Below are 288358 nucleotides of genomic sequence, written 5' to 3' on the forward strand. Positions count from 1 at the left end.
GGCAGACGACGGCGGTCTGCCTTTAATCGCCCCGCGTGCTCGTCTTCTAGCGGTTTCCCTGCTGCCGCCCATCTTCAACATGGTGCGGCGGTTGCTGAAGGCATGAGCCGACCACCGGCAGTCCTTCCTGCGCCGCTATCGAGCAGGAGTGCAGTAATGGCCTCCCGTCGCTCGCCTCGCTGGACGGAAGCTATTTTGCGCACCCTTTTAAAGCGAAAGCTTTACTGGCCTAGCGGCGCCGATTTCGCAATGGGCTGCGGTTTGACCTTGAACGCCCTAGCTGCGCCGCTGCCATAGCAACGCACCGCGTGACTTCGGCATGCCGCCGAGCCGAGTCTTCGCCGTGGCTCCACAACCGCGGAGCGGCTGCTGCCTGAACACCTGATCTAGCCGAGCAGATGCGGCTTGGCGTTTGTAACAGTGCGTTCCGCACACTGGATAGGCAGCGCGTCCACCCTGACACCCCGGCAGATTAGAGTTAATGGTTGGAAGCGAGAGGTTGGCCACCCAATAAACGCTGCCACAACGTTCACAGCGGTAATGCATGCAGCCTGCACATCTCTCTCACCACCACCACGTACAACCTAAAACCGCGATTGAGGCGTCCACTGACCCAGGAAGCCAGTTATGTGCCATTCCTGTCCTGAAAATCATCGGCGTCATTGTCAACGCCAACGCCAATGAACGCCGACAGCTTTCGCTTTCCATATCCTGGATTAGCTGAACTAATCCACATTCATTTTTTCGCGCAGCCTCCAATAGTTCGCGCGCAAGCTCCAGCGCGCGGCAGCTCCAGCTTTCACCACTGGGCTGTCGTGGACTTCGTAGCTACGGATTCACGGCAGCTTTCCTGCGCACCTCGGCGTGCCCACGCCATTACTTTTGGAACTGATGCAGCGGCGGCACATCGCAATTCCTTTGAGCAGCTTCACTGGATGGAGCTTCAGAGATTCACCACCTTCTTGCTGCGAGTGCGCCATCGCCCAGCCATCCTTTCGCAGCGGTATAGTGTATGTTGTGTTCGCGTTGCTAGTGGCACCTCCCCCCACCGGATTACTTGTGCCTTGGTCTCGCCTCCAAGCTGGACCGCGCCGCACGCGCGGTCTGCTGCACCATCGATGCGGGGCGCCACGGCACCTACCTCAAGACGCCCCCCCCCCCCACCCCCAGGCCCATCTGACTCTAAGCACTCTTATCTAAACACTTGGTCACATGAAAATATCTCACAGGATCGTTACGAGGGTGTAACGCGTATGTTGTTGTTGCGACTGCAAGAAGAATGAAAAGGAAACTGCACGGGCCCGGCCACTGGCTCGAGCTGAGCCACAATCACTGCCGCGCGCAGACAGGAGTGTTAAAAGAGATGTGAGTGTAAAAAGATTGGAAGACAAAACGCGCATCGCAGCAACCACGTCACCTCAAGCGACGAGGCGGTATGGTAACGAATGACTCCGGTGACAAGGAGCCTTCGCCACATTCGCGAGAGCCCCTAGATCCCAGTCCCGTAGGAACAGGAGGCCACCTCCCTGTAACGCGATATTTGAGCATTCGCTGTGCTGTGGGAAGGCGCAGGATAGAAGGCTGCGTTGAATTCATGGTCGCAGCTGTTGCAGCCTCCTCTTTCATCCCTGGGTTTCCATTGACAACTTAGTAAAGGTATCTCGGTTTAGGCGCACTTTTTATGTTTTCGCTTACTAAAAAGAAAATGATCATAAAGCGAAAAGCTGTATTCCTCCCATGCTCTCCCTGAAGGTCAACGTCCCTTAGATTTGGCCTCTAACGTGAGGCGCGCCGCATGTGCAAAATCGCGCGTGGCGGGGGCCTCGATCTTATTCTTCATCGGCACCATAGCTGCGCGTTTGGCACTGACGTCCAGTGCTGCGCCGGTTGCTGCTCGGCCGCTCCTCACCAGTTGTAGCATGTGATGTGTTACGTGATTCGCTCTTGCGCTTGGCAGTCATGTCCTCCACTGCGTCAACCGCCAATCTGTATGCTCGTTCTTGCACTTGCGGCAAGTAATGTGTCACGTGATTAGCTCTCGCTGAAACATTTTGCTCTTGCTGAAGTCTTAAAGATAACGGCCGTGGCTTAGCTTGGTTAAGCCTGGTGATTGCGAAGCAGGGCCAGTCTTGGTGAGAGATTTCTCCTGTCTTTTCTTCCAACGCTCTTGTCTCTGCTGGGGTGTTTCTTCTGCACGCTGTTTTCTTCGCTTTTCGTTTTCCTTCTCTCGAAACGCACGTTCCTTCTCGAGCCGCTGTTCCGGGGTTTCTTGGACACGCCTCTGCCGTTTAGTCGCGTTCCAGCGTTCTGAACTAGTAGAAGGAGACTCACTGTCCGGCAAACTTATTTCTTCCTTTGCTTCTGCTGTTTCCACAGAGGAGGTTGCACGTTGTCGCCAAGCTGCATACTGGGCACGCCGCTTAGAAAGTCGTTCTTCTTCCGTCTCCGTAGCTCGCTGATGCTTCCTCTTTGCATTCTGCCGAGCTGCCTTGTTCGTAGGCACCATCGCAACATCTGGCTGTATGACTGCCTTGGCTTCTTCTTCTTCAGTGATTGTTGGGAAGGATGAAAAGGAGGGAGACACGGGCTTGTCTACTGGAGGACTAGCCTCCACGCCCACTGCCGGCGTGTCGTAGAAAGAGGAGGGGAGGGGAAAAAGATTGAAAGGAAAGGGTAGGCGCGCAGCCGCAATGATAATGTCGAATGACATACGCAGTCCCCTGTGGCCTATAGGCGGCCAGAGAGGCCGGAGGCCTCCAGGAAGTTGAGGAGGTGCCGGAGGGCTTTGGCAGGATTATGACAGCCGGGGAAGAGAAGGTGGTCCGCTGATGTGCAGGGGAGGCCCAGGGAGCGGTAGCCAGCCGCCATGATAGTCCTTGCGGAGACAAGGGCAGGGCATACACACAGGAGGTGTTGGGCAGTCTCTTCCGGGTAAGTGCAGAAGGAGCAACCCGGGGAGTCAGAGAGGCCGATGCGGAAAAGGCGGGAGCCGGTGTTGGCGCAGCCTACCCTGAGTCTCAGTAGGAGGCTGCGCTCTTTGCAGTCCATGCCTCGAGTTGGGAGTGGATGGGGGGATGGCCGTTTGCCACCCTGGGATCAGGGTGATCTAGGAGGAGGAGGCGGTCCACTGTGTTCCTTGCCAGATCCAAGGGGCACAGGCTCCTGGAGAGCGGAGTACCCGGAGAGTGGGCAGATTTGGCAAGGGAGTCCGCTTCTTCATTGCCCTGGACACCGATATGGGCCGGGACCCAGGTGAGACGGATGCGGGTTCCCCTGGAGCACAGTGCGTCGAGCCGCCAAGCAAGCCTGCGGGCGATGGGAGGACCCTTGAATGGCCTCAGGAGGAGCTGGAGGGCTGCCCTGGAGTCGGTGTAGATGGCTGCCTCCTTGATCCCAGGGCGTTGGTTTAGGATGTCAGCGGCCAAGTGTATGGCGGCAAGTTCTGCGGTTGTGGACGATGCCACAAAAGGAAGCCTGGCCTGTCTGCGCAAGTGGAGCGATGGGGCTGTGCAGGCTGCAGCCGCAGATGAGCATGGTCCTGGGAGGACGGAGCCATCCGTGAAAATAGTGACGGTGCCAGGGGGTTCAGCATGAAGAACCGCAGCGACCTCCTGACGTAAGCCCACAGCGGGAGTGTCCCGCCTCGTCCGGGAGCCAGGTAGAGAGAGGTTGACCTCGTAGAGGTGTCCAAGGTCCGGGCGAGGAGGGAGGGGGAAGGACTCAGGCTGTCCCCCCACGAGGTCTTCGAAGAACTGGGCCATCTGACCCATTTTGGAGTTGGGCCTCGTGAGAAGGCGGTCCACAAGGGGGCGGCCATCGGGCGCGTTGTGGAGGCGCTCGATGTGGCGGAGAGAGGTGCGCCTGGATAGCAGCTCCAGAGGCCATGTACCTGCTTCTGCCAGGGTGGCGGCCACGGGACAGGAGCGGGGAAGTCCAAGGCATAGTCGTATTGCCGCCCGCTGTTTCCGCTCGATGGCCAGGTATTGGCTCACATTGAGCCGGATGAGCGGTAGTGCGTAGGTGAACTGCTGGACGGCCATGCCTTGGTATAGCTGGAGTCCCAGCCTGGGGGTGATGCCATTGCCCTTGGCTAGGAGGCTACGTATAGCCCCCTGGATCCTGGAGGACTGGGCCAGGAAGTGGCTTACTGCCGGGTTCCAGGTGAGCCGAACGTCGATGAGCAGGCCCAGGTACTTCACTTGGCGGCTCCAGGCTAGGTCACGGCCACCAACGTGGAGGAAGGTCCGGCCAGGACGGGCGCCAACCCTTGTGTTGAGAAGCATCGCCTGTGTTTTGGAGGGGGAGATGCTGAGGCCTGCACGTTCCAAGAAGACGGCGACAGCATCGATGGCCCGCTGCACGTTTCTGATGGTTTGGACCCTGGATCTGCGGGGCCCACGGCACCAGATGGCGATATCATCCGCGTAGATGGCCACGTGGATGGGTAGACGGAGATCCTTGGGCAGGAAGTTGGGCAGGAGGGCCAAGACTGCGTTGAAGAGTAGGGGGCTGAGGACGCTTCCCTGAGGTACGCCACGGCAGATATGCCGGGGGGAGCTGGTGGCATTGCCCAGACGGACGCACCCTCGGCGGTCAGCAAGGAAGCCCGGGACATACTGGAGGAGGTTGTTGGAGATTCTCATGATGTTGAGAGCCTCCAGTATGGCCTCGTGGCGGATGTTGTCGAAGGCGCCTCGTATGTCCAGTAGAGCCAGGCATACTATGTGGCGACTGTGCTTCGCGTCCTCCAGGGTTGACACCAGGTCCGCGATGGAGTCAGCGGTACAGCGATGGTGACGGAAACCCGATTGCTGTTCCGGGAAGTGGCAGGTGACGTTGTCCACCCAAGACAAGCGCTCCAGGGCCATGGCCTCCATGACCTTTCCGGGAACAGAGGTGAGGGAGACAGGCCGGTAGGAGCTGATGGCAGATGGGGGCTTGCCTGTCTTCAGGACGGGAACGACCAGGGCAGTTCTCCACGCGTCGGGGAGGATACCTGTCCGCCACACTTCGTTGAAGGAGGACAGCAGACTGGTCCGGTGGTCCTCGCCGAGGTTACGTAGCATCTGGTAGGTGATGCCGTCTATGCCGGGTGCAGTGCGACGCCTGGAGCGGTTCAGCACTGCCGAGAGCTCCCGGAGGGTGAAGGGCGCAGTGCAGGTGGAGATTATGCCAGCTTCCTGAGGTGAAGGACCTTGGGGTGGGGCAGGTAGGGCAGGAGCCTGGGTTGGTGGCCGGGAGTACCCGGAGGGGAAAAAGGCATCAGCCAGCCGTTCCGCCAGCTCCTGGCAGGTGATTCCCAAGGAGACAGCAATGGCCAAGTGGGGGTGGAGTTGGGTCCGAGGGGCGAGGAGGGAGCGGAAGAGACGCCAAGCCCTGGCTGGGGAGCGGGCAGAAACGAGGGAGGCACAAATGCCTTCCCAGGATTCGTTTCGGCGCCTGTTGTGCTCGCGTCTGCAGGTGGCGTCAAGACGGTTGTACGCCGTCCAGTCTTCGGCTCTGTCAGTACAGAGGGCCCTTCTCTCTATCTGCCGTCGTTGGGCCCTTAGGTGGAGCAACATGAGATCAGGGACGGGCTGAAGAGGGGGGACTTCGCAGGTGATGGTTGCTGCTGCCGCGCACCTTGCCACATGTGCCAAGAGATCGCCCTGGAGCGGTAGGCTGCCAAGAAGGTCCTGGAAACGGTCCCAATGGGTCACTTTGTAGATGCGTCCGTCCGCCCTTCTTCCAGGCTTGGGGCTGAGGACGATGGGGTAGTGGTCAGATCCCCATGTATCCGGGGAGGGGCACCACTCATAGACGCACCGTTGGGACACGATGCTCAGATCGATGCACGAGCGAACACCTCCCCTCCGGACGAAAGTGGGAACACCAGAGTTGAGGATGTGGAGGGAGGTACCACGCAGGGCAGCGGTAAGGTCACGGCCGCGGCGATCAGCTCTGCGGGAGCCCCACCTCGGATGAGCAGCGTTGAAGTCTCCGCAGAGGAGGCAGTCCCCGCCTATAAGGCTGACAAGATGTGGCAAGGAGTAGGCGTCCCATGGGGTTACAGGGCGGACATAGATACTTGCTACAGCAGTGTCGACACCCCTGAGACGGACTCTGACGCACACACACTCCATAGGCGCCACTGTGGCATCGTCAACGTTAATTTCTGCCTGAAGGAGGTCAGAGCGGACGAAGAGTACTGCTCTGGATCTTCCTGGTGGGTGTAGACGGTCCAGACAGGGGTCGGCCGAGCACGTGGTAAGGAGGCAGGAGGATCTGCTGTTGTATGCCACGTAGCCAGGAATGCGAATTTTCCCTGGACGGAGGTAAGCCTCTTGAAGAGCAAGGACATCCGGGGGTGAGGGGTCAGCCTCAAGGCGGCTGATAAGTTCCGCTTTGCGTGGTCGCAGGGAACGGCAGTTCCACTGGAGAACCCTTGGCCGGGGGGTTACTGGTAGAGATCTAGCCATGATGGACTGGCTGTGGATGCTGTCCATGAGGCACACTCGGTGGCGACTGGGACGCCGCGGGGAGGAGCAGCGTAATGGCTTGGAGGGTAGCTGCCAAAGTCCGCGTCAGATGCTCGAGATGCCCTCCCAGGAGGGCTGGGGGTGTGTTGCCCGTAGGATGGCCAGGCGCGGGGTCGCTTTGTGTGCCTGCGGGCTGTTCTGGGGGTGGAGGTGGCCGGGGAGGAGCAGCAGGTGTTGGCCGGGTTTTGAGAGCCTGGGCATAGGACATCTCCCCTGTCCGGAGGATGGCTCTGATGGCTCTCCGGGAGACAGGCTCTGTTGCTGCGTTGACGGCCGCTGCCACCCGTCGCTCTTCCTGCCATCGTGGGCATGCTGGGTAGTCTGCGGGATGGGCCCCTCCGCAGTTAATGCAGCGGGGTGCAGGGGCGTCACAGGGAGAGGAGCCATGTTGGCGTCCACAGCGGCGGCAGCGTTCATTCAGGGTGCAACTGGCCGTGACGTGGTCGAGGCGGCCGCATCGGCCACACTGGATGGGACGAGGAAGGGCCGGACGGACAGGCAGGCGGAGCTTGAATATTGAAACGTGGGGTGGCGGGAGTGGTGCCCCGAAGCGGATCTGGAGTGTGTTGGGCGGGCCTCTACGAACACCCAGAATAGGCACGGATGCCTCGATGGCTGAAGGGAGGTCTGAATCCCCAACGTCCGCAGGAATGCCATGGACGTATCCCATGGAGGTGCCCTTGTCCGCGGCAGGTCGCGGGCGAACGGGTACACCGACGAGGCTGCGTGTGTCCAGGAGGGCCTCCATTGCCTGGGTGGTGAGGACGTCCACAGCGACGATATTGCGTGCGGGGTTTACCCTCACGGAAGAGACTCCAGGGATGGAGGAGAGTTCGGCAGCTATGCGGAACTTGCAGAGCTGCCGGAAAGAGGTGCCCTTCTTTTGGGGGCGGAAGAGGATAGTCCCCACAAGTCCGTCCACTGTCTCGGGAAGAAGGGGAGGGCGGCGAGGACGACGGCGGCGCCCACGAGTTACTTGAGTGGTCCACTCTCCTTCTGTCGTGGGATGGACATCCGGGGTGAATGCATCTGCTGCTGGGTGGGTGCTGGGATGCTCAATTACGTTGGTGTCCCCTTGCCATTCCTGTATAGGAGATTCCGAGGGCTCGGGGTTGCCGTCCGAAGTAGGAGGGGGGGACAGGAAGGTGCAGTGTCCTCTCGTGGGAGGGGGGGAAAGTGGACGATGTCCACCCCTGGGAGGCCTGGATGGTCAAGCTGGGGGGAGGCTGAGTTGGAGAGCACCACAGCCGGGGCCTCAGGTTGGGGTGGGACTGAGATGACAGTGGGTTCCTCAGTCGGAAGGTGGGGCTCTTGTTGAGGCTCAGGAAGAGGCGAGGAGGTAGTCTCCTGTGACGATGTGTCCGGGGGAGCAGGAGGGGAGGTAATCTTCTTCCCTTGAGCTTTCCTCTTAGTGCGAGGAGGGAGATTTGCAGCGGCAGCGGTTTCCTTGGCCTTGAGGAATTCCTTGGCTTTAGCACGAAGGCGAGTGAGGGCCGGGGAGTAGTCTGTCACCTTGGGAGCAGGGGAGGGGCTGCGGCGCATGGCCAGGATTCTGGTTCATCCGCTCCTAGTTCACAACGCCGCCACCACGGGCCGCATGAAGTTGAGCTCCTCCTCCTTCTCTTACATTCTTCCTCCCGGTTTGAGAGAGAGACGCTAGTAAGCTTCACCCATTGTCCGCTTTGTGTGTCCTCCCCTCAAGCCAAGCTCCTCGGGAGGGGGGCACCCTTCGCGTTTCTGTTTTTTTTTTCCACCCAGCGTGTTCGAAACGGGCTGACTGTGCGGCTCCCCTAGTCTGTTCCTTTACTGCGGTGCAAGAAAAGAAAGAAGTCGGGTTGGGGTTGAAGCGGTGTACACGCCCCGTCTTTGTCCGACTTTGAGGGGCCATTTGTCAAAAACTACTGGCGGTATATATGCACATCACACAAGATATGGCTAAACGTTCCAGAATTGTGCCAAGGCCCAGCTATCACTCAGTGAGTCCAGAGCATAATGCGTGGAATAGAATTTTTTTAGCGCTGCACCCAACTTCTCCCCGTGGGACGGTCTGTGTCTTCATGGTAAATGGTGTTTTACTGTACAGAAAATCTGATGACTGGTGACAGAACAGAACTAGCGGCCGTATAAGCATCAGTAAGAACCTTGTGTTGCGCATTTGTTTACACGTCAGTGTTTTTATTTTTTCGAAAGAGGTTGCAGTTATAACCTGACTCACCATAATTGTCAAGTTTTTTTCGCAACGGGAAAAAAATTACGGACAACAATTAAGTCTACTGACGAGCTGTGAAGGAGAAAGCTTGCAGCGTGGTGTTCGGCTGCGGCGATGGCGTGCTGCTCTAGTGCAATGGCCAGCCAAGCTGATCAGTTCACGCCGCCCGAATGGAAGTTGATGAAGGCGACGATACCCAAACCCAGCTCGAGCCCCTGTGCTTCCTTTTTTCGAGTTGAGTTGTCGACAGAAGGACGAAAGGAAAAGCACGGGCTTGCTTACTGGCTCAATGCGGAGCCACGCCCAGCTGCCTGCGTGCTGATAGTAGGAGGTGAAAGATGGGAGTAAAGAGACAGAAGAAAAGCGCGCGCAATAGCCCGTAGGCCACGGGCCAATCCCGGAGGCAGTGCACTACCGGGCTGACCTGTGCCAGAGTGCGTTACGCCAAGCACTCCGCCATACTTTCAAAAATATGCGTAACACCCAAGCCTGAAGGGCCCATATGAGATATTAAGCCAGGTATGTGAATGGCATCCCCCTTCGAAAGCGGACCGGGGATTGAGCCACACCCGAATACTCGATCCTGTGCTTCCTTGCTATCGCTCCCCTTTATATTTCTCCTCGATATCATTTCCCTTTCTCCTCCGCCGGCTGCAGCTCGGGTGGTTAAGATATTAGATAGCAATTGCCACGGCCGGCAACATTATTTTCCTTCACTTTTGATGCGAAAGCTTCACTATGCTACCTCGTAACGATTTCGCGGTGCTTACGGTTTTGACCTTCAAGTGGGCCAGAGGTCAGTCCTCTCACGGCGTGGTTCGAGCGTCCACCGATATATGTGAGACAGTTACTGCGCCATTTCCTTTCCTCAAAACCAATTTTAGAAACTAACCTTGAAAGTAAAAATTGAAAATTGGTTTTTTGAGAAAGGAAATGGCGCAGTATCTGTCTTTCATATCGGCTGACACCTGAACCGCGCCGTAAAGGGAAAATGGAGGGAGTGAAAAAAAAAGAAAAAGGTGCCGTAGTGGAGGGTTCTGGAATAATTTAGACCACCTGGGGATGTTTAGCGTGCACTGACATCGCGCCCTATCCACTGAGCCAATGCGGCGGGTTCCCTTCGTGGGTGCGGAACCCACTTCGGAAAGTATTTTATTTACGAAACTTAATTTTTCTTTTTCTGATTAGGTCACGTGGTTTTTCCAAACCTCTGGGGAGGACAACGCCTGATTTTCCTCCATATGAGCTGCTATGCTTTCGCAAAAATGAAAATATGCTGCCTTCTACTTACGAACGGCACTGATCATTTTACCTAGGCTGCTTGCACACAACATGTGTTTCCTGCATTTATACACAAGTATGGTGACAGGTTGCTCAGCGTACAAATTATTGAATAATACCATTTAAACGTGTAACCATTTTCGGGATGCGCTTGTATAGGAATTGTACCTGCATGCACGTGACTTTCTGGCGCCCTAGTTCACTGCCTTTTTCTGCATATGTGTGTGTGTGTGTGTGTGTGTGTGTGTGTGTGTGTGTGTGTGTGTGTGTGTGTGTGTGTGTGTGTGTGTGTGTGTGTGTGTGTGTGTGTGTGTGTGTGTGTGTGTGTGTGTGTGTGTGTGTGTGTGTGTGTGTGTGTGTGTGTGTGTGTGTGTGTGTGTGTGTGTGTGTGTGTGTGTGTGTGTGTGTGTGTGTGTGTGTGTGTGTGTGTGTGTGTGTGTGTGTGTGTGTGTGTGTGTGTGTGTGTGTGTGTGTGTGTGTGTGTGTGTGTGTGTGTGTGTGTGTGTGTGTGTTGGGTTGAGTGTGTGGGTGTGCGCGCGCGCCACGGTAGAGTCCATTGCATGCAGTGGCGCAAAAACGCGGAGCTCCCACTTGGCTTGTCGCAAGTTTGGCTTGGTTAGGAGGGCGAGGGCCGGCTCAGGATGTGAAGCTTTTAAGTTTCATGGCTGATCACCGGCCTGTCTTATGACGTAGGGATAATGTAAACAGGAAATTCGAGAATGTAACATGCAACCAGATCCCTCGGATTTTTTTTTCATCACATTACTCCGCATGAACATGTCCAGATATCGAGAACCACACGCTCGAGACAACACAGGCTTTTTGCGCGCGTGGTTTTCTTCCACCGGCCTTGAGGAAACGCGCGCGCCCATTTTCATACGACAGTAATTCATGTCCCCATAAAAAAAAGACATGCTATGCTTGATGAATCGTTTATCTTCAAGACAGTCACGTTTCCATGCCCGCCCCCCAAGTCGCCACGTGCTCGTCGGCCATGGCGGCCTCGTCGACGGCGACGTGCGCAAGCAGTCATATCGGAAAAGAGCGGGCTTTCTGCGCACCTATTCGCTCGCGTCAGCCGCCGCCTCATCAACCGTCGTCGGACGACGTGCGAAAATTATCTGGTAGGTCCACATTGGTGGCGGCACTCACCATCGGGTGAAAATCGCCGGCCTCACGCCGTAAAAACGCCTCATGCATCCCGGCATTAAACGCTGTGGTGGTTGAGCGGGGTTAAGATACTAGATTACGATACCTGGTGACATGACCAAGCGCCGTCACATGTCCGAGATGGGAGGTGCACTAGCGGGTGGCTGTTGGCTGGTTATACGGTCGAGTGCTCATTGCTCGCCGGGCTAAATGTTACGTCATGAGACCATGCGAAATAGCCTGAAATTTCGAATACAAAATATGCAGAGGACACCAAGCCGCAGAAAAGACCTGTTAATGCTATAGCATCATACCAACAAGGCGGAGCTAAGTGTTCCCCAAATTTCTTAATTTCAGCGGGATTTCTTTTCTTTGTTCAAAAGTACTGCTCATAGTGCTGCCGTAATGAGGAGTTGTGTAGTCAAGTCATCAATGTTGTACTTTGCGATCGTTATGGAGCGCTTGGATTTTGATGTAGGCGAAATGCTAGTGGTCCGTGTACTGTTCGATTTCAGTGCATGTTAAAGAACCTCAGCTGGTCGAAATTTCCGGAGTCTTTCACTACGGCGTTCCTCATAGCCTTAGTCGCTTTGGGACGATAAACCATAAACCAAAACGCATGGAAATATTATACGGCTTATGGAAAAGCGTGATGAAGGAGATTCCACAATTATTTTTGGGTGTGACATAACTATGAGGGATCGGAAAGCAAGCATTGCTTTTTCACGTTGTAAGAACTCGCTCAGCGGCAGCTGGAGCTGTGATGCGCCAAACATACCTTTTCACGTATTTGAAAGCACTGCCTGACAAATGTTTCAAAGACGATTAGAGATCATATAACGGCAGCAATGCGTCCCACCCGGTCCTCTTCGTTCCTTCTGTTGTTTTTCGTAACTGATCTAAATTGGGATCCAAGTGGAGACACATCACTTATGTTAAAGCTGAAATTTACTAACGTACCCTGACGCCCGGATCTACATGACGTTACTCACCAGCATGGTGACGTGACTCGATTACGACCGACGCTGAATACCCCCGGGAATTTCCTAACCTGTTGAGTGTTTTGCTCAATTCTTTGTTCCCAGGACAAAGAATTGAGCAAAAAACACTCAACAGGTTACGGAAATTCCCGGAGGCGATACTACAGCGTCCGAGTGTAATCGTGTCACGTCACCAAGCTCGGTGAGTAACGTCATGTAGATCCGGCCGTCAGGGTACGTTAGCTAAATTTCAGCTTTTAAAAAGTGATGTGTCCTCCACTTGGATCCCAATTTAGATCAGTACGAAAAACAACAGAAGAACGAAGAGGACCCGGGCCTCGTTGACGCCATTGCTGCTGTAATAATCACTACAAAAACTCGTACAAAAAATCAAAGCGGCAGTTTACTTGACATGACAGAATACATTTATTATCGCATCACATCATGGCGCAGAAAAAGTCTAAACGATACATTTCGACAGTTTGCTAGAAATACACAATGCACTTATGCACAGAACCAGCTTGAGAAAGTGTCGGTAGTAAATATTAAGTATGGCAAAACTTTACACTTTCTACATAGACGTGTACCACTTGCAACCGCCACACATCACTAGGCTGGTTGTGAGGAAAGGAGAGGTGCAACATTCGCGCTACAATGAGGTCAGCCACATGAACCGCGCCGTTTCGCAGGGAACATAGGCAGCCAGAGGTGCACTGCGAAGGCATTTCAAGCGTGCACTGCAGTAATTATAAAACACAATTGGCCTAATCTTGATGAAACCCAAAAAACACAAAACAACACAGCGTGGCGCGATACAAAAAATATAAACATATCATACATGAATACAGATACAGCGTGTAAATATTGCACATCAAGGAAGATTATCACAAATATGGCGAAGAACGAAGAACATTTACTGCACATATAAGTCGCCACAAGCACAAACAAAGCATTTCACTCTCGTTTAGTCGTACCAGCGAGAATGCGAGTTTTAGCATTGAGTGAAGAGACATAGTAAACCGTTCAAGCTGCAAGTGTGCACATACTGCACTACAAAAATTTTTGATGAATATTTCATTAAAAAAGTAAGAAATGATAAAAACTGAGGCATACAGACTTGTGGAACATCGCGAGCAGGTAATTGCTAATTTCAGGCAATTTTTGCTAATAGAAGTCAAGTCGACTGCTGAAAACATCGTTTTTCTCTTTCTTTGCGAAGCATTTCACGCAGTTTGGGAACTGATTTTACTTTCGTTGAAATGCCAGCAGCTTTCAATTCGGTCCGCAGTTCAACCGCGTCCATATCCTCGATGCAAGCGGGAGGTGTATCCTCGCGCTCCATTTCAGGAGCGCTTCGAGCCCTATTTGTGCGACTCTCTTCAATCATACCCTCAACCCAGTATGAACGATCGTGTTTTTTGTACGCTCGACTTGTTGTTACGTGCGCGCTATTCTCAAGGCGTTTTGCCAGCTTCAGCGCATCGGCGGCCGCATTCCATTTATTGGATCTTGCATGAAGCAGATGCTTCAGAATATCATTCTTTTTCTCAATGCCTTCGCTCGAAAACCACCCCAAACACTTGAATTCCTTATGCTTATTTGAGGCATGACAGACAAGAATATGCATATATGGCGTCATTCTTACAGCCCCGTAACCCTTATACCCTCGTTCTCCAAGTTCTAAGTACGTTTTATGGAATTTGGCTATTTCTTGCTCGATGCTTTCGCCGGTCGTGTTATGTTCAAAATGATCAAAAATGCGACTAAGCATTTTCCAAAGTGAGATGATTTTTTTTTCTGTTTCCGGGCTGAGTTTTCCAGTGAGCCTCTCTGGCAGCATTTCGAGCAGGCGCTCGCAGGAGTCTCCTTGAATACAGGTGAATTTTTTTCCTTTTCTTTCGTCCTGCCACAGTTCAAATTTTACACCACAGCTATTAATTGCCTGCACAATTGCTTCCACGTGAGTGCTCTTGGTGTTTAAGTTCGTAACTTTATCGCGGTTGTCTTTGTCCATTGCTTCGACAATCAATCCATCAACCAGGCGATTAACGACTCTAATGCGCATGTGTAAAATGTCTGGAACCACAAATGCAGGTTCAATGTTGAATAGGGGAACGACTTTCATTCCGAATTCTTCAACAATGCCGTCCTCCCTCATGTTTTTTAGAGTGCGCAGAAGAGGCGGCTTATTACACTCCTCTGTGTTTGCCCCAGCTCTGCTTCGTTCCTTTAAATTAATACGACAGAAAGGACATGGGTGCCTAGAAGACGCTGACTGCAATCCTTGAACCATGAGCAAGAATTTTAGATCTGAGCCCAGACAGACTATGACGGGAACTTCCTGTCCTTCCAAGCTGACACTGCCCCTTTTCACAACACTGTTAACTTCGTCTATCAAATCCTTCAAACTTTCTCTAATCTGAAAATAGTTTTCAGAGACTTCGACGACTGCGAGCAGGCGATGTAAGGTATGGCTCTGCAGCCTCCGGCTGCTGTCAATCAGGAGAAAAGATAGAGTTGTCCAGCTTGTTCGTGTGCTGACTACACAGCCATCTCCTTCTATTTGGACCAAAATTGGCTGCGACCTGAGCTGTTCTCCTGTCATACCTTTATTCACTGCGTACTCCGCAACGGCAGTTTCAAGTTCGTGCACAAAAGACACCTGAGCGCCAGCTGCTTCTCCTAGGGTTTTAAACACAGCAGTGCTTTCGTCTAGTTTTTGCCTGTATGAATTGATGACACGGAGCGAGGGTAAATTAGGGAGAGCTGAGGACATTTTTTCCCAAAAAACATTGCTTACAAAGTGGTTGTCTAAGAGCGCGGTGATTGCACGGACGCTTTTCTTCTCGGGGGAAGAAAGATCCTGATAGTCAGTTTTACCATTACTGCGGTATTATTTTTTGATTCCTCGCTCCACGGAGATTCCGTCAATGTCAGAAAAAGTAATTTTGTGCAGTAGCCCTCGAAGGTCTTCTACAACCAACTGGCATAAGTCCAAGCCATAGCTTTCCAAAATTTCTTCTAGCCCTTGAACTATCACGCTGCCTACAGAATGCAGCTTTCTTCTATCGGTGCTTTTCGAACCTTCCCCGACCCTTTTTCCGCTGCTGTTGAGCAAGCGGCAGTTTTTTGCCTGTGATGACAGGCTTTTGTTTTCTTTTTGCAGCTGAAGGCATTTTGTCTCAAAATCCTGAATGGACTTACGCAGTTCAGAAAGAGACCGTTCTGATACACCCTCCATTCGCTTCACTTCTTCTTGTAAAGCTTGAATAATGATGTCCTTGATACTGTTATTTGAATTTTGAACAGAACTTTCCTTATCGAAGGGAATTTTTACATGGCGCTCTTTTTTATGGAACCCCTCTTTTGCTCGGCCATTAATTTTTCTGTACTGAGTATATACCGAGGAGCAGAGGCTTCTAAATCTTGTCTCTACTGCAACCTTTAAACTCTCTGGGATGGACATGCCAAGTGGAATAAAAGATGTTATTGTCTCAAAATAAGATTTCTCCAAAACCGTTTTGTTGCTAAAGATTTCCTGAACTGTCTTATTTGTCAATGTAAATGAAATTGCACATTCAGAAATCTCTAAGCGCTAAGCTCCCGAACTCATTTTTAAGAAATTCTAAACAACACAAATTGAAATGCAAGAATCAATACTATATCGAAAAAAAAAACAAAGTTCCAAAACGTTTGCTGGCAACATATATGTGAAAGGCGGAAGGCTCACTATTTCTGTGGGTTAGGTTCTGCATGCAACAACCTTCGACACAAGGAACATTTGCAGACTTTCCACAGGATAGCCGTTTGGAAAGAGCTTGCAAGCTTTCTGTCGTGTCACAGCAGCCTTCACACGCACTGGGAACTCAATTGCCACTACACTGCCAAGTTTCGTTTCTCGAGTATGCCACCCAAAGGGAAGATTCAGCTTTGAAAAGTCTGACTCACTGCAAACAATCCAACCCCTTTCGAGCGGCCTTCCTTTCCTACTGAAAACCCATCTAAAGATGTCCAGGTCTATGTTCACCTTGACAAGCCCGCTGGATCGACGGCTGTTGGAAAGTTTCTTTTGCACAGCGTAAATTAATTCCTCAACAGCAGCTTCCAGTCGTTGTGGCGATGGCTTGCTTTGGTGCTTAAATTCCCGGAGACAGGCGCCGTTCAGATTTTTTCTTGGTTCAACGGAGCAATGCCACTTGGAATATCCTTTCCATTTTATAAAGTATCCCTTGCTCTGTAAAAAAAAGATGGCATGGTGAAACATTCAGCGCAAGAAAACTCACACACGCCGAGGAACGACAAAACGAAGCACAAGTGAACCAAAGAAAAGACAAAGGAAAGATATGTCACTACGAAATGAAGAGCCAATGAACTTGAATGGTAGTTTATGCAAATGTTAACATATCCATTTGTGACGAAATGAGTGCCTTAGAGGACTTAAGTTACTGGGGATTGAAGGGTTTGCTCAAAATCTTGACCGCGTTATCTACCTTACTGGACTCAGGCTGCCCGCTTAGCGCGAAAAAATATATTTATGAAAAATGATTTGTCTCTGGCATCATCACTAAGTTTGGAAGTCGAGTGTTCAAAACTGGCGGTAGTCGTAGTAGTAGTTTTAGAAAACATTTATTCATAGAAAGGTAGGACAAAGAGGCGGGAAAAAACAGATTTTGGGTGGAGTCCTTATTTCAGGACCCCAATGTCCACCGCAGTTGCTCTTGCTTGGGATATCAGGCTACGCTGGGTCACCAAATCGGAGCTGAGCAGGGCAGACTCCCACTGTTCCTCGGATTGATGTTTGTCTAGTTCGGGGGGCTTGCTACCGGAGCAGCCCCATGTTACATGGTATGTTGTTGGAATTCCACCACACCAGGGGCAGATTCTGTCGTATCTATCGGGAAACATGATATGGTATTTGTGTAGGTTTGGGAAGGTGTTCGTCTGTAGTTGTCGCCAGCCCCTCGCCTCTGCCGCCGTTAGCTTCGAGTGTGGTGGGGGATAGACTTGCCTTTGCGTTCGGAGAAGGAGGAGGCGTTCGCCGTACATAGAGGGAAGAGGGGTGACGTCGGGGAGGTTAGTCGCTCGGTTGGTGTATCTCGAGCTAGACTGTCCGCGGCCTCGTTTCCCTCGAGCCCCTCGTGCTCAGGAGCCCAAGTGATTTGGTGCTTGCATGTGGAATTTTTAACATGTGGGGTAGTCAGAATGGGAGCGATGGAGTGTGGAAGTCTGCCAGTGAGGAAGAGCCGACACGCCGACTGGGAGTCTGTAACAATTTTTAGTCCGTTTCGCGTGGTATCGCCGTGCTGGATGGCGAGACCGATTGCGGCCGTTTCTGCTACTGTGGGAGAGCAGTTGCGTAGAGAGGCGCTGGCGATTTCCTTGAAGTTGGTGTCCAAAACTACCGCCACCGCGTTCGTGGAATTGGGGTACATGGCTGCGTCGACGTATACAGCATTTCGAACCTGTCGGTGTGTGCGGCGCAGGTAGTCCACTCGCGCCTTTCGTCGTCCCTTTTGTGAGTCCGAGTGAAAACTGGCGGTATACCAATTGCGGAGACATTTTGTTATAGAAAGTCTCCCTGACTGCCGCGCTTTGGGGCCTCCTACTGTGCAATTTTACCAATTTCTCTAACACATTTTAGTCAATGAAAACCTAAAAACCTAAAGAAAACGTGATTAAGACACCTCTTAAGTTTATATTCCTCGCAGCTTATTTATATGCAAGCTAACAACATTTTTTTCAAACATCAATAAACAAATGCAAAAGAAAAAGGTTTGAATTTTTCTGGGCTCTCTTATACAGATAACAGCAGTAACACATACCAGGTGTTAAAGAGAAGACTAAGTCATCATCAAAATTAAGCTTTCTCGGATTAGCTCAGCTAACAAAGCGAAAGTCGTCGGCGTTCATTGTGTTCATTGGTGTTGGCGTTGACAACCTTCTTGGTGATCTTGTGGAAAGGAAGGGCGCATATAACTGGCCACCTGTGTAAGTGGGCGCCTCAATAGCGCTTTGAGGTACGTGATGGTGGTGAGAGAAAGATGTGGGCTGCATGCATTAGCGCTGACAACGTTGTGGCAGACACGCGGCACTGCAGCAATAGGCCGCAGCCTGACCAACCTCTCGCGATCAGCCATTAATTCAAATGCCACCTGCCAGGGTGGCAGGTTGGGCGCACTGCTCATCCAGTGTGCGGAACGCACTCAACGGTACAGACGCTAAGCCGCGTCTGCTTGCACGATACATCACAGCTCTCGCTCTCTAACAAGGTTCAGCAGTAGTTGAGCAACAGCTAATATTTTTTTATCCAGCTGATACTCGGCTAGATAACGTGGTCAGGCAGCAGCCGCTGCACGGCTGTGGAGCCCCTGCGCAGAGACGGCGAAGACTAGGCTTGGCGGCGCGGCGAAGTCACTTGCTGGGTTGCTATGGCAGCGGCGCAGCAAGGACGTTCAAGATCAAACGTGAGGTGACGGCGAAATCGCTCCGACGAAAGCAGGAAAAGCTTTCGCTTTTAAAATATGGATTTTGCGGCATAGTATACCAGTGCCCGCAAACTGTAGCTAACCGGTAGTTACCCAGTAGTTAACAGGCAGTAAACCGGGAGGAAGCTGGTTTACTAATTCTGATATTAACTTAACTATTAGTTAGGCGCCTAGTTGCAGTTAGAGGTAGGTTACTAATATCCGTATCAGTTTTTAGAATTTCGAAAACGCGATTACCCTCATCGCAGTGGCTCGACAAAATTTGGCTACATCATGCGATGGCTCAGTGGTTAAGGTGCTCATCTGCTGAGCCGGAGTACCCGGGTTGGCACTCAACCGCAGCGGCTGCGCTTCTATGGAGGCGAAACGCAAAAGGCACCCATGCGCTGTGCAATATCACTGCACTTTGAAGATCCCTAGTTGGTCGAAATTATTCTGGAGCCCTCCACAACGGCACCTATTTGTTCCTTTCTTCTTTAACTCCCTCCTTCATCTCTTCCGTTACGGTGCAAATCGGGTGCCCGCCGAGATAGGCGGGACAGTTACTGTGTCATTTCCTCTCCTCAAAAGCCAATTTTCAAGAACCAGTTAGCGCCAAAATACATGCGCTTTCGAAAGCATGCAAGCAAAGAAACCTTTCCAGTGCACGTAACTAGTCGAAACAGCCAAATTTTGTCGATCCATATGGCCAAAGGTAACCATGTTTTGGAAATTCTAAAAACTTATATGGCTATTACTAACTACCGGCTACAAATCTAAAATTACGACTAAGCGCCTAACTGCAATTGTTAAAAGTTAATTATTAAAATCTAGTTAACCAGCTGAATAGTTAAAACGATTCACCGGAAACAATTCACACTGGTAATACTGTGCCGTAAAAGCCATATTTTAAAGCCAAAACGCATATTTTTGAAACGTCTTCCAGGTAACACCTGGTATTCAGAGTCGCTCAGCTAATGCTAAGGAAAGCTTGAAGAAACAAATGCGCGCTGCAAATATTCTGCACTTGCAAGGTTTAGGTTGTCATCTGTTCTATCCAAACATATTGTTGTGCGCTTAATTTTATTCCTCGAGATGGAAAAGCGAACCAGCTGCAGGTTTTTTTTTTTATGTGTCAAATCTTTCCGCTTCACTCCTCTGTCAGTAGGTATGCTATACCATTTTACATCGCCCACGAGCGATTCCTCATTAATTCGCTCGCCTTGCATGCTTTGCATCATGTCTACTTGTGAATGACAACGTATCCGGTAACACTGGCATGCGTACATTAGTAAATAAAGTCCTCACTTGGTCTACATTTATGTTGAAAATGTTGAGCTAAAGTTATGAATAACAAGAGAGATAGCGCTACTTGTTAATTACGTACTTCAGAAATATTATGTCCAGCAGAAGGCGCCTGCTGTATTTCTGCATTATTCGGACCTTTGCATGTTATCTCTTTAAGCTTCGCTAAATTATCTGCAGTGCCTTGCATATCCTTTGGAATAATAATACATTTGCTCCGACGTCTCCCTGTACTGCTTTTTTCTGGCCAAATGTTGTAATTTTACCTAATAAAATATGAGAGCACTACGTAAACCGCAATTAGCACCATGTAAGCAAGGGCCTTAAGCTGTTTGCATGCTATAAACATGAACGACCGGTCGTTGTGTACATTTTTTATGGTCGTTGTTTTATGAGGGTTTAACGCCCCAAACCGACTCAGGCTATGAGAGACGCCGTAGTGAAGGGCTTGGGAAATTTCGACCACCTGGGGTTCTTTAACATGCATCGACAACGCATAGTACACGGGGCTCTCGAATTTCACCTGCATCGAAATTCGACCGCCGAGGCCGGGATCGAACCCGCATCTTTCGGGCCAGCAGCCGAGCGCCATAACCACTCAGCCACCGCGGCGGCGTGTCACGTGTCGCATGTGAAATGTTGAATGCTAACTGTGATGGGTGGCAATTCTATGTAGTAGTAGTAGCGGTGATTTTATCCAAATAATAAAAAGAAAAGAAGGGAAAGATTTTTCCTGCTGCGAGCACCTGAGCTGGGGCAGCGCAAATAAAGGGATATCAGGCAGCTTAGAGAAATGAAATAACTATAGCCATAAACTATAGGAGGGAGAGTGGTCAGGAACTATGTACAAGTATTATCTTTACAAATTCGCAGTTATATGTCAGAAAAAAAAACGAAGAAATTTTGAGAACACTGAAGACTGCTTGTGAAATCATGGAATGCGAAAGAATTAATGTTTAATCGTGGCCCTCGTGGATAGCTCCAAACGAAGACGCGTCCTTTGTTTGTTCTTGTTCCCAGATCATTACCCGCCGCGGTGGCTCAGTGGTTAGGGCGCTCGACTACTGAGCCGGAGTTCCCGGGTTCGAACCCGACCGCGGCGGCTGCGTTTTTATGGAGGAAAAACGCTAAGGCGCCCGTGTGCTGTGCGATGTCAGCGCATGTTAAAGATCCCCAGGTGGTCGAAATTATTCCGGAGCCCTCCACTACGGCACCTCTTTCTTCCTTTCTTGTTTCACTCCCCCCTTTATCCCTTCCCGTACGGCGCGGTTCAGGTGTCCGCCGATATGCGAGACAGATACTGCGCCATTTCCTTTCCCCAAAACACCAAAGCGTGCTTGTGGCCTCGAGCGCGTTTGGTTCGCAACCTAGAGGTTGTGTCGAATTCTGCCTAAGCCTCTTATCTTCTTTATTCGAAACGATGACCCCACACTGAATTTCCGTGACAATCCTTCCACACAAACCAAATCCACAGTGATTGCACACGCATGTAAGCTCTACGCTTGTCATGCTGTAGGAATTAAAAAAAAGTTACCAACAAGCTCTACAGACCGCCCTGAATTGTGTAATCAGGACATGCAAACAAACACAAAACGTAACATGGACCGAGGTGCTTAAAGAAATGGCTTGGGAAGGTTGTTACTTACCGTTTTGGCAATGACTCTCTCGACCAGGTGGTACATCAAAACTTCAGCAGAAGAAAGTCAATGGACGCAGGGAACTGGCTAACCAGATGCAGCTGATGACAGACAGTAGCGAGACAGCCAGGTCCTGAGGAGCTTAAAGGATGCGGGAGACGAGGGCAAGGTGTATGGGGGGCGATGGCGGTTACATGGAACTGGCTAAGGGAAAATCTTCCTTCATTGGCACCGCCGAAGATGCAAGGGATCTAAATCTAGCTCAGGACGATCTCCCATGGCTCCGGGCCCTGGTTTTAAAGACCTAGAAACCCGGCCCACCTCTTGCATCGCCCAATCAACAGCAAACTAACCCATCATTGGTTTACAAACTTCATGGCACGCCCTCCAATTTCGGCAAGGTTCAAACCCTCTCCCTGAAATACACAGCACATCTAAATTGCTATAAGAAAATGTAATTCCGGGAATGAACCCTCGAAATGCTTGGGCCAACAGGTTTACGTGCCACGCCCCATTCTTCCACAGTATTACTCATACTCTCTCCCTTAAAAAGTAAAAAGAGAAACATATGAAAATACATCAAAACATTCCCATGCGGCTCCCAGCTTTACGCCAATTACCGATATTCAACCGATCGCTACCGCTGCGAGTAGTAGACTACTCGTCTTCGGGACGACTGTTGACAGGCGTCCCCGCAAAATCTGGAAAGAGGCGCCAGCCTGTCGTTGCTGCCTCTGAACACGCTTCAGCGCTTCGTTAAGCAGGCCCGCTTCTCGGGACTCGTTGGTATGCCCCATCCTCTGACTTCGACGCCGTCGCGGCTTAGACGCGGCGTCTGCTTGCCGCGTCCGCGCTGACCATGCGCTATGCTACGCTATCACTGCGGTGGTTTCCTTAGACGGGCGAAGGGGGGCGGGCGGTTTCGGGAAAACGTCTTGGCTCCTTTCCTCTGGCTCGGTCTTTGCCTTTTCCGGTCTACGCCCGCTTGCCTCGCCATGCACGTTTCCTGCTGACGGGGATTAACAGGGAAATCGCCGCATCTCGGCGCCGGGCTGTCGACAAACCCTCGGATGGTTCGAACCTCGGCTTTTTAAGCCCTCGTGTTGAAGACATCCGGATCAGTGGCTGCAAACCATGGATGTAAGAAGCGGGAAGTGTCCCCAGGGAGCGATTAACATTCTTCCCTGTCTGTTGGATGTGCCACGACTCAAGTAGAAGCCTCCTGTGCGGGTTAGCTTCGGTTTCCAGTACATTAGTGCCGTCAACGTCCATTCGGTGGTCGCATGCCTCGCAGTGTTCGGCCGCAGCGCTGCGGTCACGGTTCATTTGTCGGACGTCCGCTTTGTGTTGCCTCATTATTTCGGCGAAGTTCTTCGTTTCCCCTGTGTACGATTCCGGGAAGACCGAGCAGGACATTTGGTATACAACCTCTTGGGCCCTTTCTTTTGGGTGACGGCCGTTTAGGGGGGGGGGGGGGGGGGGAAGGCGTCCGATGGTGGTAGTCGTAAAGCCACTCAATAGACTGTGCGTTGTTAGCACCCTTCTTTACCGAGAATGCGTGCTAGCGTCTCGCTCACGCCTTTCACGTATGGAATGCAAAACGTTTCCACTTCTGGCGTGTGTTTCTTCCATGCACATGCACATGTGTTCGCCCCGGCTAAACCATTCTTATTTTCTGAGAATTGAAAATTGTCCACCCACCCCCTCCACCAATGCAGACACCTTTGCTGCGCCTTCGAAGCTGATTTCCCGGACTTGGCCGAATCACCTTTGACTAGGGAACAGTAGCACCGTTAGTGCGTGCCTTTCAGTGTCACTTTGTACAGCGCCCAGAAAAAAACCTAACTAAGCCTGTCCTAGCACAGAAATCCTTCAGTGGTTTTGAAAGCCGCAGTCGTGATAACGTTTGCCGTAAATGAGAGGTTTTTTTTTTAGTTTTAAATGTCTTTCATTGTGCCGCAGCCAAATTTGCGTTGGTTTTTGTCTTTTGCTAACCGATAGTATGCATACGTTTTGCTGGTTACTGCGTTAAGCGTGGCCCGCATGGAGAGTTTTTCCGGGCGATTCGCCGGCGTCGGCGGCAGCGGAGCGCTTTTTTGCCGCCGTCGACTGCCACACCGCCGCAGCCGAACATTCTGCGTCATAAAATACCAGTCTCTTGCGCTGTATTTTGGATATCGTCGTCTTCATCAGCTGCATCTATGCGCAACGGAACCGAACACTGAAACAGCACCGAAAACCGAAGTGCTAGCACTCCTAGTTGCAACTGGCGTAACCACGCTAACTCGTCCGAAATTGATTTTGGTGGCACTGCCTACCTGTGCCATGCGCTGTGCTTTTAACAAGGCTGGTGGAATTCCTTAGTTTGGCGAAAGGCAGTAAAGAATCTTCTGCAGAAATTCTGATGTCTTTTTTGGGAGATTTTTGTCTGCGTGTGGAGAAACCCTTTGCCAGGACTGACACATTAGCGGTTGTAAGTTTTTTTTTTTTGTGACAGCCTGGAGGCAAGAGTGCGTCCATGACCTTTCCGGGCCGTTTTCGCAGAGGCGCCGACTATGCCGTGCAGCTCGTGCTTCGCACCATAGGGAACAGAAACATAGCGCATCCAAAAAGCAACCATGGACTGCGCTCCACGATTCGAGGAAAAGTAAAAGGAGAAAAAACAAGAAAGGCAGGCAAAGGCACAGCAGGAGACCCCTCCCCACTGTCCTTTTCTTCCTCCCTCTTACCACCCTGCTACCGGCTGCCCGTGTAGCTCTTGAAAAAGAATTTCTCCGTACCTATGCACCTGCTCAAATCATCCTTGGCCCTTTCCGTTACCGCCTCTCCACGTTCTTCATCCGTTTGATGCTGCGTGTTGTGCGTCTTGTTCCCGTAGCCTTTTTGGGAGGAACAGTGCTGGAAATTGTGCCCTAAGGGTAGGGTGGAATTCAAGCAAGTTTTGGTTAAGACGATTCCCAATTCTTGCATATTTGTTTTAAAATCAGCGACAACAGCAATGACACATCGCTTTGAGCATGCGGCTCGAGGACGGTGTGTGATTCGTTCCGCAGTGTCGCCGTGTACCCACTGATTTCCAATGGGTAGAAGTTTTCTCGAAGCCTGGCGCTTGGTTTCTTTGAGTTGAAGTGCTCGGAAAATGGTCTTCCACCTAACATTGTGTTGAAGAAAACACTTCAACCCATTGCGCTTGGTGCGAGGTTGCCAGTGCACCATTAAAACTCAACATCAGCAAAAGAAAACATTTCTAGGCAATGGATACCCAAGATTCTTCACTCGATGTATCATCTAAAACTGAAAAGGATGCAACGAAAACAACTCGATATGCTTATGCTAAGGACACGCTGGTGGCAAAAACGCGTATGCAGTTAGTACGTAAAGGGTGTCTGCGAAACCTTGGCCAGTGTTCTCAGAAAGGAAGAGATGCAAACTACACACAAGCCGGACATCATTATCGGAGGCCTCCTGTGCCACTTCAAAGACAGTCATCCCACCCCAAAAAAGGCCTAGAGGCGCCAACTCGAATGGCCCTTCCTGGGCGTACGCGCTCAGCGTCCGCGCTCTTAGCGTAAGCCGAAACCGGTCTGCGCATGCGCACTGCAGGAGACGCCAGCAAGCCTAGGTGAGGCGTCCGTGCTAGATGTCGGCATCAGCGCGCGGGCGCTCGTGTACGCGTTGGAAGGGGGGTCCGGTTTATAACAATGGAAGGATCACCGGGCTCTCGGTGGCTCTTTTCTTCATGGCTTGAAGCTATTTCAGGTTCCCCGAACTTTTCTTCGCGGTTTAAGTTGTTCTTTCATCGCCCCCCAACCCCTTCTCTCCACGGCTTGAAATTCTCTCCGTCCGCTCGACAGGGGAACGGAGCCAACACCAGGAACATGGAGATGCATGGCGCATTTAAAAGTCGCTGGATCGTTCCGTGGAAACGGCTCCCTCTTCTGACTCCCGCGGTTTGTGCGCTTAAAAAGCCGCGCTAACTCCCCGGGAGTCACACATCCAAGAAGTAGTAGTTTGCCAACAGCTTCAGAGGCAACAACTGACGAGAATACAAAAAGGAAGCTAAAAATGTTGCCGGCCCAGCGATTGCTATCTAATCCCTCAAGCACTGGAACTGCAACCGGTGGAATTAAAAGCAAAGAGAGAGGATAGCGAAAAGTAGATAGGAGAGCGGCAGAAAAAAAAAACGAGGGTAGGTTGGAACTTATGCAAAAAAAAAAAAATATGTTCGCGCCACTCGTGTGAAAGTGCTTATGGGTATTGTTGCACATATTCGCAACACGGTAAATTCACTGCATATTAAGGGCCGCGAGCATGTAGCGTCCTGTCGCTAATGAATCGCGCTAGCGGCGCATTGCACAAACGGGTCGGGTGGAGCGCCGAGTCACCGTACTGGAGAAAACCAGTAATCTTTTAAACATCGTGTTATCCGACAATAACTTCTGTTCATTTCTTAGCAGATTTAAATTATAATCAAGAACATTTAACTAGTGTTTGACTCTTGATTGCTGCTCTGGGTAACGGCGTAGTTACTGGCTTGCCGAACTGATGGCACACTCTTCAGAATAGTTCCCAGCATGCCACTCTATGAAGTCTTCGTTAGCGGTTCATCCTTCACGTACATCTTTGACAGAATTGCCGAAACTAGCATCGATTACAGCAATGGTAAACCCCTTCTCGACGGCGAACGATCGAATCGTGAGAAGCACTTTACCAACCTCGACAAAAATGTGAACTACCACACTACTAATTGTTACATTGGACAAATAACCTACTGGCATAAAACGCAGCATCAGGTTTGCCGCCTCTTATGTGCAACACATGCAACATTCACTTCAACGCATCCTTGCTGCACTTGCACCACATCGACAAAAGATTGGAAGAGCTTTCTGCTATTGAGGCTAATAACATGAGTGCTGAAATGTAGACATTAATACACGATTTTACAATTTTGAATGCACAGTGCAAGAACCATACACAAGTATCGGTGAGTGAGCTCTAAGTATGAGCGTCCGGGAATTACAAATTTCACTGCTTGAACGAAAGTACCTAGAAGCTTCATTGCTTTGCACTGTTATTGCGTACGCAATTCCACTATCATCTATGCCGGTGTGGTCACTGTACGCGCTTAATGAAAAATGTACCTGTCAAGCAAAAGAGTCTTCTTATAATTTCCTCTATATACCTCATAGAAGGCACACGCTTTCTTGTAGCATTTTATGTAGCAGCCCATGGCCATAGCCTCCCTCCGATGGGGCACTTTCGATAAAACTGCGCATTCGTACGGCAGGCTCAACCTCCCAAAGCAACCTACCAAAGCAGGGCACGGCCGGAATCGAGCCGCCTCCGCTACTCGAGCCCGGCCGCGAGCAGGGAAGTGTGCCTTTCCAACGCACCGAGAAAGGGCGCCACACGTTTCATGAAAAAGCTGATGATGCATGATCAATAGTGAAATAGCGCAGGAAGACTTTTACGCCATTGAAATGTAAAATACCTTATACTTCCTTAAAGGTAGGACATTACCCTACGTGAACCTGCTAGAGCTTGTCGATATATTTTAAAATAGGGCTGTAGTGAGCGATAAATTGAAGTCAAGTGGGGTATTTTCCAGGACCTCGCCATAGGCTCCATGCTGTCATAGATCATTGCTCATGGCAAACGCAATATGTAAGCTACATCGATGAAACTCGACTAAATGAAACTTTAAGATGCATTTAACATCTAGGCGAGAGATCTAATTTCTAACTGTTATGCGGGACGAAATATCAATTTTTATTTTTCGTCGCCATTGAGTTACGCGCCGCCGGCTGTCGCGAGATGGCGCGACCGGTTTTTCGAGGCGCATGGTCCAGAATCCTGGGGATGGCCTGGGGGCCTTCATGTTGGTAGGGGCATCGAGAAGGCGGCGGCCCTGCTGGGTCTGAGCAAGCAGGAGCTGTACGCTATCCTCTAGGTGGCGACGGAACATAGCTGGGTCAACACCCAGGCTGGCACTGCGGCGGTGGATGGTAGTGTCCTCCAGGAGCGTCCGAAGGGAGCGGCGTGAGGCCGCCATGGTCCCAGCAGTAGCGAGGCAGCCCGGAGGAGGCGGCCAGCCGGCGCAGAGCAAGGGAGTGCCCGCCCAAAAGGAGGACGGGCACCGCGGGAGGCGGAGCTTCCCGCGCGATCGGCGAGAGGGCCCGTTCGAAGGGGAGGAGTACGTAACAGCGGCGGCGCAAGCCAAGGAGAAGCGGCGACGGCCACTGCCTTGGCGTAGTAGTAGTAAGTGGATGAAAGGGGAAGAGGAAAGGAAAATGCACGGGCCTGTGACTGGTGTTAAAGCACCACCACCACTGCCGGCGTGCAGATAGAGAGAAGGATAGGTAGTGTTTCAGAGGAAGAAGGAAAAAGGGGGGAGTATACAGATGCGGGAGACGCCGTCAAAGAGGAGCGGAGCTGTTTTATACAGCTGGTGTGACGTCACTCTAGGTCACGTGGTGTGACGTCACGCAGCGAGGTCACGCTAAAGGTCAATGGTGCCTACCACCGCCTCGCCACGGAACGGGCTGAAGTGCGACCTAAAGTACTATTGCTTCGCAATGGAAAATAAAGGCGAACCAAAGGTACCGTGTCCAACCATGCTTGACAGAGCTTTCACTCTGTATTTCCTGGCTCAGCTGAGTTGAGCCGTAGCCATTTTTTTACATGTATTTCTGTGGGCCGCTGACCACGTCGGGACGCAACACTCCCCACTGGTGGCGCTGAACGCAGCGCCGACGGTGAAGGCGCCTGGCTGGCGCAGGGTTGCCTTGCGTGCGCTACTCAGACCCGCGATTTTTAGGCGGTGCTTGTGGAGCGCCAGATTTCATTGCTTTGCAGCGCCTACGACAATCACCTTCTCAAAAATCTAGACAACGATATGGCTACGACTAATGAGCTATAGAAACCTCTAAATGCACTGATGAGCCAAACTTTAATATTCAGGAGCTAACAATTTAATGCCAGGTAGCCAGCTTAAACGATAACATTCCTTGCTGTTTGTTGATATCCCACACAGGCAACAATGCAACGTGCATATTATGTAGTTCAAAAATTTGGAGGATGCTTAAGCTTCGCCTGTAAGAGCAGGACGCGACAGCGTGTTGTAGCATTGCCAACGAATACAGGGAACGCCATCGTCCTTCGGTGCGACTCCTTGCCCGGACAATTTAAGGAAAAGAAACATAGCTTGGTGAACCGCGCCGTAAGGCAAGGAAAATGAAAAAAAAATTTTTCAGGAAAGGAAAAAACGCCTGTCTAACATATCTCGGTGGACACCCGAACCGGGCTGTAAAGTAAGGAAATTGAAATAAAAAATGGTTTTAAGGAAAGGAAATGACGCCTATCTCAGAATTATTGCTGGACACACCCGTACCGAGCCGTAAGGAAAATCAATTCCCTTACTTCGCGGTTCAGGTGTCGACCGAGATGCGCCATTTTTCGCTCACAGCCAAAGACGCCGACGACACCGGCTTTTCTGCGACACGAGCTCGTTAACGCTGCCGCGTTGAAAGACCTATTTTTCAATATTACTGCTATTGCAGCTCCCATGACATCCAAGCATGGCATCCGGGATCAGGAGTGACAACAGATGGCGCCATTTGCTAAGAAGAAGACGAAGCCGTAGCACATTGGCGCTGGAGGCTCTCGTGCGCTGTCGTGTTCGAAGCCGTGCTAGGCTTCGTTCCCTCGGCTGATTCCCAACTGCTGTGGCCTCGGAGCACGACCCCAGTATCGATCACGGAGCGTGCTACCAGTGGACTCGCTACGGCCGCATCTGTAGATCCGGAGATCCTGGCAAAAGCGAGAACTCGTGTTCCGAAAATGACATCGCACGCTTTGTGCACGGGACCGTGAGTACCAACGCCTCGTCCAAGCACAGCTTAGACCGCTTTGGAAGTACGCCTGCTTCATTTGGTGTTGCGGCACCGACGGAATTTTATCGGGCGAGTTGAAACGGCAATACCAGCATGAACGGTGCGGGTAACTACTACCCTTGGCGTTGGAGGCTCGAACACTTGCTACGTGGCCTACGCAGCGAACGCTCATGCTCCGCGGGCGAGCTCAAAGAATGCTGGCTCATTGAAGATATAGCCGCATGGAACAAAGCGTTGCGAGCGACGAGGCTCGTGTTGACACAGTTTGAACCGGGCAAGCTCTGTCTGCGCTCTTACGACAAAGATGACCACTGGGCGAGGAACTGGGATTCCGGCAATGTAAACGATGGCGCCTTCCTCATGGCCTGGCTTCCAAGACAGCACCCATGCATCCGCGAGCTTCATGTGTACGACCGAACACACATTGACCGGCTCTCCTTCATCTCGTCTGTCATCGTTGGACCGGCGAACAACCTGCAGCGCGTCGTGGTTCACACCAGTCGTAGCTTTCTCCCTGAGATCAGATTTCTCCAAGCCTTAGGCCCTCCGAAGTGCCTGCGTGAGCTTGACCTTACCAACGTTGACATCAGCGATGCCCTGGCGCCCAAGGTCGCCGATGTGCTGAGGGGAAACAGTCGCACTCTGCACAGCGTCAAGCTGATCGGCAACCATCTGTCTCGGGAAACTGCAAGCACCCTGCTTCTAGCCCTAGTCCTATGTGAACGGCTTGAAGAGTTGGCTCTCCAGGACAGCGAAGAGTCTTCCGCCTGCGACGCCATGGCAGAGGCCTTCAAGAGCAGCAGGTTTCTGCAGAAGCTCTCCTTGGTTGGTCTATGCGAAACAGGTATGAGCTGCAAGCACTTAAGCGGACGGCAAGGTTGTCTTGACTGTTTGACAAGTCTGTTTGGCACATTAGAAGGCATTTTATTATTTCAGCGCCTGGCTCTGGAAAAGACATCAATTAGTAACATATTGGGAGAGGCATTGGCAAAGTTCTTGATTGGCCATAACTCACTTCAAACACTGTCACTGATAAATTGCACCTTTGATAGCGGAGCAGCTACATGTATTGCCGAGGCTTTATCTGCGAACTGCACTTTGCAGAACCTCAGTTTCCACAACTGTTCCGTTGATGCAGCAACTGTCAGCAAGTTGTGCGCGGCACTTCCTTCCAACACTGCACTGAAAAGCCTCGTTCTGCCGCAGATCAGCAGCACATCGCGAATCCTACAGGAGGAAAATCCCACTCATGAGCAGCTCAGACTGGAGTGTCCTGGCCGCGTCCAATTTTGCCTTTTTCTAGACCAGTCTTCGTTCGAGTCCGAAGCCCTAAAACAGGCCCTCGGATTCGCTACAAAGGTGAAGATCAACCACAGTGGGCTCGTCGGCAAGGACCTGTGCTCTGTGTACGCCTCGTTGGCCTTGAAAAACTCACTGCGCTCACTGCACATTCACTACGCAGCCATTGTCACTGGCAATGATGATACAACCCAAGCAGCGATTTCCAGTGCGCTCTGTGCGGCACTCAAGGGATGTGGGTGCCTCCAGAGCTTTCACTTATACACGCACATGGCTTACAATGAGAGCGAAGAGACGGACCAACTGGTGGCTGAGATCTTTGATGCCCTGATATGCAGCCGGCGCCTAAGGAAACTTACGTTGGTAATCTCTCGACTGACCTTGAATACTGCACAGTTGCTTTCGATCCTGGTTGCCCAACTCAAAAGAAGCTTAGTTGAGCTGCGCATCGGGAGCACGAGGAACATATCAAAGGCGGTCCTTGGTGTGCTTGAAGATATGATCAGGAGGAATGTATTCCTATCTAGAGTTACTGTAAGGTGTTTTCCCTGGGAAGACGTGGCGTGGGCTTGTGCAGCGATGGACGATGCTAAAGAGCAGAACCAGGGCCTGCTGAACAAGGCAGCGAAATTCGTGATGAGCATTGACGAGCCCCCAACACTTTGTGCCAAGCATCCCTGCGCATCTGCATTCGACGAACTGTGCGGTACCGCATCGCTACTGGAACACCTGGTGTCACTGTCAGGAAAATCCGAGCTGCAGGTGTCCATGAGCGTTAAGAAGGCAAGGCGCTATCTGGATGACAACTACATGATCTATGCTGGCGTTGTGCTTGCGAGGGTTCTCTGCGAGGCTGGTGATGGCAGCATGCAGTTTGACGAACTTAATGTTCACTGCTGGCGCTCCATAGTGCAGTACCTGAAACTGAGTGATGTGGTCTCATAACTGACTTTAAGGACATTGGAGGACCATTATGGTCTTGTTTGTTGTGTGTGTGTTTTATGTGCATGTGCGTTCTTGACATAACAAGATTTATGCACTTGTTTTGTTGGCTTGTTTTTTGTGCCGTAATAACTGACTTTAAGGACATTGGAGGACCATTATGGTCTTGTTTGTTGTGTGTGTGTTTTATGTGCATGTGCGTTCTTGACACTAACAAGATTTATGCACTTGTTTTGTTGGCTTGTTTTTTGTGCCGTAGCCCAGGACGGCGATCGGTGGTCAACATTCACTTCAAAGGAAACCTCGATATCTGGCTAAGCTTCCTCCGCAGCTGAGTGCCCAAGGCCGTCATAATGGCTTGACTGGACTACATGCCGGTGACAGCACTGGATGCTGGTCGCTTCTCTGCGCTCGCCAAATGCTTGCGAAGATTTTGCTGTCGCTTCGAAGGTGATCCGTCGTTCGTGGAGCCACGCGAAATTGCCCCACTGACCTATTTTCGACTCTTCTCACCAATTCCTCCATTCAGGTGTAACTTAACGTGATGGTTCGGGCTAGTGGGTCTGAGCTGGACCTGAAAGCTGCGTCAGCAGTCCGTCATTGTCGCTGACAAAGAAAGATATGTCATTTTTAGCCTCGGAGCAGTATGCCAACCGGTGAAATGTATTGCAGGTGATTTTTAAGCTTTGTTCACAAAGTATCGTGACTAATCTGACTGGTATCATTCTTTACTTCATGTACAAATTCTGTGTGCACCAAATAAAGCTGTAGTGGAAGTTTAGCGCTTGTGTTTGTCCAGTTTTGTTGCTGCGCTATGGATCATTCAGGTGTCCAACTTCTTTATATCGTGGCTCGTGTCGTGTGCACCCGTTTTTTTCTTTCCTTTTTCTGTGAGCGCTCCTTTTCTGGCATGGGGAAAAAATCTGATTTGGCATGTGCACGTCCACGTACCGCCAGCTGGTTGGGCCAAGGGTGGTTTTGGCTGCCCCGCTTTGTAGAATTGCAACGCGGGTGGTTGAGGATGGCTATAGCTGGGACCCCCCTTACAAAAATGTGTGTTGACTTTGTATTTGTTGAGCATGTGTTGAATTAACACAACACAAACTTCTGCTCGTTTTCTGAAGTGACGTTGAAAAGCTAAAAGTTGATTTTCTGTTGAACTTTCACCAATAAACAACAAAAAACGTGTACGATCATAAGTTAGCCAGCAGCTAACTTGGCATGTGCCGGTTAGCAGAAGAATGAGGTGCGGTGAGCAATGGCAGAGGTGATTTAATAGCAGTTGGGCGCGCGCGATACGCCCCACGCCACTGCCAGCTTCGTAGCACTACCCGGGGCCATGAGCGATCGTCCCCGGTCATTGAAGAGACGTACAAAATGGTGATGAGCTCCAGGGGAGAAAGTAGTGCCGCAATGAATGAGCTGGGAGATTGATTTCTGGTCCGCAAAACTTCCAGGCTGCAGACCGCTGTACAGTGCATACTGTACAGCGGTCACTACTACCTCGCGCCTTTCTAGCTGCTATCGGCAGCCAGAGCCGGTGGCAGCCAGGTGCACATCCCCAATGCAATGCTTCATCTCCTACTATGCACCATAGAAATCAACTTGTCCTTCTTTCGTTCTAAATTCACTACCACCTGGCAGATAACACAAGCTTGTCTGGCTCATTATCCCCATTTCCATGAGTTTTGTACAGCTTGAAGCTATAGTATGTGTGTCATGTTAATTTAGCTGCGTCATATCACAATTCACCTCCACACTGTCTAGTGCACTTTCTAAGTGCTGAAGCCAGTGTGTACCTTGGATAAAGTGGGCGTGCATTAGTAATCTTTTCATGCGCATCTGGTTTGAACTATTTTGGATGAAGCAACCATTCTACTGCAGCACACTCATTCAACTCGCTGCCTGCTTGCTCAACTATAGTTGCCCGCTTGCTCACACTATACTACTACAAATAAAGGCAAGCAACTAATTAATAATGAGAGCCCTCACTTGACGTGCATTGTAGCCCATAATGTCGCTTTGGCACGTATAGAAATTCATCAGTAAAGCAGCGTACGTGGACGGATATTTTAGTAAAGCATTGTGCGCAATTTTGTCATAGGCGTCGTTCTTAAATTCCGCTTGTAGTAATGATATTTTATAGATATAATTCATAATAATTGGTAATAAAGGTATTCGTGAGTACTTCAAGGTCAGTGCGATATATAGTACTTGGAGAGTTTCAGAACATCGTGCTGTACCTTACGATTTCTGAGAAGAAGGTCATGGTTTATTGATGCGTTACTATGACAAACATTATCCCAGCTTGTTTTTTGCAAGTCGTACGTAAGAGGTACACAACAATGGGATTTTGAAATATTTACCAAAATTTATCGTGTCACAGCAGTCATTTCAAGTATTTTCTCAGGTTGTCCTTAAGGCAAAGAAGCCGAAAAAATTGTTTCAATGATCAGGAAATGTAAGCCGTGTCAGCTCTTAGGCTTCCTTTCGGACGAGCTGTTTTTCCTTAAGGAGGAAGAGTTCCTTCGATAGTGGTCCTGCCCTTTCGTGTCCATTTCGGAAGGGCGTGTAAGGGTCGCTTTTCGGCTGCCTGGTTCGTGTAGCCAAGTCGTAATTACCATGTATTATCGCGTATTGAGAGCACACAGTATGAGCCAGCAAGACGGCCTTTCACATTGATTCACTGGATATATATACAGTGAATAAATGTGAAAGGCTGCCTTGCTGGTATGTGTGTGTGAGTGTGTATGATTTTACTGAGTGTGATTGATGGATGGCCAACACACGTTCTTTCTTCAGCAGTTGCAATCAAAAATGCCTCAACAATTTTTCTTCGAATTCTCTTTCATGCTCTATCTCTGCTCTTTCAAACAGTGGTTCGCATCTTCCTTTGCGGCGCTTACAATGCGACGCTTGATTTCCGGGATGGGTAATCTGTTCATTTGTGTTTTGTATCCTTGGTAGCGCATACATATCAATATGATGAATCAACTTGCCGCCGTGTTAGGCAGCTTGCAAACAAGCACTCTTACAGAGCAAAGAGCATGCAGACAGTTTTATCAGGAGAGGTATACAGGAGCAGCAATGAGAGCAGAGGTGATGCATTTTTACAACGCGTCCACTCTACTTAATACAATAGACATGCGAGTGATATGCGCGCGTTACGAAAGAGGAGGATTCGCAATCTCATGAGGACTAAATGGTAACGCCGTTTTATGCGCACTGCTTGCACATACACGCGTGCACTAACTTCACGGCATCCGATTTTCAGCTCACGTTGTCAACGCACGATCAGCTTTTTGCTTGATATTTTTCGTTAGTTTGTTTTTCACTTATATCTTGATCACTCATGCAATGAATGAAAGTATAAATAATTAAGAAAAATTAAATAAATATATAAGTACATAATGGAGTTCAGGAAAGTGTGTTATCCTGTGTCTATCATTGGGAAAGGGGGGCGTATCTGTGCTTTTTGGTGCAAAACTATTCGCTGTAAAAGTGCAGTGAAGGGCCAAATTTTTACGTTTTTGCCGAATCAGATGGACAAAAAAATGTCGCGCAAATAATTTTAAACAATGATCACATTGTTTATTTAGCTATACCTATACTTTATTGTAGTGTTCATGACACTATGGCAGAAGTAAGGTAACATGCAAGATTTAACATTCAAAAACATCCAGGAATAGGGTTGCAAGAATTTTTCTAGCGGGAGGAAATAACGTCTTCTGGTAAGGCATTGCAAACATAAACATTAATGTTACAAGAAACTGTGCTTGCACAAGACAGTACGGGCATGAAAATGACACACATTATTGTTCTTTGTAGATGAAGGCGTCGTTGTGCATGTAGACGTTACTGATGTGCTCGCATATAGGTAGGATATTTTCTTTTTCTTTCCCTACCGCGCTTTCCAAAATTGGGGTTCGACCGACGCGCATGTCACACCCAAGGCGAGGTGCAAAGTTTGAAGGTCAGAAAAAAAAAGTGACGCGTTCTGGCTACATTCGCCTGTCATGTTTCGCCGTCGTCGGTTGGGAAAACTGGCTCGGCTGCAGCGGACGCACTGCCGATGAGTCAGCAAAGGTCGACGCCCAAGGCTCTTCCCAAGCGCTTCTGTATATATAGCCACTGGAATGGACTACTTTTCCAGTAAAGTCCTGTGCATGCGCAAAAGCCTCCTCGTCCGCCAAATATGACGAATAATTTTTTTAATAGGACAGAAGTTCACTGAACGTGCTTTTACAAGACGTCCCCTCGTTGCGACAAACTACTGCACAATAATAGACCATTTGGAAAAATCTCTAAGTCAGCTTTCCGCAAGAATTGTTTTCTAACCAAAAGTTCTCGTTCCGAGATGACACTCTCACATTCTTTGTGCAGTCGGGTTCCCCCTTCTGAGCAGCTTCTGGAATTGCGCCATTTGACTTCAAGATGGCCCCGAGAGGGGGGGGGGCACCGATCTCAACCTCCTGTAGCACCGCAGTAGAGGTTAGCCAGGAAATGCAAGGAAACCGGCTTTGCTCGTACAAGGACTCTGCTCATACTAAACTTTCTTAGAATTTTCTGCTGAACAAATTAGACTGACCCCGCACGTCGCGCCAACTTTTTCCCTTCATCCCTCCTTACCCCGAACAATGAACAGCCGAACAGCCCACCAGCCATTTTGCGACGACAAAGACCGGTCTACCCCTTTTCTTGCGCGCGCCACGCTGAGTGATGACACATCCGACTCACAAACACGACGGTGATTGGGACTCCCAGAAAACTTCTCCTGGCATACATTAATGGACTTCGCCAATTTTTAACAAAGGAAAAGCGAAGCCAGCTCCCTGCTTCTACTGCTAATGCGAATTGGTCCCTGCGCCAGTGTTTTTATGGTTAAAATTGCCGTTCTATGAAAATCAATGAGGGCTAGCACTCTAATTCATGCTTGTTCCAGAGACATGGGGATGTCTTCAACATGTAGTTTCCTACTGGAATGTCATGGGAACGCGGAGGTCGTAAGTTAGGTTGCAGCAAAAAAATGTAAACAAGGCAGGAATTCAGGGTGAGGGAGGGTCTACATATCAACTGAAACACAAAGTCAAGATTATTTGTGTTCACTGCCCCTGATCACCTCACGATACTGGTATGGTATATGGGGTTTACCATCCAAAAATAACACATGGCTATAAGGGGCGCCGCAGTGGAATGCTCCAGATTTGGACCACATGGGGTTCTGTGCACTGAAATATGGCTGCCGAGTGCTTAACCACTGAGCCACTGCACTGAGACATTCATGAAATTACATGTGCCGTCAAGAATGAGTCAATATGCCTGTCACTGCTTGCATAATATCAACTGAAAATATTGCCACAACTAGCTGCCTCAACTCGGTGAACATTACCATACTATGCTTACTTTCTCCTTGTACATGAAACAGAAGAGAGTGCACTAAAGCATCGGGTAATACACTTGAATACTGTCTGTCTTGAACAATTTCAGCAAAATTAATTGTTCAGAAAAAGTAATGCAGAATTCGACATCTACAATCATTGATAAACAGTAACTGGAAAAAAAAAACTACAATGTTCGGCAGGCTAGGTTATACTAAGATAAAAGCTGAGTACACAAAATCAGCAAAAGCAATTAAACTGCACAAACAGCTAAAACTACCTTCCTAAAGAACCACTGCCATGCTACTTGTGCATTAATTACAGCTTGTGCATAGAACATTCAATTTTATAGCTCTGATTTCCATGGCACTCCATAAAGAAAGCATGTCAGCAAAGATATTTTGCTCTGCTTCAAAAAAAAGTCTGCTCAAGAGTCCTATTTTCCATACGGTAGCCTGTTTTGGCTTATGGTAACCTTCATAGTGGTAAGGCAGATCTCGCATACCTAACACAACTGAATGTGCCCGTACTTGCTTCGGCTATTTGCACCCTAAATGAGTCATATGGACCGAGCTTACACAACGCTAAATTTCACGAACGCACAGTTTATCTTGTGCCTCCTTAGCAAGTAATAAAGTGCAGTAGTCGACGAGCAATTCGGACTTCGATGAGGCACCGTCAGTTACACCATAGAAGTGCATATTTGCGACGGATATTTCGGACTTTCCGAAAGTTCCATTTTTCGGACCTATTTCAGTCGCCTGTGGGCCAAAATCGGCCATCTTATCGGCATTTGCCGGCGCAAAAGGTGCCATCTTGCATTGAAGTGGATTTACTCTGCAGTTGGATTGGCTTGACATACTTTTGGTACCTCATTTTTGCCAGCAGAGGTCCCTGAGATCTCCGACACTTCGAGGTGGCAGTCGGATTGTCATCGCCGTCAACTTACTTTTGTCGCCAACATTGTCACAGGCAGTTATCGCTTATCTCATATGTTGAAAATTTAAAACTGGTTGTTGGGGGAAGTGGTGCAATATCTGTCTCACATCTCGGTGGACAGCTGAACTGTGCATTAAGAGAAGGGATAAAGGAGGGACTGAGAGAAGAAAGATGTGCCATACTGGAGGGCTCCGGAATAATTTCGACCACCTGGGGATCTTTAACGAGCACTGACATCGCACAGCACAGGGGCGCCTGTGCATTTCGCCTTCATCAAAATGCGGCCGCTGTGGTCGGATTTGAGCCCGGGGACTCCGGATCAATAGCCGAGCTCCCTAACCACTCAGCCACCGCGGCGGGTCTCATACGTTAGTCATTCGCTGTTTCGTCACTTGGATTTCTCCGACCGCATCGACCGAGTGGCGCTCCGTCTTCACAATGTTACATCCGTTCGCCGTTTTGTGATTGCATCCGGCAGTGAGTGTGTAGTAAGCGTTTCAAAAATTCCTTAAAGTTTATCAAGGACGAAAGGCGTGAATTTGGTGGACGATAAATAACTCCAACAGTGAATGACCGGGGCAGTTTTATGAAGTGTTTCTATGTATGTATTACATAGGGTGACTGATGCCAAAAACGAGAAAGGCAGACTATTTTTGAGAAAAAAGGCAACACCACCACCACGGTTTTTCGATTCTCTCGGATGAGATAACATAACATAGCCGGGAAGCATAACGTTCTCAACTTTTTGCAGCCAGGTTTCTATAAGCACTACTATATCAAAAGATTGGGAACATCTCGTCAAAGAAGCCACAGAAGGTTCAGGTTCTTCCTTACACTGCGGATATTAGAGTAAAATATTGAAGTATTTTTGTCTCTCCTTAACAGGTCATCTTCTATGGCCAGACATTGTAAGAGCAAGCAGGTACAAAAAACACAAGAGCATTGGTAATTAGACAATTTTTTTCAGGTCATCTTCACAAGTTATGTGCATTACTTTCGAGCTTTCCGTTTTTCTGGTGCGGCTGTTCCTGAAGGCATGAGCCGACTACCGGCAGTCCTTTCTGTGCCGCTGTCTAGCAGGAGTGCAGTAATGGCCTCCCATTGCTCGCCTCGCTGGACGGAAGCTATTTTGCGCACCCTTTTAAAGCGAAAGCTTTACTGGCCTAGAGGCGCCGATTTCACCCTGGGCTGCAGTTTGGCCTTAGGCGTCCTTGCTGCGCCGCTGCCATAGCTGCACACCGCGTGACTTCGGCATGCCGTCGAGCCGAGTCTTCGCCGTCGCTCCGTCACTGCGCCGGGGCTCCACAGACACGGAGCGGCTGCTGCCTGACCACGTGATCTAGCCGAGCAGGTGCGGCTTGGCGTCTGTAACAGTGCGTTCCACACACTGGATAGGCAGCGCCCCACCCTGCCACTCTGGCAGATGAGAGTTAATGGTTGAAGCCGAGAGGTTGGCCACCCAATGAACGCTGCCACAACGTTCTCGGCGTTAATACATGCAGCCCGCATATCTCTCTCACCCCTGCCACGTACAACCTAAACCCGCGATTGAGGCATCCACTGTCCCTGGAAGACAGTTATGTGCCCTTCCTGTCCTCAAAATCATCGGCATCATTGTCAACACCAACCCATTCTTCCATTCAGGTGCCCAACTACTTTATATCGTTGCTCATGTCGCGTGCACCCGATTTTTTCTTTTTTTTCTGTGCGCTCCTTTTCTGGCATGTGCACGTCTGCGCCCCGCCAGCTGGTTGGGCCAAGTGCAGTTTCGGCTGCACGGCTAGTGGGTTCCCCGTAGCCGGTGTCTGAAAATGATCTCCTAAAGAAGTGGCCAGTAGTACGCGTCGTTTACAAATAAATGTTTGCTCCAGGCATTGCAACTTTTTTAACTGCTCCCCTTGACATTCTAAGCGACTACTATCTTAAAGCACTCCTGGAATTACTGGCGCCACTATGTAAACAAGACTAAAATGAAATGGTCTCCAGATATTGGGAACTGCCATCCTTGCTGCTTTTCTCTCATCACACAAAAAAGAAATAATCCCCGCCCGTCCACTCTCGCCGCCATGGGGTCGACTCCTTTACTGAGCCATCGGCAGCCCTTAATGGGAGAGTCCTATGCAGCCGCACCGGTTATCCCACACGACGATGATGAAACATAACACCTAACACCCCGTAGGCAGTTGCTCATAGATGCCCTGAAAGGCTAACGGCAGAATAACGCTGGTGGTCATTCGTCAGTCACTGTCATCCGAGCCTTAAATAACTCATAGTTGCGGCCATGACCTTGTCCGGTCTGAAGTCATGTCACACTGACGATTAAAATTGACTCCACAAGAAAAAAAATACTTATGCACAGTGGGATTCGAACCACCATCCTTCCGTTCCCCAGCCGAGCGTGCTAACGACAATGCTACTTCCTGCGAACGCATATGTAGTTCTGCTCGTGCAGGCGGGGGCTTATTATTTTTCAATCTTTTTAGGTTGCCTAGCGCACAGGCAGGGAAACTTTATTTTTAATTTTTTTATAGTCCCGCACACACACAAAAAAATGTCTAGCGTAAGCAAGCCTGTTATACTTAGTGGCACGGGCAGGGACACTATATTTTTCGTTCTTTTTACAGTCCCACCATTATTTTTGTCTAGCGTAAGGACGCTCGAGAGTGCGCAAAGGTGTCGATCAGACGGATGCCTCCCAAATGCCCTCCAGTGTTTCCAGCATTTAGGATTCACAAACAATTGTGTACTTGAACAACATCTTAACTACACATCACGACACAAGCAGCAACACCGCGCTAAAGGCTTTCGCCTCACCAAACTATAGGTCAACAAAATGCCCCCTGAATTTTTCAAAGCAGCTATTGTTTCAGAAAAAAAAGTTGCCACAATTGTTTTCCAACGCCCTTCACTGGCTGCGTTTTTCCAGGGAAGGCTAAAAAAACTGGCAACCCTTTTGTTTCTGGATCATACTCGTATATCCAGGTTTCTTCCCTGATCGCTATGTCTGCTACATGCTGAGAATCACCATTTTAAATTGGCGGCACGTCTTCCGGCTCCATTCCACAAATCTTAGCTCGAAATTCCCATTTAATCTAACTGGAATTCCCAATGGTATTAACTGGTACAACCTGGAACCAGTAGGAAAATTCCGAAAGCCTAACCGGTTCCAATTGGTTCAATTACATTCCAATCGTAGAAATTCTTAGGTGCAATACGTGTGGCACCCATGGCAATACAAAACGATCTTGGATCCGAGAATATTAGGTAGAGAGAGAGAGAGATTAAACATTTATTGTATGTTTGTGTGGGTTCAAGCCTGGGCCAGGCACGGCCCCACTGCACGAGATGTCTTGTCAGCCCGTGTCGCTGCAGCATAGCCGCGGCCCTCGTGGTGGCGGTCTTCTGTGGAGGTCAGAGTGAAAGCAGGCGCCAGTGCACATGCGCAGGACAATAAACTGAGGGGTGTTATTGTTCTGCACATGTGCACTGGAGCCTCGCTATGCCGAACCACAAGGAAGAGCTTCTTCAGCGTCAGCGTCTCGGCTGCTTCAGTCAAGTAACGCAATTCGTTGTGGCACGTTATCTGAATAATATGACACGTTACCCAGTAACGGTACTGGTAAGTTGCTAGTTTCCTCTTTTTTGAAAGTGAGGTAAGTTTTTAGCAACATTCCACAACGCAAAGTAACAAGATCGTAACATTTCTGCAATAAGAAGGTAACATTTACACAATTTAAATTTAGTGTGATAATTGCGTTGCAGGTAATATACAGCTTTAACATTCTTTTACAGCGTTAGCACCATGTTACGGGTGGCGATGACGGTCATAATGGTTAGCTTAACTGCATCTTAAGCTCTCGCCCATTGTTACTGGTTCCTGACGATGCACATCAGAAAGCCAGCAACCATGTGCAAAAGCTGCTGAGCAGTTTCTTGTATAAGTGATTTGAGGAGTGTCAGATGCTAGCAGAAGGGAGTGCTTGTTGTGTAAAATGTAGGCAAGCTAAGCAACAGCAGCTACCATCAGCTCCATTGATGATGTGCCACCAAAAGAAAGGGTTGCACAGCACAGCAGGCCTGTGAGCTGAAGGCAATCATGGTAGCATACTGCTGCAGCTCGGCACGGAATTTACACAAGGCCCACCTGATTAAAGTGGTAAAGATGACATGAAAGCCATGCAGCATTTATTGTCTGTTGGCCCAGATATACCCGCCCCTTGATCTATGCAGTGAGCAGTAGCATTAAGCCCATGAAGTCTTCAGAGGAACAGTTGTCCTGCGCAAATAGCAAAACAAAAAAAAATTATCACAGATGCACTGAGAAGAAAAATGCATATATGGCAGCACTTCCCTGAAAAATGCCTAATAAGCTGCTGCAACATTTCGGCCACACTGGAACTATGCTAGCATAGCTGTTTGAAATACATTTTAGTACACTGAAAGAAAGTAGCAGTTCCAATTAAGCAGCTGGTCACGTGATTAGGAATTTTTTCGTCCTGAAGAAAGTCCCACTTATGACTTGACTTGAGGTTAAATTTCCCAAAGTGACTCAGACTATGAGGGACGCCATAGTGGAGGGCTCCGGATTATTTTGACCACCTCAACCCCATGTACCGTGAAACGTCAGTGCACAATACTTCACTGACATTGCACAGTATATGGACCTCTAGTATTCTGCCTGCATCGAAATGGGACCACCGCAGGCGGGGTTGAACCCACATCTTTCAGGTCAGCAGCCAAACACCATAATCACTGAGTTACAAATACCCCAAAATGAGGCAGATAAACACTGGTGTGTCAAGGAGGCACTTCACCACTGTAAATGTATACAATTGGATAGGAGGTATTCAAATGTCATGGGTGCCATTTTGTTGTCCAGCACGTAGCTTCAGCAGTGCAGACCAGACCTGGTGAGGATAAGCAGGGTAGTCACGCGTAGCGGCCTTTATGCATGCTCCACGAGCAACTAATGATGGCCATTGTCATGTCGGTGAATACTCCTGAGTACAGATTGAACAGTAAACCACAAATAATTAACTGCCTCAGGAACCTTTAATCTCGGCTTTCTTCAGATAACATTGTTTACAGCATGCCAAAGCTACAAATGTTTGTTGTTCTTTAAATAATGCTTCAAGTTCCAAAATTCTGCTTCGCTAAACAGTGATTCTGGTCATAAATAAAGCTTGAATTTGTTTGATTCTTTATCTCCAGCAGCTATTAAATAAATCATGGCCAGAACTGCGACACAGTGGAGGGCGCTAAGAATCTCTGGACCTTGCTGTTCGAGCCGTAGCTGGACTAGCTGTACTGTTTACGGAGCTATGAGGCATTACATATCACAGCAGTCAGGAGGACTGGTGAAGCATATGCATGCATTCTCATACAGAGGTCTGCCAGACGGCGGAGAATGTGGTGTGGTTTTGAATGGTGAGCTTACCACAATAATCAAGAAGTGAACAAGTGAAAAGCAAGAGGTAGGGTACCTAGAGAACATAGAACCATCAAACCTAGCCAATAATTCGAAGCTAAGTAGTAGAAGAAAATGTATCAAGGCCAGAATTGAGCAAACAGAAAGTTATGGAGGAAACCTAAAAGCAGCAACAAGCAAAGAGTATGCAGGAGCAAAATATAAGCAGTAAGAGACAGACAGCAAGTAAGCTCCGATTTGTTGATGCTGCTGTTAAGTATCTACGAATATGAATTGCAGTGTATGCTTGAGGACATAAGCAGAGAAAGAACTGCAAAGGCATAAGAGTAAGCAGAAACCACAAGTGAAGTCCAATAGTCTCGAAAGGAACCAACAGCCTATGATGAGTAGAGGAACATTAGAAGTGGTAAGGGAGCTCTATGTAAGCCAAGCAGAGTTTGGAGAGCTAGACCATGAGAAAGAAATTATCAGGAGATACAGAATTGCCTGTAGTGAACTCGGTGGGCATCCCTGTGTTCTGAAGCAGCCTAATGATGTTGTTCAAATGAAAAGCCACATCTTGAAAATTGGATGCTAACAATGAGGCTTGAGATTAAATGCAGGAAGAATAGTAGGCCACAGAAATGAAAATGTTAGCAGCAAGACTGGACTATGGCAACACAACCTGAATTGTCAATACTCTGGCAGAAATTAAAAGAAGAAAATGGATTTGGGCAGGGCATACAATGAATCACCAATGGTCTCTTCATGATGGATTTTAATGGTACAAGGGCATCTGCACCTCTGTCAAACCACGCGTGTTTTAAAATTTGAAAACATTCTGCTCTACTGCACTACTCCGCCTAAAGTTTAGACACAAACATCAAGGTCCATGATCACTTTGCTAGTAATTCATGCCACCGGTGCTTGCCCACCAATTGTCAATGACCTGGACCACATTAATAGGAAGACCTGGGCAGCAAGCATTGCAGACTTGTCAAATTTGAGTGCTACGAGAACAATTTGGCACTAAATTTTCAGCACAAAAACAGCCTCGGAAAGAGGACACCAGGGTCCGCTTAACATAGAGCTGATGTTTGCAAGTGCCCGCTGTACACTAAAAAAATGTACAAATCAACTAGCCACACATGCATCAAGAAAGCTTAGAAAACGCAGAGAAATAGAAAATAGGCTTACTGTGGCAAGTTTAAGTTCACCATTCCAACCGACACCACATTCTCCACAGCCGGGTAGACCTCTGTACTAGAATGTGTGCATATGCTTACTGCAGTGAACATTATTTAACTGTCCCAACAGGACACAAGAGCTTGTCAATTAAAGGTGTAGGTTGAATTAGTGGAAATCAATTGGTCTATAAAATCTCTGCACATATAGCAGTTACTGTGTCATGAGCTAAATGGTCAGTTTAAAATTTAAAATAAACATGCTGCAACATATACAAAAACATGCTTTTTAAACAATCTATACAAAAAATGCTTTATGTGCTCTCTCTTACATGACATCAGTTAATCGCATCATAGTGTTAGTAGTACACAAAATGCACGTGCAGAACACATACATGCACCGCTTTTGTTCATATCTTACCACGGCCTGTTATGTGCTGGGCAAGAAGCAGGTAGTGACTAATGTTGTATTGCAGCCTTTTTTCTGGTAAAATTTGAATCATGTGAAGTGCAGCTGAAAGAAGTTTTTTTAATACAGAAGTATACTTCATGCAATACAACAAAAAGTGCACAGCCCCATGCTGAGTAGTGGTTTAAACCAATAGTGAGCATTTTAATACTCAAAAATGCGATGCAAGTCAGTGATGCTGGAGGCATAAAACTATATATTGTGAGGTACCAAGAGTTAATGTGAGCAATCCTGCCTTTAAGAGATATTGTCAATATATATGCTCCTGAATGAACTAAAGTTATTCTTAGGAGCATTCAGAGCAACACAAATTTGCAAAATGCCATTAGACAGAATAGGCCTTTTATGAACCAGTTGAAAATGTAAAGTATTTGGCTTTAAGACCACACTGTGCATGCTGTAACGCCAAAACGGTTGCATACAAGCAATTTGTGTACTAAACCCCTAGTTTTATGGTGGGTCGGTACTGCCCAATTTTTACTCAAGGTAGTGAAAAATATGTGCTATAATACAGACCTCTGCTTGCTGAAAGCAACAAATACCGGGCTTTTAAGGAAGGAAAGAAGTTACGAAGTTTTCCTGCAGGTTTTGCACTTCAGGCTAGTTATTTGAAAATATCAATCCCTGACCCGCAATGATTGAAGTTTCAACAAACAACATTTAAATTGTAATATAGAAACACTCTTATTTGACATATGACTTTTCAAAAACCTGCATTTCATGGCAGCTGTCAAGTAGCCCTGATAAAGAGAAACGAGTAATGACACACAACCAAGCCCTTCTAGGCAGAAAATGGCACATTTTCAACTATATCCTCGTGATTAGCTTTAAAGTAAGTGTTAAACAATACAAATCCTTGATTTCCTTCATGACTTACCACTGGTGTATACATACAAAGATAACCGTACAAGATATGGTTATCTGCACCTTGTAAGGCAATCGTAAGGCTTACTCGAAAGGTAACTCGCCATAAAAGGAGTGCACGGTAGAGAGAGTAGGCAGACGATATCTTGACACTCACAAAGTGACCAAGGGGAGGGGAAAGCATCAGGGTGCTTACCAATGTTTCGACAAGAGGACGTCTTCGTCTGGGATCAACATACTCAGAGGAAACTTAAAACTCTCTGAAGTAGAGGGTTGTCCACTCTTAATGCGAACACGCGAGCACATGGCCATGCTCTTTAAAGGGACACTGCATCTGACATTGCCGCACATCAAAGCGAAGTGACAGATGACATCATCATCATCAGCCTGACTACGCCCATTACAGGGCAAAGGTCTCTCCCATGTCTCTCCAATTAACCCTGTCCTTTGCCGGCTGCGTCCACTCTATGCCTGCAAACTTGTTAATCTCATCCGTCCGCCTAACTTTCTGCCGCCCCCTGCTACACTTGCCTTCTCTTGGAATCTACTCAGTTACCCTTAAGGACCAGTGGTTATCTTGCCTTCACATTACATGCCCTGCCGAAGCCCATTTCTTCCTCTTGATTTCGACTACGATATCATTAACCCGCATTTGTTCCCTCACCTACTCTGCCCGCTTCCGCTCTCTTAATATTACACCTATCATTCTTCTTTCCATAGCTACCCATGTTGTCCTTAAAGGGGCCATGACATGGTCGTTCTTCATATTGCAGTTTTGTGCTTCATTAACTAATACAAGAGCTTATGATTGAATTTCCGAAATTTGGCTGCCCTGGACGCGCTGTGTATTCCAAAAAATGCGATCGAAATTGAGACCGGGAGACTCCTCCCACTGGCGGCGACCGCCATATTTAACGCTCTCGTGACGTCGTTAGGACATGCACGGAGCTACATAGTCTGCTCTCGTTGCTGCAATATACACAGCGAGGTCTTATTTCCCCATGTACTTTCGCGGGCGATCGAAGTAGCAGTCATCCCCCATATATGAGTGACTAGTGCCGCAAAAGCGATAACAGTAACGGAGTTTTTCTTCGGTATAGGTAGGGTCTGGTCACACTATAGGCCGATGCGACGCCGATTGAGGTCGGTGGGCTGGTTGGTATGCAAATGCAGTCGCTGACGCACTGGTCTGTTACGCTAGACCGACGACTACGCCAGCACGATCAATGACCGCGTATCGTAGTAATGTTAAGTGTCAGCTTAGTGGAAACCAGAAGAGTGTAGTAGGAGACTAGTTGGTATGACATTCTATGAACTTAAGAATTTTCAAACTTATTGGACCTCATGCTAGCCACAGCGCCATATGCGGCGTGCGTGCACCAGCGAAGATGTGCTTTCGATCAGTGCCTGTGAATAGAACCGATCGGCGAGGCAAGCGCCACGACACGGGCAGCAAACGCTGCATGACGGTGCCGCTCGACGCTCGCCGCCGTCGTCTGCTTGTGCAGCCGAGCGAAAGCTTCACGCCCGGTGAGGTGATGGCCGGAAAAGCTGCGCTTGTGTGCCATATCCGTGTCGAAAAAAGCGAAACGACCGGCTACATATCATATCTTCACACTTTCTTACTAATCAGCGAGGAACATTTGCCATATTCTTGAATTTTGGTCAACGGTGGACCGCCAGCCCCTTTCGTGACAAGGCCTAGCGAGTACGCAGGATTCGCGTGTGCGATTTCTGCGATTGTGGAGCGCAAATTCGCATGTTTTAGCGCCTGCAAATAGCTGTCGAGCGTAGTTTTGGCTACAGTGCCCTCAAAGCAACGACTGCCTACATCGCAGGACGAGAGTACATAAGGGGAAGTGCCGATATGTGACCCGGTCTGTGTAGCATGCGCAGAAGGCAGCCGGCAGCAGCCGTCGGCACCGACTGTGGACAACAAGTCTGGTTGTTTTCATTAATTCAAGTAATGTCCAAATGTATTTTTAGCCAAAACGATCTAAAATTGAATTTTGGTGTCATAAGAGAAAGCAGATATAATTAGCGGAAAGCACCTGTATCGTACGCGAAGCATTTCCCAAGTAGGCGATATAGCATCATCGGCACTTATTACAGTGCTATCATGGTGTGTAAATGAGTAAAGGTGCAATTAGTGAGCAAGAGTACGCAATATTTAGGATAAGGAGAACCCACCTTGCGCTTTATGCCACGCAAACGAGCAGTACTGTTTGCACACAGCCATGTAAACAACCTCGGTGCGGGGCTGCAGTTGTAATCGTCGCACTTTTGGGCCACAATGAGCACGCACAGCAAAACGCTAAATGCTGTACTGTTATTTTGAAGTACTCATTTAGACGGTGGCGGCTATCCATCCGTGCAGGTAGTTAAAGCATTCGAGTCGCGTAGGGTTTTGCAAGCAGCTTGGTTCCTGCAAAAGGGTTCTCGAAGGTAATGTATGTTCGAATTACAAACGAGTATATGCAGCGGGGAAGTCGTCGCACTCGGCACTTTTCTATGCTCTTTTCGTGCCTCAAGGTTACTGTAGTGCCACCTTTTGATAATTTGAGTAATTATCGAGCCGATGAATAGCAGACAAGCTACAAAAAGCCGCGGCTTTCACTGCGCACATCGGCGAAGGCATGCACGGCACGTGCCGCTTTTCACATACAGGAGCACTTGACTGCTCAAAAGAGACCACACTCATAACATACGAACAGCATGCTTCTAAGCGTAAATAATAAAGCAGGGGTACATCGATTTCTGTTTCCTCAACAATCGGAAAACGGGCGTCACGAGCAAGTCTGCCTTCCCAAGGATCACTCAGCTTGCGTACTAAGTTGAAGGCTTCCTAAAAGAGAACACGGAAAACGCATTTCGCTAAGCTAAAAGAAAAAAAACTTTTCGAGCAACCGCTGTCTACGGTATGCATACAAACACGTCAACAACTCGCAGCAGATGAAGCGGACATGCCCTCGTGACGTCAGTGATCAAAGGTTGCCAGACAAGCAAGCAGTTCGCAGAAGAAACGAAAAAAAATTCGTTTTAAAAGTGTTTACCACAGAATCAACTGAAAATTCGGGGAATTGTAATTTAACCTGTTGGGAATTAAAGACGATAAGCAGGGTATGTAGGCTGTCATGGCCCCTTTAACCTGAGCTGAACCCGAAAGTTAGCCTCTACGTTTCTGCCTCGTAGGGAAGTACTAGCACTACATTCAGGTCCACCTTCTCCTGCGCCATTTTGCAGCGATGAGTGGCTCTGTCGTACGCAATGGGCCCCTAAAGAGTGCGGCCACGCGCTTGCATGTTTGCACTAAAAGTGCAAACATGCATATTCCGGCACTGGCGTAATTACTTAAAAAGGTCTCACACGTGGTCAGATATATCGTTTCTTTCATCCTACCCCCCCAGACTAAACCAGTCTTTCATTCATTGTTATACTTTTACCTTATTTGCCCTGCACCTACTACTATCACTTCTCAGGAACCCTTGGCTTCCACACTCCTTCCCCCCCTTCTGCCCTTTCTCTGAACCCGCCCTCATTTTCTCTTTTCCTTTCAATTTTTTTTGACAGCTGGAGACACAGCCTTTCAAGCTATCTCTCCATGCTCCACACCCCAAGATTCCTTTCTACTGAGCTCGCCTTTTTCTTTTCACAGTTTTGCAGGTCCACCGGCTAATCCTCTTTAGCAGTCATCATGCCTAGACAAGATGCACTCTCCAAATCATTCCCGCATCGCACCCTCCTCCCCCTCACCGGGCCTTCCTCCTAGGAGTGAAAGCCCTATATAAACCCTGCCAATGACGAATGCTTTGCCCAGACGAAGAAAAGTCCTCTCGACGAAATGTCGGCAAGCACCCCGAGGGTTTGCCCTCCCTTAATCAGTTTGTGAGATACCAAGGATAAGTGTTCAAGCAAACATACCACACAAAAACACATTTTTTAGTAACACCGCGCCGTAAGGGAAGGGATAAAGGAGAGAGTGAAAGAAGAAAGGAAGGAAGAGGTGCCATAGTGGAGGGCTCCGGAATAATTTCGACCACCTGGGGATCTTTAACGTGCACTGACATCACACGGCACATGGGCGCCTTAGCGTTTTTTTTTTTTTATGGAGGAAAAACGATAAGGCGCTCGTGTGCTGTGCGATGTCAGTGCACGTTAAAGATCCCCAGGTGGTCGAAATTATTCCGGAGCCCTCCACTACGGCACCTCTTCCTTCCTTTCTTCTTTCACTCCCTCCTTTATCCCTTCCCTTATGGTGCCGTTCAGGTGTCCAACGATATATGAGACAGATACTGCGCCATTTCCTTTCCCTCAAAAAACCAATTATTATTATTATTATTATTAGTAACACGATAGGCTTAGAGCCTCTACTCTTGACCATATTCTGAATCATGCTCTGGTGGCTTACTATACCAAAATACTGGACATGACAAAAACAGCTAATTTGTGAGGGCTATTGTTTGCAGTATGTTAAATTAAAACATCTACTACAATAATGAAACGAAACCACCAGTATCGACATCAATGTACAATTTGCTGTAACATACGGCCCCAACAAGGTCAATCTAGCTGGATGTAAATTCTCTTTTTACATTTCTAAACTGCGTGCATTATTTCTAGAAAGCGCGAGAACAGAAGCTCATACATAGTGCCAAAGAACAGAGTGTATAATAATACCACTTATTAGGTGCTATCAGCAAATGCAAAGAGCAAAGCTTTGTAAATGGTAATCTGGAGTTGCAGAAAATCAGAAATAAGTGCAATTCAATTGAGATCTAGCCTGGGATCTGGGTGGAATGGCTGCCATTACTTTAGCAACAAAATGATACTGTACCAAACATACCTGAAGCAGAACAGCTATACCCCTTGCAAGTTCTGCACTATACCCAGTACCAAGGTAGTGCTAAACGTAGCCTGGATCTTTCAACCAACAGTAAGCATGTGAAAACTTAGAATGTGAAATTAAACAGAACAAATTTCATGTTTACATTGTTGCACTTTTTTAAGCACCCTGTGATAAGGCATCAGGTCATATTTGCCATGCTGCAATATCGGGTCAGTTGAGTGCTTTTCACAATTCCCGAAACTTCATGCTTCTTGCTCACTCCATTCACCCGATATTTTGTGCAGTGACTTCTTCAGGTCGTTGCCCGTGCACAGACATCAAGTATCAGCCACCAACAAGGATGGGTGTTAAAAACTGATTCAGAACAGAATGAAAAATTTAAAAAAAGCACAAGTCTTTTGTTTTCAGAAGGCTACATACAGAGATGCTGCAGAATTCTTTTTGCACTGAGATGAATGCTCAAAATATCATCACTCATTAACTCTTTTGTTACCACACCTATTCAAATCGATCACTGGTGATCGATGCATTTATTAAATCGCCGATTTCGACATGTTGGAATCGTTTCTCGTGCACCTAACGCCACCCATTGGGTAGTCTTGGCACTACATTTGTAGAATCACGGCCGGTCTCGAGGGGGGCACGCGCTCTTTCATACGGCCTGCGCATTCGCCGCAGAAGCAATGTTAGTTTTTCTCCGGCAGTTACGCCGTCCGCCGCCGCTAGAGGCGCGACGACCCCACCACTCGCTCCCCGCCTGCATCTGCGGCGGCGGGTGGCTTTTTCCTGCTTTCGCGCTGTGGTCCGCTGCTTCATGGTGAGCACAGCACCGAAGTCAAAGAAAACAAAATGCAGAACTATGTCGAGCATTGCTGGTTTTCAATCCAGAAGGAAATACTGTGATCACTTCCTCTCTTAAATATCATGGTCCGTGATTAAATGACAAGTTAATGTTAAGAGGAAGATAATGAAAACTCAGAGAACGAACATTTTGTGCTCGTCCCATAAAAATGTACTATATCGGGGAAAAACTTCAAAATGCCTTTCCAAGAAGAAATCTCGGACGTCGCGTGCTTGCAACCTGCTCTGCTCCAGCAGCCAGGGTTGGGTTCCGTCTATAACCGTTCCTTTAGCGAATGACATGACGTGTTTTCCTAGGGAGCACCATGAATTCTTGCTAATGCCGCTGTTGTGCAAACTTAAAGCAGCTGCGCTTGAAATTTCAGTAGCTATATTTGCTCTGCAGAACCCTTTACTCTTTGAAACTCGCCATCCAAGTATTACATGCCGCATATCATTCTACGCACTCAAAGAACCTGATGGAAGATGAACTATAGAAGCTGAAAGCCTTGCTTTTTAGCCAAATATAAGGGTAGAATGTGTTGACGTCTGTGCTCGAAGCATATGTTCAACCATACACAGTCGGGCTCAAGAAGTGAGCGCGCAAACGTTAATCCGTTGTTTCAGATTTCGCCCATGGGAAAGGGGCTGACTACGCGGTCTTTGCGTAAAGCGTAAGGGGCAAAATGTAAAAGCTTCACGGTTACCACTCACGCGGGCGAATTGGGAGCGCGCGCGCGTTCCCCTTCGGAGTTAACGGCGGTCGCAGCGGCGGAGCGGTGGGGCAGTGGCAACCCCACCGAGGTGCTGTGGGAGGCGAAAACAGACCCCATTGCGAAGGCCATAAGAAGAAAAGTGCGCGCTCCCCTCGAGACCGGCTGTGGTAGAATCTGTTTGAATTTTCTCGTTCCGGCGATGTTCTGATTTTTGATGGGGTTTTTTGAGAACTAATGTGCTTGTGTTGTTGCAAAAGAGGGCGTGGCAGCCGTGACTGAAAAAAAAAAAACCTGCCACTCGTGGTAATGCAGCATTAACATAAAATTTTTTTGATCAAAAGACTTCCAGCAAGTCAAATATTGAATCATATTGTCGGCTTTGTTACCTGAAGGTGCTGAGTGGTGATAATTACCCGAAAATGATGCCAGCTATTCACTAGTGAGCTTTGAATCGGGTGGTTTTATTCGGGTGGTTTTATTCCACGAAAACGCATTTCTGAACGTCCGCCACATGTCCAACATGTATGCCCAGCCTTTATAGCCAGTTCGCAGCAGTTTTGGTTTCGCTTCTCTTGTTAAATTCGCTAGAGGGCCGCATACGGTGTTACGATACCACTATAGCGCGAGTCGCTCCGGTCGCTGCCATGGCGCCATCATCCCACGCGACTGAGCCGCGTGGAAAGAGCGAAAGTATCTTACACCCGCACCCGATTTTAGTGACGAGGATTCGAGCTACGAGTCCAAAGATGACAGTACTTCCGCTTCATGTTCTGACGGCGACGATGTTTCAAGTCAGCCTGGGACATCCGCAGCCGTTCACCGGTGAGTTACTTTTATGGCCTTGAGCAGTCCCCGACGTCGTTGCGCTTATCTGCCGACCATTGTGCACAAGCTTAGAGCTGTTCTTATCTGCAGGGTCCGTACTTCGCTAGGCCAGGATGTGCTGCCGCCAGCTGTGAAGAAACTTCAGTTCACGGCAACAAGGCCACCCGGAGCACATCTTGGCCCAGCAGTACGGAGCAGCGCAAGACATTTTACGATGGCGCACAATTTTTTTCTGCTATTATTCATTGCAGAGGCAATGAATACCATCTGCAACAACACAAACAAATATGCTTAGATGCATGTTTTGGAGTTTCCAAGCTATGCTGAAAGAGATGGGTCATAGAAAGAAGTGACTCCTGACGAACTACTGATGTTCATTGGACAGCTAATTTATATGGGCATCGTGAACGTGCCACCCATCACCTTTACTGGAACACCAGTGGGCTTTTTTCAGGGCTTCTTCTGTAGAACATTATGGCAAGGAGACAGTTTTCTGCACTTCTGTGCTTCCTAAGTGTCACTGATCCGGAGGCGACTACTGTAGCTTCGGACGGCAAGCTACACCCCATATTGTGGCTTCTGCAACACATGAATACCACTTGAGGAGAACTTTTTCAACCTGCGCCGAAACTCTCTGTCGATAAAAGAATGGTGAAGTTAAGAGAAAGATCGGGTATTTGGCAATACAAGCGGGACAAAATTGTAAAGTCGGGATATAAATTGTGAGTGCTTGCCGATACGTAGACTGGCTAACCCGTTACATTTTATTTGTACGTAGGCAAGCGGGAAACAGCCAGTGCAAGTGGACTAGCATTTGATGTGGTGACGCAACTGTGCAATAAGTACCTCAATCATTGAAATCGTTACCTACATGGCTAACTTTTACACATCTGTGTCTCTCTTTGCTCACTTGCTGGATCACAAAACCCTCGCTTGTGGCACATGTAAAAATTGTCAGTGCTTCCCACCTGAACTGAAGGACGTGTCGTGGGAGAAGGCAAAGAGAGGTGATGTTTGGTGGCTCCGGTGGAACACCATCCTCTATTTGCAATCGAAGGACAGGAAGTGGTCCATATGATGTCTACAGCACACACTGCCAGCAGGCCTGTTACAGCCACAAGAAGAGAGAAGAGGGGGCGTGTGAACTATCATCCCAATCACGAAGCTGCTACTGATTGAGGAATAGAATTCTGGGATGCTTGGTGTTGATAAGTCGGACCAGTTGATTTCATCTCATAATGTTTTGATGAAGTGCATGAGATGCTGGAAAACCCTCTCCTTTCATTGTATTGACATTGCTGTTGTCAATAGCTTCTTTTTTTTTTCAAGACTACCACCAGAAACACCTCTCAACACCGAAATTTCAAAGAAATACCCACTTCGACCAACTTTCTTTTCGGACAGAGCTCACCCAACAGCTGCTCAAGCTTGACGATGAAGAGGTTGCCGAAATAGATCCTGTCCCAAAAGAAGTGCCGCACCATTCGCAGAAGATGCCGAAAAGGCGAAACTGCAGGATGTGCTAATCAGGAGCAAAAAGTCTAACAGAAGACGAACATTTTCTGCGAAAAGTGTTGAGTGCACCTGTGCCTCATGAAAACCAGGAACTGCTTCACCGCATGACATGAGAAATGAGGCTGTTTCCACCTGTAGTTTTTTTTGTGTAGCTGAAGAATGGCACTGTACAGATAGTTTATTTTTTTTTAGTCAGTGTTCCTGGGTCATTTATCTTCAAAATGTATATTCTAAATTTTCTTTGATTATATTGCGTCTGTAGATATGTTTTTTTCTCTTATTTTTTTTTTCAATTCACCACAAAAATGCATATTTTCAAAATTTTTTGTCCCCTAATAAATTTTTTGCTCTGTAAATTAATTTTTTGGAAAGAGCATTCTATTATGTTGAATTTTGTATGCTCCAACGTGGGCTGCAGTATTACTTTTACTGGCAAAAATATATCTTCCAAGACCAATAAAAAACGGCCGTTTTCTCGCGGTAACGAAAGAGTTAAGAGTATCATGTGTGGCCACAGAGAAAATCACTGCATTTTTCATTTTTTTAAAGAACAAGCAATTACCGCGAATTCTGCTTAAATGAGCTACGGCTTAACGTCTATACTTTGAGGAACTGAAAGGGACGAAGTTAATCTAGCTCCCTTTTCCCTGGTATTGGACTGACTGGTGGCTCCACTCTAAACTTTGATGCGCCCTCGATGCACTTCCATGTCAAAGTGCTCAGAAGTAACTCGCAGCTTCCAGCATGATGTGGCACTTGTTTGCCATCCATCCATCCCTTGGCACTTCGAGGTTCCTGAACACATTGAATACCAATCAATATTTGCACTGTCCATCAAGTTCCTCATGGTGTGGTGCATCTTGACAGAAAGCATGATAAGAGAAGTTTGCGAGGATAAGGTGGCCACAGCTGGCAGAGGACAGGGTTAACAGGAGAGGTATGGGAGAGGCCTTTGTCCTGCAGTGGACATAGGCTGCTGATGATGATGACAAACACTGTAGTGTTGGCCCGGGGCGTGCCAAGTGAAAGGAGCCATGACTCAGTGGCTTGAAAATGACGTACAAGGGTTTGTTCACTGGACAAAGAAGAGTAATTTATAGACTGAATGACCCTTATGTGTCTTAGGAGTGCATGCTCATGAGAGGTGATTGCAGCTGTCAACGCAGCTGTCCACCGAAGTTTTTAGTCCATGTCGAGATAACACATGGGGTAACATACTCCTGTTTTGCTGCTGAAGGCAAAATCGTCAGCGAGTGGAGTTGCCTTGCTGTTCATTGTGGATACCTACTGCTCAAAGGAAAGAAAACTAGGGTAGAGGAGATACAGCATTTCACATTATGCTTTGATTAAGTGCAGTGAGAATGAAACAGACTAGTGACTTGTCTTATGATGTTTGCACTCCTTACTTTGCACCAGAGGCAAATAAATTTGTGTGCAGTTGACCTACTGCTTGCCACTCTGCTAGAAGAAATGAATCCAGGTCATAGAAAGTCTACAAAGAGAAGAGTGATGCTGCATGTGCACGTAAAAGAACCCCAGGTGGTCGAAATTTCCGGAGCTCTTCACTACGGCGTCCCTCATAGCCTAAGTCACTTTGGGACGTTAAACCCCCATAAACCATACACCAAACTATTTCTCTGAACGGTCCTGAAATATACTAATTTTTTTTTACGGCCTGACTACATATTGTAATCTTTGCATGGAATATAAGGTTGATGGACTGGGAAAAAAAAGCCAGGAATGTTAACTTTGGTACCTTGGTACCTGGACAAACAGCTGACCCACTGGGCGTCCCCAGGGGCTTTGTTGCCAGGCACGCCTAGCAACAGCAGCCACTCGTCCAGATCCAAAGGAACCACGCGAATGATTACCGAAAGGTTAAGTGTAAGGAGATCAGATGCATGAACACTAAACAGCTTTTCAGCGTTGTTGCAGTGGCATGTATGGTTCCATATGCCTCTAGACTATATCTGGTAATAAACAAGTTACCCGAAGACCACCTCGTGCGCAGAATCATCTCAAAGCACATCCTACAGGCAGTACCAACATGGACAGTTTGTGCTATTGAATCCAAAAGTTTACGCTGATTGACTAATGTTGCTTCAAATAGAGACGGAAAGCGCATGCACGTCGTACTGATGTTATCGTGAACATAACATGCGACGAGACGCAGGGTTACAATACAAGCAAAAACACTGCGCGGTTAAATAAGGGGGAAAAACGTTTTCCAAATTTGTGAACAGAATGCTCACCTTGACACAAGTTCGCCAAACCGGAGATGTTTCCGTTTGGCTGCCACCAAAGTCACTAGCGATGCACAGAAACGAGAAATACAGTGCCACTGACTTTCCTTGAGCAATTTCGGTCGATTAAACTTCAAACTGTTCGCACCGAAAAACGTTCACTTCACTTCGACAAGTACCGTACGCCGCGCTCTAAGCTAGGGCACTGTAGCGCTATTTACTTGCTATTTACAGAGTTACAGAGAAGCACAACAAATTCATAGCGCCATTCGCGTATTTGCGTCCATGCTCGCGTTGTTGACGTCGCAAAGGCGCGCAACGTTATGTTTTTAACCAGAGTTATGTATTTAATTTGACGGTAGCTTTTTTAACTTACAACCTTAATTGTTTGGTACATTAAAATTTTTATTTTCGTTGCATGAACGTTGTTACCGTCACGGCTGCGGCTTAGCAAAGTCGAAGCGCTGGCCAAGCCCACAGTCGGAACGCAGTGAACAGGGGACAGCATCGGGAACAAGTGCTTTGGTGCAGTTTTTGTTCTTCTGTGTTCGCTGCGTGTGTCCCGTGCGTTGTATTGTCGTTAGTGTGTGTGTATATGCGGCCCGTACGCCGCATTGGATTGTACAACCGTACTTGGTGTCCCATGCGGCGTCGATGCATAGTAGAAAGACGGTGCTTCTGAGAATGCGCGCTACAATGCCAGTGGCCCTGCACGAAAGAGTCGACTTGAAGCCGACGGAAAAGCTGCTCTCCCTCGTGGGACTGCAAGAATCTGGCGAGGAACAGTTGACGCGCGTTTCGTAGGATGATTCCGTTTATCACGCCAAAAAAATCAGCGCTGGCCAACAGCACTGATGAACTGCTGCTGCATTATGATATAAACACCTGCCTAGTGTTTGATACAAGCTTGTTGGACGTGAACGTGGCCACGAGTGGTATTCATTGAGTAGGAGGTGGCACCAGTCGATACCTGAGGACGATTACTGTTTGCCCGCGTCCTGGCGCCTCGCATCCTACTGCATGCATGGGCGTTAATTATTTATATCTGAATTTCACACGTAGTTGATCTGTCGCAAATATTACAACCGCATCGTTCTAACGTGCCGTCTGAAGAGCACCCTTTTTCATTTTTTTTTAGGGACGGGGTGGGGGGCAATGAGCGGTTGCTCAAATGTCATTGTTTATTATTTTGATCTTGAGGGTTGGACCATACTCGCCTGTTGATTGCGCTGTAAGCTATGCATTCATTGGGCAGAAATTTATTTGCTGTTGTGTTAGCACAGGTTTAATGATTGTCATTGTACTGTGGTGCCATGTCCAAATAGAATGCCTCATTGTGCACTCTCCTTGCAGGATGTCTAATGGGGTAATAAATTACTGAGCAGCGAGTATGCACTGTGATAAATGCGAGGAACGTTATTGAATTACTTCACACTTGGGATGTTCTGTTGTCGTTAGTGGTTTCCAGTGTAGGGGTGATAAGCATGTCAAGCTCAACTTAGCAGCCTGTTTCCCTCCACTCTCTACTGGACAAATGGTAAAATAAACTGAACATAATGTGTGCTTGCTCAGGCTTAGCTTAGACTACATTTCATTTTTTTTACTCTCATGGCGAATCGGCATTACAGAGAGGAGTGGGTGACTAAAAAGAATACATTTGTTATAGGCAGATTAATTACGATCATTATACACAGCAGGCTTGAAGGCGCCGGGTGCAGAAGTGAACATGACGGAGGCGGAGACAGTTGGAAATGTAGAAAAATAGAGATCTGCACGAGTTGGTGCACAACTTAAGCGGAACAGTAGCAAAAAACTAAGAAGGTGCAGTGGACTGGGGCCAGCGTTAAAACTGTAGTTTAACACAGGAAAGCACCTCCAAGCAAGCAATAACGAGCACACGCAAGCAGTTATGTGAACATGAAAAATGAAACTCCTTTAAGGACAGAAGAAAAGCCAAGGCACATTGCTCACCGTGATGTTGCTTAAAAACTAGATGTCTAGTTGTTCCCCTTCATATCTGGTCCTTCCATACCCAGCAACGGAAGTGTCATGAAAAAAGAGCATCTTCAATCACTCTAATTACATGGGAGGTACACATCTCCATATGTCAGAGGCTTGGTGTCCCATCTTACAGACTAGCTAGTTTGGCAGATATAAACTGCACTCCACAATGCATACTCGTGTGCACATAACTGTGCGAGCAGGTGCGCATTCATGCTTTGAAGCCGAACATTTGGCTCCTTTGTCTTCGCGTAATAATGATCTTTGCAATGCGAAATGCAACAACGCTTGTTTGCAGCCTCGAACTCGGAGTACGAGTCGACCTCGCGCGAAACGCACTCGCGACGCTCCACACGCAAAGCCGAGGCTGTTCAGCCAGGAGGCCGCAACCTCGACGTTCCCGCTGGCCGGCAGACACAGTCTGAATGGTTTTGGTACGTCTCAGCTTTTCTCGGTATCGGAGCCGCCGCGCACCCACACGTGCCTGGTTATCTCGCCGCTAATAGGCTCGAAGATCTCCCTGGCCACACATAAAATACATGTCTGTGACCCACTTCTGTGTTTACACCGCGATGCGGCCGCAGTATCCCGTTCGCTGCCTGGCGAATGCACCTCATCACCGCATGTCGCACGTGCTCCAGGCACAAAACCGCGCATGCAGCTGGTGCTACGCGAGTTGCGACGGAGAGATAACCATTACCAATGCCGTCACCTGCCGCCGGCAGCCCCACACTTGACAATGTTACAAGACGACCGTTACGAAAGCGTGCACATGAATGAAAAAAAAAGAACTCCGGCGCGAGCAGGCTTCGCGAACAAAATTCAAAAGAACTTCACGGCCGCCATCTGCAGCGCTTTTTGTAACTGCCTCCTCTCGAGGAGATGTAACGGATGTTACGCACTCCTGATAATTGCACTTAAGGGGGCACTGTGCTATGCCAGTCGTTCGTGCATGGTCTGCAGACGTCGCTGAACGTGTTGTCTGTTTTAAGGTGAAAGCCTTTCTTGGCTCATGAGTGCCGTCCCACGAAACACATAACTTCTATAAAACGTCTTCAGACAACTCCAAACATCTAGTAATGTCTAATTCTAGATTGAAACGTTTAAACATCTCAGCAATGGAGGTTTATTCACAAACGTTTTAAAACATACTGACAAAAGAGGTTTGTTCAACATTTTAAAAACATACTGAAAAAGGAGGTTTATTCACAAACATTCAGAAAATTTCTGTGACGAGAAGTTTACTCGGGAACGTTTTAGCCAGGTTTGTTAACAGCAATTTGTTCCGAACGTATCTTTGCATATGTATGTCCAAGTACTTGACACAAACAGTCGGTAGATGTGAACTAACACCACAGTGAACCTAAGTCCAATCATATGACTTTTTATGCATCTTTTCTTTCGGTGATTAGTGACGACTGAGCTAGTCATGTACACGACTCAGTGCCAATTAACATAGGATAATTGTGAACGGCCGTTAGGGCAGCAGGAATGTCCACGCAACAAACGTTGCAAATGGCATCCTTCTTCGAAGTCAATATAGAATAAGAACAATATAGAGTGCGCGTCGGATGTACCGTACGTAGTGGAGCGAGAGACAGTTTCTACGACTATGCTGGTTTCAAGCTTCAAGCACACCGCTGGCAGAAACTGATGAAGCGGGTTTTCTTGCCTCATTTGCATGTGTATTTATGCTGCAAAGGGTAGGCAGCTGCCCTTTGCAGTTTGAGCTATACTGCACATATCTGAGCAAACAAAATCTGCAGCACTAAACAAAGCAATGAACACTAAACGTAATGAAATCCCATTGGTTGATTCTAGAGGGTTCTAAATATATAGCAAACTGATCTTGAACCTGCAGGCTTCATATAAGCAGCCATTTCCAAAAATAAAAATGTCTAAATACGTTCTTAACAAGTTCTTATGAAGAAGTTTTCTATAGTTGTTTACTGGCAGAGCATTAGCAGGCATATAACACCTCTTTTTGCCTCATTGTCTACAGAACATCTGAATATAGATTTCTTCTAGACATTACCGTATACTTTTGTAGATTTTTGTTACACATTGCATAGCCTTTCTTGTGTTTCGTGGGGTGGACCTAAGTTGTAGACAGAAGCTGTACGCAAGTGTCTGTATGAACTGTCAACCATAAACTGTACGGTAAATAAAATGTAAAAGTTGATTAAGCAACACGTATGTAATGACAGTAGTGATAGTAAAAAATCGCAACAGACAGTGATGATAGCTACTGATAGTGACAGTGTTAGAGGTAGATGATAGTGATGATGATAGCGATAGTTGGAGATAACAATGATAGTGATTATAGTTAGCGATAGTGACAGTTGGTGATAGTGATGACAGGGATAGTGGGTATAGCAATGATGATGACTGGTGATAGCGATAGCAAAAAAAGGTGGGTTCGAGTTCCGCAAAGGTCGTGGTTTCGCCCCGCAAAGGTCGTTCGGACGTCACGATAGCAATGAACGTCAACATAGTTTGCCCGTCTCAGAAACGGACGTCACAATAGCCATGGACGTCAACATAATTAGGCCTACTCCCCATAACATAAAAATGAAAGAGGGAGGGAGGAAAGGGAAAGGCTTTCGCATTTCCGCTCTTAAGCAGACAAAAGTGCAATCCTGTAAATTTTCTTTTTGCACAGATGGGGAACCAAGACTGTGATAAGGGGTCATTTATTTAGCAAGCAAGTCGCACAAAATTTACCCTACCATAGCACATTTCGTGCAGCCACAGTTACAGCTAGGTTACCAAAATAAGACTCCTCTGGTAAACAAGAAAGCAACAAAAATTCCCCCAAATTCACGAGAGCTTGGATTTTGCTATGTTATGTTGGCATAAACTGACAATTCACGCAAACCAAATACAAAGCATGCACTCCTCATAGCTATGCTAACTGGTGCATTACTGATGCAATCATTACATACCTAAAAACAATACTGATAGTACGCATGCAGGTGCACACCTTAGATTATGAAAATAATGAACATTTACTATAGTTGCTTGCTACAGCGGGTGACTTCTTTAAAATCCAATGCTACTCGGGCCACTTGTGTGCCTTTTCCACAGTACTTATACTAGGCTCATAACTGTGACTTGTCTGTTTTTGCAAGTTTGTATGTTTTGACATTGCAGCTTCACGTTCTGCAGCCCCTTTGCCAGTATTAGTAAAAAAAATCAGTGGTCATTTTAGAATAAATATTTGAGAAAAAAAACAAGGTATGAGGTGCAAAATAACACATTTTTATGCCGATGCCCCAGTGACTCACAGTAAAAAAAAAATAAACAGGTGCACAGAACAATTGACAGACATGGTACATTTATTTTCTAAACATGACATATGTTCCCATTATCTGCAATACAAGATACCACTTTGTATTATGGACATTTTTAAATCAATCCAGAGGGCAAGCAGGACCCACAAAATATTTTGGAAATGTACAAACACTCTAAAGACCTTCAAGGCTAAGGCATTTAGGTGAATAATTTGAAATAGCAATCTTAATGGCAGTTTTCTAATTACACAGGCAATATTACAGTGAAATGGTTCGACACCAAATGTGGCAGTGCATAACAAAGTGTCTGTGTGACCAACAGTTTTGTGCACGTCGTATCAACAATTCAGAATGCACTAATTTCTGTACAAAACTGCCTCATTCACCGTTGATTCATTCCACACCAAACGGCTCGAAAGTATTTCAACCATCATGCACTTAGCAGGAAAAGTTTGCACTCAGTGTTGGCAGTTTAAAAGGGAATTTCCTCATTCACTTATTCTAATTAAATAAGCTTTTTTCGATTTCTAAGGCACAACCTTGCCAAGTGAGGTATCATGCTATACAGGGCGATTCAGAAGTCACAAAAGAATTTGAAATTCAATAACTGAAAAGGTACAGTCAGTTGTGCAATGTGATTTTCACAGAAATGCACAAAAATGGGATCTTTTTTTCAATACTGGAGAATTTTACAGCCAAATTTGTGACCAAACGTGTATAAACTACAGAAACAATTGAAGGCTATGCCGCCAGCTTTTGCTGGCTGGAAAATACATTTTTTTGCACATATCTGTGAAAACTGCATCAGGCTACAATCTCAACTTTTTATATTATTGAATTTTGACTTTTTCTGTGACTTTTGGATCATGCCGTTGCATGTATTTTTTTTCTTACATATGTATTTCATTTCTTGATCAATTATTTTAAAGGTGTCCAAGGTAGGTCAACAAAATTATTGTAATTGTCAAACTACATTTTGCACTGAGAATTCAGGATTCACACAACACAAACTTTGCTTGCACACAAGAAAAGTACATACAACCATGCATTTTGATTCTTTTCATTTACGATTTATACACCCATGAGGCATGAAGAGAACAATAAAAACATTATAAAGTATCTTTCAAATGAATATTGCCCACACTCCACTTTCAAGGGCCAAACTCTATTTGTGGTCAAACTAACAGACCACAATAAACTGCTGTGAAGGGTTTTGCACTTGACCTAATTGTGAAAGAAACTGAAGAACATGTACACATTTTTTAAGACCATCTCTACACTCTGTTAGGTGCGCCAAGCAGACAGACATTAATTGATCAGCCCAGACAGAATCAATTATATCAGTTATAAGCATATGCAAGTGGCTTACACCAGTTTGCACTGCTGTTGAAATAGTGCAACTGAATTTCGTTGAGTGAAATCCTAAAATTTGGTTTTCTGGATTTGTGCCACCATAATAAAGCTATACAGACAAATCTCCATGCTTTTCATGCTTTGCTTACGTTGCATTAATCTGAGGAAAGTTGTGTTGTACCAAGTAACTCAGATGACGGCAGCCAATCTGCCCGATGTTTTAAATATTCCCCACGACAGAGTTTTTGCACTGGGATTATGCTCCACCTGGGAAAGCAGTGGGCACTTACCTGCTGCGTTCACCTCATTTGCTTTTTCTAAGGTAGGCAACCATGCCATTCATGACTGCAACACAATCTACGGTGATGAAAACTTGGCGGTGGGACAAGAATTCAGGACTTAAAACTTTATCCCTTGAAAAAAAAATTTTTTAGTGCCTTACTCCAACGCCTCATGTGATAGGTGCTAAACTAAAAAGAGCCTTCAATATGGACATATACTGACCACCAGAGTAACTTATGGGCCCCTCAAGGTAAGTTATCTCTAAAAAAGAAGCAAACAGTACATCTGATTTATTATTTTTCACAATGCTACCTGTTATATTCACCAAATATTTTTAAATTATGACTTGGCAGCGCAGTACTAACCTGTAAATCTTAGCAGTGTTTCAAAAAAAAGAATGTTAATATCAGTGATGTACCTTGATAATGAACCAGAAAAGCTTGTCAATCTGAATACTTTAATAACGTTTAATTCAAAGGTCAGAGCAGTTTGCTGGCCTGCCATAAACAGCTTTATAATGAGTATATGCTGCCGAACATAGTCTACAAAGGATGCAACACAGTACTACCTCCAGTGGGTGGAGATTCCAGCATACTTGGAAAAAAAAAAAGCAGGAAAATGCTCCTTCACACTGAAGAAAATATGTGCAAATCTTTCCAGCTAAGTTTGTGAAGATTAAAATAAAGCAGCGCATCTTTTGGTGTGGAATGACCATGAATTAAGTAATGCACCTACTGTGTCAGTGAAATCCAGCTAAACAAACATCTTGTACTTAAATGCATATTGGCATTGGCATCAGTTTCACAAAGTGATAGAAGATGCTTTCACTAAGGAGTCTCCTGAAAGTTAAGCGAAGCCATCCACTATTATGTGCCCATTAGCATTTCACAAATGCGTACACAGTATGGTAATTAGTAAAAACACAGAGCATATATGATCATCTCTGAATGTGTGCAGTAACTGAGCTGGGCTTGAATATTGCATAATTAAATAAATGTCAGACATCATTGCACCATAACACTTGTACATGGAAGAAATAACTGTTTTTGCAAGGCTTCTTTCACTCCGAGTGCACAGTCAATAACATTACCGCAAAACTGTGCAATACATTAGTTAGAAAAAAGTTCTGTGCAGAATCTATTGTGCATACAGGCTTTCATTGATAAGAATGAGGAAAGGCTAGCGTTATGGATAAAAACATATTTACATAGTTTGTACAATCAATACAACCATGCAAGAGTCAACACGGTTAGTATGAAAGCTGAATACCTGCAAATCCAGTTCCATGCAAAAATGTTATCGCCACGACTAGACATCCAGCAGCATAGAACACACAACAAGAGAAAGAATTTTACAATAAAGGCGTTAAAAGTGGATGGCCCCACATTTCATGTGAAGCTGTGCAAAGTGCTCAACCTGGCACCCATAAGTCAGCAGAAACAAAACATGCTGGCAACACTGAAAACGTGATGAAATGTGCGTACAGTTTGCATTCTTCGACTAGCTTTTAGTTATGACACGGGCCAAGTTTTACTCTCCATATATGACCTGCAATCACTTTCAACATCAGTCGCCACATACAGCAAGAAACAAAAGGGCACGAGGTTGCACAACCTGCCTCAGTTTTTATGCAAGTTAATGGTATGCACATGGTCAAATGTCACTTCAAGTTCAAACATGTCACTTATTCAAGCTAGAAACAATTATTCTAATTCACAGTTTATCATCTACTGACAAATTAACATTTCACTCGTGAAACGATTCTTTTAATCCTGCACCAAACTAAGGGAAAGCAGATGTACACAGACACTCGGCACACTGAGTAGATAACCACAAGTTAGAAAACAAAATCGGTTTGTGCACGTTTGCCCACACAACTAAACGAATTCATAGCAGTCTAGACTGTAAAGACTGCTATGAATTAGTTCAGTTCATTAATGGCCCATATAGTGGAAATGAGTACGTTCACGCATTTCTGGGAGCCTGACACAACTCTGATAAGTGTACTTTGGCAAAGTAAAAGGAAATTGCTGCAACGTGCCTAGCTCCAGCTCATTTTTAGTGGATTACTCTGTCTTTGTTAAAGATGCACAGAGCTTGGTACCCATGCCACATTTTCTTCCTGGGTGGCCATCTTCTCCGAGCACACTGTACGTGGGCAATTGCTTCACACAATCAGATAGACAATAGTGCGTCATATGTTAAAACAAGTTTTGCAAGCAGATTGTGGTTAACCTTGATACGTAAAATTTTCAATTAAATGACATGGCACTAAAAACCTTCAAGTGAACAGAAGCCCATGTATATAAATCGTAGCACACAAGATAAAATACACAGAAATGCATACCTACACTATGGTACAAAGAAAACTGCATAACCAACATAACTTACTCTGAACTACGCCACAGCAAATACAACATTAGAGAAATTTGCACAACCAACGTAAAGCTCTCTGAACAATGTCACCGCACACACTTCTGTACAAAGTTAACAAGCTTAAAAGACTTGAAAGCTTAAAAGAACAAACAGACGCTAAGCCAGAAATTCCTCGCCAGAGTAGATGTGGCTCACTTTCACAACTGTGAAAATTTACACTTCAGAAGGCACTTTGTCTCGCTCATGCAGATTGTGCAAGCTGAGTAACAACCACAAAGAACCATTCAAATAAAATCTCTCAGAAGTGCTATTTAAGAACTCAATACAGCTAACGCACTGCCTCCATTCCCTTCTTGCACTGAAAAAACAAATCATCGCACAGCTTTCCTGCCATAAGCATTGACACAGAACTGCTACCATCGCCGATTACAGAATTCTCGGAGATGCTGAGTGCTGAACATTTTTCTAAGAAAGCCAGAAAACAAGTATGACACCGCTTTCACACAACTCAAACTATGCATTTCGGTCCTCCAAGACTGGTCCAAACATCACTATACTTAGGTGCATTAATTTCTCTTAACAAATATAAGTTCTGATGACTTTTCTTGAAACTAACACAATGCAGAAAATGTTTACCATGACAGGAAACATTGGATAGATGCCAGAGATGTTCATCACTCAGGCATTTCAACAAAAAGCTGCATGATGACCATTATGAAGTTCCTGTGCCCATGAAATTTGCTGAAACAAGCTGCGCACCAATTTCTCAAGTAGAAGCAGCAATGAGAGGAACAGCATGAAGGCCACAGACAACTAGAAACTCACAACAAACACCTCATGCAAGTCACAAGACCTCTACAAGTTCTCTGTATGAACACTCAATTTTTTTTCCCCTTTTCAGTTTTATGAAAGCAATTATGAATAACATGAATTGCAGCTGACAATGGCTGATGGAAACAATGAGGAATGCTTAATCACTGCATTCTTTAGCAAAGAGTAAAAACATAGCATGTGGTATGAAACAATCCATAATGAAGGTGCTGGCGGCCTTACTGAAAAAGTGTTAGGAAGGGCAAGCAAATGTATGTCTATGCAATGACTACATGCATGCAAAGTGCAACTCACTCAGCTTTCACTTTTGAGCCTACCCCAACTCCTGAAGCTGGAAGCGCTGCCTACTGCCTCATGCAGATGTGCACCCGAGGGTGCCAGTAAGTGGAAGCCCGTGCCTTTGTCACAGTTGTAATGCGACTTCATGCAATCGATACATCGGGGGTATCGCCCGCTTCCATATTTTATGCTGCTTGGCTTCACTCGGCAGACAGAACAGCGAGGCCGTTTCCCGTGTGCCTCCGTAGCCGGAGCAGCAACCCATCACACAGCAAGTATTCAGCATTCCAGGCTTGCGCGTCACGTGCACTGCACTTATTTGCAAACCAAGGCAAAGCCATAAGAGGAAATAGCTGCTGCCGCATCCCCACGTCTAATTCCGCCTGTAGTCTCGCGGCCACACAGACGCTCGCTTGCTCGCGTTGTTCCCCCACAGGACTCTTAGCGCGACCTCGTGGAAGGCGCAGACAACGTATGAAGCTCTCCCATAGCGTTACAGAGAAGTTTCATGACCATAAAAGCATTGAAGGACAAATGAGACTACACAGCGCTTCACCAGGGTGTTATAAATTTGTGGCTGGTTGATAAACTGTTACACCAACAAATGCACGCAACTAAATTTCTCAAACTAAATCACGCATAAAATCAATATTGCTCATTCACCTAAGGTTCATGCCCATCTGCAATATATCTAAAGTGCCATATTACAACCCTCGCATCCAGGTTGCCTGTGCTTGATTAAATGAAAACATACTAGTTCAGCTTTAAATGAGACTTGTTACTGGCTAGTTGGCTATGATCCAACAAGGACACACTGGTGAAAGGTTTTCACACACTAAAACAGAATACGAAAGGATAGGACAGGTACTATATCCTCCATTGATTCATTGTAGGCTGCTGCCTGCAAACATACACACATGCACATGCACACAGCTGCCTCAAGAGACGTTTACAGCAAGGAATAAAAAAAATAATATCCACCTCTAAAAAGTGATTTAGCAGCCATCAATGCAGGCCACACCTTGCTTCTTAATGAAATACACTTCTGAGTAGCACCACAGCACAAATTTTCGATAAAATGCAAGAGGAATGCACTTTTTCTCATGCACTGCATCGTTTGCACATGCACTGGTTCCAAGACATGATAACAAGCAGGATACACACAGAATGAACAAGTGCCAAGAATTTTGTATTTTTCAAATGCAAGACCTCAACTTTCAACAGAAATTCTGCATAGCAGACATCAATTGCATAGCAGAATTCTCAAGATGGCAATTTCTTGAACACTACCTACAGCACATTGCCATTTATATCGGAAGCAGTCTTCAGGAAGAGACATTTTACATGTGTGCAGCTACATTTACAAAGCTTCCCTACATGTCATCACTAGTGCAGCTGCAAACCCCAATCTCTCAAGCTTCTTTTGACATCTAACCCAAGTCTTAATATTTGTAGCCATAACCAAAATGATGCTTCCTTATAATACCTGCACTTTCAGAGGCTGCTTAGGAAACAAGCTTGTAAGCACCTTTCCTTGGCAAAGCAAGGTTTTGTGTTATGCTAGTCTTTCAAGTGAAAGCATAGGCTTTCCTTTATCACCGCAAACTGCTGACTACAAAGTGGAATTCTGCTTGCAGCAGTTACTGGGTTTTCACTTTCTCTTTCAGACCAAGGAAGGGTCACTAAAGTAATAAGTGGTTGCATAATGGCAGCACTCTGCGTTCTTAATATACGTGAATTAACACTAATTTTCTGCAGACAACCAGAAGCTGAAGATGAAACCATATGACAGTGCACATTTGCCCAGAAATTGCACATAGAAATATGCACCTTTTTACCTTTTTGAACTGTATACATCACTCACTGGAGGACAAAGTAGGAAATAAAGTCGACTGGTAGGCTTTCTCATTGTGACAAACACTGTGGTTCTCAAGACATTAATAAAGTGCAACCTCGAGAGTATAGGAGATGGCTTAACTGGCACCATGAGAACAGTATGCAGAACAGACCTGTATATGCCCTCAACGTGAAACAACCTGCCACCTCAAAAAAAAAAAAAAAAATTCACTCCTGAAAATTGGTTTTTGGGGAAAGGAAATGGCGCACTATCTGTCTCATATATTGGTGGACACCTGAATGGCACTGTAAGGGAAGGGATAAAGGAGGGACTGAGAGAAGAAAGGAAGAAAGAAGTTGGACCACCTCAGACCACCTGGGGATCTTTAATGTGCACTAACATGGCACAGCAAAGGGGCACCTTAGCGTTTCTTTCGCCTGGCAGGGAAATGCTAAGGCCCGTGTGCTGTGCCATCAGTGCAGGTTAAAGATCCCCAAGTGGTCTAAATTATTCCAGAGCCCTTCACTACGGCACCTCTTTCTTCCTTTCTTCTCTCAGTCCTTCCTTTACCCCTTCCCTTTCAGCCCTGTGGTTCAGGGGCAGTTCAGGTGTCCGCGGATATGCGAGTCAGATACCGCGCCACTTCCTTTCCCTAAAAACCAATTTTCAGGAGTGAAATTTTTTTTTGAGGGGGTAGATTGTTTCATGTTGAGGGCATATACAGCTCTGTACTGCGTACTGTTCTCATGGTGCCAATTAAGCTTCTGCTTTCTAGATATCATGCCCGCAGGTACATATACCCTCATGCTCTGCACAGTCAGTGATCCTTCGGTATACAAAGCGCTCACGCTGCTTATCACAACTTTTTCATATGTTCATATGGCCTTCCCCTACACTCGTGTCCACAGGCAATAAACAATGAGCCGCGAGTTAGCTCTGAGGAGACTCTGGAGTCTCTGGCGGGTCAAGTGGGGTGGTCACAAGAAAGTTGGCGCTGATGATGATTGGCAGCTTGACCTCACTCTCGATGGTGAGCACTTTGGTTTCCTGCACAGAAAATGCCACAGAGAAATGTCCAGGTAAAAAACGTGAGGTACTTTGGAGAGCAACACAAGCCATTTTATAAACTGCACTTACTCACGTAATTTGCACCTGCGCATAATTTCCGCACCCCCAACTCTTCACCCTGATTTTAAAAAAAACTTTTACTCGCATATTTTGTGCTCCCTGCTGCGAGAGCACACCAACATGCATGCGGGTGCGCGCAGGGCAGACTTGGGAAGATCAGCGCGGCCGCGTCACTGCGTGCAGTTGCAAAAGGCGAGTAACTGGTGTAAAAAAAAAATCGGTAATTTGTTTGTATGTTGCTTCCAATAAGAAAAATCAATTGTGCGCCGTTTACCCGCCTCGCTTGCACCAGCGGTCGCTTTCCTGTACGAACGGCTGCAAGAGAAAACTTCTGGTAACCTCTGAAGCGCGAATTTTTTGAAACTACTGAACCATTTGCTATTCTGTTTGTCGCTACTCATCCGTGCCGCATGCTAGGGCACCATTTAATCACCTTGTAGTATCTCCAATCGCCTCTGACTGCTGGCTTTGCGATAGTATCATTCCACGTTTATTGCTTTGAGCTGCTCACGCACCGCCATGCCATCACGCAGGGAACTACATGGGGGTGGGGGGCATGCGTCAACTTATATTTGAAGTAAACTTTTTTTTGGCCAGCGAGGGGCACAAGTTGCAGGGTCGACTTATACGCAGCAATGTACCATATACATTCCGCATTACAGCCTTTTTGTAGTATTTTAGGACATGTTAACGAAATGTCTGCATAATTTGTGCTCCCCCTTTTTTTTGACACCTTAATTTTAGGAAAAAAATTTTTGCAAATTACCTATACTGAATTTGAAGCCAGCTAAGCTGATACAACATGGGTACTGATTGCACGCTGATGTCTTCTGAACAGGCAAGATAGTTGAATTATTCCCAAAATTTATCCAGGAAGCTGTTCTGCTGCATTGTTTACTGCAACACAGACTCTCCTCTGTTTTACAGTTGAGTCCACAGTTTTGTGAACTGTCTGCAAAGACTAAGATGAGTCCACATATGTCTGACGAAAATGAATTGGTGCAGAATTCCTAGTAAAGTACAATGCAAAAGAATATGTACAAAGAGTAATTAGGCATCTTTTCCATGCATACCATAAAAAAAATCCAGAATGTGTTTAATCTGATTTGTGCAGCACTGCACTCCGCAATTCTAGCCTCCAAGTTGACAAACAAATAAAGCTTGAAAAGATCTGCAGTTACAGGGCCAAAAAGGCATTCAATAACAGCCAGCACGTCGACAAAATGAAAAGGTGAACTAGTGCAAAAGATATGTTAAAGTAACATTTAGTTAATTTTAACTTCACTCAATTGCAACACACTAATGAAAGAGCATGTACTTTGTTTAAAAGTAAAATAAAACAATGCACATGTACCAACTATTTCCTGTAGCTGCCAGCACTTATTAGAGGCACTAGTTTCAATCATATTACGCAAGATGATGTGCTTAGAGTTCCTGAACAGCGAGTGTGCTCTAAAGTGCACTAGAGCACTTTCAAAAGATAGTGCGGCCTGAAAGAACTTTCTGCTGTCCATTTGCTACTGCACTGGCAAAGCCTCATATTCCAGAGAGCCATTCAAGGCTCAGAAGGGTAAGGCAAATGCTCTACTTCAGTTTGGAGGATGGCGGCATGCTGACAGCTGTACTAACAACTGCTAAAGAAAAAGAAATTATCGTATTTACTCGTGTAACTTGTATTTTCGTTCTTTAATTTGAGGCTTCAAAAACGGGGTGAGCAAATTACATAGAAATTTCGCGAACATGTCCTAAAGGCACTCTACAAAGGTCGTAATGTAGAATATATACCAGATGGTGCCTCCTGTAAGTCGACCCCCCAACTCGCATCCCTCACTGGCCAGAAAAAAGTTGACTGAAAACATAAGACAGACACATACCCCCCCCCCCCTTGGGCACCACATTAAGTAGTTCCCTGCAGGATGGCATGAATCGAGATGGAGAATTCCCCCGCATAGCACCCCAGATCTTCAAATTATCTGAGCTGCGACAAGTTTGAATTATCCAGTAAAATTAACATTAAAAATTACAGGACTGCAGAAATTCTTCAATTTATTGAGATTTTACTGCAGCTTCAAGTCTAACAAAACTTTGTGGAGACTCATCCCCTTCAGTTTTCTTCCCCATGGTCAGTCCTCCCTAGTTTCTATATACTTTAACTAACAAGGAAGGGCGCCGGCGTCACAGTGCCACGAGCATCAAGGACAACCTGATTTCTGCGCAAGTGCGGGGGTAGCTCTCTCTTTTTGGCTCGAGAACTCATCGCGTCCGCATGTTTCGGCCTCGTGGGGAGATTTCCATGAACTCGTCCCGTTCGGCCTCAGCGCTTCTCCCTTGTCCTAGCGTGGGTGAACGTTTGCTCGTAACCTTGCTGGTGAGTCGGACGACCTGGATTCCATAGTGTATTTTGTTGCTAGTTGGTATTATTGTCGTTGTAGCAATAAACGCCTTGTTTGTGCCAGCCAGAGTGCTGTTCTTTTGTTCCCGCTCAAAGCAAGGCCTGCCGTGGCAGGTGCGCGCTTGGTAGCGCTCGCGATCCAAGGGTGGGGTCGGTGGTTTTGAACTGCGTCAGTCGTGTTTAAGTAGGGGGAATGTATTTATCTCCTTATTACAACACCACAACTTCCACCAGGTCATCTATGAGTACGCCCCCTACAAGACAATGTCGTGCATTTGTCAAGAAGCCATGTGAGGTACCCGCATCACAAATTTGTGACATACTGTTTGCACACCATGTACCCTTTAATACACCAAGCCTGCAAACAAAATTTTATGTCAACATGCCCCTACCAGCCAGTGCTTTCTGGTCAAAATGTTTGGCGCCACTGTGAGCAAGCTGTGCGAGAAAGATGCGGGCACGAATGTGTGACTTCTAGCCAGAGTCCAAGAATTCCTCGTCTCTTACAAGTGTTGACGGGGAAACCGGAAGACATATTTGGGGTAAAAAAATAGTTCACACTCTCTGGGCCTTCGATTGTGTTGTGCACACAACACAGAATATCAGCACAAAATGAACTCATTGCTAATGCTGCAAATTCGCATCACACCATATTTCTCAAACTTCAGCGAAACTAACAAAATTATGACTGGCTTTTGAATTGGGGCAAATTAGCTAGCATAATGTGGAGGCAATGATATTTTTTTCTTTGATTCCTTCATAGTTAGGGCATCAAGGGGTTAACAAGCCTGCAAAAATCAGACAAATGTCCGATAAGGAAGGCTCAGGTAAGATCACTTGAAAGCAGTGGGAAGAATGAGAAACTTTGTTTAAGCCACACAGATAAAAATGCATTTATTGTTTTGCTATATTTCTTTCAGCATCCCATCATCCCCCTCAGCCCAACTTAATTTATTGGAAAGCTAATAACCGTACTTGTGCCCTTGTGAGTCTAAGTGAGACAAAAGAAGGCTTACAGCGTTTCGGGCAAGAGTGGCTGACCGAAGACCACTGGAAGCCAGTAGCAGGGCATCACCGAAGGGACCCGCCGTGTAGACCGATACACGGTAGAGCAGGTGCCTCCGACCCCAGGCCGCAATGGATCGCAGAACATCAGGCTCAGACCGGTCGTTGCGCCGGAACTTGATGGTTCTGCACAGGGAGGAGAGGCAATGACAAGGAACTCAGCTGCCTTCTTTTCCTTTTGTTTTGATGAGGTAGTTGTTTGCCCATGGATACCTCCATTAGGTATTTTCATCTCCATTTCTTTTCGAGTGACAGCTTTTGCAAACAAGTAAACAAGTTTTCTTACTGATGTAAGGTGTTCATTAAAGGGCAACTGCTGAGGTTTTACAATTCGACGAGCTTAAAGGGGTTTAATGTGTGAACTTGCAGGTAAAGTACACAAAGTTCTTTTGGGCTAGCATTTCAAATGGTGACATAATCGCCGATTAAAATCCTGACGGCCTTCAAGCTTCACCACACACAGCACCAAGTGGAGGGTGTATGATGGCATCATCTACGGTACTGGTATATTCTGAACCCATAACACTTGCTTTGAAGAAAGAAAAGCAACGGCCACTGAAGCCCGCCAGGCATTGTTTGGCAGCATCCAATAATGCAATACAGGGTGTGGCTGACGGCAGTGGAAATTTGAAAACTTATTGTCCCCGATGTCACATCAAGCTTATTTGCCCCCCTCTGGTGCCCCGAGGAGAAGCCTAAAATTTAATCGACTATGTCAGCATTTTAAACGCTAGCACAAAAAAAACTTGGCATGCTTCACATACAGCCTCTATAGATCTGAATCATGGAACATCGTGGAATTCTCAAAACGTGGTGCAGTTTCCCTTTAATGAACACACTGTCATCCCAGATCCAAGAAAAGCAAAGTGAGATAGTCATTAGATGGGCTTTCCTGGCCTACCAAATAAAGTCAGCCTTTTTTGTTCATGAACAAAATCTGGCCTATCATTCTTTCCTTTCTTAAAGGAGAACAAAATGTGCAAAGTCAGGCTCACTCATGAACACAGGAAAGCAAATTTCATCTCCTATTTTCTGCAACGGTTACCTAGTCCTCCCCCTTTGTGCAAGGAAGGCCTTTTATTTCAATGTTATTTGACTGAGAATACTTTCGATTTCTTAAATTTTTTTTTACAGATAATGATTTATTTTTTGTTGCCTCTGGCTTAAAAAAAATCTGTACCTCCGAGACCCACTAGTTAAAATCTTGATAAGGTAGTGGATGACATGTATTAGTCTTAGGTCTAACTTAGGTAAAATAATATCATATTTCAGGATTTGATTACATGTTCTCAGGCCACTATTCATAATATACAAACCACTCCAGCACCATAAAGCAGCAGATCGGACGCACTCATTTGTGGTTGCCGCCATTGCAGGTCATCAGAACTGTGTTCACATATCTCACTCAATGTTGCTAAAAGATTGGCAAAGTTTATTGCTGCTCACTAGCAAAGCTCACCACAGTCTGTTAAAACACGCTGACTATCCAGTTTGCTAATTAGATACACCTTTAGGTCTGCACTTAGGCAGAGTTACACTGTCATACAGCATTTTCGATAGCGCAACCACACACAGTACTCAAAGCTCTCAATGCAAAAAAGTGCAAGCACAAATGCTAGCATTGCAGCTTGCTGTGGAGATAGACGTAAGGAAAACTAAATGAAACTTGAAGCACCTAAAACTGGTGTACCTACAAGGTACACGAGTGTCAGGGAGGAGAGGCAATGATATAAACTCGGCTACTTTCTTTTTCTTTTGACAAGGCACTTCTTTAGGTATTTTCATCTCCATTCCTTTTCGAGTGACAGAGTTTTTGCAAACAAGCTTTTGTTTTCTGGTGTAAGGTGTTCATTAAATGGCAAAGGCAGAGGTTTTAGAATTCAACAAGCTTAAAGGGGCTGAATGCATCAAACTCATCGGTAAAGCATGCGAAGGTCTTTTAAATAAAATTTTAAATAAAAACATCCATTTGGATGCCGAATTGCGGACTGAGCATCACTCCGAGATGAAGGAAAACACAGAACTGTTGCACTGTTCACCCACGTTGGGGGTCGATGTCATACAATGAATTATCCAGTCAGTGGCGCACCAATTTCTCAAATTACCGTATTTACATGAATATAACGAGTTTTTTTTCCCTCACTTCGTCAGTCTCCAAAAGCATCTCATGCTGTATTCGGCACCGAGATACGACCATAATGTGAATTTTTTTCGCACTGCTCCTCAAAAAAGCAACCTTCACCATTACACTCGCGAGCTGCTAGAAGAAACCAACTTTCTGATGACCTTGGGGGCCTGCGGCGGGCCAGCGGGCGTGCACGGGCAAAGGGAAGGGTGGCTATGAACGTGGAATGATGATGGCGCAGAAAGAGACGGTGAAAGACTTGAGTGCAGTAGGGAAAGTAAAGAAGGGAGAACAGTGCAAGACTGGGCAGCACAAAACACGAAGCAGCGTTGGCACAACAATGTCGTCTGCCGCTGCTGCAAGGGGGACTGGTTCGGTTTGGTATTGTGGTGTTTTAACATCCCAAAGCGACTCATACTATGAGCAGTACCGAAGTGGAGGGCTCTGGACAATTTCGACCACCTCGGATTCTGTACTGTGCACTGAAATCGCACAGTACACTGGCCTCTAGCAATTCATTTCCATCAAAATGCGAATGCTGCAGCCGGGATTGAACCCGCGTCTTTAGGGTCACCAGCCAAGTATCATAGCCAATGAGCCATCGCAGTGGCTTGCGAGAGAGACTGCGTGTGTTAACGCGTCTTTGCTGTGGATGATAATAAGCACAATTCTCAAGTGTTACCTCGTAAATAATATCAACTGCTTCCTTATTTTTGTGTACCATCTCAAGTCTTTTTTCTGAGCCTTCAACGTCTCTGTTGTAGTTGGCTTGAACAAACTGTGGTTGTGTTATGATTGCAGTTTTTTTTTTTGTAAGGTTTGAGATCCCCCCTCGTGTTATATTCATGGTCGCGTTATATGCATGTAAATACGGTACGCAGTGGTGGAAATATTTTTGGACCATAAGAAATCTTCGAAGTTACCAGGATTTCAAATAAACAGATTTCGACTTACGGAGGTTTCACTCTACTCAGTAAGCAACTCTTGAATCACACAAATTTTGACCTTCATGAATATTTTCTGCTCCTTTCAAAGGTTCATAAAAGCTTGTACCAGTACACGTTAACTAAATGCTAGAAAAAAAAAATTCTGGTTCATTCACGACTACAAATGTCCCATTCAAGGAGCATTTTAAGTGATAAAGTAATTGAGAAAAGATACGAAATAAAGGGAATGTATCTGTGCTACAGAACTGACCTGCCATGGTAAGTAACGATGAGGTCCACTCCAAAGTTGTAGCCTGTCCATCTCCAAATGTGCTGCACAATAAAAATTGCATACACTTAGACATGGCCCAAACTGAGGCTTGCTGTTCTTGCATATTCAGGAACATACATATGTATACAGTTAGCACTTAGGTCCTGGATTTAAGAGGTACAGAAATAGACTACGTATGCCAGTGTTCTTGCCTTGAAAGGTTCCTCCAAGCACAGTAATCGAGAAAATAACCTCAGAAAGTCAGACTGGAGAAGGACTTATTAATCCCAAACTATATTTTACCGCCAGTGTCGGTTTCGACCAGTGCCAGTGCACGGCTCCTGCCTGACACCACACTAAACATCAGCAGTGCCAATGATCATGAGCATTCCGTGTATCACAGATTTCAAGCCCTCATCTGCTAGTGCTTCCACATGTAACAGCAAGCAGCCTGCCGGGCTTCGTGTCACAAACAGAGATATTACGGTTTAAATCTTGCCCAGATTATGCGTCCCTCGATGACAATTTCCATGTGGAAATCTATGTGGAAGCTGCTCACCAGCCAACAGTGAAAAATCATTAAATGATGTCTCACTCAATTCCTTGGACTGCCGGGTGCCATCCCCTATACACTGAGGAAACCAATTACAACAGAATCACAGTAATATGATCACACATGATACGAATTTCGAGATGATGTGAATTTGTAAAATTCTCTGGCTGAAGTAGTACAATGTGCACTATTTTGGGAGTTCCCAACACTCTCTGCACCTTTTCAGATGATACAAAACATGGGAGTTGCGACTGCACCCATGATAAGTGCTGCTCTCACATCGTTAACGCTGTGATCGAGAGAACCGCAGAATACAGTACTAACCACAAACACCGAGCAGTGGCGCACAGCCTGCACAACATAGACACTACAGCTTCCAGGTGCACAGTAAATACCCATGAGCACAGAGTAGTATAGCGCATGGCTAGCACATCACCACTGCTGTGACTCCTAGTCACACAGTACACACTGCAAGCATTGAGAGGTGGCGCGAGGCCTGCACAATGCTGACGCAGCGATTGTCAGTCGTGCAGTAAGCACTGCGAGCACTGAGCGGTGATGTGTGATCGCTAATAAAGCCAGTCAGCCGTGAAGGGATTTGTGTCAATGGATTTCCTGTACTTCAGCATACAGATTCTGTTGGTTTTTTGAAGATACAAATCTTTATGAAGATACAAGATATTTTTTGCAATCCTGTGAGATTAGTATTAGCAAGATACTACTGCATATTTTCCATTAACCACAGAAATTTCGAGTCTGCACCCCTTTAATTTAGAAGGTAACAGACACTGAAACTTGTCTGAGCCATGTATGTTCCATTTCTACATGCACCAGCATAGTGATGACACAAATACTCCTCCCCACCCCCCTCCCATTGATTGTGGCTGTGTACAATGAAAAAAAAAAAAACAAATGCTGATAAAAAAATTACGATGTCATTCTAGCCTCTATTCAACTTTGATTTTCAGTTAGAAAAAAAAATACAGAGGTACCCTATTTGGCACCCAAAGCTTTTATACGGGGCATCTTACCAAGGCACAAATGGCAAAAAATAGTGATGAATTGCCTAAATTTTAAATACATATTTCATTATTGGTGCTGATGAATTTCAGTGATGCAAAGGCAGCTTTGGCCTGAAAGCCCCATTAAGGTGTTTTGGTAAACACAAGGTGGGGTCGAAGCATTTCCCCACAGAAGCCGAGCACCAAGCTACGAGAAAGCTTGCACCCATTGGAGGATATTGGGCAGAACTGGGAACAAAACCATGCACCACCCACATTATGTACAGTGACCTCCCATAAAGATGAACTCGGTTAAAACTGACTGATTAAAAAGACTAGCATGTTACACTGGGACAAAGGAATAGAAACAGACAGGACAACCGCTTATATCAGCTGAAAATTTTACTTCGACAGAAGGTACATAAATGCATTTCTGTGGCACTTGCGTATGCAGGATTAAAACAGAGCAAGCAACAAAAATCACAATCCCACACGTGGCAAACTGTTTTCCAGATACATCCTTTCTTTTTGTGATAGGGTAAGAGAAGGCGTGCTGACGCAATTATCGCCTTCCCTGCTAATGCGGTAGGCCTCACATATTTCCCGATGTAACCTCATGCCTCCCTTACCAAGCACACACGTCATCAAACGCTGGAACGCACCCACAACGCTTACAATGTTTGGCCAAAAAACCGCCCCCCACTAATGAATCAATCACTGCACGATGCTCTTGAAGCCAGTTGCTTAGGCAGCGTCCTGACTGCCCGGCATATTAGTTCCTGCTGGAAAGTGGAAAAGAAAAGAAAAAAAGTATTGTGCCTAGAGGAAGGCACAATTCCCGATTTTTGCTTTCCATCCTGCTCCGAGCGCTTTGAAGGTGCCGAGCAAGGTATCTGTGAGACTCTCTTATCTTGCTCCTTCTGCAGCTGTTGCAAACTTCACGAGCAGACACACCACGTGCCTTTCCATGCTCTGCAGGCAATATCTGGCCATCTCTGCGTCACAATAATGTGTGTTGCTGCGTCACACATCAGTTGCTAACGTGGCCTCAGAGTTTTTGAAACCCCGAGTCCACAAGCGGGTGGACTTCGCGCATATGTGCCTTTTAGTCTCTGGGAGGCAAACATGTGGCACATGACATGCGCGTGCCAACTCAGACGTAATGGTGCCCTGCCTTTTCCAAAAAAAGCTTCCCCCTCCAAGAATGTGTGCTCTTGCAAGAAAAGCTTGCAAGACAGCTTATGAAGGTGCACATAAGCCATTGTGTGGGGGTGTGCTTTTCTGGGCAGAAGCATTCTAATTTTTTTTTTCTTTGACAATGCCACACGAACGCCCCATAAATGCCACAGTGCAGGGCCGCCGCGGTTCACAGTCGCTGCGAAAATTAGTCTTAACCAAAGGACACGTAACATCTTAAGTGGATTTTTTTACACAGAGTCCTATGGTAAACCAATTTAATCGTCTCACATTGTTCATCTTAACCTAATTGTTCGTCTTAAGGGGAGTTTAATGTACTCTCAAGAGTTGCAAGCATGAGCTAATTTGCAAAAGGTGAGACTTTCTTCCATAAAACATTCACACTTTCCAAGGGGGAAACTCAGGCCCCGAGCCATGTCTACATACCTGGGCATCTGTCGCGAGGACTCGCCCACAACGTAGGCAGCGTTTGTTAAACTCTTCCTCCGCCAAGTTCTTTGGACTGAAAACAGAACAGTCAAATTATCACTACAAGTGATACTGACTGAAAAGAACCAACTAAAGGTGGCCAATATCGACTGGTTATCGTGTTCTAATGACAAAGAGGCTACCTTCACTGCGAACGTCGCTTTTATAAGCTAGGAAATGCAAAAAAAAAACACTCGTATTGCCACCAGTGGCCATTTTCAAAAGCTAACTGCGATGACAGCACTTTTTTTTTTACATAGAGCTCTGGGGCCACACCACACTGCCATCCACTTCCAGCCAGCCCAGCAAACACAAAGTCCGTAATCCCTTGAACATCGTCATCAACATACTGAATGACGAGAAAAATATTCCAGTTTCAACTCAAAATTTCTCAGCAACGCATACGTCTTTTGCTGCCGAATGATTGTCAACAGAGCCACAAAATGCCAAGCAATCAAATTTTACTAAGAACAAAAATGAGCTGGAGTTGTCTGCAGTAACCCTCTAAGGTGAGCAAGTGTGCAGTCTTTGTCAAAAATACACAGCCCAAAGGGTTTGCTTCCCAGCCGCGTAGTGGGGCTCTTAAGCACATTTGACAGTCTTAAGCTAGGGAGGGTAAAGGACTTAAGAGTTCCTCCCGCTTTCGTGAGATTAGGATCCTTCAGTATGCAAGAGGAGGCGTGCTGCAGGGCTCAGAAGCAGACCCCAAGGCTGTATACTTTTTACAAAGATTGTACACCCAGCGTAGCATGCTCTCCCTACCACCACAAGAGCGAAAAAAAAAATTAAGCGCCAAGTTTTGCCCTAGAAAGCATAAATGAAAAAATTTACCACCTGGTCCAGACTATGTATAAAAAGTTGAAAGTCAATATTTATAAAAAAAAAAGGCATCTTTTCCCTAGTGTGTTTTTTTAAGAAACTGATCTGATATGATTTCACTGTCATGTGCTGTCAATGCCAAATGAAATGTGAACAAAACAGTTCTAATGGGAACTGAAAAATGAGAAGGTATGAATAGGGAGTAACTAAATACTAGAGCACTTGAATTACACTTTGATAGCGCAGGGACCAGTGTGGAAGTGTTAATAGAATAGACACCACCTGTATTTTTTCCTCAGCAGCTAATATTTCTGCGTTGTATTCGCATTTCACTTAGCCTGTTCATGTTTCACTTGATGATGTTCATGCAGGTATGGACATAAGTAAATGGATCACGCTATTTCGTTGTAAGCATAATCCCGCCTTCCCGATCGGAAATGAAGGAACATTGTTTGTCCAAGAGAAAGCGCCCCAGCGTCTATTTACCATAGCTGGCAATGTCAATTAGGCAACACATGAAAAATGTTAGAAGACAATAGTGTGTTCAATTTACTTTTGTCCGCACCTTTACATTTTGATACCCTGCACTACACACCAACACCTGTTGCCTATAAAATATTGTAATTTGATCTTAATGACCAAGCAACGAAAAAAAGGCCGTAAAAAAACCCACATGGGTTTATACAATGCATGCATAGCAAAGTATGACAAAGGGTACCAAACAGAAAGATATACAGTGTACCAAGTGTGAAAGTGTGAAGTCATAGCTATTTGCGGTCATACGATTGCTGGCTATGCTAGGCCACCTGTGACATCATGAGGGGCTGCTTTCTCGACTACTTCAAGCAACTGTACAAGTAGTTGGACGTATTAAATGCCTCAGCACTGCTTATCACTCAACACCATAAATATAGTGTCAGCAGATGCTTGTCAAAGCAAAGGAAGGAAACCTGAAATTCAGACATCAAGACCCACTTGACCTGCAAAACAACCCAATTGTGAGCATAAAGTTCATTGTTGTTGCAACACATTTTAGCAAAACCTAGGCTATTTGTTACTACTCTGCCTGTCATTGTGTCTGCTTAAGTACAGCTAAAAATATGCACACCTGCACACTGGAATAAACAAGGGCATTCCCTCTGTACTGGTATGTCGGCACATATTAAAGCTCACCCCTTGTCAAGACCTTGGTCAATTCTCAGCATGCTGAACCACTGGTTGCGGAACACTGGATACAGAGACTCTGCAGAGGCAAAACAAGCAATGTATGGATATCAGTGATGCTACTGGTAAAATGCAATTTGGAGCAATTTTTGGGGCTCTAAAATTTCTAATTTGTAGTACTTTGGAGCAGAGGAACATTGATTTAGGAGTAGTCTGGAATTCGTATCTGAAGCAGTATGGAGCAACAGAACATTGGTTTAGAAGCACTCCGGAGATGTAGCTTTCAGTTTCTTAATTTCTAAGGCTGGCAAAAAACACTTGAAAAGATTTACTGCGGTGTAAAGATGTGCTACACAATTAAGATTGTTATTATTGGCACAAAGTTGCACCTGAAAGGTCTTCAATTCTCAGTTTTACGCTGTATCATTGAAAAGGAGACACCTTTGCGAAATATGTCAAACTGTTTAGTTGAACAGCCTGTACACTGTAAATACTCTCAAGCGAAGTTGCTTAAATGTGGTGCTGATGTGTGGCCCTTCACTTTTCCCTACAAAGCTTAAAAAGTTTTATTAAATTTTCCTCCACATTGAAACCTCACCAGTTTTTCACTTATTATGTCAGCCACTTCAGCCACGCTGTCTTGCACTTGTAAGTGCCTCAATCAGAAGCAATTAATCAGACTCAGTCACCTCCTTATCTTTGTGAGCCAGGCCAGCTTTGATCAGCCGATGTGTTGGCTGAAGCGTCGTCGATGTTTCTGCCTGCACTAACCCTGAAAAATGTATAGGGCTCCAGTTTTTAAGCAAATGACAGAGCGCTGGGTTTACCATGGTGCACAACTGATATGAATGACGAAGTGCAAACGCAGCAGCTCCATGCACCTGTGCTCATTTATAAAGAACACTAGCCTAGCATGAATAAGACTGACGCAGCAATTAAATTCGGATAGATCGAAAGCCCCGGACGCAGTGCTCAGTTGCAACGAAGTCACAGGCACCAGAAGACTATGTGCTGGGACGCGCAGCATGGCCGCAATCTTCATCGCCAGCGTACATGAGCATCAAAAATATTGCGCACACAAAGCGAGAACGATGGGCGTTCCACTTATGTGACAGAAGATAGGCAAAAATACTCCACACGAGCCCAGCATTGTCCTGTATCACAGGAACTTCGAGCTCACTGCGAGGCTACCCAAGCAGGCGTAAATCTCGAAGGATGGACGCAGAATGGATCCACACTAATGTGTTGTTAACACTTCTTGTCCTCCCCCCCCCCCCCCTCGAGCTGAAAAAGCTTGCCACCAAACCTGCGCAACTGCATAGCTCTTAGCCTAAAACGGACGGACGAATTGTGCCTCACCTAGCAGCCATTTTTGCCCTCGGCCACGCTGTTTGTGAGATTTTCACAGACAAACTTTACGAGAATAACTGGCATTTACTCAGAGCAAAAAGTTGACTGCACAGCATGGAATGCTACCTACACATTGCCACTGTACCGCTCGTACCATCAGCGCAAGCTCCCTGCACAAGCTGTTACTCGTCAGCAGTCAGTAATAGTGTTCCTGTATATCAGGAACATATACAGGAACATTAGTCAGCAAAGATGATATATTCTTGTAGATGTGATGTGCCATATGCACAGAACTTGCTATATCTGCGCATGTGAATTTTTGCGCATGTGAATTATACTACCAAATTATATCTACGTCAAAATTAAATGCTACCATCGATCGTTTGACTCACGGTAGGCGTAATCGGCTTGCCAGTTGGAATCATGCCGATGAAAGGCAGATTCTAAAGACAAGCAAGCCTGAGGACGTCGATCGGTCTCCATCTCAACACGTCTGGTGCTCACGTTTTATAAGCAAGAGAGAAACAGGCAGCGGCTCGAAAACACGTGGCAAAGCTTTGTTGAACCGAGGACTGCTCATGCATGCATATGGCATAACAAGTACGCCATGGAAGTCCGTGTTGCAAATTCCGTTTTCGTCAATTTACTGCCAACTTTGGAACATAAAGAAAGAACGCTGCATGACAGTCATGTTCATTATAAGTGGGCTTCAACAGACCTTAACCTTTCGAAACGGCGTTAACAGCTAAGGTAATGTCTGCCTCGATAGCAGGTGCACTACGCTGGCCAATTCTAAAGTAGAGAGTTTGGAGCAGTTTGGCGCAATTTACCCAATTTTTGTTAGGATGGCATCGCTTATAAGAGTTGTTTCGATGAGCTGGAACTAAGATGCCTTTTAGAACTCCACCAAAAGCCAACATCATAAAAACATGCCATCCTTGAAAATTCGACACTCTAACAAGAGTTATGTGCTCAGCGAAATTTTTCCATGACTTAGCACTGCACAATAAAATAGGTGTACATCGGGTGCTAAGCTAATGACTTTAATCAGATAATGTAACACTGTTTCATATCGCAAAAAACAATTCAAGATAGACATTTGCCTGAGGCTCCAATTATTTTTACAAGAGATTAATCCAATTAACATGCCTCACTACCACAAGGCCACATAAAACGCTTACTATATTAGGATACAACTTAAAAAAACAGCAGTTGTTAACACTGAGCCACGGTCCGCAGCGTACTGTATTACTCCGCTAGCCAATCGTAAAAGTACACAAAATCAACTTGCTAATGTTTGACTTTATTAAACAAGCCAGGTATCAAAATTCTAGAGCTTATAACTTTCTTTTCTCCTGATTAGCTTCTTGTTTAGGTGAAGAGAGTTTTAACAACAAACTATGTTTTTGTCGTAGAGGAATTCTGTGCGCCGGTCCTAAATGTAGGCGAAGCTTCACTGCAGAGTTAAGTTGTATCCGACTATAGCGCGAAATACAATTTTATCTACAACATTATTAAGGGGCTGGTGACACACCAAATTTTCTCTAGTGGTTTTTTTCTTTGGAATAATGCGTAAGGCATTTACAGAATTTGTACAATCCGAAATTCGTACCATCCAAAACAAACAAAATTCGTACGCTGAATTTATGTAGACCTGTTTTCGGCTGACGGGGCTTACTTATGGCCGCGCGCCACCACTGACTCGCGACGTCAGAGTTGTGCTGGATGCGCTGCCACTCACTGTTTGCGGCGCATACCACGCGACTGGCGATCCTGGCGTCTGTGATGTGCCGAGCAGCAAGTAATTGGTGCTTGAGGGTGCGCTAACAGCCCACGCGTTTGTATCATCCGCAGCGCGGTGGGGGGGGTCACAACATCTGAATTTATGCGCATTACACACAATGCACTCTGGTCAGGGCATTTTACGAATTTGTATAATCCCGAAATTCGTATCAATCGTGATCGTACCATTGAGATTCAAGCAAATTCAATTTATGATCATCAAGCAAATTCAATTTTTTGGAGAAACAGGCAATGTGCCTCCTTTTCACAGAAAACTGCACGGCAATGATGATTTTTCGCAATTAAGTCATGCTGTACTGCATGCCAACTGTTGGGAATATCAAAGCAAAACTACTACACAATATAAAGCCTTCCACAGCCTCCTTCGCAGGCACGACACAGTAGCAGTGGAATCTCCTACATGGTGAAGCTTCTGTGTAAGGAGGCTTCACCTCACAAACTACGAGTATTTCATAATGAGCCTGCATTTTCGGTGCACTGAAAGAACCCCGCAGATGAAAGCGAGGGGAATGCACATTTACACCTGAATGGCGAGACGCCTTCTAAAAAAGGAAACGTCCAGCAGCGATGCACCAGTCAGTCTGAAACGGCGCGAAGCTGGGCTTGGCTCGCTGATATGCGGCCGATAGCTACTAACGTAGTGGTCTGGTAGCGAAGCTCAGAAAACAAAACTACGCAGCGATGGGTTGCGTCACCAATCGGACCTCGACACGGCCCCACTTCAGAGGGTTCGAGGGGCTAATTTTCAGCTCATGCAGCACCGCAAACATGACGTATCCAATCTCAGCCATAACTCGTTTGCACACCGGGAGTGCTGGTGCAGGACAAGAAGTTTGAATTAAGCAAATTTATGAGAAACCGCGACACAAATTAGGAGGGTTTATAATAATGCATTTCAAATACAGCCAACCAACCAAAATTTTGGAATCAACCAAAAGCACAAATTATCCGAGTTTGTTTTACAAAAATTATCGCGAGGCATACAAAAACTACAATATATAACAGCTGTCTGTCCAATTGTTGTCATTCCAGCTTCTGAAGCAGGCTAGTATATGCAAGAGTTGTAGCAAACTAAAACAACACAGCAGCGATTATATTTTAGTTTTTGTATGCCTCAGGTGATCTCATACCTACTGTTGAAGTTGCAACTGCCACTAGGCTACTGAAGCTGAAATTACACAAAAGAAGAAATTCAAATATAAATCACTAATTGAGCACAAGCAAATTCCATATGGTGATCCACGTTTGCTGAAGTCTAACGCACCATTCCAAAGCAAAAGTACAGTATGGGAAACTTGGTGCCTCCACCTCTTTCAATGGTTTTCCCAAATTGCAATTTTGTGAAAAAAATCTCATTAGAAACACTTGTTGCATAAGATTTGTTCAAACTGAGGTATGTATATTCTTGCAATAACACTATGCACACAATGGTAGCACAGTCTTTGCATAATAGAGGCTAAACAAGTGAGCAGAGGCAGGTTAGCAAAAAAATAAAAGAAGTGGTTCACAAACATACCAGTTGTATACTTGCTGTCTTACAACAAATGCAGATAAGACTTTCAAAAATAACTGAGCACACAACAGTTGCAAGATCCGCTCTTGACCACCTATAGACCATATGCGATACCGTCACACACTTTGTGACATATGGCTGACCAATAAAATCACAATACAGTAGACTAGCGATAATTCAAACTCTGATGATTTGTACTTTTGGTTAATTCAAACGAATTTCAAAATTTTCTATGTCTGGCTATACAGTAGAACCCCACTATAGTAATTCGGAAAAACGCAGATATAGTAAAGTGAAACTGTAGTCCCATTTTGCCTCCCACAGATGACTACACATTTTTTTTTTTTTCGGTTATAGCAAATATTTAAAAAAATGGCTATAGTAAAGAGCGTCTGGCCTTGGCGTAGGAGAAACAAACTCCTAAAGGTCCTTGAGGCTGTGAGGCAAAGCGCGCACGAAAAAAAAGAAAAAAAGTAAAGCTGGCTATGAAGGCAGAAAGAAGAAGGCGTGGGTCGCTGAGAAAGGAAAGACAGTAAAAATGCAGTGAAGAGTAGAGAAGGGAAGAAAAGGGGCGAAGCACACCGACGCGGTGCCAAGAAATGGAGGCGCGGCGGCACTGCAGCAGTACTGCCGCGCCCTTACTGTGTCACGCGTTAAATAATTGCCGCTTAAACGATGCTGAGGCTGTGAAAAATGACGCTGTGTTCATGCAAAACCTTTGTTTTCACATGAAATCAAACGCGTTATATTCGTAGCCGCATTGTATTTCCCCCAAATGCAGCACTTCCTCAAGACGTAAACAGAACTGAAAACGTGATAACATAAAATGTAATAATGGAAAATAGATAATTATCACACAAAGGGACAGTAATGGCAGGATGGAGGAATTTGTGAGTGTTTCTTTTATAAACCAACACTGTGTCTAATAAGTAGCCAATTAATTACCAGAGAGCATCCTCACAGTCATGCCATCACGAACAACTGATATAGTAAAGATTTTTGCTGGTTCGAGTCACTTTACTATAGAGTGGTTATACTGTATTTTCAATGCATTAAATTTTAAAACCGCTTAATTCGTACCACGATTTCTCTCAAATTCGGTTACTTCGAACTTTTTAAATCTTGCTCCAACGCTCTCTAAGCCCAAAACTAAGCCCAAAAGCGCGCTGGTTCGGACGCTAATCAGCGCGTCGCTGGTATTTTTTTTCCCCCCTTTTAGGAAGCGTCTCGCCAGTCCGGCGCAAATGTGCGTTCCCCTTCCGTCCATCCCAAGGTCCTATGCGTTGATAACGCACGCTCATAATGAGCTGCTCGTTGTGTGGTTAAGAGGAGGCCGCGAAAAAGACCGCGTTTCAAGGGAGGCTGTCCATGTGCTGTGCGATGGCGGTGCACGTTAAAGATCCCCAGGTGGTCGAAATTATTCCGGAGCCCTCCACTACGGCACCTCTTTCTTCCTTTCTAATTTCACTTCCTCCTTTATCCCTTGCCTTATAGGGTTCAGGTATCAGCCAATATGTGAGACAGATACTGCGCAATTTCCTTTCCTCAAAAAACAATTTTCAATTTTTTCTGTCATTGTCACGCAGTTTTTCACTTAAAAGCAGATAACCACTGCCTATTTTTTCATCAATTAAATTTGCTGTGGTGCAGAACAGTTTCAGGAAGTTTCCTTTGCAACCATTAGACTTTTCGACCTTCGGATTATGCGAACCATTTTTTTGTCCCTTCAGGTTTTTACTCTACTGAGAAACCAGCGCATTGGTGATAGTTTTTTTGACCACGCTTGAGTAAACAAACTTCTCACTGCCTTTCACCCACACTTTATGTTTTGCTAAAGCATTTAGCTACATTTGCATAGAAAAATAGATCCAAAATACTATTGGTATGCATTGGTATCAATACAGAAAATTGCATTCAGTCTTGGATCACATTAAGGTGCACTTCTGATAATGTAAACTTGCTGATAATTAAAACTAAAATCTCTGGTCCCTTGAAGTTTGAATTAATGAGTCTACTGTAGATGCCTTATTGTAACGCAACCACGACTGTAACGAGGCAGCAGACTTTGCAGGTGCACAACACGAAAAACACACACACGAATGGAACGCGACAGTCACTTTTACAGGCACGAAACGGGGGGGGGGGGGGCAGAGTCTACAAATGGAATGCGGGCAACAAGGCCGCAGTGTACTGAAAGAGGGGGAAGGTAGGAGCCTATGAACAAAAGCAGAACAAAAGTACCTGGCAGTTGGCATCACTGTTACCATGCGGTCCTTCTTTTTCAAGAGCCACGCAAAATATTTTCTGATAAGGCCACTGAGTGGATAAGATTGATATGAAGAAAAGTACAGAATCCCGCCGTGCCATCACTGCGTTAACCATGTGCTTTAGAGGCCTTGTTGTAAAAACGAAACTTCTCCCGTCGCTAAACCACGTGGAGAGACATGCCTCCCGAGCGTCGGTGACCAATGTCGGCAGCATTTAAATGAGCCGTCGTCTTACGCGTGGCAGCATGCCAGTTGGATGTCGCTGATAAGTGCTTCAGATACAGATACCAAGAAAAGTAGCGCGAACATCTCTTCACGTGCAATAGAAACGTCTTAAGCTTTCCTTCCGTACACCCAAGGTGGATTACTGCCCTTAATGTGTGGCCTCGACGGCACTACAGACATTGAGGTTGTCTACCGAACTTTATCAGAACAAACAAGGGGCTTTTTTACGCCTCGCGTGTTCAACTGTGCTTTCCTCAGGACGAAGCGTTGAATTAGCGCTCAGTGCGTAAGTGCGCAGCCTTCGGCAGCAAATTTGTTCAACACTCAACTGCTACTCCAATTATGTGACATGCTGTGCCAGTCGCCTTGCTTGAATGTTTGCTGCCCCGACACTGCGCTAGGTCAACCTATACGACATCCCAATTAGTTTTTTTTTTTTTTCATTTTCCATCATTTCTCTCCACATAATATTCGGTCATAATGCGAGAGGTGACTTACTCTATTTGTAATTTGGGTTAAAAAATTTCTCGTTGCATTCAAGTAAATATGGCAGTTAAAAGCTTGCAAAAAAACACCTAGCCGTGCATAATAGAATTTGTAAAAGCTCGCTTGTGCCACTGTACCTTAAACAGCCGCATGGAACTGTGTTTTTGATGAGTGACACATTTCAGCCCAGCACAACATAAGGGCAGGGCTACAGTCAAAATATTTTATTCTTTTGCAATACACTGTATTAAGCTGCGTTTCAATCTATTCTTCCCTGACCACCAGAAGTTCAGTGTGTCTACCGCAAAAATATTTTAAGTAGTTCAACAAATAATATGCCCCCCCTCAAGCCCGACAGCACATTTATTTATTTATTTAAGATACCTCACAGGTTCCACACATGGAACATTGAGTGAGGGGAGGGGTTGCAATATTTTGCAGACAAAAGATGGTACGAAGTGGAAAAGCACAGAAGTAAACAATTAAATATACATGGGACTGCAAGCAATATTAAAACGTACTATAGTGACACAGAAGAAAGAAAACAGTAAACAAAACGGCACTGCATGGATTCAACTTGCACATCACGAACACAATTTATGTACTACATCATGGATGCATAAAGGTGGTCAATTTGGTTTTGAACATTAATGGGTCACGCATGGTAGCAATGCAATCCGGAAGACCATTCCAACACTTGATAGCATGTGGCAAAGCAGAAGAATTAAAAGCGAGTGTTCGGCCGAATAGACGCTGGAAGCTGATTATTACGTAGGCGACATGAAGTGCGCATTGGGCATGCAAGTGGCAGTGTTGATGCATGATGACTGTATATGTTTCTATGTAGTAAGCAAAGAAGTGCGATATCCCTACGTGTCTGTAAACTTAGCGATAAAGATAACTTGATGTTTGCTACGCTGAGATGACGGTTGTAGTCATGAGAAATAAAACGTGCTGCACAGTTCTGAATTGCTTCGAGGGAATGAATTAAATAAGCCTGATGTGGTGACCAGATAGCTGATGCATATTCTAGTTGGGGACGGACAAATGTTCAGTATGCTAGCTTGCAAGTAGAAACATCCTTGTTAATTGTTTGTTAATCGTCCCATGTGTCTCCTCTGTTGTCCTTTGTCTCTTCCTTTTTTGCTCTATTTTTTTACGTAATACCACTAGTTTCTCTTTGCACACTTACCTTTTGAGAAGATATTGTCTTCTTCCACCATTGCTACATCCAAGGGGTGGTTGATGAGGTGCTCAATGCGCAGAGCTTGAAACACATCCGCATACTCCCGACCTGTTTCACTCTGTGTGAAGCTGCCCTCTGCTTTGGGAAGAATAAGAAAACAAAGCGAAAAAGGAAAACGGAACAGTGAGAATTAAGACGTTCACCTTCAGTCCAGCTTCAGAGAATTCAGATGTTCAGCATATGCACCATTACACCAAGAAAAAAACTGGCGAATATTCAGTTGCCTGACAGCCTGCTACTTTTGTGATAGAGGATAAAGCAACCACCAACAGCAACCACCATCGCCACCATCAGCCCGTGGCGACCGCGGTTTTATGCCGCACATCAGTAAGCCAGTTGAGCATGGCTGCACGCAGTTTCCATAGCTAGTTAGCGCGTCGCTGTTATTTTCCTTTCGAAAGGGTGTCTCGCAGTTCCAAGTTTAGCGTGCTTCCCTCGCTGCCACTGCCTCATTCTCCCCTTGTTCCAGTGCGCCACAATAGCGTGCTCATCACAGTTTGTGCGGTGTAACCTCCTCGCAGTGACGATACTACTTATGAGCACGAGGAGGCCCCATTGCTACCACGTTGCACTGTGAAGGAGGCCATTTTGGAGCAGTTTTGCTTCAACATGCCCAACAGTGTGCATACCGTAAGGCATTCGACGGAACTGTGACAAATCATTGCCAAGTAGTTTTCATCTCATAAGCAGGCGACCATCGCCCCAATTTTCACTAAATAAATTTACAATAATGCAAACAGTTTTTGGCAGCTTTTTGGGGGCCATTAGGTAATCCAACCTTCTGACAATTCAAAACTTATTTCCAGGCCCCTTGAAGTCTGAATTAACGAGGTTTTACTGTACCTGATTTTAGAGATCTTTACCTTAGAGATAATTTCTTGTAAGAGTAGCTGGCAAGCCATAAAGCAAAATTTAAAAAAAAAAAACTTTTTTTTTTTTTACAGCAATAGCTGTACGAGAGACCCATGCCCAAGTTCACTGTATTGTGAGGTAAGTATAACACAGATCATGGACTCTCCACTGGCTACCCTAGACAAATAAATGTGATCCTGGTCTGCTGCGCGTCAGTCAAGTGAAAATGTGGCTAGCAGGCCCCTCAGGGCAAAAGCTAAAGAAGGGGAGAAGGTTGCGATACAATTACAGTAATCCCTCATTATAACGAAGTCAGTGGGACGGTGAAAAAATTCGCTATAAGCGGTAATTCGATATAAGTGACCACCCGGGAAAAGCTAAAACAGTCGAGCTTTAATTGCGCCACAACTGCGAGGAAGTCAAAATACAATGTATTCAGTGAAGCAAAACTTTATTCAGGTGCAAAAAAGGCAGTGAGCTTTGGCTGTTTCAAGTTCTTACCGGGCGCAAGCAACCCCTGCTCTAATCTGACCAAGCATTGCACGAGGCCGTGATCGCCGCCCGTGCATTCAACCTTCCACATATTCGAATCGCGAAGGTGGTGGCCGCTTTTATGGGGGGGGGGTGTCACGGAAGGCTACAAAAGTACCACACTGGAAAGTACCGCAAATGCCGCAGCTCGAGTCTGAGGTTATGTTTGTAGTGCTCAAAAAACGATTAGCCTCTCATTGTGGGTTCTGAACGGTTTTGCAGTAGGGGCTTCGCATGATTACTGGGCAATTTTTTTCTGAGGTGTGCAGCCATGAGGTTTGCAAAGCGAAAGTTTTTCGGCGCACCGTTGTCAACGACACTGTGTTAATTCTATGGTTCGAGTGTCCGTGTTCGTGCAGCGTCATGTCTGCGCCGTTGACAAATGTCTAGGAAGAAAATTCAATGACCCTACTGTTACAATGTTGTTTTCATAGAGCCAACCGCTGGGCCTCCTGTGACACAAAACACTTGCAGCCATCCAGCAACTGTGTGTGACACCGTCCTAGCTGTTTCTGCAGACTATGAGCCAGTCTTGAGCGAGACTAGTGGCACAGAAGAGACAACTGTGAATACTAGTGGCACAGAAAAGACCGCTATGAACTTTCCTAAGTCAGTGTGCAGCACGCCTCACCATAATGCTCTCCATGAACAAACTAATGGGGGAGGACTGTCACATTGTTGTTTTCGTTTTCATTCAGTCGTTCACGTGCCGCCACCAAGAGGCAGTGCCACGATCGTGTAAGAATAAAAAGGACACGGGACGAGCAGTGCGTGTGTTGTTTGCACAATGGAACGTGGTGTGTGTTCTTCGGAGTGCAGCCGTTGACGGCGACTGCCGAGCCAGTACGCATCTCGGCAAGGGCCAGCATGTTCGTAACACCTCACACACATTTAGACCGTTTGTCTAGTCGGATGGCATGAATCGAGCATGACCAGCTTGAGAAAATCGCCGGGGAAACACGATGGTTGCGTTGACCCACCATGTTGACAGCCTGACTCGCCGCTGGCGACGCTCGGATTTTTCGTGTTTTCAGCAAATTATCGGTTGATTTGCACCATCAAAAGTGCTACGAAGCTAGGGGCGGTATTTTATTGTAATGCAGGTTGATTATGGTGAGCGGCGAACAAATTTCTAGATCGGCTTCCCCAAAGTCATCTTACCGGATTGTTAACGTAGCTCCTCGCGTTGAATATGGCACAGGGGCATGCGACCAGCAGTCGGCTCCAGGCAGCAGCTCAACAAACACCATTGTTCATAGTTGCAAGCGCGACCTGTGGGTCACTTTCTCGTTTGAAGCGAAAACACTTGGGAATGGCATTGTTTGCGCACTTTCATGAGTTTCATCTGCTTTGGCCGATGTGAAACGGTGTGGGATACACTGGTATCCCCTCCTCGTCCCTCGCGCCAGCGGCGACCGTGACGTACACGGGCGCACTGGCCACCAGGAATGTGGAGAGAAGGCACCCCTGCGACTCTGCTCATTTCCGACCCAGCACTGACATGACGTCACGGCAGCGCGCTGCCTTCTGCGGAGAGGGTAGCATGCCTAAGCTTGGCGGCAACGAGTTGCTGCTAGGGAGGCAATGACCGAGGGGATAAAAGGGGGAACTCGCGGCTGGAAACGGACTCTCGCCACCGGACCTGTCCTGACTGCCCCGAGGAACCTTTTCGCTGCCCCCCGGCCCCCGAACCCAACGCCGGTCCACATCAACGACTTGGTGAGCTACTGAACACCTATTTTACGGATAGAACATTCTTCCGCGGTGTGCTTTGCCTCGCGTTAGGATAATAAACTATTTCCTACCGTGCCCTGCCGTTGTCTATTTCGTCCGGACCTGCCATGGCTGCGACTCTGCGCCACTGGTTGGGGCAACGTGTTGCGTACTTGAATAACGCATGCGTGTAGCTGGCACGGAAGCTCGCCTTCCCGGCCGGCGGGACGCAGAGTGACCCCATAACGGTTAGGCGTAGCGATGACCACGGCTGCCAGGGAGCAGCTCAATTAGTTGCCCGGCACGTCCGCGGTCGGCGTCGTTGCCGAAAGCAGCGGCTCACTCGCTGACTGGTTCAGCGGTTTGCGGCTTGCAGTCGCAATGCTGGAAAATTGAGCACCAAGCGACTGGCCTGTGACTCGCTTTTCGACCAATGTGACCATTTGTCACTGTCGCTTTTTGACCAAAACGGTTGCACAACCTCTGCAACTCGCAAGTGTGAATGGGTCCGTAATCACAGGGACACTTCCTTTTGTGCTTTTTGGCACGTTTCAGTGCTTTAGAGCGGTAAAACTTTGCTCATCGAGCGCACTCCATGGAATGCTACGGCGCAAGTCTGCCCATGGTCTTTTGGCACTTTTATTAATTAATTTATTTATTTATTTATTGAGGTACCTACAGTGCCTGTTGAGGGCATTTTTGTAGGGAGGATACAGTTGCAAAACATTGCCATGCAGATGACACTGTGTAAATAACAAACAAACAAACAATAAAAGTACAACGCATTCCAATACCGAGCAAACTGATGACAAAAGAATCATGAAAGCAAGAAAGACGTAAACGACATATTGTAATATGAACGAGCATATACAAAAATTCGAAAACGCACAGCAACACAGCACACACGCACACACACAAAAAATCCATTCAACAAAAGTTAATTCAACAAAAGGCGTGACAAAGCATTTCAAAAGAAGATTGCGAGGCTAAGACAACTTCTTCTGGCAATTTATTCCAGTCATGCACTGTTTTGGGAAAAAATGAGTTTTTAAAGACATTTATATGGCACTGGTATTCTTGAACCTTTAAAGAATGATCTATACGGGTGGATATATAGCTGGGAGCTTTCATGTATGAATCTTTAAACAAACCTGTTGCGCCTATAAAAATATTGTAAAACAACTTAAGTCTAAGGTATTTGCATCTGTCTTGCAATAGAGGCCAGCCCAAATTTTTCCACAGCTGAGAGGAGCTTTTGGTGAAATCATAGTTTGCGGACACAAACCACGCTGCTCGTTTCTGAATTCGTTCAAGTTCGCTGATAAGTGTTTTTGTTTCAGGGTCCCAAGTCGCACAACCATATTCTAAGATGGGATGCACGTTTGTCAAGTAGTGTGTCTCCTTCAAATCAGCAGGTTCCTGCTTGAAATTGCGTTTTAAAAAGTTTAACACACGGCTAGCTTTGGCAGCAATATTGTTTGCGTGGTCGTTCCAAGAAAGGTTGTTTACGAAGATAACGCCCAAGTACTTGTAATTCTTAACAAATGATAAGTTTCTGTCGCCTAAAGAGTACTGGATATGGAATGGTTGCTTTTTATTTGTAAATTGCAGAACTTTACATTTTGAAAAATTTAATGTCATGTTCCACATTTTGACTGAGTCGAGATCACTTTGCAATTCATAGGAGTCGCTTACACATGTGACGTCATGGTAAATGCAACAATCGTCAGCATACAATCTGACCCGACTAGAAACCTGGTCAACTATATCATTGATAAATATTAAAAAAAGAAGAGGGCCCAAAGCTGATCCCAGGCCTGGGGAACACCCGATAAGACTGCAATATCTGATGAGCTTGCTTTCTACCGACAAGGTACGCTTCGAGCCATTTCAGCAAGGTGGGTGGAACACTGAGGGTAAACAGTTTCAGTAATAATAAATATGTGCGACAGAATCAAAAGCTTTTTGAAAATCCAAAAATATGCAGTTAACCTGGTAGCCATTGTTAATTGAAAAAGCGATATCGTGAGCAAACTCTCGATATCGTGAGCAAACTCTATCAGTTGCGTATCGCAAGAAAATCCCTTTCTGAAGCCATGTTGCACTGGACAAAAAAAGCTGTTATCCTGGAGGTGCTTAAACAAATCAGTGTAAACGATGTGCTATAGCAATTTGCATATGACACTTGTAAGGGAGATAGGCCTATAGTTTGCAGTTTTTATTTTGTCACCACTTTTATATACAGGAACTACGTTGGTGCATTTCCAATCATCGGGCAAGGCGGCAACATCCATAGATTTTTGAAACAGTGTTAATAAAAAGGGAATGACAGAAACTGCACAGTTCTTCAAGATGCAGTTCGGAATACGGTCAGGACTGGGTGCAGTGTTTACCTTGAGCTTCTCCAAAAGTAACACGATTCGATGTACTAAGAAATCTATGCCACTCCTCTCCGTAAACTCATTCACAATATGTAAACCGTCGGTAGGACATGCCTATAGAGAAAAAACTGTCTGAAAATAACGATTAAATTGTTCAGCCTTGCCTTCCAGATCCGAGCTATAGTTTAAAAGTCATCTATAATATCGGGAATGTTGTCTCTCACGCACTGCTTACTTTTTACATACTTCCATACTTGCTTTGGATTATTCATTCTTCAGCCTAGAACACCCAGATACGCACGTTCGGCCCTGCGCATCTCCCGCATTATAATCTTGTTCAGTTCTTTCAATTTACAATGCAAGGAAGGATCCGGTGATTGACAGTACCTACAATATAAGCGGTGCCTTTTGTTTATCAAGGTTCGAATGACGGCATTCATCCAAAGCTTATCTGTTCGACACTTTGACGAAATGGTTCGTGATGGAATATACGTCTGCACTAAGGCCAGGAGTTTCGTCTTCAGTAGGTGCCACGTGGAATGTATATCAAGTCTGGAACTGTGATGTCTAAATTCTGGGAGAAAGGCATCGAGTTCACGCGATATCGAGACAGTCTCCTCTGTCGTAATGAAATACCGTACGTGGTGGTGGCTTTTTGCGGTGCTCAGCAAAACAGGATAATCTTGCGATTACCACTTCATGGTCGCTTAAACCAGGAATTGTGGTGGTTGAAGAAACGAGGGTGCGATCGTTGCAGAAAATCAAATTTCACGAAAAGCAGTATGAAGAAGCGATGTAGTCTTTATATTCGGCTTAAGGGAGACCCATTCTACGTTACGTAAATTAAAATCACCACCTAAAATAATGTAAGATGCATCCAGGGTTAGTAGGATGTTGCTCGATTCAAATAGGGGTTGCGGTGTTTTAGGGGCTGCAGATCTGTAAAATGAACCAATAGCCATTGAGGAACCGTTAGCCAGTATGACCTTACACCAAACTGTTTCGCATGTCTTGCTTTCTGTGTTAAGAGGTGTGCTGTTCAGTCCATTATCGACAATGACAAAGACACCACTGCCATGCTTGTTGTGGTCTTTCCGGTATACATTGTAATTAGGCGGAAATATCTCGCAGGTGCCTATTGTTTTGTCCAACCATGACTCGGTGTCAATGACCACATGTGGTTTGACCAATTTCAAGAGTGCAGCATTATTCTTGAGGCTTTGGCAGTTGACCACAATAATTATCAAGTCGGATTTAGGATCTGCTCTTTTCTGCGATGCAGGATTCCTTGATGGCTATTGGTTTATGCTTTTCATGGTATCAGTAGCGCTGTTATACATGCAAACTTGTTTTGCCAACTTTAGCTTGTTGACATTAAGTTTGAAGTCACCGCCACGTTCCTTGGCAAACTGTATCAGCTTTTTCCACTCATGCCTTACTTTATTCGAGTAGTCTTCGCTGAGAGCAAAACTGGTATCTTTTAGCTGTGAAGCAGCTGCAAGTAAGCGTTGCTTGTCTTTGAAAGATAAGAATTTCACTATAATCGGCTGTATTTTTTCTGGTGAGTAATGCCCAAGTCTGTGCGCTCTTTCCATAGCCATTGAGCTAAGTTCTACACTTAGTTTCTCAGCGCAAAAAGTCAGGATCCGTTCTTCACACAGTGCCCACATTTCCTTCTCGGAATCTGGGTGGCCAAAAAAGATCAAGTTGTTCCTTCTTGCTCTGTTATCTAGATCGTCTTGGCCTTTGTGGACTGTCGCAAACGAGGAAGCAACCGATTAGACACGAGACGAGATCCTTTCTATCAATTCTTTCAACTGTGGGACACATGATGCGCAGTCTTCAGCGCTCGCAACCTTGGCTGCGAGCTCCTCTACTTTTTGTTCAATGGCCTGCTGATTACTTCGAAGCGAACAAATTTCGTCAAGAATGTCGGACTGTTTCTCCAAGATTGATGGTATCTGCATAATAGCCTTAAACATTTTCTGTTCTTGTTCTTCGGTAAGAGGACCAGGATTCAGCTCGACATTCCCGGCAAGCAGTAAGAGCAACTTTGAAAGCAGCAGCATCCAAGAGACCACGTTTTCTGGCATCGTAAAGTGTCAGGAAAACTTTATTTTCGTGTGGATTCTATCACAGGGGACACCAGCGATGCAATTGCAACTGAGATTAACGGTTCGGGCGCGCTGCACCATGGAATTTGACAGCTTTCGTTCGCTCTGCTGTAAACAGCTGGAGGCACTCAGCACTCGTTTGGTACCTGTTACTAGGCAGGTAATTGGTCGTAGGTTTGGCACTTTTGTGGCCTGTTCTGTACCTGCATGAGACTACTTCGTTGGCGGTATTAATTTTACACTACATGCGCAAAAGGGTTGCTGCAGCCGAGCAGCGGCGATGCCTCCGCTCGGCACTTCGCTCTAAGCGGGTCAAGCTCTTCTTGCGCTTCGAGTAATGTGGCTTAAAATGCATGTGTTTGGGTCGGGACTGGAAGAAATTTCAAATAAAGCGATATTTCGAGTAAAGTGATTTCGCTATAATGAGGGATTACTACTACAGTCACTTTGTTGCCCAGGGAGAGGACGACCAGTAAGTTTTTTGTAGTTTACCACAACATTGCAAACCTTTGACAAGAGAAAATGAATACATATATGTATGTGTCTAGAATAAGTTGTGTATAGCCACCTTTAGACTTGACTAAACATGCAAGCAATTGGCTTGTGCAAACACCGCTACCACTAAGCACAGGCTGCGGGCCACAAGTAACAGCATGAGTCGGCATGTGGCAACTCTTGACTGCGGTGTCATCCAGATGAACTACACGCGCATCTGTTTACCTGCGAATGCTGTCGCATTCAATTTTTCAAAAATAGTCAACAATTTTTTGCATTCCCCTGAAATTCTTTACATAACGGTTTTGCTGCACCAAAAATTAAGAAAAAGTAGGCGAGAGCACACCTGTGAGCTCACCTCGTCTCTGCTGGAAGTACTCGTGTGACAGCTGTGAGCACTCCCTGATGTCACCTTCCCAAGAAGCATGAATCCTCAGGAAGGCCCACTGCAGTTTGCAAGTAAAAGTCATAGATAACACTATGCCACATACTGAAGCATTTCCCTGCTTGTCTCAGCATCAAGCCTATAGCTGCTCCATGCATCCAGGCTAGACATTACCAAATAGAACTACTACAAGGAAAGAGAGAGGCATGCATCTCAGAGGCAAAGTAAATAAACTCTAAAAATAATTTTCTTTTAGTTTGGCACATTCTGAATTTTTAGGCACCGTATGTTTTCCACTATAAGTTGATTACGAATATAAATTCGCCCCCTCCAACTTGTAGTCCTCTCTGGCCAATGAAATGTTTACTGAATATAAGTCGCCATTGCCTCACCCCCCAGGGTACCCAAAGCAGGAAGATGCCTGCATAAAGCTTCCCGAGGGATGACATTGTGCCGTGTGAGCACCTCAAAGCAACAGACGAATAACAGCGCTACCATGAGACCAAAAGTTGAAGGCAAATGGTGAGCAAAGACGCCAAAAGGCCCTGCCTTCCACACTCATGTGCAGCCCAAATGAACAGCCTGGTTAGCCGCAGATCAAACTGCCAACATTCCTGCAGTTTCGTATTCCGGCGTGACTGACGCTCCAGAGCCCCTCCAGAGGTTACCAGCAGTCTGCTCTTGGGCTATCTGTCGCTCACCGGGGAAAGCAACCACTAACGCGAACAAGCTGGATAAATAATGTGTAGTTCGAATTTTTGTTAGCGGAAGCAATTTGCACATGAACAGGAACAGGTGCAGGATGCGTACTACTCGCAGTTCGGTATATACTACCTTAGGTACTGCCAATAGGTCAACCCATTTTAAAGGATGGTTGTTTATGTGAAAACCTTCGACTTACCCCTCTCAGACGAACGTTATGTTCTAAAATTAAGAAAAGTCTGAAAATTTTTTCATGCATATTTTGGAGCCCGTATTTCACAAAAATGACATAGCGGTTCAAAAACTTCAGGAACTTGCATGTGCACGCATGCTGGCCTGCATGTGGAATCCCAAGGCTCATTCATCAATGAAACACATTAATGCACACATTGAATAATTCAGTTATCATCTGAAGCTCACCACAAAAATTCAGCTAACAATGCGTTTTAGTAAAGCACTGCACTGCGTAAGAAAAATAAAAGTAACAGTACTAGACTGCACTCCCTTGGTGCGGTGCAGAACTTAGCAACGCTCATCTTCTTGCTGTGAAAAACAAATCTTTTTTTTTCTAGACACAAAGTGGCCCTATCATTCTGTCGTCCTGCAGGAATTTCAAATGTAGCCAGCATGACTCACTTGATAACAGCGCTGGACACTTTGAAAAAATGCACAGAAGTCGCATGCACAATCGTAGATACCATGCCGCAAAGGGCTATATGCGGCACTATACAGTAAATAGTTTAGTTTAGTTTATGGGGGGTTTAACGTCCCAAAGCGACTCAGGCTATGAGAGACGCCGTAGTGAAGGGCTCCGGAAATTTTGACCACCTGGGGTTCTTTAATGTGCACTGACATCGCACAGTACACGGGCCTCTATACAGTAAATACTTCAACAATAATGTTAATTGGTAACATTCATGGCCTATGAATATACAGCACTTATCATAAATGTCAGAATCCAGCAAGCGTGTAAAAGCAATACTCTAGCCTTTGATGCTTGCAGAAATGTAATTTTGGAGCAAGTTTAGCTGAACATGCTAAGCATACAATTCTTGAAAGTCTATTTAAAATTCACGTGCTTCAAGAAAAATGTCAAACCAACAGAGAGCACATCTGAATGCAAAATTCTGAGTGCGATAAAATGAGAACTAATCAAAGCATAAAACAAAGCACTGGTGACATTTTTTACCTGACATGCTGCGCGTGAAATTCCTTTTTCTAGACATGAACTGACCCTGCATTCTGTACAGCAGAATATACCAATGATTATTTTTTTATGAAATCATATTTCTATTTCTTTCACAGGTAACAGATTTCAAACCAATAGTGAGAATTGAACCAATGAAGCAAGCTTAATTTGCAGAAAAAAACAAAACAAATTGTTCTGACAAGTGTCCTGCCCATGCTTTCATTTACACTCGTGCAAACTGATAAGGCCATAGTGAACAGACGTCTGCTGAAAGAGTAAAGAGGTCAAACTGTTGCTTTTACAGCACTGCGTACAAACTAATCTGCCATACACATTCACCCCCAACAAGGCAGGCAAAATCTAGTGAATGAAAAATGGAAATTGTGTTTTTAGTTGTAAAATGAACAACTCACACTTCACAAATTTCGACACAGCAGAAAAATTGAAAAATAGCCTCTCGGCAGTTTGAGGCATTACCTACAAAATTTCCATTCACACTTAAGCACGATGGTTTATGGTTTATGGGGGTTTAACGTCTTAAAGCGACTCAGGCTATGAGGGACGCCGTAGTGAAGGGCTCCGAAAATTTCGACCACCTGGGGTTCTTTTACGTGCACTGACATCGCACAGCACACGGGCCTCTAGAATTTCGCCTCCATCGAAATTCGACCGCCGCGGCCGGGATCGAACCCGCGTCTTTCGGGCCGGCCGCCGAGCGCCATAACCACTGGGCCACCGCGGCGGCTACACTTAAGCATGAATCCACACCAAAATTTCCAATCAATTCAGGTTAACTTCCCCCATCTTGATGCAAATTCCCTATGTCTCACCTAAAAAGAGAGCTCCGAAATATGTCTGCGGTTGAAACTGGTGGCCTCAACTTTCGATCGTATAAAAAACATAACCTTGCTATAAAAGAGACTGGCAAGTTGGGGAAATTAGTAAATTATGCATATATTGGTAACAATACAAGTGGCATGGAACAAAACATATCCACACGCAGGCTGCACAGTGAAAAGAAACTAAGAAAACTCACCATGGAAATCAGAAGGTACAGTGAAAACTCTGTCTGAATGACGACTAGCGATGGTGACTCAACCAACTGCAGCATAAGGCTGGGGCTGCAAGGAAAACAAGTCGGTTTAAAGTTATTCTATGATAATACTACATCATCCTACACTCAGCACCAGTTAATGCAGAGGTAAGAAGCTGGAATGCACATTGTTAGATTTTCCACTCATAAGTCACTCTTCAGTACAGACAACTCTGTACATGGGTTGGCATGAAAAAAAAAAATGCAGTTATGAGTTAGTTGTCACCAGGATACCAAGCCATTCGCCTTATTTATACTTGCCTCAGACTCTTAACACACACTTCATACTAGTGGTCAATAAGAAAAATTTCAATGCACCCATGAAGATATCAGAAAAATACTGGTGTTCAAAAACGGAACAAAAGCACAGCCTGCACTGTGTATGAGCAATCTTCACTTTCCGTTTGTAAAAACCCATCAAGTTTAACCTTTTAAAGCGCTGCTGAAAAAAACAAAAAAGTCACTGCTTGGCACCGGAACCTTAGCAACAGCAGCAATCTGTGTTTCTACAATTAAGTGGGTCTAGTGATCAGCATATCCATTTTATTTTGCACCGCAGTATAGCTCTGAGGAAAGACACCTTTGTCTTAAAACTTGCATTAATGCTTGCAGGACCTGTTTATGAGTTTGTGACTGCATACAACCATCATGTTGGGTGAAATACCCAGCAATATAATGTTCAAAAATGCAGCAATCTCCAAGAGAAATGAGCTGAGCCTTTGAGGAATTGCTGATGCTCTGAACGAAATACATTGGTGTTAAAGCAACCATCAATGCTTCAGAAGGTCATAGTCATGTGCATGCAACAATCTTGTCTCACTTCCTGCTGTTAAAAAAGCAATGTGCGCCTGGCTTGTCCTCGGTGCAAAAAATTCAGCCTCAACCACAAGAGACAACCAAGCAACATGCTTCAAATATCACACGAGAAAACTGAGATCAAACTTAGAGTAGTGCGACAGTTAAGGTGATATGACAACCTGAATCTTGCAAGAGGTTTTTTGCTTCTACTATGAACACATTTTCACGCGGATAAGCAAAGTAAAAATGAACAATGGGGCAGCCCTCATAGTGCAGCATTAAGTGAAATTTGCGATGCGGCTATATTAAATGTGTCACACCTCTCACCTGACAGAGCACAGAGCCGCAAATGGTACAAGCATGGTCAAAAATGCTAGCTTGTGCTGGTTATCTCCTTTTAGCAACAGTCATGAAGAACTTGACTGGAGGTATGCCCCTAGTGGATTGCAGTGGATTGGGATACCTTCCAGGCCCAGAGGGTGCCCGAAAGGTGCTCTTTCCAGAGCACACTCTGGTGGGTGCAGCTCCGAGCATAATATCTTTCACCTACAAGCCTCTACCCACCACCTACCAGAAGCCCACACAGCAGCAGTATGAAAAAGTGACAGCGAAATCAAATTCAAAGGTGTCATGGGAAGGCAATCAATGTCAAAGCGAAATGTACAACCAATATTGCTGATGCAGATTTGTTGCATCACGTCGTATTATTGTCTGTGCATTTTTTCAACATTCCTTTTACTGCTTCAAAAAGATAATGCTCAGCACTCTACCATGCGAGATTTGGTTACTAAGAATATACTGTCGTTAATAGCAGCACTTCACTTGAATGTTGTCTCAATAGTGCATCATAAGGGCTACCACTGCTGTTCATTTTACACAGTGCATCTCAGGCATGTACCCCCACCCCACCTCCCCACCCCCCGTTTTCTTGCGAGCTGGTATTTCCCAGCTAGTATTTCACCGATGTAGAAAGTATCCCACTCTGTACTGAAGTAAAACTGCTTTTCTGTGTGGCACCTCGAAGAAGAACCACTGTAAATGCCTCAAGCACTTTTAAATTTTTGGATATGCAAACATTTTAAATGTTGCATAACGCTTCTGAAACATTTTTTACTAAAGAGGACACAAAGTTTGTGACTACGTGTTTGATGCCATACAGACTTTTTAAGCACCAGTAAGGCCAACCAACCAACCAGCCAAGCATCAAAGTGGCACCCTCCTCTGTCACAAAAGCTGCCGTGGCTTGCATATTGCACAAGCAATGCCAGAGCTTACAACAAACTTAAGAAACTGACTAAATTAATTTGCACTGCTGCATAAAACACAATGACAAAAGATCTGGAGAGAAAGCTTCAGCTTATATGCTGAAAAATATAGTATATAGTGGAAACAAGCATATGCAGAAAGCACATTATGACCAGATCTGCAGGTGATGCAGCACGCCAGTTGCAACAGGCAAAATAAATTCTCCACATGACATTGCAGGAGCAGCACATATAAAATGTGGCCACTACTAATGATTGCCTTATACATAAGCACCAGCAATGTCCTGTTTGATGCTAAACCTGCAAAAGCAACCATTACATCAATCTTAGCCTTTTTCATAAAAACAAGGAAAGCAATGTACGAGAGCAAACTCTGATGAACAAAATCTATAGGCGATGCTCATCTATTACTATTCTCTTTTTAATGTTTGGGATATGTATTCCAGCTTGACATCTGCATGACTCACCAAATCTGGCGCAGAATTTTTGGGTTCTCGTTCACGAGGAACATAAGGTTGCGCTCCAGCCATTCAAAGCACTTCTTCTTAAGCTGTGTCAACCCATACTGTGCAGCAACTTCATAATATGGAAGAACAGTATCCAGCCTACAGTAGGAAAAAGGACCAAAGTGTATACACAACCAACACAAACCCCAAACTGAAGGAAGAAGAATTTTATGCCCGGGCAGTGTTAAAGTCTGGCTCCATTGAAGGGCGGTCTGTAATGATTCATGCATAGGTGGAGAGGGAAATAAAGAGGGGGAGAGAGAGAGAGAAAGCAGCTGGTGGAGTGTTTTACACATCGTTTCATGCAAAGGGGAGAAATCATTATTAAAGGTACTTGTCTGCTCAATTTATGACACACACCTGAAACAAGCGATCCTCATGCTCTACCAGTGTGCTCATTGTCGTCGTGTTTTTGTGTAGTCTGAGAGCTCAGTGGCCAGCTCTGGACTGACTAGTGGTGTGAGGGCATGGGTTTCCTTCTTCCAGCATTTGTGAGGTGCTGCCGCTCCGTCTCGGGCGAACCCCCAAGCGCAATTTCTAGGCTTGGCAAGAATAAAACGAGCGGCTGACACTTCCGGAGATCACACGCTGCTTCGTCTGCAGCAAGCGGGCTGCAAATTATCATCCCGTGATGGCATCGGCGGTAGGCGGCGCTCTGGTAAAACAAACATGGCGGCGTCCAGGTATCGAAACTGAAATTGTGTGCATTGACTGGTGCAGTTGGATATAACTTAAGTCTGCAGTGAAGCTCCGCCAACACTCAGGACCGGCGCACTGAATTCCTCCATGACCAAAAAATAGCCCATTGTTTAACTTCTCTTGTCACCTAAACAAAAAGCTAATCATGAGAAAAAAGTTATAAGCTCTAGAATTTTGATACCTGGCTTGTTTAATAAAGTCAAACATTAAAAAACGATTTCGTTTACTTTTGTGACTGGCTAGTGGAGTGATACAGCATGCCACGGACTGTGGCCCAGTGTTAACTGCTGTTTTTTTTAAGTTGTATTCCAGTATAGATACATCTGCATAGAATGTAACACTAAATATCTGGGGTTGTAGTTTATGATTATTTTTTTTTTTAAATAAAGACCTTCGAAGTTAGCATTAAAACTTCCTGTGTGAAATTTCACAAAAGTTAGATTTTTGAAAATGGCAAAAGTAACTGGGCACAACTAAGACAATCGCAAATTTTCTCTAAAGATTTTCAGGCATCTCTTCACAATATATTTTAAGTAGTTCGCAGCTAAAGTTGGCAGAAACCACTGCACACTAATGCATGGGACTCCATCTGAAATTTTTTGTTTCTGGACAAAAATAATTGTCGATGCATTATTCCCAGCCATCAGGTAATGACATAAAAAATATAAGGATCAAAAATGTTAACCAGCCACACATAGCACATAGCAAGATGTCTTACAACTTTAAAAAGTCAGCACAAAAAATTTGCAGGAAGTACTAGGAAAGAAAAGGTACAATTAATACCACAGTTACTTGTTTAGCTACTAAAAGGAAGTTGTTAGGAAAAGTAGAGAACATTAAAAGACAGCAATAAACAAATGAATGAAAGGTGGCTTCCAGTACATGTCTGAAACTTCTCATCCCTAAGACATAACCCATAATTCTCAAAAAGCAGAACTTACTCGATTGTTTCTCCCATTATCTCAGAGCAGAGCTCAATAAGCTCGTCCTATAAGGGGAAAAAAAAAACACGCTTTTTAACATTGAAGCCTTGTTGGCATTAAAGAGGACAGGCCAAGAAAATTAGCACATACCAGTTGAAATAATGTTGCACTTGCCAGCACAGGGATCACATCCTCTGGGCTAATGGCAATCTCATCCAAGTATAGAGAACCAAAGACAATCTTGAGAGCTGCAATGGCAGAGGAATATCAATGCAAGAAGAGTGATGTGCACGTTCAGTAAACATGATTATAATGCTTCAGCTAACTGTTACAGCCTCTCATAGTTCCTTCGCTAAGCTAAGTTAGCTATACAGTATGCCAATTTTAACACACAGCAACATAAAGAAGAAATGACTGCAGTGCTGAATTGCTTGGTGCATGCTCTTTACGTCGGTGCTTCCTCAATAGAGATAAAAGAATGCTATAAGCTACTGAATAGAGAACCAAAAGAAAAACACCATTAAGGAAGCTGCACCAATGTTTTTAGTACTGCCATGTTTTACAGTCGGCTCCTGAGACCAGGTCTGTCAAACTGTTTGGAGCAGGCGCTGTGAAAGTCCATGAAGACTACTGTCAGAGTCATAAATTTTGCCTTCTCATCTGTCAGAAATTTGCCAACTACCTAATTCAAATGAGGCACTCTAAAGCAGCCAGCTCAGTAGAACGAGAAAAAGTCTACATGGCACGCTCTCAATCATCAAGGGGTGGATTTATGGGTCACTTTTTGGAGGGGGTGGCCTCATATGAACCATGTATGGTTGAGTCCACTTATAATGAACCTGACGGTTACATGGATGGCGTTCATTGTATCCAAAGTTCATAGTAAATGGACTTCCCATATTACTGTAAAAAATACCAAGTCTGACAATAGCTGCGTTTATGTTCTTAAAAAAGTGAGCTATGTGTGTCTATTGAAAGCAAACCCTATCGTGATGCTTTCCAAGCTCATGAGCACAATCACATTCTCGCGCCGAGACCTTGTTGCCAACAATATGACTTAGGAATGCTATATCAGTTATAACTAATCACACTTTTTTTTTTAAATTGCAACAGTATGCCCGCTGGCATAAAAACTAATCATACTCGAAGTGTTTACGGTAGCTGGTGGCAAGTCGGCCTTCCTAATCAGATTCTTAGTTGTCCGAGACTGCTCGTATTTCGCGTACACTGGCTTCCTTAGAGCATCTCTCTCCGACATCGATGTCTGTACCAATGAAGTCACCCCAAGAGACATCCGACGAATCGTTGCCGCAAATCCACATGCGTCTGATCACGTGGGTTTTCGACAGCGCCACCTGTCGTCCATGGGCAAATGTAGCGACGAAGGCAGCCCAGCGTATACGCGCACAGAACTTATCGGCAGCACTGTCTGCTGTCTGTGTGTTGCCTGCACGCATCAGCACAAGATTTTGGCATGCCGACTAAGAAGGCGACGCATACCACTAGCCCACTGGGGCCAGTAAGGCATTCAAACTTATCAAATCTCTCCCGTTGGTAGCTCCCCAACCGTGCACAGCAGTTTCACTTTCGACGCTGCCCCTTTATTGTCGCATTGCTGACGCTTTGCCTAGTTGGCACTCATGTACGGAATAAGCGACCATGTCGGCCATCGCTATGCACTTGGCCAGCGGTTAACGAAGATTTTAATCTGCCTTTTTCATTTTCATTGCTTTTTCAGTTCGCTATGTCCTTTCTGGAGTGGTGCCATGGGAGCTGTGAGACACTCTGCAGTCTCTGCGTTTGCTGGAAGTGCAGGTTTTTCAATTTTGGGGGAAAGATTTGGGTGCCTTTTCGTTCATTATAACCGAATGATGGGGCCGAAGTTGTTCACTGTATCTGACATGCATGGCTATTGCCCTAATGCAAATTTTGACGATAGCGTCGCCCTTGTTCATAATAAATGTGCATTCGTTAATTGTCATATCTTCAGCCATTATAAGTGAATGAAAAAGTTTTCGTAAGTAAAATTTCTTGCTTGAGGAAGGGCAACCGCCTCAATCACACATAATATGTGCTGTTTGTTACACAGTACAGAACATATGTGCTATGTAACAGCCCAGCAAGGCAATGAACTCACCATCAACGGTAATATGCGGGTCTTCAATTCCCACCTCAACAGTACCTTCTTCTTTCTCTTTCCAATCCCCGCAGAACATGCTTGCGAAATATGGAGACTGCAATGAAGAAAAAAAAATAAGACAATGCACAACGCTGGACAGAATGAAATTTTTAAACTCTTCTTCCTTTGGCCCTTTCAGCGCTATTCGTGTTTCTCATTTAACATTCAGTTTGGTGTGAAGCAGTTCTAAGTTCTAAAGTTGGTGACACTCCCCATTACTGGAAAAATTTTTACATGACTGAAAGCTTTTTAAAATTGCTAGCCAGTTGAAAACTGGCTGTTAATTATCTCAGGAAAATTTTGAAACTTCACTGAGAAATACTGCGACTAGTTTGCAAGAAAACTATATTTGAATGCCTATGGAAAAGATTAAGAAGTTTGCTGGGATACGGTGGGCGCAGCTGCAAAGGACACGGTTGGAGAGACATGGGAGAGGCACCTTTGCCCTGCAGTGGGCGTAGTCAGGCTGCTGCTGATGATCACACAACTCTCTCCAATGGCAATAGCATTTTTAGTGTTTAAAAAATTTCAGCATTTAACATGTTTGCAAGAAATCATTTTGAAAAACGGAATCATCTGAGGGTAATGCACCCCATCAGCTTTTGCATCCTGAATGTACTTTAAGGACTATAAGCGCCAAAATCTTGTTTGTTTGTTTCTACTTTGTAATGATGCATTAGACCTTAGTGTACATGGATCACCCTGCAGTATTCCCCTATGACCGCTAAATAGTTTATAACTGAATGCCTTCTTGATGCGGTTTCAGTATCAACATCCCAGCAATGGCTGTGACATTAAAGGTAGGTTCAGGTTACGTGAGGCATGAGAAAGACTGCAATATAATTGCTGATACATAGTCTTTATTCACTGCAACGATTAAGCCAGCCTGTTTCAAGAGTAGGAATGACAACAAATGGCATATCAGCAATTATATTGCAGTTTTTTCCATGCCTCGCATGACTTAAAACCACCTTCAGTGTCACAGCCATCGTTCGGTTGATTGAACCGAAACTGCAACAGCATGAGAGAAGAAATTCAATAATAAGTTATTTAGCGGTCATAGGCAAATACCACATGGTGATTCATGTATTCAACTTGTGTATTATTGCACAGAAGAAAACATGCAACTAAAATCAGGTCTCTATACTTCTTTAAAACTTGAAATAGGTCACACTGGGCTATTGAAGTCAACATTCCTAATTGACTGCAGTAGCTTTTGTGCTCAAGACTGGACTGTGTTTCATGACCGTTTCTCGAAAAAAAATAGTAATAAAAAGAAAGACAGCAAAGCCAACATGTTACACAACATTAATAACATAGCTGGACTTTTCAACAAAGCAAAGCATGAGGAAATGGAGGATAGAACAACTATTTTTCGTGTCCTGTAAAATGTATGTGATTGTAAATTTGCTGGAATAAAGAAATAATCGAAACCATAAATATTAGCACTCTCTCCCTATTCTACTACAACTTTGTATGCTCTACAAGAGTATATCTAAAAATGGGTACAAAGATTACATCACTGATACTAAAGCAGCGTCCCAAGAATGGCAACTCTCATGGCCTGGATAAGAGGCCAACAGATTACAGGTGAGATGTGAAGGAAAACACCCGAATGTGGATAACACAAAAACTTTCACTAGCACAGTACTCATCACTGAATTCAGCTTTACAAATGTTGTACACGTTGGCGGGCTAATGTAAAACACATCAACGCTAACTACCTCACTTTCCCTGCAGTATGGCAGGCTTCATGCTGCTGTATCAGTCAAGGCGCGCATACGGTGAACTGTAAACAAATACACGCACATGACAAGCAGCGCGGACTGTCAATCTTACTTCCGTTGCACGGTTTTCGCAGCGCCCAAAGCGCCTCCAATTAGAGACTAAACACCTGGCGAATTCCGCACCTGACAAAGGTATACTTTGTGGAGGCACCAGTCGACTCCCAAGGCCACGATCGTCACGTCGCTGTTCTGGCCCTCCAGGAACAGAGTGCGGTAGATGTACTGGGACGTCGTCATGAGTCTTCTCCTGCGAGGTCGCGTCACATGCCTGATGAGCGTGAGGAAGCCGCTGACGGGGCCTGCGGGGCGCTGAACCGAGCCCATCATCACGATAGGCTTCAGGCAGCAGCGTCGCTCACACGCGCACCACCGACGCTGGCAACGACTCGGCATATCGCGACTTCGGCACCCTTCGAAGGGGCGACACGAGCAAACAAAAGGGAGCAACACAAAGCGAAGAAGGGCTAACCGTGTCAGTCACGCGTTGCGAGAGAAACTTAAAAACGCGGCGCACGCACGGGAAGAAAAACTCGTCCCCTCTCGATATTGGGGACAGTGAACCACTTCCTAGCTGCTACGCCCAAGCGATGCAGATCGCTGCCCGGACCAGCCAACCAGGTCATGCCTCTAAGCCACGGCATGAGGATAAGCCGAATATCATAGGCGAGCGCTACTCGTTTATCTGCGACAACGGTGTCATCCGGAAGACACAGGCGAAACACCGCACTGTCCATCCGACGGACGCGACGTTTACAACGAACGAATGCCATCTGTGCGGAAGCACGCGGTCTGCTATGTTTCAGTAGTTCCTGTTCACTGAGAATACTCATCAAAACATTATGTAGCCAGCGAGCGACGCAAGATATGAAAAATACGCGACTTAAACACTGCTTCTAAAGAGGTGAAGAAGACAACACCTTTTCGGCGCCGAGCCCCACTCCGAGTTTTCCTCGGAGGAATCGTCTTCGGCCGATTTCCGCTTGCGCTTTGCGAGAGACGTTGCAGCTGTGCCGAGAGAAGAAGTTAGCAGGACGTTCCCCATGCTAGTCGTGCTGTGTAACGGTCGTTTTGCGAGGCAAGGCAGGCACAACGCCGTACACACTTTACAACGGCCGCCTTGCTGTTGTGTGCCTAGCTGAAGACCACACGATCAGCTGCCGCGCCAGCCGCGCTTGACTTGACTGGCTCCAGCGCTCCAGCTAGTGCCTCCTCCAGCTTGACTCTCTTGCGTGGGCGGAGCGTACTAGGCCGCCAACCGACGTACCGAACGAAATCCCGCGAGCTCGTGTCGTTTTCGCCGTTTTCGCTTTCTTTTCCAGCGGTTGATGTCTAGACCAGTCGAGACTGTCAAGCCTATTCCGAAACCATGCTGCAAGGTCCGTCAAAATTCGGTTGTGACTTGATGCAAGGTTTCGCAGCAAAAAGCAGCAACTCATAAACTTCAATGTTTCTAATAAAAATGGAGTAAAAATAAAATTGAGTCAAGAACTGCTTCTTTTAAGTACTTGCATAAACCTTGAAACGTCAATGGGGCGTATTCAAGCCAACACTAGCATTCGCCAAAGTCGAAACCTTTCACATATGTGTGCGTGTGTGTGTGCCATGGTCGCGTGGGTGTCCTCTTCTTTTTCTCCCATTCTCCAGTCTGAAATTAAGTGTGTCGAGTCCCGTTCATTTTAATTTTGAAGTTTAGTTTATGTAATTGCTAGGAAAATTTTATATTGTTGTGACATTGATTTCTAGCCACATTTACAGGCACGTGCTTTACTTCGTCTGCGTCAGACGCGTTTCGAACGTCTCGAACGTGTCAGCGCCGTTTCAGTATCAACGGTCATTGGCTTTGGTAGCCGTTTGTTCTATCCAGTCGAACGTGCTCAAGACTTACCGTTCGCCTGCTGGTGACGGTTAATTTAAAAGCGTGTTCCTTCAAAGGAAGCGAAGCTGGTTTTGGTTATGCGCAGCGCTGGTTGCTGTCGCCAGGATGTGGGACATTTGCGACAGAAGCTCGGATCAGGAAGCGAACAGCGATGGGTATGGTAGCGAGCTCGAGACGTTTCTATACTCCAGTATCTACCACGATGCACAGGAAGAAGCATCACTGCCCGAGGCGTCGCCGACTGCCATCAGCAACAGTGACGCGGATGCGCCGGTACTAACGGTCGTTCAGTCGAGAAAGCGTCGTGCCGACGCAGAAGAGTTGAAATGTGTCGTGAAGAAGGTGAAGAGAAGCAAAATGCGTGCATTAGCAGCCCTCGCCGCAGAGCCGAAACCCAGCGCATCGCCTACGGCCGACTGCATTTTGCTGAGCAGTGATGACGACGAAGTGATGGTCTTCAGCGAAGACAGCCAGGAGCGCATTGCTCTGAACGTGGTGGAAACGTCGCAAGACAAGGAAAACAAATGTGAGAAAGAAATTGGGTTATTTTTAAGCAGTGTGTATCTGCTGCAGGTAGTCGCCGATCTGTAATTCAGTGGGAATTGGAAGTTGGCTTCAGAGCCAGCTTCATGCTGAGGTTTAATGCACAGCGCAGGGGGGACAAAAACAAGGCAGGTAACAGCATGGGTTGTTACCTTTTTTGACCTTTTCCCCATTGCGCTGTTTATTACAGTCATGTCGTAACTAGCCCTGCACTTTGTCTTATGCTATTGTTTTAATGTTACTGGGAACTTGATGCTTGGGGCACAATATCAAGCTTTTGCATGAATACCATTTTTGTCAAAGATGTTAGCTAAAGCCTGCAACAAAAGCTTTTCACTGTGCGTAACAGTGAAGTTGCATGGTGTCCACGGGTTTGTGGTATTGATTCCTCAGTGACGTCCTTTCAAGACCAAAGTAGCAATGCATAATGAGGCTTGGCTTGGTTACACGTGCATAATGTTGAAAGGATTATAACATTTAGTTTTAATCCTCTGTTCTTCACTATCCTCGGTATTTCTTTCAAAAAGTGATGCTTAGAGGAACCAGAGTGTTATACATGCTTGTTTAATCTGCCAAGGTTTTATTTTTTTTTTTCCCCAAGACTGCATCAGTGCCAGCAGGTGGGTAAGTCAACAAGCAAGATAAAGAGGGGACGAGTATAGCTGCGTCATATGTCGAAGCAGCCCTTCAATGCCACTGCACATACGTGCTGCAGTGCCTTAGTGGCTGTGCCCGACTGGTACTGGGCACATGGTCCAGGTTCGATTCGCAGCTACAGCAGCTGCATTTTGATGTAAGCATGATGCGGCTGCACCCGTGGATTGAGATTTTGGGGCATGTTATGGAACGTTAGCTGGTCAAGATTAGTTTTGAGTGCTCCGCTAGGGCATCTCACAGTTGCTCTCTTGGCTATTGGCACATATTTGGTAATGAACCAGTAGCACTGCACGTGCGCACTTGTGCTACAACTGGCATAAGTGGGCATGGCAGCAGCGAGAGCCAACACATGCACTCAAACGCACTTGCCCACTCTCTTTCCTGCTAGCTGTGTGGCCTAGGTTGTGCTTCTTGAATACCCTCTACATTAAAATGAAGTGAAAAATCGCATGCACTAAGGTCAACTCAAAGCGATTTTCCTGCGAAAAACTGGTGAACACTCTCAAGGTTAGGTTGCACGCAGCATAAATACTCCCAGAAAGCAGAAGATTGAACAGTCGTTGCTGTAGCTCTGTTGGTAGAACACCGGTTGCAAAATTTGGATGTCGTAGGTTCAGACTGATCCTGCCGGGCCGCCGCGGTGGCTCAGTGGTTATGGTGCTCAACTGCTGACCTGAAAGTTGCGGGTTCCATCCCGGCCGTGGCAGTCAAATTTCGATGGAGGCAAAATTCTAGAAGCCCGTGTAATGTGTGATGAGAGTGTGCATTAAAGAACCCCAGACAGTCGAAATTTCCGGAGCCCTTCACTACGGCGTCCCTCATACATAGCCTGAGTCATTTTGAGATGTTAAACCCCCATAAACCAAACCAAGATCCTGCCGGCAGTATGTGGTTGTTTTATGTTTTTCTTTCTAATCAGTTATCTTCAAGCAATAAAATAATTACACTGTTAATTTCCCATTGATCACCACAAATTTTTAAAAAATAGAAAAATTTCTCTATGCTTTTTGGTTTCGGCGGCTATTGGCTTCCTTCATATGCATGTGATAACGAGCCCCTCATTTCCCTTCCCTTGTATTTGAGAACGAGCGACACTTAAGAATTAAGTGGTTGCCATTTTTTGCATTTCTGTCATATCTGCTTCATGTTTTGGGTCCCAGTTCAGTACTTTTGCTGATAATGCATGCTGATAATGCAACCTGCTTGCCTGGGCCGCAGGTTCTTTGATGAAGCATTCAGCAGCTCCAAATTTTTTTTTATTACATTTCATGGCCAGAGTTATCTAAGATCTGCGTGTGTGTGCATCGGTGGGTGCCTTTCATCTTGTTACATTGTGCTGTTGTGTAAAGGCCATTTTAGTACTGGCTACTGGTCTGATGGGGATATAGGACAGGATTAGTTGTCCTGTATCCTGTCCAGTGGTGGACGTAGTTAGGCTGATGGTGATGACGTGCGTGATAGGTGCTCTTTAATGAAATGAATGGTGGGGCTGGTTGGTGCGTAGTCTTATTGTTGGAAATGGTGCTTACACAGGATGGAGCAGTGTCATTTTGTGTCTCTTCCGCTCTGTTCTGTGGGGGGATGAGCTTTTTTGATAAAAAAGACCTTGGTCAAAGCCTGCCAGGGCATATATTCACAGTGAAGAACTTTGGCATTGTGTTTGATGGTGCTTATCAAGAACCACTGCACTTTTGTTAGTTGTGCCAAGAAATTCTATTACATTGCATTCTATTGTGTTGTTTCTCTTCAGGAAAAAATAAAAGGAAAATAAGAGCTTATGCTTATAACGTTTTTGCAGTGCAAACAGCGCACAATTATTTAAATTTTTTTTTACTGATTCTTGCAAGTAGTTCTAAAGCAGAGTCTCTATAGTGACCTGACAGGCTTTATGCAAATGGAAAGAAACACAAGTTTCATAACAGCATTGCTTTGTGCAAATCAGCCAACAGCACTCCAGTCACGATGCTATACAACTGAAGTTATCGGCAGAAGGCACTGCTAACCCATTCAGAATGCACCATGTTTGAAAAAGTGTTCAAGCAGTACGCTGTGGAGCAAGGCAAATGATACTTTCTGCTCAAGTGCAATCAATAGACATACCGGCTGTACAGATGTGAGCATCAGAGTTCAAGAATGGCAGCTGGTGTCGAATTTTACTTTTTTTATGCTAGTTGACAAACATTGGCTGCTTGGTACATGGACATTCAGTGCAGAATGAAATACTGTAGTGACACTTTGTGACAGTTTTTATTTACTCTGAGCACTAGCTCACTAGCTTGTGTGTTGGTTGTCACTGCATGACATCCACACAAAAAGCGCTGCTGTCGTGCTGCAAACATAAATGAGCTCTAGTGCTCTGAAAGATCTTTCTTGATGAGAAAGCTGTCTGTGGCTTATTCTAGTGTGATTTTGTTTTAGTTGCCAAAAAAAAGGTCACCTTGTTTTTTATGTTGTGGTACAAGTGTACTTTAGGTTGACGTCAACTTTTTAGTGTAGTTTATTTGTACTTGGAAGGTGAGAATGAAGAAGGTCATTGATATGTTGCAAGGGCAAATTAAACCTTTTAAGGTGCTTTGTACATGACTGTGCACATTGCAAACTCGCAAAAATTCCGAACTGTCAGCTTTTTCGCAGAGTGTGCTCTACCTAGCACTAATTTTTTTTTTTGTTTCAGGCAAATTTACATCCTTCATATTGCAAATAGGGGGGCTTTTTTTATGCTTAGTAGTAAATGCAGCAAATAATTTCTCAAAACAGTGAGAGTGTTAACACATCCTCCATCATTGTCTTGCAGACAGGTGTTGGCAGCAGTACTAATGTCATTTTTTTTATTTGTAGCGTCATGTAAAAACTCTGGTCAAGAAAATGATTTTGCGATCTACAGGGGGCTAATTCCACAAATCCTGGTATTTCAATGTAACAGTTTCCAGCTCTTTGACACTTCGTAAGAAATTTCGTGCATCCATGTAAAACATTAATTACCATTGGCGTTTTCCATTGCAAAACTAATGAATTTGCAGTCTTGGTGCCAGGATATACTATTTATGTAGAAAAATATTTGTTTTGTATCGAAATGGTAAATGGCATCTGAAAGGGTTAATTTTTGGTGGGGGTGATGCAGTGGTGTAATAACATGCTATCTTGGGTCAGTGTATGGCAATGCATGCAGTACAAAAGATGAGGATATGCAGCAGTCAAGGTCCCTCGGCTGTTTTGTGTAAAATTTTATTTGTGTACTGAACATAATGTGTGATTACATAAGAACCACCACAGTGGTTTAGCGGCTATGGCATGCAGCTGCTGAGCCCAAGGATGTCAGATTGTATCCTGGCAGCGGTGACTGTATTTTAATAGGGGCGAAGTGCAAAAATGCTCAAATTCTATGTTGAGTCAGTGCATGTTAAAGAATGTGAGTAGGTTGAAATTAACCCGGAGCCCTCCGCTACAGCACCTTTCATAGCCTGTGTGCAGCTTTAGCACATTAAATCCAACATGACATGACTTGATTTCACTAGTGAAAATTTGGTGTTATTCATCAGTCTCTCCAAATGTCTCACCTGACTGGTATAAAGTACTGAGTGAAATATTCTGGCAATTTCATATGTGTGGATGCCACTGTATGTCCATGACAAAACACATAGTATGGATGAGGTGAAATACTGGAGAAGCGAATTGCACTCTCAACTAAAGTATACTAGAAAAACGTATATAATACACATGTAAAAGAAACCGCAATGAAACAAAAATTGCTAAAGAACAGATCAGTGTACAAAGTAGGCCATTACACAACAGTTTTGTCAGAGACTGGGTAGCATTTTCTTTTTTTTTTTTTCATACTAAAGCTGTGCACCTGGATGGGGAATGCTTTAAGCAGTGGAAAAAACTAGTCTCCCTGTGGCACCAAGATTTGAAGCCAGTACTTCTCATGTACAAATGAGATACTTTGTCAGTAGACAGTTCGTACGACGCCAAAAAAAAAAAAAAACAGCACTCCAGCTAGAACTGAGCTCTCGGCTACCAATCAGCCATGCGTTTCCCACCGTCACTAGGACACTCTGTTCAATACACAGTGGTGGTGATCCAAAAGCAGAGTCCATGTGGGTCCCAAAAGCCCTAGAATATAAAAAAGGTGTTTTCAGGGGCCTTGAGAGTCTTGAAATTTCTGTCAGTCCTTAAAAATCCTTGAATTTTTGGTGTACTAAAGGGTGTGTCATTTTATTTAAAGAATCGGTACAGCATTAAGTGGCAGGAAGAGAGCAGAGTGGGCCAGGGACTAAACATGATTTCATGACATTCTAGCTGAAATCAAGAAGAAGAAATGGGCAGGGCATGTAATGCACAAGAGAGATAACCGATGATCTCTTAAGGTAACTTGAATGGATTCCAAGAGTGGGCAAACGTAGCAGGGAGTGTCAGAGAGTCAGGTGGGTTGACGAGATTAGGAAGTTTGCAAGGATAAGGTGGCTGTAGCTTGTGGAGGACAGAATGAAGTGGAAGCTAAAGAGAGAGGCCTTTGTCGTGAGGTGGATGTACATACGCTGCTGCTGGTGATGTTGATGAAAGAGGGCAACCACGAAGGAATGCTTGCACCCGGTAAATTTTTTTCCCATAAATATTAGTTATGGAGATTTCTAGTAGTAGTTCCGGAGCAGGGCATCAAATCCGCACCACAGCTGTTGAATCTGCCACTGAGCAGCTCAGCACTGGGAGTCAGTACATGCAGGCATATATATATTCATGCCTTTAATATGGCTTCTGTTTGGCAGCATTAATGTGTTTTTTTTTTTTTAGCTGAAAGGAGCAGCAGGCCGAAAGTTCAAAGCAGCAGATGCATAAAAAAACATCTTGGGGAAAAAAAAAAAATGTTGGACGCAGCTTTTGCCGAGTTCTGTGAAGAAAGCAGGAACCACTAATCTCCAGACTTGGGTGCTAAAGCCCAGCAGGCTGAGGAAGACGGCAAACAGAAAGTCACAAGACGTTGTCAGGGTCAGTGCTGAGCTTGCAAAAAAGAAAAAGAATGGTGAGCTTTCGTCAAAGCTAGAGCTAAAAAAAACAACTTAATTTGTGTGGTTTCATTTGTAGAAGTTTCTGGTTTAATGAAAGTTACATTTTTGATGTGTAGAAAATGTTGCTTTGGTAAGTCACTGTGTTAATTTAATTAGTCCTTGATAAAATATTGATGAGGCCTTAAAGTTCTTGAAAACCCCTGAATTTTAGAGCTCAAAACCAGCATGTGTCCTGCACAAGGTTATAGAAGCCTGTTTTCATTTGTCAGCAGTCTAAAGCATTGTTTGAATATTATATTGGACTTTTGGGGGAAATTTGAAGTAATTTTGAGTTGCAATTGGCAGTCTGCTTAGTACAAGACATTTTATCTTTATTGCATTTATTCTGCATCCGTATTTTAAACAGTTTGTATTTCTATTAAATTTCAACCTTGAGAGCAAAAATTGGAGGATGCTTAAGCTTTGTCTTTAAGAGCAGGAGGCCACAGCGTGTTGCACTGTTGCCAAGGGACCGCGCCCGATGCCTTGTGGACAATTTAAGGAAAGGAAACATATCTTGGTGGATACCTGAATAGCGCAGTAAGACAAGGAAAATGAAAATAAGATTGGTTTTAAGGAAAGGAAATGACCCCTGTCTCACATATGTCGCTGGACACGGAAACCATGCTGTAAGTGAAGAAAAAGCTGTATGTGAAGAAAAAGCGCCCTTCTAAAGACAACACCGTATTCACTAGAGGGGCCTTTGTTCATTCCCAACCATCGAGCAGGAGTTGCACACTCTGGAGGCCCTGGTTTGATTCCCCAACTCAACCAATTTTCTACTCGGTTTTATTTATTAATGCTTCTGGGATTTTTCGCTCACGGCCAACGCCGACGACACCGGCTTTTCTGCGACACAGGGCCCTTAATGCTGTCACGTTAATACTCATTGTGTACCTTGTGTACCACTATTGCTATGGGCATTTTCCTGCATATCTGTGCAAACATTTTTCAGTTCTTCTGCTACAATATGTGCTTCAGTTCTGGCTGCTTATTGTGTGCTAGGGAAAAAGAAATTGTGTTGGTGCGTCTCTTTCTTGTGCAAGTGTGTTTTCAAAACAAACCTTGTTAAGGCCGTGCTAGATGTGACACATGCATTGCAAACTTGCTGCAGCTGGCCTCTGGCATGTGGATGCCGAAGATCTGTACCGTGACAGCCGGGGTTTCCGATACCATCACACCTTGGCCAACATACACTGCCGCAACTGTGACCAAATGGGGCACTTATCTAAGCACTGCACTCAACCGAAGGTGGGCCTTCTCAACTGTTCATGCAGAATTCTGCAGTCCTAGCAACACTTATCAAAACACTTACTAATTGTAGATATTAGGAGTTTAGTGGTTAATAAGCATGGAAGACTGTACCGTAGTTGGATTCAACAGAAGTTTCCTGTGAAGCTCTGCCCACATCCATGACTGCCACACACAATTCCTCCATGACCAAAAAGTATTTCATTGTGTAAGTTATTCTTGCTACCCTAGCAAGAAACTTGTCCCAAGGCTAAATTATAAGCTCAAGAATTTTGATGCGTGGCTTGTTTGATATAGCCAGACATTAAAAAGCTGATTTTGTTTACTGTTGCAGTTAGTTAGTGGAGTAATACAGGACCCTGAAGGATGTGGCCCATTGCTGCCAACTGTTCTTTCTTAAGTTGTGTCCTAGTATAGCAAAGTGGAATGAAAAAGATTAACTCTCAGAAAGATCTAGCTAGTTTGCTATTTCTTTAATGTGTAAGTGGGCTCTGTAGAACTTTGTGCTGTAGGTATACAGTTTCCCCTGTAACTTGAGCTAAGGGCTTGAAAAGAAATGCTGCATGTTACAGAAACGAAACTTGTGCAGCATTATTGGTGGCCATTCCAAAAAGACCTGAGTGTTTCTTAGTTTATGCTAATCTCAGTGATAAGTTTAAATTAATCAGCTTTTTAACTGCAGAAGATATGCAAAAGGTTTGTTGAATAGCTGTAGAACATCAAATTATGAATTATGAATGGTACAATAATTTAGTGGTAGCTTTGTTTTGAAGACCCTTTCTTCATTGGGAGCAAAATACGCGAAACCTGATATCTGTAGCAAGGGGCATATGCTTTAAAAGACCCTTACTGTCAGCGTGGTGCACCTAAGTTCGTGGAGCCGCAGTTGCTGCAAAGGTGCACAAGCAATTGCCTTGTTGTTCCTTTAGAGTTTTCCACTCCTTAATCATCGCACGGACTGAAAATTCTCAAAACATCCATGTTTATAAAAGTTGTATCATCAGTGGGTACTTTTGATGCTTTGCAGCACTGTTATTGACTCTTCTGCATGTTTAAAAGTTGATTAATGTGCTTGAGTTCCACTCTGGCAGTGCTTACCAGTTCTTTTAAGCATATTGTTTATAGTTTCTTGCTGTTCAAGGTCAAATTTAAGTACAAAATATTAAAGAAGTGTAGTAGGGAGCATGGAGAAATCTAAAGATCAATCTAGGTTAGCACTACATGTAGTATTACATGTAAAACTTATCCTCTTCTCTGCATTCGATTTCTACAATTAATAATCATTAGTGAGTACAGTCCCTGGCAAGCTTATTCTTGACTTTGATTACACATGCTATGGCTTTGCATCTTGTGTTCTGGTTCTGGTAATAAACATTGCCAAGTAGGGTATTGTGCTACCAACACACACACACTGCAGTCATGATCAGCTGGTGCTCTGTAACTATCACTGGAGTTCAGCAATTACTGTAGCATAGGTTTTTCAGTGAGTAGTTTCAGTATGCTTATCTTGCATGGCATTTCTGCTCTCTAATGCTGTGCATAGAAGGAGTGTACATGTTGGTTATAACGCCTAGTCGTTTCACCTTTCATTTTTTTATTTATTCATACTGTCAGCCTGAGCCAAGACAGGAGTTGCGGGACATGTACAATAAAAATTATTACACATTTAAAATAAAGGAAAAAGAATGCAAATCAATGAAACTATACAATTCGCTGGTGCTTGCTGTGTTAACATACAGGATGTACAATACTCACTGCTTCACAAGGTAATAACTATATGCAGAAACAATTCATAATTAAACAAGTGCGTATCTGACTAGTGTTGGTTACAGCATACCAGGAATTTATCATACCGCTAGCAAGTACTTTGTCAAAGCATGTTCAAATGGTACTGGTTCTGTAAGGACGACAATTTCATTTGGCAGCTTGTTCCACTCGTCTATAGACATAACTAAAGAATACTTGAAGCAATCGGTTCTGTACTTCAGTGCTTTGATGTGCTTTGAATGTTTTGTTCTTGGCTGAGAAATAATATCTGGTGAGATGTGTTTCATGATATCTACCTTATAGTTACCATTCAGGATATGAAAAAAGAAAACCAGTCTACAATATTTCATTCTTTGATGCAATGTATCGATCCCGGCTTTGTTTCGGAGTTCTGTGATAGACTGTGTTCTAGTGTAGGCACTATAGACAAATCTAAGCACACTGTTCTGAACCTGCTCTCATTTCTGTATATCTTTTTTGCTATAAGGTAGCCAGACATGACTTACATCAGGAGCGGCATCACCATCATTTTGTACGCATTTTATGTGCATTACGCCTGTTCCTTGTAAAGACTTCCACAGTGACTGCACGATGGCATGAACAGTGATTATCCTTGCAGATCAACGTGTGTCCCTTCTGCTCAGAGCTTGGTCATGATGCCAAGCGCTGCCCTCAACGCATGTGCTCACGTTGTTATATGCAAGGTCATGTGTTGGCTGAGTGCAAGCAGACATTTGTGCCTACGTGCAGCCTATGCAACACCAAGGGCCACCCTGACGAGGTATGATCTCTACATTATCCTTTTTTTGGCGTGTTTGTTGAGGTGGCTGACACAGCCAGGACCCCTTAAGGTGTGTCTTCACTGTAACTACAACAGTGTGCAATGTAATAATCATCCCTTAAGGTGTGTCTTCACTGTCACTGCTACAGTGTGCAATATAATAATCCTTTCAGTGCTTCTTTGTTTTGCTTTTCTTCTCGACCCACTAGAAACCTCATATAAACTTCAGTCTAACACCAAATAATATTTATATTGAAGGACTGGTGCAATTTGCAGGAACCAAAATTTGGAATGGTTCACCTCGAGAAATAAAGCAGTGTCATGAAAGTTGTAAAGCTTTTAGGGCATACTTCATGAACATTATTTGACCAAGGTGACAGTAGTTTTCGGTTCGTCTCAGTTGTGCTGCATAGTCTGAGTCGCTTTGGGACATTAAACCCTATAACCCCCCCTCAAAAGATTGCCGAGAAGCGTAAAGGCCTGTTATTTGCACCTAAAAATAAAAATGTACATGCAAAGAATGACTTAACAACAAATATGTCACATATTGCGATAGTTAATGAGCACGAAGTTCTAGGAGTTATGTTATTAAATAAGAGCATGTGACATCGGATACTCTCATAGATCAGATGGCACAGAAATTATCTTGTGCTGTTGGTGCACTATATCGATGCCGCAACATTTTTCTTCATCCACGTTAAAGCACTGTAGACACCTAATTTTATTGCGCATTTTCGTCTGTCAAACAATGCATTAGACATTATAATACATGGATTACCGGGTGGTATTTGCCTACAACCGCTAAATAATTTATGATTGAATTTCTTCTCTCATGCTGTTTCAGTTTCATCGACCGAGCGACGACTGTGACGTCAAGTTAATGTTTGATAACGTGATCCACTAGAAAAACTGCAGTATAATCGTTGGTATATAGTTTTAATTCACTGCGACATTTAATCCAGCTTTTTCCAAGACCTGGAATGACAAAAAATGACCTATCAATGATTCTATTAGTTTTTCTAGTGGATCACTTGACCAAAACAACTTGACGTCACAGTTGTCATTCGGTCGATGAAACCGAAACAGCGTCAAGAAGAAATTCAATCATAAATTATTTAGTGGTCGTACACGAATACCGCAGGCTGCCCCATGTATATGAGCGTCTAACGCATGATTTGAAAGAAGAAAACACGGAAGCAAAAATTTGTTGTCTATAGGCTTCGTGCGCTGCAGTTTGGACGGATGGACAAGCGGGCAGGCGGGCGGACTGGCGGGTGGGCAAGCGGGCGGGCGGGCGGGCGGTGAGGTGTTTCTCCGAAGGCAAAAACAAACTTGGATAATTATGGGTGCTCGACCTACTGCTGTGTTTACCAATGTCGTAACAGCTATAAAAACACTGCAGTCAAGGTACTGAATATATTTTAATGCTTTCCTTGGACATCGTGCATGCTCGCTCATGCACAGAGGGTCTGCTGGAAATGAGTGCACTGTGGAATTCATGAGTGTGAACTGGGAAAGGGTTTACACTGACTGGGGTGTTTTGAACGTGCCATCATTGGTAGGAGTTGCTTTATGTCTTTATGTAGAGGTAAGGAATACGTTCAGTCAGTCACAGAAAATGGTCTATGGTGAAGTTCTTGGAGCTAGCATTGAAAGCTTAAGTCTTCGTTTGTTTGCTGATCTGTGGTTCAGCATGTCAATTTTGTTTCTAGTTTTTTTTTTCGTGCATGTGTGTATGCTGTGGGAGCGATGTCATACTTCTGAGAGTGCTTATATCGGTTTTCACATTGTTTCATCTAAGCTTTTGTGTATTTATTCGCATCATTTTATTTCCTACAGTGGTTTGAAATTTTGTATCTTATTTGTTACATTTCTGAAATCTCAAATCCTGTTCTGGACGAATACAAAAAAGAGAGTGGTTCAAATTTACCTATATATATTTCTTGGATTTCACAACATCGCTAAACCCTTAATTTCTGGAATTAATCTTTTGATTTTAATGGGGTTTATTGTCCCAATGCAACTCAGGCTATAAGGGGCGCCATAGTAGAAGGCTCCAGATAATTTCAACCACTTGGGGTTCTTTAACATGCACTGACATCGCGCATTACGCGGGCCTCTAGCATTTCGCCTCCATCGAAATGCGACCGCCGCAACCAGGATCGAACCCGAATCATTTGGGTCAGCAGCTGAGCACCGTAACCACTGAGCCACTGCGGCGGCCTTTCTAGAGTTAAGTATTTACCAAAAAAAATACGACCAAAATAATTCATGTAATTGGTGCCTTCATGAAATTCCTGAAATGAAAGTCCTCTAAGTGTGGAAGATACTTAGCAAGAAATCCATCGTCTTTTTGTATGCTTAGAGCTATGCTTCTCTGAGGAGAATACACAAAGTAAAGCAGGATGTAGAGCACTATCATCTGATATGTGTAGTAAGTTTGCATTTTTTGCAATTCTAGCCGACCATTCACGTAGTGGATGTCACAGTGGACAGTGGATGCAAATTACATAGCTGATTTCATTATCTGAGTCAATCAGAGACTTGTTTCTCAAACTGTAAAGGTACTTAATTAATCTCAATAAGCTCAACTGCGCTGCCAGATATTGCAGTGCCGTCGGGACGGCAAAACAATCATGGTTGCTCAGAATCGGTGATCAGCCTAACCTGAAAGCAATTGAAACGAAATGTAGGAGTGGTGGCGTCAGGGCTTTCAATGCATTGTAATCCACAGAGAAGTAGGCTTTGACTTAAAATGGCATCATGGTCAGTGCGAGTCTGCTATGCGGCCGGGCTGACGCGAACGCATTGGGCATGGAGGAAGGCGCTGGGCCACCGCGGCCAGTCTCGAGGGGGGCGCATGCTCTCCCCTCGAGAGACCGGCCGTGACTGAGCGTCCGATTAACGCAGCGAGTGCCACGAGGCGGCGCTGGCGATGTGGTCACTGCTGACACTACCATACCAGCGCACAGAGCCGATAGTCCTTTAAGCTTCACATATACTAGGTACTCTTGTTTTCCACTTGCATGTAATTTATTATGCATTAGTTTCGGGTACAACTACAGAGAGGTTATTAACACTGTGTTAATTTTATAAAAAAAGGCTACTTGTTATGTTACCAACATAACTTATCTGCAGCTGATGAAACCTTTATTTACAAAACATAATTAGCATTCAGAAACTTTACAACTACCGTCTTCTGTACGAGTAAAACTTTTCAAGTGACTGCTATCAAGACCTTCTCAAAAGCTTTTCAAGGTAACAGTGTGGCCTAATTCTTGTGGAACAAGAGGTTCTACAAAAAGGGTTGGTGCCACGTGGTCGACAAGCTATGGATTTCAGTCAATAATGTATAAAGCCCCTGTGATTTTAAACAAGCTGTAGCCCTCCAACCTGAATTTACTGCCCTCACATGTGCTAAACTGTGTGATATATTTCTAGTTGATATTTTCAGCTAAAGTCCTGTAGTTGTATGTGTTTTCTTGTAACACTTTTGCCTAGGTATGTTTATTGTTTGCATAATTTGTCGTGCAATTGGGGCTATGTGCCTGTATGCAATATTCCCTGCTTTGAAAGTGGTTCCTTGGCACCCATCAAGCTTTTGCCAGGGAGACCGTCAGCATCGTAGCAGATGTTGAGAATAAAAAGTTTGATTTGATTTTACAGCTTGTGAACTTTTGGGTGCTGTTAATAATTTTGAATGCATATTTGTTTGACCTGCAATCATTGACATAAATTCCAACTGACACTGTTTTGCCATGCAGCATCATGTTTTGAGGTTGCACTTTGAGTTCAAGCATACTTGCTGAAAATGACACTAAATTTGGCGGTTTGACAGGGTTGTAAATAAGAAAAATAATAAATTAAGGGTAGTTCGCAAGGCTGCTTCAGAGAAAATAGACATGTAAGACTTGAGTGGCCATCTGCTACGATGTCTCCTTTGTGGCATGTTCATGCATAGCAGATTTGTCTGCGGACACTTGGTGCTAATTTGCTTGGCTGACCATCGTACTATAACTTTCTGCAGCGCTGTCCAGACTTGTGGCGGCGGTACCATATGACGGTAAGTGTGTTCCACTGACATTTCAAGATTGGTGCATTGATTTTGTGTTCTTGGCATTAAATATCTGATGCTGTTTGCTTTGATTCTATGAAGCCTTGAAGCTAGACTTTTTCTGCTGTGTTGTATATCCTGAAGGTCTGTTTGCTTTTGAACTGTTTACATTGAAAGTGAATTATTCTAAAAGGTCATCTATTCTAAAACATTTACTGACTTAAAGATGCACTAAAGAGGAATCTGAACTCGTCTTTTTACCGCGTAAACTCTATCAACATGTTCCGTGCTTTCTTAGAAACTTCGAATTATTATCCTGTACGGCCGACTGCCCTAATTAAATCGGATTAAACGTCCCGGCTCCCGCCCTTTTTTTTGAAGTGAACGCGGTAGGTAGGCGGGAGTCAACCAACACGTGGAGTGCCTTTCAGCCAGTCCAGTGGCGGCTTCGCTTTCACTTTTATTTTGTTTTTAGGTTTCTGTGAATAAACAGTTTCAGTCAGACAAAATATCCGCAAATCAGGCCCACGGAAACAAAAATGCACGTGGACTCTTTCATTTACGTATCACTCCACCGATGGCAGATCAGCAAGCCGCCACGGGACTGCCTGACGCGTTGGTTGACTCCGCCTACCTACTGCGTTGAGTTAAAAAAAAAGGCGGGAGCCGGGACGTTTAACCCAATTTAATTGGGGCAATCGGCCGCACAGGACAATAATTCGAAGTTTCTAAGAATGCCTGGAACATGTAGAAAGAGTTCCCGCGGTGAAAAGACGAGTTCACATTCCTCTTTGGTGCACCCTTAATGTGTTCAATGGCAACACCATTTCCATATGCTGTAGAAACTAAAAGGAAGCATGCTCTCAGTGGGGTATACATGCAGGAGAAGCTTTTGCAGATATGCGAGCAGTGTTACTTAGCTACCCAGCATTGACAGGTTTCCGTTATGTGGTGCGCGCTTCCCAGAGTGGCCACAAGGATGTCTTCCTCATTTGAATACCTATGTACGCATAGAGAATCCTCGTTATTACTTGTACAAGGACCCGCCACAGCGGGTTTGGCGGGAGTGATTATCAGCCGTGGCGGCCGCATTTCCATACAAGTGAAATACAAAAACACCCTTGTGCTGCTCAAAGTTAACGCATATTAAAGAACCCCTGGTGGTCTAAATTAATCCGGAGCCCACTACTACGACATTGCTCATAGCCCACGTGTCACTTCAAGACATTAAGCCCCACTTACCAGTGCCACTTGTAGAATGCCCTGAAGCATGCCCTTTTTGATCATAAGAAACCTCTTGGAATCTGCCGGGCTCTGAATGAGCCTCCCCCCCACAAAAAAAATTTTTTCTTAAATTGCACAGCAGGAGCAGAGAAATTCAGTTGACAATACATTAAGTTAGTCCTCAACTTGAATTTTGCCCTGTTTTCCATTGACTGGTGCCTCTGGGAGGGGAGCATTGCCCTCCTTATCAAGGCTGTAAACAGGGCTGTTGCCGTGACAAACTGCTCCCACTGCTGTCCTGAGTGGCGCCATGTGTTAGTGCAGGTGCTGATCCCCTCACCAATGCCAGCTTTAGTATTATGTCATGATGACATGATAGAGAAGCCGTAGTGATGGAAGAATGCCATGTAAGAAATAAGAACAAATGACATGGTTCATGGCAGCACGGTTAAATCTACCAATTGCATGTGGTTACTCATCAAGCTTGGGTCGGGTGATCCAGGGCCCCCTGTGGTTTCCAGAGTTTCACAGTTTCATCTGAACGGAGCTGCATCATAATTGCACGCGTGGGACAAAGTACTGTGTGACCTCTTTCATGGGCTGATCACTTTTGTCTTCTCTGTTTTAGACTAAGGATGGTCCCATTGTTCGAGCTCGCGTCAAGATGCGCCCACGAGAAGAACGCTATTGCTTCAACTGCGGTCGCCAGGGGCACTATGGCCATGTAAGTCAAACTGAAATTTACTGATAGCCAATATTGTCATTTATTGTTTGTGGCTGTTGTCTGGGTGAGTGCACTTCCCATTTCTTTCTGTAAGAAATAGTTACACTGCGAATTTCCAATTGATCAGCACCACAAATTAATTAGAAATCTTCTGCGTATTTTTTTCTTCAGTTTCAGTGACTATTGGCTTTCTTCATATGCGTATTGTCACGAGAACGTCAATTCCTTCTCCTTGTCTGCTAAAATAATTAAATTAGTGGGCCAATTAGCCCACTGTCCTTGATATACACCCCTGACATAGTGTTCACACAGTGTAGTATGCTTATCAAGTACAACAGTCCATGCGATGTCAGTGCATGTTAAAGAAGCCCAGGTGGTCAAAATTTCCGGAGCCCTTCACTACAGCCTCCCTCAGAGCCTGAGTCGCTTTGGGATGTTTAACCCCCATAAACTAACTGAAGTAAACTAGGTACAACAACCCATGGAAAATGGGGGAAAGAGAGAACTCCTATACACGCAGGAGCTGCTCAGTGGCTATGGCATCCATAGATGAGCCCGAGGTCGTGGGATTTAATTCTTGTCTACATACTATATGACCACCTAAATGCAAAAGCACCCATATGTCGTGTGATGTCAGTGCAGGTTAAAGGACCGTAGGTGGTCATAATTAATCCGGAGCCCTCCACTGCAGCATCTGTCATAGCCTATGTACAGCTTTGGGAGACTAAACCCCACATACTATACTACTAACATGCTGTGCAAGAATTCCAGCACCCCTTGTACTTCCAAATAGGTGGGCATGCAACAGTCTGGCATATTCTTTAATTTTGTGTGCCGTGTTCTGGGACAGACGTTGATGAAGGGTGTTGTACAGTCAAACCTGGATATAACGAAATTGAAAAAAGTTCGCAATTTTTCGTTATATCCAGGTTTTCGTTACATGCAGTTTTGGGTTAAGACTGGTAAGGATTATGCCAAAACGAAATAAAAATTCGACAGATATCAATTCAAGTGAACTCGCCATTCAAAGAATTTATTTAATAGAGAAAAACTGCGTAATTTTCGCTTGCTGTTTTTGCCCGATCGAAGCCACTACTCGGCGCTCCAAGGAAACTAAGGCATCCAAGGCTGCTTCATCGTCCTGCGAGCCGACGAAATGGCGCAGAACGTCCACCGCGTCCATCAGTTCCCTCGCGGTGGGAACAGCACAAAACGTATCAGGCTCTGACGAACCGTCACCTTCAAGGCTATCTTTAACGGTTTCGACAAGTGCCGCATCAGTCATCTCTTCCGTAGCCACGGCGCCGTTGTCCACGAACAAAAAGTTGCACAGCTCGACACCGTCGGGCACCCCACCGTTCATGCGTAGTTCATCCCACGCTTCTGCGACCTCGGGTGGGCTTGAAGGTTCGTCTTCAGTGACTGTAGCTTGAATGGCCTTATTTACCTGAGCCTTGGCGAAGCAATTGGTGATCACTTGTGATCCGACCTCTTGCCACGACGCAGCAAGCATTTCGATTGCTTGGTAGATATCCACTTTTGTTGGCCATTCAAGGCGGATGTCCAGGAGCATCTTCTGTATCAATCGACGCCGGTAACAGCATTTAAAGCTGTTAATAACCCATTTGTCTAAGGGCTGTACCAGAGAAGTGCAGTTAGGTGGCAAATGCTGCAGCTCGACCTTAGAAAGCTGTAGGCCTTCCACATGGTGCGCGGAGCAGTTGTCAAGCAGCAAACAAATGCTGCGAACTTGTCGCTTGACATCTTGGTTGAGCTCCTTCAGCCAGTCGTAAAAAATTGCCCGCGACATCCAAGCTTTGGAGTTTGCCACATATTTTACTGGCATCCGCCCTGTTCCTTTAAAACATCCGGATCGGGCATTGCGGAAAATAACAAACAGGATTCGCTTGTCGCTGGCATCAGTGTTGGCGCAAAGCAAAACCGTCACGCGGAGTTTAATTTGCTTTCCACCGCGGCAGTCTTCTCCTTTCAGTGAGAACGTGCGGCTCGGTAACATTTAAAAAAACAGGGCCGTCTCATCAGCATTATAAATGTCGGCAGCTTCATAGTGGCTGAAAATGCCGGGAAGCTTCTTGGCCACCCACGAGGCAGCAGCATCGCTGTCTGCGGAGGCAGACTCGCCAGATACCACTTTTCCGACGACACCGTGCCGGCTTTTAAATCCTTGTAGCCAGCTGTTACTCGCTTTGAAGTCGTCGTGGCCCAGGATACAAGCAAAATCTATGGCTTTCTGCTGCAAAATCGCGCCACTTATGGGCACGTTTTGTGCTCGTCTGTCCAAAAACCATGCAAACACGGCGTTGTCCACATCAGCATACGTCGACGTCTTCAGTCTTTTCTTCTGGGCGCTTGTGCCCGACTCCATCGCACTGCGGATGCTTTGTTCTGCAGCAAGAATGGTTGACAGGGAGCTGGCTGGTATATTGAAGCGGGCAGCGACATCCTTCTTTTTTTCGCCGGCGGTAACCGCATTCAAAATCGAGAGCTTATCTTCAAGCAACAAAACTTTGCGTTTCCTCACAGCAGAACTCATCGTAACGAACCGACACCGTAAACACACACCAACACACACACGTCAACACGCTGACGAAGAAGGCTTACCATAACTGCGCCGCAACACCACGAAAAATTTGTCATAGTAGTGCCACCTAGTGTCAAGCTACAAAATGAAAGCTTCAAAGTTGCTACGCTTGCCACGGAGCGGCGATAGCGGCGCTCAACATCATCATCATCACTGAGGTCTGCTTGTTTGCTGCGATTGCAAGCGTTCTGCTCGCGGTCTACTTTACCTTTTAATATAAAAACTTACTTAAACAATATTCATTAAAGTTGCGCACTGCCCGGTCAAATTTCGGGCAAAACATTACAAGATACAGCTCGATGATCAGAGCCACGGATTCGTTACATCAAGGTCAACTGCCGCAACGAGTTCGTTACATGGAGGTCGCCTATGCATGGGCTTCAATGGGGGATGTGCTGGGGAATTGAAAAATTTCGTAAAATCCAGGAATTCGTTACATAGAGGTTCGTTACATAGAGGTTCAACTGTACTAATAAGTATGCAAGCCTGCTCTGCTATTAGGCAGCAAGCTAAGTTAAGCTAGCATTCCTGTACATACTCGATGTCAAGCTGACAATCTTCTCCATGGAGAGGTTACTCTTGCCACTCGTCCTTCTCACACACCACCTGTGACCAACCACAGGCCACTTGGCCTGTGTGCAGGAGAGTCCTAGAGTTGGGGCACTGCTCTCAGTGCTACACACTTGTGCATGCTGATGTAGACAGATAAAAGCGTCTGAGGCGCGTCTAGGGCAACATACTAATGCTGTGCCCATAAAAAGAAGCTCTGGCTTATCCTGGAATAGTGCCCATTGTGACATCATTTATGGTGTTGGTGGGATTGGATTGTCTGGTTGTCTAATAGCCAGCTGAAGCCGAAAGCCAATCTGGTCCACTTGTAAAGCATAAAAGCATAACTGTTTGCTTGCTCATGACAGAGTACTTAGTCTGTGTTAGCGGCTTTTAGTCCTAAGCACAAGCCTTTTGCCAGAAGTTACACGTGATTCAGCTTGTATCGTCTGAGATCTATAGTTACAGGCATTTTATTGCACTCTGTCATCTTAGCCTGTTATAGTTCAGCAGGTATGCAAGCAATGTTGCCATCCGGGGTATGCCTTTTCATCATTGACATGTATAACTTCCTGACACCAATGATGTTGCATGGAATTAAGCCACCTGTGTTCATTTCCACCTCTAAGCCAGTTCTGCTTTGGCATCTCGATGCTGTTGCACCTCCTAATTGGCACATTTCAGCTTTGGAATTAATCATGTTGTCAGAATTCTTCAAGGCACATGCATGCGTCCACGCATGCTCACACATGCTTGCTCTTTCTCTGTTGTGGTTATCTGCATTATAACTGCAGTAAGATGACGCATGTACGCAATTTTCATGGCGAGGAGAAAAACAGCTTTTGGCACGAAATTATAGCAAAGGAGGAGGGCCATCCTGGAGCTTTCCTCTTCTCAAATAGGAGTGTCAGTCCCCCTTTTGCGCTTCCCACTTACAGCATGTGAAGTGCACAGGCGAGGGTACCAAAGTCACACGGCTGGACTGGGATCTCGGTAGATTATTACAAAGTGTGAAAAATTAACTCCAAATTCAGCAGGTTGGTTACAACCTGCACGTTAATGGAACCCTTAGCTGGTTATGTATGCTAAGCCTATGGTTAGAAGTTATGTTTTGTTTGTGTTGTCAGCAAAGTGCTTGCTAGCAGCAGGTTTTGCAACCTTGTTTTCCTTACAGCAATGCCACCAGCGGAAACATGGGAACCCATCAACACCCTACATCATCTCATACAAAGACCCATTTCGCCCTGAGCAGCCACCACTTGTGCTTAGAGGTGAGCCATTGGGGAACATGTTTCTCATGTCACACTGGCAACAAATATATATATATATATATATATATATATATATATATATATATATATATATATATATATATATATATATATATATATATATATATATATATATATATAGTTTATTCTTGTTGAGATGAAATTATCTGGAAGTGTGAATAATGTCATTGTTGTAAATTTTGTGTGAGGGAAATCAAAGTGCAACATTAAACAGAATATACAGTAGAACCCCTCCATAGTGAAGCAACTCGGACCAGCAAAAATCTTTACTATATATAGTTATTGGAGATGGTATAGCCCTGAAGATGCTGTCTGGTAATTAATTGGCTACTGACTAAAAAGATAGTTTTGGTTTAGGAAGCAGACACTTAGAAATACCTTCCATCCTGCTCTTGTCATCCCTTTACGTGATATTTACTTAATTTTCAGTTATCACATTTTATGTTATCACGTTTTCAATTTTGTTTATGTCTTATGGGAATACCGCATTTGCAGTAGTACAATGCGAGTTTGATTCCTTGTGAAAACCAGAGCTTTGCATGAAAACGGCCGTGGCCTCGATGTCATTTAAGAGGCAGTATTTAAGATACGCGCGCGACACAGTCAAGCTCGGCAAAACCGTCCATGCAATGCCGCTATGCCTCTGCTTCTTGCCGCTGCTCTCTCGTGCTTCGCGCTGCCCAGTGCTGCGAATGTTTGCACTTTTCTTCCCTTCCCTACTCCTTACTTCACTTTTTCTGTCTTTGCTTTCTCGGCGATGCGCACCGTCTTCTTCCTACCCTGCGTTCATAGCCAGCTTTACTTTTTTCTTTTCCGTGTACACCGTGCACTTTGCCTCAAAGCCCCCTTTTTAAAAAGTTACGTTCTCGTCACAGCTCTTGAGCATGGTGGTTAAGCAATCTCAAAGAGCACCTTTTTATCATCTTCGGTATTCATTTGCCTCCAATTGTTAGCCTCGCGATCCTAGACTTCGTGCATGCTGCAATGTTATCAATCCAAGGGAGGTTTGTCGCCACGGCTGGATGCTCTTTACTATGCCCGTTTCTTTAAAATGTCGTTACTATGAACGAAAAAAAATGTACAGTCGTCAATGGAAGGCGAAATAGGACGGCAGTTTCACTTTACTATAACTGAGTTTACTATAGTGGGGTTCTACTGTAAACAGAATATGTAAAATTTATCGTCATAGCAAAAGATTCAATAAGCTCATTGAAGTGGGGCTCAGCTGTAGTGCATTTTTTATTGCAGTTGATGTACACAGCCATTGACTCGTCTTATTGTATGTCTCTCATATCACCAATCAGCAGTGCTTCCAGTCTGCCAGCTGCAAGCATGCATTCAAATATAGAGTGTATAGTAGTGCATTTTGCCACGAATTGCAGGTTTCTTAAAAAGCTTAAAAATCTACACGGTGGTGTCATAGAGCCAGCATGTGGTGATAAAAATGTGTTCAGCCTTGTATAATTCATGGTATTTATGGCTGTGTGCTGTGTGCTTTTTGTAATCAGATAAATCATGTGAATGCAAAAATTAAATTAGCTTCGTTTGAGCTGGAATTTGGATTAAATATGTTGGCGCTAGGGACCAGCAGTTGTCACTAGGATTAAATTACAGTAGACTCCTGTTAAGATGAACTCGGTTAAGACAAATTCCCAGATAAAATGAACAGTGCGGGACCATAAGGTTGGTTTCCCATAGGGTTCAGTGTAAAAAAAAAATCCGGTTAAGAATAACTGTTTTGTGTGTGCTTCGGTTAAGGCTAACTTTCGCAGTGACTGCGAACCATGGCGATACCGCGCAACCGCACTCGCAGTGCGATTTCACAGCACTGCCAAGGAAAGAAAAAATGTATACAATATGCTCTGCGCAAGAAAGCGAACGCCCACAAGATGGCTTCTGTACACCTTGGCGCAAAACTGCGGAGAAGCCGTCTTGCTGGAGCACAATTTTGGGGAGGAAGCTTTCTTGCCGGTGCGGAAAAGGCAGGGCACCATCGTGCCTGCGCTGGCACAGTGGTCATATGTCAGCATTGCACGTGCATCATGTACCGTTGCTTCCCACAGACTAGAAGGCGCATACGCGCAATGTACACCCGCTTGTTGATTTGGGTCTTAAAAACTCTGCGGCCGCATTTTAAACTGATGCAGGATTGCAACACGTATTATCGCGGCGTAGAGATGGCCAGATGGCAATGCGCTGGCGCCGTGCGGCGAGCGCATTGCCAGTGGCAGACGGAAAGGCGCTTGGAGCACCCGCTCATAGAGTTGGTAACAGCTGCGCTGAGGAAGGAGCGTGACAAGAGGTGCACGGCTACCCTGCTGGACACCTCGGAAGCACTTGGAGCAGGATGAAAAGCAAAAATAAAAATAAAAAGTGGCTGTTGTGAGATAGTGAGGAAAAAAAAAAGAGACAGTGAAAGGAGAAAACTGGAAGAAAACTGGGCCAAATGCTATTTTCATGTCAGATAATTTGAGCTCGTTTCATGCTCTCAGCCTTCAGCTCATTTCATGCATAGTGCAATCAATGCTCTATTTGCAATTATCCTCTCTTAAAATCTACTTTATTCATTATTTTATGCAACATATGTATGGACCCACCTGGCACGCTCACAAACCTTTTATAGGGGGCACTTCCATTTAGATGAACTTCTGAGAAGACAAGTTTTCTGGTCCTTCAAGTTCATCTTAAAGGGAGCCTACTGTAAATGGCACCAAGGTGATTTAGGTGGTGTTTTTATTTAACTGACCAGAAAAACTTGGAAGTTTTAGTTTGTAGTGCTGGCCTTAGGCCACGTGACATGTTTTGAGTTCCAAGAGGGGCTATCATATTTTATTTCATATGTTCCAGCTGCTTTGTAGTTGTTAAATTTTGCACCACTTGCATCATGTTTACTGCTAATAGGGAATCTTTGATCCTTATTGAGTGGCCCCAGCTGATTATCTCAGACTGGGTTGATGCAGTTTTGCAAGGTTTGTTTCAACTTTAGGCTTTGAGGTACCACATAATGTGGCCTGCTGGTGCCGTACTGCTAATTTTTTTTCACCGATTTCGTAGACAGAACCTTTCCATTAGGTATCTTGTGAGTTACTGCTGGTGCCATGACTTAGAGTTTGACTTTGATTGGGAATTGATTTAGTATTTTGCTTTAATCTGCTCATGTGCTACACTGCTCTTTCTACCTTCTTCATGTCATGTTTTCTTATAATTCATTATTATATTTTTCTTTTTACCCTTGCTGTACTTTCTTTATTATGCCTGTCCATTGTTCATTCCTGCCATGAAGGGCCATTTTAGGGCTGTACCTCAGGAGTGACTATGAAGAGTACATGTATCATTATTTTTCAGATGAAAAACGGAAGCAGCGTGTAGATAAGAAGCGCAGGTTGAAGAATGAACAGCTTCAGAAGTGGCTGGAGACGGTGCAGTGCAATGGGCAAGCCACACCACGTCACAAGAAAACACGTCACGGTAAGAAGAGGCAAGCGCCGCTGGACCATGGGCAAACGAGTGGCATGGTTCAAAATGGAGAGACAGCACAGTCTGAAAGACCGCCTTCGGAGCCACGTGGGCGCGCAGCAGGGAATTGTGAAGGCCAGCAAGCTACACCGGGAGCACCGGCTGCAAAGCGGCAGAAGAAGTCGCCTGCGAAAGCAGCCATGAGCAAGAGTGCATGGAGGAGGCGGAAGTTGAGGGAGAAAAAAAAGAAGGCGAGAGAACAACAGAAGCAGCAACAGATGAAAAATCCTTACCAGGGGGAAGAAAGCAACTATGGCCAGTGTTCCACCTTCGACAACCCTAGTTTTTACATGCCCAACAACTGGTGCAACAAAACGTTCTGGGGTTACTATTAGGGACTGTGAGTGGAAGTATTGCGATTCCTCTTGCTTTTTAATTCTAGAAAGGTTAATGAGTGCATAAGTTTATGTAAGTGCAAAATTAATGCCTTTCGCAAAGCGGAAGGTAGTGTGTGATTTGGATATTGGTGGCAGTGCAGGCAGAAATTAACAAGACGCTAATGCTTTGACCTCCTTCAGTGTCGGCCACACGAAATTGTAAACAAGGTTGACTGCTTATCTCCCATTCAAGGAATCGAATTCTTTCAGACCACAACTTGTGGTCTGCAGTCTCTCATTAAAATGTCCGTAAATTGTGTCTGCAGTCTCTCATTAAATTGGACGTACCATAAATGCAGGAAAACTACTGTATGTGTGAGGCAAAGCAGGAACAAACCAACATGACTATTGGTAGAGATTAAAATCTGTTGACTTTATTATTGCCCAAAGGTTGGTCCTTCTTAATCACCAGTAAGAGCTACAACACTAATTTCTAGCAAATATTTTTAAGCTTGCCTTGTTCTGAATAATCCTGCAACATCATGGTATTTGTGACCAATTATTTCTGGCACACATTTGCTGCAGGTGCACATTTTTCATGCGATTAAAATTGTTGCCATGCTGTCATATGGTACAGCTGGATGTTTATACTATGCAGATTCTTTCATCAGCATTTCACATATTTGTTCTTTTTTTTGTCTCCCAGCTCCATGCAGCACTGCTAGTGTAGCCATTTTTAATGCTGCATTAGCATTCTGCCTAAGCATTACTGAAGTGCACCGGCTGTTTAAATAATTTGGGGGGGTGCATTAAGCCAGTTAAACTGAAAAGAGGACTGCTTCTGTGATAAACCAGGGTGGAACTGCGCTTGTGTGGAAACGTCGTGATTAACTTGCTTTATGTCGATAGTGACAGCATTCTAGTGCCCAAAGTCTGTTCTTGAAGGTGTCGACAAAGGAGCCAAAAGCAAGGAAGAAAATTTGTTTGTGCTTACAAATGCCCGCTGTGCAAGCGGAGTCATAGAAAGTGGAAAGCGTGCTGTGGAGGAAGTTTTCTCCAGAATCAACACCCTTGTCGATTAAGGCTCTTCTATAGAGCTGATGTACAAAGTGCAAGCACATAGTAGGTATTTTTTTATTTGGTTTTAATGGTACTACTAAGCAGGGCCTTGCAGCTCATTCTGTTACACTGGGAGCATGCCATAAGAGTTTGATGGTCAGAGTCACTTGAATTTGAGTATAAAGCTGTGGCCTTATCCCTTTCAGGCACAGTGCCCACATATGTGGATGCAACCTGAACACGATGAAATCTCTCCTATACAAGGGGCAACTTCCACTAATGTGGGCACAAAAAATGCGCTGAAGTCTGAAAAGCCTTGTGTAGAAAGATATCGGGTCAGGCCTGTGAAATGAACACAGGAATCCTGTTTTCTAAATGGGCGGCTGTGCGTTTTATGGTAGCGCTGGTATGGCTACGATGAGTGTCAATTTTCGTTTGTTTGTTTTGCAAACTTGAACATATTAAATTGCATAAAATGTGTTGATTTGTTTATGTAACGACCCATTGACAGAAATGAGTTCAAGTATAATTGAGGCCTTGAATATAACGTAGAGTCTCAATGCGCAGACATGTAGCAGAGAGAAATTTATAATTACTTATCGGGGAAGGCTAGAATTTTTTCTGTGCAATCCTGGCATGTTCCTTACAAAAAAAAAAAAACGTGAAATTATGTTCCCCCCTTCCCCCCCATTTGATCCTATTTTGCACCTGAACGGGTAATACGATTTGCTATTCTCGTCCATTTCAGTAACCAACCATGTCTTTTCTAAAGTTAGATCTAAAATCACGCAAACAGGTTAAAACAAAAGAGGACAGAACTCTACTTTTCCACATGCTTTTTTCATAGAGTAATTGTCTTGCAGGCATTTAAAGTTTGCCTGCTTTAATTTTCTAATTTGTAAGCAGTGGAATGAATGCATGGAATGGAATGCAAGGCTGGTATACTAGAACAATCTTTTCCTATCGATTTTATACCGTTGTCATCCACCACTCTTAGTGGCTGATCCACGTGGCAGTTTTTCTGGATTTTTCTGGGGCTCGAGTGATAGGAGAATGGAAAAATGTAGTGTTATGGTTTGTGACTTTATTTATTACAGGGCATGTCTTGGCCCAAGCAGAAGGGTCTTCAACAACATGAAAGATGTAAGCTAAACACACACTTCAGGAGTACAATAAAGACACCACTAGTGAAAGAAGACTACATTATGAAAGAAGATAGTCCAGTTTGTTGGCAAAATCCTGCCACAAAAGTACAGTAAGGGTAAACAGTTCCTACTCTGCTACTCTTTTAGTGAAACACTACCTGTACACATTTACGCTTGCAAAAACTGGCTCTTGTGAAAAATATGCACGGCATGTTTTTGCGGAAACAGGTTGAAGATAGGAGGGAAAAGTTTTGCTCTCCTCGAAAGACAGCTGTGAAGAAATAAGGCAGTTGAATTTCCTGCTTGCTTTCAATGTTTGGATGTGGTCTTGCTATATTATTAGAGAAAGAGAATCTTGCCATCTGTGTTTTCCATAAATTAATCTAATTGGCTCATGTTGAGCATGCTAAAATTGGTGGGCGTACCAATACAATTGTAGCATAGTTAATTTTGGACAGGTGCAGTTTTCATGAACCATAACTTACATAAGGCTCGCATGCAAATATCAGAAATATCAAACCGCTTGAGCTACCAGTAAGAGTGATGCCAAGATGCATATATTTTTAAAGTTCTAAGATATGAGAAACTGTACTAGGACTTCTTTGTAGTACACATTAGCACAGATTTTTTTCCTTATTCAACATCATAACCTAACATACGCGCCAACTGCCACAATGCCTTGCTGAAACAAATTTAATTAGTTTGAGAACATGGTGTTTTAGAAACAAGTTATCAGCAAGTGATCTAAAGCACCCACCATCTACAACCACACCAACCAAGCGATTGGTGCATAAATTAAAATTAACCGGTCACAAAGTACAGTTAAACCTGGATATAACGAAGTTGAAAAAAGCTCCCGATTTTTCGTTACATGCAGGTTTCGCGTGAAGGCTCGTCAATTGTTTTTATGACGTGACACGACTGTTCTTACGTCGCCGCGCACGTGGAAGTGCGTGGCGCGAAACGACTGCACCATGTGTCTGCGCATAGGCGACTTGGTGTAGAGAGAGGAACTCGAGCGAGAGACAGCGGGAATCATCGTGCCTGCGTGCTCTGCCGAAGCGCGATTGGTGGCCCCGAGAGGGACCGTTGAAAAAAAAAAGCTTCCAAAGGAGCTTTGAGAGAAGAGGAGAGGCGGCGTTATTTTACACTGAAAAATTGCGTAATTGCTGCCTGCTTCTTCGGCACAAGTGCAGGCAGGACACGCCGCTCCAAAGAAGCTAAATCATGTAGAGCTCCTTCATCGTCGCGCGAGCCGACGAAACGGCGCATAACGTCCATTGCGTTCATCACCTCCTTTGCAGTAGGCACGTCACACGGATCTGCATCGCAAGCACCATCATCACGATCTTGCACGCTTTCAGCCAGTGCTGCATCAGTCATTTCCTCTGTAGCCACGGCGGCGTTGTCGGCAAACAAAAAGTCATCCAGTTCAACGTCGTCGGGTACACCACCGTTAGTGCGTAGCTCGTTCCACGCTTCGGCCACATCGGACGGAGTAGAAACGTCTTCCTCGTCATCGGCACCAGCCTGTGCGTTTCTTGCTACTATTCCGGCCTTTAAAAAGCAATTCCTAATAACTTCTGCCCTGACCTCTTGCCAGGAGGCAGCAAGCATCTCGACTGCTTGATAAATATCAATCTTCATCTCCCGTTCCAGCCGGATGTCGAGAAGAATCTTCTGGATTAGTCGGCGTCGGTAACAGCATTTAAAACTGTTAATGACCCCTTTGTCAAGGGGTTGTATTAGGGACGTGCAGTTGGCCGGGAAGTAGTGCAGTTCGATGTTCGAGAGCTGCAGGCCTTCGACGTGGTGCGCCGAGCAATTATCCAGCAGTAGGCAAACTTGACGGCCTTGCCGCTTGACGTCCTGGTTAAATTCCGTTAACCATTCTGAAAATATTGGCCGAGTCATCCACGCCTTGGAGTTCGCCACATACTTGACGGGCATACGCTTCGTTCCCTTAAAACACCTGGGACGGGCACTTTTGCCGACAACCAGCGGGACTCGCTTGTCTGTGCCGTCGAGGTTGGCGCACAGCAGAATCGTTAAGCCTGGACTCCATGTACGCGAAAACTCACGCGAACGCGAAGGCGACGGCGGCAAGCGACGAGCGACGCCGTCGCGCGAAGCAAAATTCATGTGTCGCTTGCCGTGTCGCTCGGATCTGCACCCACAGAAAATTTCGCTCGTCGCCCGGAAGTCCCCCACGCGACTGGCCAATCAGAGCCCCCAAAAGACGTTTCCGGTTTGTCCACGGTTTCTCACGGGTACATCTCACGAAACCCGCCCGTCGTCTTGGTAATCGCCACCGTCGAGAAAATATTTGGTTTTGTAGCTGAGAGGCAGACCCGCACGATTTAAATAATTAAAACAATCTACTTGTTGGGTGCGGAGGGCTAACAGCATTTGGAGCGGGCTACGCGAGCGGGCGTACTGCAGGGAGAGATGCGTGTCGAGCCGCGGGTACCGGCGCTCGATCCACCGTGCCGCTGCGCTCCAACTTTGCAGAAACACTCGCGGCGCGCATTCTCAGTGGTATATTATAGTTTGCTCACTTACAATCAGGTTGCGGTGACAGTTTATGGGAGTGTTTTTACTAAGCCGGAGTGCACAGGCACCGAACGAAAGCACACCTCCCCCGTGAACCCGTGATGTGACTTCGTCTCCGCAAGCACGCCTTTGGCTATCTCCACTGCCGCTACACCGCTGCCGTAGAGGAAATATTCCTTTGGCCCTGACTATGAGGCACACTCACAAAATTTTAAGAGAGATAACAGGTTACGGGCGTGTTTCTAAGCTTGAGTGCGCAAAGCACGGAGTCCGCTGCGCACGTCGCGGGTTCGCGTCGCCTGCCGCCTTCGCTTGCATGGAGGTTGCCCACAAGCGACAGAGCGAACGCCAGCCGTCGCCGCCGCCGTCGCCTTCGCGTTCGCGTGAGTTTTCGCGTGCATGGAGTCCAGGCTTTATGCGGAGCTTGCTCTGCTTTCCGCCGCGGCAGTCATCGCCTTTTAGTGCTAGCGTGCGGCCCGGAAGCATTTGATAAAATAGAGCTGTCTCGTCGGCATTGTACACATCGGCCGCCTCGAAGCGACTCAGTATTCCAGGCAGCTTGTCAGCCACCCATGAAGCAGCAGCATCGCTGTCTGCGGAGGCAGATTCGCCGCTGATTACTCTCCCGACGACACCGTGTCGGCTCTTGAATCCCTGCAGCCACCCGTTGCTTGCCTTGAAATCGTCATGGCCCAAGATACACGCAAAGTCCTTTGCCTTCTGTTGCAAAATCGCGCCACTAATGGGCACATTTCTGGCTCGCGTGTCCAAAAACCACGTGACCACTCCACATCAGCATATGTCGACGTCTTCAGGCTTTTTTTCTTCGAGCTTGTTCCCGACTCCACTGCGTTTCTGATGTTGTGTTCCGCACTCAAAATCGTTGATAGGGTGCTCGCTGGAATGCTGAAACGGGCGGCAATGTCCTTCTTCTTCTCGCCCGCGGCGACTGCATTTAAAATTGCAAGTTTGTCTTCGAAAGACAAAACTTTTCGTTTTCTGGCAGTAGAACTAGCAGAACTCATCATGACCAACCGACGACGCAGTTACAAGCGGAGACGCACGACTACACGCCGACGGCAGGCCTAGCACCTCCAAAACAAGTCAAACGAACCAGCACGAGAGCACAGCTGACACGCACAGACGCAGGACAAACGCAAAATGGCGAATGCAACGCGTCTGGCGTCGTCCCGTCGGTCTCGTCCTCCTTTCCCCCCTCTCCTTCCTTCGCCCTGGTAATGAAAGAACCGGCCATCAGCGTTGCTTTTAAAGTGAATTCTTGCACATAACTGTGTCTAAGCCATTGAAACATATGGAAATCACAAAATAAAAATGCTTTTTTTCAAATCCATACATAAAAAATGCAACAAAAGAAATCAACCGCCGCTACAAACGCCACCTGGTGCCACGCTACACAAGCAAAGCCTGAACAGGCTGCTACGTTGGGCACGGGGCGGCGCTAGGGCAGCAGAAAGGCAGCAGCGCCGTGATTTGGAGTGGCAGGCGCAAGAGTGCAGTGATCGTGTGGGTCATGACGAGGCATGCTGCGACCACTTATGGGTGGTAGGCGATCTTCTTGGGGTCCCCACAGCGCTATGCGTGGTATATCTTTCCGTACGCAGCAGTCGTCCGGACACTAACCGTGGTTTAGTGGAGTGCGTGTGCAGAGACGCTCACCTGGTTGCAAAGGACAGGGAGGTGATCATTCTTGGGGACTTCAACGGCCACCTCTCTGAGCTTGACGGATACACTGACGCTAACGGTGACCTTCTCCTCTGGCTGGCGGAACAGCTCCAGCTCAACATCGCCAATCTAGACTCGAGATGCAACGGTCAATATACGTGGTGCGCCAGAAACAGTGCAACATGTATTGACTATGCGCTGGTATCGCCTCGTCTTCTGAGCCTTATGCAGCACCTCCACATTGATGAAGAGGGGTTGGTTAGCATGGGCAGCGACCATAATCGCCTGCGTCTGGACTTCACCCACACACATCGTCGGAAAAACAGACCCCAACGGTCGAAAGCTCTCTACCTTCCGGTAAGGCAGATGGAGGTCGTCGCCAAGGAATTCGAAGAGAGCCAGAGGCGGCTAGGAGCTGCTACATACGGCGAGTACATGGAAGCCTTGCGTGCGATAATGCGCTCACATATGGTCCACAAGGGACATAGGCAAGCCTACAAGAAGCCATGGTGGGACAGGCAGGTGGCAGAGGCATGGCAAGCGCGCCGGGACGCGAACCGCACCCATCGCAGGGCGGTGAAAGATAAGGACCAGGGCGCAGCAGCAGTGGCGTGGGACATGTACCTGAAACGCAAACATGAAATGCAATCACTGGTGCAGGCAAAGTTGGCTGCCGCAAATCTCAAGGAAATGCAAACCCTGCGGGCAGAGGGCAAGTCGGCGGCTCAGAAATTCTGGCGGTATGTCAGCTCCCTGGACAGGGAAAGGGTGGGGCCAACAGAAATGGTCGATAGTGCCACGGGACAGCCCATCACCGACCTGCAACAACACGTCACGGACTACTTGTCAGGCCTCTATGGGCCACCAGCCTGCATGCCTGAGGACAAGCTTGAAGGGTCATCGCCCTCAGCTCCATCCCAGGACCAACCAGATATCGCATGGGAGGTCACACTGCCAGGCATGAACCGGGCACTGGGCCGCATCAGCGCTTGCACAGCCACGGGACCCGATGGAATACCAGCTCGCCTACTAAAACTACTCGGTCCAAACTCGAGAGAACAGCTGGCCGAGTTGTTTACCACCATTATTAACGGCGGAGACATACCCGAGGACTGGCGCAATGGCAGGGTGGTGCTCCTGCTGAAGCCCGGCGGTAATGCGGCCCACATCGGCGACTACCGGGCACTCACGGTCACTAGCGTGGTGTACCGAGTTTTCATGCAAGTCTTGAAAGCGTGGATCAGCGGATGGGCAGAATCAGCGCACGTCCTAACGGAGCTGCAGAATGGGTTTCGTCCGGGCAGACGGCTAGAAGACAACCTCTTCGTACTCACCAGCTGTACAGAAATTGCCAGGAAGGAAGGCAGGAGACTCATCTGCTGCTTTCTGGACGTCGAAAAGGCCTATGATAACGTCCCGCACGAAACTCTCTTCCATCGCCTTGGTACTCTCGGAATGGAACCACCACTTCTCGAGACGATAAAGAGGTTGTACAGGGAAAACGTAGTCACAGCCGTTTTTGGCAATGTGCATTCGGAACGGGTCTACGTACACAGGGGGCTTCGGCAGGGATGTCCATTGTCTCCCCTCCTCTACCTCCTGTATGTGGCCGGACTGGAAAAGGCACTCCTGCAGGCAAACCTGGGATTCGGCCTTAAGTACAGCACCACAGGAATTGACAACTCCAGCCGACTGCCGGGTCTTGCCTTTGCTGATGATTTGGTAATCATGGGAGAAAACACAGAGGATGTGCAAAAAATGCTAGACATTTGTGCCGCGGAGCTGCGAAGACTTGGCCTCAAGTTCAACCAGCGAAAATGCAGGGTTGTTCAGCTGGCAGGCGAGGCGAATGATCAGCTATCGCTGACGTTGAATGAAGAGACCCTGACAGTCGACAGATCGTATAAATACCTAGGCATAAATTTCTGTGCTGAGACTGACATGTTCAGACTGCACGAGGCTAAGGTCCGTCAATCTGCACTTCGAGCGCAATGCATCCTCCGACGTCGGTGCCTGTGGGGGTGCCACCAGTACACCATGGTCCGCGACCTCTGGAAGCTCGCGCACGTGCCAGGACTCACATTCGCCAACGCGGTGGTCTGCCTCCCATCAGCCACCAGAAATTGGTTAGAGCGCAGACAAACAGAGGTCGGCCGCACTGCAGTCGGATGTCATGGACGGGTGGCCAATGCAGCCATTCAAGGCGACCTGGGATGGTCTAGTTTTGAGGCAAGGGAGGCATGCAGCAAGCTGGTGTACCGCGGTCGACTGCAGTTCATGAGCCACAACCGATGGGCAAGGCGGGTCTTTGAATACCTAGCTGCGACATGCCTACGCACTACATGGGTGAAGCGCCTCCACAAGATAGAAGGCAAGTATGGACTTTTCCAGACACCCATAAGTGCCGAATCGGCAACGGCATGGAAACAGGAGGCAAGGAGACGGGTCCAGGAAAAAGAGAATCGCCAATGGCTGCAGGCGCTCGCGGAAAAACCGACACTGGCAGTGTACCGCGAGTGCAAAAACAGCATCGGACCTGAAAAGATTTTTGACAACGGCCTGGGTAGCGCATTGCTGTTTGAGGCCCGTGCCGGAGCGCTGCGAACACTGGTGTACCGCCGTCACTTCGACGCAACACCAGAAGCACAGGCAGCAATATGCCGAGCGTGTGGCGACGCGGAGGAAACCATCGAGCACCTGGTGATGTCGTGCCAGAGACTCCATCCAATGCCGACAGAGGGCACCACATTCCCACAGGCGCTCGGGTTTCACAGTCCTGCAGTGGACGACGGAGACAGCTCCAAGGTCAAGAGCGAGGGGGTGCTGCGAACCAAGCGTCGACTAACTCTTTGGTGGAGCACTGTGTTTAAAAGCGCGAAGCCGCAGAGTCGGAAGTGAACGAGGTCGATGAGCGAACCCCCCCCCCCCCTCATCCACCTCCTGACTTTAGCCTTTGCGTGTTTTTTTTCTTTTTTTTCCTTTTCTTTTTTTCTTCTTTTCCCATTTTTTGTGCGTTTTATCTTTCTTTCTCCCCTTGAGTGCTTCGATCTTCTTGTTTTTTTTTGTTTTTTTTCTTGGCCGGGTGCCCAACCTAGTGGTGCCCACCCGTTACAAAGGGCAAGGCCTCAAGTATCTATCTATCTATCTGGGAGGTGGAATTGGGGCATTCATTCATAAAAGTATGAATTTTCAAAGGGTATTTAAGACTGGGATGCAGGGAACATTTATGGCTAAAAGGAACAGTGGCAGGCAAGCTAACACTCCTTGGCTTTGTATACCTGTGGACAGGGGTCAATGCCAGAGAGGAAAACAGGAAAATGTTAGAATGTATTGCAAGCGACATTGATGAGCTAGGAGGACAGGGCGAGATAATTATATTAGGTGACATGAATGCACACATAGAAGACCTGGATGGGTACACGGATTCGACAGGAAGCATGCTGCAGGACATGTGTGACAGGCATGATTTAGTTGTATGCAACAGCACCGAAAAGTGTGAAGGGCTCATAACATGGGAGGCGGGGAGTCTGCACTCGACGATAGATTATGCACTAATGTCACAGAGGATGTATAACAGATTAGGGGTAATGAGCATAGATGAAGATGGTTCCAGAAGTCTAGGTAGTGACCACAAGCGTATCAAGTTGAGCTTCAGAGGAAAAAGCAATGTAGGACTGAAGCAAGATGAACAATCAGGGGGAAATTTTTACTCAGAAAAGCAATTGGAAGTAGCAGCCAAAAGAATCGAGAAAGTAATTTTTGAGGATAGTGAAACAGAATGGACTTATACCAAATTAACTCGATTACTGGAGCTAGAGCTAGCTAAGGTGCGAGTAAAGTTAAAAGGGAAAAGACGCAAACCCAAGAGTTGGTGGGATGAGGAGGTCAAGAGGGCAATAGAAAAGCGCAAGGAAGCACCCAGAGAACACAGATATTCCAAGAAGAGGGGGGAACCAAAACCCGAAGTAGACAGAAAATGGGATACCTTCATAAAGTGTAGAAGGGACGCATCCTATTTGATTAATGAGAAAATTAGAAGAAAGGGTGCCCAATGGATGTCAAAAGTAAATAAAAAGGATAGAAAAGCAGCCCAAAAATTCTGGAAACATCTAAATGCAATGAGTAATAAAACTAGGCTAGAACAAATTTAGGTTTATTGTTACAGATGAGGGTATTCGACTAGAAGGGGATGAAGCAATGAAACACATAGGAACAAGGATGACGGAAAAATTTTCAGCAAAGCACGTGGTACATAGTTTATCGAAGGAGGATAGACCGGTTACAGCAATAGCTTCACTTGAGCAAGGAGAGTGGGAAAGGGCAGAGAAGAAGGTTCCTAGTGGCACATCAACAGGACCAGATGGGATCCCGATTATGTTGATAAAGAAGTTAGGACCAAAATCCAAGCAAACATTAATACAGGTAGTGAACAAAATGATAGTGGATGAGAAAGTCCCCGATGAATGGCGATTAAGTAGAATGAACATGATATATAAGGGAAAGGGGGACAAAGCAGACGTAAGTAACTATCGCCCCATAACAGTGACATCTGTGGTTTACAGGGTGGTGATGCAAATTATAAAGGATAGACTGCAGGCTTGGGTGGAGAACGAGGGGGTGTTAGGGGAACTACAGAATGGGTTCCGGAAACAAAGCAGGTTGGAGGACAATCTATTTTCATTGACACAGTGTATAGAAATTGCGGAAAAGGAACATAGGCCCTTATTGCTAGCATTTCTGGATATTAGGGGAGCCTATGACAACGTTACTCAGGAGCATTTGTGGGACATATTGGGCACATTGGATGTGGAAAATGGAGTAATTAATCTTTTAAAAGATATATATAGAGGTAACAGAGTGCTCATAAAATGGGAAAAAAATGTATCAGGGCCTGTAGAGATACAGCGGGGGCTTAGACAAGGATGTCCTCTGTCCCCTTTGTTGTTCATGTTGTACCTGCAAGGTTTGGAAGCCAAGCTAGAGGGGAGTGGACTAGGCTTCAACCTATCTTTTTTCAAGCAAGGGGAATTGATTAAACAGACATTACCGGGACTAATATACGCGGACGATATAGTGATAATGGCTGACAACAAGGAAGACCTGCAGAAGTTGTTAGACATATGCAGTACAGAGGGAGATAGATTAGGCTTCAAGTATAGTAAGGAAAAATCTGCAGTCATGATATTTAATGAAGAGGGCGGCGAGCATAGAATACAGGAGTTCGTGCTAAAAGTAGTGAATGAGTACAAGTATCTTGGGGTGTGGATAAATAACAGTGCTGAGTATCTGACAGAGCATGAAAAATATGTAATGAATAAAGCTAGTAGGAATGCAGCTGTCATGAAAAATAGGGCACTGTGGAATTACAATAGGTATGAGGTGGTAAGAGGGATCTGGAAAGGGGTGATGGTCCCTAGCCTGACCTTCGGGAATGCGGTCCTGTGTATGAGGCCAGATGTTCAAGCAAGGCTGGAAATTAGGCAACGGGGAGTAGGGAGGTTAGCTTTGGGAGCACATGGCAATACACCAAATCAGGGGGTACAGGGGGATATGGGATGGGCGTCTTTCGAGAGCAGAGAGGCTAGCAGTAAGATAGCATTTGAGGTTCGATTGAGAAGGATGGAGGAAAAGCGGTGGGCTAGGAAAGTTTTCAGATACCTGTATATAAAGAATGTTGACACGAAATGGAGAAAGCGAACTAGAAAATTGACAAGCAAATATCTGGACAGCAGTAAGGGGGCAAATCAGCAATTATCGGTTAAGAAAAAGGTTAAAGGAACAGAGAGAGCGTTGTGGAAAACAGGGATGCTGACGAAATCGGCACTGGAAACATACCGGACCTTTAAACAGGAAATTGTCAAGGAAAATATCTATGATAATTGTAGGGGAAGTTCTTTGCTGTTTGAGGCCAGGACTGGAGTTTTGCGGACTAAGACGTATAGAGTCAGGTACCAGGAGATAGACACTTTGTGTATTGCGTGCGGAGAGGAGGAGGAAACGGCTGAACACTTGATACTTTTCTGTAAAGGGCTTCACCCTACAGTGGAAGGCAGCGGGGCTGACTTACCCAAGGCATTGGGGTTTAGGGATAGTGAGGGGAAAGTGGATTTTAAGAGGTTAGAAGTAACCAAGCGAAGGTTATCTGATTGGTGGCTAAAAGCAAGACAGGAGTAAAATTTCACAAGACATGGCTAGGTGGCTTGAGCCACCGCCCGATGTAAAGGGTTCAGCCGTATCCATCCATCCATCCATCCATCCATCCGTCGCTATCATCATCATCGCTAAGTTCGCTTGGTCGCGGTGATCCCAAGCGTTCGTGTAGCTGTTGGCTCCGTACAATACTAATATTCACTAATATAGTGCATTTATTTGGTCGAATTTTCCTTAAAAGTGCAAAAAGTAATGACTGATCAGCTTTGCGAGTTCGTTACATCAAGGTTAACTGCCGCAACGTTTTCGTTACATCGAGGTCGAAAATACATGGGCTTCAATGGGGGCGGCGTTAGGGAATTCAAAAATTTCGTTAAATCCAGGAATTCGTTACATAGAGGTTCGTTACATCCAGGCTTAACTGTACTTCCTTGAGGAGTGCCTAAAGCAACAATTGGGACACTAAAGGAAGTTGCCTACTTAAGCTGCCGCCAATCCATGAGGGAGGAATATGTATTGAATCAAAACATTGGAAGAGTTAATTAAACTTTAAACAATGATAAGCCACATGTTATCTCAATACAGAATTTGGAGCTAAGTGTAGCTAAGGCATACATGTACTTTTTTATATAGATGAATTATAAGGCATCAAAGGGACAAAGTAATGAGAAAGCAAAAAGAAATGTAGCTGTCATGGAATTTAGAGCTCCTTGAAGACATGAATATAAAATTATTTATGGAACGTGGAAAGATGCAGGACTGCCACGCTTGCCGTTTGCAAATGCTGTTGTGTACAACCTGTGACCTTGCATAAATTTTGTACTTTAAATACAAAGGGAATTTAGTGGGCTTGCTTCAGGAGTGCATGGTAGTGTAATTAATGAAACAGTTCCTGGAAATATGGTGTCAATGTTCGCAGCACAGGAGGTGAAAGAGTATGGTTGATGAGGGTTTAACGTCCCAAAGTGACTCAGGCTATGAGGGACGCTGTAGTGAAGGGCTCCGGATATTTCGACCACCTGGGGTTCTTTAACGTGCACTGACATCGCGCAGTACATGGGCCTCTAGAATTTCGCCTCCATCGAAATTCGACCACCACGACCGGGATTGAACCCGCATGCATCTTTTGGGTCAGCAGCCGAGCACCACAACCACTGAGCCACCACGGCGGCTGGGGGGGGAGAGAGTTTGGCAAATGGAAATGAAATGGGCAGCAATAGTTTTCAGTTACTTATAACACTGCAGTACTATGCTGTGTGAAGCAGAACTCTGTGGCTTGCTAGTAAATACAGATGCCAGCAGGCAGCAGGAACAAATGCTAGAACAGAGACCTTGAAACAGTGTTCAGAAAAGCTGGTTTGCCACTAAAAAGAATGACGAATCGACAGTGAAGGAAAACTTTTCCAACAGTTTCGAGAGACTCACTTTACTTTTCAAGTTTTGAGGATGAACTATGACTAGCAAAAATTTAACACCACCGATATCTGCTGTTGCTGTGTGCAAGACTGGGTAATTGCAGCAGATATTCTTATTCAGTGCGAGGCTTTCGAGGCACACAAGGGCACCACAAGGACCTGAGATACTTTGGGATTTGGACACATTCGGCGCAGTGTAGTTGGTTTGCAGAAAGTAGAAACAGGTAAGGTTAGAGAATTAGTGGAGGAAAGCATGAGAGCAGTTTAGTCAGGGATGAAAGAAAATTAATGCAATGGTTTTGAATACATGTTGGAAGTTACTAGTCAGGTGACAACCGTCATCTCTCCAACTGAAAGGAGAAGCTACTAATTATCTGTCACAAATCACACGAATTTGTTTTTTTCTAGGCTGCTGACATCTTGGGAAAGTAGAGCCTTCTGTCATGCGGCCTTGTCCCAACTTCCACTGGAATGTAATTCTGGCTGCTGCACCATTGGCTGTGTAAAAGTGGTTGTTTCTCGCGCTTTATCACATTCTTTCGCACCTTTTTTGCTTCTCTGATGATTATGTTCACAAGGGCACCAATTTAGGTATGGCAGTTTTGACAGCAACTAAAAGCCTGATTGGCAAAGCTGACACTAGCAGTCCAAGCAAGACTATTAAAGGGACACTGAGAACTACTCCATCCAATTTTTGTTCTAGTAAAATTAGATCCCATTGGTCTTTCTGACTTTGTTGGTGTTTGCCTGGTAGCGAAAGATTTGTTTATTGTTGAGAAAATTTCATTTTCCAACAGTTGATTTAAGCTTGACATCTAGTACACTGAAAAGGACTTTAATTACAGCTTTGAATTGAGTGGTGGTGTAGCCAAGCCTCTAGTTAACTTACGAAATCAACCAGTTATGGCAACATCTGTATTTCACATTTTGAACTCTTCTAGTTTATAAAATATCAGTTTTCAGTGAAAGTAGAGTCTTTGCTGTTGGAACATGTTAATCTATTGATAGACCGACCTCAATTTGTGCTGAGTGCCCTTTTAAGGAGTGTGCACTGCTCTACGAATTTGCTTAGAAGGCCCTATATTGATCAATGGGTCAACGAGGCCTGGTGTGGATGACCAACTGACATGGTCTGTGCAGCGCTTTCCGCGTGCTGGCATTTTGGCACCGCTTCCGAAGATACATATCGTCGGCAATATACGGCAAGTAAGCCAAGCTAGCATTCAACCATGTTTAAGGCAAAAAGTTTAGAACCTAAAATCCATGCAAATTTGAGCTTCCAAAAAAAACTCTTTCCTTCCAAAAACCTTGCAAAAAAAAAGCTTTCTAGTACAGGGCCGGCACTGTTGTGATTAGTAGCAGAAAACATTTGCCACAGCTTTATGGGGGGATGTTTGAAACCCCCCAAAAATGGCCAAAAATTATAATTCATGAAAAGTGCTGTATCCGCTTTTATGCCTCCCTTTTTATGCTGTCCCGAAGTCTTATTAATTGCTGAAACCAACTTGGAAGTGCTCAAAAAAAAAAATTGTTTCGTGATCCATGGTGGCCTAGCATAGTAGGGAAACACTCAACAATGACAGTTATTCTCAGTTTTCTGCCTAGGTACTTGCCTTAATTGCGGAGCAGATTTCTTCACAACTGTTTTATCTATTTTGACTCTGTTAGTTTTGTTGCACTCCTAGAACCGTAATGTAGGTCGATATTTTTAAAATTTGTCAGTATTACATTTCTTGTGTGAAATTATCTTCTCAATCTAGATATGCCAATGGACAGTGCATCACAAAAATCCAAAACCAAAATTTGTGCTTAGTGAAAAAAAAAAAGATTATAAGAATGTCTTAGCCTGTAGCATGTCAGTAGGGATGCAGTGAGTGATGAATAAGCTTTCTGCCACATTTTTTCAACTATGCAGCCTTTTCACAACATTCAGAGAAAATATATATATACTAGAAAACAATTTTTCTAGAGATATATTGATAAAGTGGCGACATGGGTCAAGGATGCGTGGAAGGATCTTCCAACAGAGATCATCAGAACAGGGTTAAGAAAATGCTGCATTTCTAATGCACTCGACGGCAGCGAGGACAACGTCATTTGGGATGCCGAGGTCGCCTGCGAAGCATCCTAAGGAAAAATCTCCCGACAGTTTTGATGAGGATCTGGCTTGTGACAGTGACTAGCGGTATCTAGTGGGCAAGTTTATTGTGGATAAAGGTTTGTCGTGTGCATGTTTTTTTCGTTTTTCAAGAGATATGGGTTTACTTATATTCGGATTTTTTTTTTTCCTCGGCGAGTCCAATGTATAGCGGTTGATCTATATGCAAGTAAATACGGTAACCTAGACCGGCTGAAGAGCAAACACTCCCACTTCTGTTTTAGCACAAGGCGAGGCTAGAGCAATAACAAATGCTTAAGGGGAGATGCGAGTGAAAACGCAATTTTTTTCGAAAAAGTCGATTTTGTGTTTTCTTGCGTTTTGTATTCCCCCAAGCCTCTTCTTTTATGTATAAAAAATCAACGCCGATAATCAATGGAAGGTTAGTAAAAAATGCAATGAAAGCACTAGCGGTGGCTCGTGAAAGTGCGAATTTGATCGAATTGCGGGAACGCGGCATTTCGCTCCACGGCGTCGCCCCCTCTTGAATTTTCGCGGGGAAGTAGGCCCAACCCACTTCTACCAGAAGCCACTTCGGCAGTGGCGCGTGCTTGATAAAAATACGAAAAAAAATTGTTTCCTGCCTGAGTCTAGCGTCACGACTGGCCCTTTAAATCACGTGGCATGATCGGAGCCCTTCCTTTGGCTACGAGCATTCCAACGCACGTTCGGACGCAGACGCTCTTTCTTTCTTCGTTCTGCCGCCATCGAGACGTGAAGCAACGCTTCACCGGGCATCAATCTCACAGAAAGTTATGCATGCTCCCGGACTGCGATTTGTTGGCGGTTGAAATCTCCCTTCCACAGTGCGCCAAAGTAACTATTGCTAACGTTACTTTCCTGTAGGTGTTCACAGGACAGACTGTTTGGGTACCTTACTGAGCGGAGCAAACAACACAATTCGCACCACAGTGTCTGGGGTCGCTCTGACTCCTGCGGCCAGCTTCTCTGGTCATGGATGTCTATGAATGCAGTGCGCTGCTGCAATTCCGGAGCAGTAACCTTTATGTGCGGAGTTTCTCGTTCAGTCATAGATTTAACATTAGCATCTCGTGGGGTCGGAGTATCTGTATGGTTAACAGTAGACTCAGGTACATCTAGTGATCACTTTCCAATAACCTTTACCATTATATCCTCTCCTATCAGAAAAGGTGGTGCAACCATGATATTTGTAAACCACATCATGTATAAAAAATTGATATCTGCCTCGCTTCCCTCCATAGTTAGCTCAGGTCGAGCAGAAAGAGCTCAGCACGCAATTTCCTTTCTGCAAGATGCTGCTGAGAGCTCTGTATTATCTGCGTGCACTACTGCCCCTGCCAGACAGCCCCCCTGCCAGACAGCCGTCTCCTTGGTGGACGGAGGAGTGTGAGAAAGCTTATCGCCTTAGAAAAGCAGCATGGAAAAGCCTTTCCTATAATCAGAGCCCAGCTAATTGGATAAATTATAAGTTCTACTCTGCATCTTTCAAAAGAACTGTTAAAAAGCACAGGAGGATTATAATCAAAATTTAAACGCGTATCTCTCTAAACATCAGAATAAGAAGGCTTTATATAGATTCATGGCGCAGAATAACAACTCTCCGGCCTCCAACCGCATAAAGTCAATGGTATTGTCTCCGCAGGAAGCTAAGCAACACCTTGAACGTATAGCTCAGGGGCTGGCTTTACGTTTCCAAGTGCAGAAAACGGAACCTTTGCACTCTCTCACCCCCAGCTCGCACTATCCCTAGGTGGAGGTGTCGGAACTCCTCCCAATTGTTTCCTCGATGCAGTCTGCTGCCCCGGGTTCTGATGGAGTTACTGTGGGCATGTTAAACATTTTAGCGCAAGACTTTCCAACTCGCCTTCTGGATATTGTAAATGCATCATTGAAACTCTTGAATTCCTTACAGTTGGAAAATTGCGAGAATAATTTTACTTTTGAAAAATGCAGAGAATGGATTTCATTTAGACAATATTCGGCCGATTGCGTTAACCTCAAATTTAGTAAAGCTAATAGAAAGAGTAGTACACAGTGGCCTCACAGAGCATGTTCATCACGTTAACGGCCTCAGCTCCGCACAGATTGGCTTCCGTTGCGGTTGTTCCATATGGTCCGCTCATGTGGATCCCGAGAGCCGAATGCGACTCTCAATGCGCAAGAGAGAAGTTGCGGCCTTGGTGACACTTGATGTTGCTAAAGCCTATGACAGCGTTGAACACATGGTCCTTATTAACAATATTGCTCAGGTACATCCACCGCACTACATCTATGCTTGGATTTGTGAATTTTTAAAAGATAGATTTTTGTTCTGTACGGACGGATCTTTCTGTTCTAATACCTATGTTCAATCAAGAGGTGTGCCGCAAGGATCTATTTTGTCTCCACTGCTTTTCAACGTATTGGTTCTGGACATACCCATTCATCCAAACATTACAGTTTATGTATACGCAGATGATATAGTTTTTTTGCATCAGCAAATGATGTTCATGCACTCTACGAGTGTTTGCAGGCATACCTGAATGCTATTGAAGTCTGGTTGAACCAAATTAATTTATCACTTAATGTCAGCAAATGTGGCGCGCTGGTATTTCCGCCCGACACTCCTTTGTACATCTCGCTAGTATACCGCTCCACTCCAATTCCGCAGGTGGAGTCTGTTAAATACCTACGCGTTACTTATGATCAAAGTTTGTGGACTGGCGACACCATATTAAGAATAATGTTATTAAAGGGGATTGTGCTCTGGGCTGGTTGACACGAGTTGGCAATAAAAAGTTTGGCATGCATCGTGACATGTTACTGTTGCTCTACAAGGCTTATATGAGACCGATTCAGGAATTTGCGTCTTGTTCTCTGGTAGCGCAAACTACAAGCTGCAGCCATTAGCTTTACTGGAAAGGCGTGCCCTACGGCTATGCCTCGGGCTCCCAAATTCAGCTTCAACCGCTGTCCTTTATCTGGAAGCCCGTATCCCCGATCTCTTTTCCCGCTTCCAACTTCTAACAGTGCGTACTTTCCTCAGGTCCTTTGACACGGCCCCTGGCGTTCGTAGTCCCATTTTTCTATCCCAACCACACATGTTTGTCACTAATCATTGGCCACGCTATCAGTTTCCGCAAGTTAGGTTCACGCAGAATGTGTTAGCCCCGCTTCAGGTTGATCTGATCTTGCAATTAGTTGCAGATACGCAGGCTGACCCCGTCTTCTATTATGACCATATTTTCCCGTCCCATGCGAAACATGCCCGTAAATATCCTAAATGGTCTCCTTTCTGACCACCTACACAATTTTCCTCTTCATACTGTTATCTCCACTGATGCCTCCGGCAGCTGTGACAAGGCTGTGGTTGGAATATATTCGCAGGAGCAGGCTTGGAGCTATTCCGTTCGTATCCCAGATTGTACTCCTATATTCTTCGCAGAGTTTCTGGCCATTGGTTTGGCTCTTCTCAAACTTCCTAGGCATGTAGCACGGGTTCTTATTCCTGCAGACTGCCTTTCAGTTCTAGTCTCTCTCCAAAATTCGGGAAATTCTTTATTGAATCGTTCGCTTAGGTTTTTGTTCCGCGCATAGTGCGCGAGATCTGCTTTGTCTGGGTACCTGGGCATTCGGGCGTCTATTTAAACGAGGTGGCTGATTCATTGGCAAGGTCAGCTCTCAGCGCTCCTGTAATCTATTCCGTCCCTCACCTCATTCTGTTGGAAACTTCACGTTTCCAGCGCTTCCAACATATTTCAGCCAACTTGAGTGATCCATTGCTCAATACCGTGGATTTTAACCACTTAAAGCTTCCATGGAATATCCGGTGGTGTAAATCAAGGCTTTGTGAGGTGTCAATGATGCTTCTGCAATGTAGAATCCCTCTTAAATTTGTACTTATGCAGATGTGGGTTCGCTGTGACAAACCTTTGTGTATCATGTGGGCAAGTTGAAAAAATAGATCATTTTCTCCTCTCTTGCCGGCGGTTCGCAATTCAGAAAAAATAGTATTTGGAGGTCCCTCTTTTGAGGTTAGGACTCCCTCTGTGTCTTCCAGTTATTCTTTCGTTCGATGCGAGCGCAACGGGATTCCCGTTAAGCAGTGTCTGCGGCTACCTTCATGATTACATAAGTGCAACTGATCGATTATCTTGCTAACTGTATACAAAATTTTGTCGCATGTCCAAAATTGCTCGATTCTACTCCTGGTAATTCACATTTCTTTAGTTCATTTGACTTTTCCAATGTTTATATTGATTTAGTCTTCTCATGCCTATTTTTCCCCGTGCAAATACCTCATTGGGATTATCTACTGAACCTTGGCCAATCCCCCTGCGTGGGTATGTGCCATGTGTACTAAGGTGAAGAAGAAAACAAGCGTGAGAACGAGCGCGGAAGCGCAGTTATCAGTGAGATCGGCATGATGCACGACCTCCTCAGCGGCGCGGCGTGCCCCGCCTGCGGACGATGTGATCTCTCTGTCAGAGAATCGGCTGCAAAACGGAAAGGACTCGAATCGTTTTTGCAACTCTACTGCCGAAATGACGCATGTCCGACAACCGTTGTTTCATTAACATATTCTTCGAGCCGCGTATCTTGATCGTGCAACAGCAGTGATGAGGCGTCCGCCCGCGGCAGTGCACGGGATACCTTCACCGTGAAGGTGAAGTCCGTGGTCGCTGTGCATGCAATCGGCGTCGGACATGAGCAGCTTTTGCGGTTTTGTGCGATTATGGGTTTTGCGAAACCGGTGCACCACAATGCTTTCATTGCTATTGGCAAAAAAGTGCATGCTGCCGCCGCGTCACTGCAACGAAACGCAGGCCCGTGTGGAGGAGTCAGCTCGCAGGGACTGTGAGGGGCCGATGTATGGAGCTGGTGCCTTCTAGTTTTGTGCCCTCTTCCGAGACATCCTTGCTGGCATTTTGCGCAAATTTCATTAGTATTGACTGACTAGTGCAGTAGTAAATCAGTAAAGTACAGTAGTAATCAGTAAGATAATTTCAAAAGTTTCTTGGCTGGGAATGGTAAAACTGAAACTTCACATTCAAAATTTTTTCTAGAAGAGAACAGTAACGGAACACTATATTTTTGTACTTTATTGAATTCTACTGTTCATTGGGGGCAATATGAGCCAATTTTTAGTGTTCTGTTGTGCTTCCTGTAATCACCGAAAAGTGCACAAATGTGCATTGTTTCTAGCATTGTATGGCGTGCAAGAAATGAACCAAATGAGCTATCAAACAACTAAGAGCAGATTTGAAAAGAGCTCAAACTCTTTAAATGGTGCAAGTTTCTTTGAGCTGTGACAAAAATTAAAGAAAATTTTTTTCCTGAGTAGCATCTCCCCGTAAACAAAGTCCTCTATTGCAGTGTTCAGTCGACGCAAGCTGGTTTATGAACAGTGGGGCAATTTTGACAAAGCTGCGCATAACTGCATTCGCAGTTGCTGCATGAGCAGCTAAGATGATGATGTGACAAACTCTGAAAGCTTACACCAGAAATATGTCAACAAAATTAAGCATTTGTCATCTCTTAGTGCACACATGTAAAAATCAATTTGTGCTAGAAATCATCAATGCTGTTGCTCCTATGGGCAGGAAATGACGAAAGAGTCAGGAATGAGTTTCTACGAAGTCAATTTATTTTTACTGTACGCTGGTGTCTCCAAGGTATTCATCGCCGGACAAACGACGTTCACTTGAGGGAGACGAAGTGCCACTTGTCCACTGTGGGGGAAGCAATACACAACAGAGTATTCAGAGAGAAAATGTAATACTTAAAACAGTCAACACTTATAACCGCACCTCCGGTGCTCACAGACGGCACCAGTACATGAAGTCTAGCACAAAACTCAATGTGAAAAACTGTCATGTGCTACTCCGCTGCACTTTATCTGCGCTTACTAACGAACAAAATATATCCGTTAAGACATAACCTGCAAGTCGTTCCCTACATCACGATTGACAAAGTCGCACATTCTGGTGCACCGAGAAGCAAGCACGAGCATAGTAGACTCGCGATAATTCAAACTCTGACAATTCATGGTTTTGGTTAATTCAAACAAATTTCAAAATTTTGGTTGGCTGGCCATATTTTCAATGCATTTTAAAGCCGCTTAATTCGCATCGCGATTTCTCTTAAATTTGGTTAATTCGAACTTTTTGTATTGCTTCGATGCTCCCGGCGTGCACAAAAGCGGTGGCCAGGGTCAAATGAGTCGGGTTTGTGGAACTGTGTGAACTGAAACCCCGGCCCCTCCAACTGGTTAGCTCTGACACGGCCCGAAGGGCAGCCATGTCGATAGTTGTCCCGTCATGGCATAGTTTCGTTTCCTAAGCTTCGTCACCAGCCCGTGAAGATTGCAGCTGCTGGACACGTGTCTGCGAACTAAGCCCAACTGCGCGCCGGTTCGGACGCTAATTTGTGCATCGCTGGTCTTTTTAACGTGAGAGCGTTGGAGAGCTCGTGAGGTGGAAAAGCCAGCATCATGATCATCATCGCCACAAAGGCTGCCGCAGCTCCGTCGCATCGCTCTTCGTGCTGACTTTGAGCAGCTGCTCATCGCTGCTCCATCAACACGCAGAACTGGCACTCCTCCCCGTGCGCGGCTGCTGATTAGCGGCAGCGGCTCGATAGCGCCATCGCGTTCTGCTCTTAAAAGCTTAATTGTCCTCCAAGTTTGTTTTTCTTTTACAATGCATCTCGACGTTCTGGCACAAATGTGCATTCCCTCGCATCCGCCCGCGTGGTCCTGTGCATTGATAATGTGCGCTCATTAAGAGCTGTTCTTCGTGTGGTGAAGCCTCCTTACATGGACACCGTCATGTGTGAGGAGCCAACCACTAAGGCGTCGCACTTGAAGAGGAGGCCGCGGAAAGCCTTACTGTTTTAAGGCAGTCCTGTTTCAATATATCCCGCAGTGTGCATGCACAACAAAATGACAGAATGGTGAAAAACAGCAACTGCTGCGCAGTTTTTCACTTAACAGCAGACAGCCACTGCCTATTTTTTTCATCAATTAAATTTGCTAGGAAATCTTTTTGTAGATATCTGACTTTTCGACCTTCAGATGATTCGGACCATTATTTTTCGTCCCTTGAGGATTTAAAAAACTATTGCAAAAACAAGCGCATTACTGATAACTTTTTTCAAACACACTTGAGTAAACAAACTTATCGCTGCCTTTCACCCATATTTTATGTTGTGCTAAACCATTTAGCTACACCTGGATAGAGAATAGGTCCAAAATACGATTTGTATGCCTAGATATCAACACGGCAAATTGCATTCAGTCTTGGATCATATTGTTATGAAGACGAAGGAGAGTGCAGTGGCGCGGGACGGAGTGCTCGCACTAAGCCCTTGAGCCATTAAATCATATCTTCATTCTGTCATCATGTCGTGCTTTCCTTGGCTTGCCACCACGTAACATTTGGTGCGAGGTGCTGGGTTCTCATCGTCATCCTAGTCCCCGGAGCATCGCCGCCTTCTGCTCGCCTTCGTCGTCGGCCGAGGGGACCTGGGCTCCGCCGCCCGGCCCAACCCCAGCTCGAACTGTCCAGAACCGACCAGCCGCTTTCCCCCGCCCCGTCCCCAGCCCTGAACACAAGACACGACAACCAGGACCTGACGTACGATGACCCGACTACGACCCAAACCAAGACGGCACCCCCGCCCAGGCTGTGCGGCGATCCCTCAACCCTTGACCTTCGGCAGTGGGTGACCAACCGCTGGACCTGAAGCTCTGGGGGCAACCGTCCACCAGATCATCTCCTTCATCTTTGTGGCAAGCCTTTCATCTTCTTCTATCCTTCCTGATCATCCTCATCGTCACCTCACCATTCGTAATTCAAGCAATCGATCGGGACGATCGCTCTGAGGACCGGGGTCATGTTATGAAGACGAAGAAGAGTGCAGTGGCGCGGGACGGAGTGCTCGCGCTAGGCCCTTGAGCCATTAAATCATATCTTCATTCTGTCATCATGTCGTGCTTTCCTTGGCTTGCCACCACGTAACAATATTAAGGTGCACTTCTAATAATGCAAACAAAAATCTCTGGTCCCTTGGAGTTTGAGAGTCCACTATAATTCACAAATCAGTAGTATCATTTACTATATCAGAAATACGGCTAGTTCAGAAGCACCCAAATGACAGGCCATCATGAGAATGAAATTGCACAGACGCTTCACCACACAGGGCATGCCCAATTCACTTGCATAATGAACACTGCCCACTACTCCGACTGTCAAAATATATAAAATTTTCACTAATTGTGTAAGAGCATTTGTATGAAAGCCAGACTACCAAAAGGCATTTCAGCATTGATAAGATGTCTGTGCGTTCATGTAGCATATGCATCAAAATCATCCAGTGCGTTCAACACTGCATCAAAATATGGCCGCTGCGACTTGGAGGAGTTCTGAGACACACAGCAAGATTATATTACAAAGATGCACATTCCACTCAGGCTCTGCGTAAGACCACAATCACGTGGAAGCTTCACCTTTGCGGTGTCTCAGCACTAAAGGACAGTACAAATGTTATAATACTGCTTGTCTACTGTGCAAAGAATGAGGTGTGGCCAACTAGCAGCAAACTGGGCCATGGCGCACTGGTAGTGTGCCACTTGCTGGGTGTTGCAAGGCCTAGACTTCTCTGCATTAAAGGGACACTGAGGAGAAATTGAAGTTGACTTGTAACATTAGAATACCAGCTCCTTATCACAAAAACGCCACTCTTACTGAAAACAAAAGTCTTGTAAGTTAGAAAGTAGCAAGAACCAAAATACAGATATTGCCACCACAGGCCAATCTCACAAGTACAAGCGTGATGACGTCATAGCACAAGAGATGCCACCTTGGAGGAATTTTCCTTACTCCACGGAATCTACGAATCTCTGAGGCTGACATAGGAAGGTTGCGCGGTTCAATATTGAAGTAAGTTTTGTTTTGAAACCGATGGTTTCAAAACACAAGGAAGTCAGACAAAAGACAACCTGAATGTTGGAAGCAAAGAAAACCGATGCTTGGTGGCGCCACAGGCGGCCAGGAGAGTTTCGGTTTGTTATAGCGCTTCGCGTCTATCAGCTTTGCGTGCCCCGTGGTTTTGTTTTTGATGCGCCGAATGGCAGAGGAACTCCAAGTGCCGCTTAAAGTGCTAGTTAACCTTTGAAGGAGCCTATTAAGGCTGGTCAGATGATCGCCACGGTCGATGAAAAACTATGATGGCACGATGGTCGGTGATCGTACAAGGCAGTTAACAGTATAAAGAGCACTTGTGTCTTCGTACGCTTGCCCGGTGAAACGTTCCCGGCTGTCCAGTCAACTTCAAACTACTTAACGGAAATCGTTTATTTGGGATGGGAGACAAGATACAAGGCAGGTAAGAAAAAATTGCTGATGGCCTAGCTTTGTTAGGCCAGGATATACGTAGCGAAAGCGCGGAGACTTCTGCATCGGAAGAGTGTATTCACTATATGAGCCTTTATTCATGGGTAAACCTTGAGCTGTCGTGGCGGGGTGGTAGCGTCTCCGTCTCAAACGCCGAAGGCCCTGGTTCGACTCCGAGCCTCGGCACAGGTTTTTTTTTTTTTCTTCAGTCTGTGCGGGGGGGTTTCACTGTCTCCCATAGATGTAGCCACCGAATACGTTGGTTAGCGGTTAAGCACAGGCTCTTCTAAGGCACGTTTATACTCCGGCGTAACATGCATGCGCGCGCTGCACGGTGACGTCACGTTGGCCAAAGCTGCGCTTGACCGCCGACGCGTTTGGCGGCTTCAGCGCACTCTGACCGCACTGGCGGAGACTTGGAACAAATCTATACTTCGCGCCGAGTGCATCAGCCGCTGCCGGCCCGGCCAGACCGGTTCGGCTCCGCGGCGAGGCACGTGTTGTGATCTTCATGTGCCTGCCTCCTTGGAGCACCGCCACGGCGAAATCTCAAGTTCGCGGCCAGTAAAGCTTTCGCTTTAAAAGAGATTTCGAACCTGCAGAGACCGTGACTCCGTTCTCCTCCAACTCGTTTGTTTGCGGCTCCATTCAATAGCTTCGGCAGTTGGGCGGAGCTGTTCTCTTCGAGTTCTCGGCTAATTTAATCCATTCACAGTACACATCTGAAGGTACATGCAAGTGGGTGAGAGAACTCGATCCAGTGGACCTCATACCTCCGGAAACGCGCAGAACCCGTTGAAGCGTCGTGCATCGGTTTTACTTGCAAGCCGCCAACTTTAAACGCGAGTGCCCTTGAGCACTCATCCATTTTTTGTGGCAAAAAAAAAAAAACCTGGCCCTTGTAACCGTGAGAAACCTCCTCGACGGCGCCTGCTGCACCATGCAACAGCTCCTTTCAAGGAATCACAATCCATTGGCCCAAAGCCTTGGCCAGCCTTCGGTGGCCTCGGCGTACCGACCTTGTCCTTGCACCTCGCAACTCCCCGCATTGGGGTTAAGATATTTAATTAGCAACGGCTGCTCACTGAGGAAAGGGGAAGCGACACGCCAGCGCCTAACTTAACCGTGCTCCCTCAAAAGCATCGCATGTTCTGTGGGGCTGAGGTCGCTGAAATGCAGGCCGAAGTTTTTGCGAGAACTTTGTTGGCGGGCTCGGGAATGGGATCCATCGTAACGCTGGTAAGACGCGGTGCAAACGTAAATGAAGCGACAGTAGTGACCCCTGATAGATGCCTTCAAAGTGCGGCACCGGTAGCTTTCATTTCGGCTGCTGCTAGACCGCACCGCTACCCGCCAGAAATCACGGAGTTTGCGTTTACGTCACGTTTCACGTCACTCCGTCCTCTGACGTCATAAGAGGATGCCGTGACGTCAAAAGAGTGCGCCGAGTTTGAATCGGAGGGCGGGAAAAACTTTTTCACCTTCGAATCCAAATTTCTTTGAAATAAATGCATCTTTTGTTCCCAGACAAGCGGCAACAAAGCCATCAAATGCCAAACTATCAGATTTTGCTAACAAAAAAAAAAATTGATAGAGTTCTCACTGTCCCTTTAAAGGCACAGTGGATAGTGCTTAATTAGGAACTAGCCACCATCTTGCATTAAAATTAGGATATGATTTGTTTCTACAACATTTTTGGCAGCAAAGCAAATGGGCATGCAGAGCTGCCCTGCACGACAGTCGTGGGTCGCATGTGCAGGTGTCGTCCAGTCTTCACAGACTTCATGGTCAATCGTGTGCCAATTACCCTGTTAACATGCACATGCCTCCACCTGAATTGCAATTCAGACCTTTTATTTCAATTGCCAGTCATATCAGATGCAATTTCTGTTCTACCCCTGCTTTATTATCTCGTCTTCACCACTACAAATTTTTTACAACATACTGCCTCATACAAACATACCCCGAAATTTCTGCAGGTTTCTCGGGAAGAAAACAGTGTTCTTTATGTGAGCAAATATGGTACACTGCTTTTTTGCACGTCACCCACTTAAGCACATGCCCCTGCAACAGCACAGCCTTGTGCCGTGCTGCTACAGGGGCAGTAAAATGAAACTATTCTGGAAAAATAAGAACTTTATGAAGCACTTTGACTAGAATTTTGTTATCCCTAGAAAACATATAAAGGTATACAACAGCTTGTGCTCATTACTGTGGCACTGTAAATGCATGCACTCTACCCATGGCAGCATCGAAACTGCTCGCCTATAATTGCATGACATGATATTAAAGGTCTGCACATCATCTGTGTGATCTTTAAAGCTGCTGCCAGTGCTTACAATGTGCCTTGATATTAAACTTTTCACGTAAACCACAAATGATGCAACATCACTACTTCTGCAGCTGTTCTGGCAACCACATGGGGTGCAAGAAAATCGCTGCACAACTAGCTCTAATGTGAACTTTCTATAATAATTGCAGCATGTTGTTGTGCTAGAATAGAACAAAAACTGCTACCTTGCCAAATTTCATTTAATTAGAAGTGTCTTGGATTGGAAATAATATTTTATATTTTCCGTCCGTTTCTAATACAAATCTCTTGAGCTATCTTGACAATGTTCATTCAGCACTGCAAGCGTAATCCTCAAAGGGGTGACTGACAGTTGGGTGTGGGAGCTTACCGTACAGTAGGCTCGCTACAATTCAAACTAGGATAATTTGTACTTTCAGTTAATTCAAACAAATTTCCAAATTTTGGTTGGCCGGATGTACTTTCAATGCATTTTAAAGCCACTTATTTCGTACATCGGTTTCCCTTAAATTCAGTAAACTCAAACTTTTGTCTTGCTCCAATGCTTGAGGCGTGCGACAGAGCAACAGCCGAGGTCGGATATGTCAGGTTTTTGGCGCCGCGTGACCTGAGAAGACTACCTGTCCCACTGGTTAACTCTCAATGCGCACCAGAGGAGGATTGCGTCGAGGTCCGCTTGGCACTCCAAGTGATCGGAGGTGCCCCGCCGCCACGTAGTTTCGTTTTCTGAGCTTTGCTACCAGCCCGCGGCTAGGCTGGCTATCGCGGCGAGAGCAGCTGTGCATAAGTGAACCAAGCCCAGCAGCGCGCCGTTCTGCACTGATTGATGCTCTTTCTTTTTAGAAGGCACTCCGTCGTTCCAATGCAAATGTGCATCCCCCAAACCCACCCATCCCCCGCTTCCGTCTGAGTGGTTCTTCCTGCGTGCCGAAAATGCGCGCCGATCACAAGCTGCTCGTAGTTCGTGTGGCAAAGCTTCCTTACATTGACGCCGCAGCATGTGAGGATGCTCCACCGCTACCGCGTCACATGTACCTGTGGAGGAGGCCGTGGAAGACCTTACTACGGTAAAACCTTGTTAATTCGCCGCCCTTAATTCGTAAATTTGCACTGTCGCCGAACTGCTGCTAAACATCCATGCAAGTCTATGGCATCGGAAGCTCATTTATTTGGACACCGCAGTGCTCACACCAGTTAATTCGGACAGGCCCCCAAAGGTGTGCCGTGTCAAGATATAACATGCTCGACAGGCACTCATCCAGATATTCGTCCACAGGCCTAAATTTCATATGCGTTGCTTTCCACGCCTCTCTGCTGAATGCGCAAAGGCAGGCATGTTGACGGTTGGCAGGTTCTTGTTGACAGGCCAAGAGTCTGGCCGCGTAGTTTCGTTTTCGGAGTTTCACCGCTAGCCCGCAGCGACAGAGGCTTTCTGCTGCGCATATCGGCGAACCGACTAAGCCGCACACCATCTGTTATGAAGACTGCCTCATAGCTTATCTTTTTTGGAAGTGTCTTGCCACCCCGGCGCCAATGTGCGCTTCCCTCACTTCTGTACACGTGGTATTTCTGTTCCTCCAGCGCGCCGAAACTCTGTGCTTGTCGCGGGCTGCTCACTTTTTGTGCAATGAAGCCTCCTCACATGCGACGCCACATGTGAAGAAGTTCAGGTGCTACCGTTTCAGACACTGAAAGAAGCCGCGGAGAACCTTACTATTGTGGAACAGTTCTGCTTCTGCCACTCCCAATAGCGTGCACGAATTAAAATGTTTAAGACAGAACTGCGAGAAATCGCTGTTTTCGTCTTAAAAATATTACAACTGCTCAGGTTCCCATCAAATGAATTTCGCTTTCACCCGAACCGTTTTGGGCAGTTCTTGGACGCAATTCGATATTCAGATAATTCTGACATTTTTTCCATTCCATTTGTCCGAATTAACGAAGTTTTACTGTATTTGGAGTTTTCCTTTCATATTCCCAATAGTTCGCATGCAGTACAGCATGACAAAATTGTGAAATATCATTATCAGCGTGCAGTTTACACTCAAAAGCAGGCGACTATTACGTTTTTTATCAATTAAATTTGCTGTGTTGTGAAGGTCTTTTTTTTTTACATTTTTTCAAAACATTCAGGCCCCAGTCAATGCGGTTTTACTATATTGCAAAACCAGTGTGTTACTGGTAACTTTTTTCAACCGCACAACCAGTTGGAGAATTCTGGCTGAGCAAACATATCAGTGCCTTTTACCCAAATTTTGTTATTCCTGAGGCTTTTAGCTTCGTTTGCATAGAGAAATAGTTTAAAAATACTTTTTGTGTGCACAGATATCTATAGAGCAAATTACATTCAGTCTTGGATAACATTACGATGCACTTCTGATAATTCAAACAAAAACCTCTCGTCCCTTGAAGTCTGAATTAATGAGAGTCTACTTCACGCCATTTGAAAGGGTGACGTACCTATGGGATCCATGCCGGCATCAGGACCAAGCTCTGGTGTGGAATTCACTATTGAAGATGCTTCTTCGTCACTAATATAATGTTCAGATCCTGACTGGACGGTTGAGCTGTTGAGACAACATAGTAATCAAATAAGACAAGTCAGTTTCAGCAAGTGTAACCAGTGAACCAGTTTCAACTGCAACAAGACAACAGCTGTGCAAGAGGCTAGATTCTTTTGCGCTGCCCAGCTGGTGATTGTTTAGTAACTTGGGAGTAGTGTCTTGAGAGTAATGCTGTCATTTTCCATCAAGCCACATTTAAGGGGACACCAGAGAAAAATATTAGGTGAAGCTATATCGCTAAATCAGCACTGCAAGGTAAGAAATATGCCGCTTTTACCAAGAAACCAGTGTTAATAAGCTCATCTTGAAACCGCGCAAAAAAAGAGAAGGGACGAGGAAGAAACCAACAGGACAGAGCGCGGTTTCTTCCTCGTCCCTTATCTTTTTTTGTGCGGTTTCAAGATGCACTCTACTAATAGTCACCAACTAGCCCATCTCTCTCTATTATAGTTAATAAGCTAATGACACAAAATTGAAGCATGGGTAGGCTGCCCCAAAGGTTCCTCAAGATTCCAGTGACCGTTCATGAACCTGCACTGAGTCGATCCCCATTAACGTCGATGACAACTGACTCAATGCACTTTGAAGCTACATCTGTGACAGGGGTAAAAGTTCTTATAATGTACAATGCTGAACTTCGGTCGGTCACTTTGGGTGCATGTACAATTTTCTCATGATGCGAAATTCCAATTAAATTCTTTTTGGCACAACTGAGCAGCTGCCAGACTACATTTGACAGCCAGTCCGGTAGCAGGTTGGGCCATGCCAAATAAAACCCTACTTTGAAATAAAATAAATCCACTGTTCCTTGCAAACAATAGTCAACTCCTATGATTTCAAGGTTCATACATCAGTGCAAGCGACAGAGCTGGTAGCTCCAATGAAATACACACACAGTGAAACAAGAATGCAGAGTCACACTAGCTGACTTGGTCTGAAGGGTGTCATCTTTATGTAGAAACCTCACACTCTTGAGCTCTGAAGAATAATGTGTTCTTGGACTCAGCTGAAGAGTGATTCAGCCTCCGCATCTCGAGTCATCATTGGGGGCAGCAGCAGCGTTCATTACGACAAGAATGTTGTCCGTTTCCAAGCACCTTCCTTCTTTTCACAGTGGCATCTCTGATTCAGCAAGAAAAGGGGGGCTAAAAATTTCCTGAAGTGACACAGTTAACTCCTTCGCTACTGCGCCATAATCCATGGGTCATATATGGCCCACGTTTTGAACCTGCCGCCAAAAATTCCTAACTGTGCTCCTGGACGAGCTGCGCCATTTAGTTTGCTTATATAACACAATCTCTTTCAATTCAGTGCTGTTTTTTCCTTTTCCAAAGCAAAGGCCGCGACGTAAATAATGACACTTTGACCAGACTTAGTTCGTTGGTCGGCGATCATAGCATCTGTTGCGCTGCGTGCTCCTGGAAGGCGCAAAGCTATAATAAGCGCCTTTCTTTTCGTTTTTACAAAAGCAGTGGTGAGTTAGACAACCATGTGGAATGGTCGGATTTCAGTTCGAATTGCGAAACTTCGTCTCAGAAGCCCGTGACATCAGCACAAGCTCACATGTTTCATTTTGCCGTTCACGTTGCATTTCATGCAGTGCACTTGATTTGTAAATGATGAGAGTGGTTTTATTGGTGCTTTAGGGCCTTTGCAACATACTGCCAAGATATTTTACCAAATGCGCCAGCAGATTTTTAATTATGATGATGTCAAAGAAGGCCACACCCCCTTTTCAACCGTAGAACCCATTCATTACCAAACGAAAAAAAAAAAGTAAAACTGCAAGCTCTGCTTTAAAAAAAAAAAAGAACAGAACTTGGAACAAGTGTAATGTGCAGGACATCCCACATCTACCTCCACTTCATATCCGCATGTGACTGCTTTCTCTAGTGGCACAGCAGTCATAATGCATAAATTGAAAGGCCACGAAAAGTGCAGTGCATTATGTATATAGCTGAAAATCGCAGGAACGGTAACTAAGAACATGTGCAACGCTTTGTATATCAGAAAATTTTATTAAAACCAATTTCTGGCTCAGTGCAGTGGCTTATTTTTTTGTTTTGTTTGTATTCTTTTGTGTTACCAGCATACTTAACCAATAACTTGCTGAGGACGTTTTTTGTAGGCTAGCTGGTGCATAACTAGAATTTGTTTTTTAAGCGCTGTGTCCTGTCAAGTTCGTTTGTTCCTGTGCTGACTTTGTGCACTTAAAAAAAAACAATTCCAATATACAACAAATTTTCAAAAGGTTTTGCACACACAACTCTGGCATTTTTTTTTTTCATTTGGAAGTATAATCAATAAGCTGCAGTTTGATGTACTATTACAATGCAAAGTGTTTTGTTTCAAAGCACTCAAAATCTCTCATTTTTGCACGGCAAGAAAAGAGGTAATGCCACTTGAAGGGAACCTGTCAGGTGAGGGTTAATCAAGGGACTTCACACGTGATCTACCCACAATAAAGGCACCCCTCTGTGCAAGAGAAATGTGGGGAGAATTTCTGTCCAGCAACCTTAATGTAACCAGATCAGATGCTTACTTTTAGCATCTCTTTAAAGGCTCATTTAATGCAACCATGAGCTTCAGAACTGGTGACAAAAACTCTGTGCAAATGGTATTCCTTACCAGTTCAATGGTGAAGTGTCCTTGCGCTGCATTAGTGCCAACCAGAATCCATGCGTCTCGGCTATAACCTTCTCAGCAAACTCCTGCACAAAACAATGCAGTGCTCAGTAAAGTATACGATCTGCACAGCTATCGGGGCATTGTAATTATTCCACTATGTTGTGCCACACACAGCACTTAATTATGCATCTACTACTTATGGCATGAACCGATTATATGTTATATGAAAGAACCTTTGTTCCACTGCACAAGTTTTATAACATTGAGGTTAAGTTGGATTTACACCTGAAAAGCCACCTCCCTGGAGATGCCGTTTGTGAGTGTAAACAGCTGGAGATACAGTCCAGAAGCTGGCAGACACCTTAAACCCATTTCAGGAAGGCTTCCTTAGTTAAATGTTGGCAACTGCAAACCTCTTTTCACCTCAGATATCCAAGGTGTAGCTTCAGTTCAGGCTGAAGCTCAAAAAGCGCATATCAGAGGCGAGCCCCCAGAATGTACGTACTGATGCAAAACCTCACTGGCGTTGTTGTATGAAGCACTTCCTGTGCTAGTAGAGACATGCAGAAATGGTGATAAGCATGTGAAATGGCAGCTGTTGCAATGAAAGGATATTTTCGCAAAGTACACTGAAGGGCACGCAAATCTCTGAAGGACAAAACTACTGTGAATGCTAATGTAAGCAAGTAAAAAACTGAGAAAAATGGAAGAATAAATTATCTTGCACATGTACCCACATGCAAATAGTCTATTTATAGTTTGTTTGTGAATACATGGTACCCTTTATCCCACAATGAAAGAGTCCTCTTGGTTAATTCTTTGCACTGCTTTCAGCAACCCAAAAAGGAATCCATACCGAGTAAAAGTTTATAAAAGCACTTGATCTGTGCCTCATTTTCAGCTAAACAATACATAGCCAAACTGCTTACTTTCCTATTGAAAAAAAAAAAAAACAAGCAAGTTTAAACCAGGAACAATGAGCCCTAAACAGTACATTTTGACAAGATTCACACAGCTATTTGAAAGTCTAGAGCACTTTGTAGAATACTGTCCGCAGGAACTTCAACCTCCTTAAAATACGAATTAGAGCTGGACGAGCTAACAAATTCTTTGACACTGCTAGCAATTACATTCATTTCATTGGAATTTCTACTTTCTTTAATAAATCTACGAAATCAGTACAAGTATATACAACCAGGTGCCAAGTTTTGCTGTATTTGAAATACCTGACAACAAATAAACTGCCACCTTCAATTTGCAAAAAAAAAAGGGGGGGGGGGGGGGGGGGGCCCTCAAAGCATTACAAATTCTCATTCCTTTCATTTCCTACAACATAACCTCTCATACCTGTGTCACACAAGCATTCTGAAGAGCTACACTATTTTCCGACTTGGTGCTGCTACTTGGAAATGTGAAAACATCACAAGGACAAGACAAACACCCGGGAACAAAAAGAGAGGGAGAGAGTGGAAAGCTATTACGGTTCTTAAGGACCTTTTCGTGGCACTAGTATACACATTAGCTCCACCTTCTCTAACTTCCACTGCTCCAACTTCACATCCAAATGATGCACCAACCAGCCCACACAGCAGCACTCTTGTGCTGCTGTGCTTGCAGAGTCAGTTGTGCTGACAGATCAATACAGATCAATGGAACACCACTGACGTACTCGAGTACCTTTTGGCAGCAGTAAAATCAAGAGTTGAGCTAGTTGGTACATTGTTTGGCTACAAAACGCTGTGACAGGGGAACAAGAAGGAAGGACTAGCGCTCCAACACACACTAAAGTACAGACACATTGCGGAGACACATACTGCAAACTATGCGCAGCACGTTATTTACCATGAAGGATGATTAGACGACTGCATGGCCTACCCAAAAGCCTGTGCCTCAACTGGCCAAATGCAGTCATTTGCTGGGCATGGACTTGGCCCCAGCTTTCAGTTTTCGGGCCTGGGCTGGGATCAGACACATACATAGATGGACCTGTATTGGGTTTCTGATGCCTTAGTGTTGCGTCAAGTCAAGTACATTTGGGGCATTCTAACACCAAATCTGGCAACAAAGGTGAAAGAGGGCCAATGATGTGGACAAATGAAAAACTAGCTAGCGTTTACATTTTTGTTACGTGTCCACTGGGTGCCTTGTCCCTGCCTGGAGAAAGTACAAACCCCATCCATGAGTTTCCTGACGCGTCACCTAAAAAATTTAGGGGGAAATGAAACAACTCTACAGTGAAAACAAGTCACAGCAGTTCATGAAATCAAAGCGAGAGCCTTAAATTCGACATTTGTAAACTTAATTTAGGCAGTGTTCCTAACATAGCACAGTTCAGATTTTCTAGGAAGGCCCATGCTCAGCCACATGGCACAAAGAAAGATAATTCAAATGTTGCTTGCCAGCAGCTGAAGAGCAGTAGAAAAATGCTGATAGGCCCTAGAGTTGGCAAATGGCATACAAGACTGTCAACAAGTGGCACTAATGGTAGGGTATTACATTCTCAGAACAAGCTTTGCCATAAGACTGCTTCTGAACATTTCATCAAACACTGTTCAATCAAGACGCGAACGCCTGTTATGTAAATTGCCATTACACCCAGGTCCTTGTGTTCATGTCATCAAAAATGGTATTCCTGTCCATCTTATTTGCCCCTTGCGACTTTTGCTCATTTCTTTGACTGCCAGGTTCGTCTACATTTTTCTCCCAAAATTTTTGAGTAAGCAAACTTAGGCTAACTCCAGCTGGCCTGCACTAATCTAGCTAACCTAAGGTGGCATAGCTTAGGAACCTACTCGCACACCTCTACCGTGTTACACGACTAGGTAACCAAACAGTACAAGCAGGAAAAGCAAGTCACATCGTTAAAACCTGCTCGAATGCATGAAACCTTCATGCACACTTTTACCACGTTTAAATTACTGTTGTTTCTGAGATTCAACTTGCTGGGGTCCAAAATGATCTTAATCCGCAGCGCAGAGAAATTTATGGCAAGTCACCGGGGGTGCTTCACAGTTACACTGTTTTCTCCTTGAACAGGGCTCAAATTTTGCTAAAGCGTACAAATTTTCTATCCTGGAAAAATGATCTGTACACCTAGAATGAGTTGTTCTTAGGATTAACAGCCACTCTAAATACCCGAAATGTTTTGTTGTTGCGAATTCAATTTGTAGCCTCAGCTGTAATGCCTGTGCATGTGATGCAGGTGCTAAACAGTTGCGAAAATCAACATTCAAGCCAAATTATCAAAACATAAGAGACTGAGCAATCTGGCTATGTAACACAGGCTCAACCCTTCCAAATCTGATAGCCCGAGACTGTCAAAGGCAGAAAATACAGCTTTTTCAAAATGCATGCGTGGTAAATGTAAGGCAGCACAGTGTGGTTTAAAAACACACACACACACACACAACAGCAGTCACGCTAGCGCACAGCATGCCCTGAAGGTTGACCACCAACTAATGATGAAATGTGGGAATGCAATCAGGGCATTACAGAGCAACAACAACAAAAATATTGACTGTACCCTGTTCTTGGCCTCGCCATTAAATGCAAACTGGTTCTCTGGCTTGCCATCAGGAATCTTATAGATGCGGAACCATTCATTTGTTGCCTGCGATTAAATAGACAATATATAAAAAAAAGCACATGATACACAGGCAGCAGCCATTTATGTACACGACACTCAAAAGCAAAGGAAGGCCTGTATGACCTTATTGAGGAATACAAAAAGCACTGCTAGTCTGCAAAATTAGTTTTAGAACAGCATCAGCATGTCATCATATTGATATCAGAAGCACTACATTATTACAGGCAAATATGCAGACATGAAACACAGCACGAACCATTAAAAAAAATGGAAAAAAAGGGGGCAAACGGTTGCAGCACTGGGCAGCGTGAAGCATGAAGCAGAGGCGTGGCAGCACTGCGTGGGAGGTTTTGCTGTGCTCAATTGTGTCGCACCTTTCTTAACTGGTGCCTCTTAAATAATGCTGCGGCCACAAAATACAACGCCACATTCACACACTGCATTTGTTTTTGTATGGTCACAAACTCCCCTCCTTGTGTTACATTTGTGGCCACATCATGTTCGTGCAAATATGGTCATTAGCACGTAATGGATCAATTATAGCAAGACGGAAGGTATTTTTATCTGTCTTCTCTAAACCAACATTACATATTCAGTAAGTATTAAATTGGTTTAGGTTTATGGGGTTTAAAGGGGTGGCGGCAACAAATTTTTGGTTGGAGTGTTCTTTGTTTCAAACGTTGTGCATTTACCCGGGACGCGTGATGCACGCTGTACTATTCATATATGAATAGTAAATAATTTATTATCGCATTATTTATACTCAGCGATTTTGGTTTTGGTTTCCGAGCGCCGATGTGTGCTACGACGTCACTATCAAAAAAGAGCAGCAATTCTGGTCACATGGGCCCCAAAAGTTGTGATGCACGTATTGCTGTGTCGTCTGCTCTCGTACACATGCTGTGCATAGCAGCGCATTTCGAAATCATGCGCCGGCAAACTTGGTCGATATTGCCATATGCTGAGAAAACCACCAAGTAAGCAAGGGACGACACCGAGTCCTGAAACCAAGCGGCTCGCTTTGGCCAATCTCAATTGGCATACCGCGTATGCCAACACGGTTTCTGCACTGTACAGTTGCCGACCGATTTTTCGGACTCGAAGGGACCCGAAAAATGGTTCGAATAATCAAAACAGTTCGAAAAATCCGTGAAGTATAAAAAAAAATCACTTCATTGAGATGAAAGAGGCTTAAAAATGTCACCGACTTTACCTCGCGGAAAATTTATCTTGCTGGCGACGATTTGCGCCTGTATTTGCGCCAAAGTTGAGCTTTCACTGTACAGGCTAGACAGCAAGGTCACGGCATTCAGTTGAATACTTCCCACGCTTCTATAACGGACCCGGTGACACCGGCGGGGCCATGTTGTCCACAACCCGAGTGTGCACCACACCACTCGTTAAACACACGCAAGAGCAAGGCACTATTCGTTCAAGGCGGTGGAGCAGCCGGACGCAATCCCAAAACGGCGAATAGGTGTAACTTCGTGAAGCCGGAGCGCCACTCGGTTGACGCAGTCGGCAAAACCCAAGTGACGAATGTACCTGGGTTCGAACCTGACCACGGCTGCCGCATTTCGATGGAGGCGAAACACAAAGGCCCCTTTGTGCTGTGCCATGTCAGCAGACGTTTATTCCGGGGCCCTCCACTACGGCACCTCTTTCTTCTTTCAGTCCCTCCTTTATCCCTTCCCTTAAGGCCTGGTTCAGGTATCAGCCGCTGTGCGAGACCCATACTGTGCCATTTCCTTTCCCCAGAACCTATTTTCATTTCCAAACGGTGAATGGCGAACATATAAGACAAGAGACAACTGCCCGCGACAACGTTGGTGACAAAAGCAAGTTGACGCTGATGACAATCCGACTGCCACCTCAAAATGGCAGAGTCCGCAGAGACATCTACTGGCAAAAATGAGGTACCAAAAGTATGTCAAGCCAATCCAACTGCAGAGTAAATCCACCTCAATCCAAGATGGCACCTTTTGCGCCGGCGAAAAGCCGATAAGATGGCCGATTTTGGCCCGCAGGCCACTGAAATTGGTCCGAAAAGTCGAACTTTTGGACTTTTAAAGTCAGATATATCCATTGCGAATATGTATGCACTTCTATGGGGTGATTGACGGTGCCTCATCAAAGTCCAAAATATCCTAGAAGTCCGAATTATTGGAGTCCGAATTATCCGTCGGCTACTGTATTTCGCTTTGCCACATTACGCCGACATCGATGCTCGGCCGATGTCTGTGTTCATGGTCCGCAGCTGACAGCGCTTCTATCGGCAGATCCCCTAGTCACATAACAGCAACAAGATACCTCACTGTTTGTACCAACCAATACCCATCTCTGTCTCCACTTTGCTCCGCTTGCGCAGCTGCACTGCGAGACTGCTCAGGATTCCATGGTTGCTGATTACGATATCTGCTGCTTGTTTAGCAAACAGTTCATGTATTCGCTGATTGAATGCTTCCAGACAGTTGCACAGGATTCAGCATTTACCGCACGAGTACGTAACTCCCCCAAGAATGCGTCCATGACAACTGCATCTTGGCACTACTTTTGTTTATATACCTAGCTGCATCATATACAGGCAGCAATGCGCATTAGTTCAGCATGGGCTGCAAGCTGCATTCAACTTAGGTTAAACAATCTCTTCCCTTTTGCACCGGTTGTGTGTTTGCTTGGTTACGCAGTGTGATAACTGAAAGAATCACCGATGAATGCGAGCGCCAGCCTGGGGAATGCTTCATAAAAATGTTGTTAACACGGCGTAGAACCAGCGTTCCCGACTCATTGTAACTGCTTTTTCCGATGTGTCTAGTACTTGAATTTAAATTGGCTTATCTAGAAGTATGTTCGGCGTCCATTTGTGATAAATATAATGGCTTATAATTTGTTGCCCTCAAGCGATGCCGACGACTGCTAGCTGCTGCCGCGGGCACCTGCGGCATCGGTCGACAGAGCCAGAGCAACAGGTCGACGCAGCCTAGCAGCAATGCTTCCCGCTCCATGCATTTGTGTCCTAAGATGCAAGCAATCCTTGATTTCGGGTCACTGTTGCTAAAGCTATGCTCGATGACCATTTGTATTCGCTAACACTTTTGAACTCTCTCTCCACAATCGCCGACATCGCACATAGGAACCCGGCGGACTCGCTAGGCCGATTCATACTGCTGGTGAGTCGAAGGGTGAACTTATGAAATGTAGAAGCTCATTTCGCTTATTCGTACTTCAGAGAAGGTGTAGACAACTATAGTCATCGTCTCATCAACGTGAAGGTTTCGCTCGGCCGCCGATACTGCATGGTGCCGGCTGGTGCGCCAGCAAAAGAATACATATTTGCCAATCAGCACACCGGCCACCGAGTTGCCAACGCAGCACCTGGTCGCATCCAACACTTGGCCTTGGACCACCTCACGTACAGAGGAAGCCCATAATAAGCTTTTTATAGCCTCAAAACTTGGCGTCTCAACCCCTTTAATGTCCCAAAGCGACTCAGGCTATGAGGATGCCGTAGTAGAGGGCTCCGGATAATTTTCGACCACCTGGGGTTCTTTAACGTGCACTGACATTGCACAGCACATGGTCCTCTACCATTTCGCCTCCTTTGAAATGCGACCACTGCGGCCGGGATCAAACCAGTGTCTTTCGGGTCAGCAGCTGGGTGCCATAACCACTGAGCCACCGCGGTGGCAGTACCAAAATTCAAGCATCATTAAATCCAAGCAATCACTAGCAACTAGTATAGTAAGGATTCTTGAAGGCCCGAGCCAATTTATTAGAAAGGGATCCTACTTTATAGAGCAGGACACAATAATCCTCATAATGAGTGGAGAAAAAAGAAAAGCAACATGTTAATGATGATTTTCAACCAAATAAATAACCTTTCACAGTTCAACAATTGCTCAGCCAGTTGCAAGGTTGCTTTAAACTGAATCATACTGCTCTGTCGTATAATGTTATGCCACACGTGACACAGATTAATGACAACTATGTGAAAACAATGCCACATATATATTACAAGCCATTGCACCCACAGCTCCTGATGGTCTAGCTTTTAGGTGCAGAAATGTCAATAAGAAACTGGTATATACTTACTCTGAGGAGACCAGGCATGTGCTTTTCAATGTCTGCAACATCTGCAATTCAGAGAAGTACCGTATAATCTTGTGTAAGGGCTGCACCTGTGTATGGGCCGCACCTTCAAAATTCATACTCGAATTTAAAAAAAAAAAGTTGCGGCCCTTACACTCCTTAATGTGGTATATATATATACCAGGTGTCCCAGCTAAAGCTAAAAGTAACCAAGCTTTTAAAAAAGACGAAGTGTCTGAGCCTGTTGAAACCAACTGAGGGTTGTTCAGAGTCATGTGGCCTAGTCTGCAATAATTTTTTCATTCTTCAAAGTTAATTACTTAGTTAAGTCTAATTAGCTAACTTTTTAATTGACTTGAGGATCAAAGTGTCAATGAAAAAGTTGTAAATCGCTTTGAAAAACAGCTGACACGTTTGCACCAAGGTACGGTTAACGTAAAATAGTTTTTTTTACCGGTTTTAAAAGACATTTTTGGATGCACTCCTCAGGTATAGAAGTAGTGAATATTTGCTCCCCTCAGCTGTCAACATCAACCAAAAAAAAAGCTAAGTGGATACCATCACTGCGAAACACAGGTGGCAAACCTCACTCCTCCCACTTCACTCTCGGATCCACCCACAACTCATGTCTACTCACATCCACTCACCAGTAACATTCATCTCACTCACACCTACTCACACACGTGTGTGCGAGTGTAAGCGAGGTGAAATGAGTGCACTAATGAGTATGTGACGACCTATGACGGGCACACTACTTTCTCTAGCAACCACAAGCCACAAGTACTTGAATGGCAGGTACAGTCTTAGAGGCAGCATAGTTGCATATACCGTATCTTACAGACACAGGCTCACAGAGTACCCTTAGTGCGCTTCAGCAAAGCAACAGTGCTTACTGTTTTATTGCATTGGCGTTAGGCTACTAGGTTGCCCCCGCTCGAAGAACCAAGAACAGCCTTCACCTTTTCGATGAGTGTAAGGATGGCATTACTTATGCGGTGCCATGTAATGCAGTGGCACAAGAACACAACTAATTTACTGCACTGCAGAGGAAGAGCTGAAGAAAATAAACCCCGGCTCACCATTCAGCTCATTGGCCAGGGGGTCTTTGACATCAATAGCAAGGAGCTTCCAGTCAGTTTCCCCTTCATCTACGAGTGCCATGACTCCGAGAATCTTCACTTGAAGGACCTCGCCTCGCTTAGCCACCTAGCATACAATAAAAGTGGACATCAGAAGCCAAATGAACAAAATTTGCATGCGATCCACAAAAAGTTTTGGTAGCCTTTTCAAACAAGTCGCCTCAGAAGTTGCGCACACTAGACTAGTGGCAAGTTAAATATTGTATGCATCAAAATGTATTTGATTTGCAATATGAACCACTGCTTCTGCAAAGGCAAAATAATTTTCATGGTATTCTTGTGGTATCAGTAATCAGTGGTGGTCGAGCCATTTCAAGTTCTGGAGCAATTTTCGGAGCAAAAAAATATTCATTTTGGAGCACCTTTGTATCAGAACAATAATTATGGAGCAACCCGGGAGCAGCACGGATGGAATAAAGGAGTTACCCAAAAGAGTTTGTTACTAACGAGGTCAGGTTCAGCCATGTGTAGCTAGGAAGAAAAAAAAACAGAAGACAGGTGCTCGCAAAAAACAGTGACAAAACATTTTATTAATGTTGGCACTGTCTCGCATGCAAGTTCAGCCAAGCATGCTTGGGTACGTTCAGTTGAAGCATTCTTTTTTTCACAAGGCTGAAATTCCCTTTTTCCAACAAAGCTTCACCTCGTTAGACCTGCTCCAAGCTTTTGTTCTTCAACCCAGAAGATACGACTTCAGCCCTCTTCAGGGTTGACTGACATGATGCAACCTTTTGATGCAACTGACATGATGCATGAACATGGAAGAAAGAAAACTTAGGAGAGGCTCTCGCTATCCGAGCTGCACACCAAAAAGAGTGCCGGAAGTCGCGCTCTTTCACAAGGACTACTGGGAGTATTTGGCCAAAGGCGCAACCAATACTAACGCTAGGCACACCGTCGTCGTTTGCTGCAATGTCTGCTACGCATGCTCAAGCGTGCCGAGACGGCAGCCAAGTGGTGAGGAGCAGGGGGGAGCCGGCTTCAAAAAATGCGACTTAACCGCCTCTCCAGAGTTCTTTCCTTCCTCCAGGTGCACCAATGAACTGGCTGCTAAACTACCACCAGCTAGCCCACCAGCACCCTGGATTGCCAACTATGGAACTGTTTTAGTAGGTTGCCAACTGGAAGCCTGAACGGTTCGAAAAATAGCTGTTTTCCCGTGACCGCACCTTCTTTTTGGATCAGCTAAGGCGTAATATTGATCAATTTTCCAACTTTGGAGCAGACTGGCGTAGCAAAATGTAAATGTATCAGAATGGCGCAAATGGCGCAGCTGGAGCACCACTGTAATGTAATGAGCATTACTGTAATGAGCTGTCATATCCTGCACAGGAATCGCGGGCTGCAACCATTTCCACGAGTCACTTTGAACACACTTCCCAGTCCCAAGGCTTAGTCTTGCACAGAAGCAACGAAGCTTATCACAGTGCCAGCTTTGACAACACTATGCAAGAACATACTCAAAGGTGAAACCTTGGTTCTGTAGCATGCAACAATGAAATGGAAAGAAGGCTATCTCTCTGAACATGTGACCTGTGTACTCTGCATGGCCTACAATGTGCGAGCATATATATGCCAGTGTGTGCGGCCATTGGCTGGGCAATGGCACCAAACAGCCTCACATTTTGCAGAGACAGGGAAACAGTCTTGCAGTTTTCATCTCTCAGTTCCCCTTCATTATAGTCTTCTCCTTAACACCTTGACGTTCTCTTTTGTGTTTGCCTTTAAACATACCACTGTGTGCATGAAAGTAGCTTTATCAGACTGCAGGTTTGGTGTTTTTGCAAGTTCAGATTGTAAGGAAAATTAAGTAAGCAAAGGTCAAAGCATGTACAAGTGCCCAAGAAAGTCATGGAACATGGAAGCCATGAAAAAGCTGAATTTTCTTGCTGCCTGAAGGTGCAGCCAAACATTGAGGGGCACACGGGTAAGTGCACGCACACCCTTCAGTTCATGGCTACGTTCTTAAAATGGCAAAAAATTTAGTTTTTTTTTCATGGCTTCAATGATCAGAAAAGTTCTGCAGAAATCTTACATACGAGGTGTTGGCCAATGCAAAAATGGCTAAACTGACCCCACCTTTGGATGTTATTACTAGCACGCTCATATCAATGCCAGTGTCTGAAATATAATAGCACATTCTTGCAAGTGCCTGTGCTGTAATACACGTTTGCTGATGGCATTAAAACATTATCATGTTGACAAATCCTTGCAGCCAGGAAGTAATGGTTTGGTTTGGTTTATAGGGGGCAGCGAAACGACAATGCCAAACGAACGAAAAAAGAAACTAAACGACATTTTTGCTTGCGGCGAAGTTTATGGTATTATGGTTTATGGGGGTTTAACGTCCCAAAGCGACTCAGGCTATGAGAGACACCGTAGTGAAGGGCTCCGGAAATTTCGACCACCTGGGGCTCTTTAACGTGCACTGACATCGCACAGCACATGGACCTCTAGAGTTTCGCCTCCATCGAAATTCAACCGCCGCGGCCGGGATCGAACCCGCGTCTTTTGGGCCAGCAGCCGAGGGCCATAACCACTCAGCCACCGCGGCGGCTCCAGGAAGTAATGAATCACTGCATCAAACGATACCATATTGGTCCACAATACCAGTAATCATGCACAGAAAACATGCCCGATTAACACACTTGGATTCCAGGTCAAGCATGCTGAAAATCGGCACACGTCATGGCTGTTGCCATGTGACCTAGATCACAGAGATAATCATCGGTGTACACAAGACAAATATTCAGGAGCTCACCCGATAACCAATCTCGCAGACATCAATTGGATCATTGTCTCCTTTGCAGTTGGTCTTGCTGTCAGTGTGGTTCGGGTCTTCCCATGTCTACAACGAAAATACAAAGCCCACAATGTACACAAGCAGAGAGAACAAAAAACAAGGTCAAACGTTTTACTGTGCCACATTTTTCACCTACAGAATTGTACACGTGCGCACAGTTCGAAGCCAGGTCAATGCACACTAGTCCATTCTAGGATTCCAGAACAGAATCAGGCAAAGAATAGTTTTTATGCCGTGATAACTACTCTACTGAATGCCTGGTGAGTGCAGTTCCAATCAACCATGCTAGTGATCTGCCATATTCAGACAGATTTTAAGTGAAATTATTCAGACACACTCACATTTACAATCAGATGAGCATTATTCTTCTCCTTACTGTGCTCTTTAAATACATTCACAGGGTCTAACCAAAATACACTATTCGAAAGCCCAGAGAAGCAGCTGATCCAGAAAAGCTGACTAAGATATTGACGCTTTCTGCTTCACGCTAGTGGTACTGAGACAAAAAAGCGACCAATAAGTCAAGTGATGGATAAGTGTTCTGAGATAGCAAATATGTAGTTTTTACTAGGAACAGTGGTCTGATAAGCAAGAAATTTGCACAAAAGTAGACTAAAAATAGGAAATTTTTCCCAGGTAACTGCAACATATGTGTGTGTACATCACTGTGTACAAGCTAACTACACTAAATGACAAGTCAAAATAATTTCTCATGTCAAAAACATATTTTGGTTTTACAGGGTAAAATGTTACAAAGCGACTCAGGATATGAGGGATGCTGTAATGGAGGGCTGCGGATAATTTCGACCACTTGGGGTTCCTTAACTCGCACTGACATCGCAGAGTACGTGGGCCTTTAGTAATCTGCCTCCATCGAAATGCAACCACCGTGGCCAGGACTGAGCCCGTGTCTTTCAGGTCAGTAGCTTAGCGCCACAACCACTCAGCCACCACGGCAGCTTATGTAAAAAATATAGTGGCCAAGAACTTATACCTCAGAAGAAAATCAGAATACGTCAGACCAATTCTATCAGCAGAAACATGTGAAGATATGAAAACTAGACTTTCAATAAACCTTGGATGCTCAAAATGTTGGTTAAAGCAAGTTAAATATTACATCCAACACATACACCTGACTTGCTTTGCAGTTATAGTACTTTTACTGTCCCATATGAAAGCTACTCAAAAACTGACAAACCAAAACAAGGCTCGCAATTATGAAGAGCTACCAACCTTATCTTCGCCTGTCACAATTACAAATTAGCTGTCACTGCAATAGCTGCAGCATGAGAACCATGTAACAGCTGCAGTGAACTCTCAATGCAAGTTCCCCAGGAGCATGCGAATTAAGCGTATCATCCCAAATCCCCAAGATTCAAAACAAGCCAACTCCAATACGGAAATTAAGAAAACTGTTGTATTTGTTTTGTGCAACTACTTTTGGCCAAAACAATTTCATACTGTACGTTTGGGCCATTCTCCCCTCAATTTCGCCAAGTAAAATGCGACAAACAACATAGATTTCTGCACTCCTCATGACTAAGTCCCGCTGCCCAACAATGGTGCACAGAATCGACAGTGCTAGGCCTAGCTTTTGTAGAATAGAACGTTACGATCAGAGTTTATACGAATTTCGGGGTGATACGAATCTAAAGTTTACTGGCCTACGTGCATTTTGCACAAGGTGCAGAATGTCACGTGCTCCAAACACTGTCTCGCGCCACTACGGATGATACGAACACACGAGCTGCAACTGCACCCTCCAGCACATTGCTGTGGCACGGGTTGACTCTAGAGCTTTTGTTTCTTTCATTCACTTTATTCCCTACCCCTGTGACTTAGGAGAGATTCCAGATTCGACAGCCAGCAACTGTGACACTGTGACTGAAGCAGCCACCGCGACAACGGCGCGGGAACCCGCACGTGTGGAGTGTGTGGAGCGAGCTTTGCTTCCTCCTTGCCATTTCCTTTCTATGAACAGCTGCTTGCAGTCACTGGAAAACTACAGCTGTTTCGCACCGACAGCGATCAAACGACAAATTTTTATGTAGGTGTGTTGCTGCTGGCAGCAAATAAAAAATCAAGCAGGTCAGGTCGATGTACGATTTTTTCCACGCGACCAGATAGAAATGAACCTGGGCCCATTACAATGCTACAAATCCACGTTTCAATGTATTCAGCGACTAAGTTCTTCAGATCGTACGCATCTTTCTCTCCCCACAGTCCTGTGATGTACTAAACCTATTACCTTTGCGTTTAATAAGAAATTCCAAACTTCTTGCGCTTTTGTCCCATTATTAAGGAGTCTAAATTTCGGGACCAAATTCCCCCTCCACCCTCTTCCAGTTGACAAATGTCCACCTCTCAAGAATTTCTGGGGAGAACCCTGTGGTGCATGTTAATGTTACATAAGTAACCGGTGATTGAGAACTTTACAGCGGTTGATGGCTAATCGGATGCTGACAAAAAAAAGTCAGCATCATTCTCCCACTGCTGATAAAGAAAATGCAGGATGATTAGACATTAATGCAATAATTCTGTGAAAGCAGTTGGATTTAGCCCTGATGATTGCTTTGATGCTTTACCCTCTCATCTGAGGCCAGACAAAGGGAAATTTTTCTGCAGGGTGAAGGTGGGCGGAGGCCGGTGGCACTTCTGGAGGGTGGTAGTGGCTGGCTGGCAGGCCCCTACCGATGGAGGTGGGGAAAAGGCTAGTGGGTGGCGCTTCTGCTGGCTTTCCCACCAAGTCTTTAAATTCAATTTTGCCATCGCTTTTCTGTTCTACTGCTGTGTTGGCTTCTAGTGCATAGAGGCCTTGTGGAAGGTGAAGGTAGGTGGGTTGGTGGTGGGGGGTGCTCCTGGAGGCCAGAGTTAGGTGGGGTGGGTGGTGATGGCACTTCTGGAGGGTGAAGGTGGGTGGGGATCGGGCACGGCAATGGCCTGCGGGTGGCGGTGGGTGGGTGGACAACCCCCTAGCTAGGTGGTGCAGTGGGGAGATGGCTGGTGTTTCTGGAGGGTGCAGGATTAACTCTCGGAGGCTACAGATAAATGCCAGCATTTTCACACTGTGTGAATGGCCATATTTTTGCAGTAAAAAAAAGTATCAAAAGACTTGGCCCAAACACATTTCAGAATTCTTCCAAAAGGGTTGACAGAAATGAATGCAGCAAAACAAAAAATCCAGCATCAAATTCACAGTCCTCCAACATTCATAAAGCAATGATAAATCCTGGCCCAACCACATTTCACAATTCTTCCAAGAAGCTTCATGGAATTTTAACGCGAGCGTGTTAAGGGTCCCGCTTGATGGAAAACTCGGCGGCTGTGGCCCACCTAGGTCACGTGACCTTGTGACGTCACCGTAACCTAACCACTGGATTGTGAGTAAACTGCCCACCGTGGCAGTTTAATTGATGAGTGGTCACGAGATTGCTCGGAAAGAGCAACCTGGGTCTCACAAGCCCCACCAGTGGCAGTGTTTGAAACAGCCACCTGCCAGGACAGTGGTGCATCTCCATCTTTTAACTGCTACGTCAATCAGCCAGCAGTTTTATGAGGATTCTCAAGGATCTATGAATGTAAAGCACAGAAACGACTAATTCTGCATACATGGGAATTAGCAAATTAATGCTATTGCATCATGCCCTCAAAGCACAGCTTAAGTGCCCCTCCAGCTTTTTATTGAATGGTATATGGGGTTTAGCATCTCAAAAAGACATCGGCTTTGAGGGGATGGCATAGCGGAGGGCTCTGGAGTGAATTCAACCACCTGGGAATCGCTTAACGCACACTGACCTTGCATAGTATATAGATGCCTTGCGCTTTGCCCAGGGCTTAAAGTCGGGAGGGGGTCTCAGACCCCACCAGTTGTGACAAGGGATCAGACAACCCCCCAGCTAGACCGAAGGGACTGCATGAATCCGAAGCAGGCAATCATTGTTTTATTAATGCGTAAGCATTGTATGGCTATGTAGGCGGTTTTGGCACGGACTAGATAATCTCGGTCCTATAACAGAGGAACTAGTTAGTATATCGGAAAAAGAATGGTATCATCGGATAGAGCATCGAAAGAGGATGTGCAAGTGACAAAATGGTAAAGGTGGGTTAATTAGGTAATTAATTAGAGCCAAAAATGTCCAAAAAGTGGGCGGGGCTGGAACAAAAGTGGCGTCAAATTTAAAAACTAAGCGTGGCGCCAAGTTTGATAACTCTAAATGGGCAATGATGGAGCTTAATTACTTTAGGCAAAGAGGGGCGAGGAGGCGTCACTGTTTACGCATTCCTCCAATGCGGGTGCCACAGTGATCTTGTAATTTTTTTTTTTGTCAGTAGTGTTCGGAACATTTCTTCCCCATCATTTCAAAAATTTCACTGATTTTTAGTAATAACCATTATCATGCTTTCTAAAACCTGAGATGAAGAAAAATAAAGAGTCAACAGCACTACACAAAGACCGGAAGAAAAAGAGAAACCCATGCCCTCACACCTCAAATCAGTCCAGAGCTGGCCATAGAGCTTCAAGGCTACACTACGACGAGCAAACCGGCAAAGCGTGCAGACTGTGTTTCAGGTCTGTGTTATAAACTGAGCAAACAACTACCTCTAAACATGATTTCTTCCCTTTGTATGAAACGATAAAAGAGGCTGCCAGCCGCTTTCTCTATTTTTGTTTCCCTCTCCACCTGTGCTCGGATTACTAGAGACCCCCCTTCGATGGAGCCAGACTAAGCACTGGTCTCGTTTCCATCGCAATGCGGCTGTGGTGGCCAGGATCAAGCCCATGTCCTCGGACTCAGCAGCCAAGCGCGCTAACCACTAAGCCACCACGGCAGGGAAAGATTTTTATCAAGCGCTCAATGTAAAGAGAGGCCACTTAATAACTGACAGCACCTGTGGGATGGCGCCATAGTTCCAGATGTAGCCATGGTGGGGGAAACAGTTATGAACATATCGCAGCTTCCCTTTTTTGACGTCCTGCTTGATTGGATTCAGCGGCTCCTTGGTGGCGATCTGAGGAAACAAAGCATGTCACAAAAGATGCAGCTAAGTTGTAGGTGGCACAAGATGTTATAGATCTCTCCACTGTAGTTAACTGTGGGAAACAGCACCTGGCTCAAAATGAACAGCAGTGCATCAGAAACTACAATTCAAGAAAAAAACAAGTACTACTACAAATATGACAGGATGCAGCTAGATAGTAATGACTGAATGCAATGACTAACAGCAATAGTGCAATCATTCTTGGTAGCTCACCTATGCTAACAGGTGAACAAAACCCCCAACTTTGCCCAACAAAAATGACACAGGCCATCAAGCCCATGCACTAATAGGCACTCAGAAAACACATCCAGCTCTTATATATGGTGGCACGATTCACACCTGAAAATTCCCTAGGCAACCATAGATAAGTAAATCTAATACAAATGCACACACATCCACACAAAAAGTGCATCTGTCCTCCACCTACACCTGGAGCTTAAGGGGCAAATTTTAAAGCAGCACACAGGTTGACTTTAGACATACTGGTTTCCACATTCCAAATGGTATTGAATGCTTGATCCAAGTCAGAAAAGATCTACTACTACTACTGCTACTACTACTACTACCACTACCACTGCTACTACTACTACTGAAAACAATTGGAGACCAAATGGAACCTATCAGATTCCACTTGGTTCTATGTGTGTTTTTGGAGTTCCCAAATGGTGTTGTTTTGATTGGAATGCTGCAGCCACAGGGCACATGTAAATAAAGAACACTCAAGGTAAAAAGTAAAATAAATCTTGCTCAGTATCCCCCAATTCATTGCACTTAGCAGATGGTTTGTGGGCACTACATGTTTTATTTGCGCTCTGAGGGGCTTTGCATTTCCATCATCAAAGAGGTAGTAGGTTTTGGCTGTCTCAGTACATCCAAGTTGATACCAGCACTTTCTCCGAGTGAAGTGCAGTCGCCAATATTTTTCAGTACTTGATTCCAATGTCTCCCATTAAGGTCTGCACCACTGCACGTGGTGTACCCACTTGCAAATTTGTTTTCTGACTTCCTTGCTCGCAAAGGAAGTGAAATATTTAGAGGACACTGCAATTCACCTTAGGAATATGATGCGACAATGGTACCTACGGTGACTTAGGGGTCCCTGGCACACCCTTAGGTCAACATTGACACATTTGTTGCCATCACATACTGCTTTATTACATATCATTGTCCATATTAATTGGTGACGATAATTATTGACCCTAATTAACTAAGTGTTCCTGTAAAGCGGCCCACTGTGTGGTGTGAGGTGCTCATACAAGGCCTCCATTTATCGCACTGAACAAACATTCCCAAGTGTTGTAGAGGTTTGGTGCCTGGCAACCGACCCAAAGGACAGCAGTTTGATTTTACTTCACTTTTTTCTTTTAAGTCAAACTGCTTTTCTACGTTGCTACCCTCTCAACCAATCGGTATCTTCCAGTCACAACACTGACAGCAGGTATGCCGCCGAATGAGACCTTTAACACTGTCACGTTAATACTGTTCACGAGAAAGGTAGTTCCACATACTTGTGCGACTGTGAGTCCATTCAATGTACTTACGAGTTTCATGGTATAACCTGTCCAAGGCAAATGTATGAGCCTAGTTAACATTGCTATGGCATACATACACAAAGTGCACACATAAGGTTAGTTCCAAAAGTGCCAAAATGAAGTTTCACATGTGGCTCTGACCTGGTTTGTGCAAAGTTCCATGGAAGCAGTCTCTGTAGCCCAGTACTAAGTGAAAAGCTGTCACTCTGATATAGCCTCCCACCCACTGCAAGGTTGGTGTCACAATTATGTCGTTGCATGCTAAAAAGCTGACAGCAGCAGTGATGAACTAGCACTTGCCTGAAATTCTAACTGCGTCATCAATACTGATCAGTATTGTTGCGCTGTGCAGAAAGTGCGCAAAGCAACATGGAACAATTTACATGGAAGGCTAAACTTGCATGGCTTGTGCATGGCCTTACAGACTGAGGAGCATGTGGGTTCTTGCGGACCAGTTCAGATGAAATGTCTTCAGCCATCCCCCACACAGCCCTGACCTTACGCATGCTGATTTTCACTTTTTTCTACACTTGAAACAGTTTCTGGCAGGACAGTATTTCGACAGGAGACATAACTTGGCCATGCAAGACTTAGTGCATGCTGCCACAAATATAAAAACAAGGGCAGTGAATCGTGTCAAAAATCAGCTTACACGTTACTTTACCCAGTAGTGAACACAGCTTTCTTTTCATGTTCTTATCATACTCAACTGGAATTCACTTTAAGGACATGTCTTGCATAATCGCAGAAAGCACATCATACTGGAACACTGCAGTGCAAAATGCACAAAGTTTTCCACCCAGAAAAAGATGACACAGTTTGTAGCTAGCAACAGTGGTCCTGAACTTTCCTTTCATAACGTCTAGAAAACCACTTATTTTAGCAATTTGAAAAATGTTCGAAAAAAAGAACATGGCACAACAGTTACTACACATGATGAGATAATATCCAAGCTTCATAGTGCAGACCACTCCACCACAGCTGGGGTACAGTAAAGCTTTTCAGACTAGCTGGTTTATTCCTGCACGACTCTCAAGCTGCACACTACACAAGCTGCACCTGTCAGTGCTGCATGCATTCCTTTCTTCACCTGCATCGGCCACTGCACATTTTGAACTTTGTACAGTGAGGTACCACTGTAGAATTGACTGAAGCAGCTGACCAAACATTTGCAGTACACCTTCCTGATTTTGCAGCCAAAATGCGTGTGGTTAAAAATCCTAGATGTGACAAAGCCCTGGGGCACTGGCCTGCAAAGACTATACTTTCCAAAGGTGTGTCAATGATTGAACTTAATGCCGGCAGTGTTTTGTGCATCCACTTTGGTAACATTATTAGGCGTTTTCATACCAAGACAGTTTGCAGCATATCATGAGAACACCACTGCTATGCGCAAAATGCTAAGGTAGGAGAAAGGGGCACCTGAGTGCCAAAGCAAGAGGAGTTTTTGAAAGCCACTTTTCATATCCTCTATTTCTAGACCTAATTTTTTATTATTCTCATCCGTATAAAGTAGACGCAAAAGAGCAAAATCACATGAGCAATTAACAATAGAACTGTACAGACTGCATGAGAAGACACCAACCTCCATTTTGGCATTGGTCCAGCGGGGGACTTCCACTACCATGTTGTAAATGCGGTTACTTTCATCCGCAAACATGGGAATGTCATGGAAGGGAGAGATGTACTGATCTCCTTTACCTGTAAGGCAACAGTGACAGCAGTTATTAACAAACGCTTACCACAAACATCAGCAATTCTCCCATTGCACTGTGGCACCACTGGAAATGAAACCTAGAACAACAATACAAGCTCTCTTTCAAGTTAGAAGTGCGTCCCTGTGAAGAGTAAGAATGGGTGCGCTCCAAGAAAAATTTCTGCTTATTGTATACTGAATCCACCGTGGTGAAATAATGGATTTATCACGATTCAGCAGATAATCAATCTGAAACTTATTTGCCAAGTCTCCCAAAAACTTATGATAACAAGAATGAAGAGATTTCCAAGGAAGAAAAAAACAAGCACTATTCCCCACTGCTGCAGAACTGATATGGTACTTCAAATTGTGCTTTGTGGCAAAAAGCTTGCTTCTCCCTCATGTATAATATTAACGCCCACATTTGCTACACTAACTTGCACACAAAGAAAAGAAACATTAAATACTCAAAAGCACTGCTCATTATGACCACGAATACCCCATCAAGGGTGACCAGAAAGTAATTAGAATTAGTTTTAAAAAGTGTTGTGTTGAAAAGACTCCATAAATTTTTGTCCCTCTAAGTCTGACCCTTGAGAATGCAGATGCTTCCAGTGCACTTACATCATTCTTGGCAGCCCTGCTAGAAATTTTCAGCTGTAAGCATGTTCAGAACCACTGCTTTTGGACATTGGCCACTCATCTCTTGAAGGAAAAGTATGGGCAGATTTGAAACCTGTGGAATTAGTCTTCCACTCAAAAACTTTCACAGCTAATGAAGTAAGAAGCAGCATATTACCATGCAAAAAAGAACCATCTCACTAAGCATCAAGAAGCTTTTCAGCAAAACTCCTGACCTTCCATCAGGCACTGTGCTACCAATTTCTTGTGAAAGATTTCCCAAGGATCAAAAACAACAATAAGTACTGACGGCAATTCTCAATTTGCTCGTGTAAGCCTTCTTGGGGTAGGGTGATGAGGCTCCTTTGTATTAAGCAGCTTGCTCTCAGCCACTTACGCAAAACCCCAGAATTCACCTTAAGTGACATCTCGTAAAATCTGGTTTGTTTGCTGAACAACAATGCACTGTTACTAATTTTCACACAGAATTGTTTCATGCAGCAATGTTCCAAACTGGCCTGTTTTTGTACCACGATGATGTACTCTATAAGGGAACCATGATAACAAACCCCTCAGAACTTCTGGGCACCAAACAACTGACAAGGTTGCTGCCAAGTACCTGGAACCCTAGCTTAAGTGTCCTCGACATGTTCCTTGTAGGGTAGAAGTCCCAGGGAAGCAACAATTTCATTCTTGTTACTTTCCAGACACATATTGTATGGTTCAACATGACCTGTACCATGGATTTCGGAAATTCAGCTGTTTTAATTGCACTCACAGTAAAATTTGTTTACAACATCATCTGAGGTTCCTGTTCCTACAGAATGCAGCATACAAGCTTACACTTTCATGATGAGGTTGATTCAAGAACATGTATCATAAAAGCATGAGCTCATATTAAGCAATCTGAGCCAGCAAGAAATGAATAAGTGTGCAGCAAGTAAGGAATGATTAGGCAGTAAGGAATATTGATAATTGTGTTAAAATGCAGGCACCCAAATACCTTGTACTCAAGCCTAAACATTTTCTGATATATCGAAACCTTTGGCCAAAGGCAGCTCTATTAGAGACTCAACGTTTGATCTGAAACGGATGCCACCTGCCCACATTTCAAACAGAAGGGATGCACACACACAAAACAGAAAAAGCACAAAAAGCAAAAGCAGAAAAGCAAGAAAGCCTGTGATCTCTGACTGCAATCGCTGTGAAACGAAATTGCCCTGCAAGCTGCACAAGCCGCCAGCTGTGCCACTTGTGCACAGTACATGTTACACTAGACCTCTAGGGGATTTGTCATATGATGCAGCAGATAATCTATTCGAAGCTGAAAATTACTTGCCACGCCTGCTGTAAACACAGAATAACCAGAACAAAGCGATTCACATGCAAGAACAAAATAAACACTATTCCCCACTGCTGCACAAACGTCCTAACATGACTAAAAAGTGTTTAGGCTACCAGAAAATTTGAGTAAACAGTGCATGAAATGGTGCACAAGGGGCATGCAACCTAGAAAGCCACAGTGTTTTCAGGTGTGCCCGCATGGACTCGAAAGCTGCGCAGGTAAGGGTGTTGCTAAGTTACAGATCCTGAAATAGACATTTCGACCTGCCCAATTGATTCTTTGTGGAGCGGCATTAGAAGTCGTACAAAACGACGTTTTTCGCACGACATACCGCGGAGAAGCAGAAGACAATAATTACATCGCCTTGAGCCACTTTGAGTCGTTATACCTTTACAAGAAAGGCTGATTGCTCAGGCATCTCTGAAACAACGTGAGTGACGCGGGACTTGTCAGATAACGCGTTACGAACGGACACTGATAAAAAGAGCACTGTGGGAGCTTGTATGGCCCTATTCAACACCTGGATTACAGCCAGAGCATCCGGTGGCAGTCTACTTAAGGAAAAAAAGAAATGCACTTAGAAGCACAGGAAACAGACACGAAAAAAGGAAAAATCTAAATGCGTACAATAGCTCATGAAGAGACATGAGCGATGCAAAGACATGAAGGCAAAATACGATTAAGATCATGTGCACCACATCAGCCAGAAGCTGGAGCACGCGTTATCGGTACAAGAAAAAAAAATGCTTCAAATCCATTCGTGTTCCAGCAGTGAATAAGCAAAAAGATTACTTAAGCGGATACCTGCTACACAATGCAACGAAACTTGGTGTACAACGAGCAACCACTACGATTGCAGACTGCATACGCGCATCAACGCTAGATATCAGAGTTACTTAAAAGTACACTGGTTCTTGCTGTATATCAATGCAATGTCAGGTATATGCGAACTAGCAAATAATAAATCAGGACAGAGGAACGTCCTAGTTTTCACCCTGTAATAGTAATGCATGCTGGTCAAGCCCAAGCAGGATCATTAGGCGCTGTAAGCTCCATAAATGCTTTGAACAGGCACAACCTCAGGCACCAAACAGACCCCACGAAAGCAGACGAACAATACATGCATTCGTCAGAACTTACGGAAATACATGCTGTAGTTCGCGGAGTTCGGACTTCCCCGTTCAACAGTGGAGTAACTGTCCAAGGCCATGCCAGACGCCGCCAAAACCAGAAAATCGCCCATCATAGAAAAAAGGACAGGACCACATGCGGTAAGCAACTTACGAAAATACAGCTTGTAGGTCAGGGTGTTGGGTGAACCCCTCTCGACAGTTGAGTAGGCCATGGTTCGTGACACGTTCGCCAAGCTGAATGAGACACCTCGCAGCCGCAGAAAGCCGGTCGTAAAGGCCTTCCCCACGTGTAAAAGCATCTCCGACGCTGGCTGCCACAGCGGCGGCACCTGTCGGTGAAATAAGAAAGCTGAAAATAAGTCAGCGGATCAATGTAGCCAACGTCAGCGGATTATAAATATGAACGCGCATATGCACTTGCACCCGCACCATCGACTCCGCGATAAAGCTCGTGGCAACTTATATTGTGTGAATGTCAGATTGCATGACAACATTGAAAATAACTGAATAAATGAGTTCATTTCGCCACACAACAACCCGTACAAACGCCGCTTTCTCAATTTGAAAAGAAATGCGCCCATTCATTAACAGACAGATAGAGCTAACATGCCTCCCCAAAGCGGCCTTGCGGAACTATTCGACAAGTCATCGAAGGCTAAAATAAAATATTCAGACACACCTGTGATAGCAGTAAGATGACAGTCAGTCCAATGGCCCCTTGAAATAGCATGCTGGTACGCTCAACACATTGGATGAGAAAAAGGTACCCTACACCGTAGCAGCCCAATCGGCTCTGAACGCCGACGAAGGCCTTTCAGTGTCATAAGTTCACACCTAATGTGCACACCTGGCTTGAACATGGGCACTAAACTTTCTACAAGACATCATGATAGCGTGTCGGTGCTACATGCAGTTCCGAAAATGTTCGCTAACGAAAGAAAGGGTCGCCATTGAAACAGGAAAAGATTGCAGCGACAGATGTCGCCACCTGTACGGCGTTACGACTGTTTAGGAAGGTTGCTCTGGCAAATTTTCGAATTGCTGCAACCATGGCCTGCGCTTGAACCGTGCACATCAGCTAGTTTGTTGCAGTTATACCTCTTTCTGATGTCGCAGGCGCTGGTAGAACGTTTCCGATCGCCACACAATTTAAATTACCGACAGTGCGAACGTAGCTAGTGCATTTATTTTTCTTTTCAACGTAGAGCTAATTGGCGTTTATGGGGATTTTTGTTTATACCGATAGCGACACTGCACTGTGTGCAGGTAGTTTGCTAATGTAGGCTATAGACTACATTTATAGACTACCAAGCTATATTGTCAACAACACAACTGCAGTGTGCTGTCATATCAGCGCAAAGAGAACAATATGCTTTCAGCCCTCTCGAGAGACAATACGTAATGGCTGCGTATTATTGATCATGCATGTTTAGGCAGTTATTACTAATTAAGCCGAAAAATTAAAACCATGTGGACTACTCACCGAAGAAACTCACTGTCCAAAAGTAGGCCTTGGGCTTGTTTTGCACAGACAATCACACCCGCAGTCTTCATAGCGTTTCCGCGGATGAACGCCTTTCCGTAGTGTAAGGGAGTGAAGCGTGCTTGTGGTCCCCGCGGCTGTGTTTCTTTGATAGCCGTTACAGATAGCTGTGGGGGCGCACTTGAATAGCCTACACACTTATCTTCTGGAGCAATCGAGTGCGTCCAACGCTTTGAGTGAGCGGGCATGGTTTCGGCGTGCAGTAGAAACCAGTGCCGTTGACATTGATGGTATATAGTATTGGCCGCGCACTGTAGCATCGAGTGCAAATCGAAGCTTCTGACTATCTTATTCTCTCTTTTTTCCTTGTTTTCTGTTTTGTTGTCTGGATAAAAACTCAGCTTCAGCTTCAATTTTATTTTACTTGCCCTAGGTTACAGGTGCCATCCTGCTCTCACTGACGTGAGTGCCTATCTTCTTCCGACCACAATGAATAATGGGAATAATCAAAGCATTTATCCGTGGTGGGATGACAAGAACCAGATTAAGAAGCGTGCAGGACAAGCACTGAATTCCAACTTAATTTCACAACCGAGATATAAAGCTTATGCTCAAAAGAAGAGAGCAAAAACGCCGTTGTCCGCAATAGCTACATGCTTTAGTGCACTGAATTCTTCCCCCCATATGAAATTGGCTTCCGGGCAGGCTTATTCAGAAAACTAAGGACGCACTCCTATCGAATGACCGCGAATTAAAAGACACCAACTTCAGCATTGGACAAGACTTTTCGTGGGCAAACACCTATACCTATATTTACCAGGGGAAATGGAGGCGAAACGCAAATTATTATTATCTTTAACGTGCACTGACATCGCACAGCACACGGGCGCCTTTTGCGTTTCGCCTCCATCGAAACGCTGTCGCCGCGGTCCGGTTCGAACCCGGGTGCTCCTGCTCAGTAGCCAGGTGGTCGAAATTATTCCGGAGCTCTCGCCCACGGCACCTCTGTCTTCCTTTCTTCTTTCAGTTCCTCCTTTAGCCCATCCCTTACGGCGCGGTTCGGGTGTCCAGCGAGATATGTGCGACAGTTACTGCGCCATTTCTTTTCCTCAAAACCGATTTTTTTCCCATCGTCCAACCCCGCTAAGGAAACAGCGTAGCAGTCACCCCGTCACTGCGCATTAACAAAGCGTACGTCAACGCACAAAATACCCTCCAATGTACTCACGTTTTCCGTGACATTAGGGACGTTTAGAATAGGGGGACCCTACCGATTAGGGGGATAGGGTAATAGCGGGGTGCCAGTGTACATGCGCAGGACAATAAACCGAGGGACGTTACTGCTTTGCGCATGCGCACTGGCGGCACACTATTTCCATATCCCCCTTCGATAGGGTCTACCTATTCTCAAAGTCCCTGTTCACTCGGATGCTATGGGTTATGGCGCTCGGCTGCTGACCCGAAAGACGCGGGTTCGATCCCGGCCGCGGCGGTCGAATTTTGATGGAGCCAAAATTGGATGGAGCCGTGTACTGTGCGATGTCAGTGCACGTTAAAGAGCCCCAGGTGGTCGAAATTTCCGGATCCCTTCACTACGGCGTCTCTCATAGCCTGAGGCGCTTTGGGACGTTAAACCCCAATAAAACAAACCATAAACTAAGATTCGCAGCTTTCTTCTTCCGAAGCGCCAACTCATATCGAACGAAATTTCTTCATCTAGGAGCAACATACAGATATACTCAGTGAAACTTGGCTAAACAGCAATGTATCTGAAGCTGAAATCTTGATATTGACTTTCCCAAATGTTTCGTATACCGAAACGATCCGAAAGGCTCGCGGGGCCGCGGGGTCCTTGTTGCAGTTCACCGAAGTATGTCATGCTCTGCTGTTAACGTCGCATTCGATATAGAACCGTTATGGCTTATTTGTCATCATCATCACCATTAAAAACTTTATTATATAGAGGGGTTTGTAGCAAGCAGGCCCCCGGGCCCCCGTACGGCCCCAATGCATTCAAGCGTTTATGTTCATGCGATCCATAACGGTGGCAGACCTGTAGGTAGCGATGGTCTACGCGACCAGGTTCTCGAAGCGCAGCAAGGTCTCCCAGTCCTCCCAGGTCTTAAGGTGCTCTAGGCCCCGCGGGGGAGGATCCGCCGGGCAATGAGAAAGGAGATGGAGGCAGAAGCGACAGGTTCGGGACAGAGAGTATAGTATGAATTGAGAAAAAGGGGTGATAGTGAGAAAGGGTGAGAGAAAGGAGAGTGCATGTTTGTAATTTGCGCCAAAGGGTTGCCTGTCGATTGCTGAGGGACTTGTGCCATGGCCATGCTTGTGCGGTGGTGGCCTGCGCCAACCTGGTGAAAGTGCGTGCGAGCTCCTCCATAAATCTCGGCAGGAAGGCTGCCAGCTAAATAGTTGTCGGCCTCGATTACAGGATTTTCGGAGCGTGCGGGCACCCAGATCAACTCCACGTGACAGGGAAGGGGTGCACCAGGCGAGTTCAGTATGCGAAAAGCAGAAACGTGGATTCGGCCTCGTGCGAAATTTGTTTGCAATTTTTGAATCTGATAACACTTACCTGGCTTGTGTGCTGACAATGGCGGCTTCCTGAACTGCAGCTTCAGTGGAGTTGTCTCTGGTGTGGTGTGTGTGTACCAATGGGAGAGAGAGAGTGGTCCAACACGGCAGCGACCGCTTCATCGCCTGTGCAGGCTGCGTCTACCCATACGGCGTCCAGTTCGGAGCCGTATAATATCGGTGGAGTGACTTAGCTCGAGCTCTATGGCGTTGACCGTAGTGTTCGGGGTGAAAAGCTGTTACTGGGGAGTGGCTTAATAAGCAGTTCTTGGTGCAGGGGTCTTGATATGGAGAGTTATGTTAGATCATTGGCCGATATTTGGGTTTAAAGGCAATGTAAGGATATGCCGGCCAGAGCCGGTTTGTGTGAATCCTAGATATTGTGCTCGATGGTGGGCGTCTACAAGTTCCCCGATTGTGTTGTGAAGGCCTAGTTGCAAGAGTCGGTCGGTAGGTGTATTTATGGGAAGGTGGAGGGCGGCCTTGTCTGCCCGACGAATGAAGGCATCCAAGACGTCAATGTCACGGCGAGAGAGCTGGAAATATGGGGTGGAGTATATAATACACGGTTGAGTACCAAGGCGCGATGAAGGCGACATAGATCGCGCTCCTTCATGCCTCTGAGGTGGCCCGAGACCAAGCGTATGAGGTGCGAGATCGTCCCTACTACGTGCTTCAGTCTCCAGAGGGTAGTGGTGTTCTTCCCATCGCACTGGGTATGCATACTTAGTATCCGGAGGGTATCGACCTCTGGTACCAGTCTGCCATCCATTTCGATGACGATGGGAGGCAGAGGGAGGTGCGGTTCTTGGGACGGATGCAGAGCAGTTCGGATTTCTCTGGGACACAAGAAAGTCCGACGCTAACTGCACAATTTTGGGTGATACTGGCGGCTGCTTGGAGGGTGTCCACTACGGCGCCTTCACTGCCATGGGTAGTCCATAGCGTGATGTCGGCACAGAAGGTATGTTTCAGGTGAGGAATGGTTGCCAGTTGTTGGGCTAAGGGGATGAGAGTAATATTAAATAAATATTAAATAAGGTGAGAGGACGGACCCTTGCGGGGCGTTGAAGCTCTTTAGAGAGTATGTGGGGTAGGAGACCAGGCCGAAGTGAAGCTCAGTCGTGCGTGCTGTGAGAAATGCCTGAATGTAGGTATACGTACCTGCATCCACATTCAGTGGGGAGACTGCAGTCATGATCGCATGATGTTCAACGCAATCAAAGGCTCTGGATAAATCCAGAGCTAAGAATGCTTTGGTGTGACCTGGAATTAACGGGCCGAAGATATCATGGGCGATTTGCAGCGCGGCGTCTTGCGTGTACAAACGGCGCGGGATCCCACCATGCTGTGAGGGTACTACTCATGATCCGCCATGTGTCACGCACCCCCATAAGTGTTTCTTGGCGTTTACTAAAGGCCCTGCAGACAAACCCAGAATTGTGTCATCTGAGCAGTAGCCTACAAGAGCTTGTTGCCATGCAGCCGCCGCAGTAGCTCTGTGTTACGGCGCTCGGCTGCTGACCCGAAAGATGCGGGTTTGATCTCAGCCGCGGCGGTCAAATTTCGATAGAGACGAAATTCTAGAGTCCCGTGTATTGTGCGATGTCAGTGCACGTTAAAGAACCCCAGGCGGTCCAAATTTCCGGAGCCCTTCACTACGACGTCCCTCATAGCCTGAGTCGCTTTGGGACGTTAAACACCAATAAACTAAACTTGTTGTCATGTGCTGAATGCCGATATTTTGCCTTTTTTATTTCGACTGACCTGACATTGAATGGCAGGACGTGGCTACTTGCTCACTGACTGTCATGCAGAAGCCAGGAACATAATGAATTTGTTTAAATTTTAACCTCGCTCAATTATACATGAAACCAACCCCCGTTGCGCGAGAATCCATACAAGCCCTCGAACTGATGCTAATAGTCCTTAGAATCTATACATCCACTAGTTACTTTCTAGAAATCACCGGCTACAAAGCCCAACATGCTCTATTCTCAGTTACCTCTCCTTTAGAACACACATCTGCGATTTCAACAATTCTTCACGAAAAGGGAAACTAAGATTGAATAATTGAAGATCTAACCCCTTTTTAACTCGAGTACGAACCCCGTTTCACGCTCACTGAATTCTTGAAAACCGGTCGAGCTTCAGAATGAATAAGCTTATTTCACTAATACAATGGTACGGAGGCTCATCTTTCTAGCTAATAAAAATAAGCCGTGGATGACTGCATACCTAAAACGGCTGGAAAACGAAACGAAAAGGTTGTTCCGTGCCGCCAAACGCAGCAGTTCGTAACGCCAAGCACTCATTTTAACACAGTGCCTCGTCAAACCTACTAAATTCTGACAGGTAAACGACTCTCACGAGGCAGACACTGATCATGATTGCGCAGAAATATTTAACCACGCTTTCGCATCGGTCCTCACTACTGAACTTGACGCCCTTTCATGCTATCTATCACATTCTTTGAAGAAGGTTGCATCCGTAATTCATGTCTTTATAGCCCTCCTCCCGCCCCCATAACAATTATTGGGGAGGTCTGGCCTCCCATACACCCCCGGTTGCGGTGCCCCTGCCATAACGTGCACTGACATCGCACAGCACGCAGGCGCCTTTTGCGTTTCGCCGCCATCGAAACGCGGCCACCGCGGTCGGGTTCGAACCCGGGTTCTCCTGATCAGCAGGCCGAACGTAGAAGGCGCCCGTGTGCTGTGCGATGTCAGTGCATGTTAAAGATCCGCAGGTGGTCGAAATTATTCTGGAGCCCTCTATTACGGCATCTCTTTATTATTTCCCTCTCACCTTCATCCCTTCGCGCAGGCAGTCCTCATGCTCCCCTCACGGCACGGCTGAGGTGTCCAACGGGAGTGAGAAAGGTATACGGTGGCTTCCCTTTCCTCTTAACAAGTAGTTCTATGCGACCGAAATATTTTGTACATGACTGGGTCCAATGCGCTTGTGCTCGAGACCGAGGAGCCGCAACTTCAGCTATGCAGTGCAGATGCTCCTGTTGGCGACGCTTTTACGCCAGTTATCTTTAGCGCCGTCTAAGCTGCCGCAAACCGCAGTCTCGCAAATCCTGCAAGAGCTGTTTGAGATTCGTATCACCGTTGGCGGGTTCCTTCACATGCACGCGCAACGAAAAAAAAAACTCTCGGTGCTTTCAAACGTGCTCATTGTGCGCAAATTGAAAGAACGCCAGTGGCATCGTGCATTCCGTATATACTCTAATCCCCATCCCTTAAGAAGACAACATATCGGGGGCAAAATCGGCTCCACGAAGTCTCAGTACCGGGGATCATTGCGCTGAAACACCAAAGATGCTCAGGTTACTTCGGCTAAGCAGTTCAAATGACCTAGTTTTTCCCTCTGCATAACCGTTTTGTCCTCCCCTTTCGGTACTTAATTCCTTCTTACATAATATTGAAATTTCAAAAACAATGCCGCCAACACGGACGAGGATAAGTTCATGCAGTTGGTTGGTCAAGAAGTCTTGATTGTAATTGTAGCTCGTTACCCCTACGCTGAGTCTTGATACTTGTGCTAATATGGCTGAGTGTTTGACTTTGTCGAATGCGCTTTGTAAATCGAGCACCAGAATTACTGTGCTGTCTTGCGTCTTGTTGTCGATGATTTATTGTTTGAGTTGTAGCATGGCGTCTTGTGTGCTGAGTCTGTGTCGGAAGCCGATCATCGTGCCCGCATAGAGGCCTTCCTTCTCCAGGTATTCCTGCTACCGGTTGACCACCACGTGCTCCAGCACCTTGCCCACGCAGGACGTGAGCGAGATGGGACGCAGGTTGCCGATGTATGGTGGTTTGCCCGGAGTCAGGCAGGTTCCTTCCTCCCTCCTCTATTTTGTTTTCCTCTCCTCCCGATTCAACCAGACCACACCGAACATTCCGATTACATAGTGTCGAATTTATTCACATCTATTCACAACTGCGGTGACACGACTCTGCCGTCGGGATGCGGCCTCTCGTCTCGGCATCCACGACCCGTCTGTCCCGTTCTTATTGGTCGTCTCTTTTCAGCTCGCCCTCTCTCGTCCCTGCTTCACCGCTGCTCCCTTCGGTCGGCTCCCTGGGAAGACATCTTGAGCTGGTTCCCGTCGTTACGGAGGCGGCGCGCAGACCTTGGTCTTATCGGATGATGCCCCCGTAACTGCTGTTCGGGGGGGTCTCTCGTCCGTCGCCGCTGAGCGGCGAGCACACACATAGGAACATAAAGCGCCGGATGTTTCTTGGGCGCGCCGAATCGCCCGCGCGTACGCGCACATAACCGCGGCGGCCGTTTCTTCCGGCTACGTTAGGATGCGGTAAGGCCGCGCGCCCGACACCTCCACCGCCACTGTGATGCGTGCCTCCACGGAACGCATCACTTCACACCACAACCGCTCGCGGCTGGTGTCCCGCGATCCTCCCCTGGGCACTACGACACCATTAAAACAAAGGGCTAGGGAACAGCGTTACCCCTTTCACCCCGCTCCCCTTACCAATGGAGCTGGTGGTATAGGCGTCGGCAGCTCATCAGCGTTGGCGTCTCTATCTCCTGCGCACAATTGCCATCTCGAACGCCAGGTGTGCTCTAAACCCCCTGCGGCGGAGGGCGGTCAGTCGGTTCAGTGCAATCGCCCTTACTGGTCATCTGCCACGGCGCGTACCTCCTGACGATTAGTGCAATTGGCCGTCCCCTGTCGTACGGCCTGTGACAGGGCGCCATCTGACCCTCGTTACAATTTTGACCGTGCGTACTCTCCATAGACCTTTCTGCGCAGCACAGCTTAGCCTTTCCGCCGCCCTGGTGACTTGCCCACTCAGGCTCATTCGCCAGTCGCGTCATTTTCATTTGTTGCGACTCCCGCGACGCTATTTTCCCACACGGTCGGCCCGCGATCTCGCCTCCACTGTCAAGCAAAACTTCACCTGCTGCCGCAACATGAGCGCGGACTCTCGCGCGTTTGCCACTCTCCCTCGACGTAGCGCCGCCAGTTTGCTCGCGCCTGGGCTTTTCGCGCTCTGGGGCACTTGTATGCCTGCGGTACCCTCTTTCAGCATCAGCGCTATCGGTCTGGTCTACTGCGGTGACCGTTACAGCCGCAGCTGCGTCTGCGCGCTCCTCTTTGTTGTCACTATCCTCCTTCAGTGCAGTCACCACTTCTGACACGGCGGTTGCCCCTTCCCACCGCTCCGGAGGTCTGACATCCTCGATGACCGCATCATCCCCGGATACTAGCCTGCTCGCTTCAGCACAGAGTTCCACGGCCAAACTTTTCATCAGTTTCCTTCAAATCATCAGAGCGTTCCTCTGACACGTTGACACCTGCCTCCTGTTTCTAGATGGCGGCCGCCTTGTCACCACTTGAGCTTTCCAGTATCGCTCTCTGGCCTACCTCCTCTCTCACAATTGCGACCTCAGTGCCGCCACTCGAGCCTTCCGGTCTGCGGACTGCCTCTACCGCTCTCTGGCCTACCTCGAAATGCTCCGCGATGCTCGCCCCATTCTCCGGACGCACCCCCTCTTGTATTACACCGTCCACCGCCTCCCCGACCTCTCTCTCGTACCGCAATATTTCAGTTGCCAATTCTGCTTCTGAAATTTTCAATTTTAATTCCAACAACGCCATCTCATCGGCGAAAGACAGCCCTGACCCTCCGCTGACGCGTGCTACCTCGGCGTTCGCAACCAGCTCCATCTGCCTCCCTCCTACTCGTCGGTTCCCGTCCTCCCCGCTCACACGACTGTCACAGTGCCCAGCAGAAGGACCTACAAGACACCAGCCTGCTTAACTGTAGGAGATGGCCTGGCCTGCTGGTCCACGCCCGAGATGGTCGCTCAGCCCTGGGTCCTTTCTTGTCGTCTTGATGAGTCCCATGGCCGGTCCACTTCCTGTCGGGAGATCATGTCGACTGCGCCAGTCAGGCAGGTTCCTTCCTCCCTCCTCTATTTTGTTTTCCTCTCCTCCTGATTCAGCCAGACCAGGCCAAACATTCCGTTTACACAGTGCCTAATTTATTTACATCTATTCCCAATTGCGGTGACACCACTCTGCCGTCGGGATGCGGCCTCTCGTCTCGGCATCCACGACCCGTCTGTCCCGTCCTTCTTGGTCGTCTCTTTTCAGCTCGCCCTCTCTCGTCCCTGCTTCCCCGCTGCTTCCTTCGGTCGGCTCCCTGGGAAGGCATCTTGAGCTGGTTCCCGTCGTTACGGAGGCGGCGCGCCGACCTTGGACTTATCGGATGATGCCCCCGTAACTGCTGTTCGGGGGGGGGGGGGGAAAGCACACACATAGGAACGCAAAGCGACGGCTGTTTCTTGGGCGCGCCGAATCGCCCGCGCGTACACGCACATAACCGCGGCGGCCGTTTCTTCCGGCTACGTTAGGATGCGATAAGGCCGCGCGCCCGTCACCCAGTTTCGGGATCACGATCGTTCTTGCCGTTTTCCACTGTCGGGGGAGCTTGCCCGAACGCCAGCATTCGTTGAAGTAACAGGTTAGGGCCTCAATTGATGCATCGTCGAGGTTGTGTAGCATCTTGTTGCCAGGTAACAAGATCGGGGCCGGCTGCTGAGCTGGTGTTGAGCTCGTGCAGCGCTACCCGTACCTCTGACATGGTAATGTCTCGGTCGAACCACGCGTTGGGCAGCCCCCTGTACTGCCGGTGGCTTTCCGTTCGCGTGTCCGGCAGATACTTGGCTTCCAGGCTCTTGATAACGACGTATTTTCCTTATTGTGCGGTGGTGTGTATGAGGGGGACCAGGCGGTCGCGCTGGTGTGACTTGGTCTTGGTTTCGTTTTTGGAGGTGCCGAAATAGATTCCAGGTGCAACCGCAATGCAGTTGCGTGTCAGCTCGGTTGCAGATTTCGTTCCCCTGCTGACGGCACAGGACCTTGCAGTGGTGTTCAATGGCCCTGTTTAAGTAGGCCACATTCTTTCTCAATTTGCAATTCAGCCGTTGCCGCTTCCAGCGCACCTGTATCGAACGTTTGGCCTCGATCAGATGGGCCAGGCGGCTGTCCATGGCGACGACGTCCTCGTCCGTTTCGATGGTCTTGGTGGCTGAGTGCACTGCATCGCGGAGCTCTGCCGTCCAGGTTTCGATGTCTGTGATGTCTTGTGCTGTGGTGGGACGTCCCTTAAGGAAACCGTCCCAGTTCGTCCACTTGTGTGTTAAGGCGCGCTCACATTAGCGGGAAAACGCGCAACGCAGGACGTTTTCCGCGCGCCGCTTCCCGCACAAGCCGGTTTTTCTCCCGCAGACAGCCTGCTGTGCCGTCCCGCAGAGCGATGGGTTCGGTACCTATTTTTCCCGTGCCGCTGACGAGAACAGCCAATGGGCGCCGACCGTGAACCGTGACGTCGGTCCCAGTTCAGTGACCCCGTCGGGGGAGGCGGAGGCTGCGCGCGTCCGGCCGGCCGGCCGGGCACTCGGCGGCTGCTTTGCCAGCACGGACATGCGATTTGAGACGGTGCAGAAGCGACGGTGCAGAAGCAGCGAACAAGCAAGTATAAGTACGATTACCGTAGCCAACAGCTTATCGTTCGAACCAGCCATCCTCGTGACAAAAAGGGCGACGGGAGGAGAGCTAGCAGACGATCAAGACGACGACGCGAGAAAAGGGCGCGCTTTGTCACGTGACCATCCCCTTCTCTTTCTGCTCGTTCGGGTCCTCCCTCAGCGCCTCCTCTCTCCACATTCCGAGGAGCTGCGAGGCAGCGTCGACGTTGACGCTGTGCCGCTGCGGGAAGCTTCCCGCTAGTGTGAGCTCGCCTTAACGGTGTTGCCCCGGAATTGGTTGGGTGTTGTAATTTCGAGGATGTAGTGATCGCTGCCCAGGTCGACGCCGGTGTTGTGCCATGTTACTTTGCCCGTGTGGTCGTTCTTGATGAATTTAAGGCCTGGTGTGGTGTCTCGTGCTACGGAGTTGCCGATGCGGGTGAGATGAGCCTGGTTCGTGACCAGGGCACAGTTGTGGTCCAGGGTATCCTGTAATAGGTGCCGTCCCTTGGCCGTGTCTTTCACGTAACCTCACACTCGATGGGCCGTTTCTTGCAGCAGGATGGTGTCGGGTTTCTTGGTTACTGTGGTAATGTATTGTTGCAGCACTGCTCTCTTGTTGTAACTGTGGCAGTTGCATTGCCAGACCGTAAGGCCCGCTAGCGATCCTATTATGGCTCGGGGCTGGGAAATGGTTGTGACGGAGTTGGGCTTGCCTAGAGAATGCTCGTTGTCGAATTGCGCCGCAAAGAGGAGGCTGCGTACTACGGGCTTGAGGGTCAGTTAAAAAAGCCGAAACGTTCTTATGGTGCGGAAGGACGTGGTGATCAGCTCCTGCATCCGCGCCAGTCGTTAGTCGGCGACGGCAGCCGTGCTGGCGCAGGTGTTGGCGAGCACTTCAATTTTGGCTTCAAGCTGAGTTTCCAGTTGAGTCCGGTCCTTGTTGTGTCGTGATGAGGTGCGTGCTCGTTTCTTGGGGGTTGGGTCAGTGGTTTTCTCCTCCTGGGGCTCGTCTTGGGCGAAATGAGCGCGTAAAATGTTTAACTGACAGACAGGCATTCATTCTGGAGGCGTTTCACTCCATGCTGTACAGATTTAACTCTCATGTAGATTAAAGTGACCAGACGTCCCGATTTAGGTGGGACAGTCCCGCTTTTGCAGCCATGGTCCTGGTGCCCCACCGAGGTACTTGTGGCACGGCGTTTTGTCCCACTTTGGCTTTAAGGAAGCTTCGGTTGATAAATAGCTCTCAGGATCACCTCCTTTTAAACATGGCCGCTGCTAGCAACGCGAGCAAGTTTATTTTTACCTTTTTCTGCTTTACAAATCGTATGTTTTCGTAACGGCCTAGAAAGATACCTTGTCTCCATCACTAGCGGCTTTATCTGCTCTATCCATCAGAGTACGGCAGCACCACCTGACCGTGGCCTCCCCAAACTCGCGTCTACTTGCATGGCTGGCTGGATACTCAATAGGCCGGACAAGGCTTGCTTCCGTGCTGGCTCGGAGGCTCGCGTTGTCCGCGAGCTGTGCCGCGTTCGCCGATGCTCGTCGCGATATGCTTGCGGCCTATAGGGCGCTGGGCATGCTACCAGATTCCCCCAAGACGCTACTGTGGCCGCAGGGCAGTGCGCGCACCCGTGAGCGAACCTTGATGAGCCTCTGTGCATTCTTCGAACAGACGGGCTTGACGCCCCGTTTATTCTCCGCCAGGTAGTTACACGCAGTGACCGAACGCTCCGCGAGTGCTATCTTGGACGATTAACAACTGGACACCCCACTCCAGTTGTACTCAACATAGTGCCGTGCGCGTGGGTTTTTATAGCACCATCATGAACTAACCACGCGCACAACCCGTACACTTTTCTTTTGGTGTAAATAGTTTGTGTATATTACCTCTCCCCTATCCTCTCTCCCTGTCCCCTCACCTCTTTCATTTCAGTTCTCCATTCTGCCTGCTACCCTTTCCTTCCACTGCCCCAGCTCACTTGCTTCAGTATCGATGGCAGATGCCGGGGCTAGCAAAAACATTTTCCTTCCTTTTTATTGATATTTTAATAAAAACCACTACTACTACTTTGGCGTTTGAGGCGGAGACGCTACCACTCCGCCACGAGGGCTCAAGGTTTAACCGTGAATAAAGGCGCATGTAGTGAATGCGCGCCTTTCATATATTAACTCTTCCGAACTAGATGTCGTCGCGCATACGCTACGTATATACTGACCTAACAGAACTAGGCCATCATTAATTTTTTTTTGTCGATAGACAAGTGTCCATCTCTCATAAAGTCTTTTTTCGAAGACCCATGTGGAGAGCTCTGGCTCTATTTTCTGCATTGTGAAGCTGCTATGTTTGAAGCTACTGTACTCCAAATATTAGGAGACACAACGACAGCTGTGGAAGTCTACAGCGCCTTAAGCCAGCTGCAGACCAAAGTGCAAGAAAGATTTGAGCAATCATTTCTGCCACCAAGTGTGTGCTCAAGAGCAACAGAGCTCGAAGAATAGACACAAGTTCGAAAAGAAGAGGTTATGAATACTGTGGTGAAGTTTTATGCGACTTGCGCGTCATACCTCGACCAATGGTTCCAGCAGTTTGATGAAGTCAGAAGCCTTCTGTGGGTCTCGCTTGGGTCATCCACATGCTGGGATGATGCGCAGAAAACCGTAGAACTCATAACTTCTGAGTTCAATCATGTTGATGAGAATGCCATGTTTGATGAAATCAATAATGTTTCACATTACATGACCGCTGAAAAAATTAAGGAATGGAAGGCGCAGAAAAGATCTGTTGGGGAACGCTGGGTGGAGATTCTCGGGCACTTCGAGAAGAATGATGTGCCTTGTGAGAACTTGATAACAGTGCTGAAATATTGCATGTGCCTGATGCAGGTATAAATGCACCGGTAGAGAGGGTGTTTTCTCTCATCAACAAGATATGGACCGAAGAGAAGGCAGAGCCTAAAGTGGCGACACTAAAAGCCATGCTTGTGCTGAATGTAAATGTACGCATGATGTGCGAGCAATACTTTGCACATCTTTGCAAAGAGGAACATTTACTAAAGAAAATACATTCTAGCCAGAAGTACTAAAGAAGGAGAAACATTTCGCAGGGGTTGATTCAGAAAAACTAAAATGGCTTTTGAGTGTTTGAAATAAAAATGTATGATTGAATGGTCACTTCGTGCCTACCCCCCCCCCCCCACCCCCCCACCCCCGTCCCACTTTGGGTTCCATAGAATATGGTCACATTAATGTAGAGTCTGGCCCCAATTTACGATTTGTGTACATTAGGGCAAATTTAGGTCGTATTTACGAACAAGCACACTATAGTAAGCTGCAGGACGCTGAGTGACGATTTAATAGTTTATGAACTACCTGTGTGAAAAACTGAGTCTACCAGGAATGCCCAACAAGATAGTTTCTGAAGGAACTGTGACATGACTTGAGCCGTGCGCATTTCATAAGTCCAGTCTTTCAATACCTGGAATGCAGTGGCCTCAAATGATACAGCAAAAATAATCGTAACTGCAAAAGGAGAAGTGGCCTCTTTTATATGGTGTTAAGGCGAGCTACGTTACCTGCCTGGGGTTCAAGTCGTGCTTCATAATTTTTTAAAGAAATTTTGCGGCTTCATTGCGCACGCAGTCTCCGAACCATCGCTCGCCCCCCATAGAGCTTATATGAGAAACAGAAATGCCACCAGAAGAGCACCCTATGGAAGGGAACTGGTGTGAAGTGATACGTGTCTTGCATGTCTCGAGACCTTGGCCCTTAATTCTTACCATTTTTCTACGAAGCAGAAACATTGTTATCTTTAATGGTTCAAGCAAACATGACCAGGATGCAGATACGTTTGCTTCTAAGGATTTTAGTAAGGAATGGATAAATACTTGATGTGAATTTTTCACGAAGAGAATTTTCATGCAGTACATGCAGCGAAGGAGCCCTTTTGATACCTGAGCCACTTGAGATAATGTTGCCTGTCACAGACTCGATTTGTCCCTTACCACGCTGTGTGTGTTATATAATTCAACACGCATGCCTGAGGATGTCTGCCAGCCTGCTGCACGAGCTCTTCAGCTTGGTTCCAGGGCACCTCCAGCGAAGTAGTTGGGCATGGATGACAGGCCTTTTCAGCTACACTATTGAAAAAAAAAAATCACGATCAGGACAGGAAAAATTGTTAGCTCTATATATGAACGGGCACTAGGGTTTGTAGAAATTGCACAAAAAATAAAATTATAGGTGAAGAAACTATTGGCAGACAATTAAGGTGCGTAAACTGTTTGCTTTCATGGTGAACAAAAAAATTAAGTACATACAAATCCAATTGCTGCACAACGGGATTGGCAAGAGAAGTCGATGAAAAAGTTATTTCTTTAATTTCATTACCAAAAACTTGGGAAGTTTCAAGAAACTAAAAAAATAACAGATTATGCCCGCATGCCCACGATGAAGACAATCGACTTCTGCTTCTCTAAGCCTCTGTCGGCATGTACACGCACGTGCTTCTAGGGGTATGTCGTCGGAGTCGCATATGATGACCTGTTTCCGGGCTTCTGAGCAGAACGCCTGCGTAAGCTAGAGATCACGAGGACTTCGCACGGGAACGAGTTTATGGTGTCCGAAAGCTGTGATGGACACACAAACAATAAAGCCTACACAGCATGCGGGCATTTGGCGAGTTCTACCTATGACGTTCGCATTATTACGGTACGCGCAGCTGTACACTACATATACACTGACCTCCGTCACCTCTGCTTTCTGAACCTTCTCTGAAGGGTTGCCATTTAGGCATTAGCGTTAGCACAGGCAAACCTACGACAGCGAGAGAGGCAACCTACAGTATCAATCATACAAAAATTTGTCCGACTACTTCGGCCACAAGGGCAAATTTTTCGAAAGCTTTGCGCGATCGCGTTGCACGGATTCACGTCTCCGTTTATTTTGCTGTGACTTCTCGTCACAGATAGCTGCATATTCTCAACTGAGAACACAACATGCCGTCGGCTAGACGTGTTCATTGCTGATTGCTACCAATGAGTTACCTGCCACAAACGCGGCACATAAAAGGCGAGACGACTGGTGTCACCCCCGGCGAGTGCAGGCCCTACTTTCCCTCTACATTATGGCAGAGTCACCAAGGTCCTTACCTGTAGTAATGGATAAGCACTGTACCAGTACGTTTCGGTTTTTGTAGCGATAGCTATATTACGCTAGCATTCCGAGCCTTCAGCATGGCCACCCCGTGGCCACCATGCCGGCACCGTGCTGGTCACGTGGTTGGCCACGTGGCGCGGCGCGCCGGCGATATCGAGTGCGGGGGGGGGGGGGGGGGGGAGTGTAGAGGGGGGGAGAGCGGGAGAGAGTGAATCATGTCCAGGGACGAAACGAATATGAAGAAGGAATGCCCAGCGAAACGGAGCGGCGAAAGACTGATGTGGCTTTGCAATTCGACTCAGCAAGTTCCACACGGCCAGCTGTAGCTATTGTGTCACTCCAGGTTTAACCAGAGCTATACCACAGCCATTTTGCACACAAGTCGGTGACACAGAAACACTTCTCCTTCTCCACAGTACATTCCCTAAAGACGTTCGTCAGTCAGCGCGATTTTTCGAGGATCGACAGCCATGCCGTCGTCACAAATTCCATGTGATATTCTCGACGTCATTAGCCCCCACAACTGCGCTAATTTCGTCACACGCAAGGAACACCCATTCATGCATAAGCGACGAGCTACGCGTGGACGATGGTGATGTGGCTGTAGCGGGCCGCCGCTGCGTATAGATCGTGCGGCGGAGCAAAGAAAAACAAACAAACACGCGTCAAAACTTTCGAGCAGTGAATAGACAATCCATCAGCATCCACTGCGTATTGCTGCGTGCTGCCATCAATACTCAAGCCGCTTTTTCGTCACCTCAACCGCTGCGACTGCGTCACTCTGCGTGCTAAACCCGAACGCGGTTGGCAGCGATGATACGCAGGCCAACGCAGCCAACGCCCCAACTATAGCGCATAGAGGATATTCTAGGCACATATACCCCAACGCTATGTTCGCACTCGATTTCGATTCCTTGGCGTAAATCGGTGCGGTACCTTGGCCTGGACATCGACTGGCGCCTTTCCTTCCGCCCCGCGGCGACTAAGGCCTGTCTGCAGATGAAGAGGATCACCGCCGCCGTGCACAAGCTCACCGCTCGAGGCCAGGGCATCTCCCAGCAAGCCGCGCTGCGTCTATACAATGCCGCAGCTTTGGGGGCGGTGCTCTATGCGCTGCCGCTCGTCACGGTGCGCAAGCCGTGCTGGAAGAAGCTCGAGCTTCAGCACCGCAAGTCCCTGCGCGTGTGCCTAGGCCTGCCCAAAAACTCGCAGTGCGCCGCAACGTTGGCCGAGGCAGGAGCGTGGCCCCTTGAGCTCCAAGCAGCGCGCAGGGCACTGAATCATATCGACCGGCTTCACCGCGCACCGGACGGCGGCTCGCTGCTGCAGCGTATGCGCTCGCACCCGCGCTCACGAATGGGCGCGGCGCTGCTCGAGTATGAGCAATTGACCCAAGGCCCACCCCCCTACGGCTCCTGAGCGCCCTGGCCTGCTGCCTCGGAGGTACAGCGAGAGATCGTCGGCATCGCGGGAAAGCGGAGCACACCCCTCTGTGCTGTGCAGCAGCTGGCCAGAGCCGTCATACACGAGGAGCTCCAGGACCATCTCCTCGTGTACACCGACGGCTCAGTAACCCGCGACAGCTGCTCCCTTGCTGCGGCGGCCACCATTCCCGCCCTGCGACTGCACAGCCAGCAACACGCAACCTTCCTGGGCTCCTCCACCACGGCGGAGTTGATGGGGATCCGCCTCGGGCTGGACCTGCTGCTCACCCTCGGCCCTCCGCCGCCCAGGAGTGCTCTGCTGTGCGACTCCCGCGCCGCCCTAAGCCGCCTGCAATCTAACGGCCGCGGCACCCCACTAGTGCGGGAAATTCGCTCGCGCATCGAGCGCCTCGCGCAGAGAGGTTGTGCCGTGCGTGCACAGTGGGTGCCCGGTCACTGCGGCATCGCCGGTAACGAAGAAGCTGACGACCTCGCGACCGCTGCACACCAACTACCTGCCAGCGATCTGCCCCTTGCGCTGGAGGACATGCGTGCGGCCATCCACGACCATCTCCGAAAGCAGCACCCCGACCCACGCATCGCGGGAGGTGAGCGCATCGACAGTGTCACCGGCTGTCGCGCACTTACACGGTCACAACGTGCAATGATCCTCCGCGCGCGCATTGGCTGCGTGTGGCCCGGGGAACGACGGGTACGTCACGGAATCGCGACGAGTGATGTGTGTGACGGATGCGGTGCAGTAGAAACTCTAGAACACCAGCTCCTTCGCTGCTCCGCGTTCGCCGATGCTCGTCGCGATATGCTCGCGGCCTATAGGGCGCAGGGCGTACTACCAGACTCCATCAAGACGCTATTGTGGCCGCAGGGCAGTGCGCGCACTCGTGAGCGAACTTTGGTGAGCCTCTGTGCATTCCTCGAACACACGGGCTTGACGTCCCGTCTGTTCTCCGTCAGGTAGTTACACGCAGTGACCGAACGCTCCGCGAGTTCTACCTTGAACGATTAATAACTGGACGCCCCACTCCAGTTGTAACCAACACAGTGCTGTGCGCGTGTGTGATTTAATACCTGTAAAATGAACTAATCACGCGCACAACCTGGACACATTTCTTATTGTGTAAATAGTTTGTACATATTACTTCTCCCCCTATCCTCTCTTCCTGTCCCCTCACCTCTTTAATTTCATTTCTCCATTCTGCCTGCTGTCCTTTATTTCCGCTGCCCCAGCTCAGGTGCTTCAGTATCGATGGCAGATGCCGGGGCTAGCAAAAATCTTTTCCTTCCTTTTTACTATTATTTTTAATAAAACCACTACCACCACCATGTTCGTACTCCTCTTACCATGTTGGTTGCCAGACTTCGCAACGCCCGCTGGTGGTAGTGGTTTATTAAAAATAATAGTAAAAAGGAAGGAAAAGATTTTTGCTAGCCCCGGCATCTGCCATCGATACTGAAGCACCTGAGCTGGGGCAGCGGAAATAAAGGACAGCAGGCAGAACGCCCGCTGAAGTTGAGTTTGCTTGATAATAAGAGAGAGTAACCTCGCCTTTCGGTTATTTCCGAAATTCTTCTGCTATGACTGGCTGGCTGGCAGCGTGCTGATTTCCGCTCAGTCGGTTCTCCTATCCAGCCTTGTCGGCATTGAATGCCTTTTTTTGAATATCAGTATTATGTGCGATGGCAAGAAATAAGTAACTGCTTGCAGAGAAAGGCTGATGAAGAAAATCCAGTTGGTAATTTGACTTCCTTAGCCGAAATACTTTGAGCATCTTTGGAGGCTCAGCGCAATGACCCCTGCAGCTGAAAAGCCGTGCTGTCATCTCCACAGCGGTACTTCTTGATCATTCCTCGTCAGTGTTGTTCACTCAGTCTGAGTGCTTATGGAGCGTGCTATTTTTGATAAATCTATAACGAAAAATGTTTTTGAAGCGGAGCCTGGCCGCGGCGTTCGATATAACGTTGCATTTTCTCCTTCGTCTGTTCTCATTCGGAGTTGATGGTGTAAATATGGTGACTACATAATCGTGGGCGACATCACAATTTCGTTTTTTTCTCACGATCTTTGGCGACGCGGTTGTTAGGACAGCAGGCTGGACTGCTCATTGTGCGTAGTGTAGCGGACGGACGTGTTGCATTGCCGTCGACGCCGGTGTACTAAATTTTCGGTCATCGACCAGTACGGCTTGTGTTTCTGCCTGGAGCTGGAACCAGTAGGCAGTGGCGTCTAGATGTGCGCCTGCTCGAAGACTCGTGTTAAAATGCGAGTCTGTCACATGCTTTGAGTGCTTCGCTGTTTGACAGTGGCCGCAACACGTTAGACGCACCGAAGATGCAGTGGTGCTGGAATTGCTCCGTGGAAGATCCCGCGCAGTGCCGTCGCGTGCCCATGACCTGGTAGACACGGCAGCGAAACTTAAAATCGCCCAGAGGGCTGGCCACCAGACGCCTCTGATGCGCGCACGGTATGATGAGGTGCCGGAGCGATACCAACGCCTTGCTGCTTCTTCGTCCCTCTCTGCTGCAGTTCGGTGATGCGGTCCGCAAGATCCAGCTCTGTGCACAGCTCAATACCAGGTGGTCAGTCACCCAATGTGTGGTCGCAAGCCCATTTGTGGTGCATTGCGAGACTATGCCGCAAACAGCCATAGCTGTACATGAGGCGTCTCCTGTAGCACATTCCTTGATGGCCACGTTGCCGCAAATCGCTCCTGAGGTACACGACGCCCTTTGTGCGCCTGAGCAGGTGTAGGCTGCCCTAAATGAAATGAAACGGGGATCAGCGCCTGGCACGGATGGTCTGCCAATAGAATCTCACCTGGAGTTCTCGGAAATCTAGGTCCATATCTAACATCTGTTCTGGGCCGGTTTTTCGAGAGCTGTGATTGTCTCGACAGTTTCCTGAACGGAACAATTATTCTTCTGACCAAACGCGATCCAGGGGCACTTCGTCTGGAAGACTGGAGGCAAGTAACGCTCCTCAACATGGACCACAAAGCTTTTGCAGCTATTGTAGTCCGGCGCTAGAGGGATGTGATGGCGACCTTCATCGGTAACCATCAAGCTTTCTCAGTAACGGGCAGAGAGAATAACAGACTTTCATTTGTCACTCGCTATATTGCCCGCCGCGGTGGCTCCGTGGTTAGGGCGCTCGGCTACTGATCCGGAGTTCCCGGGTTCGAACCCGACCGCGGCGGCAGCGTTTCGATGGAGGTGAAACGCTAAGGCGCCAGTGTGCTGTGCGATGTCAGTGCACGTTAAAGATCCACATGTGGTCGAAATTATTCCGGAGGCCTCCACTTCGGCACCTCCTTCTTCCTTTCTTCTTTCACTCCCTCCTTTATTCCTTCCCTTACGGCGCGGTTCAGGTGCCCAACGATATATGAGACAAATACTGCGCTATTTCCTTTCCCTAAAAGCCAATTTTATATTTTACTATCCCTTATATTATATTCGACATCTGATCTAACGCAAGCCAGCGCGATCGCAAATTTCTGTGCTCTTTTTATATTTGTCCCCCTTATGATGTCACTGCAAGGGAAGGGATAAAGGAGGGACTGAAAGAAGGAAAGGAAAGAAGAGGTGTCATAATGGAGATCTCCGGTGTAAAAAAATGGCAGTGGCTTAGCTCGGCGATGCCAGGATATACGTAGCGAAAGCTAAGACAGCATGGTTAGCCTAGGTTAATTTTGATTGCAAGTACAGGTTAGTCTGGTTGTCTAGGTATGTGGTCGCATTAAAGATGACACAACTGTGGTTGAAGCGCACACGAGCTATCCTTTTCAATCCTCCGAAATGTTATCAGGCATGCGACGCAGCTGGCGAAGCGAGCGGAGGTGAGCGCAACAACGAGGAACGCGGTGTGACGTCATACCAAACGGCAGCGGCGGCGAGCCGCGCGATGTGACGCCACGCCATGGCGCGGCGAGCGCGCAAAGCACAGTAACCGTCTCACATATCTCGGTGGACACCCGAAGCGCGCCGTAAAGGAAGGGATAAAGGAGGGAGGGAAAGAAGAAAGAGAAAGCTGAAAATTGAAAGTGGCATTTTGAGGAAAGGCGCGGCAGCGGCGGAACACCTGTGGCTCGGTGCTACTAGTGGCGCATCCGCAGTTGTGATTAGGGAGCGAGAGAGAGAGAGAAATGTCCGCGGTGAGGCGCGCGTTGTGACGCCATGCGCCTCCTCGAAGCGAAGCCACGGTGAAATCGCAAGTTCGCGGTCAGTAAAGCTGGCTTGTCTCAGGAAATGCAAAGTTGTGAAAAACCTATCGCAGCTAATAATAATAATAATAATTCGTTTTGGGGGGAAAGGGAATGGCGCAGTATCTGTCTCATATATCGTTGGACACCTGAACCGCGCCGTAAGGGAAGGGATAAAGGCGGGAGTAAAAGAAGAAAGGAAGAGGGAGGTGCCGTAGTGGAGGGCTCCGGAATAATTTCGACCACCTGGGGATCTTTAACGTGCACTGACATCGCACAGCACACGGGCGCCTTAACGTTTTTCCTCCATAAAAACGCAGCCGCCGCGGTCGGGTTCGAACGCGGGAACTCCGGATCAGTAGTCGAGCGCCCTAACCACTGAGCCACCGCGGCGGGGCCTATCGCAGCTAGAGAAAAATCTTTTGAGATACTATGAGATATGATGCTAATGAGCATGGTTAAGCATTTAGAAATATGTGTATAGGTTAGTTTTTTATTAGCTACGCATATTTGAAAAACGTAGAAAACGGAACAATCTAATGTGCAATAACTTTTGGGATATGTATTGTCCTGGGGCGACTTTTTAATAATAGTAATTAATAACAATAATTGGTTTTGGGGGAAAGGAAATGGCGGGGTATCTTTCTCATATATCGTTGCACAACTGAACCACGCCGTAAGGGAAGGGATAAAGGAGGGAGTGAAAGAAAAAAAGAAGAGAGCGGTGCCGTAGTTGAGGGCTCCGGAACAATTTCGACCATCTGGGTATCTTGAACGTGCACTGACATCGCACAGCACACGGGCGCCTTAGCGTTTTGCCCCCATAAAAACGCAGCAGCCGCGGTCGGGTTCCAACCAGGGAACTCCGGATCAGTAGCCGAGCGCTCTAACCACTGAGCCACCGCGGCGGGCAGTTTGAAATCGTGTAATCGTCCTTCTTTTCTGAACATATCATTCATCCGCCTCTTTTAGTTTAAAAGTTATTCCTGATCAGTTAGCGTTTTTTTTTTCAAAATAGTTGCAAGCAAGATGCTATACTGTTCAGGTAACCAGCCCTTGGCAATTCTAATTTTTTTGCATGAAGAAACTTAATACTTCCCTCTACATAGCTAAGCATCGCCTTTACTCTACGGCTTTTGGGGCATGTGCAATTGTATGGTTGATTTTAGTTACCTTTTTCGTTGTGCTTATGAAGGGCACAAGCTCTTGAAACGTTCCGCGGCTTCTTTTTTTCTGGTAAATACACTCTTAAAATATCCGGCTCGCATTCTTTTAATCAGCTTTTAACAATTACTAACTACAAAGCACACAAAGTACAAACAATAATAGCAATAACGCAGCGACACGCGATAAATATATTAACTAGCGCCATCTGCATTTGTGCTCTTGTACTAAATGGTCACAGTTGAGAAAAATGACGAATGTGGCGCTGCCAAACGGCTAAAATTATCTAAATTCGGGAGGTGTTCACGAGCATACCGGAGACGTACCACCGGTTTGCCGGACACCTTTTGCGCGTGCGCAGTGGCATTGTTGGGGTGAGGCGGAGCCACTGTGCATGCGGAGCCGGCGTCCGGTAAACCGGTATACGTCTCCGGTAGTATATCTCTGGCATGCTAAAAACGTCTGATGTCTCTACGATGTTTCCACGTTTCCCTCCATTTTGCCCTCTGTACTGTGTGTTGAAGATGTGTTAAACTTCCAAGCAGATTTCCGCCATATTTCTCTGCTGGATTGCTTTTTCACCTGACGCTACGAACCGCATTCTGGGCGTCGTCTTATTTTTCGAGGAAAGCTTTGGCAGACAAGGAAGGGAAGGAGACAGGCTTTTGCTTCTTGCCGTCGGTTCTTCGTTGCTTCGGGTAGCGATGGGGAGGGGAAATTGGAGGGCGCTTGAATCGCCTGCACTCGCTGCACCAGTTCGGCAAAGTTCTGCGTCGGTGACGGGAGTGTGTAGCGCTAGTTCCGGCAGTTTGAGCGCAGTTTGGCGCTATCTGCTTCCGAAACGGAAGGTTGAGTGCAGGCCGGGTCGTCTGCTAGCCTTGGCGATGCCAATGAATTGCAGCCAGCTGTTTACAGCCCACATCAGTGGCTGCAAACATCTCGTATCTCGTGAAGAAATGTGCAAACAGGACATCGCAATAAATTGTTGCTGTGAACCAGCCTCCACGCGTGCATGTGCACCTCCTGACGTCTTTGCTTTTTACAGTGGTGTCAATTACGCGTGGCCGTTTCTTTGGAGAACTCGAGCAGCGTTCTAGCTTGTCGACGAGTAAAATTACTTCAGTATCCCCTGTTTGTCACAACGCGCAAACCATCATCTGCCTCCATGGCGGCTGCAGCTGCACTATTTCCGCACTAACCACCGAGACGGTGCGCAGTTTTCCTGAACTAGACTCGCGCTTCTTTCAAACGAATGCCGTGGTTCAGGGGACGCCATGGTCCAGCGCTGAAATGACTCCATGTGAGGCGCAGCGCTGCTAGAACCGGTTCATTTGATGCAGGTGAATCGAACGGACCTATTAATCGGGTACAACTCAAGAACGAAGCAGCACATGCCCATTAAAGGAGGCCGCCCAGCCAAGGTCGTCGACCGAACAGTTTTATGTTCTGTCTCCACCGTTGCGCCGCGACAGCTCCGGTGGAGACTGAAGCCGCCACGACCGACTGATGCCGAACACGGCCCCACCGAGAACATTCAGCGCTTTCGCGCAAAAGACGCTCTCGAGCGGAAATGTGCGAAAGGTGAGCGCCCCCCCCCCCCCCCCCCCTCCTGCAGTGGCCAGTGCAGCTGAGACAGTAGACGGTGGCGCCACGCCTATTACTACCCTCTCCTTTCTCCCTGTCTTTTCCCATTTTCATTTCCCTCCTACCTGCAAGCTCACTATTCCTTTCTTTTCTGCTGCCCCGGCTTAGGTGCTCCTATAGAGACGATGGCAGATGCCGGGGCAGCAAAAATCTTCTTTCTTTTTGTGTTATCATTCTTTTTATAAACTACTACTGGCAATGCAGGTAAGGCTACGCACAGACTTATCCCGAACAAAAAACATTCCACTCTCGACGACACGGGGCCAAAGCGCCGTCTCCTTCACTCTCTTTCGCAACTTGGCTGCATGCATAGCCACAGAAACCGACGTGATTGGCTGGAGGGCCGCTTGTGCCGGTTCGATCTTTAGTTGTGACCGACTATAGTGCTGAGAAGTCCCCTCCCCCGGTACTGGCACAAAGGACCTCATCCGGCCTTCCCTTTCCAGCTACCCAAGAGCTGTGCGCCCCTCCTGCAGGCGGGGTTGGCTGGTAGCGCCAGGTACAAAAGGCACAGATTGGAAACGCCTTGCTTCTTGACGCCTGTTTCAACTCTATCGTGTAGCGACCGAAGAGGTCGTCAGGCGGTACGTTTCGAGAATCAATCGGGCCCGTATCTCAACAAAGAATGGTTTCGTGCCATCTGGGTGCCAGACCGATCCGTCGTGTCAGCGCCCATTTTGTTCCGCTTTCCTTTGATGCCTGGTCTAGCGTGTCGCCTTGCTGTGTTTTGAAAGGCGTCGTCTAACTATGCTAGCAAGGCTTGACATGCGAGATCTTAGGCGATGTTCGTTTGTCTGTCCGCATACGGCATGCATAGCCGCTGTACTGCATCTGTGTGGAGAAATTCATTGAAAAATTGGCACACTCCACATCCGACAGAATGCGATCTGGTCGATGCGTCTAATCGTTTAGTATTTACAGAAAAAAATTTGCTTGGCAAGCAATGGACGGTGTTGTATGTAATAAAAATCGGAAGCCAATTATTTTGGTGTGAATGTGTGAATGCATGGCAACTGCCCCATTTATAAATGATTTGCTACCAACCCATGAAACCAAAGGGCGGACTTAACACGAAAGTACACACGTTTCTTGCGTGTTCCCTGTGCAGTAAATTAATACACTCTGGTTACATTCAAATAATGAACAGTAGTCCACCCAATATATTGGTTCGAAAACTACCAAGGCATGCACCCTGCTTTTAGCGCGTGCATTATCACGGGAAGCTGAAGCAAGACAGAGGAGCAGCTGCCAACGTTCTTCCATAGCGTGCCACCCCTGACATCGCGTTTCAGTGTCGAATAAAATTCCGCGGGGAAAAAAAATATCGAAAAATGATTACAAGCATGATATAGTTGCCTCACAACAGACGGTGTGAAAATAACGGCTGTTCCTTCAATTTCCATGTACGCGCGCGCGAACACTTACACACACGCGCGCGCGCGCTTTTTCCATCTTTGATCCAACTTTTCCATCTTTGATCTAGTCGTGGCAAATCGACGCAAGGCGAGCAAGATATGCATGTCAGCACGCCATGGAAAATTCTAGAGGCAATAAGCAACCTAATGTAAACTGGATTCAAGAAAGACGCACGTCTAGCATAAATAAGAGCACGCAGTTGATTGTCCAAGCGAGAGAGGGTAGGGGGACGCCCTAAGTGCCTACAGAACTATCCCTTTGTAGCCGACCCCTTTTTTGGCAACGTTCCTGCACCCCCCCCCCCCCCCCCTTCGTACAATGTTTAGTCTGAGTCCGCCTCGTGAATGATATGCGTATATACTGCATTTTTGTGAACCTTGGCAACATTCTGTCTAGGTTAATCGGAATTAGTTGCAAAATGCCGCGCATGTACGACGAATATTTTTTTCTGAGGTGAACACATTCAGACACCCTGGGGGGGCTAACCCTCTCGGCAGCAATTTCACGTCTCTTGCGCAATGTGGATTCATCTCAAGGGTGAACAGAAATTGACAATTGCCCACATCTCTTTATATCTTGTTCTTTACCAACCCTAGTTTCTAAGGTTTGACAGGCATCCGTCGAGCGTTGACTGAAGTTGTCAAGCTGTCTTTGTTATAGTTGTATTATCAAGATGTAATATCATTTGATTAAAAAATAAGTTTTCTTTAGTCCTTGAGTTGGCAGGTTACACTCTAAACCAGGAGTCTTCGGACTACTACTAATATTACTATGTGTCAACAGTCACGAAGTGATTGCACGCGCAAAAAACGAGGGCAGAAGGAAGGACACAAGAAAGTCACCGACTTCAACTATAAGGTTAATTAAAAAAAAACGCCAAAAATATATACACGGGACATAAACATATCACACTTTTCCTATTTTTGGCGTCCGCTTTCCCTTTTTGCTTGCTGAGTAAATTGCGCTGTGCAATTATGTCGACAAGGTATCACTAACTCTCCAAAGCTTCCACTGTATCGACGTTACATGTGCCTTAGGCGGTGCGGGCTGGGCAGCATTATTTTTCTTTCTTTTTCTTTGCCCACACTAATATATGTACAACTCAAGAACGAAGTGGCACATACCCTCAAAGGAGGCCCTACAGACAGCAACGTCGACCGTACAGCTTTCTGAGGCTATGCAGCCAAGGCTAAAGAAGAGAGGGAAGGAAACGGTCCTTTGTTCCCGTGCCGCGCATATCCTTATCCCGAACAAAGATCACCCACCTCTGATGCCGTTTGGACAAAGGCGGTACCCTCTTTATCACGGCCCTGTAACTTTTTCCTTTCACCCTCCCGAATAAAGGAAGCCCTACTCGCGACGACAAGGACAAAAGGGCCTTCTTCCCTCTATAGCTTAGCCTTGGCTGCATAGCCGCAGAAAGCTGTTCGGTAGACGCGCTTGGCTGGAGGGCTACTTTTGAGGGGGATATAGTGCTTCTTTCTTGTGTTGTACCCGACAGTAGTTGTTGATCAACGTGCTTTATTTGTGTCACGCGCATTAGTCAAGCTAGCAAGCCGCATTTCAGCTACATTGTTCTGGAAGGCTTTGTTGTGGCAAGAGCGAAGCGGGTTTCGCTGAGAGGTGCTAAGTAAAAAAAAAAAAAAAGCGGTCGACCGCGCGCGGCGCTGCCGCCGAATACTGGAGGTGAAATGCCGGCCGTCTGCGTTGCTGCGTTGTTGCATTAAGCGAGTTTGAGCGTTGTCGTTGGGAAAAGGTGGCGCTTTAAGCCCGTTGGGATAATAAAAGCGGGTAAGTGCGTCCCTCGGAGACAAACATATGCAAAAAGTCTACAAAACGCGGCTACTACTACCCCCCCCCCCCCCCCACCCCCCACCCCCACCCCACCAAGCCGCCGGGAACATTTCGCCTGAGTGGGGCACCCTCAGGATGCATTGCCAACCAAAGGCACGTTAAACGAAAAACCATCTGGGGCAGGGAAAGGCGGACGCGGGAAAAGTTGACGAACAATTACAAGCGATGAGCAGTGAAGCTTGAGGAGGAGGTGAAAGATGATAGGCTAAATGAAATGGAGGTGATACCACTCGGCAATAGCACGAAACGACGGTAAAGCAAGAATGAAAGGGTGTGGACGAAGAGTAAAAGGAACGAACGGAGGTGTTGGAGAAGATAAACTACTGAAACGCTTGGATCGGTTGGATGGGGTTTAACCTCGTAACCTGAGTCGCTATTGGGACAAGTGACTCGGGTTACGAAGGACGCCGTAGTCGCTCTGCATAATTTCGAAGCCCTGGGGTACGTTCTTTAATGTGCACTGACTTCGCAAAGTACGTGCGTGCATTTGTAGCACTTCGCTTCCATCTAAATATGCGACCGCTGTGGCCGGGATCCAACCCGAATCTATAGGGCCTGCAGCCGTGCGCGCACTACAACCATTGGTCAGTCATCACGGCGGCGAAAGAAAAGGGAAGCGCGAAAAAAATACAATGAAGCAAGTGCTCATTAAGCAGGAAAAAGAAGGCAAAAAATAAAACTATGCGAAGAGACAAACAGAAGAGACCTACGTCCGCCGACGCTGACAGAAACATTTCCCTTTCTGTGGGAATGAGAGAGGGCTCGCTGATGCGGCAAAAGTAATTTGAGCGGTTTCAGTAATTTCTTTGGTAAGGCGGCCACTATTCGTGATCAGTAAACAGCTCTCAAAGCCTGGCAGGCAGCCGCAGTCCCTGCAGGGACACCATTAAGGCGTCCGCCACGGTACCTTTGAATCACTCTTTCCATCGCTTGAGAACCAGTAAAAAGTGGAAACGGGGCAGTTTTATGCATATATGTGTCATGTAAACATAACAGCGGTTATTTTATTAATGAATATGTCCCGTCTGAGACTCTACATACAAGCCCAAAATGAATGCTCTATTAAAAGCGGAAGTTTGTTGAGTTGTTAACTGCATCAAAATTAGCATTCTATAAATCTAAAATTGCATCTATTTGGCTTGTTACGTTAACGTTAAACTTAACTTTGAAAAACAGTCATTTCTCAGACATGCAGGAGCGACATAGAACTCAGTCATAAGGTCTGCATTAATTAATTAGTAGTGAGAACCAAAGCTTTGAGAAGCGAGCATTATAAGAACCAGTAAAAGTATGGGTTGGCCATTATGTTTAATTTCGCAGCCTGTTTAAGTGAACTTGGACAAAGAATAAGCACTCACACGGTGGGTAGAAAATCGTGCACTATAAGGCGATTTGCATGAATGCATGAATGGATTTCATTAAATAGTGGGCCTCGTACTTCCATGCAGCTGATGCTACATCCGCCCGTTCCATCAGCCATGAAATGTCCAACTATGGAAGGGTATCTATAAAATCTCCTATATAATCGCCTATATATAGACGTTATAAGAACGGCTTGAGCGCATGATATTTTAATAGCATTACAATATTTTCACGAATAAAAGTACAATAAGAACCGTGGTGAATTGTTGAATAGGAAAAAATTCAAGGATCCGGTGTGCTGTGTTCTGAACCTCAAAGAGTGAGCGAAACAGTAAAAGGACTTGCGGACTCATCTTTCAAGCGCTATTCTATTTCGTCTGGAAGATACTACACCTGACCTTCTTAAAAGAAATGAAACAAAACCCCGGAAAAACCAAGATGGGCAGTTGCCTTTCTTTCAAATAGAGCAAACTTGCATCTAAAAGTTGTAGGTTATGGTTTTACCATTCCAAGGGCTGCCCAGGATATCCTACGGGGGTGGCGTACGTCGAAGGGGGAGTTAATTTTTGGGCATTGTTCCTCCTCAATACAAAATAAAAAAAACAAATTGCGGCAATGAGACAGCGATATATTGATTTCACATAACGCTACGAAAAGATTAAGCCGGTTAGGTGCTTGTGAGCGAACGAAATCAATTCCTCCAGGGACAGAAAGGAGCGCTGGGCAAATTTTCGAGGTAGCGGCCGCCATCCCTTGCCTCCCGTTGGCGCCGTCACTGAAACACAGCCACTGATTTCCGTTTGAAAGGTTAAAATAATTATCCACTCGTTTTGTGCATCTTCATTGGCAGCCAAGCGGTGATGCGTTAAAAAGATGCGATACTTATGCGATAACGCAATAACAAACAGCGCGACTGTCCTGTCGGCCCCTCGTAGCCGCGCGTACCGACGACGCGCTGTTTCTGCTCCAGGAGTCTACAGGCGCGCTCACATTAGCGGGAAAACGCGCAACGCAGGACGTTTTCCGCGTGCCGCTTCCCGCGCAAGCCGGTTTTTCTCCCGCGGACAGCCTGCTGTGCCGTCCCGCAGAGCGATGGGTTCGGTACCTATTTTTCCCGTGCCGCTGACGAGAACAGCCAATGGGCGCCGACCGTGAACCGTGACGTCGGTCCCAGTTCAGTGACGCCGTCGGCGGAGGCGGAGGCTGCGCGCGTCCGGCCGGCCGGCCGGGCACTCGGCGGCTGCTTTGCCAGCACGGACATGCGACTTGAGACGGTGCAGAAGCGACGGTGCAGAAGCAGCGAACAAACATGTATAAGTACGTTTACCGTACCCAACAGCTTATCGCTCGAACCAGCCATCCTCGAGACAAAAAGGGCGACGGGAGGGGAGCTAGCAGACGATCAAGACGACGACGCGAGAAAAGGGTGCGCTTTCCAGTCTTCTCTGGTGTCACGTGACTATCCCCTTCTCTTTCTGCTCGTTCGGATCCTCCCTCAGCGCCTCCTCTCTCCACATTCCAAGACAACCGCAGCGAGAAAACGCGCGCAGTGTGAGCGTCATTCTGAGGAGCTGCGAGGCAGCGTCGACGTTGACGCTGTGCCGGTCTTCTTCTTGTGGCTATGTGGGGGGAATGTGCTCGATTTCTGCCATCCATATCGCGGGGGCACAGCTTGGAGCGGGGATGGGGAAAGGGGATGTGGGGAGGGGGATGTCCGCTTGCAACGCGCGCTGGTGGTCCGTGGTGTCCAGGAAGGCAGGTCCCAGCAGCAGCAGTAGCCACAACTGGGGAGGGTGTACGGCACGCACTGGGAGTGGCGCGTGCACGTCGGGGGCTTGCAGGAGGCAGGCAGCCCATTACCCCGGTCCGGCCGAAAGGCTGGGCGGAGGTGGGCGATGACTACAGCTCAGCCGGGTTGGCTGCAGGAGGCCACCATGTGGCAGCCGATGAGGACCGCGGGGTAAACTGCTACAGGGTAGCAGCGCGGCGGGTGCGCTAAGGAAAACCGCCGTTTCCGGCGGCGCGCAGGATCTGTGGTTACAGCTGGGGCGCCAGCGGGCTGGCGCACAAGGGACCGGCGGCCGTGTCCAGGATCACGGGATGCGGGCCTGGTCGTACCGCCGGGGGGCTGCTTCAGGACAGCAGCAGGGGGAGAAAAAACGCTGGATACCGCCATGGGAGACGGCGCGTCGGGGCCCCGCACGCACCAGTGCGCGCGGGGAGGGCATCAGGGGAGCCGCACTCCCGTTCAGGGCATCACGACAGGTGTCGAGGTGGTGAACAAGCTGCCGCCAAAGTCATCAGCTGCGCCGACTGCTGGGGGTTTCCAGGAAATATGGGCCGTGTTCTGGATCACGGGATGCGAGCCAGGCTTATAGCCGAGTGGCTGATCCCGTAGATGGTAGGAATTCCAGCAGCAGTCGGAAGGCCTCAGTCTGGCTGCGCTCTGGGTGAAGCAGGTCCTGGTCCGAGTAGGAGGGCAGCCCTAGGTTGCGGTATCCTGCAGTCATGTCACGCCGGGCGGCCTCTAGGTTCGGGCAGGAACAGAGGAGGTGGCCCAGAGTCTCGTCTGCCCCACAGAAGGAGCAGGCCGGGGACGGGGCTCTGCCATGTCGGTGTAGCCGGGCCTGCGTCCATGAGCAGCCCGTTCGTAGTCGCAGGATTAGGGTCCGTTCCCTCCGTGGCAGGCAGTCGGGTACCCGCATGAAGCGGACTCCTGAGGCCACGCGGGGATCGGGGTGGAGGGCCCGTACGGCCTGCCGAAGAGCAGGACGGGCGAAGTCCAGCTGCGTTACTTTTGAGGACACCGGGGAGCCATTGGTGTGGGCGGCTCCGGCCAGCTGATCCGCAGCCTCGTTCTTAGTGATGCCAACGTGTGAAGGCAGCCACTGGAGGGAGACCGGACGGCCAGCATCCTGGATGGCCATAAGTCGGGCCGTAAGGTTGGCCACCGTGTGCTGCCTGGGCTGGTGCTGGCGCAGCAGCTGGAGGGCTGCTCTCGAGTCGGTTAGGATGACTGCGGGCTGCTGTCCAGGCAGCAGGAGGAGCAGGTCCGCTGCCAGGTGGAGGCCCGCCAGTTCAGCCGCCGTGGAGTTGGCTGGGAACCGCAGGCGGCACGACAGTGCTGCACCTAAGGCCGGTGCTACGCAGGCCGGTGCCGGTGCGGGAAGCTTCCCGCGCGCGTTTTCTCGCTGCGGTTGTCTTGGAATGTGGAGAGAGGTGGCACTGAGGGAGGACCCGAACGAGCAGAAAGAGAAGGGGATAGTCACGTGACACCAGAGAAGACTGGAAAGCGCACCCTTTTCTCGCGTCGTCGTCTTGATCGTCTGCTAGCTCCCCTCCCGTCGCCCTGGCAAAGCAGCCGCCGAGTGCCCGGCCGGCCGGCCGGCCGGCCGGACGCGCGCGCAGCCTCCGCCTCCGCCGACGGGGTCACTGAACTGGGACCGACGTCACGGTTCACGGTCGGCGCCCATTGGCTGTTCTCGTCAGCGGCACGGGAAAAATAAGTACCGAACCCATCGCTCTGCGGGACGGCACAGCAGGCTGTCCGCGGGAGAAAAACCGGCTTGTGCGGGAAGCGGCACGCGGAAAACGTCCTGCGTTGCGCGTTTTCCCGCTAATGTGAGTGCGCCTTTACGCCAGCATCGCGCCGCGGCAACCGCTTCTAAAGCCTCACGGGGAGAGCGCCGCTTTTGCCACTACAAAGCCTTCTAGAGCACTGTAGTTCAGCTACCATGCGTGGTTGTGGAAATCCGAGCAACGGGCAGGCCGAAAAATACACATGCTGAACCACCCAGCCAACACCTCCACCCACGCAGGACGGGTACAAGCAGCCGGGTTTGCCATGATTCATTTGTAACCCTCCGAAGGCAGGCGCTGCAACAAAAGAAAAGCCTTCACGCAGCGGGGATTAAGAAAGGACCGGACACATATCTCAACATCTCAACCAAAACCAGTCTCGGGTCGCTCGGGGGCAAGACCGGAAGACACTTTCTCAGTGTCGCAGCCTGGCGGCACAATCTGAAAGACTCGCAAGATGGCGGCAGTGGAACCGCCACCTTCAAGGGACTATGCAACGAATAGAAAGTCACCTGTAAACGTTTTCAATGCTTAGAAATGATGCTAAGAAACATACACACCAAGTACGAGTCTTCATAACTGAGCCGGCAATTTATTATGAACTTTTAAAAACGGTGTTTTTTAAAATTCACGGGCCGATTGGTGCGCTCGTAGGGACCGATTTTGGAACTAATATCGTGAAACAAAGACGTCCAGTTCCAGTTCCAAAAAACTTTTATTTCCATCAGAAATGGAGGCCCACTACTCCCTACCCCTGGCGCGCAGGCTTAGGGGCAGAGGCCAGGGCCTCCGCGACTAGATGCAGGCGAAGAGTTGTTGGCTCTTCGCGGCCTCTGCCGCCAGTTGGATGGCTTTCTTCTGGGTCGCGGGGTCCGCGCTTTGCAGAAGGGTTTCCCAGGATTCTCTACTATCTATTCCTTCCCTCACCCCTGGGGAGTGTACACACTGCCAAATTATATGGTCGAGGGTCCCCCTCTCTCCACATTTTTTTACATTTATCTTCTATGTCCTCGTCTTGTAGGACGTGTGGCGCCCATACCGGGTTTATGAAATTTCCGGCCTGTAGCCTTCTCCAGGTTACTGCCTCTCTGTTCCCGAGCTCCTTGTCCGGAGGAGAGACAGTTCTTCTCTACAGTCTGTAATTCTCTATGATTTCTGTGTATGTTTGTAGTCTCTCGTCTAGTTCCTTGCAATCAGGCGGTTCCGCTTCTGCTTAGAGGTAGAGATCGCGAGCTAGAAGGTGCACCGCTTCATTGCCTGGTACTGACGTATGAGCTGGTGCCCATATTAGGCCAATTTTTCTATTCATCTTTTTCCCCGTTAGAATCCGCACCGCTTCTGATGCGACTCTACCTCTTCCATAATTGTAGATGGCTGTCGGACTTACCCTCCTCCCCATCCCTCTCTTACGCACTCCCAACAGATCCTCTTCAGACGCCTCCAGACCCGCTCTCTGTAATCCCCTCAGCTTTTATCCCACTATTGCGGCACATCCCCTGCATGCTCCCTATGCGGTGACCCCCACGCCACACTCTCCCATATCCCTTTCGGCTGCCCTGCTGACCCTCCCCCGCGGGGACAGCACGCCATCTCGAGCTGGGAGGACTGGGAGGTCCTGCTTATGTCTGCAGACCCGACATCGCAGCTTGCTGCGGTGACTCGGGCTGCCGACGTCATGTCCCGGCATGACCTACTTGATGCAGTGCGGGACCACGCATTGGCCCAGGGACCCAGCGGGGTCTAAAACTCACTTGCTGAATAAAGTTTTTCTGTCTGTCTGTCTTCTGCTACTTCCGAATTGCGGCTGCGTATCGTAGCTGCTGATATTGCTGTACCCTTGCCATCCACCACTGAGGCTACAGCTGCTCCCAGTCTACCGCTCGCCGCATCCGTGTATGCTACCGTCTCCTTATTCATTTCGTTGAAGCGTCTCATGAGGGCTTCTGCTCTCTTTTCCCTCCTCTCACTGTTGAAGGTGGGGTGCATGTTTCTCAGAAGTGGGTCTATTCTGAGATGATCCTTGACCTCCTTCGGGATGTTTTGTTTTTGCTTTATGCCTCTGTCTGCCTGCAATCCTACTATGCCTAAAATGGCTCTGCTTATATATGTCTGGCTAAGTCTTTCCTGCTGAGCTGTTCTGACCGCCTCGGCCGTTTCCTTCCACGTGTTGTGTATCCCCATAGCTAGGAGTCTTTCCGTTATTCCTAACGCTCGTTTGTAGCACCTCCTAATTATTGAGTCCAACTTATCTCTTTCTGGGGCCCGGATGTTCAGGTATGGTGTAGCATAGCTGAGTCGACTGATTATGCATGCTTGCACCAATTTTATTAGGCTCCTTTCTTTGAGTCCTCTCCCTTTGAGCGCTATTCTTCTGAATATTCTACTTACTTGCGCTGCATATCCTTGCAGTTTCTTTATTTTTTCATCATTGTATCTATTTTCCTGAATAAAAAGGCCTAAAATTCTTATCTTGTCAACCCTAGGCACCGGTTTGCCTCCTACCATAATGCTAAGATTGCTATCCCTTTTTAATCTTAAAGATTTCGGGTTGTATATTAAGAGTTCTGACTTCTCTGGCGAGCAGGCTAGCCCGCTTCTTGACGCGTACTCCACTACTGTGTCTGCCGCTGTTTGAAGTTTGTTTTCTATCTCTGCATCGCTGCCCTTGTTTATCCAGACATTTATGTCGTCCGCATACATGCTAAAGTGTAAGTTCTCGATTCCTCCCAGTTTCGCTGGGAGGCCTCTCATGGCTAGGTTGAAGAGGAGCGGGGATAGGACCGATCCCTGTGGTGTACCTCTGTTGCCTAGCTCTATTTCTTCTGACTCCAGGTCCTGGTATCTTATTTTGGCTGTCCTATTTGGCAGGAAGTCTTTAATGTAGTTGTATATCTTGCCGCCTACACCGATCTCCTGAAGTTTCGATAGAACCGCCTCATGTTTTACATTGTCGAAAGTTTTCTTAAGATCTAATCCCAAGATTGCCTTTGTGTCCTTAGTCCGAGAGTCTATGATGTCATGTTGTAATCTCAACATAACGTCTTGAGTACTTAGGCCTGGCCTAAATCCGAACATCTCGTTTGGCCATAATTTCTTGTCCTCAATGTATCTGGTTAGCCTCGTTTGGATTACATGCTCCATCAACTTCCCTACGCATGAGGTGAGGGAGATTGGTCTAAGGTTCTCCAATTTTAAGGGCTTTCCAGGTTTGGGAATAAGAATGATGCTTGTTCTTTCCATTGTTTTGGTATCTTCCCCTTTTCCCACACCTGCTGCATGTATTTAGTTATAGCAGTGATCGACTCATCATCCAGGTTTCTTAGCATTTTGTTGGTTATTCCGTCCGGGCCTGGAGCCGATTTAAAAAACAAAGACGTTGCACTACCCATGACGTCGCCAGGCCACCACACACTCTCATTCGTTGGAGCCAGTGCAGCCACGACGTCACGGGCACACTTCCGGTAGCCGTGAAAATCGTCTGCTCGTGCCGCCGCGCGACCCTCTCGGGCAAGCGCGAGCCAGGGCATGGGCTTCGCGCATATGGTTTCAATTTTGCTCTGCCGCCTCCTTCTGTCTGGAGTTCCGGAGCCACTCACACGGCTCTTCGTGCGCACGCATAGGGCTAGATGCCCATCGCGGCCGTAAAAGCGAGCAGTCGCACCTCGAGGTCCGGGTTTATTACTGCTAATTACAACAGATGACAAGCAAAGACACCCGACGCGCGTAGCAATCCAGGAAGGCGAAGATACCGGAGAGATGCCGCCACGCCGCCAACGCTGCTGCTGGGGTGCTAGGAGCGACAAGTGGAAGTTACAAAATAAACGTCTGCGGATGACGTATTCATGGGCGGGGCCCAGTCCCAGACCTGTTTTCTTTATTTTTGTCTGGTGCCCCGCGTGTACGAGTTGAGGGGGGAAATAGGAGCGTAATTTTTAATCGTCTATATCTTCTCTGTTGTTGATGCTAGCTCAAAAATTCTTGCACTGGGGTGATGAGTGATCGAATGCCTATATCTCGTCTGCTTTACGTAATCTCAATTAATTTATTGCATAGTCCTTTTAAGTGCTTCTGCGTGGAACCATCTGTGCCAGTGCCGCGTTCCCACGCAGCGCTGTGAAGTGCAGGTGACTGACCTTCGACGCTGTTTGGGGCCCCTTCGGGTTTTTCATCACTGCTGCAGGGACAGCACGGACCACAACTTGCAAAAAGTGGCGAGAGTGTGTTGTTGTGGACGTCCTGGAAGGCGTATCCTAAAGATTGGACACGTGATCTACATCACAGTGATTCGCCGCATTTTTAATGAACTATATTTCCCAACTAGGGACCTGGAGACAGGGTACCCTATTTAAGCAGCGATCTGGCATGTGATCAACCAGCGCCCGGTCCACTCTTTCTAACTATGTAAAAATGTAAATAAACCCTTTAAGTCTCTTCTCCACCTCGAAGACCATCCTCTTCGTCACCCCGTAACAGCAGTCTCCCGATCCGGAACCCATGGACATCGACCTTGGAGAGAGACGGCCCAGGCGAACCAAGGGCCCGCATCTATCAACATGTGGCAGCGGTGGGATCGAAGCGCAATCCCCCAACACCGGTGGCCTGCTAAGGGGTTGGAGCCCCATCCCTAACAACTGGTGGCAGCGGTGGGATCGAAGCGCAATCCCCCAACCCCAGTGGCCTGCTATGGGATAGAAGCCCCACACCTAACAACTGGTTGGCAGCGGTTGGATCGACCATGCGGCGTGGTGTTGCTTCTGTGAGTGAGTGCTTGAACTTTACTTGAGATTCGCCAGGCTTCAAATGTTTGGGTTAATACTTTGAACTGCTGGGAATCGAGGGAAGTTGATCAGTGAGACGAGTGTGTGTAGCTCATGTCAACAGTTGTCCAGCAAAGTCAATGCTCAGAGCAGCAAACATGGGTCTAATGAAGTTGCTAAGGACAGATTTGCTGTGCTGCCTGTGGGTATTCCTCTATCATGTTGCGAGTAGTGTATTGCCGGTCTGTCGTCAACGGGAACGAGGATCGAGATTGTTTCTGTCCGTTTGTCGTGGTAGAAATGAAGCGAGCTTCATGCAAAGCATTTTCACACTTGCCTTTTCAATGTATTTATGGTCCTCGAGATCCGCGAGTGGAGCAAAGGGGTCGCTGCACGGCATAAACAGCATTCTTTGAAGCATGCCAACAGCGTCCGCATTCGCCGCTGGAGTCCCGGGCATTGATGGGGCGGCTTAGTTTCCTGGAGCCTGCAGGTCCGTTTCCTCGGGAAGGTCGCTTGTTGGTTTGGAGTAGTCCGGCGAGGCCATGCAAGGAGAAAAACGAGAAACAACTGACGGGGTAATACCTACCAGCGGTGCCCACCGGCAGCAGGCCTAAGCTGGATGGCGCGAGCAGTGACGGATTCAAGATAGCAATGTCCTAGATAGCAGCCACTGCAAGCCAGAGATAACAGTCCGGTTTAGCAGGAACCCGCTCGCAAACGCATCCGTACCTCTCTGTGGCCGGAAGTCGAATCCAGTCCATGTGCTGCTGTAATGAGTTGGATTGCACCATTCAGCACATAAGCCGCGAACGTGCGCACTCGTCACCGGCAAAGGAACGACTGACGTACGGCCCGGAAGGCTCCTCTTATACACCCTATGCAACCACGTGACCAGTTATCATGTCAGACGCACCATCTAGAACTCTCCGGTGTGAAACTGGCATTTCGCGATTGACTGCTACTCGTGTTGCTTCACATCGCTTTTTTTTTTTGGTGGGGGGGGGTAGTTGGAACTCATCATCCTACTTTCTCACAATTCCTTTCTGCAAGTCATCTTGTCACGTGACTTTGATATGACGTCATCACTGTGTCACATGACTTAGGAATTTTTTGTGTCGTCTTGTTAAGTGACTGGTATGATGGCATTAATTTGTCACAAGACCTCGGAATTTCTGGCGTCACCTTGTCACATCACTTTGGTATGACATCATCGCTTATAATCATCACCTCTATCATCGTTATCAACCTAAATCTCATTTGCCTTCATTCATTTTTGCTGAATGTCATTATTATTTTAATTAGCATTAGGTACTTAATTACACGACATCATAACCTTAATCACGGCATATTACTCCAGTCATTAATTATTTACTCATTTACATCACACTCACAATCATCCACTCATTCAAGTTGTGACATCATACATAGTGGGGACACATATTGCCGACACGTTTTGCGGACATGACCTTGAGACTGAGCCATTTAGTGCTTTCCCATTAAAAAATTTGGCCTTGTCTGCCCACACCAAGCGGTATTCCCGTCAGCCTCCGACTGTTCATGAGTCTAACGCACAAACTACAAGTTGAATACTGCGGAATTATGCCTCAACCCACAACCCAACGAGATATCTAACTCCCGCTCTCAAAGAGGCCGAAGTCTGCACCAAGCCGGATCTACGTCAGCCTCTGGATCACGGCCGGATTGGAGCTCCTCGTTTGCCTCAAGTCGGTCGATTCGTACAGATCCCTCACGTTCACAAACATATGGCAGAAATCTTAACATCCTGCCTGTTCCAACTGCCAGGTTCTCGAGCTCCTTCTTCTTTGTCCTCTTAAGGCATGGCACATACCCACATGGGGGGATTGGCCAAAGTGTAGTGGCATGTGCTTGCAATGTCGTCGTCTTCGTCAACTACCCGCGTTCACAAGCGTTAAACTGCCAGTCTCTCGCGCAGAGGACTGAAAACGTGGTCCTCATCATTTTCCATACGTGCGTGTGGAAGTACCAAGAGACTAGCGTGCAGCAAGCCGCCCCAATGATGGGAGATTAAAAGCAGTGAACTTCAGTTAGAAGACACAATGCTATCGCATTATCATCGGGGAATGATAATTAAGCGACCTATAACCTTTCCCTGTTCAGAGTCTATTCTGTGCTTAGCACTCACTGTAATTGTCTTCGTAACTGCTACCGCATTGTTTTCTAAATATTCCTGGCATGTATTAGGTTTACTTACACATACAGAACAAAGCGCGAACCCATATTAGCAGTGCATATTGACAACAATAAAATGTTATAAGTGCAGGGCAATGTATGCATGCAGCGGGTGCCAGAAGTAACGGCCTATTGCTAGTGGACTCCTGATAATCACTTTATCAAGAACCTTTTCCACTTTTTTAAGCGAGGCTTGTTTACACTCCTTCTAACTTTCTCTCCCTTTCTCATTATGCCTAATGGCAAACGTCTCGAATAAAAAAAATGTAACAGCAGAATGATATTTTGGGGCTCAAGTCATAACAGTCCCGGTTTTTTTCTGATGTATTAGATAAGATTTTATTTTCAATCAAGGATAAGGGGAGACAAGGCTAAAAGCTGCCACCATAGCTTGACCGATCCTCGCCGCCTACATGGTAACGGCATGTGTAACGACAAAAAGTTATTAAAGGGACACATCTGAAACACAATATTGTTGACATGGTACAATGCATGCAGTGCATATATATATATATATATATATATATATATATATATATATATATATATATATATATATATATATATATATATATATATATATATATATATATATATATATATATATATATATATATATATATATATATATATATATATGCAAGCAAAAATCTGAAGCCCTGTGGCAGAAACAAGAAACTGAAATCTTCACAATCACAGTAAGCTGCAAAAAGTATACAAACCAAGTGGATTTGAGATTGTAGTACATTTTCTGTTTTAGCACTGTGTCCTCAAGAGGAATGTATTAATACACTGTGGGTGCATGTCACCAAAAAAAAAGGTATGCCGCGACTTTTAAGTCACAGTTCATAATTTACAATACTAATCCCAGCATTGTGTGGTGGATGATTTATTGAAGAAAATGTTCTTAAGCTGCATAGTATTGGCTTGAATGCATGAAGGCTCGAATGCGCGCCATGCGCGTTCTCCGTCCCTGCGTCGAACAAAAATCCTAGCGTTCCTGTGGCGCACATATTGAAAATCATGCTCTCTGCCCATTTCTTTACTTCAAAAAGTCGTTCCCGTGAGTGCTCCGTCAAGTTTTCTTGAATATATACCTGCGAAGAGTGGTTTCTTAGGGCACGCCTCTTCTCAAACCATACTTCTCGTGTTTGTTGGCTGGCGAAGCGAAGTGTAATGCCAAGGATTTTGCCGGGCTTGGACGGGAGGTGGAGAATGGCGACAACTTCATGGCGACTTCAGGAACGTCTATTCTCTCAGCGAGAGTATTGATTTTATCAAGCAAGTTTTCCTTGTCAGTTTGTGCAATCCAGTGAAACTCTAGCCTCCGCTTACCGTTCCTCCAATCAAGGTCGTTTAACTGCTCTTTCATACTTTTCATTGTCACTGTGTCCTGCCATTCATGTTTTTGTATCTTAGTCTTAATTTTCTTGATCTCCGTCTCATGACGTGCTGTGTCAGCAAGAATTCGATCGTACTTGTCAGACATCACCTGCAAAGCTTGATCAATGTTTTCAACGGCCTCCTTCAGTTTTTCCTGTGTACCTGCAAAGACAAGGCTAATCTGTTGCACTGTTACAGGAGGCACTGGCGCGTTAGTTTTACTCGCTGTGCCTTGAGATTGCCCTGCTCAACACGTCTGGCATCACCATTTTTTTTCTTGTTTCCCTCATGGTATCAAACTGGGCTTCAGCGACACCAGGGCACTTCCCTTAGTAATATGCATAAATGCATTCACTGCACATCAGATGGGAATCCTCCTCATCTACTTCTGTTGTACATATCAAGCTTGTTAATTCATCACCCATGTTTATAGAACAGTCTTTTCGCAGCAACAGGGAACGCAAAAAAATGCGCCGAAAAGGAAAAAAAGAGACTGACCTGCAAAAATTTAGAGCATCGTTTAAGCAGAGCTGTCAATGCGTCCCCTGTCACTGCCACGAACGTCCGCAGCTTCGTACCGTGTCTGCTTTATATATATGCAGTCTGCAGGTGCACTGTTAGCAAAAAAAACACCTAGAAGGAAGTATAAATGGTTGATGCCACCCTATAAACTCCATTCGTGAAAACGCTTACTCCATGAATATGGAGTAAAAACGTGGACTGTCCTTTTTTTTACTCCCATGAGTGAGTAATGGAGTAAAATTGAGGATTGACCTGCGTTTACTCCACTCTAGAAATGGAGTTAATTATGCCAAATACTCCATCAGTCCCGGAATGGAGTAAACAAGTTTTTTATTTAGCCAGTACAATGTATGGAAAAAATTCTTTCAGAAGTGATACATCCACATTAACAGGTACTGTGCTACAAGTCACGGAAACGTAATGAAAGGGCATTCGCAAGTAACAGGCACAGAAAGAAATTCGATTAATTTGCAATGAATTCACAAAAGCACGGAACTTTTTTAAAATTTTCTTTCAGTTTTACCCATATATACAATGATATGCACTGAAACAGCTGCATAATCGCTGCTGCGAACAGGATTTCTCGCGGCTCCCAGCTGTCAATGTTTGTGTCGATTAAAAAGTATGAGGACGCTTAAGTCACCTTGAGAACGTATTGCGATAGCATTAAATTTCACATTTGTTGCTGCTTCTGTTGGAACTTCTGTATGTGTATGCGACAGTTTCTTCGCAATTGTCGGTCTTTCAACTGTCATCTACGTGATACCAGCGGCAGCAGAATGTATTTGTTTGCTGTGACGGTGCCCATACTTGAATATATCCCATTTATTTACTTTTTATTTCGCTTCTGCTGCAATTTTTGTTGAACTGAAACACCTAACTGATCTATACCCATTTATTTCGAGTAGCCTTCTTCTGCATATTCATCCATGCCATCAATTTATTTTGCACCTGCCACGGCGAGTCGGGTGTGAAGACGTCGCAAGGCTACATGACTTTGCTCGCTCAATCATTGTCGCAGAATCGCAAAAATCAGAATCATTGTCGCAGAATCAGAATCGCAGGTCGGCGAAGCGAGGCTGCGGGGTAGCGGCTAAGTACCTGGCGGTGTTGCGCTAGCTCGCTAAATTTCTCCTTTTTGTCTGTGCCTGCTGCTCCTATTCTGGGGTGATTGGGCACGGGATGAGAGCTTAATGCCTACTTCTTCTCCTGGCCAGGGGTTTTCCCCTTGGTCGGCATCTCTTCCTCCAGACCAGCTCCCAATTGATCTCTTTTTCCGCAGTGGAGTTTCGAGCATTCCGGTCGCTTTAGTGCCTTCCTATGGAGGCGCTATCCGACTGAACAACCCGGAGGCAGTACAGGTGGCTCTTCAATCCACATCTAAGCACTACATGCGCATTACGGATGTTCGGCAGTTCGGCAGGGGTGGTATTTTGTGCAGGTCACCGGATAAAGACTGCATTGAAGACCTGCTAAAGTGTACGATCTTCGCCAACCACCCGGTGAGCGCATTCATTCCGCCTCACCTAGCATGTTCCAAGGGCTTATTCCGAGGGGTCGACTCTCGATTGAGCCCTGTGGAAACGCTTGAGAACCTCTCGCCTGCGGGAGTGATTGCTAGGAATCTAGAAAAGGTAGTCGCGGCTGCAGCACTCCCGCCAAGATAGGGTTCTTAAGTGTACTCCAGTGGAATTGTCTATCTATATTCTCAGCTTCAACAGATTTAAATTGCCTATGCAATCAGCTTCTACAAGATTTAGTTGCTTTACAGGAAACATGGCTAACTACAAATTTCAATTATCATCTCAAGGATTAGCGTCCGTTCCGGCTTGACCGGTCATCACGAGGGGGAGGGTTGTTAGTGCTCATCTCTACAAAGTTTTGCCACAGGGCATGCATTTCTTTCCAATATGCGGACACTGAATGTGATATCCTTGCGGTTGACCTCAGTGTCCCAGGTCAATAGCCCTTTCCGGTAGCTAATGCATATTTCCCGTCCGGTGTGCGTGACACTCGGCCCCTTGACTCACTCATGTCTAGTAGCCGATCTCAGGTTCTATTACTTGCAGACTTCAATTCGCACCATGTGAAGTGGGGGTTTAAGACAGACAGCTTTGGTTCTAGACTATTTGATTGGACTGCTAACAACAACTTGATCTGCAACAATTCCGGATGGCCTACGTTTGTTCGGAGTCAATGCCGCTCTGCCTTGGATTTAACTTTTCCACCCAAGGAGTCTGTTATGTCTTGAGCGCCTGTTGACTATGCAACAAACAGTGATTATCTACCGATTAGCTTCAAGTTTGCGTGTAAATTAACTCTTCCTGAGCGATATCAGCGCACGTTAATAAATTACAGTTGCTTTAAAGACACGCTAAAGTCAGCTCTCCAAATCACTTCAGATCCTTGCGCTGAGGCAAATGCCGAAAGCAAGGCTAAACATCCATGTTCAGTACTGGATCATGCAAGGCAAAAGTCTGAATTTTTGGTTAAGGGAACCAAAAGTGCAATCGCGAACATTGGTGGAATGCTGAGTGCACGCGTGCATATAGACGACGGAAAGCAGCTTGGAAGAAACTTCTCATCAATCAATGCCCAAAAAATTGGTTGGATTATAAGTATGTTGCAGCAACATTTAAGCGCACTGTCGCCCGTGCAAACGAGGAGTATAATACAAATCATTATAATTTCATTTCACAATCAGTAAATAAACTAGCTTTGTTTAATTTCATGAGGCGCAACAAGGTGATTCCACCGGCTGCCAACATTGAATCCCTCGTTCAGTTTCCTGCTGACATCGCAAAGGCCTTAGAGAATATTGCGTGTGGCCTAGAGCTTCGCTTTACATCTGCTATACCTTCTCCTGCTATATTCACATGCGCCTCAAGTGATTTCACAGAGGTCTCTATGCCTGAGCTGTCGCAGATTGTTCTGCGCTTATCCCCAGCGGCTCCTGGCCCCGATAAGGCCACTTCATCTATGATCAAAATTTTGTTCAATGAATCTCCTGCAGACCTGTTGGCACTAGTTAACCATTCTATTAAAGGTCCTTGGATACCTCATGAGTGGCGTCTTGCTGAAATAGTTCTATTGCTTAAAAAGCAAGGGGAGGGCTTAACTTTAGACAACATACGCCCTATTTCATTAGCATCGAACCTAGTGAAATTGGTGGAAAGGGCCCTTCTCAGCCGTGTCATGTCATTCATTTCAAAAAACGCTCTCTTGAATCCATGTCAAATTGGTTTAAGGCCGGGTTGTTCAATTTGGTGTGCTAATACTGACCTAGAGAGTGGTATTAAATTAGCTCGCAATAGAAAATAGTTTGCTGCGCTTGTCACCTTGGATGTCAGTAAAGCATGCGACAGCGTTGAGCACTCGACTCTGTTACTAAGATTACAGGAACTGAACTTCCCAAGCTATTTTGTAGCCTGTATTTCTGTTTTTTGGAAAAGAGAGAATTTTACTGCTGCCAAAATCGTGTTTCCTCAAGGAGATTTCCACAGACAAAAGGTGTACCGCAAGGATCAGTTCTCTCACCTTTTCTTTTTAACATTTTTCTAAGCTCAATTCCATGCATTCAAAATGTGGAAACTTGTGTGTACGTCGACGATATTGCATTTTTTGCATCAGCAGGTGACATTCACACTCTTTATCGAACCTTGCAAACTTACCTCAATGTTGTTGACAACTGGTTAGGAATAATTCATCTGTCCCTCAATGTGAAGAAATGCGCATTGTTAGTATTTCCGGTTTCTGTTCCTGTAAATATCTACCTGGTCTATAGAAATAACATAATACCTCAAGTTAAGACGGCGAAGTATCTCGGAGTAATATACGACTCTGCTCTATCCTGGCGGCCACACATTGAGCAAGTCTCTGCAAAAGGATTTCGGGCCATTGGCATCCTACGCAGGCTTTTTAGTGCTAGGTCAGGCATGAGAAGGCATACACTTCTGATGATTTATAAAATGTACGTCCGCCCAATTTTGTAGTTCGGCTGTGTTTTACTCTCAGGAGCTCCTGCCTATAAACTTCGCCCTCTTGCGCTGTTGGAGCGTGAGGCGTTGCGCCTTTGTCTGCAGGGCGTCCAAAATATGTCGCCAATGCTGTTCTGCACCTTGCGGCGCGAATTCCATCGTTATGAGCTAGGTTTTGCCTTTTAACAGTTCAAACATTTTTAAAATTGTGCGACTCACCTCTCCATGCTTCCAGTATAATATTTCTTAGTCAACCTTCCGCCTTTTTTAGTGACGCCTGGTCTCGTTTTCATACTCCGCAGATATGTTACGTGCAGTCCCTCCTTGATCCCATAAATATTCATTTCACAGATGTCCGCCAAATGTATAACTCAACTGCCCAGATTGAATTCGATGACATTTTCCCATCGAATGCAAAGCTGCAGCCCTTCCCGCTTCTTCAGGGTCTGTTACAGGACCACCTAAGGTCCTTTCCCTCTCATGTTCTTATTGCTACCGATGCCTCGCAAGATCGCGAAAAGGCAGGTGTGGGATTTTTTTAGCCTTCACTGGATTGGTCTTTTTTTCTCCGTCTTCCTGACTTCACTCCAATTTTTCTGGCAGAATTATTAGCAGTAATCGTAGCCTTACGAAAATTAGAAACTACCGTTTCCCAGGTCGTGGTTATGACGGACTCTTTGTCCATTTGCTCTTCATTATCCTCACCAACTGAGTCTCGGACATTACTCCTCTTTAAGTTCCTGATTCCGCTCCATCTAAATTCGGTAAGGTTGCTTTAGGTACCAGGTCACATGGGCTTTCACTTAAATGAGGTTGCAGTTTTCTGAGTAAGAGCCTCTCTCTGCGGCCCAATTGTTGCTGTCCTGCCAACGTGTGCATATACAGCTGCGGTGTGGTTTCGCAGCTACACAATATTTCAGGAATTTGCTGCCTCGGCTCTTACATCATCTCCCGAATATCAGCATTTTCTGCATCCTTGGAGTAGCAAAGACTGGCGCTCGCACAGACTATAGGTCTCTTTCACGCGTTTGCGTTGCCGGGTTCCCCTTCTAAATTTCTACCTTCAAAGATATGGCCTGGCGGCTTCCCCATTGTGCCCTTTTTGCGCCGAACCTGAGACAATAGATCACTTCCTGCTGTTCTGCAGCCGCTTCTCTCATTTGAGGAAGCATCTTTTGCAAATTTCATTTCATCAACTGGGCTTGCCTGTGTCCTCCGCGGTTGTTCTTTCCATTAGCGCTTCTTTGCTTGGACGAAGCGACAGGAGTGGGCGCTCTGCTGTGCAAAATTTTCTTCAAGAAACGCAGCGACTCCCATTCTAATTTCTTTTCCCCCTCTCAGTCAGTACGACATTGAAGCATTACAGGCATTGTATACTATTATGCACATTAAGCCATTGTCCCGTCCTCGATCTCCAAGTTAACAGGACCCCTGTCCTTCCGTCTTCCAATCTATCAGACTACATACTATTACCACTCCTTTTCTCGTCAAAACTTTCCTGTGTCCAGCAATTAACCGCACGTGTCTTGGCCACTCCCCTGTAGTGGGTATGTGCCAGCAACGTCTGAGGCCCTCCTTCCTTCCTTCATTGTGTCTCATCAGGGTACGTTAGGATGACGACAAATGTCACGGGGCCTCTCTCGAGCAATAAGTGAATTTTGTTACATCGGACGGCGGATTTTGCTCCTGACGTGAGCTGCAATTCTATTACTACAATGCTATTGCCCTTTTAAGTGTATAGACACCGAATTTTAGGTTTCGCGTGTTCTTGCAGACATGTTTAAGATGCCTGCATGCATGAATCGCCCCGTGATGCTCGCTTACGACCGCTAAATAACTTATAGAATTTCTTCTCTCACTTGTTTCGGCTTCAAAAACCAAGTGAAGACTATGGCGTCAAAGGTCATCATAGGCCACGCAAGGCATAAAAAAGTGCGGTGTGCTCCCTGCTTCGTTGTCTTAAATATGTGCCGCGTCAAAGGCAGCCTGCATCAAGAACAGGGATCACACCGGGTGAAAATTGGTTTCTTAGAAAGGAGCTCAGTAAATGTCTAATTTCTCAGTGGACACATCAACCTCGCCGCGAGGGAAGGAAGGAAGGTGGGAGTGAAAGTGAAGAGAAATGGGTGGTGTAGTGTAAGGCTGCGGACTAATTTAGCCCACCTGTCTTTCTTGGAATAGTGTAGAAACAGCAACGACAATTATGCTGCAGTTGTCGTCATGCCTTACGTGGCCTGTACTAACATTTAACACTGCAGCTATTTCTTGGCTCTTAAAACCGAAACAAAAGAGAGGAGAAATTCAATTATAAATTATTTAGCGGTCTAAGGCGAACACCCCCTGCGATTTCGCGCTAGCATATCCAAGGGGATCGGTCCATTAAAGGGGAGAGGGGGAGAATCTGTCGACGCAATTGCCTCCAGAAGCTCCTATAAGGAGCATTGCCTGGCCTCTAATCTATACACTGACAGGCAACGTTTCTAAGTGTTATAATTGTCCGGGTGGTGCATTCAATACCTTTGCTCCTAATGGTCAATTATAATGCGCTTTCGTAATGCTCAAACGGTGAGTACCTTCGGCATATTCGAATAGAAAACTATTGGGCTAAACCTTGTCGGCATCTCCGTACGGGCAGGTCGCGCACATAAAATGGCAACACTGAAGGCCAGGGCTGTCACTGGTTTCACTGTACAGAACATCGGTATTTACTATGGAACGAAATGTTCGAAAACGGCAAGCAGTGACAGAACACATCCAGACTTCCCAGCAACGAGGTGGCGGCGCACCCAAAAACATAATTGCACAAAGAATTAAACATTCCCACCAGAGCAATGAACAGCATAAGACATAGTATCAGTGAACTTAAGTCGCACTGAATACAATCAGTTATTATGCTTTTACTGAACTATTGCGTTACGTAGCACGAAAAGATAATCACATGGTCACTTGTCTGACAGGCTGTTTTAATGAAAGTTAGCTTGCGCTCTAGGAAACAGGTGAAAGTCAGAAGCGTAAAATATGCTTAGGAGAGTATGTCAAATGTAACAAACATTTCTTTGTCTGTCCCGATACAGTCTGGTGCAGAATAAATGCAGTCAGCCTTTCAACCCAGGTGATCTGGAGCAATAAATAAGCTGAACAGTAAAATGAGTCCACATTCAAACCGTTGTGTTATTACACGTCAGCCCCTTTTTTGGACACTGAGATACATTCAGGAACTGGGGATAAAACTTGCTTTATAGCGACACATGTAACATTATGCAACAGATTATATAGAACCGCATACGTGTGACATTAACTGGTGCAGTCAAACACTCATGAAGCAAACGCAAAGTACAAAAAAACATGAACAGAATGGGAAATCAGATTTCAAGCAATGGTGTAGAAATAGAAAGACGGTGTGCTATGAGCAGCACAAGCTGTTCCACCAGATTCTGAACAGCGAATGGATAACACGACGTGGCACTAAGGTTTATATGTATGAAGAAACAAAGCAAACAGACTCCTTACAATTTTGTTTGTATTTTAATTGTATTGTTTAATTATTTAATTGTATTTTGTTCGTTGCATGGCACACTCCCATACACGTAAAAGACGATGAGGTGAATCTCTTACAAACTGCAGAGGATTATTTCTGAAGGGATGCCGCAAACCACCAAAGAAGGGAATAACTTGTCACTGGTGCTGTAAAGGAAGTGTTTCACCAATCGTACCAACCGGTTTCTTTCTTTTATGATTGACCTCGTGAAAATGAGCAAACAAGCTGTCATGTGGGCTGGCTTTAAGTTTGCACAGATAGGGCTATGTGTAGACCCTTGTTTAAAAGCATGCGCTTACTTAGAATGGGTTGCATCACACAAAGACTCAAGCACTGAAATGTGCGATTGTGAGTGAATTTCCACGCTTGAAAATGTTAAGTATCGACAGAAATGTAAACACAAGAAAATACACATTTCCACTAACCAAATATGAAAATTAGTGTACTTATGTACTTTTGGCGATAAACAAAGGGCCATATTTTTCTACATTTACAAGTTGGAACACAAAGCAGTGTGAATATGGTGCACAGCTGTTTAGGCAAGCAAAGCAACTCGCCCAGTTTTCTGTTCTCGTTAAAGCACTGAACACGCTAATTAAATGCGCTCTGTTCTGCAGTACCAACCGCTCCAAGCAGCCCAGGCATGAACCTTGCGCTAAAGCTATCCAAATCTCATTGCACATGCACACATCCAAATCTTATTGGATTATTGGCAGCCCGACCTTATTGTGGACATATTGCAATACTATATCACTGATTGCACTTCTCTCATCTACTCACGTTGCCTTTGCTGCATGACTGTTTAAGGAAACACAACAGTGACAAATTACAGCAAAAAGTATTAGTCTTAGACAATGTCTATGAGGTCCGGCTTCAATTCCTCGCAGAACAAAGCATACCGAGGACTAATGTAGTAGCATTCTCCCTGTTTGTACAAATGCAGGGGCTCAAAGAACTACTCTCCATGGTGATTGGTATCTTCAATTATAACATTATGGTCAATGTGGGTTACAACAACGGCATGCAAACGTTCATCAAAATATTCGGTCTTAAGCAGAGCAGCAAACATGAATGTGTTCATACCACAGATTGCAATTAATGTTATGGCTGCAAATTGAGGCAAATCATCTTCCGAAACAGTCAAAAGAATTACGGAGCCTACAGAGACTTCCTTTCCGCTGCTGTTAAAGATGAGACCAAGTTAACATCAATGCCTACAAGGCCAAGGTCCTGAAGCCTGTCTTTCAAAAGGTCAGGTAGAGAATTAGCATCTGCTTTCTTGCTACCCACAGTGTGCACCGATACTTGCGACTGGCCCAGGGCATGCATGACCTGCATTTGATGCCGGCGAGTCAGCGTTGCACACACAATCCTGAAGTTCTTAATTTTGCGGGCGCTCGACTAAAAGAACTAGTGCTTGGCTTTGAAACGCATAGAAGAAAGTTTAGAAAGTGGGCCATACAGGAGCAGCAGCCTTGGGTTATGAACTAGGTAGTTCATCTTGGGGATGATGTTAACATCTGGAAATGTTTGCCGCAATGAGATAGAAGCCTTCAGTTAGTGTTTCCAAGTATGGCACTGCACTGTGAGTAACTTTCGGGGCAAGAACAGTGTCCATCAAATACCTTAAATCAAGGTAAACATTGTATGCTGTATTTTCCTTGGGGACACTGTTACCAACAATGAAAGAAAAAATGCGAAAGAAACACAGCCTCTCTGCAGCGGACCTTTCTATTGGTGCGTTGCCAAATATTGCTTGATGGGAAAGGGATGGAAGCCTGTATTTCTTATCCTCTCCGTGCAAAGGGAATGAGGCAAGCCTTCGGTTCAACTCATCAAGGGTAATGAAATGACGGGAGATTATTTGGCGTATGACATGCTTCAGAACAAAAGGAATAACCCCTTCAAACATGTAATGCATAACGTCGGGTGGGAAACATCTAGTGACGTCATATGAATGCATTTTGGTGAAACAGCTTTCCCCGGCGATGCCATAGACACTTGACAGTCCTGGGTCGGTTTTTGTCAGTTGTACATGTTGGGCATGAATCTCTTTTGTTCACAAAGGGAAATCATCTTCGTGCCATTTGTGATTTAATTCCGAATTGTCTGCTAAGCAAAAGTGGCATATAAGGCCCGAAGAGAAGCATTCGCGAAAACCACCCAGTTGGTGGCTAGAGAGATTGTCACCACTCACAAATTGAAGGGAGCCTTTCACCACTTCTCTGTTGGTCTTTACACCGCTCGTTTCCAGGTGTTGTAGATCAGCCAGCAGTGGCTGCATTATCTTATGCAGACCGAACTTCGTAACAGCTGAAGATTTCACAAGCAGAACAAGGTACTTGTCCTTTAGTTTGGAGCAAGATTTTGGTGAGAAATTAAAAAGGGTTAAATAGCCAGCCACGTCTGCTTCCAAGAGGGTTACAAATTACAAATTCATCGAAGTACAACTGGAGAGCCAATGTCTTTTCACCTTCAGTGTTTTTAATTGTGCTGTGTTCTTTGTAGTAACTGCCGTCAAAGACATCCTCAAGGAGGGTTGCGTTGCTTTCTTTTCCCTCGAAAAAGTTGTGAACCTTTCCTATGGCTCTGATGGTGTCAAGAACAGAAACATACTCATAGTTCTAACTTAAATCTTCCTCCATTAAAGACACAGACCGGGAAGGCACAAAAGGAAACAAATTTTGCCAATAGTTTTCTCCGCCAGTCTTCGTGGTAAATTTTTCAAGCTGTGACATGTCAACTACCGTATTTGCATCTGGAATGAATTCAGTAACAAAATTTATGATGTCTTTTGCTACCTCGTCAACAGTACTCTCTGGCAGCTGCCTGCCCTCCTGCCACTTGAGCAAAAGAGATCCCAAATGCATTGTAGACTGATCACGAGCAGATAAACCGGCTCCTCATCCTTGCTGACTCGAGATGCTACCAGGAGCGCCGTGTCCATTGGATGCACTTGCATCCTGGTGCACGTGAAGGATTTCTAGGCTCGAGGAAGGCAAAGGTTCCTCAGCACACGGCGGCAACAAACCCTGGGAATCATCCAGGCGTACTGGACTAGATGGACGAGCACGTTTCTGGGAACATGATTGCAACAGATGCTGGTGGCACCGGCTGACATGTTTCCGGAAGGATCTGTGCAGCCTGAAGGTCTTCGCACAACCTTCAAAGTTGCATGCCCAGTCGCTCTCAGTGCCATGGCATGTGGCGAGATGGCGGAAAAGGGCAGCCAACGAGTGGGTCCTCTGATGGCACCGGCTGCAGGCATATGTGTCCATGGACGTCATCTGAAATAAAAGAAAATGAATTTAAAAGTGTGTTTCGGCGTATGCTATCAGGATGACCAAAACTAATACCCCTGTCACACGGACACTGTAAAGGTACTTTGAACAAATGCTCCATTACTCTAAGGACGAACGCGCGCTGCCACACGGACGCGCCAAAGGACACCTAGCTCAAAGGAGCTTCGAAACAAGGCAGCTCGAGTTCGTCCTTTGAGGCTTCAAGGGAATACTCTCTCTCCCAGCGAATTAACACCATAAATAAATTGGGAAAAGAAACGTTCAATTTTCATTTTATAAATTCACTTCATAAGATTAGTGGTGTTTTAAAATATAAGATCATTTGTTTTGTGGCAGTCTCACCACGCCATACTCTCGTTTCAGATATACGAGCGTCACGGTAGCCACGGTAAATATGCCGCCATGTCGGCCATGTTTCCTCGCGTCGTCGCGTGGATCGTCACTCATTTTGATGGAGACCGCCGAACACAAGGCACACCAGAAAAACGTGACCACAAAAACAACGATCGCAGGGGTAAAAGAACCAAAGGGAACAACCGAAGGACGAAGCTGGGCCTGAGCGAGGCTGAGCGAGTTGGGCTCAGTGGGGCCAGCACTGTGATGTTATGCTCTGTACTTAGAAAATCATATCATTATTGCAGTTAAAATTGCGTTGCTTTAACATAATACGGTTATAAAACTAATTTACTAAAAAAATGTGACATTTCTGTATTTACATGTGCAGTGCAATTTTAATAAAGCTTTTCGCCAATGAGGGCGCTAAAAACTTCTTGCGAAGGTCGTTCCGCGACCGTGTAGCACGGACGAACTCCCTTGAAGTAGTGCTCCTTTGGGAGCGTAAAGGAGCATTAGTTCAAAGTGCCTTTAGAGTGCCCGTGTGACAGGGGTATAAGTTTCCTCTAACAATGCCTCGTAGTATGAAGGGCTTGCATGAGAAGTAGAGAATATTGACCGCTTTTTAAAATTTTTTTACAAGTGGCACTAAATTTTTTACTATAGTGTGATGAAAAGCAGATGCGTAATATCTATCAGTGGCACTGCATCGCCTCAACATGAGGTGCCAATGCAACACAAAGACCTCGCTCGTGGTGGTGAAACATCTCGTGTCCGAGCCTTGACCACTTTATTTCAGTAAATCCACCTAAACTCAAGTCCCCAGAAGCCACTCCTGGTTACGCTTTCATTCCTTTGTAAATCCTTCTTTCCATGAGTACTGTGCAAGTAAAATTCTTGTTCTTGCTATTAGATAGGATACCATACCTTCCTAGTGTGTACCTTCATCCATCCTTTCCATTCCTCAATGTTACCGCAATCATGTCTTTTCATGAATCACTTCCTTCCGTACCTGTATTTTTTTGGTCAATATCAGTTAGAATCCAAGTTTCTGCCCCACGTTTGGAAGCACTGCGAACATACAAATGCTGCTGGTACTGCCCTCTTTATGGAAAGTGACAAAATTCTATTAATATTTTTGACTACAGTGGCTTATAGGGCCTGCCAAAGGCATTTCAGGCTGTTCTAGCTGCTGCATGTGTTGTTTAAATTTCTCAGCGGCAGAACTGTGCTTGCTCTGTAGTGCCATTGCAGCAGGCGATACAGGGGTGTTCATGTTTTTATGGGCGACGCGACCTTTGGCTCGTGATTGTGATGGCAACAAACGCGCCTTTGTATATTCTCATATCAATTCTCACCTCACCGTCACTTATCACGACCCTATTCCTTCTCTTTTCTTCCGCAGTGCAGATACTCATCTTTTCAGCCGACCTCTCTGCTATTGCCATGCAATAAACGAATCCATCAGTAACATGTGAGCGACATTATTTCGGAACACTCCACTACGGCACCTCTTTCTCCTTTCCCTCTTTTACTACACCCGTCATCTCTCCTCTTACAAAGCGGCTGAGGCGTCCACCGAGAGAAATCCAATTACTGCAGGTTTGCTTTCACAAAAAAACAGTTTTCGTATTACGCGCCTTTGAATGCTAGATATAGATAATTCAGGCCGCAACCTGTGTAACTAGGCGGGCACCACTAGGCTGAGCGCCCGAACGTTCCAGTAACTTTAGCTACTAGGTACATGTGGCCCCATCTGTAGGCAGCAGCCCTCACTAGACTCAGTGCGAATTGCCGTTTCCTGGACAGTATTTATTGATTTATTCATTCATTTCAGACGCCCGAATGGCCATGTAGTCGTTTCGTTCCTTTCGAGAACATCCCTTTCGGCCAATCATGAGCTGCCGAAAGCGGCGGTTCCGAAAGTGAAGCAAGTTGAGACAAGGGCTTAATAACTTTTAAAAAATAAGCACGAGACGACCGCGAACCGTATAAACGCTGTGTATACATATGTGTGCGATCGTCCCATGATGAATTTCTGTGGGAACTAAAGAAGTAGCTACAGGCGTGCCGGTCGCAGAGCCGGTTTTAAAATATAGGAGGTGGCATAAATGAATCCGCGTCCGACACAATGTATTTCTTCCGATGGTTTTTGTATATTTATTTCAGTCATAAACCGGTGCTACTACTACTGCTACTACTACTGCCACTATAGTACACATTATAATTACTGGCGTGAAGTACCGAGCCTGCGTTTTTACGCGCTCACATTCCAACTTCGCCGATGAAGAAGGGGCGAATGGCGAGAGCAGCTAGGCGCGAGATTTTTTTTCTGCGCGCCGCAGCGCAAAAAATTGATGTCTTACATGAACTTGATAAGTTCACAGGACCTTATAGTAACACACACAAACACACAGAGCAGGGGCTGTTTAGGAATTCAAACCAAAGCAAAGCGGCAGGTTGTGTCTGCATGCAATAAATGAAGGATGCAACTCACCGTCTCATACCTTTTTCACAGCAGGTCGAGGTGTGCTAGCTGTCGCTAGCCTTCGTAGTTGGCATCTGACGAAGGCTACAGGCCTCGCAGTGGTTGCTGCAGCGCTTTGCACAGCACTGCGACGAATCAAATCTTGTAATTGTTGCTGCTGTATGGTTCTCACTGCTCACGAAGTGCTCTCTTTCAGCGCATTTTTCGGTCCCTCCGATCAGGCCGCGCGCGCTTAAGCAGATGATAGCCATAAGTACGTTTCTATCGGTTTTTAGAGGTCAAGTGCAATGATGATACTACCTCCGACTGGCGTCGGAATCGGTATCCGGTAGTGCCTGTGCCCCTTTGCGCGACGGCCTGTGCGTCCTGCGCCACATGCTGGCTAAGCGTGGTTGCGTTGCTTTCACTTTTCAGAAGTTTCGATTTAAGCGTGTGGTTCCACAAACGCTGCTACTTCTTCGCATTGCGTTCATCAAAGTGCTTGTGTGCTTTCGTGCCCTGGTTACCCTGGTGCCGTTAGTGGGGCAGTTCTTGACTGCCAGCTGTGTGCGTGCGTGCGTGTGCGTGTGCGTGTGTGTGTGTGTGTGTGTGTGTGTGTGTGTGTGTGTGTGTGTGTGTGTGTGTGTGTGTGTGTGTGTGTGTGTGTGTGTGTGTGTGTGTGTGTGTGTGTGTGGCGTCACCGGAAAGGCTTCCATTTCGTACGGTGTGGTTTCGGAATCGCCGACGCGCGTTTTGCACTGCGTAAACTGCGTTCAGCGCATGTACTGAAAATGTATCTTAACGAAATCGCCACGACCTCTTGCAACGTGGACCGGAACGTGAACTTGCGATTTCTGTATGCTCAGGGATCAGTGAGATGAAAAAAAATGGAGGACGCTTAAGGTTCGTCTAAAGGCGGAACCGCATGGCGCGATTTCAGGCGCGATTGACGCGCGGATGGTGGGACGCGCGCGTCATTTTGACGCGTGCCCAGTATGATCCGTCACGAAATCGCGCCGCCTCACGCGGCGCGTCCGCCAATCAGAGTTCAGGTAAGTCACGTGGCATTTGGTCACGTGGCATTTTGGGTTTGTGGTTTTGCCACCAGATGGCCTTGCTCTCTGCGCATCTCGACGGAACCTCTTTGGTGCAATTTTTTTTCTCGGCTGAACTTGCGCGTGCGTCAAAGAAAACACGTGCTACCGTGATTTCGTTCGCGAATCGTGTTCACCTGAAATGGACAAAGCAACCTTCAACTAGGCCCTAAAACCTTAAGTGGAGAAGCGTCGCGTCCTGTGGGACGTACGCGACCGCAACTGCAAAAACAACATGAAACGTGGCCAGGCTTGGAGAGCTACATAGCAGATGCCCTCAGCGTAGACGGTATGCACCAAATCTGAATCTGCGCACACGTGATGTGGCTGCCCTGCTTGTTCTATGTACATTCGCCTCGACAAGCATGTGAACTTGGCATGTTTACCCGCCGTTTTCGTATTTATCTCGCTGGCAGAGAGCATGCCGCCGCGACGCGAAAGCGCCGCTCCCTTTTTTCGTGCGGGTGCTCGCGCGTCGGCGGCAACGCGGGCGTTCGCCGCGCGTCGCGTTTTCGCTCGCGGAAAACGCGCCATGCGGTTCCAGCTTAATAGAGTGGGACGCGACAGTGCTTTGCAGCGTTGCCAAGGGGTCCGACTCGCGCTGCCGACAACTACTACTACTACGTCGCCGACGGCTTTTCGATTGAACGAGCTGTATACGCTGTCGCGTAAAACGACCGAGCTGAATTTCAAGGGCACAACCCGACTTCTCGTGAACAGAGCATGAACCCGTGTATTGCGTGCATGATCCTGTTGGATGAGGCAGCTTAACAACCGGCGGAATTATCGTGTAGAGACCAACACTTCCGATCTTCTGAAGCCTCCAAGTACGTACAGTAAGTGATATACGATGTTGCGATTGTATTGCTTTATGTATAAATATCACAATATGCTTAGTGTGTAACTCGGTCGTTTGCTGCGGCTACATACATGTACCTGTTAGCTCGAAAGACCAGCCGGACATGCGCGCTTTGTAACCAAAGAAGCGTCTTGCTGAGGGAATAAGGGCTGCTCATTACGTAGTACGCGTCACCTTGTTGCAGCGCTGTATACGATGGCTTCTCCTTAGCAGTAGTTTTTTGCGAATTGGTAGGTGAAATGTGCGCCTCAGTCGTGTATTGTAATATTATAGTAAGCATTTCAGAAAGTTTGTGGGTATACATTCGGGAACGTAGACTGACGTGTAGTCTCGAAGTTAAGTTTTTGCTTGTGTCATTGCCATTGATGGGTGCTTTAAAACCTCTAGAGTTGTCTCTGTGTACTGCAATCGTTCGAAAGCATAGAGGTTTACATGCCGTCTGTCCGTGTTTTCGGCTATATGCGTCATATCGCGTGCCGTTGTGATTGAGATTCACATAAAAGGGAAACATTCACATAACAGTGAATCTCAATCCAAGTGCATTACGTTCGAGCTGCCGTAGCCAGAAACAGAGCTTTCATTTGGGAAAATATGGCAGCTGGAGTCCCAACAAGTGTCATGTAATGTATGCGTAAGGATGGAATGACTTGATGTCGTAATGAATTGGCAGCATATGTCAGAATGATGTTTTTAATGAACGTTGCTTTCTCGAACAGTCTGCTCGATAATGTTTCATTGTCCGTTAGGAGGTACAGTGTCTCACCTCTAAGGCACTGTTTTCCATCAGAGGTAGCCATCCACGAATGTTCATCATTATCCTTGCAAACATTCATGAGTGGCAATTACAGTGCAGAGAAAGGCAAAATACGAAAGATGTAGCCTGCACCTTGCCAGCCTCTCTGGCTACACAATGCTCCGACAGCACCGCACTAACTGAAAACTTCAAGCAATTATGTCAAAGATGGCCATAAATGTCGACCAATATCATTCTTCAAGGGGTATGTTTTGCTTGGCGGTTGTTTCTGTTTGTGGGGAGTGTGAGATGTGTGCTACCATTGTTTACATACACGTACTACTTTGTTTCGTGAACTGTTTAAAAAAATGGACGTATGTTGTAATGCCTAGAGATACCTGTCTGCATGTGTTCCTGAGTACAGAGCATAAGTATGCACAGGTGACTGTGACTTGCACTTATACATTCTTCACGGAAAGGTTTCGAACTCCATTTGCAGGACTTGTGTGGCAATATAGGGGGAAGGTGAACAATGCAAAATTCCAACTTAAATTACAACTACATCATGGAACTTCATTGAAAGGTAGACAGAGGTGCAGAGCCACAGTCAGGGTGGGCGACATATGATTTAAAAGGACAAGTGCCATTAAACCCCCCCACACTGCACTCCAGTGAGCACAGCTTCTTGGTGAGAAAAAGAGTAATGTGTGCAGGTGGATATCAGGCACTGCGCGCATTACCAGCCAAGCAGCTAAGTCTAAGACAATATCAGTGCACCCAAGCAGTGCGTCTAGTTTATTTGTTAAGCATTTCTGCATTACTTTAGCGCAAAGAGGTAGCCTAAATTGGTCATATCCATGAGCACTTTTGTGTGTATGAATTTGTGCGGGCTTGCATGCGTATGAGTGTTTGCCTGCTGCAAATATTTTGCCTTTGTAGTTTTACGTTGTTACTGTTCTCACCATCTGGATGTGATTCATGCAGATGTACAGCTCCCTGTCTTTCTCACCGGCGTAGACATGAGTTAAGGCAGCTGGAGCAATTGTGTACTACAGCTAAGAACGCCCACTTGCACATATCATCCTGTATCATAGTTGTTCTACGCTAGTGTCTTAACTTGAAGGTAAACTTATGAAGGATGACAGCCACACTATGCATTTGTCAACACTGAAGCCCACCTGGAATGTGTGAATGTAATGAGTGATGTCTTGTGCCTGACTGCAGGCTTGCAGTATGCGTTTGTGCTTTTCAAAATGTTGGGAAAAGATTCCAGCCTGCACCTTGACTTCAATGCAGGACACGGCATAGACGGTTTTGTGCTTGCAGAAAAAAACACGAGGATTTGTGCGTGTCCAGCTCACTAGCACTGTACAGCACCCTCGTCATCGAAAGCCCATTCTGAAACTTATCAGTAGAATGCTAGCAATCATTGTAGATTACTTTTGCAGCGAAAGCTTCACTACGTTAGGCTTTCAAGAGAGCAGCGTCAGTGCAGTCACGCGACAGGTGTCACGCTGTGTCATGTGGCAGGTCATGTGACCTACTGACGTCATCACAATCTGCCCACCGTGGCAGGTGGCAACTTCCCCATCGGGCATCGGGCCTTTCATCGACGCTGTACAGACAATTTGTTTGGCAGTGTGTGTGGCGTTTGTGAACATAGCCATGCAAAGGAAACTTTCGCCTCTCATCAGGGTTAACCAAAGCTTAAACCACATCTAATTTTTTTTATTCAAGCACTTTTCCTTTCATCATGAAACTAAGGAAAGCACCCCAAGGGTGATAATGTGAAACATATTGTTCCATCTGTTTTCACATTCCCTTCATTGCAATCCAGGCGCAGCACTACCACGGCTGGTGGCATTTAGTGGGCCACATTGCAATCCACTCCATTGTCACGCTTCATTATGACATCCTTCTTACTCAGCAAAATGTCCACGTGCACTGTTTGCATCCTTTCGTACATCCAGTTTAAACATTTATTGTATCAGTGTCTGTGTGCCTAACGGAGCACACTAGGTCGTTAAAGTTCACCTGTATTGTCGACTGCAGCAAAGTATTATTCCTGACGTTGCTCGGATACTTATCAATGTATATGTGCCATTTTCCACTCTTACGCTTGCTGCATTGGTGATTGCAGATGTGAGCTTACGTCAAATCAAGTTTATTTCAGCTTTTGTCGTACAAAAACCGTGGGTGACGAAAAAAAGCGGTTTGCAATGACCGCTTGACAAGCTTCGTCACCCGTAGAAGTCGGCAGCATTAGCAGAGACAGTTACCCAGGAAAATCATTATACATTGTTAAAGAAAGAAGAGAAAAAGAAAAATGACAGGTAAAAACATTTCAACACAGTAACAAAATACAACCTTGTCAATGAACCGTTCCCTAAGTGCAGAAGTCATTTTTGTTAAATTGCTATAGAGAGGGTTGTTCAAACATTCCGGACGAATATATTTTAACATCGTACAAGCGTAGTTTGTTCTGCATCTGGGTATTGCAAACATTCCATGGTTTCTAGCTCTATATGGTGTGGCATATGGTACAAGAGGAACAATGGAGCTCAAAAATGGGTCATTTCATGCCGTGATTTTTTTTTTATAAAAGCAGGCAAACCTGTAATAAAATAGCTTATAAACCGGAATAATTGTATACCTTTGTCTTATGGGGCGAGTCGGGGCGTCAAAGGAAGCATTTGTAATGATCCGTACCTTTTTTTTCTGTAGTGTAAAAAGCTTTTTGTATATTTGACACAGTAGTATTCCCCCATACCAAGTAACAATAACTTATATATGAGATGAAAAAAGCGTAATAAAGGCCGAGCTTCGTTTTCACTGGCAAAATATGTTCATTACGAGCGATGGTACCTATAAATTTAGACAGGGTGATGCATATATCTTGCTAATTTGGGTATTCCATGACAATGTGGGAGTAAAATCTATGCCAAGGGAGATGAATGCCTCGAGATATTGCAGTTCTGTGCCGCTGAAAAGGATTTGTGGAGGATTCGCGACTACCTTGACCTTGGAATGAAATATTATTGCCTTTGTTTTCTCTCGGTTTACTAATAATGAACTCAATGAAGACCATTCCCTCAAGTATCCAGTGCTGTGTTCCCGGTGTCTGTCAGTTGTTTCATATCTGAGGAGGAGCCGAATAAAATGGTGTCGTCAGCATAAATAATATATTTTCTCTCTTTGCTAATGTTGACTATGTAGTTTATATATATATTAAAAAGTATAGGACCTTGAAGACTGCCCTGGGGCACACCGTTTGGAATTTGTAGAACGTCAGAATGGCAATTATTGATGGAAACATATTGGGATCGCGAGCACATATATGATTTGAAAAGATTAAGGGCATGACCGCATATACCGTAATGTTCAAGCTTTACAAAGTGAGTATTATGATTAAGCGTATCAAAAGCCTTACTAACGTCAACAAAAATTCCTAATGTAAGCTTCTGGGAATCAATATTGCTTAATATATACTCCTTTTGATCAAGTAATGCCTGTTCTGTTGATATATTTTTGGTGAACCCGTACTGGCAATCATTTATAATAGAGTGTTCTTGTAGGATATTCAGAACACGGAAATTAATTACACTTTCAAGCTCCTTAGAGAACAAGGGCAAACGGATATTGGCCTAAAATTACTTATGTTATTTCTATCTCCCTTTTTAAAAATTACGGCCACCCCAGCAAGTTTCATGGGAGCAGGAAAACTGCCGGTAGAAAGTACAATGTCACACACACACACACACACACACACACACACACACACACACACACACACACACACACACACACACACACACACACACACACACACACACACACACACACACACACACACACACACACACACACACACACACACACACACACACACACACACACACACACACACACACACACACACACACACACACACACACACACACACACACACACACACACACACACACACACACACACACACACACACACACACACACACACACACACACACACACACACACACACACACACACACACACACACACACACACACACACACACACACACACACACACACACACACACACACACACACACACACACACACACACACACACACACACACACACACACACACACACACACACACACACACACACACACACACACACACACACACACACACACACACACACACACACACACACACACACACACACACACACACACACACACACACACACACACACACACACACACACACACACACACACACACACACACACACACACACACACACACACACACACACACACACACACACACACACACACACACACACACACACACACACACACACACACACACACACACACACACACACACACACACACACACACACACACACACACACACACACACACACACACACACACACACACACACACACACACACACACACACACACACACACACACACACACACACACACACACACACACACACACACACACACACACACACACACACACACACACACACACACACACACACACACACACACACACACACACACACACACACACACACACACACACACACACACACACACACACACACACACACACACACACACACACACACACACACACACACACACACACACACACACACACACACACACACACACACACACACACACACACACACACACACACACACACACACACACACACACACACACACACACACACACACACACACACACACACACACACACACACACACACACATGCGTTAGACATGGCACAATTTCATGTAAGACATTTTATTCGACGAGTTTGGATATTGTAAGAGTCTAGGTTTGCCGTGTCCTTCAGGGTTTTTAGATTAATGTGCACCTCATTTTATTTTCATTAGTTGGTTCAAAAAACAAGGTTTGTGAAATTTTGTTGCCCAAAAGTCTCGAACAGGCAGCGTTGTGAGAGCGAGTCCCAACTGAGGTAAAAAATTTGTTAAAAGCGTTGGCCAAGCACGATCCACTTAGTTCAGTACCTTCAACTTTCAGGGTTGTAATTTTGTTTGGGCGAGTAATTCTGTTTAACAGCAGATTAAGACGTTTACATTTTTCTTTAGGATTACTGGAGAGTTCCCTATCAAATAGGTTATTGTAGTAAGTAGTCCTAGCTGACCTAATTTCATTGTTCATGCGATTGCGCAATGCTTTAAATTGAGCCAAAAGTGTGGTATCCTTAGTTCTAATGAATTTAGCGAATATCCTGTGTTTCTTTTTCACGAGTCGTACAAGTCGTGCGGACACCCAAGGTTTGCGAGCCTTTTTTGGCATCTTTACTTCAGTGACAGGAAAACATTCTTGATGCACGGGTAAAAAAAAAAGCCTCAAGAAAGTATTATAAGCAGTATCGGAGTCAGCGCTAGCGAAAACAGGACCCCAATCCACTAGTTGTATGAGACCTCTAAACGTTTCGAGGTTCTCTTGTGAAATGAACTGTCGGCTATATTTGTGGGGACCTGCCTGCAGCCCCCTGTGTTTGCTTTCCCGCGAGGGACCGTGCAGCAGCAGTCTCACCCTGGCCGGTCTCGATTGTCTCGAGGGGGGCGCGCGCGCTCTTTCATACGGCCTTCGCATTCGCCGCAGAAGCAGTGCGAGTTTTTCTCCGGGAGTTACGCCGCCCGCCGCCGCTAGAAGTGCGACGACCTCACCGCTCCCTCCCCGTCTGCATCTGCGGCGGCGGGTGGATTTTGCCTGGTTTCGCGCTGTAGCCCGCTGGTTCATGGTGAGCGCAGCACCGAAATCAGAGACACAAAATGCAGATGCTTAAACTGCCTATCTGCAGCACAGTCCACATGGCGCACAGATTCTTCGTCGCAAACTTTGCTCGATGAAAACATTGAAAATGAGGAATCACTCTTTCATTCCTCAGAACTATGTCGAGCATTTGTGGTTTTAAGTCCGGAAGGAAACACTCTGGTCATTTCCTCTAGTATATGTCATGGTCCGTGATTAAATGACAAGTTAATATATTCTAAGGGGAAGATCCATAATGAAAACTCAGAGAACGAAAGTTTTGTGCTCGCCCCATAAAAATGTACTATATCGCGGAAAAAATTCTGTACGACGCTTGAACCGTAAATCTGATAGCACCGTAGCGGGCGGTTTGAGACGGTACTTGAGTCGCTGAGCGGTCAAATAAATTGCAAGATTGCTGGGAGGTGTATATAGTACTTAATTACGTAGATATCGTTTTTCGCATGTCCTCAATGAACTTATTTTCACCCTCATATACATCACAACTTCCTTAAACGAGAGGCCTCTATTAATATCTCAAAAGAATGCTAATTAATAGTGCGCGAGCAAGGGTCAAGAAGTACTGTAATGAATTCTCGGCTCGAAGCCAATGACCCGCGGCCTTTCCGCTTTTGTTGTCAAACAAGAGGCCACCAGATTTCTCTGGAATGACTGTAGCCACGTGCAAGTCTCTCTTCATGTTCAAAATTGTCGCAAGCGCATTAGGCGTCTAATGGTTCAAATTCCTGGTAACCTTTCAATTTTGCAAGGCCGAGAGCGACCTTCGTTGACTGAGCACATGTTTTGTCGCTGCGCCGGCGAACTCCATGCTTTCTGTTTGAGGACACGAGTTAGCCTCAATAAACAGTTTTCTAGTTGGACGCAAGCTTCCTTGTCGTCATTCTGGCCTGACTAACGTTAACAGAACGTAACAGAAGCAGCCAGTACAAGCTGCGTATGCTGCCACAGATATTGGCATGTACTGAGTATTGCAATTTCAGAAAGTATGTATGTCCAATGAGTGACTTCAACTACCATATAGAGCGCCATTTTTGTTCTCCATGTATATTCAACCTGTGGTGTGTCCTGAAACTTCCTAAAATATTTGGTTTAAATGTCATTGTAAAAGACATCAGATTATGGACTTGAATGCTCAATGCCGTCTATTCTCTTAAATTCAGGGGATTTTACTAACATGTAAGCATTGCAAATGTTCATTTTTAGTTCCTTACATTGTAAGCTAAGCCAGCTGGTATAACGCGCATTGCTTTGAGGTTTAGTGGAGCTCCGTTAAGTTGCGGAAAACTTCTTTTTGTGGTGCTACTTTGTTTCCTGAATGACGTGAGGAAAGTTCACGCTCACGGGAGGTTGATCGAAAGCGATGACGAGGCTACAGATATGCAGGAGAATAATGCAAAGCTGGTAGTCATCGCCTCTCAGATAAGTTTGCTCGCTCGTAAAGGCCGATTTTATTCAAGCAGAGCGCAGTTCCTAATTTTGCTTTGCTGGCAGTTAGTTCATGCTTGCAGTTACTGTAAACAAGTGACTTAATTTTCGCGTTGTCATGGGGTGGGACGGGCAGTCATGAGACGGCGCCAAACTTCAAAATGCCTTTCCAAAAGGATATCTTGGACGTCGCGTGCTTGCAACGTGCTCTGCTCCAGCAGCCAGGGTTGGGTTTCGTCTATAACCATTTCTTTCGCAAATGACATGACGCGTTTTCCTGGGTAGCACCGTGAATTCTTGCTAATGCCGCTGTTGTGCAAACTTAAAGCAGCTGCGCTTGAAATTTCAGCACCTATATTTGCTCTGCAGAATCCTTTACTCCTTGAAACTCGCCATCCAAGTATTACATGCCGCATGTCATTCTAAGCACTCAAAGAACCTGCCGGAAGACAAACTATATAGAAGCTGAAAGCCTTGCTTTTTAGCCAAATATAAGGGTAGAACGTGTTGACGTCTGTGCTCGAAGCATACGTTCCACCATACACAGTCGGGCTCAAGGAGTGAGCGCGCAAACGTTAATCCGTTGTTTCAGATTTCGCCCATGGGAAAGGGGCTGACTACGCGGTCTTTGCGTAAAGAGTAAGGGGCAAAATATAAAGGTTTGACAGTTACCACTGACGCGGGCCGAATTGGGAGCGAGCGCGCGTTCTCCTTCGGAGTTAACGGCGGTCGCAGCGGCGGAGCGGTGGGGCAGTGGCGACACCACCGAGGTGCGGCGGGAGGCGGAAACAGACCCCATTGCGAAGGCCGTAAGAAGAAAAGCGCGCGCTCCCCTCGAGACCGGCCGTGGCATTCCCTTGTCAGTTACATTAACTGGCAAGAGAGGGCGCCAGCGTCGCTGCGCGGGAGACTGCTGAAGGCCGCGCGCGGGAGATGGGGCTCTTCGGCTGGGATCGTCGGCGCGAGCGGACGTGTCGCTCGCGGTACAGTGGCTAGACTAGGGAAGTGTGCTGACCGCGCCTCCGCCCGTGAAGCCACTCCGCGATGCTCCGGAGAGGGAGATCCAGGTGGCGCTGACACCCGCTTACATTTCCACTCGCAGCGAAGTCGTCTGCTCTCCGCGCAGTAAATCGGCCGCGTTTAGCGACGTGTTTTTGGGTTCCGCTGTATTCTTTCTGTTCGTACTGCGACTTGCGCATGTACACAGCATCTTTATTTGCCAACCATGTGTGTCGTGCCTAAGTGAATGAATACTTTCGCAAAGCTGCCTTTTATTCGCCGTGAATTTCGTTGTTGCGGATCGCTCTCGGATCTCGCGTTTCTTCCAATCAACTCCGCTCCTTCTTTAGCATGCAGATACACTACCCATTCCAGGAGTCCCCAATTCATTTTCTAGAAAGATAAGCAACAATCGCAGGCTTGGTGACGTTTGTGGAATTTGGCCGAAATGGGGATGCGGGGTCGTTATCAAAGGTGACGCACTTTGCCGGACCCACAAGAAGGAAAAGCTGGCAAGTTCGCTTCGGGCAGAGCAAACGCGAGAAATACGATCTGATGACAGTTTTGTATTTGTCCGTGAGGTTATTAATTTGTTTGAATGTTTATTTGCCTAAGTTGTTTATTTGGCTCTTTTTTTCTATCAGCAAAAACAAATTTCTGCTGTACAAAACATTTTTATTCCACAAATGATTGGCACTAAAGCATTGAACAAAATCCCAAATTGCAGCCAACACTATGGTTCTTTGTCAAACAGAACGAACATATTGGACACTAGTTTTAAAATGTTGGCTTTTTGCAAAAAACAAGTTAGAACATGTGGTAGGTCCAACAGGAGTTGCTGCCACTCAAGTTGTTCTTCTAAGCTTCAGGTGCTTCCTCCTTTCGCTTGCTGAAGGTCGATCTTTATTGAGGGACTTGGTAAAAAAAATGAAGCCTAGCAAGAAGAAAGAACTCCACTATGTTGTTTGTCAGTTCCTGCTGGTGTGCCTGACATCCTACACGGGGCGCATTCTGCATAATGTGAAGAACTTCCACCATGCTGTCTCGATGAAGCTTGATCTAACTGAACCACATAGTAAACACATCTTCTAAAGCTTTCACGAATGCGAATAGCTGGACTGAAGGATACAGAAGGCCTCCTTGATCGCAAAAAGCAGTAAAAGAGGAGAGACCCTCATCCGCATCTTCAGCAGTTGTCAAAAGCTGCTCGAAACATTCCGGACACTTTGTACCCATCACCCTCTTTCGAGCCACATATCCAGCCAAGTAATATGTCAACCTTGCGTCGCTGGTCTGCTGTGGGTAGATATGGTCACCGAGTTCGGACTTGTCGAGGACACTTGAAGCCTCATCAAGTTTTCCCTTATCAATTAGAGTGTCTGCATGGTTGGCAGCTTCATTCACTCCGACTAAGGAAGTGATAGCATCGCCCGCGCAGTTTCCTGTGTTAAGTGCTTTCACGAGGTTATAAAAACTTAAGCAGTTAACTGCTGTTAGTAACTGAGACGATGTAGGATGATCAATGCAGCCCGAAAATTGCCGAATGATTCCAAATAAGTTTTCAAGCGGATCTTGGCTGAGACGCGAAGTTAGTAAATACTTATATCCGACACATTCAGTCAGATATGTGAGAAGCTCCAGTGTGCCTTTCAGTGTCACTCTAAGGCCTTCTGCAGTGCTGGACGACAAAAAGCCTGCCTTTGTGGGCCCTGTGTTGGCTTCCCACCTACTGATGTAGTCCAGGGCATTTTGCAGCACTGCTTCTTCTTCTGAGTTTTTTCTCAGTGCTTCTGAAGGCACTCTTGAGGTCATGACAGAAATCAGTTTCTGCATAATGGTAATGAACTGTTCTGTTGGTTCTCTGTACGTACAGGACTTTGAAATTTCCTCTCTGTACAAAAAAAGCCCGCGCAGGACTTCGCTGCTGAAAAGGTGAAAAGCATAATTCACCTTCATCTTCTCAAAATTATTTGGGTTTAAGTGTACATTAGTTATATTGGGCATTGCTTTTAGAGTTGTTGCACACTTGTCCAATTCATGGGCAACTTTGATTGGTCGCACGTCAACGTGACCCTGTGGTGTTTTGTACCCCGCTTTTATGAACCCGTTCCTAATGCATTTAACCAAATGCGGAAAGCCTGACAGAAAGAAGAGGCGCATACCATCTTCAGTAGGGTGTTGTACTGATGGCGTTACAGCTGCAGTGGTACCGCGTACACCAAGCTGGTGCCACATCGAGCGATTCCAGGATGCCCCGTCGCAAGTGATATAATCAACTTTAAGACCTGCTTTTTCTGATAAAACAACCACTTCCAAAATAATCTTGGAAAGCAAGTGGGCCTTCACGTTCCCTCTCGACGCAAATACGCCTAAAACCTGGTGCCAGGACCCGGTCATGGGCTGGAACATTATAACCATGCCATCCATGGTCACAAGGCATTGTCTTTTCGTGGTCAGCAGTGAATTCACCGAGGTCCACAAAGCCATCAATTTTTCCAGTACCTTGTGCCACTGCAAAGTTTTCGGCGAGTTTCATCTCGTCTATTATCCGACCGCCATGGCACTGAAACTCATCCATTTTTTCAGTTTTTTTTGCAATTCCTGAGAGGACAGTGGAATTAAAACCAAAGCTGCTCTCATACTTCTTCATAAAATTTCTGAGGCAAGTGCGGCTGGGAAGTGCAAGAATTTTTTCCCTGCGCACATGCTCATACAGCCTTGGGCTCTTGATACGCATAATGACGCATTCCAAAACCCATTCGGAGCTGTAGCGCATGCCATTTGGTGATTTGCGGCTTGCAGCTTCGAAACAATGAAGGATGGCAGCTTTCTGTTTAGGAGGGAGGTTGTCGATCTTTCTGAGAAGTGCCGCTTCCTCAATCTTCTCATTTTCCGCTTTCATTTGCGAAATTATCTGGTCCAAGCCACTCACTTTGGCCTTCAAGCGCCGCACAGCTTGAGTTTTCACTTTCACCTTTTTTCCAACATTAGTTGTTGACTTTGTTTTCCTTCTCCGGCATCTTTGATTCATCAAGATCTTCCGGAGATACTTGCAGGCTACACACCGCTCAAGCGAAGTTCCAGTGCACTTCTTGTTGTAAAGGCTCCCATTCCACACTACCAAGTTAGAGTTCGAACACGCGAACGGGAACTCTTCGAGAACCCCTGCCCCTGAACATACATGCATACTATGAACGGCCTGGAGAATGGAAGCTGGGTCGCCAGGCTCGTCTAGCACGAGTTTCACTCCGCGCACAAACACTTCATGCGTCACCGCGTCGTCAGTTATAGTACACAACACAAGCTTCTCGACGCACAGAACACTCATGTCCGGCCCGGGTATGCACACGCTGAACGCGACTTTCAGTGGCACACCACTGAACACGCGTTTTCCCCAGCTCTCTGAAGGCAGGGCAATGTCCATGTGGTTGAAAGCAAGTCGACAGTCGGATGTGACCATCGCGGACTCATCCGACTCCTCACCTGGAAGCAGCTCCAGCTCCTCGCTCATCCGTGGTCACTTTCCTGGCATCGCAGACGGTAAGCACAACCTCTCCTTGGGATTTCTCTTCTTAGGAACGGGCTTTGACAGGTACGAAGGCACATTTGGGAAAATGGTCGGAACGGCGCCAGGCAGAAGGACCGGCCTCGTTCTCTCGAGGCGCACAGTTTTGTTGTCTATAATATGCTCGAAATGGCGCGACACGAACTGTTTGTCGAAGTGGAGCTCGCACACGGCAGCGTTGCGCTCAAGCGGCTTGTCTGCTCTTGGTATATTGCGCTGCCACTGCTGAAATACCTCCTCTTCTTTCGGCACACCGATCAACGAACACTTTTCCTTGCATGATTTGTACCCGCTCTTGCAGCCGGGTACAAAACAGTGACTCTGTCGTCGGCTCATCGTGGATCCTCAAAGTAGCATTTGCACGAAAAAGCAACGCAACACGCCCGCACCGCGCACGCAGTTGAGGCTCCAAGCATGCATTTCACGTGGTGGCCTGACGTGTAAGCAGGAGAGCACGCCACCTAGCGGAAGCATCGCCAAGCGGATTCAACGCTTCCCATAGGCGCCGCTTGGCGGTAATCACACTTCAAGTATTCTAGGCACTGTACTCGCGGCTCCTGTCTTCGCCGGCTGGGCGAGGAAGCGACGGGGAGACCCGCTCCCGTATTCTCGTCCCATCCGGCCTCCGGAGTATCCCTTGCCCTAGCGTGGGCGTACATTCGCTCGGAACCTTGCTGGTGAATCGGACGACCTCGATTCATTAGCGTACCTTGTTGCTAGCTGGCGTTATTGTTGCTGTAGCAATAAATGCCTGTTTGTGTCAGCCAATGTGTCGTTCCTTTGTTCCCTCAGAGCAAGGCCCGCCGTGATTGGCGTGCGCTCGGTAGCGTACGCGTTCACGGGGTGGGGTCCGGGCGGCTTTGAACCGTGTCAGCTGCGATTGAACGGGGAGAACGTACTTATCTCCCCGAAGCAAACCCCACAAATTTCAGATATTTGCTGGAAGAGGTTGTTTCTGAATGCGCAAGAAAAAAAAGGGAGGTGGTCACCAATGTCTACCGCAAGACGTCCCGCAGTAAAAGGTACACTATAATTCATAATGAAAAGGTCGATAGTAGAGAAAATTTAGGAGTTATGCGTGTAGGTCTATTGATGACATTTTGGAAGCCCGCGGCTTTCATTATGGTCATGAATTCTTGTTGTACCGAACTATTAGTGCTCATGTCTATATTAAAATCGCCTCCTATACAGGATAGGTAATGATTAGAAAAAAAATGTTATTTCCCTATCGAAAATGCGAAAGAATTCGATTAAATTGCCTTGTGGTGGGTGATAGACAACGGTAAAGATTTGTCGGGCAGATTGGACTGTAAGCATCTCGATATTCTTGTCGTTCACACAGTGGTTTGATAAAACCTGACACGAGTAGTTTTCTTTTGCTAGAAGGGCAACGCTCCTACCACGTTTCGAGCTGCGATTAAGAAAATGTATCGTATCCGGGAATCCGAATAACATCGGTATCGAAACGATACCATGTTTCCGAGAGCATGATTATGTCAAATGAACACGCAAGACTTGTCAAAAGATTAGTTAGTTCATCTTACTTATTTAGAGCAGACTGCATGTTCAAATGTAGGACTTGTAAGCATTTACCGCGGTAGTTTTTTCTTAGATAGTAGTTGAATTCACATCGTGTGAGGAGTGGCGTCTCTTCCATACAAGCGAAAGAATCGGGTAAAAGTTGATGATCGATGGCATTCACTACGTCATTTTTGACAAATCATCCTGTAGATATAGCCGGATCACTTTGGATTCATGTCTGGCGTGCGTAGATAGCACCATTTCTCGTCCGCACGTGTTCCCAGGCTATCTCCTTTCCCAGCTATCTCCCACGTCCTCAACAGTCAGTCGCATTTTTTTTTGCAGCATAACATCACGTTTTGTTTTGGACTTGAATCTGGCCACGATGTTAGATTTGCCAGAGCTGGGAGTGGGAACACGGTGCGCAGCTTCAACATCCAAGCTAGTTATAGGTTCCTTAACTGCGTCCCCAAGTGTTGACAGGATCAAATCGATATGTTCATTCTCTTTTTCTGGGACACCTTTGATTTCAATGCTCATGTTTCGAGAGTATTGTTCAGTTGGCACTAGCCGTATCTCAAGGTCCCGATATTTTTTTCCAAGGCAGCACATCGAGAACTGAGCTCCTTATTTTCGCTCATTAGCTTTGAGTTTTTCACTATTTCAAGCTCCAGCTTTTTCTGCACTTCCTCAAAGTCATTTTGTGTATACTCAGTGCTGCTGGTCAGCTCCGTTTGTTCCTTTTTTACCTCCCGGATTTCATTCCGGAGGTCGCATTCGCTAGTTTCAAGTGAAGTCTTCAGTCCTTTTTTAATTCTTCCTTAATCATCATGATCTCATTACGGAATTCCTCTTTTGATTTCATGATGTCCTTAGCCGGTTGTGGTTTATGGGGGTTTAACGTCCCAAAGCGACTCGGGCTATGAGAGACGCCGTAGTGAAGGGCTCCGGAAATTTCGACCACCTGGGGTTCTTTAACGTGCACTGACATCACACAGTACACGGGCTTCTAGAATTTCGCCTCCATCGAAATTCGACCACTGCGGCCGGGATCGAACCCGCGTCTTTCGGGCCAGCAGCCGAGCGCCGTAACCACTCAGCCACCGCGGCGGCTAATGATGTCCTTAGCCATTCTACCACACACAAGTAGTGCACGTGAACTTCGCAGCAGCAGTGCTGCCAACAAACAAACAAAAATTACGTGTGCCAGTACTAAGCTGCAGAAGAAAGCAGGGGAGCTCGTTAGATGTGTCTTTCAGGCTGTCGCTGCTGCTGCCAAGTGACCAGGCCGGCCGGCGAATGCTCCTTATGTAGTATTTGGCTTCTCACTGTATCCAATGCTGACGATCGCGAGCGCCGCTGACGAATAACGCCTCCTGGCGCCGGTTGCCTCCGATGATGTCGTGTAGGCGGATGTCGGACGGTCCGAGCAGCTTAGCAGGGGTTACCGGAACCGATGCTGACGATCACGAGCGCCGCTGACGAATTAATCCTCCTGGCGCCGGTTGTCTCCAATGCGGTCAATAATCGTGCGTAAGGGCATGTGCTGCTTTGTAGGCGTATATCGGGCGGTTCGTGCAGCTTGGCAAGGGCGATCCTGCAGAAGAAACCAGGAGAGCTCGTTAGATGTGTCTTTCAGGCTGTCGCTGCTGCTGCCAAGTCTGGTGGGTGTCCCTATGTTTTTCATTGCTTTGGATTTTTTGCCAATGTATGCTGCACTGCTCAGTATTAGTGGGCATTGTATTGTGAGATACGTACTGGATTTCTTACACTGCTTGCTTATTCAGATTTGCGAGAGGCTTCTGTTTGCTGTAGTCGTTCTTCACGCTGCCTGTGATTCAGTTTCATGCCTGTTCTTATTGCTGGGCTGAAGTTGCACCTGGTGCCTTTCAGCCCATAGTTCTTATGGTGCATGAAGGTGTCTCCTTCCCTGAGAGCCGTGTTAACAATTAGTCAACATTTATGCATACATTCATTGTGTGCTGCACGCTGCATGGTGAACTTTGATAGCTTCCTTTCCTTTCATTAACAGTCACTTGTAAATTCTTGAAGTTTGGAGACCGACGCAGCTGCTTGCCTTCCAGGTGACATCACTGGTAGCTGTAAGACAGCACTGTACCAGTCTTCTTGCGTAGACGGCTAGTGGTAACGACTCTATTATCTATTCCATTGGCGTTGCCTAGCTTATAAAAGCTCCATCTTCAGTTGAAGTAGCCTTGTTGTCCTCAGAGCGCAGCATACTGTTGCTGCAGGTCATACCTTAAGCTACGATGTTTCTAAGTTTTGTTATTATGATCTGTTTTTTATATATCCGTTGTGTCATGCTTTGTTCAGGGTTCACCTCGTGGGAACTAATTTCTTCGCTTTGCTTTCCGGCGCTTCGATCTTTTGCAGTCAGATTGATTGCTTTACACAGTACTTGGTTCACAGCATTAGGTAACTCATTTTTAGTCCATATACACAACATAAAAGGTAATGTGCGCTGACAAAGTGCCTTACTCTGCTCACTGCGGTAGTCTGACTTACCGCAGATGTTATTAAAACACTGCTAAGTCAATCAGAGCATTCTAAAGGCCGCAGACAACTGGAGAAGCCACATATGCGTGGGGATTAACGTAGTACGATAATAAAACAGATTTACATGACACGCACGCCTGTATACAACCGGTATGGATACCATTGGGTTGCCACAGGCACGGTTAGTTTTACACAAAAGTACCCCTTTCAGCTAATCCAAAAAGGTGCCTTGAGTTCTGATCACCCAAATGATGTGATGATTTCAAAATTTAATGTGAGCCTTGTAATAGATCACTGTACGTGTACTATTTGGGGTTCGGACTGTGGTAGACAGCTGACTTTTAACCTCGTATTGACCCTTAGCTGGCCCTACGTAACATCATTCTAACGGATTAACCCAGTCAATGCAGTTAGGAATCGGGCATCATTCTGAAGTTTTTGCTTAGAGAAATTGAATAAACCCCATTCGGAACTATATGTTTCCTCAGAAGTAACTAACAAAAAAGAAAGCTTATTGATTCAAAAATTATTGAACATACAGAAGGAGATATTCTGTGAAATAATAATTATGAGGTGTTCACTGTTTCTTCAGCCGGTTGGCAGCAGTAGCAGCCTTTCAGACCCTAGGAGCATACACTACCTACCACTTTCAAGCGTGCACACTAAAGCGCTAGAAAAATAATTGCTTGCTTGCTTAGAGGCCCGGACATGTTTGGACTCAGGCTCGCCCCGATCAATCCCCTCAGAAATGTGGGCTAGCAAGCACGAGCCCGGAGCATGACCCGTACATATGTTTGGTCACGTCCTTCTGCGCGCTAGTATCATTTACTACCAACACCGCGGTGCGATGAAGGTTGCGTGAACATGGTTTCGAACGCGAAGCGATCCTCAACTGCTGCATTGAAAAACTGTCTTTACTAACTGCTGCCGTGTACGTTTAGTTTCGGAAAAAGTTTTATGCGGATCTAGTGGCGAGCATGTACATACGGTTCGCGGAATGTCTGCATTGTCATGCAAGTTTAAGAGAGAGTACAAACACCAGAATCGCATGCAATGATCAAAAGTCGGTCACGGACATTTTCGATTCAAAAAAGCATTTCGCTGCTTGCTGTGCAGGCGTGTCATCATAAAATTGCTTCATGTACACAACTGTTTCCATGCTCGAAGCGGTTTGTGCCAAGCAAAGACCGTTTATATAGCTTGTTGGAAATTGAACTTAGATTCATTTTTGTAATATGGCGTACGCTAATGCCGCTTTCGGAAGTTCGTACTGCAGTCAGGCGGGCACAAATTGGGGTAATAGTTGTCCCCGTAAACTCAGTAATGAACTAAAATACATTAATTCACTTTTATTGCATGAAGTTAGCGTGCATATTTATATTGAGAACATATATTGGAGGCCGCCGCGGTGGCTCAGCGCTAACGGCGCTCGGCTGCTGACCCGAAAGACGCGGATTCGATCCCGGCCGCGGCGGTCGAATTTTGATGGAGGCGAAATTCTAGAGGCCTGTGTGCTGTGCGATGCCAGTGCACGTAAATGAACCCCAGGTGGTCGAAATTTCCGGAGCCCTTCACTACGGCGTCTCTCATAGTCTGAGTCGCTTTGGGACGTTAAACCCTCATAAACCAAACCATATATTGGAGGCAGTTGCTTTTGAGGGCTATTCCGTTTTGTACAATTTTAGTGACGCGCTTGTGTTCTGAGATGTGCACGACCAAATTTTCGGCCCAGTTCCTCTACGCATGCGAGACAGCGGCGCTCGGCGTGAGTCACCTCCCTCGTGTGACGCAGCTAGCTGTCGCATATAGCGCTCGGTTGCGCAAGAGTGTGCAGCGAGCGGCGACGCGGATGACGTTGCCAGCGTTTTCCTTCTTGGCGATCGAAGCGCATGGATCACTGCTCGATCGCCGAGGAGGAAGACTATTTCTTTAATAGATTTCTTCTACAACCAGTAGAGAGACGCATTGCCGCTCACTGCACACTCTTGCATCGCGGTGTACCGTACGGAACAGCTGCGTCACATGAGGGAGGTGCTTCACGCCGAGATCCGCAGTCTCGCATGCGTAATTAGACGAACTGGGACGAAATTTTATACGCGTGAATCTCAGGACACAGGCGTGTAACTGAAATTGTACAAAATGAAATAACCCTGGAAACAACGGCTTCCAAGTTCTGAGTATAAATATGCACGCTAACTGCAGGCAATCGACCCTTTAGAAAATTTAGTGCCATCTGGTATGTGGCGTGCGAACTGTGGTGCCTCCGCCATTACTTGGGCATACGGACGCATTGAAAGGTACAGCGCCCAGCGCAGCCACAAGAAGCGCAATTTTCTTGTTTCTGTGTCCTAGCCATCTTCCTTGACATTGGCTCTCTGCTCCAAGCTACAGTCGCGATGCCGGCATGCTGCTGTGTGCCTTTCTGCAGCCGGCGCGGCGAAAGAGACGCGCACGGAAAGAAGGTGTGTATCCAGAACACGGAGCGCATGAAACAGCTGCATGCTTGCTCCTTCTCGTCCGTGACCTGTTAGTTTTCCCGTTAAAATAAATGGTATAAGTATTGCAAGAACCGCGAAAAGTTCCTTCTACCGTGTAGCCTTTCCGCTGTATAGTGAACACAAATATAAAGGTGCTACCTTCGGTGCACTCGAGCAGATGCATTGTTTCCGATGCTGGCGACTGTTTCGGCGCGTCACAAAATCAAAACGTTGCTCATGCGCACTTCTTTTGGATTTGCTAGCATCCGCGTCTCAACCATTCATAGTGAGTTCTGTGTGCGCGAAAAAAAAGCACGACGATGCGGCGCGGCGAGGAGCGCCGTCGTTGTCTCCGTTGCGAACCTGCAGCAAACGACGGCGACATAAGGGGAGTGCAGCAGCAGCAGCAGCGGGGTTTTCGTTGGGTCAGTGCCTGCGCACTCCGGCTTTACAAACACTCCCGTAATCTGTCGCCTTGATCTGAAGTGAGCAAACCGCGAGTGATTTTGCACCGACGGCTAGGCGCACCGGCACTGCTGATCGAGCACCCGTACCCGGATCGACGCGCATTTCGCCCTGCAGTGCACCTGCTCGTAGTCGAGTCCGCTCCAAGTGTTGTGAGCCCTCATTTAACGACAGTACGTTAATTTACTAAGTTAAGCTAAGTTTTGCAGCTCTTCCTCACAGTCACGGCAAAAGGAATATTTTCTCCACGGCAATGGCGCTTACCCAAACCGGTTCGCTTGCTGAGGTGACGACAGATCATGGGGAGGAGCGCACAAACTGGAAGCCTAAAACAGAGCATAAGCGGCATGCATTTCTGGGCTACGGGAAACATTTTTGTGAATGCAGAACCTAGCACGACAGCGCCGTTCATCGCTAGGGTCTTCGTTCGAAATTTTGTGTGCATAGAGCTCAACCTTTAACAGCCTTATTAGTGAGTTCAAAGTCGTCCCACTAGCTTAGTAGTAATTAACGGTACGCGGGTGCGCTTAGACACTTAACTCTGCTACCGCGCGACAGATAAACTTTTCCTGTGCATACGCATCCCCGGAGCTCTCTGCCAGACTGAAGCACATTCGCAGACAAAATATTATGGGCCACACTCTGTGCCTTCAACTCCTGCCTCGCATTTATTAATGAACATAAGAAGGTTTTCTTCCTCTATGTGCAAGTGCACGTGACACTTGAAGGAGTATGAGACACTACATTAATATTGCTAGATGATGCTTAGACGACCTTGATTGCACAAGCGTGGTCCACATTATTCTGTCAACTGCATGTACTTAAGAGGTGAAGAAAATGTTCATTTTTTCATTTCTTTTCCTTGATGAATACACAAGAAGGCATCTGATACCATTTTTCAAAGCCAATGTTTATTTATGCTTTTACACCAGCACCTTGGCCAATTAATAAGTGGGCTGTACTTTTGCAGGTCTCTTGTCTAGACTTCCCCACAAATCCTGGTTTTAAAAAAATGGATTGCCGCAATAAGGAGAGACGAGGGCAAGGAGTTCCGCATAAACAAGCACACAAAAGTGGGCTCAAAGCACTTTGCCGATGGTGACTTTTATGCGAACTATGCTACCGGCACAAGGTGCCTCAAGGATGATGCAGTGCCAAGCATATTTAGTTTCGCACACAAGCAAAGTAAGGTGCAAAGGAAGTCACCGAAAGAGCGTTGCGTGCAGAATGTTGCTGTGAATGGAGAAGTGACAACAGCCAGTGGAATGCAAGCTGACGACATTTGTGATGAACTTTCTGGAACGCCTCATGCACCAACATCATGTCTGGATGCTGAAAAGGACTACAGCTCCTTGAAATCACAGCCGCCTCGATGTACACGGGATTGCACCAGACAAAAAGAACAACAAGATATGAGGTAATCATTCACAACAGTGGTAATCACTCAGAACAGAATGAGCTGAAAGTTACCGAAGAACAACTCCGACATGCTCATGTCGAACTTCAAAGAGCAACACAAGAAACAAAAGAAAAGGAAAAAGATACAAAATCAGTAAAAGAAATGCTGTTTCGTACCAGCAGAGAACTGGAACTCACCAAAGCAACATAGAGAAGCTTGAAAAGAAAGTTGAGTTTTCTATTGACCGATTCAAGCACAGTGATGATGACATGAGATTTTATACCGGTCTGCCATCGTATGGAATGTTTAAAACAATTTTAGTTTTCTTTAATCCAGGAGAACAGGGAGAAGACATCAGACTCAAATCTTCATCACAAGCACACCCATCTCAGGCAGGTAGGCCAAGAAGCCTGACAGTGGAAAATGAGTTTTCCCTTTTTCTTATAAGAATGCTCCTTGGACATTGTGAAAAGGACCTTGCTGACAGGTTCTGTGTGTCAACTGCCACAATATCAAGAATCTGTATTACCTGGGCCAGTTTTGCTTTCACTAAACTAACACAGATATCTCTGTGGATGTCAAAGGAACATGTTCAAAAGGAAATGCCACTTTCCTTGCAAGGAAAGTATTCTGCAACTCGAGTCATACTGGATGCAACAGAAATTAAATGTCAGGCAGCCAGCTCACTTGCACTGCAGTCGGCAACATTCTCATCGTACAAATCAGCGAACACCTTCAAAGGACTGATTGGCATCTCGCCCGATGGTACAGTGACCTTTGTCTCCAGTTTGTTTCCAGGTTCTATTTCTGACAAAAAATGTGTGAGCAAGAGTGGTTTCTTGGCCCTTCCTTTCAATTATGGTGATGTTGCCATGGCAGACAAAGGTTTCAAGATTGAAGAAATGCTCGAGACAATCAACGTGGCTTTGAACAACCCGCCTTTCCTCAGATGAGGTCAGTTCAGTGAAGAGGAGATAAAATAAAGGGAAGAAATAGCATCCCTGCGGATACATGTTGAGCGACGCATACAGTGCATCAAAAGTTTTGAAATCTTCGATAGGCTGGTACCGCTTTCTCTGGGCCCCATCATAAATGAAATGTGGATTGTATGTGCTACACTAACTTCCAGTTTCCGCTGGTGCAACTATCTGATGAGTGAATTTTTGACAAATCTGCTCCTGCCATAATAAAAGGCAAGCTTTGCTCTCCCTTTTCTGAGCCTTGATGTTATGTAGTATGTGACAGCAAATAAGTGATGCTTGAAAACTGACAATAGACTTTGTGAATAGGGTAGCTGTACAGCCCATTACCCGTTTCCACACAACCATGACATTCTTTATTTACACAGACATGAAAGAAGACAAAGGTTACAGGATGCAACACACAGAATACAATGTACATGCCAGAAAATATGAGTTATCAGTAAATGCACCATGCACCCAATACACATTACGACGACACAAGAACTGAATAATATAAATGTCAGTGCTCGAAGTTCGTTATTCTCTCAGGTAAAGCAACAAGGTCTCAGTGGTCTCCTTCATCCCTTGTTGCTTGGTTACCAGAGAAGCACACTAAGGAAGTCTGGTTTGAAAAACCCAATTTGGCACACTAGCAGCTTTACGACATAACAACACAACAATAAGCAAGGACAAATGGAAGGATAAGGTTGTATAGACAGGCATATGAAGGTGGAAGTCGCAACTGCCATAAAGAGAGACATGAATGTCAGCAGTGACTTGGACACTCCAAACTGGTGGCTGGATATCCATCGAACCGACAGAACAAGTATTTGTGCACGCACGGGGCACAAATGAATATCTGTAGTGATTCCCGTGTATTTTTCAGAGTTTATTAAATATTCGCATGTATTTTCCAGTGTTCATTAAATATTTTCATGCTTGTCACCTCCTTTACATAACAAACTATTCTATTCTCTGTCACATAAGACATGCCCCAAAGGAGTACAGACACCAAACTTTAGTTGCTAGGTTTTCTTCATGGTTCATACCACACTAGTAAATACAGGCCATGCGGTACTCGCCAACTATTTCTGGCTGTTGCGGCAGGCTGCCTTTAGTGATATAGTGAATAAAGATGACAAAGCAATTATGATGAAGTTTTCATGTCTCACAGAGCTATACTTAACTCACACATGGGGTAAAACATACAAAAATTTGGTGTCTACATTCCTTTCATGGTATTGATATGGAGTGGCAAGCCAAAGAACAGTACGACATGATGGCAGGCGAAGTACAATTTTAATGGCTGTGGGCCTAGTGCGATCGCTCAGTCCTGTGCCAGTGCCCGCTTTTTCGTTGTCGTCTTTGTAACAATATTGAGAGCAGAACAGTTAGTTTACAGGCACTATGCATTCTTAAAGGTGTACTAAAGAGGAATATGAACTCGTCTTTTTACCGCGGGAACTCTACACGTTCCGGGCATTCTTAGAAACTTCTAATTATTGTTCGGGGCGGCCGATTGTTCGAACTAAATCGGAATAAACCTCCCGGCTCCCGCCTTTTTTTTTAACTCAATGCGGTAGGTAGGAGTAGTCAACCAACGCGTCAGCCAGTACCGTGGCGGCTTGCCGCTCTGCCATCGGCGGAGTGATACGTGAATCAGAGCCTAAGTGTATTTTTATTTCCGTGGGCCTAATTTGTGGTTATATTGCCTGTGACTGAAACTGTTGTTCACAGAAACCTGAGAAACCAAATGAAAGCGAAGCCACCACTGGACTGGCTTAAAGGCACTCCACGAGTTGGTTGACTCCGCCTACCTACCGCGTTCAGTTAAAAAAAAAGGCGGGAGCCGGGACGTTTCATCCAATTTAATTAGGGCAGTCGGCCACACAGGATAATAATTCTAACTTTCTAAGAATGCCCGGAACGTGTAGATAGAGTTCCCGCGGTAAAAAGACGAGTTCATATTCCTCTTTAGTGCATCTTTATATAAGGAAGTTTCGAGGCCATATATGGCAACAGCACAGAAAAAAAAAAGAAATTGTTAAGTCTCTGTCTTGCAACAGCCCAATCTTGAGCAGAAAACTTGACGCGGCCAATGATCAAGAACTGATTAGAAAAAACAACAAAATCGGTCCAGGATAACAGGATAAACCAGATAAAGCCATCTGGCCAAGGACCTGATAGTAGTACTCATGACCACGGTCCAGCCCAAACACACCCATGCTGTCCTTCTTGAGGCAGTGCCCATCCCCCATATCGTCGGGAGTTTTTCCCTTCAAACTGTACGGGCACTTCACATCAAGAAGGCCACGTGAAGGAATTTCGTACGGGTCAAAGATTAGCCTGTCCGGTGAAGCTCCCAGCCATGGACACGAAGGGTTCACGACGAATCCGCTCCGAAAGGCCTCTACATCATGGCCCCTGGCTTTCATTACAGCCACGTACCGCTGCACAGCCGGCTGCTCATTCGTAATGCCGTACCTGCAATAGCAGCATAAAAAAGCAGGCACTTTCATCTCAAGAGGAACTTTCACCTAGAGCAGAGATGGGTGTGCTCGCCTGGTCTACAGCACATAAAGAACCGTTCGCATTGTATTGTAGGGCAGTCTGCTAATCAAAAAATGAAGATAAAGGAAAGAACACATGCTGTTCTTAACCTGACGGTGCATATCCACAGCAAAGAAGCAAATTTGGCGACACACTTTCACCTTTTTTTGAAAAGGTCTATAAAGGGCTACGTTTTTTTTTCAGACGTCCACATATTTTGCTGAAATTATGGTGAGCTCCCCAGGCAACGTTCTGCATGCCATGTAATATGCTTCACACTTGTTGATATTCATTCTTCATTTTCTGAAGGGAAAAATTTTGACTTTCAAATAAACAGTGATTAAATTTACCGCTTGTGGTCAGCTGTTGAGCTATTCGACGTGCACACAGGAGGCTTCACAGCACTGCCCATGACGCCATGTGTTGTTTGAAATTCATTTTCCGTACTTAGTAAAATAAGACCTCACTTACTGAACAGCCCTGACAAGGGAAAGGTATTTGTCCGCGCTAAGGTTCTGCAGGCCTTTCTCTGTCCACGTAGGGCGCGTGACCGCAACCCCAAATGATGAAGCAGTCAATCGATGGACGCGGGCTCTCTTCCACATTTCGCTGCCAGACTGCTGCCTCGTGTTCTTTCCGAGGTAGATTGCCTCCTGGCTGGATACTTGCAAACCCTGGAAAGAAAACATATTTCAGGTAGCTATTGATATGACCGCATTTCACCTGTGTAACCTGTAGCCTCAGACTTATATTGCCAAATTATGCATATTTTTAGCGCAAGCAGGACAGGGACGCAAAGAACAGACTAACACGACCGCTCGTGCTTGTCTGTTCTTTGTGTCTCTGTCCTGGTTGCGCTAAAAATATTGTTACGGGGATGTTACGGCGGTAAGTCTATATGGCGGCTGCTCTGAGAAGGCCAGCACTCAGCTCAGAACCGAGCGCCCAGCTACCAACTGTCAACGTCGTCGTCGTTCCGCGCACCGCCACTTCTTCGTTCATGATTCGTCCACTTGTAACACTATCCCCCTCGGCTGAAGGCAACGTCCCGGTGCGTGTTAGGCGTGCGATGTCGATGGTGGGTGATAGGGCTTGAGGCGAGCTACATGAACGACTTCGGACCTCAGTGGAGCGGACGTCGACTTTGGGGGCAGCGGCGTGATTTCATACGTTACGTCGGTCACTGCCCGTAATACACGATAAGGACCTGTGTAGCGCGGCAGAAGTTTTTCACATAACCCCACACGACGGGATGGGAGCCACAGCAGGACGAGAGATCCGGCAGGGTATCGCACATCACGGTGCAGGCCATCGTAGCGGTGTTTTTGAGCCTCTTGGGAGGCGGAGAGCTTGTGTCGAGCAACCTGGCGGGCGGCGTCTGCTCGGGCGATAGCGTCACGCGCATATGTAGTGACAGGGCCAGCTGTGGGCAGCAGAGTGTCGAAGGGCAGTAAGGGGTCTCGTCCAAAGAGAAGATAGAAGGGCGAGTAACCAGCGGTATCATGGCGCAAGAGTTGTAGGCGAAGGTGACAAAAGGCAAGCTTATGTCCCAGTCCCGGTGGTCGTCGGATACATACATGGCGAGCATGTCTGTCAGCGTGCGGTTGAGACGCTCCGTAAGGCCGTTCGTCTGAGGATGATAAGCAGTGGTGAACTTGTGACGAACGGAGCACGAACGAAGGATTTCGTCAACAACTCGGGAAAGGAAGCAGCGGTCACGGTCGGTAAGGAGTTGACGGGGAGCGCCATGGTGTAATATGACGTCGTGCAGAAGTAAGTCAGCGACGTCAGTGGCGCAGCTGGTTGGAATGGCACGAGTGATCACGTACCGCGTGGCATAATCGGTGGCGACGGCAATCCACTTGTTCCCCGTGGAGGACTCCGGGAAGGGCCCAAGTAAATCTAGCCCAACACGAGAAAACGGGTCGGTCGGGATGGGGATCGGCTGCAGGTGTCCAGACGGCAGGACAGCGGGCTTCTTTCGGCGCTGACAGACGTCGCAAGCGGCGACGTAGCGTTGGACGGAGCGGTACAGACCAGGCCAGAAGAAACGCCGGCGCACGCGGTCGTACGTACGGGAAACACCAAGATGACCAGCCGTAGGTGCGTCATGCAGTTGTTCGAGGATAGTGGACCGTAGGTGGCGGGGAACAACGAGCAAGTGCTCAGCGCCATCAGGTCGCATGTTGCGGCGGTACAGCGTGTTCCCGTCCAGCAAAAACCGGGCCAGAGAAGTGTCGGGGCGGTCGGTGCTGAGGCGGTCGATGAGAGAGGTGAGGGTGGGGTCCAAGCGCTGTTCGTCGGCAATGTGGGAGAGGTCGGAGATGGAGAGGACACAGGTATCCGACTCACAGTCTGTAGAAGGAGGATCGACGGGATAGCGGGACAGGCAGTCTGCATCTTGATGGAAGCGACCGGACTTGTGAACCACGGAAAAGGTGTATTCTTGCAATCGCAATGCCCACCGGCCAAGACGGCCAGTAGGGTCCTTGAGAGATGAGAGCCAACACAGGGCGTGGTGGTCGGTTATAACAGTGAATGGGCGGCCGAACAAGTATGTGCGGAATTTTCCAATGGCCCAAACAAGAGCCAGGCACTCGCGTTCTGTGATGGAGTAATTCTTCTCGGCGGAAGAAAGAAGACGGCTGGCGTACGCAATCACGCAGTGCTGGCCGCGTTGTCGCTGAGCAAGGATGGCGCCAATTCCGTGACCACTGGCATCGGTGCGAAGTTCAGTCGGGGCAGACGGGTTGAAATGGGCCAATACATGAGGGTTGGTGAGGACGGCGATAAGGCTGGAGAATGCAGTAGCCTGCTCTGGGCCCCAGGAAAAAGGAACACCTTTCTGCAACAGATTGGTGAGAGGGCGAGCGACGGCTGCGAAGTTCGGGACGAACCGGCGAAAGTAGGAACAGAGACCGATGAAGCTGCGGACATCACTGGGCGAGCGGGGACAGGGAAAAGCACTGACGGCACGAACTTTATCAGGGTCAGGTTGTATGCCACTCGCATTCACCAAATGGCCGAGGACTTTGAGTTCGCGGCGGCCGAAAGTACATTTTTTTGAGTTGAGTTGAAGACCGGCGTGGCGGAAAAGTGCCAAGATGGACGAAAGGCGAAGCAGGTGGGTTTCAGAAGAGGGCGAGAAAACAATTACATCATCTAAGTAACAAAGGCAGGTCGTCCACTTGAAGCCCCGGAGTAACGAGTCCATCATCCGTTCAAATGTGGCAGGGGCGTTACAAAGGCCGAAGGGCATGACCTTAAAATGGTAAAGGCCATCAGGGGTGACGAAAGCTGTTTTCTCGCGGTCTCTTGCGTCAACAGAGATTTGCCAATACCCGCTACGAAGGTCGATGGAAGAAAAGTAGCGGGCGCCATGTAAACAGTCCAGGGCATCATCTATGCGCGGAAGGGGATAGACGTCTTTCTTCGTGACCTTGTTGAGATGACGATAGTCGACGCAAAACCGCCATGTTTGGTCTTTCTTTTTCACAAGCACGACAGGAGATGCCCAAGGGCTGTTTGAAGGCTCGATGATATCGTTGGCCAACATCTTGTCCACCTCCCGCTGGATGATCTGGCGCTCTGGTAGCGACACACGATAAGGCCTCCGGTGTATAGGTCTGGCATCGCCGGTGTCAATGCGGTGAGCCACTACCGACGTTTGACCCAGAGGAGCAGAAGCGAAGTCAAAAATGTCGGAGTAGGACACCAAAAGGTTGTGAAGATCCTGTGCATGCTCGGGGCTCAGGTCAGAAGCAATCATCGCAGAAATGGATTGCGAAATGTTGGCCGGGATGTCAGCCGCTTGAGAGACAGTAGAAGGCGGTCCAGGTGAGAGAGCAGTGACGGTACAGTCGGTGAGAGAAGACAAAGTAGCAAGCGATATGTCTGCAGGAAGAACTTGTGGTGACAAGCTGAAGTTGAGGACAGGAAGGGAGGTGCTATTCTTGGTGACGGTCACGATGAGGTGCGGAAGAACAACATTGCGGGAGAGAACGACATCGGCGAGTGGACAGGCAAGATAATCCCCATCAGGAACCGCAGGAAATGGGGACATAGGCAGATAAACGGCAGAGTCGGGGGGCAGGCGAGCGTACTCGGTGGAGCGAAGGCGGGGCGTGGAGCTTGAGGGTGTGTCGGCTGAGCTGAGAGGTAGGTCCAATCGTAGAAGGCCGCTGGAGCAGTCGATAAGGGCAGAGTGAGCGGTTAGAAAGTCTAGACCAAGGATCACATTGTGAGGGCAGTGTTCGAGGACGGTGAACAAAACTGGGATGTGACGATCGGCAAGAGTGACGCGGGCAGTGCACAGGCCAGTGACGGCAGCAGTGCTGCCATCGGCAACGCGAACGGTGGGCGAAGCGGCAGGGGTCTGAACTTTTTGAGGCGACGGCAAAAGGATGAGCTAAGAACCGAGACTTGGGCACCAGTGTCAATGAGGGCAGAAACAGGAACACCGTCCACAAAAACGTCGAGCAGATTACAGGGCGAAGGCTGGGTCAGTAGAGGATTTTCAGGTCGGGGCACCAATGCAGCATCACCTCCGGGAGCTGCACTGGCTAGTTTCCCGCGAAGCGGCCTGCAGAGGACGGTGAGTAACTGCGGTGCGGAAGAGGTGAGCGGGAACGGTGGGCTGTTGGGGAGGGAGAGCGGCTGGTTCTACGAGGAGGCGGTGTGGACTCGGCGCTGGGTGGGTCATTCCGAGGCGTGAAGCGACGGGGTCCATAGTCATAACGGCGGTCGACGTAGGGCAAAGGTCGGGGAGGTGCGGACCAACGGCTGCGGCAGTGGCGGGAGATGTGGCCTACGCGCGAGCACGTAAAGCAGATCGGCCGGTCGTCAGGGGTACGCCACTCATCCGGATTGCGATACCTTGTGTAACGTGGGACGAAGGTGTTGCGGGCCGTAGCAGTAGCGACCACGGGAGAGATGGGGCTCGCACTCCGAGGTTCGACGGGACGATGGCTGGAGGGCATGCCCAAGTTGGCGACCTCCTGGCGGACGACAGCTTGAATAAGGGATATTGTGGCCAGGGTGTTGTCCGACAAGGGCGCGTTGGGCGTAACAGGAGCCAGCGCCTCCAGTTCACGGCGCACGATGCGAGTCACGTTGTCGGGGTTGGAAGGCTGCCTTAGTGTCGGCAGATCCTCGCACGTGGAACTGGCAGCTGTGTTAGGCAGGCGGTCGAAGCGGTGTGCAATGCGCCGGTGCTTGGCCTGCTCGAAGCGTCGACACACCTGCAGAACGGAGTCAACCGTAGAGCAGTCCCGGCATAGAAGAAGGTGGAAGGCATCGTCGGCAATGCCTTTAAGAATGTGGCCTACTTTATCGTCTTCGGTCATGTTGGGATCGACCTTTCGGCACAGTGCCAAGACGTCCTGAATGTATGTGATATATGACTCAGTGGCCGTTTGGGCGCGAGCTGCAAGTTCTTTTTTGGCAGCAAGCTGACGGCCAACTGGTTTTCCAAACAGGTCGCGGAGCTTTTGCTTGCAGGCATCCCACGTGGCAATCTCTTCTTCGTGGGTTTCGAACCAGACGCGTGCGGTGCCGGCGAGATAAAATATTACATTGGCCAGCATCAGCGTGGCGTCCCACCTGTTGTGCTGGCTAACACGCTCATAAAGCGAGAGCCAGTCCTCGACGTCCACGCCATCTGTACCGCAGAATGTGCCCGAGTCGCGAGGGTGGGCTACGACGACAGTTGGCGTGGCAGGCGCAGACGGAGGGGCCGGGTCGGTAGTCATCTCGCCGGTTCGGCCCGTCGTCTCGTCGGCTCGTCGGGTCGTCGGCATGTCGGCTCGAACCCGCGACCTCCACCAAAAGATGTTACGGGGATGTTATGGCGGTAAGTCTATATGGCGGCTGCTCTGAGAAGGCCAGCACTCAGCTCAGAACCGAGCGCCCAGCTACTTCTTCTTCTTCTCCTCAAGTAATATGGCACATACCCACGTGGGGGGGATTGGCCAAGGTATAGGGTAGAATGCCAATGAAGCATTTGCGCGGGGAAGGAAACGTCAGAAGACTGAATCAAGATAAAAAAAATGGGAAAAATAAAATGAATTCAAGAGGTATGAGTCATCCGGAATAGAATCAATCTAGCCTTTTTGGACATGCGAAAGAATTTTGTGTATAGCTAACAAGATAATCGATTAGTTGCACTTATGTAATCGTGAAGGTAGCCGCATACACTGCTTAACGGGAATCCCTTGGCACTCGCACCGAACGATAGAAGAACTGTAAGAGACAGAGGCAGTCCTAGTCTCGAAAGAGGAACCTCCAGATATTGCTTTCTCTGAACCGCGAACCGCCGGCAAGAGAGGAGAAAATGATCGATTGATTCAACTTGCCCACATGATACACAAAGGTTTGTCGCAGCGAACCCGCACCTGCATAAGTACAAGTTTAAGTGAGGGATTCTACATCGCAGGAGCGTCATGGACACTTCACAAAGCCTTGACTTACACCACCGGATATTCCATGGGTACTTTAGGTGTTGAAAGTCCACGGTATTCAGCAACGGATCACTCAAAGTGGCTGAAATATGTTGGAACCGCTGGAAACGTGAAGCTGCTAACAGAATGAGGTGAGGGACGGGATATATTACAGGTGCGCTGAGAGCTGACCTTGCCAATAAATCAGCCACCTCGTTAAAATAGACGCCTGAATGCCCAGGTACCCAGACCAAACGGATCTCGCGCACTGTGCTCGGAACAAAAAACCTAAGTGAACGAGTCAAGAAAGATTTTTCCGAATTTTGGAGAGAGACAATAACTGAAAGGCAGTCTGTGAGAATAAGAACCCGTGCGACATGTCTGGGAATTTTGAGAAGAGCCAAACCAATGGCCAAAAACTCTGCGAAGAATATAGGAGTATAATCAGGGATACGAACGGAGTAGCTCCAATCTAGATCCTGCGAATATATGCCAATCGCCTCCTTCTCACAGCTGCCGGAGGCATCAGTGGAGAGAACAGTATGATGTGGAAAATTCTGTAAGTGTTCAGAAAGAAGACCATTTAGGGTATGTGCGGGCATATGCTTCGCATGGGACGGGAAAATAAAGTCGTAATAGAAGACGGGATCAGCCTGCGTGTCAGCAACTCGTTGCAAGGAGATCAGATCAACCTGAAGCGGAGCTAACAGATTCTGCGTGAACCTAACTTGCGGAAGCTGATAACGTGGCCAGTGATTAGTCAAAAAAAGGTGTGGTTGGGATACAAAAATTGGAATACTAACGCCTGGGGCCGGGTCAAAAGACTTGAGGAAAGTACGCACTGTTAGAAGTTGGAAGCGGGAATAGAGGTTGGGGATACGCGCTTCCAGATAAAGGACAGCGTTGGAAGCTGATTTTGGGAGCCCGAGGCATAGCCGTAGGGCACGTCTTTCCAGTAAGGCTAATGGCTGCAGCTTGTAGTTCGCGCTACCAGAGAACAAGGGGCAACCAAATTCCAGAATCGGTCTCATATAAGCCTTATAGAGCAACAGTAGCGTGTCACGACGCATGCCAAACTTTTTATTGCCAACTCGGGTCAAACGGCCCAGTGCACGTTCCCCTTTAATAACATTATTCTTAATATGGTGTCGCCAGTCCAAATTTTGGTCATAAGTAACACCTAGGTATTTAACCGACTCCACCTGCGGAATTGGAGTGGAGCGGTAGGCTAGCGAGATGTACATAGGAGCGTCGGGTGGAAATACCAGCACGCCGCATTTGCTGACATTAAGTGATAAATTGATTTGGTCCAACCAGACTTCAAGAGCATTCAGATATGCCTGCAAATACCCGTAGAGCACATGAATATCATTTGCTGATGCGAAAAAAGCTATATCATCTGCGTATACATAAACTGCAACGTTAGGATGAATGGGGATGTCCCGAACTAATATGTTGAAAAGCAGCGGAGAAAGAACAGAGCCTTGCGGCACACCTCTTAATTGACCATAGGTATTAGAACAAAAAGATCCGTCTGTACAGAAGAAAAATCTATCTTTTAGAAATTCACAAATCCAGGCGTAGAGGTAATGCGGTGGTTGTAGTTGAGCAAGCTTGTTAATGAGGACTGTGTGCTCCACGCTGTCATAGGCCTTCGCAACGTCAAGCGTCACCAAGGCCGAAACTTCTCTCTGGCGCATTGAGAGTCGTATTCGGCTCTCGAGATCCACATGCGCGGACCATATGGAACAACCGCGACGAAAGCCAATCTGTGCGGGGCTGAGGCCGTTAATATGATGAACATGCTTTGTGAGGCGACTGTGTACTACTCTTTCTATTAGCTTTACTAAATTTGAGGTTAAAGCAATCGGCCGAATATTGTCTAATTGAAATCCATTGTCTGCATTTTTTAAAAGTAAAATTATTTTCGCAATTTTCCAACTGTGAGGAATCCAAGAGGTTTCCAATGACGCATTTACAATATCTAGAAGGTGAGTTGGAAAGTCGTGCGCTAAAATCTTTAACATGCCCACAGTAATCCCGTCAGATCCCGGAGCAGCAGAGTGCATCGAGGAAACAATTTGCAGGAGCTCCGACACGTCGACCTCAGGATAGTCCGAGCTGGGGGTGAGAGTGTGCAAAGGTTCTGCTTTCTGGACCTGGAAACGTAAGGCCAGCCCCTGCGCGATGCGTTCAAGGTTTTGCTTAGCCTCCTGCGGAGACATTACCATTGACCTTATGCGATTGGAGGCCGGAGAGCTGTTATTCTGCGCCATGAATCTATAGAGAGCCTTCTTATTCTGGGGTTTTGAGAGATACGTGTTTAAATTTTGATTATAATCCTCCTTTGCCTTTTTAACAGTTCTTTTGAAACATGCAGAGAAGAACTTATAATTTATCCAATTAGCTGGGCTCTGATTATAGGAAAGGCTTTTCCAGGCTGCTTTTCTACGACGATAAGCTTTCTCACACTCCTCCGTCCACCAAGGAGACGGCTGTCTGGCAGGAGCAGTAGTGCACACCGAGAATACAGAACTCTCAGCAGCATCTTGCAGAAAGGTAATTGTCCGCCGAGCTCTTTGTGCTCGACCTGAGCTAACTATGGAGGGAAGTGAGGCAGATATCAATTTTTTGTACATAATGTGGTTTAGAAATTTCATGGTTGCACCACCTTTTCTGATAGGCGAGGATATAATAGAAAAGGTTATTGGAAAGTGGTCACTAGATGTACCTGATTCTTCAGTTGACCATGCAGATACGCCAACCCCACGAGATGCTAATGTTAAATCTATGATTGAACGGGATCCTCCACGCATAAAGGTTACTGCTCCGGAATTACAGCAGCGCACTGCATTCATTGACATCCAGGACCACAGAAGCTGGCCGCAGGAGTCAGAGCGACTATCCCAGGCACTGTGGTGCGAATTAAAATCTCCTGCGATGACTGTGCTGTTTGCGCTGCTCAGTAAGGTGTCCAAACAGTCTGTCCTGTGAACACCGATTGGGAAGTAGACGTTAGCAATAGTGACTTTGGCGCACTGTGGAAGGGAGATTTCAACCGCCAACAACTCACAGTCAGGGCGCATAACTGTCTGCGAGATTGATGCCCGGTGACGTATTTTCGTAGAGATCATAGTTATTAACCCACCACCCCTGCCATTAACGCGATCTACCCTGAAAACACGAAAGTTTTTAAATGTGAATGATTTAAGTGGAGAGAGCCACGTTTCTTGTAAAATCACAATATCTGGATTATGTTTATGAAGAAGTAATTCAAGATCCGGTAAAGAAGAAAGTACGGAGCGATAATTCCACTGCATAACTTTTAGACCCGCCATGATTATCGACTGGTTAAAGAGGCATCAACAGCCTCCTTCAGCACATCAGTCTGGGGAATTAATTTGGGGGGTCCTTTCTTTGCTTTGACTTGTGGAACAGCTGACTTCGAGGGTGAGGAAGAAGCTCGACGCTTCTGGGAAGTGGTGAGCATTTCAACGTCCATGCTACAAGGATCTACGTGAGCGACACTGTCAGGAGCGCTGTTGGCAGGCGGTACTTGGGGCACGGTAGGAGGCGACATGGAATGACTCTTACTAGCAGCACTCGGGAGTGATGCCGGCGTAGCCGCCGAAACATGTGATTCAGTAGGCAGAGATTGGCCAGCAACAAGTTGAGATAGAGCCTCGGTGAAACTGCCCAGCATTCGCTCGACCACCACAGAAAAAGCCTGTTCTACTGAGGACACTATTGAAGTAGTCAAACTTGACGGTATATCAGCAACAGAGCTTCGCGCACGGCTGGCATATGTATTATCCCTCCGATCCAGAAGTGCATAAGCATCTGCTCTCGAACATCGTTTCGCTTGAATGATATCGAGCAGGCTTTGTTCGTCGGCTCGTTTCGAGCAGTTGACATCATCAGCTGAGTGGTTGCCCTTGCATAGGCAACACTGGGGCTGATCAGAGGCGCAGCTGTCATCTGAATGCCCTTCTCCACAAACCCGGCAGCGGGTCGCCGACTTACACGCTTTACCACTGTGACCGAAACGCCAACAGTTGTTGCACTGAAGAGGACGGGGCTGCAGAGGGTCCACACGATACACTATCGGCCAAACCTTGAGTTCAGAAGGACAGGAGGAACCAGCAAACGTAGTGATAACTGACTCTGTCGCAACACGCACACCATTGAATTCTCTACTGCACCGGTAGACAGAAAGAACCCCCACACCTGCATCCTGAAACTCCTTCAGTATATCCTGCGGGGAAGATGCTGGGTCCACGCCACGAACAATACCTTTGGAACATGCGAGCTGTTCCGGGATGAAGGCTTTAACCGCTAAGGACTGAAATATTTTGCACTGGAGCAGGTCTGTGACACAATCAATGTCAGCGGACCTGCAAACAATGCCTCTCCGGCCGAACGGTCGCACCTCAGAGATCTGGAGGTAGTGGGTAGTGAGAGATCTTAGCTCCTGCTGAAGGACCTTGGGGCTTTTCATCTTGATCGTTCCCTCACCGATCGGCACGAGAGCCACAGGGATGATGTCAATTCCATTTTTACGAAAATTTTCTAGCGGCAAGCTTTGGGTGGGCAAGCTGGCAAACCAGGTTGCCGTCCCTCCACCCGGGGAGGTCAGCGACATACCTGAGCCAAACGCACCCTCAAATGCACATTAACCTGGCCTACAGACCTAACCTGAGACCTGGCCAAATCCCCCCCACAGAACGGCCTCACCAGAGATGACCACGTAGGCACCACCAGGACACCACAGTTGAGCTCGAAGCCAAGCACCAGCAAGAACACGTCAGCACCGTCCAACCGTCCAACACGATCGAACAGGCAGCTTCTTCTTCTCCCAACTACCCAGCTACCAACTGTCAACGTCGTCGTCGTTCCGCGCACCGCCACTTCTTCGTTCATAATTCGTCCACTTGTAACAATATGTATAATTTGTCACAAATCCAACTAGCCCAACATCTAACTCTTTTAAAGTCGATTATATTGGCAGTGCTGGTTGCTATGGCTCTACCACTTTGTGTAGATAGCTTAAAAAATTCTCTAAAAAAGGGACAACTTTTTCAGGCCCCTATTGCGCAAAGTGGTCTAGCAATCACACACCAAACGTTTTCTCACCACCGAGGCAGTAGCTTGTATAAACAATTCGTTCAATATCTGAGTGACTATAATGATGCTTGAAGTCAAGGTTACTGTTCTGCAACTGAAATAATGATCGTTATAATGGACACCTGCTACTTAAACTACCAGCTGCTAGTTGTTGCTTTTTGTTTTTTTGCCATGCATGGGTGACCATCTATTTTTATTTCTTTCAGCAGTTACGAAACAGACTGCTGTGCGGTTTGGTGCGGCTAGGTTTTCAACATGAAGGTGTGAAAGAAACAGCACGACACGGAAGCCACACTATAGTCGGATACAACTCAAGAAAAAAAGCGGCACTTCCCCTCAAATGACCCCCCCCCCCAACAAGCCAATGGCGTCGACCGATTTTCATTGCGCCGCGGCCAATCCGATTAAGTCATTGTCAACTGCCTTCCATCTGCCACTTCTTGCGATGACATTAAGGGAATGCCACCTAGTGCGTCTTTGGCCTCATTGAGTCATGCACGAGGTGGATCAGCAGGCCATTTACTCGGTTATCTCCAGCCTCCAGGTAAAAGGTGCGCATACCTTAAGGATGGCTGCTTCAGCGGCAGGGAATCCCCATCATGTAGGTGCCACTTGCGACACGACTCAAACAGTCGTGGTAGAGTCGGCATTTCTGCAGTGCCAGCATTTGTGCGCACTATTTCTGGTTCCACATGAACTTGAAATCCATGTGGCACGAGAGGCATCAAATACTGCAAAGGACTGCCAACTGGTGTCGGCCCAATTTTTGAAGACGTTTCAAAGAGTTGAGTGCTTTCAAGGTGTCTTGAATATGGCGAAGGACACAGTTCACCAATGCTTGTCCCAAGTGTCCTTATTCCTGAAGCAAGGTCCTCAAATGGCTGGGCGTGCTGTCTTGCATCATAAAACCTGGTGCTGATCGGCTTTGAGAGGCCACCTTGTCGCACACTCTTCCAGTCCACAAACTGCAAAGGAAGCGGGGCAAGTAAGCTGCTACGAGGGCGCCTCCACTGCTGTGGCAGCTCGGTGCACGCTGCCTCTGGTGGAGGTTCCTTATAGCCATTGCTCTTAAGTAGCAGCACTAGCCTTAATGCGGCTACACTGTGGCTACACACTCCACAGGCACCAGCTGGGCAATCGCATCTTGCAGACGCCACTGATCCACAGCTTTTCAAAGTAAGGCACACATCATAGTGCTTTGATGCCTTCTTCTGACTCCGAAAACAGGTGCACTTGACATGCACCTCATCAGACCTGCAAAAAAATGGAAAAGTTTCATGTCAACCATTTAGAGGAATTTTTGACCACTACATACTGACATCAGTTTTTTGTACACTTCCCACTTGCCCCGCCGCGGTGGCTCAGTGGTTAGGGCGCTCGACTACTGATCCGGAGTTCCCGGGTTCGAACCCGACCGCGGCGGCTGCGTTTTTATGGAGGAAGAACGCTAAGGCGCCCGTGTGCTGTGCGATGTCAGTGCACGTTAAAGATCCCCAGGTGGTCGAAATTATTCCTGAGCCCTCCACTACGGCACCTATTCTTCCTTTCTT

At 46.5% G+C, this 288358-nt stretch overlaps 4 protein-coding genes, 1 long non-coding RNA gene and 1 pseudogene across 11 annotated transcripts; 2 read left to right on the top strand and 4 right to left on the bottom strand.

Moving 5' to 3' along the window:
* Positions 1–42141: 42141 nt before the first annotated feature.
* LOC144115188 (uncharacterized) lies at positions 42142–57230 on the bottom strand. 3 transcript variants are annotated; one of them, XR_013311301.1, is made up of 5 exons: positions 56912–57230; positions 54113–54249; positions 48108–48342; positions 45006–45098; positions 42142–42269 (listed from the first exon to the last, which is right to left on the bottom strand). It is a non-coding gene; the product is annotated as an uncharacterized LOC144115188 (long non-coding RNA). The 3 variants fall into 3 exon arrangements; XR_013311299.1 differs by lacking the exon at positions 48108–48342 and having other exon boundaries at positions 56912–57225; XR_013311300.1 differs by lacking the exons at positions 45006–45098; positions 48108–48342 and having other exon boundaries at positions 56912–57211.
* A 4993-nt stretch (positions 57231–62223) lies between these two features.
* Positions 62224–112157, bottom strand: gcl (germ cell-less). Of its 4 annotated transcripts, none has more exons than XM_077649441.1 (14): positions 111683–112157; positions 110889–111012; positions 108937–109033; positions 106950–107047; positions 106818–106864; positions 105139–105276; positions 102552–102636; positions 99586–99685; positions 91100–91228; positions 82273–82342; positions 80239–80314; positions 77062–77123; positions 73691–73865; positions 62224–70201 (listed from the first exon to the last, which is right to left on the bottom strand). In XM_077649441.1, the coding sequence occupies exons 1-14, from the start codon at positions 111805–111807 to the stop codon at positions 70085–70087; spliced, it is 1443 nt and encodes a 480-aa protein (XP_077505567.1). In that variant the 5' UTR covers positions 111808–112157; the 3' UTR covers positions 62224–70084. The 4 variants fall into 4 exon arrangements, with proteins under 4 accessions (XP_077505567.1, XP_077505566.1, XP_077505569.1 ...); XM_077649440.1 differs by having other exon boundaries at positions 91100–91231; XM_077649443.1 differs by having other exon boundaries at positions 99598–99685; positions 111683–112154.
* Positions 112158–112317: 160 nt separating this feature from the next.
* LOC144115186 (uncharacterized) lies at positions 112318–137400 on the top strand. Its single transcript, XM_077649439.1, has 7 exons — positions 112318–113167; positions 120001–120137; positions 122524–122685; positions 126713–126748; positions 128592–128687; positions 133013–133109; positions 136476–137400. The coding sequence occupies exons 1-7, from the start codon at positions 112747–112749 to the stop codon at positions 136979–136981; spliced, it is 1455 nt and encodes a 484-aa protein (XP_077505565.1). The 5' UTR covers positions 112318–112746; the 3' UTR covers positions 136982–137400.
* Positions 137401–158712: 21312 nt separating this feature from the next.
* On the bottom strand, positions 158713–193935 carry Nurf-38 (Inorganic pyrophosphatase Nurf-38). Of its 2 annotated transcripts, none has more exons than XM_077649444.1 (11): positions 193649–193935; positions 192977–193298; positions 189760–189875; positions 186493–186612; positions 181561–181647; positions 178740–178866; positions 177664–177704; positions 173509–173595; positions 169986–170068; positions 167254–167360; positions 158713–158819 (listed from the first exon to the last, which is right to left on the bottom strand). In XM_077649444.1, the coding sequence occupies exons 1-11, from the start codon at positions 193697–193699 to the stop codon at positions 158788–158790; spliced, it is 1173 nt and encodes a 390-aa protein (XP_077505570.1). In that variant the 5' UTR covers positions 193700–193935; the 3' UTR covers positions 158713–158787. The 2 variants fall into 2 exon arrangements, with proteins under 2 accessions (XP_077505570.1, XP_077505571.1); XM_077649445.1 differs by having other exon boundaries at positions 193121–193298; positions 193649–193928.
* A 31219-nt stretch (positions 193936–225154) lies between these two features.
* LOC144118317 (uncharacterized) lies at positions 225155–261795 on the bottom strand. Its single transcript, XM_077651280.1, has 2 exons — positions 260964–261795; positions 225155–225879 (listed from the first exon to the last, which is right to left on the bottom strand). Exons 1-2 carry the CDS (start codon positions 261793–261795, stop codon positions 225155–225157), a joined length of 1557 nt encoding a protein of 518 aa, XP_077507406.1.
* Positions 261796–271718: 9923 nt separating this feature from the next.
* Positions 271719–273231, top strand: LOC144097385 (uncharacterized; annotated as a pseudogene).
* Positions 273232–288358: the final 15127 nt, after the last annotated feature.

This window comes from Amblyomma americanum, chromosome 1 (assembly GCF_052857255.1).
Source record: "Amblyomma americanum isolate KBUSLIRL-KWMA chromosome 1, ASM5285725v1, whole genome shotgun sequence".
Taxonomy (NCBI): Eukaryota; Metazoa; Arthropoda; class Arachnida; order Ixodida; family Ixodidae; genus Amblyomma; species Amblyomma americanum.

What these genes read in the sequence shown, in the direction of transcription:
- Nurf-38 (XM_077649444.1), bottom strand. Translation starts at nt 193,699, where the DNA reads ATGCTATTTCAAGGGGCCATTGGACTGACTGTCATCTTACTGCTATCA. An exon ending in TCATCTTACTGCTATCACAG is followed by an intron (nt 193,299 to 193,648) that starts GTGTGTCTGAAT and finishes TTTCACCGACAG; the next exon opens with GTGCCGCCGCTGTGGCAGCC. An exon ending in GAACTACAGCATGTATTTCC is followed by an intron (nt 189,876 to 192,976) that starts GTAAGTTCTGAC and finishes GTTGCCTTACAG; the next exon opens with GTAAAGGAGATCAGTACATC.
- gcl (XM_077649440.1), bottom strand. Translation starts at nt 111,807, where the DNA reads ATGGGGAACGTCCTGCTAACTTCTTCTCTCGGCACAGCTGCAACGTCT. An exon ending in AAAATTCTGCGCCAGATTTG is followed by an intron (nt 102,637 to 105,138) that starts GTGAGTCATGCA and finishes TTTTCCTTGCAG; the next exon opens with CCCCAGCCTTATGCTGCAGT. An exon ending in GAGACGAGGTGAGCTCACAG is followed by an intron (nt 91,232 to 99,585) that starts GTGTGCTCTCGC and finishes TTCTTCCCAAAG; the next exon opens with CAGAGGGCAGCTTCACACAG.
- LOC144115186 (XM_077649439.1), top strand. Translation starts at nt 112,747, where the DNA reads ATGTGGGACATTTGCGACAGAAGCTCGGATCAGGAAGCGAACAGCGAT. An exon ending in GGCGGCGGTACCATATGACG is followed by an intron (nt 126,749 to 128,591) that starts GTAAGTGTGTTC and finishes TCTCTGTTTTAG; the next exon opens with ACTAAGGATGGTCCCATTGT. An exon ending in GCCAGGGGCACTATGGCCAT is followed by an intron (nt 128,688 to 133,012) that starts GTAAGTCAAACT and finishes TTTTCCTTACAG; the next exon opens with CAATGCCACCAGCGGAAACA.
- LOC144118317 (XM_077651280.1), bottom strand. Translation starts at nt 261,795, where the DNA reads ATGCCCAATATAACTAATGTACACTTAAACCCAAATAATTTTGAGAAG. An exon ending in TGCTGAAGATGCGGATGAGG is followed by an intron (nt 225,880 to 260,963) that starts GTCTCTCCTCTT and finishes TGCGGTTCCCAG; the next exon opens with CCAACTCCACGGCGGCTGAA.